The sequence below is a fragment of the Lutjanus erythropterus genome, chromosome 13 (assembly GCF_056507025.1).
Source record: "Lutjanus erythropterus isolate fLutEry1 chromosome 13, fLutEry1.hap2, whole genome shotgun sequence".
In the NCBI taxonomy this organism is placed as follows: domain Eukaryota; kingdom Metazoa; phylum Chordata; class Actinopteri; order Lutjaniformes; family Lutjanidae; genus Lutjanus; species Lutjanus erythropterus.
This window is the reverse complement of record NC_139329.1, coordinates 12630475-12912391: the sequence shown is the minus strand read 5'-3', so window position 1 is coordinate 12912391 and position 281917 is coordinate 12630475. Positions and strand designations below refer to the sequence as shown.

Below are 281917 nucleotides of genomic sequence, written 5' to 3'. Positions count from 1 at the left end.
TTCCCTCGTCAAAACCTGAGGGCAAAAAGCACTTAGAGGAGCTAGATAAATATAAAGACATTTCCCTCTTGTATTAGGTACGGTTAATTAGATTTGATCTGTGATCCCCTTAAGGCTCCTACCACCTACTGTAGTATTTAAGCTGTGCTGCAGAAACCATAACTGTTTATTAATAGAGGTATTAATTATGAAGCAACGTGTGCAACCTGGTTCAGAATTTACCTTCGCCAATAAAAATCACAGCCAACCAGTATCTTCTTTGTCGTCCGGTGGCTCCTGTTAGAGGTCGCCACAGCGGATTAGCTGCTCACCGGCAGACCAGGCCCCGCCAAACTCAATATGGAAACATTTTTGATTTGGCGTAGGCTTTTCACGCCAGATGCACTTCCAAACGCAAACCTCCCCATTTATCCAGGCTCGGCACTGGCAACTGGGAAATGCACAGACTCGTGCAAGGACATGTGGCCAGGGGGAGATGGGAATCAAACCAGTCTACAATTCTATATCAGTCAAGCGATATATCGGCCTGATATTGGTCTATCAAAGCTACATCAGTCCATATCAGTATTAGTACATATGTTGTCTCATATGGACTGATATGAATTTTTTTTTTAACATAACATAAAGCAGATTGTTTTTATTTGTTAGCTTTTTATGCAGCATTTTATGTATAATTGAACGTTTTTTCTTAATCTAAGTTTAATATATACATATATTTTGGTCTATTTGTGTTTTTCCCTTTATAATTATTTATAATAATTAAAAAGTTAACTGTTTCAGTTCATTGTTAAACTGTAAAATATCCTGCCTCCATTACATATTTTTGCCATAAGTATTAGCTGCTTTTGAGGGATCACTGAAAAAAACGTGTTTATGCATATATTCTCCATTCTGTATGTTACATTCTATGTTGGGATGCACAATATGGATATTTTTCACTTGATACCGATGATTGATAATTACCTGCTTCTCATGGCAGATAGAAATAAAATGATTCCACATTTTTGTATTTCAAAAAAGGTCATATAACCTGTAGTTTATGCACTGAGAGTAAGAAAGGCTCAGAAGTAGTGAGAAAAGATAGATGATTTAATCCTCCACAACTCTGACAGAAGCAAATCTAACTCTCAGTATGACAACAAAAACATCATCTATTTATGCTAGCAAAATACATTAAAAAATGTAACAAATATACTTTGGCTTTTATAAATCTAAGAATTTAAATAAATTAAACAAATTAAATACTTTAACATAATGTGTCAAATCAGATATTAGTATAGCTGATATAATATGCAGATACCGATATTAAAAGATATAGGTGTATAGGGCATTATTGGCCAATAATCTATCTGCACCGGTATCTATCGTGCATCCCTAATTCTATTCATATTATCAATATTAGCCAATATATTGGTATGAGAATTTTTCACTTACTAATATCAATATCAGCATCGGCCCCGAAAATCCAGTATCAGTCTGGCCCTAATAATAATGCAGTGGAAGTAGCATGAAGTTTTGAAAATGTCAGAAAAACAGCAACAAAACCAAACCTTCTCATTATCGAGCGCCTCTTTAGCCTTTTTACTTAGAATGCCACATCTCATAAAAGCTGACTTTTGTTCATTGAAAGGCTCAGCAAGTATAATAAAAATGAGAACAACAGCAGTCACTTTGAAGGAAAGAGCCAAAAATAATTTAATGATTAATGCATGGCCTGTTGTTTTGTTGGAAACAAAAACGCCCAACTTCAGGGCCACGTCTTGTCTGAGGAGTGCTTTTATTTTATCTACACTGTGATTAGTGGAGCCCGGGGTTGCCTCAGTGATTAGCACACTAAGAAATGATCATTGATTTGAACAGTATCTCGTTTTAGCCCCCCGAACAATCACGACTTCCTATTAGCACAGTAAAAGATATCTCACATCATCAAAAGACACAGGAGACAGTCATTGAAAAATAAAAGAAAATGAAAATTAGCACAGCTCAGTGTCCCTCGCTTGCTCCGTCTAACTGAGAGGTGAGGTTTTTTGAAAGAAGCAGTGATGATGTTCTCTTTGAAACACAGTTTAGAGAGGGGGAACATTACCTCGGATGCAAAATGAAACTCCTCGATCCTTTTCTCAGTTAATTATCCCAGCAAGCCCCAGCAATTAGATAGGTTTCCATTACTCGACCAGTTCAAGGCTATGAACTAATAGTGTAAATTCAATAATGTGCTATTTATGAGGCTGAGAGGATTAAGAGGGACCCATCTGGGAGAATATGAAGAATACTGGAGGCTTTCCTGAGCCGAGCAGACTAATAATTCTTCAGTTGTGGTGGTCCTGCAGCATCTCATGTATGATTTACATCAGACACCTCCACCTTCATTATCCACCGTTAGACCGCTGCATCCAATTGTCTGATCTTCATTATCTGGTCCTATTCAGCCTCCATTTTTCTTTGCAAATCAGTGAGAACTGTCAGTGATGACTCAGTGTCAGAGAGATTAAAATAGACCAGTTATATTCCTTGTCTGCCTCAAAAACACACTCAACCCTGCCTCATTTTCCCATTTCTTCTTATCCTGTGAACTCCATGGTTCATATTTTTCAGGGTGCACTGTTAAGTGGCCACTTAATAAGAATAAGCGCAGCTCTACATCACCTTTATTCTCATATATCATATATTAGTGCCTTCTATTAAGAGGTTCCTTATCCAGGCAAAGAAGGTGCCCTGCGGTTCATCATTATTGTTGGCTTTATCCAGTCAGTTTAGGAGTTGTTTTCCAGCAGGACCAATCATATCATGAATAATGAAGAGGGTGGTTATCCAGCTCAAAGGAATATAAATTGCACATGGCCTGCTCCAGTATGTTCTGTTTGTTCTTTCAAAATAAAAGCTGCAGAATAGTGGCCAAAATAAATGTGTGCAATTTAAGTAACTTATACATAATGGTGACTTTTTTTGCTTCATATATATTCTTTCAACAGCTTACGTAAGATATATTCTGGTCATTTAGCATAATGTAAGTGAACTAATACAGTTGGGGACATTGTTGTTCCTGTAACATTAAACATGTGTATACTAGCATGTGGTGGTCATGTTTTCAGGGTTTCACTGGTGTAACACGGATGTTGTTCGTCCTGCAGGCTTAAGTCCTTACCTTCTTCTGCTTTTCATTCTCCCACTTATCATTCATCTCTCCAGGCTGCCAAACATCTTCACTGAAGCAGTGATGTCCACAAATGTCCTCCATTACTGTTCATTCTGGCGCCACTCTGTCAGCTTGGCCGCAGTGAAGGGTCTCTGGCACCCCCAGCTGGCTTTTCACAGGACTGCACAGTTGTAAATACATGCAGTTTATCTCAGGGCAAAATTAAAGGCCACCAGTATTGGCCAGTAATGCATTACCAGTAACTAATTACTGTAACATTTGTTACTTTAAACAGTAATAAGCTGTGTAAGGCATTACAATTTCCAAAACAGTAATTACATTACAGTTACAAATCCGAGTATCTGAGTTTCTGAGTTACTTTGTTTGACTGAGGTAGGATATTTTACGATGATGTGTACATCCGGCAGGTGTAATATAATGTAACTACTTTTGATACCAAGTAATAAGTAATAAGTAATAAGTAATAAGTAATAAGTAATATCACTTTTTACAGTAAAAGTAACTTATTACACTTCCAGAGTAACACTGTAGTGGACTAAAACTAAAATTACTGGGAAAAATAGACAGTCAAACCTAAGATGTACTGGACAAATCATAAAATACTGATAGTTTAACTGCAATATAAAAACTGAAGGAGAGAAAGAAAACTCCTGAGGAAAGAAAAATGCAATAAAATTGCACAGTTTTCAAAACTCTAAAGTGGCGAAATGAAACCTCAAAAGGCTGGTGAAATTAGCTGAGGCCCATTTCAGATTTTGTAAATGTTAGGGATGGGTATCATTAGGATTTTATTGATACCAATATCAGTACTGATAGTGCTGATTGATAGTGACACTAATAAGGTCAGTGATACTGCTTGTCATAATTTGGTGCAAAAAAGATATCACATGAAAATATTCAACAGTTATTTTATTACAAGTCAATTTGTTTCCGGAGTTATTATATTTAGCTGCACTGTCAGTAGAGCCTGATCAAAATATTGGTCAGCTGATATTGGCATATCACAGGTGTATCAGCACTGGCATATACTGTATGTTGTCTGATATGTGCCTATATGAAAACTTTTTTTTTTACAGAACACAATACATATTTTGTTTGTTAGCTTTATCGGCAACATTTTATGCATTTTTGATATATTTTTTTTAAAATTCTGTTTTAATATATTTTGCTCTACTTTTTTATTCATAGTTATTTAGAATTTTTAAAAATATCTGAGAAAGTTCACAGTTTCAGTGCCTGATATCATTTAGGACAAAGTTTAATGTTAGACTGTAAAATATCCTGCCTCACTACAAAACTTTGTGGTCATTGACAAAAAAAAAGTATATTTAATGTATTTAATGTCTGTATAAAGAATATCAGCTGACACCAATATCAGATTGTTTTTTTATTCCTAATGTCAATATTGACACTGGACCCAAAAGTCCAGCAAACTTAGTAAAGTAGGACCACACTTGAGAATATTTAGCCTTGTCATCTACTACCATTACAACTAAAAGTAGGAGCATTGTTTATCCAGGAACTTATCAATATATCTGTACTGATCAGTCAGGAACCAGTACTGGTTTAGTACCTGTTCATGATATACATTCCTAGTCAATATACTGTTGAATTAATAAATGTTGGTCCAGTACTGCGACTACAGCAAAGTATGCTGTGTGTCAGCAACAGATTAACTGATTATTTGCTTCCCTTGCACCATATATGCAGAATTTCCTATTTATTAATAAAGACCTCCCATTTACTGACAAAGGCAATCAAACTGTTTAACAGTAAAAAGCCTGTTTAATTGCAGAATATATTGACAGTACAGTACAGCAATAAAAACACTGTCATATTGCTCCTATTTTACATGTCTTACACACTTGCTGTTCAGCTTATGAAATGAAACAGTAATACGGTACTTATACAGTAATGATGAGAAACACAACATACACACGGGCTCACAGAGCACTTCGCCCATTCCCACTGACAGGTGGCTGTGTTAATTAAGGAATGCACAATATTAGAATAATCATAAGAGCAAGAACAAAGACACAGAGCATTCGATCCCTACAGCGGTGACATCTTCCTCACCGAGTCTAAAGGGACAAACAGGGCTGAAACGACTGGTCACACGAGGAGCAGAGACGCACAGCCACGAAGCCCACAGACGAAAACAAAAAGAAGAATAAAAACCAAAAAATATGGATTACTTTGTACGTACGCAATACATACATGACATGAAATGACTTGACATGGTCCATGGTCATTACTCTTAACTGGCCTTCATTCATCACGTTACAGCCTTTGTAACTTGTACCTCACTTCATGTATCACATGAGTGCTGCTGCATTTCACTACAAAGCGTCAGTTTGTAAGTAAGGGCACCACAGCTGCTTCGTCACAGCCTTCCTCTCCCTCAGCTACCGCAGGATCCTGGGAGCCGACCTGTCGTCAGTCACTGTCTTGCGGAGCCTCACCCCCCGGCGTATCGACACCAGCATATCCCTGTCCTCCTGGGTCGTAGAGGATGGCTCCTGAGGTGCACACAGAGCTGGATCCCCTGGCAGTGAGCTTTGGAAGGGGAAGTGACCCTCACCGAGGGCATGGGCGCTGGCTGCCAGCTCCCCTATCTTCTCTACCAGGCTGTGGCGGTTGGCAGCGAGCAGAGGGTCCTCCTCAGCGCCGTGGGTGGCCATGCTGGGGGCCTGCTGGGCGTAAACAGTCCTGTCCACCCCTCCTCCTCCTCCTCCTCCTCCACAGCCCCAAGCTGTGTCGGGGAGGCTCATCCGCTTTGGAGAAGCCCTCATGTAGTCACTACTAGACAGGTCGTCGCCATACAGAAACTCCTCGCTGCCAGCACGATGCTGCTGGGATGGGCTGGCGTACCCCGGAGAATCTGGCACTGTAGGGGTCTTAACTGGCACGATGGGGGGCCGGATGGGAATGGGCCCAGATGTGGACGGCGTGCGTCTCACTCCAGTTTTGGAGGATGGTGTCCGGCGAATGGTGGCCGTCCCCGATGAGATGGCTCCAGAGCCGCTTCCCCCTGCGCCGTTTGGAGTTCCCTGCAGGGTCTTACCTGCTGGCAGACCCGCTGTGCTGGCAGGTCTCTTGGTTTGGATCATGCGGCGGTAACTCTGAGCGATGTTACTATGTCGCGGGATGGTGGAGGACTTGTCAAAGTCTGCCTGTCCTTCACTGTCAGCATCCCCATTGAGAGAGTAGCACTCATAATCAGAACCTAGAAATAACAGACACAAGACACTTAAGTTAAATCATATATTAACGTCATAATTCAGGTTTAATACCTGTCAAAATTATATTTGCCTCAGTGTTTTGGTGAATTAATATACTCAGCAAAAATACAAATGCAATACTTTTGCTCCCTTTTTCAGGGCTTGAAGAGATGTTCCTTGGACTGACCACAATACAGGACCACTCTACACTGTGCAGCTTCATCTTGAAAAAATACATTTACTCGGCTCTGAATTATGTTTTTTTCGCATAGGGTTACAGATATCATATTTTTTACCCAGGAGGGCATGACCTGCACTGCTCTACCACTGATTGGCTTACCCTGATAATCCTACCCCAAACCTAACCAAACACTCCTCATACCTAAACCTAACCAACCAACTAATAAAGTCAAAGAGTACTAGCCAATCAGAGGCAGAGTGGGCGGGTCATGACTTTGCTTCCTAGGGGGAAAAAAATGGCATCTCACAGAAAAGGTTTTTGATTTTTTACTTCAACTCAACACAGAAATGGAATTAAAAACAAAAGTGTTTATATTTTAGTTGAGGGTAGAAAAATATTAAAAAATATAAACTGACAATATAATATGGAAAAATATGATAAAAATATGTACAATATGTTATTTGAATGAAAGAGCTGCACAGTTTTGTTCAGGAATGGGCAAAGCATTCCCCAGGGAATGTGCAGAAATTCACAGTATGCAGTACAGGAATATTTGAAATGTGCGAGATAGTTGGAGGGTTAAGGGTTGACTGTTACCTTGTGAGGGGATGGTGTCCTCAGAGCAGGAGGGGGTGTTGGTCTGGGTGCTGTAGCCGCTGGAGTACTGCAGAGAGTCCCTGCTGCTCTTCTGCTGCTCCATACTCAAGCCTCTGGTCAGAACCATGGCTAGAGTACTGGCTGCTGGAGAGAGCGGTTCGCCATGCTGAGACAGACACACACACACACACACACACACACACACACACACACACACACACACACACACACACACACACACACACGCACAGATACACACAGATACAGGCAGTTGGGAAATGCATAAAGATTAGCACACATTTACATTTGCAATTCACCACACTGAAGAAATTCTCAGGGCATACAAATTTATATACTTACATTTACATTTTCACTCTTACCTTGGCTGCAATGGTTCCTGGGCCAACTCTCATTCGGTGTGGATCATCCGGTTGCATCCCAGAATACCCCAGTGGACTGGGCGGAGCTTCCAGTTCTCTCATCTTATCCATAGATTCCCTCCTACGCTGCAGAGTGCTGGCCAACGACGGCTCGCAGGAACTCGACTTGGCCCAGTCCTGCAGCGGCAGAAGGAAAAATGAGACTTCCAACTGTGCATCTCCAGCGCTTGCCATCCAACAGTCGTGCAAGTCAGTTAGACACAGAAGCTGCTGGTTAGGCTCATGAGCTGGTTAGGTGCTGATGTAGATATGGGCAAATTAATTTAGGCTTTGTAAGTGTTGTTAAATGAGAGAGCCACCTCAGTTTAGCACATCTTTGTGAGGAAAGATTGGAAAACTGAGCTTGAATGGTGACTGTGAGGTCAATCTTTATGCTCATTAATGTGCATGAAGGCAATAAAGAACACAAGAAGCAAAGAAGCAACAAAGTTTTAAAAGAGAAAACCAGACAACACTTTATAACATTAATAAATGGTAAATTAGACAAGAGTTAAGAATTATTTCACTGTTAACAAAATCAAGTATTTCTTAGTGAATACCAAATGATGTGTAAACCTGTAACACTTTGTTAAATGCTAATAATTAGTTCCCTAACTAAGTGAACTTACTTAAGTAATTTACTTATTTTAATCCAAAGCTTTTCCTAAACCTACCCAACCAGTTTTTGTGCCTGTATTTTGAAAGTCTACTTATGTTGCATATTTATTATTGCTAATTCGACCATGGAGTCCTGCATGTGCATAAATGATGCTAGAGGGGTACCTACAGCATCGTAGTTGGAAGTGTATAGGGCCACTGACCAAGCTGCCATATTTAAGAAGTTGGGAGTGAGAACATGTTGTTTATAAATGTTAACTGTCTGGTTATTGTAAAGATGAAACTGATGTTTATAAAAACCTTTATTAACATTTCAGGGTTGGACCAATGGAAGATATCATCACCCACCACAATGCATGACGACCACTGAGCCCTCCATCATCATAACACTGTGAGTGAAAAGTGCCCTAGGATTGATGAATATGTATTTTAAGTGTCAGAGACCACAAACATGAAGGATGTGTTAATTATGATGGCACCTTGCATCTGGTTTCCTATAAAAGAAACACTATAAAGTACCAGACAATTTGCAATTAATATGCAACATACACAGATATAAAAAGTATAAAAGAAAGTAAATAAAAATGGTATCAACAATATGTCCATCTCGATGTTTCACTGTGGACTTCATCATATGCCACCTTTGAAGACATTGCCCACCCCTAAAACATTATTTGGATGGCTGAAAAAAAGTTGTAACTGATGTTTAAAATACTTTGTAAATGGTTAATAAATACTGTATAGTACATCTATAAATATTTGTTGGATGGCCACTGTAGAGTCACAACTGATGTTTGTTAACTTACCATTGCTTGCTAAATTGTTTATGAAAGATATGTACACATTATTTTAATGTTTGTTAATAGTAAAATAACTATTAACTAAAGTTGAATTAAGTATCTATTTACCACTTATTAATGATGGTTATTATAAAGTGTTACAGAGAAAACCAAAAAGTAAAATTGCAAAAGAAAACAAACCTTCCAGCTAGGAACCTTTGATGTGGGTGAGGGGGTGTTGGATCCAGGGGAGTGGTTAAATGTGGGGGACGCAGGAAGTATGACAGAGAGAGGCCTGATGGTGCCAGTGTGAGAAAAAGCAGGGCGAAAGGTACCGAAGGATGAGCATGAGCCAAACTGCGGAACGGACAGACAAGTCTGAGTCAGGGTGCTCAACATCCATGAATAGTCCACGTCAAAGCGCACTGCGGTTGTCAAGTGGAGCCCACAGGCCTCTTTAAAACTATGGATAACAATGAGTAAAATGCACAGCACATTGTGTACGTGTACGTGTGTGTGTGTGTGTGTCCAATAAGGCGGTGAGATGCATGCAGTACTAACCGCTGTAGGAGAGTTGCACTCGCTGACAGACTGGCAGGTTTCTGAAGCCTCAGAGGAGGCTGAGCTTGTTGATTTCTGGTAAAGGTGAGATGAAGTCAAAAACAGCGGAGTGAAGAGGAAATGGGGAGACAGAGGTAGGTGTGAGAAATGCATAGGAAAAAGGTGAGACTTGACGTTGAAGTGTTGATGAGCTTTAGGAGGAGGGAGGAATTTTTTCGTCTCTGGGGGGGATCTATAGACCATAGCCTAGATCGAAAAATAAAGTAGCCTGTAAGATCATTTATTCAGAGAGAACGTTGCATCAGTTGGTGTGCTGCTGAGTGTGTTCTGTACACTGCAATGTGTTCAGACCGTGAGAGCCTGAATAACTTTATCAGTCCGGTGGGATAAAAATTCAACATTCGCAACTGGTAAAGCTCTATTGCAGCAAAAAGGAAGATCTCTGTCTGAGTTTGGTTATCAAGCTATCAAGCTCTTATTGGAACTTTGGGTCTGTGTCTGAAATTCAAATTCAAAGACTGAGGTGCCAGACGGAGAAAGCATTTCTGTTAAAAACGGAGATTTATTGTACTGTTGATCTACTGTGACAACAAAGTGGTGTTTCTGTGTCCTCTGGCATTACTGCCGGAGAAATCTCTGGAGCTGAAACGTCTGCTACAATAAACTCCCTGATATCCTCCTGATCAAAGTATTTACTTAAGTGTTATGGCTGAGACTGCTACCTGGCTGGTGATGTCAGAGGGCATGGGCGACGGAGGCTTCGAGTGGGTATTGGCATCCTGGGACACGAAGCCTGAGTCATGGGAAGAGACGCTGCTGAGCCGATGGGCTCCTGCAGAGGGCATCTGGAGGAGACTGTTGACAGGACATCACATCAGTATAGCATTCAACATGTATGGAAGATTAACAATGTCTCAATGAAAAGTGAAATACAACATTGTAATTTGTATTTTCTTATTTTGTATGTATTTACTAATTAACTTAACACATTTTTAGTGCTAGTTATTTAGCATTTTGTTTTTAAAAACTGACTGAAGACAGAAAACAGGCGGTGTATTGTGTATTGTGTGTTGTTCAGCAGAGAGCAGTATACACCTGCCAATAATAAATAATGAATAACTAGAAGACTGCGCTCAGTAGAGTTCAGATCTCCACCATGCAAAAGATGGTGAAGCACCTACTGCAATGCCACCAGAACTGACAGATACAACCAGCAAAGTTATTTCATATAGTTTAGGACAGTGTAGTGTGGGTTTTGTTAAAGATGTCTGCAAAGTTTTTTAACAGAGGTGGGACCAAGTCACTATTTTGCAAGTCACGTGTGAGCCTCGAGTCTTTTCTCGAGTCCCACATCAAGCCTCAAATCCTAAACTTTAGGTTTCGAGTCTCAAACAAGTCATAATGCGCTTTTCAAATGTAATGATAGTTTAACAACAGACCTTCAACTTGCCATTCTTTGTGAAACTTAAAATGTTGTTTAGTCTTTGTCTGTAGGCCTTTTTAATGACCTATAAGTTTTGCATACTGCAATTCAAGTCGAAAGGCTTAAGTCCAAGGGAAGTCACAAGTCAAAGACTTTTTAAAATTTTATTGAGCCAAATGTTATCAAATTTGTGACTTGAGACCAGATCTGCTTTTTAAATTTTTTGTATGCTTTAGTCTCAATAGTGTAATGGTATCGTAACTGAGTGTTCTGAGTTCACCTAAATGAATAAACTTAAATGGGATGATAAGCTGAAAATTGTCAATTTCAACACTGTTACTGATGCAAAACATTACAGAAAACCAGGCCTCAACAAGTTGAGAGAAACTTCACTTTAAGTTTTCTGAACTTTTCTTTTTATACAGTGTAGGCATAAATGATTCATCTCCCTTTCTAAAATCTTCCTTGCACCTCTTCATGAAAACTAATGCAAGTGTTTTACATTTATTATGAGTAGGTGCATGCTGCTCTTTGCTGGACAACAATAAAATGCAATATGCCTCTTTGTTTTCTGTTTGATTTGGTTTTAATATGGCTTGAGAAATGAGAAAAACAATTCAATCATTATTTAAGACAAAAGGCTAATTAACTGAATTAATTTAATAATGACAGTAAATTCATACATAAAATATAAATGACAAATAGTACTTTATTTTCCATGTGTTCAATTTGTATTCTTTCAGGCATTTTAAATCTTTCATACAAACACAGTATGCATGTAAAACAGGATTGTGATCAAGATTCTAGCATTTTTTCCTCACTTATTTTGTTCAGAAACTTGTTTTGGGAGATTTATGTGTAGGCCATGGTGAAAACAGAAAAAAACTAAATGAAAAATTGATCACAAAAGCTGAGAACATGAAGGCAGCGTTATGTGAAAATTGTAAATGATGGCATTCTTCTCATTTTGGTGCATCAAAGAGCATTAAAAAGTTATCCTTTCTTTGATTTTTCTTTCCCTCTGAACATAAACAGCTGTCTTTGTGCTTTTTGTCTCTTGCTCCCGTCATTCTCACTCAGCATTGCTTCTCTTTGTCACCCACGCATTTGACAACGTGCAACTTGTACTTCTCACTTTCCATCTGCACTGCCCTCTTTCCCCCCCTGGAATATATCTTAAGTTATCAGTTCTCCTTAATCCTCGTCCTCTAGGATGACGCTTAAGGAGGAATGCCAAATTAAATATGACATATTAAATAACTTCAAATGATTTATAACTAGACACTATCTGTAAGTCATCTTTCTTTCTGCATTGTGTCTTTTCAGAAGTACCCAGAAAACTTGTGTTTCCTCTGTCCTGTCTTTTTCCCCCAGATATAACTGTTGTAATGGGAAAATCAGAAAATGCTTAGTGCTTTTTTTTTATCCACAACTGAATCATGAGATGCTTCTCTGCAAAAAGAGAAAATTCTTTGACCTTCAGCTTGTCAAAAACCTTTTACACATTCAGTGGATGAAATGAAAATTGTAAAGCGGTCAAGCTGAAACCAAGGTTGTTTCTTTATGTGCCAGAAAAAGCTGAGATTTGGGAGATGTAAGTTTTTCGTGCACTGGTCTTATTTTACCTTAAAACCTTCACAGTAACTGGGATTTACAATTTATAACACTGTTAAACATTGTCAGTCAATCAGTCAGTGGCTGCACCATGAATTACAGAATTGTTCAAAATATATAGGAGGTCCTATTCAGACCTGTCACACTCAAAAAAAGTGATAACTTGTCCTACCCAGGTTTGATGATCCGTTAACATTAAAGAAAAGCTTGTTACTTGACCTAGAATGCACCTCTGGCTTACATGTATGAGCAAATTGTTTAACTATCACCATCAGACTTCAGAGTATGTGGATTTTGATTCTCATGCAGGCTCACGGCTGTCAGGCTGTGATGTTTCACAGCTTTGGTCCTAATCTGGCTGTAAGAAGCTTGAGAACTGCAAATCTGCCAGGAGCAGGAGCTGAGAAGCTGGCAAGACGCGACATGTACTGCGTGTTGACTGTCATGTTGCCTGTCACTGATAGTCTGGCTGTGTGGTGAGGCAGGGTCATCTGTTTGTGTTTGCTTGAAAACATTTAATTCCTTCGCTCCTCCAGATCAAGAATGTGCATGTTTGTTCAGATCCAGCATGAATAAAATTCACCGTGAACGACGCACCTGACCCAGCACGTGAAAACGTATCAGATCTCAAGGTGCATTCAGGGATGTACCTGCACATGCTGCTTTTCCTGGAGCCATTGCTACTGGGGGAGGAGGGAGGCGTCTGGTAGGACCAGCTATAGTCGGAGCCTTTCAGGTCCCGGATCACCTGCAGCAACACATAACCATAAGATGATGATGCAGTCACAAAAATAGAAATGGACAACATTACTTCTACATGAGAGGGAGAAAAAATACATGATGGTTTAGACTGATTATGATAAATTACCGCAGATTATGACTTATTTAAAAAAAAAAACTTGTCCAACTTGAAAACCTGACCTGAAGGACATATGAAGGGATAAATTAGTTTTGAAATTAGCACATTTAGTCACACACATGAGACTGTAATAGGTCATCTCGCACATTCTTATCTCTTAAATTTGCATAAAACATCAAACACCATGGTTAATGGCACTGATATATCTCCACACCATTTTTCTAATTTATAGGATAACACGTTGGCAATATTATTTTTGCTGCTGCCAACAAATGTCATGAAATGCCTATCTGTTGCTCTCAGCCTGTAATCCCATTCATTGCTGCTCAAGAGAAAAATGTGTCACAAATGTGTAGTTTCATTTTTAGAAAACGCGACTCAATTTCTGCTCTGGTCTAGGGAGTATTATGACAGCTGGACTGGAGTATGTGAAAAAATACACTTGTTAAACCCATTTTTTTTATACAGTTGTGGGAAAAGTTGCATTTGGTTTTGGACATACAGAAAATACTTGTTAGTGGGATTAATTAATTGTTGTTATTGCTTTTGTTAAAAATGTGCAATATGTAAGAAATAGCCACCTGTAAAACACAAACAGGGGGCAGCATATCACTAGAGCAAGTACTGACTGCTGCTGACTGTAGCTGCTGTTAGCTAGTTAGCTCAGTTAGCTGTGCAGGTAGTGGTCCTATTAGCTGGCTCGAGTCTTTCTGGACAGGGAGCGGTGCTGCCATGGGAACCAGAACCAGAGGTGGGCAAGTGGGCAATGAAAGTGGGCTCAGCAGCCACTCAGTGAACACCAGGACCAGGACTGAACACAGCCTCCGAGGTCAGTTTGACAATGGAATACATCATCCCAGGTTATTTACAACAGCTCCGGGGATTTCATTTCTGTTGATTTTTTTTAATTATTGAATTTCTAAACTAACATTCATACATATTGCACCGTTAATAATATGGTAGATTATCATCAGACATCATTTAACAGCACTGGACTGTAATTGAACAGTCAGATTTGTCATTTTGAGTTGTAATCCACACCAACTCCATCAGCATTAGTAGATTTAGCAGCATTACATCTCTGTTACCTGCTCACTGGCTGGTGGCAGCTTGTGTGGGTCTTCAGTCAGCACAGTGAGGTCATCAACAATGGCCTGTAAATGTGTTATCTCTCCCAGCATGGCAATCTCTACATTCTGGAGGGAAAAACAGGATTAAATTAAAAAGCTACCACCTCAACAAGAGCAAAAGCAAGCAAAAAACATCTTTTCTCATCTAAGCCATTTAAACGTGTTTTCCACAACTCTTAGGTGTTACGAAAGTGAAATGCTCCTCACCACCACAGGCTGCAGCATGTTAATGAATGTACAGTAACGCCCCCTCTCTTCTAGCAGGGCTCGGCGCACTGCCTGCTTCTCAGTCTCCTCCATCAGCAGGTACAGGTCACTGACATCCTGCATGGCACTGTCCAGCTGGGGGCGCAGGTTCCCCCGGCCTGTGCGAGGCAAAGCAAGGGGGTGACACAGAGACACAGAAGCGGAGACAGAGGGTGGAGGGAAGGAGGGAAGATGTGAGCGAGGAGGAGGAGATGAGGAGGAGGAACAAACAGAGATTGGGAATTTGAGGGGTGGGTGATAATTATGGAAGTGACATGAGGGAAGAAAAGCATACACAGTGCAGTGAGGGAGGAGGGAAAGAGTAAAAAATGAGAGATGATTGGAGCACATAATGATAAACTGCTGTTGTATTGGAGGTCAACGCACTGACAAACACTCAAATGGTTCATGTACACGGCAATGAGAGGACACTGAAGACACATCATCAGTCATGAGTTGATGCAAAGCAACTGGTGTTGACTTGAAGGTCCTGAAATGGATGTGATGATTAGACACACAAAAGTAAACAGAATGTCCTAGAGTCATTCAAGACCACATACCACAATGACACTAGACAATGCAATAGATGGAGGATTGTGAAATAATGAAAGATGGATGTGATGAAGATGAAGATGAAAACAAAGATGCCAAATTACTCTGCCAGTTAAAAGTTTTAACATACCGCAGAATATTTTTTGCATTTTTGGCTCAGTCTCAAACAATGCACTCACTTTAACTACCACACAACTTCAAAATATGAGTGAGGAATATAGTTTTGAGTGAAATCAGATTTGTCTTCTGCTATATGGCTCCTGAAAAGCTCCAGTTGTCTTTAGCAGGCAGCACACTGCACATTTCTTGGACCACTGACTTTACATTTAAGGGTCCAGTGTGTAGGATTTAGACGCACCTAGCAGTGAGCTTTCAGACTGCAAACACCTCATCTCACTCTCCTCTTCAAGCATGGAGGAGAACCTATGGTGGCCGCGAAAAATGCGAGAGGCCCTGGGCTACTGTAAAACATGGCGGGGCAACATGGTGGCTTCAATGGAAGAGGACCAACGGTCTCTGTAGACAAAAAGGTTCAGTCTAAGAGAGGCCTATTCACTTACTTTTTAAAAGGGCCAGGACTAATAAAATAAACAATGTAAACACCCATAAACTTAAGACTGTTAGCAAATTATTTAAACAAAATCATGCAGATCAGCCACCAGCTGAATAGGCCTAGGGTAGCAAGAACACAATTCTTATTTTCAGGTGATTATATACTCACTCAAAAACATACTTTTGACCATTATATTCCATTTATGCCATATTCTGCCAATAAATCCCAGTAAATATTGGACCTTAAACACATTCTGGCTTAATTGGCTAATCTTTCAGCGTACCTGCATTTAATAAGGCACTGATTAAAGTCCCATTTAGTTTCTGACAGGTTGTTAATTAATGGGTCCTTAAAACAGAAGTTTGGGTCTTTAGTGGTAGAACACCGTCATCATGAAGGAGCCAAATGTCAGCTCATGACAGAGAAGCTTTATTACTCAGATGAATGACAGATGGTCTGGTTGATAAGTGGCCAAACGGTTGGCAGTTTCTTACTCTATTAATAAGTCGTTCAGAAAATGGAAGGGCTACACTTGAAACAGGTCTCGCAAACTAACTATTCGTGAAAGACAAGGAGCAAAGATGTAACGCTGTTTCTCAATGGGCATTCGTCATAGAAAACATTTTGTCTTGTCACGGTAGGAGGCATTGTACCTGCTGACTCACTGTCACGGCTTAAAAGGAGAGCAGAGCCTTCGTTAATGTTATTAGCAACACCTGTGCTTTTCCTGCTAAGACCTGCTCTTTTTTCACTTATAACATGTATCACGTACAGGATATTTATAGTGAGTGCACTGCTAGAGGTTGAGTTAAGGAATAGTTTGATGTTTTGGGAAATATACTTATTCAATTCCAGAGAGTTAAATGAAAAAAAGACACAACTCTCATATCTGACTGTCATATATGGAGCTACTACCAGCAGCTGGTTAGCTTAGCTTAGCATAAAGACTGAAAAAAGGGGGGGGGACGGCAAGCTAGCTAGCTCTGTAACACAACAATATAGCATTCTTACATTGACGTTTCTGTATGGATTAAACTAATAACATACTTTCTAGTGAACCTCTAGAGTAATCATGATGTCCACAACTGTTTTTTCTTGTGAATCAGCAACAAAAGTAGCAGTAGCAAAAGCACAGTTATGGGTGGGAACATGAGACAGACACACTTAAAAAGAAATTATTTGGCTGATTTTTTTTTTTTACTTGAGTAATTGGTGAAATTTCCAACTCATGTGCCAAGACAGACTTTGTGTTGTTGTCTTAGGGCATTAACTTTTCATATGTAAACTATGAAACAAAATGTGGGTGAAAATTTCTATTTATTTTCTTTATTTATTCTTTCTTTATTCAAATTTTTCATTGTTCTTCATGGGACCAATGAATCACAGGCATTGGGACAGTCCTCCTAAATTATTAAAAAATATATACTCATTTCATTAATTCATTTTTAACATGTTTTTCCTCTTAATGGGAAAGAGCCTTGCTTGGCTTCTGCAGAGGGACCAGCTTACCAGTTGGGCTTTGCTGGTCAGTCTAGCCAGACAGCTGGCCAATCAGCTTGACCTGCAGACACCAGCTTAGCCTGACTGGTTGACCAACCATACCAAGCTGACCGCTATACTGATAAACTAGTAGCCTGATGAGCTTCTTCATCCTGAGAAACCAACTTAAAAAAAACAGCCACCTTAAACTGTGCGGCTTTTTCAGCATAGGGGACCAGGCTAGTGGTTACCCCCTTTGTGCTAAGCTAAGCTAACCAGCTGACCACCTATTGAGCGTACAGTCAAGTGGTATTGATCTTCTAACTTAACTCTCGGCAAGAAAATGAACAAGTGTATTTCCCAAAACATTAAACTAAATTCATTCCTATAGTTAAAAATGCTAACAAAGTTTTTTTTTTTCTTTTTTGACCGGCAGTTTGATCTAAAGATGATTATGATGCCTTTGAAAACTCATGAAGTTCTCATGGCAAAATACAGCAGACGTACCTAGAAGCTCTACAGCCAGGAGAGAAAGAGACAGAAAGAAATATAGGAGAGGGTGTGGGAACAGGAACAGGCAGGGGGAGGAGAGACAGGAGAACAGGCAGTGTTAGCTCTATCACATCAGACACATTGCAAAGTTTACGACTTGCCGGTACCACTGGTGTTCAGTGAGTCCTGTATGGAAATAGGAGTTTAATGACGACCAGCAGTAGGGGCTAATGCAAGCACAGCCAGGAAAGAAGATCATTTCTTTGATTTATAAGGCAGAAGCAGACAAATCATCCAAAGCTGGAAAGGAGCCTGTGAAACTGTGCCAGGCATTTGATTTGATTAAGGTGTTATTGCGTATTCTCCACTCTAGATGGCGCCAGTTCAGTCTGGAGCACTGGTGAAGAACAGAGACCAGAAGCCAAGCAGACCTCAGTGATGTCAGCCCTAAAATCTCGTTTAGGTTATGTGAGGTGTTCTGGATTATTACTCAACAATTTTTCTCACCTTTTCTTGCTTTTTTCTGGAGTTTTATGGTGTCTAGTGACTTCCTTTTGATTTCCTGACGAGACCGCTTGTATTCTGTGAAAAAAAAAAGACATATGAATTCCTGTCCAGTATATAGTGCTAACAATTGAGCATTTATAGTTTGTTTTTCCTGGTTGTTGACCTTTGGCATGGTCTTTGTCCAGCTGATTAGCCGTCTTCTTCCATTCCTCTATCCTGTCCTGGAGTGGCATAACCAGACCTTCCATAAGAGCACTACAGGGACAAGGAGACAAGAGAGAGCCAGAGAATGAGGGGCATGACAAATAGATTTATTTTTTCAGTGAACAGTGGAAGAATGAGAGGAAGGTCAACAGAGATGGGATGGGACCTGCGAACACAATAATCCCCTCAAGGCGCGAGAAGAGAGAAAATCACACTGGAGAGTGGGGGATAAAAAAAAAACATAGGTGACACTTACTTGGTGAAGTGGCGTAATTTTGCCTCAATGCTGCGGTGTCTCATACACATCCTTGTCAGAGCTGACCCAACATCCCTGGTGGCACCTTGGATCAGACAAATAAAACAAATTGTCACCTACGATACAAGAGGCTGGCATTACAAATCACAGATGGGCCTCTTGGCCGAGCAAAAGATGGTTTTTATAAGGAGACAACAGGAAAGCATTCTGAAAAGTCTTGATCCAACTTTCTTGTGTCAGGGACCGCACAATAGATACACAATAGATACACATTAGACCAATAACCCCCAATTTCAGACAGTTTTGTCACTTCTTACAACTTATTTTTGTCATTTTTAGGGGGGAACTGGGGTCTTTAAGGGGAGATAGCAGGTCATCAGTGTATGCCACATAGAAGATAGATGGTGGGTATATACCATCGGAAAGCTGGAACCTAAATATCAATTTAAGGTGCGGTCCAGCACTCTGTGTCAAATTTTTCTATTGTTAAGTCATACTTTTTTCAGGCATGTATTCACATTTTGTGAGTTTAGAGTGCATAAGGGATTACACCATTACGATGGAAACATATGATGACCATTCTCATGCTCACTCATGTCTCAAAAGTTGTTGCAGCAGTTTTTGGGTTGTTACATCCATTACACAGATTTGGGGCACAACAAAAATAACTTTTTCACCACTCAAGAAGTGATGAAAATGGTTAAAAAACAAACAAACTTCAAAATGCCACATTAAGACACTGAGACCTGGAGGGACACCATCGAAAAAAAATCTTGGCATGATTTGGTACTTCTGACATTTTATAGATATTATTTTTAGGTTTGTAATAAAATATTCATATTCAATCAGTGATCAAATTAGGATCCCTATTGGTCTCTGGACCTCAGTTTGAATTCTCTGCTGTCAGATGAGATTATCAGGGTGTGTTTTTCCCTGCTGGAGAAGCAGGAGTTTCCAGCTGCAGCCACTAGGCGGACAAGTGCTGATTGTAAAAGCAGAGTCTATAAATGTCACATTTGTTTGGGGAAAGCAAATGTGACACAGGACCTGAAAACTCTACACTCCCTCCCTCCTGACAAAACATTTTACACTTGAAATTTGTGTGCACGATTCTCACCACAGTGTAAACAACAGCTTGTGTGACTTGCATACTGTACTTTCCTCTCTGCTGCTGAAGTGTAATTAAATGGGGGTTTCAACCCCTAAAGCCCCGACTGGCACACTGTCTTACTGCTGGTTCACAGGCTGGTGTAATATGTGTCAGCACTGATCCTGTTGTAATCTGGGCCACATAGGGCTAATCTGAGGGTCTCTCGCCACACAAACACACACACAAAGGGAAAGAGAGAGGACATCTCTCAGCAGCAGACAGGCCTCACAGTGTGGAGACGTGCACAACAGACTCTTTTCACAGCTACACTGATATGAAATAGAAGGATAAACACTGTGAAATCTGTAATACATTTACTGTAATAAATCATAAAATTACCATATGTCATTGGAAATTAAGAAAACACAGCAAGTTAAAATAATTACCACTCTGACGACAACAGTAAAGCTGTGGCGTTGTTGTTTGCCTGTTTCATGTTAATTAGAGTTCAAACTGATGCTGAATGTTTGCCGAATGAGTCAGTGGTTGTTCATGAAAGAAATAGAAATCTTTCAGAAGGAATAGATGTTTATAATGGTTAAAATGAGCAATATGTTAATGGAGTCTGGCAGGAAGAAGGCAGGCAGTCACTGTGAGTATCTTCAGAGCAGTGAACTTTTGCTTCCAGGATTACGAGCTGAGCTTTACACTGACAGACAATTGACAGTTATGAACAGCTGATCGACTTACAGCGTAGGACTCATCGTCGCTTGTTATTGTCAAATTACAATATCATTCTCCAACAATGTTGATGCAGCCTGCCTGAGCTTTACTTGAGTCTGGGGGGGACGGGGCAGAGGGAAACAACTTGCTTCAACTGCAGGTCATGTATGAAACAGGATTTCAACCTATTTAATATACTGTCTATTGCTGCAACTCGCTATTTGGACTGCTGTACTCATTTTTAGATGCTCAAACTGAGTTGTTCCACCTCCTCCCCAGACTCAATGGTCAGGCAGGTTGCCTGCAGGCTGCAGGGACACTGAACCTACGTGAGCACAAGATGGGTGCAACATTATACTTTGACACTGATAAGAGTCAAGCATGCTCAATTTCACCCTTATAAAGATCTACTTCTAAAAAATATTAATGATCTTACAACCCTTAAACAGACACTTCAGCATTAATTTTAAATCTGAAAAATGTAAAATAAACAAACAGACTGTGATAGAAATTTCAGCGGAGAACATATTGGCTGTAGCATTGTTGTCAGACAAATGAATATTTGAACTTAGCATATTCCCTTAATCTCTGATGACATATTGAGATCATTTACAGCAGCAGAACCTCTTCAGTGAGTCAACATGCAGACTGACTCTGAACTGAATGGTATCACTGGTGACACCTGTGTACAATTTTATGTCAGAATGGATGCTGTGAAAAAGGTCTATTGTATTTGTGTTCATGAATGATTTTGCGAGTGCATGTGCACAGGTTTGTGTGAGTGTGTGTGTGTGTATATAGACAGGTGGTGTGATTTACCAACCCCCCACCCTTTCCGAAGTTCTCACCCCCTCTATCCTGGAGGAAAAAGGAGGGAACCCTGAAAGGGGATATCCCTCTATTCTTCCCTGCCTGCTCTGCCTTTCCTGTTCTCTCTGTTTCCTAAACACCATTCATGCACTGAAACTGGCTCTAACCTGCACTGCAAAAACAGGCAGAGAGAAAAAGTGATGACACAGAATGAAACAAAGAGAAACACACGACTGATTCAGAAGACCTGAAATCAGACTCTGAGTGAGGAATGCTCCGGATGGTTGTCCGGTGAGATCTGTGCTATTTTCCAACTATCACATAAAGAAACTAGGTTACTGTCTCCAGTCGACGGTACAAAGACCATTTCACACCACTGCTCGGCTGTCAACATCCACCAGTTCAAAGACGCAGAGCAACAGATCTGGACTCCATCTCACAGAGACATTATTGTCGGGCAGATGTAGAATAACTCAACTGTGTTTGTGCATCGGAGATGGCTGTGTTGCTTTTCTAGGTGACTGACAGCGAGAGGAGTGGGTTAGAGGTGAGAGGTCATCCAGCTGTATCGCACACAAGCGTCAGACACCAGCAGGAAGTGATCAAGTTAACATGTGGAACCTATACGCTGCGCCCTTGATATAAATAGCAAGGTAGGTTGTCCATCTTTAGAGGACTGGTGTTGAGTATCTGTCATGTAACAGCCTTCATAAAGCCAAGTGCAAAGACAGACGTACACAGAGGACACGTGTGCGCAGGTTAAAGGCATTACAGGAGGCGTCCACAGCTGCAAATCAGCTCTCGCAGGATGGAAGGAGACTGAAGCAGAGACGGACTGGTGGGGGGGAGTAATGTGGGCTCTTTTATCTCTTTAACAGACCTTCCCAATGTCACCGTCGGCCAGCGAGAGTCCCCCAACCCCCCACTCTCCTGTCCCATCCACACCTGCCAATTTCTTTTCCTCTCCCCTCCTCTTCCCTCCCGTCCGTCCGTCTCCTGCTCTCCTCCTTCCCCTCCCAGAGGGTTAGATCAGCAGACAGCTACATCCTGGGGAGGTCCAGAGGCTTTCCTGCCCGTGTCCAAGAGCCCCACTGGCCTCTGGCCTTGACCGGATGGACAGAGACAGAGTGATTCACTCCCATAGCACCCTGCACACGTACACAGGCATGTGACAAACAAGCAGGGAGGACGGTTTAGATTGACTAGAAAGACAAGTACTTCTGCTAAAGTTAGCACAAACCCCAATTCCAAAAAAGTTGGGACAATGTGTAAAAAAAAAAATGCAATGACTTGCAAATCCTTTTTCACTTGTATTTAATTGAATAAAACACAAAGATAAGATATTTTATGTTCACGTGAAACAATGTTCACGATTTCCAAAAACAATCTGAAATGTGGTCAGACCACAGCACACTTTTCCACTCCTCAGATGAGCTACGGTCCCAGAGCAGTTGTGAGCATTTCTTACTTTCGTTTTGCATGGTGGAGCCTTAACTTGCATTTGTAGATGCAGCAACAAACTGTGTTTACTGACAACAGTTTTCCAAAGTGTTTTTGAGACCATGAAGTAATAACCTTTATATAAACATGTGGGTTTTTAATGAAGTGCTGCCTAAGCGATCAAAGGTCATCGGCATTCAGTTTTGGTTTTCAGCCTTACCCCTTACATGCTACATGAGTTTCCTTTGGACTCTCTGAACCTCACCCCATCCATGCTTGTGACTGACTGAACCTTTTGCCCCTTCCATACCCAGTCATGATACCATCACCTGTTATCACTTAACCCGTTTACCTGTGGAATATTCCAAACAGGTGTTTCTGATCATTCCTCAACTTTCCCAGACTTTAGTTGCTCCTGTCCCAATTTTTTTGAAATGTGCTTCAGCCATTAAATTCAGAGTGAGTATATATTTACAAAAAACAAGACAGTTTGAACATTAAATATCTGGTCCTTGTACTGTTTTAAAATAAATGCAAATTGAAACTGATTTGTAAATCACTGCATCCTGTTTTTAGTTTTGTTTTATGAAGCATCCAAACTTTTTGGGAACTGGGATCTGCAGAAACTTAAAACTTAAACTACTGTATGTGTTTTGAGCTCATTGAAGGAACGTTGTGATTAATACAACCTACTAAACTGTCTTTCTGTTTAGATTTATCAAAACTTGACTTTGTGGGAGCCTGAAACCTGGCTAAAGTGCACGGGAGCTGGGAAAGTGATTATTTAGCTGATCTGGACCCTTTGAGGCTTTTGGGGGAGCAGTGCTGGCCTCATAGCAGACACCCACACGTGCATGAATGAAGCAAAACACAGAGGAGGATGGAAGGGAGCTATTATGCAACCCAGCAATATATCTTGAAACATGAAGCAAACAACTGGGAAATGTGTAGCTCATTATAACAGCACTGCCGTGCATGTCACAGAACCTGATGGCGCCTGGTTCAGTATATGCCGAACAATAAATATAAATGGCCAGCAGATATGCTGTGCGTGTTGAGGAGTACATGGGTTTGTTGGTGGGAAGGTCGAGCTCCTACTGCTGAGTTTTCTTGAGAACTTTAAGCTCCAGTATCCAGGCCCAGCCCAGTGTGGTCTAAGTGTTTAGTGAGTGGTCCCATCCAGACCTCTGCTTCTGATTAACTCCCCTGATTCCTCGGGGAAGGAGGAGTGGTTTAATAGGCCTGCTTTATAGGGGGCTCTCCTGCCAGGAGCCTGGGAGCCAGGAGCTAAACTGCCACGGGCCTCCTCATTCCCTCCCTGATGTCTTCAACATGGGAGCTTAGCTTAACTATCTCTCTTTCAGCATCTAAACCCTGCTGTTTGGCTCAGGTTTCATTTGAACTAGAAAAGAACGAGCTGGAGCGCGAGTCTGCTGTCATTTGACCTCGGCTTCAAAACCAGCTTTCAAGCTGAATCCACTTCTCCCAAGTCTCTCTTTGCTTCCTGTGTCAATAAAGCGTGGGCTGTCGAGCGAAAAAGGTACAGAACATCCTCGCAGTTACACTTCCAGGAATATGAAGTCTAAGCTCTCGCTCAGCCGGAGCTTAGCTAAGGAAATTCCATCATCCGTGAAGCAACAGTTATTCCTCACGTTGGCACCTTGGCAGCGGAGCTGGCACTGACAGTTAAGCCTCCCTCGCCCCTTTTAAGTGCTACAGAATGTGAACTGGCAGCGACACAGCGAAGGCTACTGATGGATGAAAAGCGGCCGCGGGATGAGAAGGGAGGAGAGGGGAGGATGAAAGAGGGTACACACTGCCGAGCTGCCGGCTGTGTTCGGCCAGTCAGGGGGCAGAGGAAGTGTGAAGTGCATGGCTGCTGCAGGTGCAACAGGCACTGCCAGGGCGAAATGTCACACATGAAGTCCAGTAAATATGTGATTAATGACAGAGGTGAGAAGCAATGAATAGGGCTGAGTATCGTTTGGAATTAGACTCTGCTTTAACATTTTGTTTCCTAATAAAACTCAGTTATTTGAGTGTCTTCCTGCACTTTTCCCAACAAAGTTGCCAGCAGAAACACTCAGCTAAAAGAGTGCTAAAGCTACTCCAATACCACCACACCCAATACCAATTTTATGAAAAGTAGTCTCTTTAACACCAGAAACCAGAAGAAAGTGGGGAACACCTGATGAAAATAAAGCATGTTCTTTAAAGTCATTGTAAGAGCTGAAATGGCATTATTAAGCACTTGGGTAGTCTGTACTTGGTCTGAAAAAAGTGGTGTATCTGCTAAGCTAATGTTAGCTAGATAACCTTAATGCTGGTGGTGTCATTCTTGGTTTATGTGGGAGTACTGTGACAGCACAGAGCTTTCAGTCCTTGTAAAGCATTAACAGCTGCTAAACCGAGGTGATTGTTACAAGACTCACAATTTGTGCTACTCAGCTGCTAGTCAAGCAACTTGGCAACAGCTGAGTAGGTCAGCTGAGAAAATGCTAATCCCACCATTTAATAAGACAAATGCTTTTGAAGATGAGAACACATGCATGCATTCAACTGACATTGGCGCAGACAGGTCGATATAGGCTACAGTAGGTGTTAACAGCACACAGTTTGGAATTTCTTAATGATCCCTTTGGAACTGATTCTTATTTGGAGTCAATGTCCAAACCTAGTGAATACTGTATGTAAGTAAAGGTTGCAGGTTTCTCTACTGTAACTGAGTATTTATTTAACTTTTTACTTTTACTCTCCAATTTTGCACAAATGTCTGTACTTTCAAAACAGGCTCATTAGTTAGTTTTAATGCATTTGAGGGGAATTATTGATTTTCATTATTTTGCATCATTGTGCACCGCCTTCCAACATCACAACCGATTTCAACCTAAATGTATGCTACAATAACACAGAGAAAAGGTGATTCCTTTGTGTATCCATCAGTGCATATCACACAATAAGACAAAGTAGACACAAGAAGGAGGCTGTGAAGAAAAGGTAAAGTTCAGTTAGCTTTGCACAGAAGAAGAGCCGGTGGAAATGTCCTTCATAGGGCAACATTTTACTTTTATACTTGCCTATACTAGCCTGTATCTTTTCACTTTTACTTGAGTAAAGAATTTGAATCAGTACTGAGTAAAAAATCTGTGCACTTTTGCCACCTGTGAGTACGTAGGAAGAATCGGTTCATGTAAGGTTTTCCAGTCATCACAAATCTTTATGTAGTTTGTGTGTTTATCTTCTCCAGGGAAGCGAAAAACATCATGCAAACCTTTTTACCAGAGAAGAAAAGAAACAAAAAAAGAGAATGAGAAGGAATTTGCTTTTGATTTTGTCAGCCTCTCTGGTCTTGTTTAGTTATCAGTTGAGCAAATACTCAGCTGAGGTTTCTGAATTCAAGAAACTGATGAAACATCACACATTCACATCATCAAACATGGGCTTCAAAGCGCAGCTGGAGCTGTGGTGGTGTAGCTCACTGGGAGCAGTCGGTATTAAAAAATAAAGCAGCATCCCTGGTGTCTGCTGGTTAGAGAGCAATATCTTCTGATGGAGTGGATGAAGCAGCCACATGCGGACATTGATTGTGGAACAGGAGTGCAGCCCTGTACACCTGCTGCAAGAGTTAGAGAAGATGACAGATGCAGACAGTCTCTCGAGGAACTCCCCAGATTCTCTCTAATCTAAAATGTGGGTTATTCAATCTTAAGAGCCTGACTTTGCATTTCATAGGATTCTTTGTTCGTGATTCTAACAAAAAAGTTTCACTCAGTTTCAATATAAATATTTTATCAGCTGACAAAATATTTAAAATGATTGGGACGGGATGAAAAGTATATTTTACTCCGTAAACAAAGGCTGATGTGTGTGACAGCGTTTGAAGGAGGGGTTTCTGAGAGTGAAACAACTTTGTTTGGAAAAACTAGGTCATCATTGTTGTTGTTCTCTTTGTCTTCAATACGACTTAAAACCATGTGTTTGCGATGAATATATTTAGCATTTCTTTTTGCAAGTTGCATACGGCAAGTTCTGACGCCCAAAGCAAAATTTACTTTAACGCTTGTGTTCTGTTGATACTGGCTTCGCTCGTCATTTGGGGTCCCACAGACCTCACTGCTGTATGTGTAAGAATAATAACTGCAAAATTACCCATATTTTAATGTCAGATATTTCCTCTTTTTTTCTTAAACCATATATTTGGTGAAACCAAATATGTGGAAAAATATAACAGTAACCCTTCTTGTGACACAAACTGGGCTTGAACTTGGATGAAAGTAACAGAATAAAGAAATGACCCTAAAGCAAAACCAAATAAAGATCATATATATATTCCATTTAGTTGCCAAAAAGTCATTCAAACTCAAAGAAGTGTACAGTCTGTTATCTTACATGGTGGAATTACTTATGTGTGGGGTCCACAACACCACAGAGAGCTGTAACTCCCTGTTAAAAATATAATCTGTAACATTTCCACATTAAAATGTCTAAAAACAGGAAACGTGTTATATATTTTGTTGAGCTGTGAACTTGCAAAGGTACAAATGTTTCCAACAACTTTCAAGCCCTTTTTATTAGGGGGCAGCAGAATTTACATTTTGTGCATTTAAAGTACTTCTGAACAAACAGAAATGCAAATACACGCTTGGGGGTAAAGCTGCATAAAAACTTCTGTCAATACCAGCCACAGATTTAGAGCATATACAACGAACACAGTACATATGCAGTGTAAAAATGGATGTATTTAATCATTTAAAACTATGTTCATTGTTCAACAGAACCTCAGACAGAACATTAGAGAGTTTCTGACATAACACTCCATCCCAGAGCCAGCAAAGACAACATTTTGTTTGGTCAGTCGTTTATGCAGTGTTAGAAAACAGTCAAAATTGCCGATCATCACAGTTTCCTTTCAAATTACTTCAACAGCCCAAAACCCAAAGATGTTACATTTACAATGTACCTCAAACTGGGGTCTCGAGATGGATGTATTGATCAAATTCTTCATGATAAAACGTTTTTTAACTCAGTACTCCAGCACCGTCCAGACTAGTGCGCCTGTGGAGAGGCATTTTAGCTCTGAAAGTCTCATCGGAGGAATCGACTATCCAGCACACATTTTGAAAACCTCCTGAGTCCTACTGAGTTTTCAGGTATCTGTATGTCGCTTGAGTATTTATTTTTTCTGACAACTTTTTTCTTCGACTCCCTACATTTTGAGATAAATATCTGTACTTTCTATTCCTTATATTTTCAAAACAGGCTTGTTACTTTAGTTTTAATGCATCTGAGAGGAATTATTGATTTTTTTTTTTTTTTGATGAAAACAACATAAAACACATAAGGAAAAACGATGCAAGGATGAAAACAGCGTAACAGATGTAAGACAAAAAAGACTTACAAAGACTAAAAACAATGCAAAAATGTAGCAAGACGAAAGAGACAGACTTTTGCCAACTCCGGCTATAAGACCAGCAGGACAATATAACCAACATGTGCACAAAAGTAGTTACTTTAAAAGGAAAGTTCCCTAACACTGACCATGAGTATGTTTATGAGTGAACCTGTGTGCTATTGAGCTGTGTGTCTGCAGGGGACATCAAAACAGCATTCAAAACCTTTGTGTCACTTCCTTCCATGTGGAATGTGACTTCTTCCCCGCGAAAATACTAATGAAAGGCAGAGGAAACGGCCTCACGACCAATTGTTTTAGTCGCACAGTCAAACACACACTCAGCCCATTGTTGTCTGGCCAGCATGCACAGCAAGTTTCACCTCGCAACCAGAGACACCCACAGACAGACAGACCTCAGTGTGTGTGCGGTGTAAACATGTTCTGGAGCGCATTAGGACGAGAGTGAAGGAGGAGGAGGAGGAGGAGGAGAACAAGGAGGAAGTGATATTTTCTGTTGGAGGAGCGTCCTGTTCAGGGACATAAATGCTGCTAAAAATAAACGCCGCCCCTCGTCCAGATGTGCTTTTCATTGGAGTTGAAAAAGGGAGACTTGAGAGGGAAAACAAGAATTGCAAAGGAGTGAGAGAAGTACTGTATCATGTAATAAAATGGAAAGAACAGAAAATCCACAATCCACACTGGATGATTCTAATACAAATGACCTAAAATGTTTCCAGATATAAACAGACAGAGAAAGACAATGAAGCAGCAGTCAAACCCTTTGCACTCTTTATCTAAGCTGGCGATGTTCAGTCCTCTGTTTTGTTCTGCCAAAGTTCCCGCAGCTCTCCTCATTTGCAAACAATCCTCTAAACAATGCTGACACCACCACTGCTGCTGCTGCTGCACATATAGCATTTCAGAAGCTCCACCTCCCACCTGTAGCCTCTGAGTCTGAAGTCACCCTGAGGGAATGTCTATAATCATCACTCCCCAGTCTCCTCGCTGCTGAGCCTGGTGTACGCTTGTGTGGAGAGACCAGTTAGATGTCAAACATAAACTCACATACTTTGTATTCACATAGGCCTAATAATGCTACAACTTTTCTGTGCTGGTGGTGCGATTTAAATGTTCTTTTCTGCTACAAAACACTTACATTTCACTCAAGCCTTATACCTGTAAAATTAATAGACACTACCAAAAGTAAAGTACCAATCTGCCACAGGCTTCCATCTTAATTTTAAACCACGACGTCTATTTTCAAACTGAATCCTTTTTTTTCCTTTATTCGTGCCGATTAATTCTGACCAAAATACCTTCAGTTGTCTCTATGTCAAAATGAGATGAGTCTACAGTCATGCTGCTTTGTGAGGCTGTACTTAAGGACAGTGATACTTCAACCTAAATGCTAACATAAGCATGCTAATATGCTCATAATGACAATGGTAATATCTTTATGATTAATAGTTATAATGTTCATATTCATGTTTACCATCTTATTTTAGTATATTAGCATGCTAATTAGCACTAAAGACAACGTATAGCTGAGCTGATGGGAATACAATTAGTTTTGCAGGCTGCCAGAAGAATCTCCACAGTGATGTCTCAGCACTGGAAAAAGGATTGGCATCATCATTTTGATACTTTTTTTAAACCAATCACAGTTGTCATGACTGGTGCAAAGCCCAGGAGGCAGTGACAGTGTCCAATGGATGTATTACAGAGATCTGGTACAGTGTTGGAGACCTAGTGCAGCAAAGACTTCCTAAAGCCAGGTGGCTAAGTTTTGGTTTAGCCCTCTGCTAATTTAAAGTGAGACAAAATGATGAAATGATGGTCTGGAATGCATAACATGAGTTGTAATTACTTCATGGGGGCTTGCAGTGTGCCTGCAAAACAGTGTTGGGGGAGAGGAACTTTTTTAGGTGGTGACGGCTAAATGCCCACACAAGAAAATGTAACAACTGCTAGTTTATTTACGTCCATACCATTAGCAACCGGGTACTAACTTGCCATTTTCAGCATTTAGGTTGCTACCTTGGAGTGACAGGGACTGTTGAAAATGCAAATAGCTGATGTTGCCTGAAATGGATGACCAATGGCAGGCTTATACCAGCAGCCTACATCAGGTAAGTCAGACTACAGGTAGTCTTTAACATTCTGACCTGATGAAAAGTCAGCAGATCAACAATGAGGGGTACACAAATATCTGTACCAACCTTTCATTTCCTCTTCTAATGACCTTCTTTACATTCCTCTATCACGCTCTCTCCTGTGTATTTTCCCTCCCCTCTCCAGCTCCCTTCCACAGAGTTCGTGTTCAGGATATAGCTGAACACAGTGTTCCCCTCAAGTCTCATGTTTGTCTTCTTAGCTTGGTATTCAGCCTCAGAATGAAAGTTACGCACAGCCAAAAGGTTTGTTTTCTCTCACATTATTATTCCCTCCCTCCATCGTCTGTTCCTAACATCATTGTTCCAGCCACTTCTGCCCTTGGTTTCTGCATGTAATCGTTATAAAAGCTGGAAAACATTCATTTGCGGAGTGACCACTTTGAGTTTTGAGGTTGAAGCTCATAAACTCTTTCGGGAGAGAGACATGGAGAACTGTGCAGGGAGCTGTTCTGACAGAAGAGGTAGGCAGCTGAAAAAGAAATGAGAGGCCCTCGTCAAAACTTCTGTGGCTTTATGGCTGAGGGTCATGACATACCTGAAGAGCCTTGCATACAATCAGCACAATGGCACAGGGGACCATAATGCATCAGCCAGTGCATTCATTAAAGGGATAGTGTGGTTGTATGAGGTGGTGGTCAGCATACCCTCAGCATAACCTTAGGAAAACCAGAGAAGGGCACCAGTATGATAGCTAAGCTATGTACTGATGTGGATGAGGTCAGCCAAAAAAGTATTTTAGACTCTTAAACTGATCTTGATTTTTTTTTTTTTAAGGTGGACCTTTTTTAAAGAATGAACTATTGTTAGAATACTTTAACCACTTTAATTTGAAGTCTTTTCTGTGTGGAAATCACTATGAGATATGCCAAATATCGCTCCCTCCAAACAAACTCCATAGGTGAAATGATCAATTTTGCCTCCTAGGATACAGGAGTTGTTGGTCTACTGCTACTTCAATCTGCTAGTTCTTGTGTTATCATGTGACTTTGGTGTTTTTAAGGGATAGTTCACAGTCACAGAAGTCACACAATAACAAACTAACAGATCACGGAAATGGTAGACCAACAACTCCCATGTTGTGTGAGGTAAAATTACTGATTTTAATGGAGTTTGGTTGGTTTGAACAGAGCTGTATTTGGCTTATATAACGGTGGTTTCTGGTCAGAAAAGAAAAACATTTAAACTGTTCCAAATATAGCATACACTTATAGTGATCTTTTTCAAGTGACTAAAATACATTTTGTAGCTGACCCAGTCCACAGCAGTTTATTGCTTAGGTTCCATGCTGGTGCTCCTATCTGGTTCTTAAAACCGCAGATGTGCCGACCACCATGTAGCTAATACATTTACTATACCTCAGACAACCCCGCATCAAATAATCCTAACTATCCCTTTTAAATGACTGCATGTACATGCATGTCCAATCTAAAACACTCAAAATCTATAACCTTATTTTATGCAGTCAAACCCTCATAAGATGCAGATCCAACCTTCCAGTCATTGTCCACACTAAGTACAATTCAGGCTCATGAGGCCTGAACATGAAATGTCGAGCTTGATTGATGTCAGTGCTGGTCACATGGCTGCACTCTCATTATTTGACATGTCCGTAAAAATAGCCACGCTGCTGGGATAGTGCGGAGGACAGTAATCCCCTGATCTTGCTCTGCACTAGGCCACGGCCACATCTCGACCATGCCAGGCTGTCCAGATGGCGGGTAAGGATATCCGTCCCATCTGCCAACCCAGAGAAGCACAGGGGCCAAGCAGATTACTGCTTCACTGAGACACTGATCTACTAGCATAGCTTCATTCCTCCACTATGGGCTCCATGAAGTAAGAGAAAGACAGACCGACAGAGCCTGCCATGACCCACTGAAATACAATGTCTGTGTGTGTATAATGGTGTCTGTGCTCTACAGGCTCTGGCCCACAGATGTAAAGAGAGGGATGTTTCATCAGTGCGTCGCAGTCTGGCCGGTGATCCCAGAGTGTGAATTTTTAAAGCCGAGGGTGGCTGATCAGGAAGGGAAGGGAAGGCACGCTGTGTCTGTGTGTTACAGAGTGGGGCTAAGAGGATTAGCTAAACGCCTCTGCCTAGCCTGGATACCCAGAGCTGTGGAAATCCCACTGCAATCACAACCCCCACCCTGGCCATAACCCACCCCCAACCGGACTCACCTCACTCTCCGAAAAATATGGAGCTTGTATCTCATACCCTGATGGACCATTAGCTCTGGACTACTGCCTCTTTGACCTCCATCTAATTCAACCATGTCCAAAAATGGAAGAAATGAAGTCAACCTTCCACTGAAACACATGTCATCCAGCCTAGCAACAACACAACACCAAACACAGGGCCCACTATTCTCCAGATAAGTCCACTCCTCTTTAAATAACATCACACAACAATTTAATATGACTGACAAAAATGGTCTAGACAACACACCAAAAGCCATTAGACTGACCGATCTGACAATAAAACACTCCAGAGAGCTGCAAGAGTTCAAACTCCGAGGAAAGATGGGTGTTGAAACATGAAACATTTATCTTTAAAAGGCTAAAATTCTCCACATACATTCATCCAATATAGACTTTGTGGTTGGGGGACCTTTATTGAACCCAGATGTGAGCTGCCAGTTCGGTAAGACAGACGTGCCTTCGGACGTAGATCCATCGCTGCAGCTTAGAGAAACAGCACTGTCAGACGCTGTGCCAAAACGCCTGGCAGACGACTCCTCCAGCTGCTCCACAAAACACAGACGCTGACGCCATGACCGTGACCATAAACTCTAAAGACGGACAACATGGGCAAAACATGAATGCAGACCGAGGCAGTTTGACACAGAGGAGGCTGTATGAGGTGGAAATGGAACTATAATACAGCTGTTACGGGTATATATGAAAAGCTGCCCTCCTAGTAAAAAGACAACAAAAAAAAGGCAGGACAGGAAATCATAAAATCCTCTTTCGTTCACCGTCCTCTCTCCAGACCAATCAAGAAGCTCTGGATGAGGGGAAAAATGTTGCTTTCCTTGGCAGGGAAACATGCTCAGTCTGGAGAGTGGTGTGTGTGAGAGTTTAAGGGGTGGTGGGGTGAGTGTGTCAAAGGTAGATTAAAGGAAGCAGAAGACGAGTGTGATGAAACCTCCAGCTGTGCCAGCAGCTGCAGCTCGTCCTCCGACACGAGAGGGGAATCGGGGTGACAGCAATGATGGCCAACAGTTCATAGCTTAGGGCCCGTCTCCTGCGGTGCAATCAGCCCTATAAGGCGGTGCAGTCGCCGAGACAAACATGATCGCTGCAGGCAGACAGAGCCACACGCACATGGAGGAGGACAGAAATGGAGACTTACGAAATTCTATTTATGTGCCACCATTTCCTGAACAGTTCTTAAGTTAGTCCGTGCAAAAGCGGAAAGGGGTAGAACATCTGGATGCTGATATATTTTAAGATTATAACTTTAAACACTGCAGCTGCCAGAAGGGAAATTTTGCCTTAGCTGCTGTCCATGAAGCCTGCAGCCTGGGGTTTAAAGGTTATCCCAGTCAAGTCCAGCTCCAGTAAATATCGACATTCCTCCTGCTGCCAAATTAATTGCTGGGGTTCAGAGCCCGCAAAGACTAACACAGCTCCCACAAGAGAAGCGGGACTGAAGTGCTGTTCTGGTTAATAGCGCATTAAAATTGCACAACATCTACTAGATTCCTTAAAATAACTGTTGAATCCAAATTTTAAGGATTAAATTTATGTCAAATTAACATTTTTCAACCTGGTCTCTATTTTCACGTTTTTGTGTCTAAGGGACAAATGGGGACAACAATATTTGAAATTGGTCCAGAATTGAGCCAGACTACTGTAGCCATCAGCCATGAAATAGGCTGCAATGTAATCCCTATGGGCAATTGCACACCATCAATGTACATAAACTGAAAGTGCTTGTTTTTGCCACTGACAGGCTCAGATTGTTATTATTAGGGTCTGACAACAATTTCAGGAGTGATGAGTCAACAGTCGTACATGTTCCATATAGGTTTATCAGGACTTTTTAAAAAGTTTGAATCACTGAAACCACAAGAGGTCCTTGAGCATACAGTCATTAATGTGCACAAAAAACTTGAGGATGATTGGTCCAGTAGTATGCAACATTAGCAGCGGACAATCTTCGGCCCCATTAGTCAGTCACACGAACCATGACATGATCTCTGTCAAGCATAAGCATGACAAGACTGAGTCTACAGCCACACTAGCAGCTGTGAGGCTCTGAAGCTAGCAGCGCAAGCAAAGCCAAAGTACTGAACAAACTAAAAATTTTGACCTGAAGATGGCACTATGTGAAAAGTTGGGGTATCACCAAAGTTATGAGAATTTATACACAGATATCTGTACCATGTTTGATGGCAATCCATCAGATAGCAGTAGAGATATCAGTCTGGACTAAAAACATGACAATTTCTGATTTACAATCATATACAACAGATAATGTTGAGATGTTAAAACCATCAAATGTTCATCAGCACTAATCCAAACCATGTTTCATTAGTCTCAGCACAGAGTTCCCTGCATCCCTCACGCAGTCCGTGGCTTGAGATGGATGACATTAATCCTAAAGTTAATGTCCCTGGGAGAGGAGCAGAAGAGTGAGTGGGCGTACGAGTGACACACTTACGGGGATTTTATGCATCTATAGCTGTAAAACTTAATACGCACTCCTCTTTCTGGTCCATCTATCATTCTGCTGTTTTCACTTCTTTTACTGTAGACACACTTTTACTTTGAAGTCCTGCCCTGCCCTGCTCTATATACCCATTTTTTATTGAATCTGGCTGCCAGCTGCCAGCAGCTAGCAGGTTGACCCCAGTCTACCTCTCTTCATCCTGCAGAACTCACATCAGGAATCATTTAAGTTAACTTGATGTATTGTCATGGCAATAAACTCTACTGTTACTGGACAGGCTGCAGGAGTAAAACTGGTGAGAATGTGTGAACAAATGCCATTTTCTCCAGCAGTAAGTGGTCAAGTGAGGGGCTGCACTAGTACAAACTGTTTAGAGGCATGTTGGCATGTGACCTGCGAGGTCAGGTGGCCGGCTACCAGCTGTCACTCTTTGAATATGTGTGTGTGTGTGTGTGTGTGTGTGTGTGTGTGTGTGTGTGTGTGTGTGTGTGTGTGTGTATCGAGAGCCTTTGCACGCTGGTCAGGGTTATGCAGGGTTTTTTGACCTACATACTGCTCTCAACGATCAGCTCCAAAGAAATCTGTGTTAATCAGCTGCCTCTCTGGCCAGTTTGTCTGCTGCCACTAGCAGGGTGACAAAACAGATCAGCAGACCTCATTAAGACCCAAGAAACAATAAGCCCAGATTTTCACTTCTCTGAGCCGCCTCCCCCTTTGGCTATCTTGAGGCTGAATTGTGACTTGGGGTGGGGTGGGGTGGGGCATGGGGGCACAGTGTGGGGTGAAATTTGGTAGTAGTTTTACAAGACGTGTGACGTGCACAATCCCATGTTTGAAGGTATAGTTTGGATTATGTGAAGAGGGTTGTATGAGGTACTAATCTATAGTCAGTGTGTCAGCTGGGAGAAGCAGAGAGGGGCACCAGTACAGAAGGTAAGCAATGAACTTCTGTGGATGTGGTTAGCAAAAAATAGTCCACCTAAAAAAAGGAAAGCCTGTTTCTGATGGGAATATATTGTTATGTAAGCCAAATGTCACTCTCCATAGGCAAAATCAGTTCTCACACACATTGCATGTGAGTTGCTGGTCAACTGATGCCTCAGTCTGTTAGTTTGTTTGTGATCTTGTGTGACTTCTGTGTTTAAAGGGACAGTTTGAATTCAGAGATGTCACACGATAACACAAGCAATCTAACAGATAGAGGAGGCAGTAGACCAGAAACTCCTGCAGTACACAGTAAAAAAAAATCTAAATATGGTGTACAGTTAAAATAACATTTGGCATGACAGTGACTGTTCATTGCTTAGCTTCTGTGCTTGTGTCCCTCTCTCCTTCTCCAAACTGGGGCCATGCACACTCAATAAGTACCTCATAAATAATCCACACTAGTCCTTTAAAATCCAAAAGAAAAAGGTGTTTTTGGAAGAATCACAATTACTTGTCTTTCAATGGACGCTGTGATCCCAAGCGTCCTATGATCAATAAACTGCACAAGACAAAACATAATGTTATTGTAGCTTAACCGTAATGTCAAACAACACTAACATCACTTTAAAGTAACTGAACTTTTACAGCAACAAATAATCGTTGTGCAACAATCCATGGAGACAACAAATCGATTTCTTTAGAAAAGGTGGTAAATGTTATTTTTTTGCTTTTTCCCCACCAGTTCCTTCAAAGTCTGAACTCTGTAATGTGACAGGTTGAATTAAGTAAAAAAAAAAATCAACAACTCCTCCTTACCTCTGGAGTTGGTAGCCATGTCCGCCACCTTCTGAAAGGCATCTAAAAAGGCCACTGCAGCCAGCATTGTGGTCCTGTAAATATATCGGTACATGTTCACTGCATTATGACAGTCTGTAAAAGTTGCACAACACTTTTTTTCCCCCAGTCATGGTTTAGCTACCGTTCCCTGGAAGTACTTCTTACCTGAGTTGAGAGTGCAGTTTTGTGGCCTTGGCACTGAAGTCTTCCCACACAGGGTAAGAGCTCTGACAAGAGATGGGAAAAGAAAAGAGACAAATAAATACCTCACCAAGGACATTTAAGTGCATAAGCTTACTGAAGGAGACATAACGTTCTCTGCAACAGGACAGAACCTGATACAATTTCATTACATTTCAGTCGGCTTTATGTGCTGTATTTCTTCCTTAAATGCACAATGTATAAGTTCTATGGCCACAACTAATGAATATTTACAATGTCAATTAATCTGTTGATTATTTTCTTGATGAATCAATTAGTTGTTTAGTCCATAAAATGTCTGAAAATGGTGAAAAATGTCGGTCACTGCTTCCCAAAGCCAATGTCTTGTTTTGTCCACAACCCAAAGATATGCAGTTTACTATCGTAAAGGAGTAAAGATACCAGAAAACAGTCACGTTTAAGAAGCTGAAATCAGAAAATTTGGACATTTTTTCCCTTTAAAAAATTATTCAAACCGGTTGATTATCAAAATAGTTGGCAATTCACTTAATAATCAGTTAATCGGATTAATTAATCATTGCAGCTCTAGTGAATTCTGCAACTAGGGGCATCTCTCACATCAAAACAGTAACGAAAGGCCTTGTTTGATGATGTTGTAAAGCAGCGTGGGACTTTGGGAGTTGCTGTCTTTATTGTTTTGCAACCACCATAGCTGATGAAAGTCTACGTGACATGACTTGGGCAGAAATCATGTTCAAGGACGAGTAAATGTATTAAAGTTTTATTCATGTCATGTTTTGTCCTGTTTGCCAAGTTCCTTATTCTCTCTTTGACGTATCCAACGTCTCTGATGTTTCCACTAAAGTTATAGCAATTAGCAGCTAGTAGGAAACGTACTGTTACTTTGAATTAATTATGGATTTCTCTGAATTTGATCATTGTTAAAAACATTTGGGCTACACAACTCAATAAAATGTATGTATATACATGCATCTTTAAACATTTTAATGTGGAAATGTTACGTATTATAGCTTTAATCTACACTGATAAGATACTGAGTTGACATAAAGATGCAATTTCTCAGAGACAGCTTGGTTTTCCCCCAGGGTTAGAAACAGGTGGGTGGATGTGCTCCATGCACCGACTTGTCTTTAAAAAGGTCTGTGTGATTTCTCAGTGCACCCTTGTGCGATTATCTTCCTCAGTCAGCCCTCTTCTTTCATTCTGTTGTGCCAGTTGTGCCTGCATGATCTGCATGAGCTCTCATATGACGAGTGTTTATGTGCACGAGGCAGGTAGTTTTGGGCTCTTTGAAAAATCTAGATTAGATTTAGCCTGGGATCATCACATGCTGCCTTGAGCTATAAGAGTAGAAGTCAAACATAAAACACATTCAAGGCGAGATCCCATTAGAGCAAGAGCTTGAGCCCGGGAGAAAAGGGAGGAAGGGCATCACCCGTGTGCCTCTTTGATGGAGAGGCGCCAGAAGAGGCCACACATCCTTACTATATATACTCACTCTGCTCTCCATCATTTCTGCTATAACCTCCATCCTGCCAATGACAGCATTTCACTTGGAGCTTTTCAGCCTCCGAAACTGATCATCATCCCTAACAGAACCGTTTGCCATGAATCTCCCCGCCTCGCTCGCTGTCTGCACTTGACTCCAACAGGTGTCTAATTAGCTTGTGTGGCCTGTGATTCCCAGGGGGCAGGAGGGAGGGATGCGCTGCCAAGACAGCTGAGGGAGGAGGGTGAAGAAGAAGCAGGGGAAGAAGGGCTACATGCAGAGCAGAGAGGGGGAGGGAGGGGGGAGAACGCACATTTCTCTCTTCATCCACACCCAGCAGCTCCCAGGGAGGTGAGCGGGGGACACAAACAGAGGGAAGGAAGAAGACACAGAGGCTCTTCCTCCCACGCCTCCTCATTCACAGGAGGGTGAGGTCTGAACTACCATACTTGGAGCCAGTAGGCAGCACCGCTCAAGGACATATTTAAAAAGGTGGTTGCTTTCCCACGCGCAGCCATGGAGGCTTTAAATCACATCCATTGCTGACCTAATTCTTGATTGCTGATCTAATCCAGCTGAATCATTTCTAGAACCAGACCGATAGATTGGTCGGCCGATATTATCGACCTTATCACAGCTATATTGTTCTATATTGGTTTCAGCATATGTGTTGTCTGATATGTACCGATCAGAACTTTAAAAATTAAGTACATGGCTTTCAAAATAAAATACAATGAATTTTGAAATGGACACATTCACTGGGAAATGTGAGAAAACTCTTTGTTCTGCTGATAATACTGTGCATCCATAATATTTGATCCATCTTCTTAATTCATGTTTATTTATAAATATTTTCGTTTGTGTTTTTTTTATTTATAATGGATGGGTTGTAGACGGTCCCCAGCAAAAGGAGGAACAGAATATTAACTTTTATCACATTTGTTGGATGTTGGAACAGAAATTGAGATGGTTGTTTTGATTGATTGGAATTTATAGTGATACTGGTTTGATCATTGATTGACTGTGAAGTAGAGCTGGAATGATTTGTTGATTAATTGATTAGTTGTCACCTATTATTTTAATCACCAACTATTTTGATAATCGATTGCTTGTTGTTTGTTTTGTTTTCAGAAAAAAATGTACAAATTTTTTCCTTTCAGCTTCTCAAATGCTAATATTTCCAGCTTCTTTAGTCTGCTATGAGAGTAAACTGATTTTCTTGGGTTGTGGACAAAACAAGACATTTGTGTATGACATCATAGATTCAATGGGCCAAAAAAAACTAATCAATTAATCATGAAAATGAGTGACAGTTAAATCAATATCAGACTTTATTATCTTCAAACCTAAATAAAGACAAAATCTTCTCAAACTGAGGGTCTATGGTCTAATGTGCATCTATTATGGGATGCCTGATATGAAAAGGTTTGAGAACCACTCATATAACAACAGGTGCTTGCTTGTATCAGCATTTTGTCCACGCAGCCAAGAAGAGGCTTTTTAAGTTTACTCAGTGCACTGTACGGGTATCATGGAAGTAATTGTGCACCATACTGTAACATTGTTCACAATCAGCGAGATCAGCACAGGAAAGCCGTGCTGCTGCTGCGGCGTTGCTCCCAGCGGGGGTAAAGCTGGTCTGACAGGCTTGCGTGGCCCAGCCAGGCGGCAGGAATGAGGTCAGATCTCAGACAGTGGACATGGACACTGTGCTGACTAAGGGCTTCAGTCTCATTCATCTGCGCTGCTTATCAATACACAGACTGCCTCTTTCTGAGAGCCCCCTGTCTCTCTCTGGCCCTGGCACACAAAAGGGAAATATATGAAACCAAACTAGTGCTGCCAATAGCTGGAAGCTGATTTCATTGGAGCCTGACAAACAGAATGAGGGCCCATAAATAGTCCGTCCAGAGGCCCCGTGAGCCGGTGATCAATAAGAAATCTGTTAGGGGGAAAGTGGCGCCTGATGCTCGCCTTGTTCACCGTTTTATTAACACTCTCTAGTGTGAGCGTCCTCCACAATGAGAAGAGTGGGAGCTGCCACCGCCAGGCCTGATGAATACGTTCACACTTTCCATCTGTTGTCCTCAACAACAACAGACCACCCTGGCCTGCTTCAACTTCCTTGACTTGACCCCTCCCCCAACACACACACACACACACACACACAGAGACACTTGCATGTGTTTTAATAGATAAAAAGAGACATCTAATTTCTGCTTCAAAAATAATTTTAAACTGTGCTTAGTATGTTAATCTCTTATTTCAGCTACTCAAAAGTGAATATTTCCTTGTTTCTTTACTCCTCTGTGACATTAAACTGAATATTTATGGGTGGTAGACGAATTAAGATGTTTGAGGATGTTGCCTTAGGCTAACCTTTCACAATTTTCTCTCATTTTATGGACTAAACAACCAATAGAATAATTGAGAAAATGAGCAACAGATTAATTGACATTGAAAATAATAGTTAGTTCTTTTACTGCCCCCATAAACAACACTGAGAGGTGGAGAAGTCATGTTTTATACTAATAAGATGCAACGAGAGTCAATTCAGTTTCTAAAGTGAGGCCTGGATCAAATGTGTATTGAATGACATATAGCAGAGGTAAAGATTTGCTGCCACAAGGCCAAACATCAGGAAGCACAATCAATAACCTTTCATGCCAACTGTTTTCTTTCAGAGCGTGAAGGAGTGAAGAAATCACAACATTGACATATTTAAAGAGCTAGAATCAAAGAATTTTGACTCTTTTCCTAAAAAACAATTAGCAAAACAGTTGGCAATTAATTTAATAGCTGACAACTACTCGATTAATCATCACACTGCTGCTGTTCTTCTAACATTTGATGTAGAAAAACATGGAGGCTAGGACGCAGCAGGACATTTGGGGTCAAAAGGCACCTCAGAACATGGTACTGTGATAACTGCATAAAATTAAAGTTATCTTCCAGTCTTTTACCCTTCATTTTCCTGGCTATTGCTATTCAGACATTAATTATTGCAGGTCTACAAAGATTTGATCTGGAAAAACCTTGGAGGCTGGGATGGAGGAACAGTTGTTTGAGGTCAAATGGCACCCTGGAACATTTGCACTGTGATAACTACACAAAATTAAAATGATCTTCCAATCTTGATAGCTCTTTTCCATTCTTTTGCTTGGCTTTTACTATTTGGAGATGCTTAGTGGATTGAACTACTTCTGATCATGATGGTTGATTTGTTTTTGACCCCTGAAACACTTCAAGGCACCACCAAGTAGTTCTTTCCACAAAATAAACATTTTCCTCCACTATCACACCCATGCAAGCACTTAAATGACACACAGATTGACACACTGGCTGAAGTGGGTTATTGTTAAATGTACCCGGTGGCTGACAGACCTGCTGCACATTATGCAAATAGCACAAAGAGAAACATGTTTCATGTCTCAGTTTGTCCTGCAGCGGTGTTTCCAATGGGGGAGGACCCGGTGGTGAAACAGACAAAGGCAGTAAAAATATGCGTCTGATCAGCCACCGTGCAACCACAAAAGGTCAGATATGATCCTTGCCTACTTTCATTTACATGTGTGTTACCTTCATGTCGTTCACGATGGCCTGGAATAATCCACCCAGCGCTCCACACTCCTTCTCCACCGACTCCATGGTGTCAGAAGACAAACAAAAAAAGCTCGCAGAAAGAGAAAAATCAGATGAAATATCCGATTGCTGAAGCGTTTTCACACATCAGACATGGAGATGTGTGTTTTTATTCATCCGCCCTTCCCTGTCCTTCTCTTAAAGCCAAGCAGAGAGGGGATGCACACAGCCAGCAGCCTGCGGAGCTGAGCGGAGCGCACAGACAAAAAGAAATGTGCTGCCTGCTCGATGGCACCGGGGGGCTGCTGCTCTGCTCGCCTCGCTCCGCCGCCGGGACGCACGGGAGGGATGGAGCCGAGCAGGGACGCGCTTTGGCCGGGTGAGCTGAGCTACAGCCGGGAAACGTGGAGGGCACATGAGCCGTGGCTCCTCATGTTCGCCGCGTTAGCACAAATAACGGAGAGAACACAATTGTGGGGAGGAGGAGGAGGAGGAGGAGGAGGGGGCACCACGGGAGACGGGATCGGTCGCAGGTCTGGTACGCGGGGACGCGCTCCGTTGTTAGCGGCGGAGCAGATGGAGGCTCCCGTAATACGATCCATGGGAATGGAAAGGGGGCTGGTCAAGTTTTTTTTTTCTTCGCGTATAGTGGCTGAGGAGGAGGGGTTAAGGAGGAACACCCCCTCCTTCCACCCCCCATGCAAACAAAAGTGAAGCCTGCCTCTCCATTGAACAATTGACTGAGATGTAAAGGAGGATTTCCTCCGGTTCTGATGTGTATTCACGCACGCGTCTGTTAATGATCATTTGGTCTTAGTAGTTTTCAGGAAACAGTTGCATGTGGACCATCAGCACGTCACTTTGCATCACTTTATCTCTTCAATCAACATGACAAAAGACAGACAATATTAATTCAATTGAAAACAATCTTTTGTGACTTAAAGGAATAGGTCAACATTTTGGGATATTCTTATTCCGTCTCTTGCCCAGAATTAGATGAGAAGCTTGATACCAGCCTCATGTACAGTAAATATGATCCCAGATAGAAAATACACATTCCCAGAATGTTCTGGTGTTGAGGATGTTGCCATCTAATGTTCACAGAATGTTCCTGTGAAAATACTGAGTTTTCAGGACTTCCTGGGAATGTCAAGGAAAATCATTAAAGGATGTTCCCTCTAGGTCTCTGAACTACATTCCCATAATGTTTGCAGAACTTGTAGTGACATAACAGGAACCTTTAGCAGCCCAGCCCATGGTGTTCTGTTTGTCCTATTTAGGGCTTTCTATTATGTTCCCAGAACCTTTACATAACAGAAACCTGTGTAGAACATTTAGAGGACCTAAAATTACTTGAAATACCATCAATCCAGATCCATATGGAAATGTTCTGGTTAAGTTCTCAATGAAACTCACATGACCATGGGGATGTTCATGTCCCAGATGTTGTGTTTGTAATGTGGCCATTGGAACGTAAAATAATCAAACAGGAACGTCTCCCTAAAGCCATAAAGGGAACTTTAAACTAAAGCACTTTCATAACCAAAACAGGGCATTTTAGGAACATCCTCATTGTTCTGTAAAGGTTTGGGACATTTGCCACCTTTAGAGAACTTTTAGGGAATGTTACACAAGTACCCAGAATTCTCTTCTTCCATGGGAAACTACAGCCATTTATTTAATATGGTTAGCAAATTTAGCCCAAAGACTGGAAACAGATGGAAAGAAATATGAAATTTATTTATTTATTTTATTTTTATTTTTTGTAGGGGGATATGTGCAAAACTATATTATGTTTTCTGTGGCTGTAGGAAGTCTAGAAGAGAAAGAAAGAACTGGAGATCGGTAACAATGAATAAAAGAGGGTTACAAATGTATGCTATGTAGGCTGTAAGTTCTGCTGCTAAGGGTCTCTCTTACATTAAAGAAATAACAAAAGTTAGTTTGATGACATTGTGAAGTAGTGTGGGATCATGGGAGTTTCTGAAAAGGTAATATGTTAAAATTTTACTTTCGTTAGGTTTAGTCACATTTGCAAACTTCTTTCTTCACTCTCCGGCGTATCCATTGTATCCCATGTTTTCCCAGAAGTTATAGCAACTAGCTAGCAGCAAAAAAAAAAAAAAGGATATTTTAAGTACACAACTCAACAAAATATATAACATATGTTTAGCATTTTTAGACATTTTAATGCAGAAATGTTATAGCTGTAGCTTGTTATTGTAGAATAAGGCAGTAGATTAATTTTAGGTGTTGAGTTTTTAGAAGTTTGCTATAGTCTGTTACATTCAGCCTGACAGGGAGAGTTAGAGGCCTCCAGAGTGTAATGTACTTTGCCCACATCATCACTGGTCTGTTATGGAGTAGCTATAGGGGACTGGGGTCACCCCACATTATTCTTGATAAACACCCTGTCAGTTTATAACCCTGCACATCTACCACACACACCTTCCTCTGTCACACTGGCTTTTTTTTCTCAGTGCATCCACTCCACCAGGCAGGCAGAGCTCTGTGCGAAATACGGCTCAGTGAAACTGCAGCCCACGTGAGCAGACACACCAGATTATTTTTATCAATCGTGCCTCTTTTACCACATCATTTCCTCTGCTTTCACTCCCCTCAAGCCATGTCAGTAAAGTTTGCTTACAAAGCAATTACATGATCAGTGTTGTGCCATGTAATAATATCCTCCATACTTCTTATACAGAGGAAAAACATGACTTCTGCTGTGGGTATTTATAGAGCTAGCAGATACCAGCATCCTGTCATGACAGCAGGATTCATAAACAAGAGCAGACTTGTAAACACGAGTTCTGTAGGAACAAAAAGCAACTGAGTACAACGCAAAGTAAACAAAATCATACTTTTTATTAAGTTGCGGTGACTCGATTAAGAACTATGTCTGGTTTGGTAGCTTCCCTTCCTGCCCACGTGGACAGACATGAGGTAGAGAGGCCGGGACCGGAGCCCAGTCCCTGTGCTCTCACCACAGCTCTCACTGGCATCTCTGAGAAAACAGCTATAAAACAGAAAATATCCCCAACACAGATGCTGACATTCCTCACCACCACCATTAACCCCCCCTGGAAAAAGGGGTCTATTTTGTTCTCTGCCATACCACTGATGCATGTGTGTCTGCAGCAAGAGTTTCCTTAATTCAGCCAGGATGGGTTTTAGGCAGGAAAAAATGCGACGGTTTCTGTTTCGCCCAGTAAGGCTGTGCAACTGAAAGTAATCATCAGCCCTAAACACATCAAGCTGGGGAGACTCAGAAGATTTTTGAAGGCTTATATAACCAACTTTAAGGGCTTTGACTTCTGGGTACATTTTCATCCACCATTGTGCGATAATGCCTGTTTATTTTTCAACCTTCAACGAAGGCTCATTCATACAAGAGAGGGGAGGAAAACAATTTATCATCTCATTAGCAGAGAAAAACAATAGAAGTTATCTGACATTTACTCAGCTTGTAGATAAGTAATGCAAGCTGGATAACATTAGGTGTTATATTGTCACATTCAGTTATATAAGGTTACAAGGTGGGAACTTTAAAGCTAAGAAGCCTGTTTATTTTTCTAATCTTTCCATATTTTCTGCCTCGGTTCACTTCCTGATCTTTCTGGATGGCATTTCAGGTTCCTGCTTACCCTTTAAAGTTCGGCTCAACCATTTGGGAGAGCATGTTTGAGTCACTATGGGTGGTTTGCACCAACATGGATTCATTTTTAATAAAGCAATGTAACACGAGAGGGAGTGCTGTTGTACTGAACATCAGCACTGGTCCTTCGGTCATGAGCCTGCAGGATAATCATAACAGCACAACCTCAAGTGTGATATAGCTTTTATATAACACTTAAACTAGCACCATTTATTAGTTAACAGTAATAACTGACAACAAATCATTTATTTGACTCCACCAACAAATAGTTCTGCAATTAGACTGATAGTGGACTCTTGCCACACATCATTTTCCTGCACACTAACATTAGCTTGCTAACTACTTTGGTAAGTCAACACATTACCGCAGTCAAGCTCTCCTTTAGTTGTCCTGATGGATCCATAAAACAGCCTACGGCTTGTATTCAGTTTGCTCTTTTTAATGGACTGAATGTTGATGTTTATATGTTTATATATTTGAGATGTGGACCAAAGAAACGGACCAAGACTGCTTGAAACGGTAGGAGTCAGTCTGCTTTCAAACAGATTCTGGTGCAGTTTGTTTGTGGTCTCAAAGCAAATGTACCATCCATAGGATTTTATGATAGCAGATACCAGACTTAAGCATGATTGTGCTGCTGATTGTGAGATCTGTTCAGGAAACGATTGTATAACAGGTCTGTAAAAGCCATGTATATATTTATGTAAATCATTTCATAACAATGTTAACACATATGCATGTAAGTGCCTGTAATTTACCTGATTAACAACCAAAAGCTCTTAAAACTGTTGTGCTTTTATCCAACTCCATGTACTTTGTCAGATTAAAAAGTGTGTGACAGCGATCCTGCCGTGGAATCGTGGACAGGACGCCTCCTGTCTCCTTCTGTCTCTCCGGTCCTTTTCTCTTAGTGGACGTTATTGTATGCTAAAGAGAGAGATACATGTAATGAAGGTTCAGTGCTGTTGTACTCTTAGTGGATGCAAATGAGGTTGTTTTACCATGTTTACAGGATGAGCCCATTTTAATGCCTCCTTCATGTTGTGTTCACTTACTCATTTTACAGCTAGTTTTACTAAACTGTGATTAGAACTAATCTTAGGCCAAGTTAACCTTTTTTGGTTCAAGCCAGTGTATATCTTATTTATTAACTTAATTCAACCACACTGAGCAATTTCTACCACCCGGTTTTGGTATGTTATGTAAAAAAATACCCACTAGAGTTTGCCTCCAATCAAGAATAACAAAATAAGCACTCCAGATATGCGGACTTTTAATTTTTAAAAGTAAACACTGACATGTAGATCAAGAGGTCTAACTGAGCGCAACTGTGTAACTTGATACAACAACAAAGTGTGACAACATAAAACAGTAAAAAAGTAAAAAAAAAAAAAAAAAATTCTGATCATTCATTGTTGTTAATATGATACATTTGATGTTATTTCATTATATATAAAATTACACAATTCAATAATAATATTTTTTTACCATCTAAAAAATACTTGACCAGATGGTTTAATTGTCATTTAGGAATAAAGCTAGTGAAGCTAAAATAATACATTTACAATTTAATGTAATGCCTCAAAGGATTTGTGCTGTTCCACCACCACACAGATCAGCAAGTCTGATTTGTTTTGTTTTTTTCAATAAGTTAGCTTTTTTATTTGACTTTGTCTACATTTTTTGGTATTTGCAAATGCATTTTGATACTTTGAAGTGACAGCTTGACTATTTGATAAAGGTTATTCATAAAATGGTGGATTAAAAAAAAAATGTTATTAGTGCCTCAAGGAAATAAAAAGGATTAAAATGCAAAGAAAAATATTTTGGTTGTTCTTTTCATGGTGAGGACAAACTTGACCCAGCCAAAGGAGCAGCTCTGCTGGACACAAAAAGGGCATCACAGGCTCTGTGATATACTGTGACCTCTCACCTCAGAGCCAGGTCCTACCCATGATTCAACTGGAGGCCTTGTCTCTCCTGGTTTATCGCCCACAGTGAAGGATAACATTCAGGAAGCTCTGACCCCCCAGTGAGGTCACCGCTGAGGTCACCGCTGAGGTCACTGCTGAGGTCTTGCGTCCACTTGACCATAAAATCTATCAGGATTTATCATCTGAGGGTGAGTCTGGTCAGGCTGTTATGTAAGCCATTTTTTGTAACGCTTTCATCCTTATGGCGAGCTCACCTGTGGGGGATCATAAGGACACATGTAAACATAGCTTCTGTTACTTTTTTTTTTTACGACAAGATAAGATCATCTTTATTGATCCCATGCAGGGAAGAAGAAAGCATGGAAGTGTAGCAGAGGAGTGGATTTCACAATGTGTTTGAGAAATTCCTGTGGGCTGTTTTGATACTTTTTGTTCCACCATGAAAGGTTGTCACCATTGGAATCCATTTTAATAGAATGAATTCAAGCTGCTGTTGTCTGTCTGTGAGGAAAACATTCAACAGCCACCTTTCAAAGCGTCAGGGGGTGACAGTTTGATACTCGAAACATAGATTTTAGGTGGAGCAACGCTTTTAAAACATTCACAGCCTTATAAAGAGTGCCTTTGGCACCATTTTTTCTGTCTCGTCACTGCTTTCTTAATGGAAAATACTTCTGCTGAGACTGCTGAAAGCCAGATTTGTAATTGTGTACCAAAGTCAAATATGTCCTATGAAGGCAAAAGGAACAAAAAGAAGAGTGCAAAAAATCTTTACCAGCTCCTGCAAGTAATGAAAAAATAGGACAGAGATGGGTCTCATGTTTTAGTTTTCTTACTGAGAATTTCATAAATCATTCATCATCCTGACTTACAACACAAGTGTTTTACAGCCTTGTATTTGATATTAGGGTTGTTTAGCTTGATTTGGTAGCTTTGAAGGGAAAAAAACAACAGTGGTTGTATAAATTGCAATTTTCGTCTTGGCATCTGCTACCCTACATATTGAAGGACAATATCAGTAGATTTTTTTTTTGTATGTTTTAGCTAGTTTGCTTCAAATCGTGTCCATTCAAGGGAATAATTTCCACTCGAGATCATGGAGATATGCTCCTCACACTATTCAGAAGTTAATCAAATCTGCTCAACTGATTTGCCCTCAATTATTGTAGAAACATGTAGAAACATCTGATTTTTTTTATCAGCACACACAGCATAGGGAACTGGAGGATCGTAAGGAGCTATTCACTGAACTTGCTCAAGAAAATGCATTGGATGAGAATTGCACACCCCACTTTTTAAGTATCAGGTCTCTTAGGGAAACTACATGCAATTTTAAATCGGTTTAGTGCATTAAAGGTACAGGTATCAGATTTACAGGCATTTGTAAGCATGTTTTCGTTAGTGCATAATCACCTGAAAATAAGAATTGTTGTGTTGTTTATCTTAGAAGGAGCTGTTTAAATGAGTTTCTTCCATGGAGGCCGCCCTGCTGCACCACCATGTTTCCACAGTAGCTCAGAATGGACAAACCAAACACTGGTTCTAGATACAGCCTTTCACATTTTTTTCAGAGTTCTGGGGCCACTGTAGGTTCTCCTACACACTTGCAAGGGAAGGGTGAGGCGACGTGCTCACTGCTAGATGCTACTAAATCCTACACACTGGTCCAATCAAATCCAGGAGATGAACAATAAGCAGGTGAAACAAAAACATAAATTTCATAGTTTCTTGCATGAAAAAGGTTACAGTTGCAGGACCAAAAGTCTAGATGCAGAAGCTTCCCTGCAGCACCTGAATGCAGCAACACAGAAAACAACAGTTTATTCTTTTAATCACTGGCTGATGTTTTTTACTAAAAAGATGAAAACTGTTTCATAATGTGCTGGAACTCTTAACAAGTGAGCTGTGTTTGACCCCTTGCAACTTTCAGCTTAAAAACAAGCAGCGGTGATTTGTCTTGGTTCAGCAGCTGGCTCCCATCGCTCCTTTGGGTAAGAGGCGTTTGAGCGCTCTTCAGCAGTGTAGTGCCTCTCTGAACGTGACACACCACAACCCCTATACATCAACGCATTGCAGATGGACAGCAAGTCGTCCTGGGAGAGGGATCACAATCTGTGGCATGTGCTCTTTGCTCTGCATACTCCACACAAGTCTTCAAACAAGGAGTGGACGACTAATGAACGAGCTAATGTAAACTAGATAGACTCCCCCTCGGGCCCTCTGCATCTCTTTCTGTCTCTCCTTTCATCTCTCCTTCCTTTCCTTTCATCCACCCATCTTTTCTTGCCGGTTTGTTCCAATCCTCTCCTCTTCATCAGTCTTATTATTACTTCCTAACCCTCCCAGTTTACATCCCCGTCTTACCCACCAAAACTTCTGGTGCCCCCTCAGAGCTCAGAAAGTTGGAGAATCCCCCTGAGCATTGACACTGGGCTCACCAGCTCCATGTGAGCCTGTGGAATTTCCTCTATAGTTTGCCCGGCAGGTCTCGCTCTCCTCTTGACGGATCCCACAGACACGTGTGCTTCTGTGTACATCACACAAAGATCAGGGCACAGATAGAGGCTCAAGCACATGTGCAGAAAAAGAGCAGAAGGGTGAGTGAGTTAGAAATGAAGACAGAAAACCCTCGGCTACACTATGCACGGGCCACGTGACTCACTTTATTGGGGCTGCTTGACCTCCACACACATGCACCCACCCGCCGAGCACAAACACCAGGCCAGACGCACAAATAAAATAACACTGATGCTGGAAAGTTGTAAACAAAAGCATTCATTCACTTAAGCAAGCAAATATTAAACACTTCAACATGCCAAGCCTGATTAAGCAGAATTTCCTCTCTTTTAAATGTGGAAAATATTCTTTGAACTGTTAAACAATTCCTTAAACAGCTGTCAGAGTGTGTGCAAGCTCAAAAAAATGTGACCAAATCCATATTTGGTGCACAATTAAACAGCCGTGTCTCACTTGTTCTAAAAATGTTTCTGCTCTCATCCAGAATATGTCTTTTTAACAACGTCCATGACACATGCAGCCATGTATGAGGAAACACAGGCCAGCAGCAGCAGCAGGAGCAACAACACAGATCCAAGCTGACATCTGGAACCAAGCAAACAGTCACATAGTGAACATCATGTACATAAATACCTTGCCATGTAAAAATAGAAATCTGTGTAAAGCTTGAAAACAGATGTAAATGAGGACATTTAGCGAGTTGACAGATTTTCACTTGGCCTCCTGGTAAAATCCCAATCAATCCATCACCACAGAGCCCTTGAATCTGTTTGTTTGATCTCCAGCAAGGACATGACAAGCCAATTATTTGGAGACTAAATACTGTCACTGACGACGCCCTGTTGTTGTATTTCATTTCAATTCAAAATGATTTTGCTATTACAGTGACAGTGCTGGCTCTTCTTTCTCCTCTATTTGCTAGTTCCTGCTGTCAGACAAATGAGACAAACTGAATAGTTTCCAAGCTCATTGCTGTTAAAAAGTGCAATCTTTCATACATGGGAACCAAAATGAAAAGCCATGTTTCTTTTGCAGGAATTTTCCCCAGGGAACAGGGACCTCTGGAGTCTCAGCTCAGCCTAGGCCCTTTTCCACCAAAGTAGCTCTGTTTCTTCAACCAGATCCATTCGAGATGGTTGGAACGTTGGTGACAGCTAGCAAACCAGCCTGCGTTTCCACCAGTTTGAGAGGAACCAATTTAAGGAGTAGCACTTTCCAAAAGTTGGGGTTTGGGCCTGCAGCGCTGAACATTTCTGACTGTTCAAGTACTCCCAACATTTTACTTCAGCCACCATTTTCAAAAATCTGCAGCAACAAACCACTTAGTTTATTTGTTCATTGTGCTTCATCAACATGGAGTTAAATTAGAAAGCATATGACCAGCAACGAAATACAGGACTAATTGGCTGTTTATGCTGAAAACAAAATCCAGTGGTAACTGACTCTTCTAATGTCTTGGCCCTTTTAGCTCTGTGCTCCAATAACAGTTGAGCAATCTCTGTCAGTTGTCTGCTTTCCTGTTTCCTGTACTTAGATATGCTATGCGGGGAGCTTATCTATGTTAAAAAGAAACCCAGATTGTGAAGATGGTTAAAAGGTCTTACTGGGGGACCTGTTAAATTACCTTGGGAGGCAGCTGGATTCACAAGATCACACAAGAATCCATCTTGCCAGGTTTCAAGTTATTCGCTTGTGTCCAGCGTCTAACAGCATCCTAGGAGAGACTACTGGCATCTACAGTATGTACGATCTGGTATGGTTTTCGGTGTGACGACAGCTAGAGGCATCCATGGAAGCCTGATTTGTTGAAGTTAGCCCATGCTAGACGTGATAAACACGTGGTTCTTCCAATCACCTGCCAAGTGTTTTTTGAAAGTGCCTGCCTTTTTCCAAACAGCCAAGGACGACTTCTCAGATGGTTCTGTGTAGCAAACCATCTGGTGTGTCAGATTACCTGTGAAAGTAACATAGTCACAAATTAAGTTATTATTATTAAGCTCATTTAAGCAAAAAATTTCACTAATAGCTATTGAACACATCATTGATTGTAGATTAGCTAGCTAGTTAGTTTTTTTTTTGTTGCTAACATTAGGTGACATTATTTAGCATCTCTGAGTACAGGAATCAGGAGGGTAGAAATTTGACTGAGGTTCTGCTTGATACCATGCTTGCTCAGGAGCAAGGACTATAAAGGGGAGGGACTTAGGAAGGGCCAATTGAAAACGGTGAACTGCAGTCACAAGGTATATGTTAAAATGTCCTTCAAGTTAGGAGCTGAACATCATTCACTCTAGAAAATGGTGTTGGGAAAAGCTTAGTTGTGAGAAGCTTAAGAAATGCTCAAACAAGATTATTAGTAAATTAAGAACCACAATAACAGAAGAGGCCTCAACTGGTGGACCAGCTAGTGGATTGACAGCTGCGCCTTTCGTCATACGTGGACTAATTTTCCTCAATCTTTGCAGTTAAATTGCGGTAGAAATGGTAACAAGAGCGGACCTTTTAGTTTCCTGAAAAGTATTTCCTATGACTAAACCTTCTGGGTACTTTGGGTTGAAAGACAGCTTGTACGCAGGCTGCAGCAAAGACAGTGTTGTTGCTCTTCTCACCATGGTGATATTCGCAGTGATGTGCCTCCCCCAGACACAGAAAATAAACACAGTTATAACTGACATTCCACTTTAAGAAAGAAGAGCGACCTCGGTCAGATCATTGTTTGGGCATTGCTGCCATTCCACGCGTACTCCCTCCTGAGCCTGTCTAAAGTGTGTGGATGTGCGCGTGAGTGTGTGCATGCCAGGCGTCTCTGTCTATATGGGTGCACACATGTGAACTCTATGTGTGTGTCTTAGAAACTATGCTGCTAGAATCCAACGTGCTCTGAAAATAAACCGCAGGGTCAACAAACAAGATAGAAAGAGGGAGTCCATCCATGTGTTGCTGTGTAGGAGGAGGAGGGGTTGTGGGGTAAAAGAAATGTGCTTTCCCCTCTGTTTTCCTGTCTGCTGCGGGAACAGAACTCGCTGACTTTTCAGTGAACTATCCACTGTGTGTATCATGAGGACACAACATGCACCCAGGGTTTCTTTTAAGGGGCGCTCCGGTCCAGGAAGGAAGCTCGTCCTCGCGGGAGTCGCCCTCGGGAGTCAAGGATCCTGAGGTCACTCAAGACCCTGTTAAATTCAACACCCTCCAATGGAGAATGTATGTAGAGGAATGAACAGAATCTAAACGCAAACAGGAATTCTGCAAGAATGCTTAAACATATGTTACTAGAAGTCATTAATCATAATGGATGCAAAAATTAGGTTGTCAGCGTTAACTGCAGCACAATAAATCACTGCAACAACACCTCTGACTGCTCATCTCTGACAGGTTCAATCTTCCACTAGAGAGTAATAAGACAGTGCTCAGGGACTGTGCTTCTTTATGCTAAATGCTAACTTTATCATGCATGCTCACAACGACAGTGCTAACATGCTGATGTTTTATAAGTACATTGATCATGGTCACTATCTTAGTTTAGTATGTTAGCATGTAACGTTTGCTAATTAGCGACAAACACATAGTACAGATGTCATTAGTTTTGCAGGTGTTTGGTCATGAACTAGTCTTGGAATCTACCAAGCTCATGCTTTCATTTGCTCTGGCAGATAATTCATGTTTCCACACTAGTTTAGTGATGACAGGTTGGTCACAAACCAAAGTTTTGGGTAAATTAATTTTTTTTTACCTGATGATGGCACCAGAGGAAAAGTCTGAGGGTCAAGTTAGGACACACTGGGCAAAAACCATGAATGTCTTAAACAAATGTACCAGTCCAGACGACTGGATTTTGAAATATTTCACTGTAAATTAAAAACTTGCCGGTGGTGTTAGATGAGAAGTCAGAGGATCAACAAAGACATTAGAATTTGTCATCTGGGCCCTCTGAATGTCTGTAGCAAATTACATGGAAATCCATCCAATATTTGTCAAGATATTGCAGTCTACAGACCAAAGTAGAGGAACAACCAACATTAAAATCTCATGAGCTGCAAATGCAGTATGGCCGTGACCTGTTTCTATACTGCCACCTAGTGTTGATTTACATGAACAACACAAAACTGAAATGTGCTCGTTTGCTTTACTGGCTGCACAACAGATTTGGATAATAATACAAAATATGCAATCTTGTCATTTAAAGGGAAACTCTGCTATAAATGTCACTTTATCATTAGTCATGGTATGTTTTATCACAGTTTAGGCTCAGAAACTACAACTTCCAACAGAAATCCTGCGTCACCAACTGGGGGCATTTAAGGTCAGGATCTAACAAAATATGCTGCTGGTTGCATCAGTGCTGCAGGAAATCTGCTGTATTTTTTGTACATCCAATCTAGATATGTGATGGTTTCACACCTGTGTTCTTATAAAACCACAAACTACCTGCATGAAATTTTATACAGAATATTTTTGATTAACACCTGCACCCCTTTTTCATTGTTTTGTCAAATTCTTTACATTTCATCTTGTTTTCTTTGTATAGTCTATGTCTATCTTAAAAATGTAGCACTACAACTTTCACTCACTCAATCTGTATATGATGAGCCATAATCCACAGTTTAACACTTTAACAAGTACGGTTGGGAGAAAACTAAAAAACATACATGCATACAACATATGCATCATTTTCAAAGAGAATCTTTAATCATAAAAATGCACGAGTGGTTTTTACAAAACATTAATACAAACAATGTATTTGTGCTACTTTCTGTTTAAAAACACACAACATAACAGGATGTAAGACACTGATTTGTTTTTGGTATGAATTTATGTTAAATGTTTGTGCACAACCTGCAGCTGGGATGGATTTTGTATGATCTGCAGCTCGGTTGTATTTTTGTTTTGTTGTTATCTGAAGGCCACTGGGAGAAATAACGAGGTCAGAGCAGACATGTAGACTATACACACACACACACACACACACACACACACACACACACACACACACACACACACACACACACACACACACACACACACATACACACACACACTCAAGGACACTCCAGTAATTCCATACAAATGTATAGAACATGGTGTCAGAGCGGGGAAACTACTTCACAAAACAATATATTACATAAAAAAGACCACTGATGTAATTCTCAATATTTAAATAAGGTTTCTTTTTGCTTGATGATGGATTGTCCTGGATATATTGCCTTTAAATTATGCTTATACCACTGATAGTGAATAGTTTGGATTATTTGAAAAGGGGTGTATGAGGTACTTATGGACAATCAGTGTGTATTAAGTACAGTAGATGGAAGTCAGCACGCCCCAACTTTGGAGAAGCAGAGAAGAGTACCAGCATGGAAGATAAGCAATGTACTGCTGTGGAGAGGGTCAGGTTGATTTGGACAGAGTGATATTTAGCTTATATAACTGCAGTTTCCTGTCAGAAAAGGCTGTCTGACAGCAAAGTAAAGCAGTGATAATACTCTAAATAAAGCATACATGTTTTTTAGGTGGTTATAATACGTTATGCTACTGACCCTGTGCACAGCAGTCCATTGCTTAGCTTTCTACATTGGTACTACTGCTGCTTCTCCAAACTGGGGCATGCCGCCTGCCATCTACTGTAGGTGATATACTGACTGTGGAGAAGTAGCTCATAAATCCACACTTCAAATAATACGAACTATCCCTTTAACCAATGAATTTTGCAAGGATCTGTCAAGAATTTCAGCATTAGTTTGACTGCAACATTTATTTCGCCATTTCTTGGTTTATACTTCATACCAGCTCGTAGGTATTGATGCATTTGGTAAAGAACTTCTACAACATGTCTGTACCACTCGGACAAATAACTCAAATAATTCAACGCAAAATTCCTTTATGACTGAGTCACTCATCAAACAATATTATTACCTGATGTACAGCCACTGAGCTAGCATCCTCAGCACTGTAGAGCGTGCTGGAAAAGGTCTGAAGCTCGAGTCAGGAAGCAATTAAGCTTCTGGAGCAACATGATGTTGAAAGACAAAGACAAACCCACGACTGGAAGGTCCAAAACACAAGCTTGCACTTGTAAGAGAATCATAAATTGGATCCAGGGGCATTCATTAAGCTTTGTGTCAAAGAGTTTTCCCAGTTGAGATCAAAATAAAAAGTTAGTTTGTTCTGGCCCACAGGCTCCGCAGTCAACTCTTTGTGTCTTACAGTGAGGTTTCCTTGGATTCTGGCACAACTGGTTGGAACGTCAAGATCTCTGTAAAGGTGTGACCTAAAAAAAGAAGCACAGCAGGACACTGATCAATAAAACAGCTCATATTGTCTTCCTCCTTTCCTGTTAGGCCTCCATCCTCAACTGATCTTTTCTTGCAGCATAATCAGTCTATCAGCCCCTCCCTCCGTCCTTACGTTTCCACTGGCTCAGCGGCAGGTCTGTGTTGTCTAGTGTTTGGTCATACGGCTGCGCTTCTGTCTCTTCCTCTGGTTCTCTGAACTCGGCGAAGTAAGGCAGCGTGAGAGCCTCCGCAGCAGTTACCCTGCTCTCTGGATCTAGCAATAACATGCGCTCCAGCACAGACACAGCTGTGGACAGAGCAGAAACAAGAAAATCAAATCACAGTCTGACTGTTCAACCGAAAACAGATGAAATTAAAAGGCTGAGCACATCCTACCTTGTGGATTAGCTGTGGAAAACACCTTGTGAAGGTCTTTCTTTTCCACTTTTGGAAGACTTTTGATGTAGCTTTTGGCCTGAGAAGAAATTAATATTTAATGTGACACAAATCAATGTTTCCATGCACATGAACTTAAAGATATACATGTGGATTTTGCCCAATTATTCCTCCACTTCCTTAATCTCTTTGGGGGCAGAATTGGCTGCCCCAACTAAATCAGGAAGTGTATATTTAAATTCTTGTATGCATTACATGTTTGGAACTCACATCCTCAGATTCTAGTTTTGATATAAATTCCTGAGCTGGTGTTCCTGTGGTCTTCATGATCTCAGTAAGCTGATCCAGGTCTGAGTACCAGGGGTCAAGGGTCAAATGTGATACGTCACATACAGAGGATAATTCTCTCAAATAAATCAGGAGCAAAAATGGTGAAATTCTACATTGATTATGCAAAAACACAGTTTTCATTTGCTCATGCAGGTACATCCGGCCATCTTTCCATTAAGACAGGATTTCAGCCTTGGATCTGGTCGGGCCAGTCGCAACCATTTATCTAATATTGGGCTTGTTTTATTTGATGATTGAGCGTCACCCATAGATATATTTTACATAAATGCATAGAAAAAAAAATAAACTTGAATGTAACACCACTTATTCACCACTGATTGGCTGTAGGTCTCAATCACTGCATCAGTCAGCGGGTCTGTCCAGTGCAATGCCTCAGGCTGATGAAACTGAGATCAAACTGTAATAAAACTCAAATATCAAACTCAAATATAGATCAAGATTCTATCATTACATTGCCTATCTCTTGCCTAAAATGTTTTAGGAAACTTTCTTGTGTACTGTAGATCTGTGATATGAATAAGGTTGTAAACAGGTGGCTGCTATTCTATGGCCTGCTTGAAAATGGACCAAGCACTGCCTTTGTCACATGTTTCGTTGCTCCGATTGGTTGTTGGTCTATCCCACTCTAAAGTGTGGGCCGTGGTCCAGGGGTGGTCTGTGAAGGTCCTGCAGGTGGCCTTTGAGAGGTCATGAAAATTAATAAATATGTGTTATTCTCCACTTATCTGACCGAGTATAATAGGTGTTACACTGTATTTGGTGATCTGTCACAACAGTGGAACATATCTTATATCTTGTCAGTGGCACAATTAGTCTTGTGTGTTGATCAGAGTTGTGATAAAGGGGTTGGGTGGGCCTCAGAGGATTTTCAAATTTCAAATTCGGTTGCGGCATTCTTCAATTTGGAGATGGATGGTCTATGGTTAGTCTGATGATGCCTTGCAAAACACTACGTTTCTCTCTTCTAGCTCCATGAATGTCTGTAAGATGTCTGTGGAAGCAGGCCAGTGAAGTAAAAGGATACGGTCGCTGCCTTTAAAAAGAGGTTTTCCTTGCAACATCTCTGCCATGATGCAGCCTACAGACCAAATGTCCACTGAGGAAGAAGCAGAAAACAAAACACATCAGTATTTCTGTTACCATCTTAAAGAATTTACACTTGTAAGGAATTTTAGATCAATGAACCGCAGCAAAAGATGTATTCAATAACACCTGAAATACAGGGTAAAGTAAGGTGTAAAAAGTTCACCACCTAGTGGATAACACTGATTATTACCATCTGTTTTTAACACCACATCCTAACACTTGGACAAAAAACACGGCTCGACTTGGTTTTTAAAAAATGTGGTAACACTCTCTATCAAGGTCACATTCATAAGACATTAAAATACATTCATAAAGCTTTATAAAAACTTTTATAACTTTTTATAATGATGCACTACAACCTATGAGATGGGTTATAAATATTAAAGGTGGTGACATCAGTGTTTGAAAGAAGAATCTGAGACCTGGATTACACAGCACATTATAACTACCATAACTAAAGACACACAGAGAACTGCTCTCATGTATCATAAGAGATTATTAATTCTAAGTTTCTGAAATGGAATAATATCTTATAAACATCAATAATATGCTACATCATGACTTTGTGAGCATTAATTAGAGTGACAGCACTGTATAAGGTTAATAGAAATTGTATAGTACCACTGGCCACAGTATTTGGTGTGATGCTGTCATGGTCTATTTCAATTAAAATGTGAAGTTGTGTGTTTTGGAAAATCCAGACATGACATGGCTTTGATCAGTTTTTGACTTTACTTGCTGCTGGCAGATACTGTTCATAAGTCCTCATAACTGTGTTATAATATCATATAATTTCCAATAACCTTATACAGTGTTGCCACTTAAAGCTCACAAAGTCGTGCTATGCTGTAATATCGATTTTTTATAAAACATTAATACAATTTAGAAACTTATACTTTATAATCTCTTACGATGCGTCAGAGCAGTTCTCTATGAGTTGTCATAACTGTCTCTTTGACATGGAGGTATAAAGCATTTTGAGTCCTGAAATTATACATGAACTTAAGTACTATGTCTATCACTGATAATACTTATAACATTGTTAGAAATTGCCATGTGTGATTCTAAACATTTATGACAAATTTTATAAAGCCTTATTTATGTGTTATAATGTTTTATGAGTGTGATTATTATGCGTCATGGACATGACCTTCATAGAAAATGTCACCCAAAATTTTTTTTTGGCCCATTTCATAGTTATGAGGTGTATTTTTCCAGTAAATTTGCGTGTGGAGTTTTTAGCTGCTGTTTAGACTCACAATTCACAATCATACAGACATGTCTTTCATAGAAGAGGAAAAAACACTAGAAGCTCCACTGACTGCAGTCTCAGCGGGCCAGAACGTTCAGCAAAAACATGACATGCAAGAGATCTTCAGAGAAAGCACCAAAGCAACAAGACTCTACCTGTCCACTGGAGGAGTTTGTAAAGGTCATTCTGAGAAATCTAGTAAATGACTCGCTGAAGCAGAAGCCCTGAGTTGCGGGCAGTTGAGTACACTTAAACAAATAATTCATGCTACATCGTAAGATATCATGAGGATTTAGTGCTAATGGGCCGTGCTGAACATGACACAGCAATGAAAGATGACAGTGTGAAAGCTCCTTTAATTAGTTTGTCATTACCAGTCTGAGTGTAGTGCATCCAGCTGAGGATGACCTCTGGGGCTCTGTACCAGCGAGTCACCACGTACCCCGTCATCTCACTGTCTGCCTGCCGTGCCAAACCAAAGTCCAAAATCTGACAGAACAAGAAATGAAACACAGTGACGTTAGACACAACAAAATGTAAACCACACTCATATTTACGATTAAAAATGTAAAACTGGCTTCAGGACTTGGACTAAAATATTCTAAACTATGTTTGTGGGTCTAGATAAACACCTCAAACCAAACCGAATACTGGCAGTTTGGAGTGAGAGCAGCTACGACAGATTGCCAAACAGTCAATACAATATGAGATATTAAGCGACAAATTGTAGCATGAAGACTAAATCAGAAACAGAAAAAACACTTAAAACTGGTGAGAGATGTGCTCTTAAAATGAGAAAACTTTATTAAGTTGAAAGATAAATGTTTATTTTATATGGCAACCTTTTCTAGACTATTTTAATAAGACAAACCCATGAATGGTAATTCAAAACATTTTAAACGTTTATTTACTGTAGTATCTGTGACTTCTCTTTTTTGATTGTTTGTTTTTGTTTTCTTTTTCCATGTACTTAATTTTATTGTTTTTTTTTCATTGCACAAATAAATATATATGTATTAAGGATATATAAGATATGTAACTGTATTAAAAAAAACAAACAAACAAACACAAAAACAATAAACAGAAGTTTAAAAAAATTTACAATAGGCAATGAAATTTCAGGCAATGCATTTATATTTTTAAAATTGAATTAAATATCTAGGAATGAAGACACATGATGTGTTGTGTTTATTTGTGTTATCAGAGTGTGTACTTCTGTACCTTGAGCTCACAGTCTTGGTTGATGGCAAGATTTCCTGGTTTGAGGTCCTGCAAGAATCAATATGAAAAGACTATGACTGTAAATACAGTGGAAAACTAAGATTCAGTCATGACAGTGCAATAAAAAATATTAGAACAGGAAACAGCAACTCCCTTTACAGCTAGATAACAATGTGTGGGCACAATCTTTATCTCACACAAACACACATATATATATGTATAAGACAACTTACCCTGTGAATTATACCAGCAGAATGGATATACTGTAACAAAAGAATACAACAGGAATTTAATCAACAGAACAAATAAGGAAAGTAATAACTTTTCCACAATGCATGATCAGAGTAGGGTTCTCCACCTTAAGGCCTTTGAGCATCTGATAAACCAAATACTGAATCTTTTCTTCTGATAGCCTCTGCAGCTTCATCAGCTTCCCCAGATCTGTCCCCATGAAGGGCATCACCAGATAACTAGAGGAAGAAGGAAACATTATGAGCAGGAGAGTTTACAACTGGATGCAACTTTGAAATAATTTTGCCAAAAGCTGCGTGCATAGGTAACATATAGGTTAATTAAGTGCACTTACAAGTCATGGAATATGTCCAGGGAGAGGTCAGCAGTAAACACATCTAACAGGCCGATCACCTGCAGACAGAAAAATACAATACATGACACAGGTGGAGGTAATCTTTCAATTTGAACAGCAGTTTTACATTTTATAACTTTTTGCTTGCTGCTGTGACTGAGTTTGAGCTCCAAGAGCATGTACCATAATTATTTTTAGAAAAACTGCTGTGAATCAGACATTTAGGCTGCAACACTCTCAAAATAAAGCCTGCAAAATCCTGAGGGGACTTTTACTTCTCCAACCTGATGTGTACTGAGTCCATATTTTTAACCATGTGTATGTAACCATGATGTCAAAGCAGAAAAAACCCCCACTGATTTTCAGGTGGTACAGGGGTAAGCTTAGGTTTTCTGAACTATAAAACATTTGGTTTAGGACCAATTGCAATGGCACCACCTATGGAGGAGGACCTTACCAGAGACAATATAAGCAATATAAGAGGATACACCACAACAATAGTCTTTTGAAAAATGAATACAGGAAATAGTATGCCTTTAAAATATATTTTTAGTGACAATTGCTAAAAAAGACTAAAGAGTGTTCCAGATTAGATTAGAGCAACAATGGTTAGTTGTTTAATCAATTAGTTGATTAAAGGAATATGAATTGTCAACTATCTTAATAAATGATTAATCATTTCAGTCATTTTCAAGCACAAACATCAAACATTTGCTGGTTCCATCTTATTTTATTTGTTTATAAACTAGATGATTAATTGATTAATCGCGCAAATAATCAGCAGATTAATCAGTAATGAAAATAATCATTAGCTGCAGCCCAAACTTTTGCTGTTGAGAGTGTCTCAAATGTGGACCAAGTGAGAACCATCCTATTTTACGTCACCCCACTTCACCATGTACTGATCATGCTGCGTCTCACATTTTCATGTTTCATGTGTTTGAGAAGCCTCAGCTCCCTGTAGGCCCGCTTGGCAAAGAGCTCAGACTGGAAGGGTCTGTAGAGCTTCTTGATGGCCACTTTGGTTCCTGTTCTGGAATCCACCGCTGAGCTGAGGACAAGAATATAACATAATGGGTCAGACAAAATACACAGCCAACATCTTCCTAAGAACAGGAGGAAGGAGGAAACAATAATCTAGTCCGAGAAGGGAAATGATAGGACATCCCTTCTCTGATCTGACACTATGTAAATCTAGGACTGAGTTATATATCAATATTACATTGATAATATGAGACTGGGCAAGGCAACTTTATTTGTATAACACATTTCAACAACAAGACAAGTGAAAGTGCTTTACATAAAACATAAAAGGGATCAAGACAATATAAAAAGACATTTCAACAGTTTAAAGACTTAAATATAAAATAAAATCAGATCAGACAGGAAATGGAACGCATCAGATGTGATTTAATAAATGGCAGAGGCAAACAGAAAATACTTCAGCCTTTATTTAAAAAAACTGAGGGTTGCAGTGGACCTGCAGATTTCTGGGAGCTTGTTCCAGATATCTGGTGCATAAAAACTAAATGCTGCCTTTCCATGTTCTGTTTTGACTATGAGGATAAAAAGTAGACCTTTCCCAAACAATCTGAGAGGAACTTAGCAGCAGATTAGAACTGTACTGTATTTTGGCCCCAAATCCTTCTTTATAAACCAACAGCAGCATTTCATTTGGGAAACAGAAAGCCAGTGTGAAGACTTCAGAACTGAAGTGATGTGATCCATTTTTCTGGTGTTAGTTTGGACACAAGCAGCAGCGTTCTGAAACAACTGCAGCTATCTGATCAGTTTTTTAGACAGACCTGTAAAGACACTGTTAGTGCTGAGACATAAGTCATTTGATAAATTATTCTGGTGTCAGCGGGTTGACAGAAAATTACTTTAGTTTTATCTTTGTTTAATTGAAAAAAAAAATCGCACATTCAATTGTCGATCCAATTGCTGATTTGTTCAATACAACTACTGAGTGCTTGTATGGGATGTTTATGTAAATTTGTGTGTCATCTGCAGACTTATGGTAACATATTTTGTTATTTTCCATAATCTGAGCAGGAGGAGCATGTAGATCAGAAGAGGCCCCAGAATGGAGCCTTGAGGAACCCCACAGGTCGTGTTTGTCTGCTCAGATGTGTAATTAACAAGGATTCAAACCAGTTTAGTATTGTGCCATAAAATCCCACCCAGTTGCTGTTATCATTATATTGTGATAGGGCACATTGTCATTTCCTGGTTTAGAGGGCTGCATTACAGTAAAGTGGTGTCATTTTCTAAACTTAAAGACTATTTTAACTGATCTATTGTTTGCCTCTACCCACTTAGTCATGATATCCACATTACTGATGATTATTTGTGAAAAATCTCATTGTGTTGATATTTTGTGAGAGCACAAACAGTCATCCATGCTATATTGATGCAAAACTGATAAATATAGGAATGTTGACTATAAGCCCAAACCTGTGTTTACACACACACATACACACGCACGCACACACACACGATCGGTCTGTAGCAGGCGTCCCCATCTCCAGCTTGTATTTTACACGCTCATATTGTTCATGTCTTATTAAGCTGCACTGAGTGAGTCGCAGCAGTTCAGCAGCCGCCCACACTGTTAATCATTGATAACAAAGGGGCCGCATGAGGCGAGACGCACAAATGTTCCTCAAAAGCTGCTTTTCATTGTTGTGTGTCAGTAAACTTGTGTGAGCGCGCAGATCTCACTCTGAAGCAGCCGTGCGCTCCTCATAATTCAATAATCTACGAGATCGGTAAAGATATCAGGATGGTTGCGGTGTGCAAGTGTCTCCATCATATAAGGAAGTGAAGCAGCATGTGTTCACACGGCGGAGCGCACAGACTTTTTCTTTTGTTCGGCTGTGGCACAGCGCTGCGCGGCTGCCTGTTTGGCACCATCTGTTTCTTTGTTATCAAGCTCCACATTAACCAGCAGCGCGATCAGGGCTACAGCTTCACCCAGGATTTACTTACCAGACCGTCCCGTACGCGCCGGTCCCCACCTGCTTCAGATCCCGGTACCGCTCCGGTACTTCCCATGACGTTTTGTTGACGTCTTGGCGGTAATATCCCGGTCTGACTCGTTTAGACATCCTAAAATCAAATAAAAAAAAAAGTCCAGGAGAGGTTCGTCTTTGATTGATTTGTCTCTTCCGTCGCTACACACCCATTGTCCCAGTCAGATCCCACCTATGCTCTCACCCTCGATCAGTGCGCAGCTCTGCGTGTCAGCCGCTCAGGGCGCACCCTGAGGTCACCGAAAGCCACTCCCGAGCGCTGCTGGAGGCCTGCAATTAAAGGTGAAAAGGAGACTGGAATGTGAGTAACACGAGACCGGGCTGACAACATGACTGTGAAGTGCGTCGGTGAGTGCGCACTATTTGGATAGCAACCTGAAAGTCGGCGATATCTGGCAACCCCCTGTAGGCTGTGCTCCTCCGTGCTGGGCTGCTTGGCGCAGGACTGCTGTAAGTAAATGTTTGAGACTTGCTGGGACACGAACGTAACTGACGCCCCGAGGTGTTGACAAGTTCTACGTGGTTCAAGAAATATTCGACTGGTTCATGCGCACAGGAAAAATAACAAGGAAACCGTGGTATTATAAATAAAGCTGTCTATACGTGAAAGTGATAGAAATATTAAAACTCTATGTGCCTTTATCACTATGGAGCAATCTAATGGCAACAGCAATTAAAATGTTATGTAACACAGGTGGAGAAATGATGACAGCTGTGGTAGGAATGCATCTGGCACCAAATGAGAAGCACACTATGTTTATTGAAAGCTCAATTTATTAAAAGCTACAACTTAAGAAGAACTCAACCATATATTTCATATTCATAAAGGAAAATAAAACTCTGAAAAGTAATCTCATTTCATGTACATTTATGTGATATTTCTGTGTGGAAGCCCAACTTTCCAAGTTTAATTTAAACAGGGTTCCTACACCTTTTCCAAAGACAAATTCACTTTTCAAACATTTCAAGGTGCAGTTTTAAGTCCCTCACATCTGTGGCAAATGGCATATTTCTATATGCTGTATATTCTCAAAATGATCTGCAAGTCACATTAAATCAGATGTTATTGTGTTAGAAACAACCAAAGTTATGATTTCTGATTGAATTCTACAGAAGAGTGATGAATTAAAGAAAACCATGTGTCACTTGTTTGTGAGTAGACTTTGCATCCAATATAATGTGACTGAGCCAACATTAATCACTAAAACCATTAATTAAAAAATGCCTTCAATTTCATTAGGATCATTTTCAATAAAAAAAAAAAATGTTTATTTTGTTTTCAAGCAAACATTCATTGAAATGTTATCCTCCTGTCCACTGCTCAGTGATCAGGAGTCACACATCAACAAAGACTGACAGCTCAAACCCACAAGTGCACAGTGGCAAGTGAGGATCGAGTGGAGTCATCTTCATTGTATCCAAAAAGTAAAATTTTCTCTCCAGTGTATTCCATTTCTTTATCTGAAAAGCAAACTTTTCAGTCAGAGAGCAATTTATTACTAAAGAAATGCAATTACAGTTTCAAGCACTTTATCCAAAATCCAACCCCTTTTTAAACCTTGAAAACATTCCTTTAAAATGTGGTCGCAGCACCTGTGAGAACCCTGTTTAAACAAATCTAAATTCATTCAGCAAACCAGCAGATTTACCCTGGTTCAAATAGAGCAAGTTGTGATCAGTGCAGAAGCTCAACATTTCATTCAAATTCATGAATGGCGGTGAAGGTTTTTCCCCTTTTTACAGACTCATGCCTGGCAGCATCACATTTGTGGCACAGTCTACAACACACTTCCCCAAAGATGTTTGCATGGTCCTGACTAAAGCAGTCAAATATAACATGCAGTTCCCATTTTCCCTTTGCTTCACTCTACACTGCAGTTTCATTTCAGTGCTTGCTGAACACACGAGATAAAACAAAAAAAGGTGAATTATGTTAGTGGCTCTGTGCCTAAAAAGTGGTGCTGTGACAGTGGCAAAAGGTTTTTATTATAGGAGGATAATATTGTGCGTGTTTATCTACTGCGGCTCATTGGATCAAGTTTCACTTTCACCCACACACATGCCCTAGATCAATATCATCTCTTCCTCACACACACACACACTCACACATCATAGTATTTGGTATATGGTGAGGTAACACCCCACAGTTCATCAGAATCAGACAGATCACCATAGGACTTGTTGTCTGAGTCGTCATTAATAGCTGGTCAAACACCAAGCAGACAGGAAACCAGCTGAGGGGCTTTTTGTACAGAAAAGTCCGTTTTTTTTATTATTTAATTTGTTTGGCTGTATTTTTATGCATTTTTTTTTTTCATTGTAGGCCAGATATCTTTCATACTTTCTTTTCTTTTTTAAATACATCCTGCATTCAGGGGCATCCATCTTTAAAAAAGTGCTGCAATGAATTTACAGGTGGCCTGTTCATCCCCACATCTATCAGTTATATTTTTACATTTTTATTTTTAGTCATTTATTCATTCAATTATTAAAAAAATACCAGTTAAGTTTACTGTTTCAGTGCCCTGATGTCATTTTGTACTTTATATGCAGTATATAAATTAAGAATATCAGCCAATATATTTATGTCAAAATTTTTTCAGTGTCTTTTTGCACCTGAGTGAGAATAGGCACACAGCAACTATTAGGCTATTTACACCTGACCCCCTTGGTTTAGCTATAAAAAATGATCAATTCACTGCAAACAAAAGGTTGTGGTAGATGAATGGGTCAAGACAGTTAGGTTTTAGTGTGAACTGATTATTTATAGTTTTTTAAAAAATATTATTTTCAGTTTTCAGTTGCAGCTCTGTTAACTTTAGCCGGCAAAACTACTTGGTTAAATTTAGGAAAAGATAATGGTTTGTGTCAGCCATGCAAATAGCCATATTGGTTATTCCAGCCCAGGTGCAAATAGCATCTGCCGATTTTTTTATTACTCCCTAATATCAGTCTTGGACCCAAAATCAGGCACCGCTCAGGATGGAATAGAAACACCATATTTGTAGTTCTGTGTTCATATAAACCAAACTCAACTTTCTCCCTGTCTGCTTTGGTTCACCAGGTCGGCTTATGGGGTGTTGTCCCTCATGCTAACTTCCCTGACGCAGCCTGCCAAAATAATAGAGAGTTGTGTACAGTGATTGGAAAAGACGGGGCGGACATAAAAGGTAAGATGAATAAACTCTCTTATCATTTTAAGCAGGAACAGTCAAGGAAGTTATTACGAAGATCATGTGACACAGATTTCATTGGCCCAAGCTGGCGGCTTGCTGTCATAGGGAACAGGATTTCTGGCTGTAGATGTAGATGTAGATGTAGATGCTGCTTCTTGCTGTTGCTCCTCTCCTTCATCCCTCTCCCCCCATTGGGCAGCCTCACTTCCGCCGCCCACCCAGACAGGGAGCTCCAGCCCTGGCTGTGAAGAGAAAGGCTTCTCCAGAACTTTGAGGACCCGCTGGACCTGCAGCACAGACAGGAAGTGAGAGCAGGTAAAAAAAACCTGAAAGTGAAACACTGAAACTGAAGTGAGCAAAATGGAAACTGCACTCTAATCTTTGTTTTGCTGTTTTCGTTTCATTTTTTTGTGATCCATTATTTATTGCTTATATTATAGGTGGGAGAAGCAAAAATACAGTCACAGATGTGATACAATGCCACACAAGATAAAGTTTATTTTGCTGTTTTGAAATTACTCCTGACACAAAAATCGTGTCCTGTTTTGTAAGATTAGAATTATTTTTCCAAACTGAAAATTGAAAATACCGTTTTTTTTTGGATTTTTTGCGCAAATATACACTCATTCTGAATTTAATGCCTTTGCAACAGTTTCCAAAAAAGTTGTGACAAGGGTGCATTTACCACTGAGTTACATCAGCTTTTCTTGAAACAAGACACGCAGTAAACGGTTGGGAACTGAAGACCAGGGTCTCTGTTGTTGTATTTAAAGCTGCATAATGCAGCAAACATTTTCAATTGGCGACATGTCTGGACTGCAGGCGAGTAATATTCTTTATACAGTCATGCTGGTTTTTAATGCTGTGTCGCCTGAGAGGTCAAAGGTCACAGGTGTTCAATGTTAGTTTTCAGCCTGCAGAGATTTCTCTGGATTCTCTTAATCTTTTAATGATATTATGGATCACAGATGGTGAAAAGCGATTGTGCATTAAAAAATGCTGGTCCATTTGCTACACATTGGTTTTAAAAAGTGCTTCCAAGCTCATTCAGAAATATCCTTTATACAATCAGGATTTTCAGTGCCTGAGAATGACTGACGCTTCCAGGAAGCCCCTTTCATACAAAATCATGATACTATCACCTGTTATGTTCAAAATAGGTGTTTTTTGAGCATTTCACAACTTTCACAATCTTTTATTGCTACTGTTGTCATGCTGAAACATGCTGCAGGCATCAAATTCAAAATGAGTGTATATTTACAAAAATATAATTTTTTTTTTGTTTGAGCATTAAATATCTTGTGCTTGTCTTGTATTCAATTGAATGTAGGGAGAAAAGGATTTGCAAAACATTACATTCTGTTTGTATTTACGTTAGCATCCCAATATTTTTGGAATCTATAAATGACAGCAGGTTATTTAAATTCCATCACAATGATATACTTTTTTAATATTTATAAATGATCAAAGGGCTGGATGGAGGTTCTTAAAGGGCCGAAATCGGCCCACAAGCCACCAATTGAAGAGGCCTGGTCTAAGCTAACGCAAGGTTGTGGTGAACCGACCTTCAATTGTGTAAAATGTAAGGTTTTCAAACAAAATGACAAGAGCATCATAGTAGATCATACCTCAGAGAAGTCTCCACTCTCAGCCGCCTCAATTGCATTCTGGGCAATGTAGTTCCTGAGGATCACACGAGGGTTGGTGTCGTCCATCACCCTCACCCTCTCCTCCTGAACGGCCTGCACGTCGCTCTGGCCTTCCAGCTCCAGAGCCAGACGCTTCCTGCAGCAGTGATAACACAAATTACTCAGTCAGCGATATACAGTAACAGAGCTGTTTCAGACTCAACACCCCATTTCCTCCTCTTTCTCTTTGTCCGCCCCTTTTATCATTCACGCTTCCACCCATCACCAACCAAGAGAATCTCTTATCTTGCCTGTGGAGTTCCTCCACCCTCCTCTGTTGTCTTTCCCTCTATCTGCCTATTTATTTTTTCCCCGACATATCTCACCTATAGCGTGTGATCCAGCGGCTCCAGTCCTCCGCTTGTTTGGTTTTCAGCTCCTCCTGGCTGGTCTCCATCAGGTCTTTCAGTTTGCTGAGTCTGTCTAACTGTCTCGCGATTGTCGCCCTGTCTGAGATCATCTGGAAGAGCGCTGAGTTGCTCTGAGCCATGGAGAGCAGCATCGCCAGCTCACTGTCAACAGCAGACAGAAATCATAACAGTTAAAACCTTTATTGGTATGTTGGAGGAAGCAGCAGACCAGTGCTGCCAGAGCAGCCAGCCACTATTGTTGGATACTTTATGGGGCATATAAGGTAATGGTGGTGACCAAAACAAATACATGATTATCTTTATGTGGCGTTCTGTTCTACTGGCCACGTTTACAGTCACATATAAAGATTAGATTAGGCAGGACATCAGATAATGTGTTACTTAAATGTGTTACTCCTATCACATCTGGTTTAGTCAGTGTGGCTTCCAAAAAAGACCAACACAACACAACCGGTAATGACACTTTATATTTCCTTCAGCATTGTTTCAGTTGCAGTTTGATGTTACATATGACTGCTGCAGATACAAGATGATATAAGCCGTTCATTTGACAATGCTACTGTCCATTTGGAGCAGTCAGGCTACAGACCGTTCCTCCCAAAAAGTATAACAGCTCAAGTAGGGTTGAGGATCAGCGGCATTTCAGACCTTTAAGTTGCACCTATTATTGACTATCAGTCTGAGTGGGGTCACTCGTTGTAACAAACCCACAGAGTTTTGTATCCTGACTCTGCAGTTTTTAGCTTCTCTCAACTCCTTCTTTTGGTTTTACAACCCACCACTGTAATTGTTTTGGTTCAGTTTAACTGCTCCCTCCAAAACCATTTCCTTTTTCCAGCAGCATCAGACAGCTGACGGCAAAAACAAGCTCAGGTAAACCCACTGTACAGGTGGAGCACAACTCCACATGAAAGCTTATGTTGTTTCGTGTCAGCTGAATGAACACTCTCCCCATAATAACTTTAAACTATGACAAAAACATTTGAGTAATTTTGCTTTATTTTGCTTTAAACTGATGCACTACACCTGTTTCCAGATACAATTGTTAGTCTCTCCATTTAAGGCTGCATGACTTGGTGAAAAGAGATCATATTGCAATTATTATAACAAATATTAAGATTGTGATGTGATTTTTTTGGTTTCTTACATGTGGAAAACAATATTTGTAGTCCAGGGCATCTTTGTAGAACCACAGTACTGCATTCTAACTGCAGCTTCACCAATATAGATACTGCGCTTGGCCATACTACGATTGTAATAATATTTTGATTTTTTGTGCAGAACACCCAAGACCAATAATATAAAGCCACACTCATGGGACCAAGAGTCTGCAATATGCATCAAACCAAACAAAGCAAAAGCTTTGGACAGCCTGAAAATAATTTTGCTATTCTTTATCATTTGTTATACATATTTTGTCCTGAGGGTGGTGCTAAAAGACAGGTCATCAGCACATCACATGCCCTTACAAGGGTGGGTAATTAGTTTTCATGGAGGTCCACATGATCAGGCTGCTGTGGATCAGACACAAATTGTATAAGATCCTCATAATAGCCAAACCTCTAATAATAAAAAATGGTCAGAAATGTTCTATACAGGGCACATCTGTTGGTCACACTTCCTGAATTGTGATGAATTGTGGGCCACGCTGGCAATGTCAAAACCCTGATGTTTTACAGTTTACTGTGCATGCTGCATACAGGTTGCAACAACAGTAGCAGCAAAAGTAGAAGAATAACATAAACAACATGGATGTACAGCACTGAGTGAATAAAGTTACAATATAATATAAAAGATATAGTTCATTATCATCACTAATGAACACAGGACTGACCCCTTTCAAAATAAAGGTCTGATAACCGTTTAATTGTAAGCAAAATATGCTTTACTGTCTTTGCTAGATTTTTAATTTTTGGTATTCCATGATTGCCTTGGGGGCCTCATATCTGGCTCCCGGAGCCCGTTTTGCTCAGGTCTGCCTTAGGAGCTTGAATGTGCATAATTATATGATGGCAATCCTATTTAATGTTTTTTTTTGTTCAGAAAAGGCGCATGATGTCACCAAAATCAGTAGGATTCATTTTCTGGCAACAATGAATATCCATAGCAAATGTTTCAAATTTAGCCCCCTGGTTTCAAGACACAATACAAAGTGTCTTTTTCAGCACAAAGACCTTTAAGAAACTTGGATTTGGTCAAACATGTCCACATAATTAGGTTTCTCTAGCTCCATTTATGTTTTTTATTCCTCACCCTACATCCTAAAAACTACAGTGGGTATCATTTGCATTTAATTTCTGTAATGGTATGAAACAGACCATACATAGTGTGTCTGTACATTTTGCAGCTCACCGTGGATCCATAGTGGGTTTGTTGGCGGCCTTGAGCTCCTCTAAGGAGGCACACTGCTCCAGCAGGAGGTCTGTGGCTTTCTTGACAATATCCTCTTCTGTCTCACTTTCTGCGTCAGTGGGACAAGAAATCTGACTCAAGCTGCGGAAGGTGTTGGTGAAGTCAGCACCTGCAGGAGAGGGGCAGATAATTTACAATAATCTGTGTGATGGGTCATGTTGCCCCAATGATTAGCACTGTCTGAATAAATTTGCCTTTTCAAACTCTCTTCCTCAAACTCAATGCTCTCTCATCAGACTAGGCAATATACAAAGCCCTCCCACTCCCATCCCACCTGTGTTGTGCATGGTCTGCAGCAGCTCAGTGATCAGCATCTCATCCTCAGGCTCATTCTTCTTCAGTAAGCCCAGCTTCTTCCTCATGTTCTCCAGGTAGAAGCCGTTATACAAATCCAGGTACTCATCCATGACGGCTGCAGCCCGGTCTGGTGGCAGCTCTGGAGCAAGAGCCTCTGCTAGCTTCACCAGGTTCCACCTGCAGACAGCCGGCTGGGCCTGGTAGGAGTACCGGCCGGAGTTGTCAGAGGCATTGCAAATGAAATCTGGATCAAACCTGAGTGGGAGAAGGAAAGTTATTTTCTATAGTATGATGAGTGATGGAGACATCATACCCACAGCATGTTTATTATGATTACTGTTTCTGCTGCAATAAAACAAAAAGGCCTTTTTGACTTATATTACTGACCTATATATTAAAGGGGTAGTTCAGATTTTTTTGAAGTGGGGTTGTACTTATTGACAATATATTAGCAACAGTAGATGCCGGTCAGCACAATTCCAGTTTGGAGATGCAGAGAGGAGCACCAGCACTGAAGCTAAAACATTAAGTGCTATGAACAGGGTCAGCAGTTTAAGTGGCTGCTATATTTATAATATTTTCAGTGCTTTACTTTGCCATCAGACAGACTTTTCTGACTTGAAACTGCCATTATACAAGTCAAATTTGGCTCTCTTAAAACCAACTAAACTCCATAGGAAAAAACCTGTAATTTTACCTTGTGGAGCAGGGGGGTTGCTGGTCTACCGCTGCCTCAATCTGTTAGTTAGTTTATTCTCGTGTGACTTCGCTTAATCTTAACTTTCTTTTTGAAACATCAAAGTCACACAATAAGACAATCAAACTAAAAGATTGAGGCAGTGGAAGATCAACAAAGCCCATGTTCTGCAATGTAAAATTACAGATTTTAACAATGGAGTTTGGTTGGGGAAGAAAAATATTCAGAAAAGGCTGTCTAATGGCAAAGTAAGGCAGTGAACATATTCTAAAAAAAAGTTACATTTAATTATTATTATTATTGTTTAGCTTCCATGCTGGTACATCTGCTTCTCCTAACTGGGCACATGTGGACTGCTAGGTATCTCATACTACCCTACATCAAATAATGGGAGCTGTCCCTTTAAATAACCATACAGGACCAACAGAATTGGATCTCTCACACCATTTGTGTCTGACCTGTCCATGAAGCCATATGGACCATAGTCGAGCGTGAGTCCCAGGATGCTCATGTTGTCTGTGTTCAGGACTCCGTGGCAGAAACCGACACACTGCCACTGAGCTACGAGTCGAGCCGTACGGAGCATCACCTACAGACGGAGACAGAGGACAGAAATCAACATTAGAGTGTCGTACTGTATTTACAAAAACATCCGAATCTGAAAACAATCCCTGGCAGTTTGGATGATACGTTTTCTGACTAATTAGATGAGGAAGATGTCAAAGGTCTGTAAACAGAGTTGGATGCCTTGTTAGTCTCATATTGAGCACAGGCCACAGTGACTCAGCACATTGCAGCCACTGAACCATCTACAGCAGCTTAACAGGATAAGAGGATCCAAATGTTCTTGGCATCAAACTGTAACACCAGACCTCGAAACGGTTACTTGCTCAAGTGCGGTTTCACTAGCTGAGATCTGAATGTGGACGAGTTGGAGGAGAGTGGTACTCATGTGCTCTGACCTCTCTGAAGAAAGCCACGTTCCTCTCCACCCTGTCTTGGTAGTTCTGCTGGATCTCGGGATAAAACATCTCAATGACGTAATCCATCATCTGACCTCGGATCTCATCGCGTCCGTAGCTGGGACCTCGGCGGCCTGTGAACTCATCGGCCTCCTTGAAGATCTCAAAGGATCCAAACCTGCTCAGAGAGGGCACAGCTGAGATGAAGAACTCCTGCATGTACATCTCAAGAAGCAATCACAGCAGACTTAAGCTCACCTAAGGAAGGTGGGAGCAATACGGAGGACCACGGAGCATCTCTCATGGCGAGGGTTCCCGCTGTAGTACACATCTCGTACGACCTTGCTGTCAGAGGTGACGATGGAGCCGGCTCTGGTGGTGGGAACACCCAGGAAGAACATCACCTCGCTGCACAGGAACTCTCTGATGCTGGAGCGCAGGACCTTACGGCCGTCAGCTTGTCTATGAAGGACAGAGTAAAGATTTTCCTTATCATGCAAAGAACAGTGTTGGAATGTAACTAAATACAACAGGAATAGGCACTAATATTCTTAAGGACTAGGCCACCAAATCCCTAAATTTGGTGGCCAAAGTACTTCTTTGGAGGCCCAGATGTAAACTTATGTAAAAACAATAAAGAAAAGGCAATTCAATGCAACTCAATACAGCCTTTCTTAGCTGTGACACTTGTGTTGTCCGCTTTTCCCAGGAATTGTCATGTGGTGTTTCCTGAAGGCATTGTTTCCATTGAAAAATGAGTTAAACATCTTAACTAGTCGAGGAAGCTGGCAGTACACACAGCAGCACATTACGTTCTCAGATGAGTCTCATTCCAACCACTTAAACGTCTGCTTCCATTCATTTTTAAATTTGTTGCTGTTTTGGTTTTTCATAGTCACCTTTTGTGTTTTTTATTTCTGTTTTTCAGTTTTTCTGACTCTACTGCATTTATTTAACAGCTTTAGTGCCTGGTTACTCTACAGAATAGGTTAATACTATATTGTAAAATAACTTCTGATATAAACCCAGCAGTATATTAAGTGTTTTGAATTAGACCCACCTCTATTAGATGTAATAAAATTATGACTACATTAATGCTTCATTAATTATTATTCAGTAACAAGCCACATGCCATTCTACAGAATAAATAAAGTTACTTTGAGTACTAAGAGTTTAAATACAGGACTTTTACTTGTAACAGAATACTTTTACTGGCATTATTGCTAGTTTTACTTGAGTAAAAGATCAGAATACTTCTTCCAGCACATCTCAGCTGCATTGAAGCCTAACAATCCCTCTAAAACTCATCTGCTATTCTTTAACCACATCTCTTATGGTTTTTAGATGATCTGTACAGCTTTAGAAAGGAAATAAATGTATTTTTCCAGGGTTTCACTTTTCACCTCTTGCCTGTTATAAAAGAATTAAGAATGTTTGATATTGAGTATAAACGGGTAAGGACCAGTGGTGAAAAGCAAGTCCTCATGCAAAATGATCTTGCCAGCACAAGTTGATACAAAAACACCCCCTCGTACCTGGAGTAAGGAGTCAGTCCAGCTCCTTTCACCTGAATCTCCCAGCGGCCGCTCGGGTTCTCCCGCAGCAGTTCGGGATCTTGGCCGGGTGGCACCTTGACCTCCCCGAGGTAGCAGGCCGCCCCGTCGCCCAGCTGCCCGGCGAACTGGCCGAACTGGTGGCCGCAGTAGCAGTGAGCAGCGGGCTCGGACCCAGGCATAACTTTGGACCCGCTGAGATACTCCGGTCCGAGCGGGTCGTTCATGACCTCGTCTCCGCTGAGCCCCAGCAGCGCCAGGGCTGCATGTGACACCGCCACGAACCGGGGCTTGGTCAGCGGGGTCGGCTTCACCCGAGAGAAACAAGCTCCTTTCACCTGCCGAACCCCCGGCTCCTCTGACGGGTCCAGGGGAAGTTTCTTCAGGGCGGCGTTGTCGAAGTCGAGCCGCTCGAGCGGAGAACGACTCACCGTCAGACCCATGTCGTCCATCGCGACCGAGCCGAGGAGTCTGATCACGGACACACCGGGGAGGAAAATGCGTGACGGTCCCAGCCGAGGTCCTAAATAAGCCATTCAACCAGGGCCATCTGGCTGTTTATCTCCACTGGCGCAGTTATAATGTGATCACTGCTAGTCATGCTTTCATAATCCTGCAGGACACAGCGGATGTTTCCGAGACAGACGGTGTTACATTATTATTGGTCCGACTAGAAACAAACCATACAGACCAAGACCAGACGGAATTAAATTAAATAAATGTCAAACTAAGATCTGTGGAATGCCCCTTCAGTCAATATATATTTATTTATTAATTAAATAAATAAGGCTATTAAATAATCCTGAAATAAAGAAAGGAGACGAGAAATGTGTTCATAATTGTAAACCTATCGAAATGAGTAAGTAGAATTTAATACATAATTTTGATTTTTATTGACTATAAATGACAACTTTTGTTTATTTTGCAGACTTTTATTTCATAATTCCACATTTATTTAATTCAGGAGACTCCCATATCACAATTCAATTGAAATAAATAAATGTCAAATGGTTAAATTTGGCATTTATTTATTTAATTTGAGTTATTTTAAGTCCCATTAAATAAATAAAAAAATTATTCAACTATTATTGACTCACTTATTTACATGTATTTATTCATATCTATATTTTTACAATTCTATTTACATGTATTTATATATTTAATGTCTCATTTAATCATTTTGGGATTTATTTAATAGCCTCTGATGATTGATAATGATATATTGACTATTGACCAGTCTGTTTGTTTAAATCATTTTAAATATACAGATACATGCATCACTTTAATACAATAAAATGACTAGACTCTGCTCCATTGGAAACTTGATTATCATTCAGTAATGTAATGCAGCAGGGTTAAAGAAGAAACTTTGAGGCAAACAGAGTTCATCTTTACTTAAAATGGTTTAATAACTCATTACAGAAGTTAGGATTTTATGTTTGGTTTGGTAACAATCACAAAACCACACAAGGGTGTGGGGTAAAAACAAATCTTACAACAAACACAGGCATTCATACAGTTTCTCTTGGCAATTCTCAACCATACAGCAGATGAAACCTTTGGAAATGATTTGGGAGGGAAACAGACACAATGTTTGTATTATACTGCTGAGGGACTGAGAGACATGATTACATCTTTTTTCCACTTTCTCAAAATCTTTATCTCATACAAAATCATGAGAAGTACTTTATCAATTGGAAGACACTTAATCTGAGTTAGTTTAATGTATGAATAACTTGCAAGTGGTTTAATTACGTTTCTAAGATGAAATGGCACTGCTTCATTTACTCTAGTCCCATATTAGTTCACAGGACCATTTGACAAATTAACACATTATCTCTTATAAATACATCAAATTTGAGTACTTTACATAAAACCAATTCAATTTAGAAAAGGAAATACCTGGAAAATTATGTTGATTTATAGCCTTGAACCATTATATCAATAACTTCTTAGATTAATTTAGGACAAATAACCCACATCACACAGTTCCACAGATGTCATGAAGCCAATGTGCAATAAGAAGCTCTGTACTATGGATACAGGTCAGTGCCTCAGCAGAGGAGGAAAACTGAGGATCAAAGGCAGCAGTGATAGCAGTGTAAGGCTTTACCTCCCAACTCTGACCAATCGAAACTGTTAGGTTCCTCCATAGTAGTCTAAAACAAATAACACATTTCCCTTGATGGGAATACCACTGAGAAATCATTACAACCCAGTTCAATCCTTAGTTTAAGAGACACAAAACAATTTCATTTTTATCATCTCAATCCCAATTTTACAATCAGACTAGCAAGTGATGATGCATATATCATAAAAGTACAAACAGCTGGTGCGCTGAATGACAGATGTTCTCATGTGAAGACTTTCACATGGAGATGCATATTTTTCTGTCAAGTATGAACCCTTACTCAGAGATGGAGCCAGTTCAAGCCAATAAGTGAGGGTGCCTCATAGTGGAGGTACAATCAAATATACAAATGACAAGATTAATGCTTTGCTCATTCTGAGGCACATTTAAGCCTGTTCCACGTCAGGTCTCTAATGAATGTGTGAGTGACCATAATAATGAAGGGGCAATGGTAGCGTTTCAATTGAAGCCAAGACAACACAAACTAGATGGTCTATATTTAGGGCAACAGTATTTATAAAATACGCCTATCACATAATTATAGAAAGACAATACTAGAAACTTGCATTGACCTTTTGGTTACAGTCTGTGTAAGATGCATAACACACATTTTTCCAGTCCACTTAGTTCACCATTAGCCCTTACTGCTGTGATATGAGGCACTTGTCTGTTACTGTGGGCAGGATGGTGCACATGGGAAATACATAGATTTTGTCTTTTGAAGAAGATGCATTTAAAATATCAGCTTTTTCAAAAACTAAGAACATGATGGTCAACTTTTCAGTTCAGACATTTGTTGACTTTTTTTTTTTTTTTTTACCTTGATCACGAGGGTCACTCTGTGCACCACTTATAAAAACTGAAGGTTGGGGCCCCTGGCAGCTCACCTGGCAGAGCGTGCGTACCGTGTACTAAGGCTAAGTCCTTACTGCAGCAGCCCAGGTTTAAGTCCAGTCTGGGACCTTTGCAGCATGTCATCCCCTCTTTCTCCCCCCTTTCTGTCTTTTCAGCTGAAAAAAGACAAACTGAAGGTTTTTATATAGCCAATCACACAAACAAACAAAAAAGCTGGGGACACAATGTAAAACATAAATATAACATAATGTGAAAATTTGCTAATCCTTTTCGCTCCTACTCAAATTGAAAACAGTACATAGACAATACATTTAATGTTTTATCTTGGGCTGTTTCCCATGAACACTTTTTAAACTGCAATGTTAAAATGTGGAAATATTTGGGTACCTGACATTCCTCTCAATCACACCAGTAAAGGAGAGAACATCATGCTTCAATTCAGACCTGAGCATTCAGCTGAACGGAGAATCCCGGTGAACCAAAACTTCGAATATTCACTGTTAACTACTGCTTAAGTGTCAAAGCCCAAAATACGGAATTCGGGACACAACCAGTTTTACTTCATCAACTTCACTGATTTTGTAAATATTCACTCATTCTGAATTTGATGCCAGCAACATGATTCAAAACAACAATTGGGACAGGATCAACAAATCACTGGGAAAGTTGTAATTGGTAACAGGCGACAGTATCATGATTGGGTATGAAAGGGGCATCCTCGAAAGGTTGAGTTGTTCACAAGCAAAGATGGGCAAGGAACACTTTGTAAAACTGTTGTTGGTAAACAGAGCTCATTTGCAAATGATTGCATTCTCTTTTATTCATGTTTTACACAGCGTTCCAGTGCTTTTGCAATCGGCGTTGTATAGTTCATGGATCATAATTTTGTCATTTGTTTATTATAGTTATGACTGACTTGATGTTTTGCTTTAAGTCCCTTCCCATAATGTGAATGTACAGAACAAGACTTTATCAGTCTCTTATAAAGTGCTGGACTTGAAATGGGCCATTTACCAAAAATGCTGGTTGGCACCAGAAAAGGAGGAAGGAACAAGGAGACAGCGCTGCAAAAGTGTGCCTCTCGGAAAATGGCTCAGTCATGTCAGGGCAGGTGACTGGAGATGATTCCGATGATACTTAAAATCTCTGTACGTCATTTAAAGGAATGGTGGGGGGACATGTAAATCTATTGGAAAGGAATTATTGGCATTTGTAAACTTTACAAAATGCAGGATTTGCACAAAATATGAAAGAAAACGAAGGGTACTGTCATGGTTTCTTTGGCAGTACGGCCCTGCTGCGTCTACAGGGACATCAATACGAGGTAGGAGGCTCTTAAAACCCCCTTGTTAGTTCATAGTATGGGCTGGTGAAACCCTTCCTCCAGCCTCGCCTCCTGTTTTAAGGCCATTGGTGATAGATGCATTGTTTAAATAGATCAACGGTCATGTCACTGATGGCTTAGAGAAGATCAGTGGGGTCAAGCAGGGGTCGGCCGCAGAGTCTCCAGCAAAGATTGGACCGCAGGTAAAGACAGCATGGCTCTGCCTAAACTTCCTCCAGCACGGTAGCAGGCGTATCCGAGCATTCCCATCATGACACCCTTTATGACCGTGCACAAGACCCAGCCAAAACGTGAGGGAGGTGCAACACTGAGGAAGAGACAGACGACACATGAAGCAGCTGTGAGTTACAGTATGTTTCTATTACTCTGTAATGACTCCGATCAAAGCAAGACAAACTTACCTCATGATTTCACTGATGTTGAGCTGCTTCTCCCAGTTTCTTTCAATGCCAGGAACATGGCCCATCCCTACAACTCCCACAACCACCGCAGGCACTTCTACAAAAAAACAGTATAAAATATTCTGTTAGATAAAGAATTTACACTTCAATAACCACATATTCTATATATTTCTATAACTATAAATATAAGGGTTGGGTGATTGGACAAATATAACGGCTATGGGCAATTAGCTGAGTCCATCACTGGTTGTTGTTTTTTTCCTTTGGATGTTTTCTGTCATTTTATTTTACTAATTTAATAGTCTGTATGAGTGATGACTCCATGACATGGTTTTGTTGACTTTTATTTTTAAGTGTGTTTTCTGGAGTCAACGAGATAATTAAAGCTTGTGTAAGATTAGTGAAAGAGAAACTTGAATTCAAAGGTGTTCAGATGTAATTTTCTGTTTAGTGAGTAAAACATGTGAAAATGTTTCTTTTCTAGACATAAATTCATTTTATTATTGGAAGCAGCAAATGTATTAAATGGATTAAATCACCCAGTACACTGAGGATAGATTTCAGTATGAACTGCAAACAAGCACTGAATGTCTTCTTCTTTTAGATAATACATAAATTATTCATAACAAAATGCAGTGAAGGACTATGATTTAAAGGGCATGAATTCATGTTGCTTCACTATGATAAAGTTTGCATTTAAGCTGATAAAACCAGGGACAGAAATGCCCCATTATTTCTATGACATACAGTTGTGAAATGTCCCTTTTATATACAGCATGACTAAGCATTTCCATTAACAGTGTCTATGGCATTCAAATCATGCTGTCATTAATGGTATTCAGTAACAAATTTGATGATAAATATAGACAGAGGCCTGACATGTCTAAAGTGTTTTAAATACAGGATGTGAAATTCTGAAGATAAATTTAAAAAGTAAAATAAAAATCCAAACCATTTTTACATTCAATTCTCAATGTAAACGTAAAAAAAAAATGAAAATACAGTATATGCATACATCAACCCATATATACACAAATATGTGTGTGTATATATGTATATTCACACACACACACATATGTACATACATACATATCATGTACATACATGTCAAGCAAGAAAGAATAGGAATAGGCTGTTGAAATTTTACATATAAAGGTGATGTGATTACCAACACTGTAATACATACTCTGGGCATTAGGGGGGGCCTCCACACAGCGCGTGGCCTGACGGAGCGTGTGCGTGAGGTAGATGTCTCTTTCAGCCACGATGGTCTGATGCAAAGCAGGAAACTCGCCGATCATCTCTGACATGGTCTGCTCCAGCAGGTCCTTCTGTTTGCACTTCTCTACGTCCTCTTTACTAAAACACACACACACATACACACACAGTGCACAGGTCAACACAGTTGCTCGTGGTCATGAGAAAGAGACTTTTTTGTTTTTCTGTTCACATAGTATTTTGGTTATTATTATGCTGTCTATGATAAAGAAAGAGGAAGAAACCGTTTAAATGAGTTGGGGCAGATAAAGTCTGCATGTTAGAGTTTGAATTTATGTTTTTGAAAAATTTTAAGGGCATTGTCTATTCAAAGTCAGTTACATAGGATGTACACAATAATTTACTTTAAATATTTATTGTTTTGGGACTTAAAATTAGTAATTATTACTGCCCTTCAGTGCAATACAAACAGATTTGGGCAAAATATCATCAATCATTTGTGTTTTCAGTCTAGAAATACAAAATTCAGAGGCTGCAGTCCCTGAATCACACACAGCTGTCATGAGTAGTGAGCTTGGAAAGACTTTTACAGGTTGTGGGAATGACCTGGAAAATCAGCTTTCAAAACATACTTTGAAGTTTAACAGCGATTTTGAGGCTCTATCTTAGTTGTAAGATGGACACACAGCCACTTCATACAGAAACCTTCCAGTCAGATCTCATAGACACGGGCAGTTAAAATAACTGGCAGAGTTGTATGTACTCTGGAAAATATGTGTGGGCGCACATTCTCATTCTGAACAGTACACACACACAGATAGCCATCATTTTCACACATACAGTATACTGTAGCTGTGTTTTCTCCCCAGTCAGAAACTGCTGTAAGCTATATGTGTGCTACTAATACCACAATTTCCCCAAATTTCGCAATTCTGTCATTTCTAGCGTTTATACTTAAGCTCCCTTTTAAAAACCTTTTGTTCACCGCTTCTACAAAATAAATACATCTGACAAGATTATCATGACATAGAATGATCTGAATCCATTTAATTGTAATCCATGTGATGGGCACAGTAACTTGTTCTGCCAAAAACACTTCTGGCTGAATGAGATTCTTTGAACAACCTCCCTTTTTAAAAACAGTTTTCCCCCAAAATTTAGCAATATCCACATTTTTAGATATGTTAAGTGCAATATCAGGACATACAGTTCAGGTGTCACTTTGAGACATCTAAATTTCAGAATCAAGTGCAGATGTTTTGTCTCCTAAACAGCAGTGTCTAATGGTAGATATTGAGAGAGACAGTCTTGCCACACTGTGCGGTATGACAAAAAGTGACTTAGGTGAGCTAATACCTGATAGGGTCTGACAGAAAGCAAAGCCCCCATGCCAGGCGGGCTTTCTGCCACAGACTGAGAGCAGCAATGGCCCTCTTAAATGTAACAGGGATCGGCCTGTCGCCAAGGTGAAATTTACAGAACGGCACCCTTCCAGCCTGTTAGGACAGAAAAAACTTCAAGAATTAAAAAAAAAAAACAGAAGAAGAAGAAGTAACAGAAAAATATGAAACTACCAACTCTGTGAAATTTTTGGTGTGTGTTTTACCTCCTTGAAGGCCTCCCTAAACTCTCCTCCAGGAGCCATGCCAAGCTGCTCTGTGATGTGAGCTGAAACTTTGAGCAGGAGAATCTGCATCAGGCCCGACATCAGCCCATTCTGACAAACACAGAGGGCAGAAAAAAGCATTTATAAAAACACAATTTGAGTTTTTAAATACAGCCATCAAAAAGCTTAGTAAAGAATCAGTCCTACACAAATGCTGTTCAAATGATTTGCTGATAGTAGGCTAATCAAACACTTAAAATTATAGAATAGTGTTCATTTTGGGTCATTTCATAAATAACACATAGATAACAATTGTTTATCTACCAGTAGGCTAGTTCTGTTTTTTGCTATTTTAATTTTTCTGCTTGAGAATGAGTGTGCAAAATGGAAGTGTGATGGAAAAAATAAAATAAAGGCATGAATAAAGGTATAAAGTAATACACATTCTTTAGTTTTATGCAATTACAAGAACATAGCTTTGGAAAACCAAGATGAGAAAACATACAAGTGCAGAACAGACTAAAAGCTCTTTACTGAAATTTAATCCTGTTTATCCATCAAACATAGGAGATATTTATTTCTCCATTAACAATGAGTGCATGCTGTAACCCCTTTCACTGTTTCTCCCCATCATAGGACCAGAGCTGTTTCAAATCCCAAAACACATTTACTGCATTACTGAGAATACACAGTACTCTCACTGTCCTTGTTTAACTGTTACCCTTTCTCCTTTCCTCTATTCCCCCCTTCCTTTTTCTTGCTGTTTTCACACTAATACTGTTGTTAATTCCTATCTTTACAAAAGCCTGACCTGTTTGATGGCCTGCTGAACCTTATCCAGGTTGATGTCTTTGGCCTCCCTCAGCAGTGTATTCTCGTCCATCTTCAACATAGACACCCTGTACTGGCACAGCTCCACCACCACCACGTCAGGCTGCACAGCGCGGATTGTCTGTGTGAGGAAGAGAGAGAGAGAGAGCAGTGAGTATGTAAGATAAGAGACAGATGGAGAATGAGAGAGCATTAGAGGGTAACAAAGAGGTAACAGGCAAATGAGCAGTGAGGGAGGAAGTTGGGACAAAAACAAACCAATGTGGGAAAAAACAAGACAAGATTACACTTGGCAAAAGAAGAATGGCAACCTAATTACAGTAGAACTAATCATCACTTCAGGGTGCTACTCTACAGCATTTCTCCACATTCACTGAATTACTCCATTATTTTACTGGCAATTCACAGCATATCACATTTTTAAAAGGGTGTAAGTGACATAGTGTACTGTACAAATCATACTGTACAAATCATGTTGTAAATTCTCATTGGCTCACCGTGGCCACATCCTTTTTGCTGCTGTCACTGAAGTGGGCAGTGCCCACCAGATATAGGAGGCTGCCATCAGGGGCAGTAAGACGAGTCACTGTCTCTGGGAGATCAGGGGACGACTGACGGCGCTGGGCTCGTAACTGCCAAAGCAACTCCATTGCTTCACCATCAGCTGGGAAGGAAGACCAGAGACAGAGGAAAACTATAATGTCTGTTGTCTGAAGAAGAACAGTAGCTCGAAACGTCAATCGTGGATGTGCCAATAAATTGTACTTTGGGGAGCTACAGTGTGCGCATCGGTTTCAATATTTATTATATTATATTACTTTATCTACTATGATATATTAAAGGATGGATTATTTTAATTTTCCAGCAGTTTTCTATAGTTTTATATTTCTTTTAGATGCAATAGCTATAGTTATAAGCACAAGCAGCATCTCTACTCATGATGGAGGCAAGAAACGGTACAGCTGTTTAGTAAAATACAGACAAGTCTTTGGATTACATGCACACCAGAAAAAAGCATTGTAGAGACATTTTTTAGCTTGTATGTTTAAAAAATTTGCAAAAAAAAAAGCAAGCAGCTATTAGTGAGGACAGTAACAAACCATTAGCACATGCAATTGTACTAGGAAAAAAACATTCTTAAAGGGTAACTTAAATATTTTTCTGTCTTAATCCTATTTTCCCATTTTTTGTGTCTAAGTAACTCATAGGGACAATAATTTTGTTACAGTATTGAGAGAAATCCCTGCAGCCAGCAAAGGTGAACCTGTACTACTGAATGTAATCTCTTGCTTGTTTTGCCACCAACATGCTCATATTATTATTCTAAGTGTGTGACAGCATTATGAAAAGGATCAGAACAGAGAGAAAAGAGTAAGACACATTTTCTTTAGGCAAAACAGCAGTTTTATCTCTCGCTAAACCCAGACTCCATTTACATAAACAGTTATTTTAAAAACAAATTTCAACTCAACATAAATGAGAACAAAACCTCACCAAAAAAACATCTGACTGTAACTGCTGTTTCTCCCCACTGTTTCTCTGATGTCCCAAACTAGAGTTTGTACTTGTTGGAAAAGTTGAAAGACTAACAAAGTAGGTTTTGCTGAGTTTATTTAGTTTCTGTCAAGTCTGATTGAACATAGTGTTAAAATTACTGAATTTGCAAGTGGAGTCTGGTTAGTTTGGCGACAGCAATAAAACAACTATTTATGTTAAAGCAAAATGTATATTACACTTGACAAAAAAAGTTAATCTCTGTATTGATCCTTTCTATGATGCTATCAGACACTTCAAATAACAATCTGAGCTTGTCAGGGGCAAAACAAGCACTTTTAGTGAATGCACTTTGATGGTGCAAAATTGTCTAGAAGGACCTGTTTGGCCAGCTGATGGATGCAGTCAACTCTCATAACAGTGGACCAGTTTTCCGCATTACTCACTAAGACAGAAAAAGAGGTACAGGTTGAACCATACTTAAGTTACCCTTTGAGGTATGGTGTGTAATTATGTGGCAATACTTTGTTACTGCTCTAGGGAGTAGCCCTACATCATAAGAGGCAAATCCCTGTCTTGTACAAAGAGCATAAAGTTTGTAAGATTTTCATTATCATACTCTGCCATGCAGATTTACTATTTTAAATGAGAAATTACAATGAAAAGGCTGTGTGAAATACAGCTTACTGTATTTATAAAGAAAAAAACTCTTACAGAGGCCTGGAGGTAGACAAGGCAGTTCCTCTTCTGAAGGATCCTCTGAGGGGCCAACTGGCTCATCCTGAACCAAACATCAAAACAGCAAACAATAGCTTAAGACAGAAGGCATGTCTACAGATCACCACAAGATTAAGTGATTATTCCAGTCTAGTCCGTTTGAGAAATATGAGCACACAATTGGGTAACCACTCAGGGCAAATCAAAATTGCAATGGTTTTAAAACAACTTCAAGAAGTTAGCAAAAGAATAACATCTCTTTTAAGTAGACTACATCATTCAAAAACACTCAAGTGTCCCTTCTTACCAGTGTGAGCAGAACATCTGTCAAAAAGTCAGTTAAAAAAACATCTCGTTTATCACACAGAAACATGAGCATTTAGTTAACAGGTACAAACCTCTGAGTTGTTGTCTTGATCCATGTCTGAAGCACAGAGAGCTCTGTGACGGAGGGCAAAATGAGACAGATCTGTGAGACGTTCACTGACAGCTAGCGACAGCACAGCGGTACTGACTGCTGACGTTGCTTTAGTTAAGTGCTGATTGCACGGTTAAAGAAGAAGTGACTTGTTGGAGGCAGTTAACTAGCTGTACAAACTAGCTAACGTTACTTCCACGTACGGAAGTGCTTAACATTGAGCGCTTACTAAGTGAGGGCTCATCGGTTTGGCTACGATAGCTACCGGATGATGTTAACAGCTAACTCAAGCTAATGTAGGCTAGCAAGTCCGGTGAGAATTTTGCCAAATGAAACACGTAGAAACGGGTTAATTTTACAACAAATGCTGCCATTATCAAGTACAACATATCTGCTAGTATAGACAATAGTTGTCTAAAAACAAATATGGACAACTTACCAAGCAAGCCAGCCCGTATGTCAGTGTGCTCTTCTCCAGTACAGCAGTACCGTGCTCGGCTGGAACTGACAGCCGCAATGCATTCTGGTACATGTAGTCATTGATCGTTGGGGACTAAGGCTATTACAGTTATCAAAAACTAAATTAAAAACTAAAACTAGGTGTGAGGAAACATTTCAGTTGACTGAAATAAAAATTAGACTTTAGATTAAAAAAACTGAAACCTATTGAAATTTCAGGATATTGTTTAAGGGAGACTGGATGCCACTTAGTGGACACAGGCTTAGTAGGATGCTCGATCTGCTTGTGAAACAGGTGCAGGATTATTACTCCTCAGGAGAAGATTTCAACAAAAAATAGATTTTTAGGTATATAAATTATTTTTTAGGTGTACAATATTTTTCGTCTAAAGTTTAGCTGACCCTTAATTTGAACTTATATCATTTTATTGGTTAAAGAGAAACCTGAACAAACTATGCTGATATAGATGTTGCTAGATAGCATACAGGATTTATCGTGGCTGCAAGATCTGTGGGCAATTCAAACAGTATTTTAATTGTCCCCAAGCCACATGGCCCAATGTAAACGTCTGGGTTGTCTGTGTTGACATACTTCTCTGTTAGAACATGAACATATTTCACCAAGTTAGAGGTCTTAAATTAATTTGAACTCAATTCAAATAATAAAAATATCGTTGCCTAATCCTCTACAAAAATATAGAATGAATACTTTTACTTTAAATGCATGTGATGCTTGACATCTAAAACATTTTTAATAATACACAAAAAATCTTAAGTAGCATTTTTAAATATACTACAGCAGTAATGTGATTACTTTGAAATGTGTTTTATTTGAAATAGGTTAATATGACTTCTTATTTCAATGTTACAATTGTCCCCTAACCATTGTTACCAAGGAGGTAATGCAATTGTAACACTGACTTCTTGCATTAAATGTAATAATAAAGTCTTACATATAAATTGTAAGGCACATATATATGTTTCTTATATAAAAAGCTGACTACTGCATTTTAAGTGGGCTGTGAATTATGAAGGAAAATGTAAAAGTCCCTAGTCTCCCTTACTTACAAAACTAACTAAAGTAAAATAAAAATATACAGGAAATGTCTTTATGAATTTGGTCAAATTTGTCAACACAACAAGCATGAGGAGACTTTGGTGCATATGTTAACTGAGACTGTGATGTCTGTGAGTCAACTGCCTTCACAAGTTTTGTGTTTGTATTGTAACAGAAATAACTTGACCCATGACAAATACCCCCCATATTATAATAAACTTCCTACTGAAACTAAGAAAAACTAAACTAAAATTTTTATACCATAAAAACAAAACTGAAACCCACTCTGGAAACTGAAAGTAAAGTTTTTGGAAATAAAAAAGAAATAAAAAACATTGAAAATACACATCTATAATAACTTTGTTTGGGATGTGCACATTTGTTTTTATAATGAAAATGTTTTTAATTTGTTGTCATTATAACATTTCACACAGTACAACCAAAGTCGTCTTTTCTCCACCTTTTCACTACACTGTGAGAGAGTTACCTCCGCGAGACTGTCTCAATGTGAAAATCTACACAGACAATCAGTTAGAAGCAGAGCTGTGTTACAACATATAACATGCTCTCACACACACTCGTGCTACAAGTCTTAAAGTGCTTTTGGATGCATTTAGTGTGCTTGTGTAGTCTAACATGGGGATTTTGAGCCAACCTGTGCCACAACAAAAGTTAACTGGAAGTCTTGAAGTGTGTGTTTACTGAATGCCCCAGAAGAAAAGATGAGTATGCATAGGTCTACCCAAACTGTAGGTAATCCCCTGGAAACAGCACTAATGTCTTCTACAGTAGATGTCATATTGTGCAGACAGTTCCTTTATTGAAGTTCCTGTAATCATGTATGCAGCTGCAAGAGATGTATATGGAGAGATTGTGGTATAGGCACCCATTCCCCTTTTCCATTCACCCATCCCCTGTGAAAAGTGCTAACATACCCCTTATATGCTTGTTTTTACTACAAATAACAGACCAACTATTCTAACTACTCATTCCTTCGTGGCTGATGTTAGCACAATGTGAGACAGGGCAGAACTACTGAAAGAAATTTAGATTGTGTCGGAGACAGCAGATGACAAACCAAAGCTTAGTCATCGCCGTGTAATAAACCCTCCAGAGAGGAACGATTTAACATCTACTCATCACTGCATTCACTTCACGTCACAGCACTCCCACAAGAAGCCGGCAGAACACGAAAGTCACATACGTTACCAGTGAATCCAACTCCATTCATCATACTGGAGCTGTTAATAAAGTCTTCAGGGAGAAAACACCCACATCACTTACTTGTTTTTTACTAGATCTCATAGATATCTGGTACCTTTTTCACAATCAGAGCAATATTGTAGTTACACGTCACCTCACAGAGTCTGTTCTTTTGCCGCCCCTTTATATATTATTGCAAAAAAACTCCCACACACTTGATTGCAATTTATTTGCAATGTTTTGGCACTTGAGCCATCTTAAATAGGGAGTGATTGTTAGTTTGCAACCAATCACATTCCTCATGGGCTGAGTGACGCGTCAAATCGTAGCTGGATACAAATTGGCACATGGCAGCCAGTCAGCTATTTACACCCAACCCCCTTATTTTGCTATAAGGAGCAACAAATAAACTGTAAGAGGCTGTGGTGCATAAATGGATTAAGTGCAAAACTTTTTTTTGTCGGACAAGTTTGAGTCCCATCCTGGTAGAAATTTGACAGTAATTTGAATTTCCAATTTTACCATTATTTTTCACTCACAGATTGGTTATATTCAGCCAACAAAAGTACTTGGTTAAAACTATGGTTTGTCTCTGCCATGTGAGTGTAAATAGCCTCATTGGCTATTCCAACCTGGGAGCAAATAGCATCTCCCTGAAAAAAAAAAACATTATCAACAATTTGTCATTAAGTGCACTATAATCTTCAAAACAGAGCCAGAAAAATTTTGCAGTCTGCATAATAACAATTCCATATTTATATTAAAAAGTCAATATCAATAATCAGTCAATCAATTGATTAACATTGACTTTTTTGTAGATGCTATGTTAGGTTCATCCACAAATGTTGAAACCTGTTGAATATGTGCATTTTTTTTACTGTTAGCCTATCAATTCTTGGTGCCTGCAGGATTTATTTATAGGTATCTACTTAATTTAATGTTTGCCGTCTTGATAGGGTAGAGGGACAATTGATTATTGATATTTTACCATATGTTTAAAATGATGCATTCTTTGTCTTGTTGTATTTACTATACAGGGTTCTATTTATTTGTAGTTGATGCTCTCCTTCACTTAGTATGTACAGGTTGATTTCCCTACAGATTGATTAACACATGCAACCTGAACTATTTGGGAATGTATTTTTTCTAATCTGAGAATGCAGTTTAACCTTTAAGTACAACCCCAATTCCCAAAAAATTGGGACGTTGTATAAAACGTTTATATAAAAACCCATTTTGACTTATTCAGTATTCAATTGCATATAGTACAAAGACAAACCTTACTAACTATTGTTTTTTTTTTTTTTTTGGTAAATATGTGCTCATTCTGAACTTGATGCCTTTAAAGAAGTTGGGATAGTGGCGATCAAACTGGGGGAAATGTGAAATACTCAAAAAACACCTGTTTGGAACGTTTCATAGGTAAACAGGTTAGTTGGTAACAGGTGACAGTATCATAATTGGGTAATAAAGGGGCATCCTCAAAGGGCTCAGTTGTTCACAGGCATGGATGAGGTGAGGTTCACCACTTTGTGGAAAACTGCATGAGGATGAGGCCCCATCAATACTGAAAGGCACATACAGGTTTTGGAGCAACATATGGTGCCATCCAGACAACATCTTTTTTAGGGACATCCCTGCTTATTTCAGCAAGACAATATCAAACCACATTCTGCATGTATTACAAGAGTGTGGCTTCACAGTTAAAGAATTCAGGTACTAAGAATACATTTCTGATTGTTATTATACAGAGTGCTTTATTTTTCTAGCTCTGTTTCAGATATTGTAGTGTGTTTAATAGCTAATTGTTAATAATGTCCTTTATTGCATGTGTGGAATGTGATTGGTTGCAGACTAATAACCACCCACTGTGTAAGACAGCTTTATCATTGTCACAAACTGTTTGCCTGATGAAGGTTTACTACCAAAACATTGCAAATAAATGTTATATTGCAAGTTTGTGCAGGAGTTCTTTTGTGACTTTTTGGTCCATTCGTCCCTCTCATTTGCACCTGTCTCATCAAATAGATGTGCAAAGTGTTCTTTTGTCCTTTATATAGGCCTAATGTGCCAATTTACCTAATTAATGACGTGCAAATATAATCAAGATCTGATACACATTCCTAATTAGTGGTGAAGCAGCAATGATAAAGCCATGAAACGTGTGTCATATTTTAAACACCCCACGAACACTGAGTCATACACAGTGTCTATACATGTATAGCGTCCTGTGAAATATGGTGCCGTAAGCGCATACATTATTGCCACAAATATATTGTGATCTTTTGCATATTAATTGTGCAGATCTCAACAACTGTATTGCGTGAGCTACCTTTCTACTTGGCTATTGGGATAAAGGGACTAAGCGTTATCATGTGTGTTTAAAATACATTTTGTTTGAAGCCATAAAACAGTCCTCCTGGCAAAGATGCATCTCTAAGGTGTGTGTCATTTTTTTTGTTTTTTTTTTTAGAAAGCTCACTCGTCTCTCATTGCTGTTCGTCCTTTCATTAGGCCTCTTTCAATATAGCTGTTTGACCCTGCACTGTAGCACCCTGTTGAATTATATCACTGCTGGTTTCATTGGAGGGTGTTTAGCCATACACAGTCATCCTGAGACATGAATGTGACATCATTTCCAACATAATACTCTGGTCAACATGATCAAATAAACAGACTTTTGTCTTATCCTCTCTGATCATTTTCCTACCTACAAGTCATTTTGTTTTTCTGACTTCTATAGCCATTTTCTTAGATTTTGGCCCAATCCACCCATCACAGGAGTGTGTGAGTTTATTTAAAGAGTAGAGGTGGCTGTTGATAGGAGGTGATTGACATGGTGGTCATGTGAGTGTAGTGTCAGGGAGAGAAATCCTCTTCTTCTCCTTCTTCAACATTCCCCAGCGGCGATGAGCTCCCCAGGTCTCTCTGCCAGCCTGTCTCTACGGTTTTCTTCATCCTCGTCCTCCTCAAAGAGAGTGTGACGTATGCTCAACAGCTGGTGCGTTGGGGCTCTGGTCAGGGGTGGCGGCTGACACTCTGGGTTCTCCGTCTGGGCGAGGGGCTCCCTCCGAGGAGGAGAGGACTTGGGACTGAGGGCGTCCTCGCTGGATGGAGGGTTGGGGCTCACGCCATTAACATAGGTAGTGGTGGGCAGGGTCACTGTAGAAAAGGCAGTGTTGGTCGATTCTGGAGAGCATACCTTAGTTTCTGATGAGACAAGAAGGAAAAGTTAGTACAGGCACTGTGTCCCTTTCGGAAAACAACATACTCTTTTAAAGGTCAGCGATAATTGCACAGGGAGACTCTGTCATGGTGTAGCCTAACAAGCTGGAGCTGACATTCAGCTGTAACTGGAAGCTAACACACTGTTTTATTGGGTTTTATTCCCAAAACAGAGTGAAATTATTCATTTCAGTTGGAGTGTGCTCAGTTTTTGCCTGCTACTGATTGGCCACCATGGAAGACAGCATTAACAATACTTATAAAACAAGCGTAATTTACCAGATATTACAACATGGACAGATGTGGTTTCAGGCATATGCAAGGTACAGCATGGTTGGATGGGGTGTTGCATTTACTTGTTAGCTAAAACTGGAAGATTTCTTGAATATTTTGACCCAGATGAACCAGAAAGAGCAAGAGCAAAGGAGACATCAGGCTTACCTGTAATTGCACCAGACACATGAACAATAGTGTGCGTTCCTTCAAGGTAGACTGTATCCATGTTGTGCTCTGAGGGTAGAGGTTCTGTGGTTGTGGCCTCCACCTTGGGCTTACGAATGGTCAGCATGTATGGGTGGACGTCCAGAGAGAAGTTGCGAGTGTGCTTTTTCTCTATCCCACTTAGATCTGTGGTTGGAAACAAAAAGTCTGAATTAAACGAAGGTGGATCATTACAACAAACAAAGACAGGCCATCAATCCAAAATATGCTTAAACCTGCCTTAACTGGTTGTCAATGCCAGGACCCATGAAACAAGCTGTAAATACAGCATTTATAAATTATCACTGTAAAATGTTGATATAGTGAACATGTTAGCAGTCACTTATTTAGCAGACACACAGCAACATTAGCATTCATTTGGAGATGTGTGTCTGTTCACTCTTGTGTTATCTCTGTTTTGGTCTCCAACAACTCTTGAGAAAAATATTTGGCTCTTCGCCAGCTAAATGTTCCACTATGTTCACTAGCTTGTTTTGTAGTGGTCAAATAGTGTTAAGTGGTTTTATCAGAGCATTTTCCCTGAAAACAGTTGTGAAAGTGAGTCACAAAAATTAGCAGAAAGATGCTAAGATATTTGGGTTCATCACTAAAAGCAATCTCTTTATAGTTATTTGATTCTGAACTAAGATCAAATTTGTTTGTAATGTTGTGACTGAAGAATCTCGAGTTCAGTTAACTCAGTTGGTTTTACAAAACTCAATAGACTAATTATTCAACCTCAATTTAGTTATCTTGCATTTTTCAGTTGGCTCAGAATTATTTACTGTGTGCATTAAAAGTTTTGAGTGCAGGCCGATTACAATAAACTTTTAGTGAAGAAATTGGTGTTTACAGTGGATATAGTCATTTGATCCAGTGTTCATATAAGAATATATAATATTTATTAGCACAGTCTTAAATGAAAATGCCACAGACTTACTATTCATTGTACCACAGACCTTTTGTTGAGGGATGTTGTGTGCCCTTGCTATCCAGAAGTGGTGCGATGAAGCTGTCCGCCACAGTCTTTCGTCTAACCGGTTTGGGTTTTTCAGGCTTGGTGTTATTTTCCAGACGTGTCAGCGTGAGGGGTTCCTTTACAAAGGACAGAATACACAAAACAGGTGATGAAATCAAAGCTTATACTACAGTTAAGGTAGGCACGGGCAATGACTACAACAGCGCTGAAGCATTTCATATTTTGGAAGTACTAAATGAGGACCACTTCCTGTGCCTTTTAACAGTAAGAGCCTCTTATAAAGAGCTGATATGACTCAGTTGGAGACATTTTGAACAGACATACAGCCCATGTTGATATGAACTGCTGTGCTTCAGTGAATGAGATCTTGTACTAAGTATTATTCTGTATCCAGAGCTGTGGTTCTCAACTTGGGAATTGGGACCCCCAAGGGGTTGCAAGATAACCTCCAGGTTGTAGAGTCAGTCTAGCAATCATGTTGGGAAATAAGGGCCATATTTTAGATTGGGAAAGAGTTTTTTATATTACATCAACTGTACCAGTGATGTAATTTACCTTCAAATAAATTTTGGGTAGGGTTTTTTGAAAGTTTTGACAGACAAACAAAAAATCTTTTTCATTTTCATGCTTTTGTGCCATATTATGGTGCTTAAACAAGAAGCCATATCCAGTTGTGCTAGCTGTCACATAAAATGACTACTACAGTATTCCAGCTCAAGACTCAGGCCAACAGGAGAAGATTGTGTCTCAAGATGGGTCACCTGAAAGTCCACCTTCAATTGAGAAACTTGAGGCACCATCGTTTTCAGTAGTGACCGAGCTCCCCGGGTCCCTGTTGACTTTCTGCAGTATGGATTTTTTGTGGGGGCTACAAACACCAACCAGATCATTTTGGGGGATTGCAACTTGAAAAGGTTGAGAACCACTGCTCTAGAGGACAGCAGGTTTCTTTCAGCTGTCATTGTTGCTGAATGAATGTTGATGAATTGCAATAGTTCTCAGGCAGCTGCCTTACCTTGAATGGCTGAGGAAGAGGATTTGAACTTGGGATCCATTTAATCTTCTTGCGGGGTCGTTTGATGACCAGTGGCTCCCCACCCATCTCTCCCACTCCAAGATCCATATTGGGATCAATTGTTTGTATCCCAGAGTCCCTCACAGTGGGTGTAGCATCATGGTTGGACTGCGCAAGCGCAGCCAGTAGCTGCCTGACCACATTGTCATACATGAGGTCACTCTCATTGGTGATGAAGTCCAACCTGTTGAGTGACTTGATGTGATCCCTGTTCTCATTGCAGAACATGGCCAGGATGTTGATATCGCAGAACTGAGACTTCTGCCAGCGCCGCCGTGTTTTAATACCAACTTTATGCAGTTTGTCAAATACAAAGTTGGACTTCCGCACCACAAACAAGTGCAGCAGATTAACCAGGATGATGAGGTTCATGGTGCAGAGCAGGGCAATATCCACTGCTGCCATGATGCGCTGCAGCTGCACAGCAGGCAGCTTACAGTTGACCTTGAGCTTCAGCTCTGCATAGCTGCTGATGTCCGGGGGCTCACCCAGCGCACACGTGAACTCATTTTGCCTCTGGCGGGCATAGTAAGCGCTCAGGTAAGAAATGGGGATTGAGCTGAGGCAGATAATAGCCAGGTGGCGTGCCAGGTAAAGCTTAGCTAGAAAGTTACTTTGGCCTCGTCTCTCCAAATATTTCTCAAACAGGTTCTGCTCAGGGCTTTTCTCCTTTTCTGCGTTCTCTATGATCTCCCTCCTCTCCCGCTCTGTTATGCCAGGTCCTTTGGACTGGATCTGCTTCTCGATCTTTGGGGCTCGGCCCTCAGCGGCTCGATGATAGCAGTTATCAATCTCTTGAAGCAGGAAATTGAGCTCTGAAGTGAGCCGTGTGGAGGCGAGGAACTCCCAGCCCAAAGCAGGGATGTACATGATTCCAGCAAATGCCAGCAGGGCGTAGGGCAAGAACTTGTGTTCAAATAGCGAAGGCCAAAGGTGAGACTCGACACCAGGTACAGCATCCCGCAGCTCTGTCCAGCAGTAGCCTCTTGCATACAGTGCCTGGTCTCTGGTGAAGTTGTGTGGTGTGTAACAGTATATGGACTCCTCTGTGGAAAGCACAAAAAGACAGAAGCAGCCAAACATTACTTTGACAAGTTGGATGAATATATATTATATTGTTATTATCATCTATTTTCTTCCGCTCATCCGGGGCCGGGTTACGGGGACAGCAGTCTAAGCAGGGATGCCCAGACTTCCCTCTCCCTGGACATTTCCTCCAGGTCTTCCGGGAGGATCCCAAGGCGTTCCCAGGCCAGCCGAGTGACGTAGTCCCTCCAGCGTGTCCTGGGTCTTCCCTGGGGCCTCCTCCCATATTATTATTATATATTATTATATTATTTCTAATTATATAAAAGTATATTCACTGACAGAAGAATGCTACACATCCTGGGTACTACTTTCACAATTTCATTCATCACTCCTATCAGCTATAACCTTTTACTCTCAGATTTTATTGGCACGATGTGACAATGTGAAAACTCTGTATGACACAACTAACCAGGTGCAGGGTCAGACAAACAGGCAGGTTTAGAAGAGATCCCCAGTTTAACAATTTTATCTAAACCATTCATTTGAAAGTGGGAAAAGTAAACATACCTGTTGTAATCATCCATTGTACTGTAAAAATACACACACGCTCAACTGCATAGAGTGTTGTGAGTCAGAATTTAACCATTCAGCAGCTCTGCATAGTGCAACAGAGGTTGAAAACGAACAGTCTAGGTAATAACGTTAATGCTCACCTTCATTTCACTTCTTCTAACAGTGCTTAAAAAATATGGTAAAACTGGTGATTTGTTGTCCTCTCATATTTATTGCAGTAAATGCAACTTTAGGAAATATCTTGCATCAATCTGTCCACTGCTTCATTCTTTCTTGTACTGTATATCTGAGAATCTTTTAGAATCATTCATCTGTTCAGCACACAGCACTGTGTGTCTCTGATAATACTCACAGGCTTTTTGAAATGTCTCTCTGGCTCAGATAGAGGAAGTGAGAACACTCCTCCCTGTCAAAGTTGTTCTCTATCAGTTCTGTGTCCATTAAATAGAAACATAAGTGGTTCTAGGATGCAGTCCACATTTAATCTTTGGAACTAAGTGCAGTGACATCTGGTATTACAAATGATTTCTAAATAAAGGTCCACTATGTAAGATTTACAGAGACTGAGTGGCAGAATATGGCAGAAATGGGATGTATTATTCATAAGTATGTATTCATTAAATTAAAGTATAATTACATGAAAATAAGAATTGCTGTGTTTTGTAACCTGACATACAGTATAAGCGCCATTTATATCTACAGACAGGGTGGATCCTCATCCACGGAGTCCGCCATGTTGCACTGCCATTTTCTACAGTCGCCCAGAATGAATCACTGACACATGAAATGAAACACTGGTTCTAGACACGGGTGTTCATGGGGTGTTCGAGTTTTACGGCCATTGTAGGTTCTCCTACACACTTGGAAAGGGCGAGTGAGAAGATGTGTTTGCAATCTGCATCTCTTACCATCCTTTGAAGGACCAGCATGTAGAATTTAGGTCATCTAGCCGTGAGCTTGCAGAATACAAACACCTCGACTCACCCTCCTCTTCCCAGCATGTAGGAAAACCTTGAGCAAGTGAAACATGGTGGTGCAACATGGCATCCTCCATGGAAGAGGACCTGTGCCCTCTGTAGATAGAAAAAAAGTGGTCATTCCAAAGTAATAAAAAACAGTGATTCTTATTTCTGGGGGGTTGTACACCTTATGTAAATCATGAATATTTTTGTACATTCTGTTTATACTATATCAAGCCAATAGAACCCAATAAAAGTTACATACAGGACCTTTAAATAAACTTCCAAATCATGTTTATTAAAAACTATTTGAAAACATCTTTTAAAGTCAGCATGTATTCTTTCATGTAATTGTTAATCAAGACAATATGTGCAATGACTTTACTTTGTTACAGTCACAGAGGGCAGGATGTAATGAGTCATGGAAAAATTGGTTAGCAATGCTCAAAATATCATTATGAAACACCTCAGTGGGGGAATACTGAAGAACTTGTCTAAACACCCACATATTTCTGCTGCTAAAGTTAAACACTCAGTCCCAGATGGTTAATGCCGCTATGCAGAGATTCTGACTCAGCAATGAACTAACATCTCTCTCATCCATCGCTTCCACTCTTTTCCTTCTAACCAACACCTTTCTCTTCCTTCCCCCTGTAATCCATCGCCTCAGGAATCTTTTTAGCCATTCTAATCCTTTGTCTGCCCTTCTGTGTACTCCTCCTATGCACTTGGCAATGTTTTTCTTTGCTACCTCGCCTAATCTCACAGAACACTTAAAAGCACTGCATGCCTAACTCAAATATACTGGGTATAACTCATTTGGATCAACTCCCTAGACTTTTATCACATTGCTGTGGGGTGTATATGTGACTTTTTTGTTGCTTTCAGAGAAACAAAGTGAATCTTTTAGAGCATTGCTTGGTTCTGTCACAAACTGGACCTGGTCAAAGAGTCAGAGTGTTGAGATTTGGCAGTTTATTTTGCCAAGGAACCCCTCTAGTGGCAGAAGTCTCACCTGCAAAGTTTCTTGTAAAGACGAGGGTGACCAGCAGGATGGGGATGATGACTGTCCCTATAGTAACAACACGATCAAAGGGCAGCTCCAGTTTGAGCTGCACCATGAGACTGGCCAGTGCCCCACCCTTTTCATCCTGAGAGGAGCCCGGCAGGATCAGCTCCTTCAGCTTCTCGCCGGCGAGTAGAGCTGTGGCCATGTCTAAGTTTTGATCGAGGATGTTCTGCATCCGGAATACAAAGGGTGCACACACTACAACCTCCTTCTGGGCTGGAGGGGGGACCAGACACTCCCCACTGTAGTTAGATACTCCTCAACACACACACATGCAGTGTGTGGCCAACTTCAGCCCCTGTCACCATACATGGGAAAGAAGCGGGTCATACTGTGTGGTCTTCAGAGCTTTGAGTTTCCTACAGTTTGCCACGGCTCTTCTCTTTTATAGGAACAGACATAATGTTCAGAGGTACACCGCTCACTCTGGCTCTTGTGTGTGGATCCGTATGTTATGGCCCATCTCTAAATGCCTGGCCTCAGTCCACACACTCCATGTGGCAGGTTGAAGAATGAGCTGAGTTTAGGAGGCGTTCTTGCGATCCCTGGGGAGGGTGACAGCTGGCTGAGGAGTTATCACGTGAGCTTCGGTCAGGAGAAGATCTGACCAATCATTTCCTGAAAGACAGATGACCAATTAAAGTGGTACAGTAAGTGCATTTTTATAAAAGTACAGGAAGGTATAAGATGTCATTTCTTGGAACACATGTATGATAACTAATGCACATGGAAGAACTTAGGCTTCAGGCTTCTCTGTAAGAGAACTCCTTTCTGAAAGAAATATTTCTGTCAGAAAGCCCAGAAAGCTATCTATCAGAAATGGCTTCCTGGCAGAAAGGCTTAAAGAAGTCAAGTGACATAGTATAAGGAACGACAAAGTCCACGTCAGGAGCAGGTTATAGTGGATGAATGGGTTAAGCATAGGGCTTAACCCTTAACTCCTGGGTTAGCTTTCAATCCAGGAGACTCCGATGTGATGTTTACTGTTGACTTATTATTTTTTGAATTAGTTTGTCACAGTTTGCACAAAAATAGTTTGGTTATGTTTAGGGAACAAATGTACTTACTTAGGTTTAAGTACCAAAACTACTTGGTTAGGTTTAGACACCAAAATGTCTTAGGTTGAGGCACCAAAAGTACTTGGACAGGTTTAGACAACAAATTAATTTGGTTGGGTTTAAGCACAGGAACTACTTCGTTAGGTTAAGACACCAAAATTACTTAGTTAGGTTTAGGCACCAAAAACACTTGAGTAGGCTTAGACAACACATGCTCTAGCATAGGCTTAAATACCAAAAATGCTTTGTTTGCTTTAGGCACCAAAACTACTTGCTTAGGTTTAGGAAAAGATCATGGTTTAGGTTTAAATTGACCCCATGTTATGAAGCCCTTCCTGGCAGAAAGGTTAGTGCAACCATCTTTCGAACGAGCTGTAGTGTGAATTTGTATGGTCTCACACCTTCCTCAGGAAAACTCTCTGTTCCCATCCATCGTCCTCTATAATGCAGTCATGTGTCTGAGGACGACTAATGCCCACTCTGTGACCAGTGGAGTGTGTGAATGTGGTTACCTCTAAGGGGTGTGTTTGCCTTTGATCGAGCAAGGACACTAAAGGGCACGTGTATTCTCCGGGGAGTGTGCTAAAATAAAGTTGATTAAAAGCAAAATTTATTAAGTGATTTTGACAACCGCTCTCTTTGTCTTCAGAAATTAACAACCTTATCTTTATGAACACTGACTCTGCTCCCCTTTCTGGACTCCTGGTGGTCATTATCTCTGTGGAACAGCATGTTCACAATGGGATGTCAGGTGAACCAAGACACTTGTCAGCGGGATGCCTTGTCAAGTGCGTGTGTGTGTGTGTGTGTGTGTGTGTGTGTGTGTGTATGTGCATGTGAGTGTTTGAGTATGTCAGTGAGAGTGCACGTATACATCTGTATGTACAGTAATTGTGTAGCGCTGAATCGGCACCTGCTGCATGTTCATTTCATTTGAAGGTTATGTGAACGTCCTTCGAGAGGAGTGTGAATACATCACCCCTTCCCATCAATAATCCTCACCCTCTCCCTCAACCTCTCTCCCCCTGCCTCCTCTCACTTCCCTCTCATTATGCAAACACACAGCTCATCTATGAAACCCTTAAAAGCAGAGTCTTCTGGTCCAAGGCCGGGAAAGTATACTTAATATCTTAGGGAGTGGAACCTTGAGACTGCGGTGGACAATTAGCGTACTCTGGTCAGCTTTCTCTCCCTCACCCACATGGTGAGGAAGATCAGAAGGAGAGGATTTCTTTGAAATATTATCAGAGAACATTATTCAAGGTTGCATATGTTATCGTCGGATAACACAGTATCATATGGTACAGATTTTGCCCGGTGACAATCAGGGCAACTTTATCCACATCTTCAAACACTGTCTCAAGTAAGAGGGGAAATAAACTTTGCATAATTCAAATTTAAAGGGGCAGCGTCACATTTTTAGAGCCTGCACTGCTGTCTGTGAGCCACTGGCACTGCTCCAGACCAACAGATAATGCCCTTCAGTTGGGCGATGCTACCAGTGTTTAGAGAGGGAAATCCCACATTCTTTGGCTACTACAGTATCCCGCTTGGCTGTGACCAGTGCAGCCGGCTACAAAGAGACAGAGCTAAGCTCCAAAAGTGCTGAAGGAGAGGATCCCCAGTCATTCATTCATTATGAATTAGATGATGGCTGAAGAGGGGAGAACTTTTATAGATCTGACACTTGTTTTCAGACATCTGACCAGATAACTACAGCAGACTAATCATACATTTTAGAAGCATGTAAAAGAATACAATTTTATACTGAGAGCGAAATTTTAAAAAAAGCACTGTTTTCTCACTTTTGACTCATCATTAAGTCCCTATGGGAACACTGCAGGAACATTTCATCAGGGTGAGGAGATCATCATGTCCTAGTTAGCTTACATTGAGCTAGGACGCCTCTCCTAACAGGTCTGTGAGTCCGGGACACAAACCCCACTTCCACCAGAGACATTGCATTGCAGTGAGCTGCAGCTGCCCGCGGATGACGAGCCGTTTCAGCACCTGAAGCAGCGGATAGCTCCCGAACGGCGAGCCTGAGAGACGAGCTGCTAAACATCAACTGTAGCGATGTGAGTGTGTGTGCTGCTCTCTGTCTCTCTCTCTGTGTGTGTGTGTGTCTATGTGAGTGAGGAGAGTCTCTATGATGCTCAATACCTGCATCAGCTGCCTACCTGTCCACACTGGAAAACACCACAGTCCCGAGCCATGTGCATGCACCGGGGGGAACAAAATAACAACAACAACAAAAAAAATCCACTCACCATGTCTCGCTGCATCTCCCGGCACGGTAAGAGTTAATCTGCAGTGCGGGCGAGCAGCTACAGCATGTATCCGAGCACACCGGTTTGTTCCGCCTTTTCCCCCCCAGCTCCCCTCCCAATCCAGCCCCTCTCCTTTCCCCTCCCTGCCCTGCCTCCTCCTCAGAAACAAGGGATGGTGAGATAACGCATTAAGATTCTCCAGTTCATCACATCACCTCGATTTCAGCCCCGCCGTTCAACGAATGGACGCAGAGATGCGTCTGAGAACAGGTGTTGTGTAAGCAGAGATGCTCAAAATGAATTTATGTTGCAGAAATCGATATCTCACTAATTCTTTATAGAGATCTGCCACTGGAACATAAAAGATTTCCATATGAATGTTGTGAAATTAAAATACAATAAATATTCTTTGTTTGAGAGCACTAAGGAATTGTCTATTTATGACTAAGACTTGGCTAATGACCGCAAACCGGTTACCACGATTCAAACCCTCTGTTCGATCAGTCTACAACCTAACTCCAAGGCACCGACAGGCTTTTGCTTTCATATTGATAGGTTTATTCTGCCTGCCCGTCATCTGTAATTGTGGGACTGGCCAGAGACACGTGCGAACAGCGAATGGGAAGCATGTCTGTCGTTCAGATTCGCTGGGTGTGGTGTGACGAGCATCTTCTCATATATTCAAGACAGCATCAGTGAGAGGATGATGCAGCGGAGGGTAACCCTCAAAGTTTGGAAGAAAGTAGAGCCCTCTGCAGCTGATAATGGAGGAGCTCTCATTTGAGTGCATGTGTTGCTTGTAGTGGCTGATTGTAGACACGGTTGCTGTTTATTTGAATTTAATTTAGCCTCTCTACATTTTATTGTTTCATTGTTGCTGTATATCCTTTTTGGCAGTCTGGCTTGATATTTATTTATTATTTCCGTTTTTTGTCATTTTTACTGTTTTTATTGCTCTATATCATTCTTGCCAGACATGTCTGCTAGGTATCTGTTTTATTTTACTTTTTCTAGTTGCACTTTTGACTTTATTTGAGGGTAGTTATGGACACATTACAACAGAACTGAACTGTAAATTAAAATATAAATTTCTCAGTGTGACCATCACCATCATTAGATCTTTTAAAGGGTAATTTTGGACACACTACAACAGAACTTAATTGCAAGATAAAATGAAATGTGTTCCTAATAACCCTCTAATCTAATCCATAATATTAATGTTTTTATCATCATATGTTGTATAACCTTTTAGCCCACATCAGTGTGTAAAAGAGCAAAGTGCTCGGTCAGTTTTCCCTGTTTAAACAATGGTTGATGATGATGGAAGCAGCAGAAATGAACTGCTTTATTACAGTGTATTTGTTAGTGGTACTCTTGATTGCCTTTTAATTTCCTCACTACATCACTGCTGAAGAGGGACAGTTTTACAGCAGCTCTGTAAGTTTGTTTGTAGCAGCCAGCAGCCTCAGTTTGACTCTCTGTTGTGATTCTTGTGGTGATGCTGGACCGATCAGCCACAAGTCAGTGTTGTTCCTCAAGCCGGTTTCTGCCGGTTAGGGAAGCCGCACCTCACTACGTCTGCTTCCAAATATAGTCTCTCTCTCTCTCTCTCTCTCTCTCTCTCTCTCTCAGCATCGTTGCAGAGATCTTGGTGGTGGTGATGTTCATGTGTTCACATCTTTAAGATGTGATGCAGCTTCCTCCCATGATGCTATGACCTCAATGGAAAAATTTTACAAATGAAATTAACACCTCTACAAAGGGTCAACAAAAACAGTACAAGCGGTGAGCAATTTGTTCATTTTTAATAAGGTGTATGGATCCAGTTTGTTTCATTTATCTGTGACTAGCGAGATGGCACTAATGAATGTCTCTGTATCCCCACATAGCTCTCTAGTTTTAGAGAATGTCATAGATCCAGGATGAAACTGACAGGAGGACAGGACTTAGAAATCCGTCTGCTACTTCAGCACTATGGACAGTGCCATGGTTTCATCGATTCACAGCACATTTAAGCTACATATATTTCAGACCCATGGTCAGGGACCTAGATTCTAACTTGCACCTGTCCATGGTGCTGAAGTAACAAACGGATTTGCAGTTTTCTTCACTATATAGCTACATGGGATACAGAGCCAAGAGAGACAGAGTTCATTAGCTCGTTTGCTAGTCACAGAACAAACCAAATGGGCCTATTCCCCTTATTAGATATTAACAAACTGTATAGATGTCATAAATGCAGACTTAGCAGAACAGGTGTAGTTGGATTGTATTAGATTGTTGTACCTAATACAGTGACCACTCAATGCAAATCCACATTGGTGAAAACACTGTTTGTGCAGACATTTAAGTCTTGGCCTATATGTATAATATTTCTAGTGAATGCCATGTTTGTTCAGTGTGTCATCCAGGCTTTTTACATAATCTTATATGTAGGAGGGAAATGACTCCTTGTTAATATGAATATATCAGAATGGAGCAGAGTGATGGGAGTAAATTAAAGGATGAGGGAAATGAAGTCAATTAGCATAGCAGCAAATCTATTAGAGTACAACAATGATGAGAAAACCATTCTTGTCAAAACAAGAAAGCTGGGATGTAATGTTTTTTCAGTAAACGTGTACGAACATAAATTACATATATTCTATACATCACAGTCTGACAATAGGATAATAGCAAAGTTATTTCAGGATGCAGGTAATTAGTGTCATATATACAGTATTTGTTGAATGATCATTTAAGTGAACAATATTAAACAACATGAAGGCACAATTACAGTTGATGAAAAACATTTTATTTTTCGAAATAAGACAGACTTTCAGCTAAAACTCTTAACATCTGTTAATAATATACCTGCAATATCCGGGTGGATAAAGTTCTCTTGTAATAATAAACAACCACTACCACACGAGTGTACACAAAAAGACACAAAGAGGCCTACTGTTGAACAAACTATAACTTACAGTCAAGAGAGTGCTAAGAGAGTGTTCACCATTTGGAAAATAACTGCAGCGAATAAAGCCTTGTTTAAATGTAGCTGATCATGCCTTAGAACAAATTGAGCCAGTGACAAGTGAGAGATAAGCTGAGAAAAGTGGCAAAAATGCATATATTTCTTTTTATAAAATTCACTTTCAGGGGATATCATTCTTGTTTTTTTTTTAAAGATGAAGTAGCACGTGTCTTAGGTGCACATATTGACATCATTTTCATCCTACAGTGCAACCTTGACAATGACACCGACAAAACTGCATAGTCAATCAATAAATTCACTTGTACTGAACAAAGTTTAATATCTCGAGACATCATAAAACTTTGTCTTTACGCCACATACATGGGGTCAGCGTAAAAATACTTGTGCTTATTAAACTACAGAATATGGATCAATTCCCATAATGCCACTCCCCACTACAGTAAGCAGGCAATAATTATACAGAAAAGAGACATCAAAGAAAAGTGCTCAAAGCATTATCTATGTAAATATCTTCATATCTTTCAAACCTTTTTCTCTCTCTGATTTCTTTCTGTTTTTCATTCTGTATTTCCTTCTCTCTTGTCCTCCATGTCTTTCTGTTCATCTCTGAATACACCCTTACAATTTTTTCTTCTTTCCACTGTGTTCTGTCTCAGGATTGTACTCATGTGCTTACAGCTTACAGAGTTTGTTTTGCACCTCTCTTCATCAACTTCTCTGTGTACTGTAAGGCTGCTCATTGGGCCATTTGGACCACGACTGCCTTCCAGGCTCTGTCTTTGTCAAAATCCTGCAGCGTTCCATTGGACGCTTGCTGCTGAGGGAGCAAAACAGGAAGAGAGAGATGTTGAAGAGAGAAGAAATGCGGAAGGGGAAAGTTGACAAAAATATTGAGATATATGATGTGTGAAGGATGAGGAAGACAATGTAATTTTGCATGTTTGAATAGCTCATTGATTTTTATGTCATTGCCTTAAATGTCATTTATATGAGCTACAGCTGATGAGTCTAAATTCTCATATATTTCTTGCTCAAAGTGGAAAGACAGAGGGAAACAGACAGATTTGTCCGTTTGTATCTGTGACTCCTGCTTTTACCTGTCTTACCTCACAGCAATGGCTCGAGGTGTGCATGCTGTCATCGCACTCTGGAGCCCCCATGCGGAGCTGACTCTTGTAGGAGGCACAGTGCACCACAGTGGCTGAAGTCAGAACTGCCTGCACCAGCAGCAGCACCATCAGAATCAGCAGCAGGATGTCGTAGGATTGCTGGACCGCAAACACGCATGCAAACACGCAATGAGATGATTCTGAATGAGATCTCAATGAGTCATTTTCACAGTTTATTTAAAGTCTGTTCTTGTATTTCTCATGCAAAAGGAGCTCAAGGCTGCAAAGGTAATGCTTATGAAAACCTGCACATTGCATACTATGGGTGAATTTTCACTTCATTGAATTCACCTTGGCCGTAGGCACATCATGCAAGAAAATTTCAATAAAGCTGATCACGCTGCAAGAGAGGAAGCCGGAGGCTGAAAAGAGCAGGGGGGACGTCACACTGCTGATGGCAATCAGCACCTCCACCTGAGAGAAACCAAGAAGAGGAAACAAAGAGGAACTGAGACAAAAAGTTTGTAGACCCAGAGGAAAAGGGAAATAGATTCAGTTTGTAACTGAGAAATTTAGTCATTAATATTAAAAATTATCCTTAGTAGACATCTTTATCTTATTTAACCTCTACAGTTTAGTATATTACATTAGTTTGTCAGAAACCATGTACAAAAGCATCAGTCTCATACAAGAAAAGAGATGTTTTGTACCAGATTAAGCGACTAGATCCAAACACATTACTATATATATAACAACACTGCCCTCTCCCCATAAGCCTTGGGTTTTGAACTGCTTTTTTGTGTCCACAGTGTTCCGACGTCCTCCCAAGGTTTAGGAGCCACAACCTCTAAAGGATAGTCTCCTTTGGTTTTTAGCCTGGAGTGAGGAATAACTAATAAAGCCTGATCAGCTGACCATAGAGATCTACTGCTGACTGCACTATAGATTTCTAATGAATGCAGGTGCCTGACCAAGCAAATCTCTCTAAGTTATCACAAGAACATTGAATGAGATTCTGAATTTGATGGAAAGCCAGTTAAGACAAACCAGTATTGGTGCCACACAACCTTTTGGAGAAGCTGATCAAAAGCATTTTGGATCACTTGTAAATGATCGAACAACGTTGATGAGGCAGGTGAAGAGGCCATTACAATAACAGTGCCATCTCAACTTTCACAATGTGTCTCTGTTAGAATGAAAACAGGAATGAACTAAACACTCAACATGTTGGACAAGAGTCATTGACCAGTCCATGGTGACACCAAAATTTTGCAGGGACAATGTAACTGAAGGGGAAAGAGAACCTAGACTATCCACTGCCTTCTACTGGAGCAGAAATAAAAAATTCTCTTTTGTCAAAACTGTACAGTAGGAAGTTTCATGTAGAGTCTAGGGAGTGATTTAAACAGTATAGAAATGTATAAATGAATAGCATCAGCATAGCAGTGTCAGGAGATTCCTTTAAAGAGAAGAGAAGCATATGTTTAAGGCAAACAGAATCAGGCACAGGACAGATCCTTTGTATGTACTGTAAGTATATTGAATTAATAATGCTTCTCTTAAATTCTTGAGTATAAAATTAAATGCAGAGCTTTTACTCTGAGGTACTAATGGTTTTACTATAGTTAATAACCCTACTAACTCTAACCTCTGGAAAAAGTAATGCACATAGTTTTTCTACCACTGCCACCGACATTCCCAGTAAGTGAAAGGGTGAAAAGTAAAGCAAGACTATGTGTTGCCTGAGGCCCACAAATCACTGAATCCACCCCTGACTGAGATGCAGCAGTATCAAAAAAGAGCATTCTCCTTCATCCCCACATATCAAGATATCAGAAGGGCTGTTTCCCATACTTCATCCTGCTGAGGCAGTGTGGGAAAATGTAATGTTTTTCACAGTCACAAAATGAATCAGTATTTGAAGTCTAACACTGACTGACAGCTCCAGCTTCTAGTTTAATTGATCACATCCACAATTTAAAAGACGTCAAACCATTTTAGCGTACTAAACATTTGCATGACTGGGAATGCAACAACTAGAGTATTGTCTTGTACTCACCAGACATTTGTTGGGGTATTCTGACACAACATGACTGGCAATAGCACTGGGAAAACACTGCAGAGAATTAAAGATCAGACACAAAGCTATGTGGTAATGCCATTGATGGACAGCGTCTTAAATATCATTCTGAGCTGCAATCACACTCATAATGAAAAGTAAGATTTTGTAAGAAAAACTTACAGCCACGAGAATCCAGAAAAATGTGACAGACAAGTATGGGCCAGGTAGCAAAGCATCCATGTTGAGAGCAATAATTCCTCCAAATACAGCAGAGATCCCCACAATTACTTCAATCACCTATTGGAGACAGTCTTCAATGACTGATATGCATTGATCAGAGAGAAATATCATAGGGACAACACTGAAGACTACTCACAGAATATGCCTTAAGGAGTCGAGTGGGGAACACTGCAGGCTTTATAACAACAGGTCTGTCATATGTCACCGGCTAAAAGATGGACGGAAAGATTGAGAGGAGTTGGGAATGGAAGAGTGAAAGCTATAGAGAGAGCAAGAAGGGGGAGACATCAGTTAGGAGAATAAAAGCAATCAATCACACACACACACCTTCCTGTGGCAGCAGCAGTCCTCTGCAGAGCGGGCCGACAAGATGACAGTACTGGCCATCAACACCTCCAGCACAATCATGAGGATGAGGTTAAAGTTGATCTAAGAACAGACAGAGCAGGAAGGAGAGCAGAGACGCAGTAACAGAATGAAGACAAATGCTGTATTTTGAAGATTAACTTGAAATGATTATGTGAAACCAAAGGATTGATACTTTTCATTATATTATTCACATCATTATATTTCAGTGGATTTACATTGACAGCAGAAGGATTCAGGACCAGTTTACATCCAAACCAAACCAGGCAGGTGGTCGTCACTGCAAATGTTGACACGTAGACCACCTGGAAATCTGATACCTTTAAAATGACAAGAAAACTTAAGACCTTTGTAAGTATCAAGCTGCCTTGAGAACTTTCAATTAAAAATCCATAATTGTCTCTTTTGCTCTTGGTGTGTTAACTGTTTACTTACTGCAACATGTCTGTTCTTGGCAATGGCAAAACTGGCTATCGCTGCAGGGAGGCCCTGTGAAGAACAGCAACAAATGAGCTGCCACATTTATTGATTTAGGTCTGAAAATTAAGTGTTACTGACATTTTGACATCACATATAATCTAATCTGCGCTGAATGGGGGAACAGGAGGCTAACCATGCACATATTCTTTAATTTTGCCCAGGGCTAAAAAAAGTTTTGGTGGGCAGTTCAGAAGAAAAAAGAGATAAATATTTGTAAACAATATTACACACAGCTACAATAAAATAAATCACACAAAATTGGATGGATGTTAAATCACCATCTGTTAATGCATGGAAACTAACAGCAGAAGAGATTCAAGAGATGGAAAGAATCACGTATGTTGAGAAACAAAGAAGAGGAATTCATAAGAAACTGGAAGAGATGGGTCGGGGAAATAGATGGAGTGTAAAAGAAAAATAAAGAGAGCCTAGCAGGATTGTTGTTTTCTCTTTCCTGTCTTTTCTTTACACATTTCATTCTCTGTCTTTCTTTCATTTCTTTTGTCTTACCTGTAGTAAAACTGCACAAATGTGGCAGGATGAATTAAATAAGTGAATTTGGTAACTTGTGAATATCTGAAATAGTACTGAAAAGTAACACATAATGTGATCTAATTGAAACATCTTGTCCAATCTAAACAATGTGTACGAACTCATTAAAGTGGTGGTGTATGTGAATGTGACCGGGATCATGATGGTCACTTACAGAGCCTGCAGCACAGCGTAGGTAGTCCATGGCAACAGGAAACACATTTCCCAGGTACAGAGAAAAACCAGATGTGATGAGCAGACTGCCCTGAGGATACGCACACACACATCCACACACACGCAAGCATGCATGCATATACAAATACACTCATAAATGTGATTGACAGGAAGGACTGCACAGGAATGCTAATATTCTCTCACGCACAAGCACATGTGCATACATTTAATGATGAAATATACCCCAGTGTTAAAAAATGAGTAGTGCTGGTATAGCAAGTTGGAGCCACAGATCATATATTAGATAGGTTGAACTTACGACTAATAAACAGACACTTACTCATTCTGTGAACTCCTCATTAATTTTAGCTATATGGTACATGAATTAAGGTTGAATGGCAAAATAAAAAGAGTTTCCAGAATGGAACTTTCAGAGGAGAACATGTTTTTATATCATGGTCATTTAATGATTTAATACAGAAAATCTATTACATATTTCTCCTTTAACCGTAAATCATAAATCTACTGTATCCAGTTAGCTAGATTTAACACAATACACGTCTGCAGACAAACTGCTGACATTTGAAACAGTGACAGGGATCAACCCCATCACATCCATCTACATTCACTTTTGCAAAGTTTTGGTTTTGTTTATCTGTCTCCTCAGAAAAAAATGCTCATACTCAAGATCCATCCCCTCCTTTTTATATTATTGCACTTTATTATTTAGGCCAGTGCAATTGATTAGAGCTTGCCCGGTCTGTTTTACGTTTCTTCTCACCTAAATGTGGAAGCACAGAACAAGATTTCTTGTTGCCATTTCACTCAAAATTCAAGATTGGGATGATCTCTCATCAAATTAAAAGATCACCTCAACCTTTAAAATCTGTGTGTCATGGACTCAATAGATCCACCCTGTAATGTGCCTCCTCTGTACCTCTCCCAGACCACCTTTCCTCTCACCCCTATGAGGACACTGTAGAGCCAGGCCCTGTAGCTGAAGCAGGGGTGCTTTAGAGGCTCCGGCTGGGCCAGCTGCAGGTCACTGGCCCTCACGTCCACTGTGTAGCTGTCCCGCTCAGGCCTAGACCGCTCCCCCCTATCTGGCCGTCTCTCCGCTCCCCTGTCTCCTCGTCGTCCCAGCGTCCCACCGCTGCCCCTCTCCAGGGTGGGCATGTGGCTGTAGGTGAATTCATCCCTGGCTGAGAGCTCGTCACACTGCATCCCTGAAACAGCTGGTGGTGATCTTCAGTGATTGGATGGGGGATTACAGCCTCTGGGGAAAGAAAGCTGCATGAGTTCAGGGCTTTTGAGCTGCTTTGTTTCTTCGCAGCTGTTCCCATCAACAGGACGCAATAAGTTTATTTTCAAAGTTTTCTGTTTGCAGTCTGGGAGACTGCGTTTGTTCTGGTGACCTGTTGAGTTTACTGGGAGCCTTTTTCTGTTGACACCTAATGGCAGCTAACAGTTACATTTAGCCACTTTAGCAGCAAGTAGAGCTAAAACCATCTGTCCTCCTTAATATATGATACAATTCCTCACAAATCAGTGAATAAAGTTATAAAGCTGTATTCATGTATGCATGCATCATGTATGTATGCTCCGCTGTGTAATAAGGGAGAAAGCAATTAATTGGATAAAGATTTAGAAAAGCCCCTGAGTGCAGGATGATTCACATCGGTTTGCAGAAAAATCACTAATATCATTTAAAAATACCTGACAGTATCTACCAAACAACTTTTTTTTGATCATTTCTGGGATGTATACTGGCATATAGGTGACATATAGGTCAATACGTATGTGATAAAAACACTTCATGGGTAAGTCGACTCCGACTTCATAGGAAATTTAAGGGACTGACATCGCTGATACCTTCTTTCTGGCTCTGTGCTGCTTGTCACAATATAGTATTTTATTTTATTGTCCACAACTATGTACCGACCCCCAGAATTCATCTTGCGACGCCCTTGGGGGTCTCAACTCCCAGGTTGACAACCACTGCATTACACGAAAAGAAAAGCCTTTAGTTTGATAATCATGCAGTACCCCCAAAAGAACACCGTCCTTTTTATCTGCCTGAGCCAAGAAGACGCCACTTGTTCCATCTTCTTCTTTTTATTCTCGCTCCACACTCACCTGTTGCCGAGTCTCTTGCAGAATCCAAATATCGTCCAACAAAGATATCCTCCAACAACTGAGATCAAATCACCACATGGAGGACAGCTTGTTTTTGTCTGCAGCTCCTTCTGCTCCCCATCTCTCCCAAACAGTCCTCACACTTACACTCTCTTTCACCCCAACTCTCCTCCTCCTTTTTCTCTCCCCCTCTCTCCCTTTACACGACTGTGTTTCTCAGAAACAGTTCTGAAAAGTTTTTTCGAGCCCTTCAAAGCGTGGAGCTAAAACACATGGCTGTTGTGCTGCCAGCCTACTTTGTGCCAAGGGGAGAGCGCCTGTGCATGACAACAAGGGGAGGATGAAGGGGCTCGCGCTGGGGGCAGAGTTAGTAGGGCAAACACCCCTTTTTACACTCCCATTTGCTCATGCACACACATGCACATCAACCCACTCACAGAAGTGAACAAAGGACGCTCAGAAATGAGCACATGGCAGCGCTCAGAGTTTTGTGTGCAGAAGTTCCAGTTGATTGCAAGAAAAATGAAGCAGCCACAGAGAGAAATTCACATAAGCCCCATCATGTACAGTGTCAAACAGTTGGTTTTTGCCTACATAATTGAATGTGTCCCCCTGTGGAGCTCCCACTCAAGACTTCCCTCCACTTGCAGTTCACAGCCCAGTAAATTAAGATGCCCAGCAGTGCTTTAGAAAAGAGGCAACAGAGACATTTGCACGGCTTAATCACATGGCACCCTGTCTGACACAGCTAATCTGATGATGGATAATTTCTGATTCTCCAGACTGCTCATTCAGGAGTCAATCCTTTTGGATGACGACATCTCATGAGTGTGTGTGAGTGTGTGCTCACTGTGTCAGTGTATAAGCATGTATGTGCGCCTCGGGATTCCATTCAGTCCTTAACACAGCGGAGCATTCTCGGCTCAACATTGTTCCTGGGCGGCGGTAACCATGGCGACTCCTTAACAACTGCTGTCACCCCCGTCCCTCTCCTTTCTAATGTCCCCGCCCAACACACACACATACAAAGAGAGAGAGGGAGAGAGAGAGAGAGAAGTATTTTGCAACAGTTCTGTGAGACATTTAAGGAGATCCGAGGAACGCTGATAAGATGAGACACAATTCAATATCTGGGAATATACAGAATTACAAAAAGCCTCTTTGGATTGGATTGTTTACTTCAAGTAATTTGATTGTGAGAGTTTACCATTTCATAAATGTCTAAAAAGTCATGCAGCCAAACACAACTCTGAGTTTGCTGACATTTATATCAAATAAAGAAAAATGAATGTCACTTTCATGTTTGGTACTTGGGTTTCACTGTAGCAGGTCGGCACAAAACCTGGGAGATGTTTTCACAATTGGTAACACACATTTCACTATGGTATATTTTTTCTTATCACAGTCAACACAACAGAATTTCAGTGTGAATTTAACTGTGCATCACTTTTCATTGCTTTGACACAAGATGCATTCAGTGACCACATCTTTCCATTTTTCCACCACTAGGCAACAGATGGTGAAACACCTACTGCAATGCCACCATAACTGCCAGATACAACCAGGGGAGATTTGTAAAGTTGTAACGACATTAACATGACACTCACATTCTGAAGAATCTAGTGGATAATTTCCAGTAAAGAAAATATTGTCCTCACTTAGAGAATATTTTTACAGAGGAGTACAGCAGACTGATAGACTTGAATATCATGATGTCACATTGAAGTTGAAGTTGACCTTTGACCTTTTCTATATAAAACATCATCAGCTCATCCTTTTATCCTATTAGATATCTGAGTATGAATTCTTGAGTCATGGCAAAAATGTGAGTGAGGTCACACTGATCTTGACCTTTGACCTTTGCCCATCAAAAGCAGTTCATCCTTGAGTCCAAGTGGACACAGGAACCAAGTTTGAAGAAATACCTTAAAAGCATTCCTGAGACAGGCGTATTGCCCTCACCAGAATGGAGAGGACATCAAGTCACAATGACCTTGACCTTTGACCTTTAACTACACAAATTTAATCAGTTCAATGCAGGAACAAAGACTGAAGAAAATTTGATCAGTTAATCTTTGAGTCCAAGTGAACATTTGTGTCAAGTTTGTGAATGTGATATCTCAAGAATACCTTGAGGGAATTTCTTCAGAGATGGGATGACCTAAAAACATTAATGCCTCCAGCCATAAAAACTTAAAGAAATAGAAGTCCTAAAAAATACTTTTCAAGGTCTTTCAGGAATTCTGGTCCTTCAGCATACAGTCATGAATGTGCACAAAAAAGGCTGATTCGTCCAGTAGTATTTGAGATCAGCTGCGGACAAGTTGTAGGTCCGATCACTCACTCACTCACTCACTCACTCACTCACTCACTCACTCACTCACTCACTCACCAATGTTCATGACCACCAGCCACATGATCAGATGTCCCTCTTGGATGCAGTGATGTCTGGATGTATCTGCAGAAGATTGTCAGGGATAAAAAGCGCAAAAAGATTCCTTCCCAGGTGGATTGTAAGAGAGGACATCAGGAGTGATGTGAATGGAAACTTGTCCTTGGTTAAATGCACAACTAGCACAGATGTTTTTCTATCAGCTGTATTTAAAGTTAGCATATGTAGTTTTGTATTGCATTACTGGAATTTGTTTCATTTTGTGCACCTGGAATTACCCAGCAAAAATGGCACAGTAAGCCCTATTGAAGCACACTGCAGCATTTCTAATTGATTTTATATGACAGATACTAACTAAATAAAATTAAAAAATAGATAAAATATGCTTCAAAGACAACAGTGATACTTCATAATTGTAGCACTACCTTTTTTCTTTTAGTCACCATGTAATGAGTGATGAAGTGTTACTGTTGGGTGACAAATGTGTCAGTGTTCTGTTGCAAGAATTAATCCTGAGATTTTCTTTCATTAGTGCATTTCGGATGTGATATGAGCTGCCGTGTTGAGCTGCATGCCACGAATCGTATTTTCTGAGCAACTTTCAAATGTGACCAGTGAAACTATAAAAAGAAATCTCATTTCACTATGACTGTCTTATTAAATTGGTATAAATCTGCATGAGAAGTGGGAGAGTAATTCTCTTCAGCAGCATCTCACTGACAGCAGCAGTACAGAGTAACCACACACAAGGTTTTCACTGCTTTGCTTTTACCCTCTTTTGCAGGAGTGGGCCAGTGGAGAACAAGGCCAGGTCTGTGCTCTCTGCACAGCCTTGATTCTCTCGTTCTAGTTCTCTTTTTGCAGTAGGTGGATACTTTATGTCTGATTGCTTTTTTCCTCCTGATTTCCCTTACACCTGTCTCTCTATTTTCTCTGACCATGACGCCCCCTCTGCACCTCCACCTCTTTGAACATTCATCCACATCTCGAAATTGGTTCAATACATATGAAATATCAAGCGTATCCCTCCACTGAAATAACATTTCACCATGAGTGTGGAGCTCCAAAACTGATTAAATGTACGCTAGTGATTTTTTTCTGACAAGCCAAAAAACACCAGAGTACATCAATAAACATAAATAAATATGAACAATAAAATAATACTGTTTTTTATTTTATTTTCCTTTTTTTGGTAGGAGCAGCTTCACTCAGTTACCTGCTTTCCTGATGTGAGATTTCTAGCTAGCTCACGTGAAAGAACACTGGTAGTAGTTTAACTTGCCTGCCTTTTCAGCTATGAAACCCAACTGCAGCTAACTTTCTGCATAAAACTACACAGCCTACTGTGAATTGCTGTAAACATCACTGTATAAACAGCAGCCTAGCTGAAGCATTTCAACGATGGACATGTAACTAGGTTTATTGTCCACCATTGTATTTCAGTGTCCAAATTGAGTGTGTAAATTGATTCTTTGATTGTTTAGCTTTGTTGTCTCAGTTGTATATCTGTATAAAATCAGCCTATATTATATTTACACTTACACATCTTAGCAAGAAGAAGGCTTAAGCTCAGATGTGCAACTGTCATAATTATTAGGTTGGATTTAGAATACCAAGTTAAGACTGATTTCGGCAGGTCCTGATGTCTTTGTCCACTTTGACTCTGATGAAGACACAGTAGTGTTAAAACATGAGTTTGTTTGCACAGTTTGGCTGTAAAATAATCAGTGTTTTCCAGTCCCATTTGTTTTCTGGTAGTTTTATTACATTCTGTCAGTTTTGGGGTATCATACAAGGAAATGGTTCAAGGGTATTTCTTCTCCTTTTTGTCATTGATTTCAGGCTATTTATGCAAGACTGCATTGGCTTTTGTGCAGTTGGGTGCCAAATTAAACCACCTTCCAGCTGTGATCTAACCTTTTGGCTGTGGAGAACAAAATAATAACGTGACAGGCTTCAAACTTTGACATCAAACAGAATAATATATGTCCCTTTGTGAGTGTGTTTTTGAGCCAGAGAGCGCACCAGAAGAATCTAAGGGCAGATTCACAGTATTGTTTATATTAATCTTTATAGAGGAAAGAAATATCAAGTCACACATATATAAGTCATGTGGTTTCAGCTGACAGCATAATGTTGCCAGCCCTGGAGCCTCGATCTCACACACGAAATGACGACACCATTTGACTGTTACATGTTTAGTGACCCATGCTGACCACGAAAATACTCTCGCCCAACTTTCAGTCGAATAAGTGTGAAAGCAGTTCCTCAATGTAATCTTCCAACAGAAAAAACAAAAAAAGAACAAAAAATAAAAACACAGTCATCCCTCTGACATGCAACACATAAACATAGATATTTAAAAGATGAGCTTTTTGTTTTTACAGCGATATCCAACAGTTAGACACATGAGAAAACATCTGTGGATATATACATTAACTTACATTATCAATAGCTCTGTTTTATCAACAATATTTACACAGTAGTGGAGGAAGGAAAAGTCCTCTTTCCCCCCCAGTTCCCACCCAAAGTCACATCATGAAAGTCCCTCTTTTGCATCACATTACAGGTATTGTCAGTTGTTTGTCTTGTTTGGCTTTAAAGAATAATCAGCACAGATAATTCTAAGTGACAAGTATACAAATTAATTACTCTGTACAGGTCCACGTGTTTAAGCAAATAATCACAACATGAGGCGGCACTTCCTCCTCACAGCCAGGGAGGGACACACTGATGGCTTATCACATTATGCTGAGGTTTGTTATCGTCTCAACACACTGGGCCATGTGTTCAGATGCTCTCACCGTTCCCTCGTTGTCCCACCTGATCCCTTCAGTGCAACATGTAACACACAGAGTGTACTACTTAGCGAGGATTTCTTGCTGAATGAGGGACGTTGTTACAGTAATGTATGTTATTGGCAAATTGTGGCATAATACAGCTATCTTATGACAGTCATTGTATGTTATTCATAGTTGACAGATATCAACAAGGCAGACGGACAGACTTGTACCATCTGTGCTAAGATAACAAGAAGCATATTAGCATGATGAGTTTCACAGAGACGAAGATCGAACCTGGACAAGTCCTGTTTTTCGCTTTCTCTTGAAATGATCTGTCAGTCGGATGCATCTCAATTCAGTATCGTGTCTCTGTTGCTGTGCTCAGGAAGGTCAGGAGATCAGACGATGGATCCCTTGGAGGAGGACAGGTGGATGGACTGGATGCGGATGGCTAGGGTTTTCTCCAGGTCCTGCAGGATGTCGCAGCCGGGGCTGTCTGGAGGTGCATCGTACAACAGCTGTTTGAACGGCTCCAGCTCAATCAGCATCACCATGTTCTTTAGGAAGTAGCCCTCTATGTAGGACGCCAAGTCTGGAGCATCAAGAAACTGTGAAAAAAGGGAGGGGAAATGTGTTTTTTTTTTAATCACTGAAAACTGTGAATTTTACCACTAGAAGTGCCAGAATTCCATAACAACTAAAACTGTTATTAGCAGTAATTGAATTGATTGATTGAATTCAAACTCATCTCATATGATAAATAATAATAATCTCTCATGATAAATACTCGATTAAACATCTGTTAGATATCTTTAAAAAATGAAATAACATCAAATTATAAATTTTGTTTAATTAATATATTCATCAGCATGCATGACCTCGCATATATTAAACTGCAATGATTGTGTATATTCACATCAGCAGGGTAATAACCATCAGTGATCCCATTAAAAATTTAGATTAGTCTAGAATTACTCAGAATGATTTATAACAAATTTCCTCCTAGAACCACCACAGAAAATAATCATAGCCAATGGGAAATGAATGGAATTGGGCTGATCTAAAATATATAAGCATACAATATAAATGCTGTAATGTAATATATATTATAATGTATAATATAATATAATATAACAATTGTATATATTCATACAATATAGATACAAGTATATATATATTTGTGTGTTTTTATATATTTTTTTTCAAAATGTTAAGAGGATTGATACACAAGTAAGAATACAGTGAGTTATAGGCACTGAGACAAAAGTGCTACAACTGTCCCCTTTCTTCCATGCTTCCCTCAAATTCTTCAATTATTCTACTGATTAGGACAACTTATTCAAATAGTATGGAATTTAATGGCAACCAAGCAACCAAGATGCACCTCCCACCATGCAAAGAAGTATCAGTGTAACTGCAGCAACTGCAGTGTGGTCAATATAACCAAAATAGGTCAAATAATCACATTTTCTTTGCCTTTTATATAATTTACATAGAAGACATTTTAAGCAAAAATACAGTCAGTTTTAAGAGGAGTTAGGCACCAGCAGCAATGTATTCTTAATTCAACAAAGTTGTGCACATATCAATTTGAAAATGATCAAAATGACCATCAGTCATTTTAGTGATAACAAATTACAGACAGGTCAGCTTGTTTGTGTACGGTCCCGTTGTTAAAGTGTGGGTGTATTCACTCTGTAAGACACAGGTCTATTTTTGCACCTTGGTGTGGTTGTAGATCTCCACGCACGTCTCAGTATTTATGTTCTTGGAGCAGATAATCTCACAGTGCCTCTGCAGCGCCTCCAGTTGGAAGAACTTGGCTGCAGACAGAAGCTGTAAAATAAAAAAAAAATCAAGTCAAATTTAAAGTTTAGAATCAGTTCTCACTCCCAACAGCCCTGACATAATTCTTCTTCTTCTAAGTATCACCATGGTATTTGAACAGTGCAATATCCATAAGTCATCTTGAGACTCTAAAGTGGTTCATAGTTTAAAGGTTTGTATTCAGTGCAAGTTTCATAGTACATAATACAGCTGGCAGTGAAAGATGTGATAATGTGCTGACCTCCATAACATCAATGTTCCTGATGTGCAGAGCGTCTGTCCCTCCACAGTACAGATACTGCATCACCAGCTGAGAGGAAGAAACACGTAATGCAGTGCACAGCTCCCATACAAGGGTAAATACAGTGTGAATTAAAGAAGGAAGGAGTATGACTGTTTGACTCGAGCGTAATTCAAGTGTCTCACCTGAAAAATATGGTATTTGACATTGCTGATTTCAATGCATGTGTTCTCACCACAAGGTCTGTTTGCTAGGAGGGTTTTAAACCTTGAGAGAAAGAAAAAAGAGGGGGAGAAGGAGAGAGAAATCAAATGAGAGAAATCACTGGAAAGATGAGACGTTAATGTTTTTAACACTGTGAATAACATGGAGGGAAAATACAGTAAGCCTTGAATGGCTGTCCAGTAATAGGTTAGTTTTACACTAAAATGAGTTTCCATGTGTTATTTGATGTTTTCTCTGTGGACATGATATCAGCAACACATTCGAGTGATGTTGTGTCATTTCTCTTCAGTCACTTTACGACATTAATGCAACATGACGTGAGAGTGAAATGGATGGTAGAAAGGTACAGTACTGACATCACATCTCATCAACATATCAGTGCAGCTTTTTAAGTGTTTGCTCAAGGCTGCATGAATTAAAGTATCTTTTCATATTAAAATTTATTTGAAAAGCGATGTTTAAAGGTGCCATATGTAAGACCCTAAGGTTCAAAAATGAGTACTGCTGTCCAAATAGCAAGTTGGAGCCTTGCTCTTTAAGTAAGTATACCTGTTGGAAGCTGTGAAGAGCAGGACTTTGTGGGCATAAAAGGGTTTCCCCTCCACCAAAAAGGTCACATCTGACATCTCTTTGTTATTCAGGAAGTGAGGATCTGAAAGACACATGACCAGAAAAGCGTGATGTTTTTCTGATTATCATTAAAAAAAAAAAATGGAGTGTAGAATCTCACTAACCATTCTAGATACATTTCTGCTACATTTTTATCACTCTTGTAACATTGTAACACCATTTGTATCATACTTGACACTGAGACCTGTACAGTATTAATATGATCAATTATCAATGACCACTTATGATCAGTGCACTGTGGGCAGCAGCCAGCCTGTGGAATGAGCAATATTTGTGATCAATGACTTTCTGTAAATTCTTGACATATTAAATATGATACAAAACAAACATATATCATATATGTGAGTGAAACACTTCAGTTTAAAAAAAAATGTAATTTTTCTGGCAATTATTTGATTTGTTAGGCTTTACAGGATAATTTCTATTCCAATCTCTGAACACTAGGTGGTGGTATGTGCACTTTCCATTTTTCTGCATTATTAACTAATAACATCCAACTAAAGCACTGTGTCCTGAGAGCTGTGTTTTTTACACGGTTAAACAGATTTTATTTAATTTTTTTACACACACACACACACACACACACACACACACACACACACACACACACACACACACACACACACGTATGTGTGTACATATATATATATATATATATATATTTATATGTATATGTATATGTATATATATATATATATATATATATATATATATATATATATAACACACACACAGGCCCTCACCCAGGCGTGACGTTTGCTTCCTCTTGATCTCTGCCAGTTTGGGGATGGGGTATGGGCCGTAACACTGGGTGAAGATTGCAGACAGCTGCTGGCTGATCACCTCGTTCTGCCAGAGAAAACACAGACAGAGAAGCAAAACATCAGAGAGTGAGGAAAGCTGCTTGGGCGGGCAGCGCTCAGCCAACATCCAGGAGTTCCTGTTATGCAAGAACAAAAGCACTTACAGTAATGATCCTCTCCTACACAAACATCCCCAACACAATTATCAGCACAGTGAGAGGTTAAACTTCTGCAGCCTTCCATCACACTCAGAATTCACTTTATTCAAGCAGTTTTGTTCTAATAAGCCTCATATTCATGGCTACCTCACACTTTTGACAGGGGATCAGATGAATATCAGGCTCATCTCTTGCACCCCGTATTCCTCAGAGATAAGTGCATCGGGGAACACCGTGACAAGCTGGGCTACTGTAGGAGTGTGAAAGAGAAAGAGAAAGAAAGAAGAGTGAGATCTTCTTACTCTCACACCTAACTTTCCACTTGTTTCGTGTGGTGGTAAATCTGAGGGAGAAGAAGGAGGGGCAGTGCCATTCAGCTGCAGCAGCGGTGCGCAGCATTACAAGCCCCGCGTGTGCAGTCAGGCTGCTTGGTCTTACTGAAGCATGGCGCCAACAAACAGCTATTAACAGCCACCTATTCCACCTATTCCACCTGGAACACATATACATTTTTATTCCCCCCAGTCACAAGCCACATTCAATGTGAATGAGAGAGATTTACTATTTGCTGTACTATGTTATTTGTAGTATCTGTAACATGCTATTTGCTATAGTATTTTTCCGTATGTGTTTTCACTCTATGTTTAGGGTTTCAATGAGTAAACACTTGCTCTGGCAACATATACAGTGTTACATCATGCCAGTAAAGTAATCTGAAATTGAGCAAGAGTGGCAAAAATATAAATTGAATTGAACTGAATTGAATTGAATTGAATTGAATTGAATTGAACTGAACTGAATTGAATTGAATTGAATTGAATTGAATTGAATTGAATTGAATTGAATTGAATTGAACTGAATTGAATTGAACTGGACTGAACTGAATCAAACTGAGCTGAACTGAACTGATTTTTAACTAAACTGCTAAGTGAAGGTTTCAGTGGGCCGCGGCAGCAGACTATCTGGCAGAGGGAAGATGAACGGGCGATACCTTGATGTCTCTGGTCCTCATGGTGAAGTAAACAGTGCCAGTGGTCCCTGATACCCTCATAGAGATGAGGGTCATCGACACCACCATATATCAGCCCAGACAGAGACAAGGACTGACAATGCAGTAATCCACTGAAGGCTATGTGTGTGTCTGTGAGAGAAGAAATATTGTCGGTCGGGGAATGCACATGCATGTGAGTCTCCGCAGGTCTGCTTTGTGTGTTATTTATTTGAGTGTGTGAGTGTGTGTGTGCACTGCAGTGTTTTCTTCTCATATCAGCATTGACAGCAAATCTCATATAGCTGGCAGGGCAGTGCTAAGCCAAGACAAAGTAGACAAAACAAACAGAGGTGCCAGACGGGACAGTGATGTGCTGCTTTAAATCTAATGTGGCCTACCAAGGGGATCATGAGCTTCAGTAATGAGACGAGGCCTTGATCTAATGAGCAGCAACGGAGAGGAGCGAGGGGTGCTTGTCATAAATCATTATCATTTCAAGTAATTGATATTGAGTAGGCCTCCGGGGCTCTGTCAGTCTCTGTGAAGCTGATGACCTGACTGTTTAATGACAATCACACAGAAAAGAGATGAGCTCAATAAAACAGAGAGTTATGAAAGTGCAGAAGAACATCTTAAAGATAGAGATCAAAATGCAGCTTTTAATCATGTTCTAGTGATTGCACAACAGAGTGGCGCCTCAACCAGCTGAAATCCAAAGTGATTTAATTAAAAGTGCAGGACGCGATTCTGGAGAAAGATAGTTGACTGTTAAATATCATTCCCAGGGCGCCAAATACTGACATTCTGGTTATGAGACTCAACAATCATCTATCTTACTGACCTGTGATTGGCCAGAGTCTCCTGTGCCATGCAACATTTTCTGAAGCCTAAAAACAGAGCCAAGAGGATGAGCATAAGTCTACTTTTATATCAGACCACATGAATTACATTATGCCTAAAGGTTATTATGGAACTTTTGACACTAAAAATAAACAACAACACTTTATTGGAAAGGGTGAGCATAAGACTGTTCCAGGTGGACCAGGACTGGACACAGCCTCAGAGACTGACGGTGGCCAGTTTGACTTTTCAGGGTTTGACTCCTGGCTCTCCAGGGTTGAGTCAGATAATTAAGTTGCTAGCTCCGTGGCTAATCAAGCTACACCATTCAAAGTTTGACCACACTTTCTCATTCACTGCAGTCAAAGATTTCATAAGGAAATCTTTGATTGCAAGAGCAGAGGACAGTGTGTGGGAGTCTTTCTTGCCTTTTATTGTCGACCCATGGTCTGCTACGCACCTGTCAATCTACAGATGTGCAAATGTCTGTGCTCTTTGATATTTTAGATCCAAAGTCGCCACCGTCTGCTTTAATGAGAGCTTTTCCCTCTGTCCAGATGGTGGTCCAAATGGCACCATTTTAGTAGAGGTCAAGGGAATATGTTCATGGCAATATTACAAAAGCATTTGACAGTGTAATAAAACTTAATGTTGTCTTTATGACATTTTTCCAAAATTTACCAGGAGAATACTCATGACACACCCATAATCCTCTTATGACAGCTACTGTCAAAACCAACCATATATGGCATAAAGCTAAACAGTTTCTTCATGTAAAGTTGACAGGTTATGTTGTTTTGGTTAATGTCAAGTTGTAATAACAAAGACATCTCAAACAATCTCAACTTTGCATTACAAATGGCATAACTGACCAAATGACACTTAGTGACAACAGTCATGAAGGCATTGTTATGACAGTGTTATGACAGTTTTATGCACACCCCATCAAATAAAGTGTTTGCAAATGAACTATGTGTGTGACACAGACAGTGCAGTACCTTGCTGGCTCTGAGGATCTGAAACATGAGAGGCAGGCCGTGCGTGATCAGCTCCTCGGTGTACTCCTCTTCCTCGATGCAGCTGAACTCTTTCAGAAGACCCTGGATCAGAGGTCGGCGGTGCTGATGGAAACACGTGCGCAAAGACTCCAGCCAAGTGTGCAAAGTCCATGGGACGCCTGAGAAATAGTTACGAATGTAAACACACATGAAAATTATCCAGTTCACACACAAACATGCACAAAGAAAGGGTGCGCACAGGATGTGATTCTGTACAAAATGCATGCAGATGATTTAAAAGGAAACTAACCAAGGCTCCGTATATCTATGGTGATGTCTACATGTCCGTGTTCTGAGCTGTGGTACATGGCTTCTTTCAGGGCTTTAAGTTTGGCCTTCCCAGTTCGGATCAGGTCGATCTGAGACGGACTTCTGCCTTCCAGCTCTGAGCCCTCTGCCAGAATCTCCTCCAGGGATAAGACATCTCCTTTCCCTTTCTCTGTATGGGACAGCAGCTTACGAAACACATTCCTATTAGGAGAAAAAACAAAGAAGAAATTTGATTGGTCTTTGCAGATTATATTAGTGAGTCACATTTTATTGCAAAAGTCTCCCGTTCAATATCACCAGAATTAGCAAACAGGTGCATTTGACTTACTGTATAATGTGATGATGTCAGTTTGAAATGCTTAGTGCATGTCAACACACGTGAAACACATTTTGAATGTTTGGTTCTCCACGTGGACCTCCTTGGCTATGTTAGGATAGTCTGGTGCTTTTGTCACCATGTAATATCTGTGTCATTTTGTGATTCACTGGAAGACCTTTTTCATTTTATAACTAATCATTCCTTATTAGCTTACATCTCATAAAATATGGCTGCCTAACAAAATCAAAGTGGTCTATTGTTGCTAAAGACAGTGTAGCACAGGGTAAGACAGCCCCAGATGTGGTGAGCTATTACTATTACAATAAAAACTCTTCAAAATGTTCATTTATTTATTCTAGTAAAATGCATCAAAGATCTTCATGAATATAGTCTGAGAGCATAATATAAATTTCCTATTATTGGCCAGTAATTTAATCATCAATCAAATTAGGGGGACAAATTAGGTGATACTCTATTTTCACAGTTCAGCGGCATTTCAGAATAAGTTCATCATAATTTGTGAGAAGTTTCCTCCTTTTTTTTTTTTTTTTTTTTTTTCTAATTATAGGGGAAACAGATAATATTTAAATAGCAAACTTACAATTTATCACAACTAATTGCCAGCAGAACATAGACAGAAGAGCATAGTAGGTCAGCTAAACAGGGAAAAATGTCATATCAGTATAGAGGCAAGTGGAAATGAAGGCTCTGTAAAATAAATTCTTGCCAAAAACTATTCTGCATACATGTTTATGCTGAACTTTTATGGTCTTAGCACACATGGGCGGAAATTTCCACAATACTTGCAGAAAACTGAATTTGAACAGGGGTTGAGGAAGTTCATGAATTTCAAAACAAGTAAACGTTGAAACATAATATTAGCGCTGACCATACTGTATTTGATCAATTCTTCATTTTCATACGTTTGAGATGGTTGTGCTGTTTTTTCTATCTTTACATTGTGCCATCTCAAGCAAAAATAAAAACAAAATCGTGAAGAGGAGCAACAACAAAAACACAAGCAGACAATGGGTGTTTAGTGAAGCAGCATTAATGACACAAACTAATTGAACAGAAGAGGAGTCAAATTCATGGACATGCTCTGTGTTTGTACATAAATAAGATTATATGCTGAATACACAGGATGAGCAGAGTGTGTTTGTGTATCTTCTATTTATCCTCTCAGGAGTGTGTGTACTGTTTGAACATGAATGTGTGTGTGTTTGTTACCTACTGTACCTGTGTCCGTGAGCTGCTGCCAGACTGTAGGAGTTCATGTCTCCCTGTGGTGCTGTAGAGATGCCATTACGGTACATGGTTCCCACCATGGGGTCGGCCCCCCGCTCAAGCAGCAAACTCACTAGCTCGAAGTTGCCTGTGTGTGAAAAACAGTTGGCAGAGACACCAAAAATGAAAGTAAGACAAACATTCGATCATTATTCTGCATGCATGCCTCACGCTGACAGTCAGGTGTTGTTATCAGCTGCTTATAGGAGGCCAGCTGGTGCTGTCAGCGTGCTACAGTACAGTTGGACAGGAGGCAGAGGATGGGAGTCACAGCGTGTCTCCGTACCTGCAGCAGCAGCCAGTTGCAGCGGGGTCTCTGTGTAGTTCTCCATCCCGTCCTGCAAGGACCCCTCCACGTTGGCTTTGGCATCCAGCAGCAGCTGCGGTGGTGGTCGGGTGTTGACAAAGAGAGGCATGATGGGAGAGAGGGAGGTAAACAGAGAAAGCAGGGTGAGGAGAAAAGGAAGAATCAGTCAAAATCATTATAAATCAGTCTGTTAGAATTCAGCTTCCTTTATCTGCTGACTTGTTCACATGCACAGAGAATATTTAAGTTTTACATGACTAGTTCACAGTGTTTCCTGCACTGTGTATTTTAGCCTTCCCAGATCCTTGAAAGTGTTGTTCTTCAGTGACTAATTTAGTTTTCATCGTTCAACATTTTGGGAAATACACTTATAAAGATTTATGCCATTCTCACACCTGAAGCACAGCTAACAGCCAGTTAGCTTAGCAAGAAATAGTCAAATCCCTGTAAAACCAAAACTTGTCCTTTTTATATTCACTTTTTATGAATTAAACAAGCAAGATGTTAATTAGTGAGTTTCCAGTTTTTATGCTACATGTAAGCTAAGCTATCCCTTTCAGTAACTTCAGTAATTTTTTTTTAATCACTTCTCAAAAAAGTCATTATTGAAGTGTCCCGGGTTCAAATCAAGCTCAGATCATCCCCTCTTACTCTACTCTCTTTCCTGTCTCTCTGCAGCTGTCCCTGTCCAATGAAGGCAAAAAGCCTAAAAATAATAGCATAATCAAGGATTAATTAACCTGAATAAGTATTGTTCACACTTTGGCTCCAGTGCCCCTATAAAATGCATAGTTACTGGTTAATGCATTATAGTGCATTATAAAGGATTAATTAACCTCAATAAATTGAGACGTTAGATTAAGTATCACCAAAATGCACAGTTAACTATTAATAAGTGCATAGTTAACTGCTAATTAATGCCTAATTAAATGTCATATTATCTAAAAATGATCAAAAAAGTAAAGTTTATTACAGGCACCTTAATATAAAGTGTTACGATTATCTTTATTATTATGATTATGGTGATGATGGTGATTATTATTATTAGTAGTAGGAGCTTCAAATTTAATGTACAGTCATGAGAGTGGTATCAATATTTCCATCTAACTCTCAGCAAGAAAGAAACATGTCTATATCTCAAAATATCAAAATATTCTTTTAATGTTGGTGATATTTTCAAATGTAAATGAAGCAGTAATAACTATGAGAATATACACATGTTTACTATACTGTTTCACTGATTCATTATTATTGTTTTACCTGTAAACTGTAGGTTTTTCTATATTTAAAGTCTTCTGTTAAGTTTATTTACATTTATCATTGCAATTTATCTGGGGAACAATATTTTTTGTAACAGAGAGAATGATCTAAACACATTTCTGAATCTCATAACTTTGTGTCATCTAATGAGATGAAAAAACTGACTTGCATTTAAAATTAATATCTTGGAAAAAGTGTGTGAAATGATTTATATTTAATGACAATACATTTTGACTCCGGGGATATCTTTTTAACTACATTTGTTCTTTTATCTGATGTCCTCAGAGTTCAGGTTGTGGTGTCGCATGGCTTAAACATTTTCCATTAGAATTTAATGATTCAAAATCCAATGAACGGATCATTTAGAGGACAAACTAAATTAGTTAAATGAGTTCGATAACAATTAGGCTGCTGTGTTTCCACTTTCCACTCGCTAAATGCAGTCTGATCCATTTGCTCAAAAATGCAAATTGACAGGAGGCCATGTTGTTCAGACATGAAGATCAACTGGGTAAATGCCCTCTTCAAAGATAAAAAGATCAAACTGCACATCACACAAACAAGATCTTGATCATTCTGAAAAATGAGAACAAAAAAGAGAGACAGGAGAAAACTCGCAGTGGAGAACCATTATCATTGTCACCACCAAGAAGCTTTGATGACTGAAATGACAATGACGACCAACCATGAGCTGAAGCACAACGACAGGTCATGATGAGAGAGTCACAGGTGAGGAAGGACGTCACTACCTGCACCACAGGCACATGTCCGTGTAACACAGCGAAAGTGAGGGGCGTCGCCTGCCGCGTTTCGGGAAAGACTGAGGGGTGCTTGTGCACTGAGTTTGGCACCTGGGGAAGGGACACAGGTGGGTGGGTTGGGTAGGTAGAAGGGAGAAAGGTGAGGGGAGAGAGATATGAAGCCATTAAAACTACTACATGGCCTATGGAGCACAAGACAAGCAGCTGCAGGGAGGAGAAGGGGGACAGGAAGCTCTACAGGACAAACTAGAGTAATTAACTAGGAACCCTGGGGCTGCAGAGGACATCCTGTCACTGTGCTCGCCTTCTAATGAACACGATGGATTGATCTGTCTAGTTAGACCTAGCGTTTTCACTCTGATCTTTCCGTCCTCCTCCGCTGTGGGTTTCTCTGACGGGGCTCTGACCTGACCTCTCTTAGACTCATCTCTGCGGTCAGGCTGCAATGACAAAGTGTGAGTCAAATGAAAGCGTGACATACATGAGACACAGCAACATGAACAAAGCACAAAGGCACATCTGCTGATTCAGGAGGAACAAGGCAAAATTCATTTAATTTGGAAATGAGTGAAGCTGCAACATGTATTTCATGTTGCAGTTAAGGTTTGCAGTTTATGGTTGACTGTAGCTGTATTGCCACTGGAAATAAAAGTTGAATTTTCCTCTATAACAACTACATCTCTTATTGTTTTAATCAGATGCACACCAGATTTTTGTTCAGGCAAAAGTATCTAATAACTTCAGAAGAGTACTGGTGCCAGGCATAAGAAAAAATGAATCAGGAGATTATCATTATTATTTACTACTTTTATTTTATTTAGCTTTTTGGTAATAAAGTCATGATATTGACAATAAAATCAAAACATTTCAACTTTATTCTCGACATGGTGTGTCAACTTTATTCTTAACATTATGACTTTATTCCTAATTTAAGACTCTATTCTCAACAATTCGACTTCATTATTAACATTTGGACTTTAATCTTAACATTTCTACCTCATTCTCAAGATATCAACTCCATTCTTGACATTTTGACTTCATTATTAATATTTTGACTTTATTCTACCCATTTCAAGTTTCTTCTCAACATGGTATTTCAACTTTATTATCAACATTTGACTTTATTCTCATAATGCAAAATCAATAAACATCCTCCACCTCTGATTATTTTTATCTTTTTACCTGGCATATATTAAAAGTTTGACTTTGTTCCACACATTTCAATTATTCTCAAAATGCAAAATAACAATGAAACAAACAAAACAATCCTTAATGTGCCCCCTATTTCGTTGGAAATAACTGCCATGAGCAAAGGGTGAAATAATTTGGTTTTATTGCACTTTATCTATTACAGCATGAAGTCAATCCAAAGAATATAAATTGGCATTACCAATGTAGTGAGCTAATGTTTAACCTGTTAGGTCCCTTATAAATATGTTACTGTCTTCCATAAATAGTTGACAGGTTCCTCTGTTTTTCCTCAGTGTGAACCCCCTTTCTTCAAGCCTAACACCCTAAAAGTACATTGCTGTATATCAGTAATGGTGAGCAGCCTGCCTCTGTCTGCGATCTGGGAACATACATATTTCATATGTTCTTTAATAAGCCCTCAATCTGAGTTTTGAGAGACACCCCTTTGGTAACAGCTTTGTTTCCTTGTCCTGTACCCCGCAGTCTTAGTCTTGTTTTCTTACACTGTTCTGTCATTTAAATAATAGTGGCAACCGTTAAGTAATTTATTAATACCTGAGGCTGTCCAGCTGGTGAAAGAAACCTGTTTTCCCACATCAGAGACAAACAACATTTATCTCTAACTGATCAAAATTCAACCAGGATCACAACCAGGTGAAGAAAATGAATCTGAAAGCGGGTCTTTATATTTTGGTCAACAGTGCTTTGTGCTCTGGCCAGGGGTCATGCATGCAGTGGACTGCAGATCAACTCTGACACGATGGCTCATGGGACATGTTGTTTCTGGTGACTAACAAAGACCGTGAGGACCATGAGATCATGAGGCCTTAATTGAACCACCTCCTCTGAAGTCTGCTCAGAGTTAAAGAATACCATCTCGATTCTCTGAAGACTCCGTGGGGAATTCAGTTTGCTTTAAGTCAAGCCATCTGACAGAGAATAAAATGACTCAGTAACAAACCTCTGCGTCATGTCTTATGCTCTAAATACTGAAATGCAAGTGAGTTTCACTGCACATACAATTTCAAGCTGCTTTCATGCTGCTATATATCATCTGAGTGGCTGGGCAGTCATAGCCTCATGATCCTCAGCTCTGATACATTTAGACACATGATGGGAGAGAACAAAGAAGAGGAGATGGAAGGACAACATGATTGGTTTTCTCCAATTCAATGCCACACACAGTAGTTTTCAGTATTAAAAAACATTAAATCACTTTAGGACTATCAGAGAAACACTGTACATATTAAAGAATTCAAGTTGTAAAGTCCAGTTCTCCTTGACATATACAATGCTGATGTCTCCCATTAAAATTCACTCACAGCATTCATATTTTAAAAACTTAAATATATTTCTTTTTATCTGATGAGGGCAATGTGCACTCCATTCTGCTCTGTGTGATTTTAATCCTTCCTTCATTTGACTTTGATCTGCCCAATGTCGAGACCAGAATAGCAGTAAGCAGCACTGACCTCGCTGTTAATATCCGCTCCCGCGTCCAGCAGCATCTGAACCATGGCCTCGTCTCCACGGACACAAGCATACATCAGCGGGGTCATCCCCTACACCAAGCACAGGTACAGAGAACAAGAGCAAACATATCATTTCACTAGTTTAAGATACACTCCCCCTTGTACTTCAGTTTCTATACATGAACTAAGTTTTACATTTTGTCATAGGACTTATTATACACCTATTCATCCCCAGAAAATATTCCCCGACAGTTCAACTCTCTGCTATAAATGCAAAACGCTCAAAGGTATGTTTTCCCATTTGTTTTGGTCATGTGATCACATCCAGGCATTTTGGAAAGAGGTTCATTCTTCTTCATTCTTTTATTTCTGGCTAAAAGAAGTGTCTTGCTGCGATGATTTGATCTGAAGGTCCCCATGGTCGACATGTGGTTATCACAGATATCGGCCCTTCTCCTGCTGAAGAGACTGACTGATAACCTCAGTCATAAGTCAGAAAAGTTTTGGAGACTTTGGAAATTCCTGCATTCTTTCCCACAGAAATTCTGACTCACATGTCCCCGGAAGGCCATGGTTGACTGCTTCATCTGTGCAAAATCTGTTGTGTGGGATTTTTCTGTTTTGTACAAACATTTTAAACTAAGGTATAGTTTATTGTCTCACAGAGAAATGTGCTTTGGATCAAAGCTGCAGCATCACACAACATACTACAAACATGTAAACATAGATCATACACACTTGCAAATATCTGCTTAAATTTACGTGTTGAGTTTGTGACAGTTTCCTTCAAATAAAATAATAACATATATGAAGTAATAACAAAGGCAAATATTTTAAATAATAAAAGCAAATAAAATCAAGCCAGTTTAAAATAATAAAACCAGGTAAAATCAGCCACTTTCAAACAATACAAGTGCAAACAAGCTGGATATTAAATAGGCAGGTTGCAGTATCCTAGTCTGTAAATGCTGGAGGATGGGATAAATGAATTGTTTCGTCTACAGTCTGAAGGCAGCACCTAAAATTCGGGGACCAGGATGTTCTGTTGGATCATTTTGAAACTTCTGTGCACAGATTTCTCATTAAAACAAGATGAATTTGGTGCTGTTCTGTTTTTCCTATGATCCTTATTGCTTTTTTAAAATTATACTTAGTATATTTCTTTGTTTTTTGCATGTATTCTTTATGTTGAAGGGTGTGTTTGTAGGATATATTAAAATAATAATCATAAAAAAGATTTCAAGTATCTTATTTCATTGAGGAGGGTCTGCGTCAGACGTTTGATATTAGTTATTTGAACACAGGTTTAACTTTTGCAATAAAGTCGTACAAAGCCAGGCAGAACATTTGCACTGCTCTTAACTTGTATCCTTGACAGTTCCACTCCAGGCACCTTGAGTCTGATGAGAGTAATATTCTGTTATTGATCGTTTTAAAGGATACGTTATGAATCTGTATCTCCTCTGGGCCATCAGTCATGTCAGCAGACCTTGTTTGACAGAAACATACAGCACTAGGCTTGTGTTTGAAAGGTTCTGCTAAGCTCAGCCGCAGACTAAATGTTGATTTTTTTTCTCCTATGGAAAATCACGAGTTACACTTGCAGTATCCCCCTGATGATTTACTGTACGGGATGTGGGAGTCATGATGTAATGCAGAGCACCTCGACAGGAAAGCTGCAGGAAAAATATAAGTCAGATAAAGCTTTAATATTCATGGCTGTCTCTCTCCTCACAAGTCTGCATGGTGCTCAAAGGTGAAGGAGCCACAGTTTACCAAGCAAACAAGATTTTCTGTTCCACAGGCTGCATGTGCGTGTGTGTATCAGGGTAAATGTGCCTGCATATGCATTATTTAACGTGTTGACTAAGTCTCTAACCTGTTCACTCATGCTGTTGATACCATCAGGCCCCAGCAGGTTGACAGCCTGCTTCACAAGGTCCGTGCGTCCGCAGCTGAGCATACGGAAGCCCAGGTCCTGCAGGAACTTTGCTTCAGTTGAGGCAGCATCCAGTTTCCTCGAGGCACAGAAGCAGTCATCCGTTCTGAAGGGCAAAGCACACAAAGTGATTCACAGCACAAGCAAGATGGTTTTGACTGTATATTTTCCCCTGAACACCTGACAAGTTTTATTTTTTTTTTTATCACTACAGGGAGGAGGAGTGCGTGGGAAATACGCCTATCTTTTCATGCTTGGTGACTGAGCTTGTGTGCGAGTTCACACGCGTGCCTGCTGGTGTGTTTTTATGTGCAGAGGAAGAGGAAAGAGGTTGGGTGCACACACGCTGTGCAGCCTGAAGGCAAGCACTCTGCTTACAGCCATACCGGAGCTGACGGGGTTCGCAGTCCACTCCAGGCAGCAGCAGTCTGGCAGCCTGCCGGACATCATCGCTGTCCACAGAGAAGCTGCGTCTGTGCTCAGCATGGACCACAGCTACGCGCACCCACTCCATCAGAGGCGGCAGCACCATGAACGGCCTGTAGGAGGAGATAGAGGCACATGTTGTGGCCACTACGGACTCACAGTGAACTTCAGTCACACTCAGTACTTAGTGTGCCCAGGCACTTGCAAGGAAAATCCACCTAATACAGAATTTGCATATGTTATTTTGGAGATCTGGCCCAGTATAGCGGATGTTTGAGAACAGGATGAACTCCGTCTAGAAGATGAAATCAAAGAGCCAAAACTAGCATGTCGCAGAGAGACACTTTGATGTGAGAAAATCAAAACTCAGCAAGATCATAGCATAGATTGTAGACCATAGATCACAGCAGTAAAAAACAAATTCAACAAATTCTCTTTTATACAGTCTGAGTCAAGTATGAAAACTTGTATCCACTAACTCTTCACTACTATTCTGCTCTAATGTACACTCTTAGAAGATGCTAAAGATGCTAACTAGAGACATAATGGATTATTCAGCTTGTCCCCATAGGAGAACCTATCATATAGTGGTTCCACCAAGAACCCTCTCTGGGTGGTCTACCCAGAAACCTTTTCACCTTCCAAGGGTTGTATCTAGAATCCAACCAGGGGGTTCTACTGAGAAGCTTTTTATATTCCATGGGTTTTATCTAGAAAACACATGGGTTCTACTGAGAACGCTTTTATATTAATATATACAATATAAAAGGGTTCTACTGAGAACCCTTTTATATTATGCTACAAACAGTGTTTTTAGTAGAACGCACACAGTTCTTCATGGAACCCTTTTCATCCAAAGAACCACTGATAAAGCCTTTCTTCAAAAAGAAACAAATATATCTGGGTAGAACCCTGGCCCTTCAGGAGGAACCCTTTCAGAACCCTCATTTCTAGGAGTGTAGAGACCTAAAGCTTGACAGAGTGATGTTTATTACTGTGATGATGCTGTTGAGGCTCAGCTGGTGACACTGAAGAAGCTCATATCTACAAACCACACACACTGTATTGCAACATATGGTAATGCATTGCAATAGTTTCTCTATGCCTTAAAATGCATTGTGATGCTAAAACAGTCATAGGGCATTACATGCATCATCATAACATTTTACAGCGAGAGCACTGAAATTGCTCTGCTTCTAATCTATTTTGCATGACATCATAAGGTCTTGTGAAGATAATGGTGCCCCATGTAAACATAATGGATGGAGACTGCACGCAGTATTTATGACAGCGCACTATCCGCTGAAAGTAAACAAAGGGTTTGTTGGTATTTTTCAAACCTAGTGTACTGTAGTGCTTACACAGAGGCAGGATACCATAATACAGTTGACCCTGACACCAGAGCTAGGAGTGAACAGCTTGAGAGAGAAATGTAGAAATGTGGCAGCACAGAGAAAACAGACCAACAGTCTCATTGAGCGAAAAATCTCTATGTGAGAACTCTGGCTTTGCATGACCCACGGTCCCGACGTTCTTGGATGTAAATATGCAAGAATACAAAAGCCACGATGAGTATGAATTCATTAAATAAGTTGTTTTCCTGCCTTCCCGTTTGCCCCTTTCCTCCACCCATCCTGCATCAGTGTTTACTGCAGCCACATGGAATTCATGTGCATTAAATTACATATGCATGATGTCACATTTTGACCTTCGTTACTGTGCTGACAGCATGTTGTGGATATAAATACACACTTTATCTACTTAAACAAGACAATGAGCTGCTATAAATACACACAAAACAGATGCCTTGATATGGCTTCAGGTGTACACAATACAAAGGCTGTTATTGACTATTTTTGACTATAATGCATTACACATGTAAATATAAATATAGATATATTAAAAAAAACAAGACATGGGCTTTAAAGGGACAGTTCAATCCCAAATCGAAAATACAGATTTTTCTTCTGGACTGTAGTGTCTCTTGTCTCCGAGCTGCAGAATTTTGGAACATAGTGGCCATACTGTACAATGACTGCCTTCTCTAAAATACAATGGAACTAAATGGCACTCAGCTTGATGATCAGCAGGGAAAGATCTCAAATCATGACCCAGTTATTCAAGATAATCCACAGACCTTGTTGTGAGCAGCTTCATGTAGGAACTACTTTATTTCTACCAAACGACACCCACAAACAGTAAGACAGAGGGAGGAAGAAGGAAGCGTGCATCTACTCATGGACGAGAGGCTTATGCTCATGACAGCAAAAGATCACACTTCATGACCTTCACAATTTTGCTAGGAGACCTCACTTTTTCATTGCCCTCTTCTGGGCCTCTGAGGGTCACAATTTCCTATATTTCTCTCTATTTATGAGAAACTTTGACACCTTTTTTTTCTTCTTGATATCACAATGTCTAGACCTCATCTACTGTTTTCAAGTGGACAGCAATGCAGGTGCACACACCACAGAAAAGAGCTGCTTGTGTGCTGCTGTATCCAGTTCTCTTTAACACATTCATACTTGCATCTCGTCCTCCTCAGTGAGTCAGAGACAGAGTAAAACAGAGAAATACTGAGAGAAATACTCAGGAAAATTTGCCTTCTGTCAAATTTTAAAGGAAAGGGGCACATCTTTTCTATGGTAAGAGCAAACTAACTGACATACTAAATATTCATTTTCTGTGCATTGTAATCAATTTGAAACTGGACCAGGTAAGGCTAAATGCTATGGTCCCATTGTATTTGCCAGCTAGTAAATGTCCGTTATAGGTCATCTGCAGGCATCAATTTGCAAAAAATGTGATGTGTACCTCTCCCCCTTTCTTGTCATATCTTCAGCTGTCCTACAAATTAAAAAAAGGCATATAAAAATGAAATTATATAAAAAGAAACCACCAGAATGCAGGAAACTAAAATTGCTTAAAATAAAAAAAGTGTATGAAACTCAAAACTTTCTGGAGGAGGACTCCTAGACCCTGCTTTGGTTTCAAAGTCCACTCTACATTTATGGTCTGAAGGTTGGCAAGTATACGGAAGATGTAAATATCAATGGTGTCCACCTCAGCTGATTTGCAACGTTAGCACCACTCAGCTAGTTGCTGACGGTCTGTGTGATGAAACGGTTGGCAGGTGTAGCTGAGAAATATAAAAATAGTTCCTACATAAAACTGCTCTGTGTATTATTTGTATAATTTAACTAAATCATGATTTGTTGAAAAAGACACTGCTCTAGAGTTTTGTATTTTTTATTGGTGCTTTGAGCACGTTATATGTATTTGAGAGAAGGCAGATATGTCAACAGCCAATATCGCCAAAACTCTGCAACTCACACCATCTAGATGGAAAAATAGCACTACAGGTAAGAGGAAAAATATTCATTCTTGATTTTGGGTGTATAAGTGTATAACAGCTCAGTTATTTATTTTTCATTATTTTTATTGTATATCTTGTTCATCTCGTTAATCATATAAAACCACAATTAGATAATAGCATTAACAATCTGTTTGATTTCACTGGGAAAAAATCATCTTTGAAACAGTTTGTTTAAATGCTACTGAAGAAATAAGCTGGTCATGTGTTTTGTATGCGCTGTCACTGTGTCTATTCTGTGTGATCTTGATGAAACTTGGTTCAGTCCTCCGGGATTTACTGTTCAATACATCACTTTACAAAGGATGTCTTACTGCCTGGACTGTCCTTGACACATGCCCGGCCCACATCTGTCACTCACTGTTAATTAGTCACTCATCAATGCTGTTCTGAGTTGACGTGAGGATCTTTTAATAATAGTTTGATCTTCTCAGAAGTGCAAACCCCTTTGTTTCACTCACTTCAAAGGAGCCTGACCTGCAGCCACGTGACGTTATTGGTTTTACAGACTTCATTAAGACAGCGCACAACACCTAATCAAAAGGCAAGGAACGTATAATGGCAATACATTCCTCCAAGGCCGAAGCCCAGCAGAGACACCAGTTCACAAGAAGTTCAAGGTCTTTCTGTTTCCATGCAGAGCTCTTTCAAGAACTGCAATGATTTGGGCTCTGGCAATGTGCTTAAGTATGTGTAAAACTAACATATATGAATGTGATTTTTATTCCGAATGGTGATTAGAGGTAAAGCAGGCGTAAGCTGGACTCCTGGGACATACATGAACCGATAACTTGCTCCACTGCAAGCGATAAAGCCTGGAGCCCCTGAGGAGGACTGGTCAGGCTCAACTGTCAGCTCTGCTTCCCACCTCTGCCGCGAGCTGACAGGGAATTCCACCAAACCATAGGAAATACTGAACAGGTCGAGGTGTAAATGCTACAGTGGAATATGTTGGGTGAAAAAATAAAAAGAAATAGCTCATAAATTCAGCAGAAAAAGGGTTTCATGAGTAGAAACTGGGCAGATTGTATTCAAGACTGTTCTGTGCTGTCCTGACTTGTGGGAAAACTAAAAAGTGTCCAAAAACTACAGGATGAAGGATCAAGGGAATTAACACCATGGAAACATTGCCTAATCCTTATGTCATTCACGCATAAGTCACCAACACAGTCCTACAGCTGCCGGCTGATAATGCCCCACTATGTCAGTGGTGGTAATTCTACATACTGACTGAGCATGAGTCCATGCACGCCTGCTTCCTGCCCCTGCTCAGGTCACCCAGAGGGCTCACTCAAGTAGCCAGTAAGTTGACAATTCACTTATACAAAACTGTGCTTTCCTTCCAGAGGAAAACATCTGGTGTGCCATTTCAGGGGTGAGCACAGAGAGCCAGAAATATAATAAAAGTCTGCTGAGGTGTACAGTTACTGCACAATGATCTCTGCAGTTCTCTACATAAAGAACATTACCACCGGGTAGTGTCTGTAAAGTTATAAGCTGAGGTGGAAAGGAGGGCAAAAGCAGGGGTGTAAATAGTGGATAACGAAAGGGAGTTTCCACATTTTATTATGGTGGTATGGTATTCTTTTATTATTATCCCAGTGAACATTAAATGTGCAATATTTTTAATGTCCCACAGTATAAAATGGGGTGAAGGGGTATGATGAACTAATCAATACCAGACTATTCTATTGCTGTGTCTTGCTCTGGTTTTAAAAACCTTACTGTACTTACTATAACAACACAAAACATTTCTCATGGTTCAAATATGAGCAAGTGTGAATAAGTGTGAATAAATATCTTCATATTTCAACTAACAACTTTCTTTCTCCACAAAATGCAAATAAAAAAAGTAACAACTGTAATGTAAATTGTGATAGTGTGTTGTGATTAGCTCTTCATTAGGTGATCCTGTTACATCTCCTCTCTAGCTAGTATGCTTCTTGTAAACTGTGCCACAAACCTTTCCCATTCTAAACAAGCCTTCTCACAAAATAGTCATTATGTGCACATTAGTTGTATAGCTGCTTTATAGCTTCAGTGGTTATTTTTATTTTTTAAAAAAAAAAGAAAATATCACTCCATCCTGACAGTATGAGACATATGAAAAAAATGGATTCTTTTGGCTCCTCCTCATATTAATTTGCAAATTCCAATGCATGTGAATGAAAACAACCAATCAGAGCCAGGAGCTGTCTCTAGGTAGCTGCAGGTAGCTCAGATGGAGTTTTCAACCTAAAACACTGGTATTTGACAACCTGGGCATGAAATTCAACAATCAACTATCTTTCTACAGATTTGCTTACCAAAGTCACTTTGTGTACAAATGTCTACACATTCTGTTTGTGAAAATTAGACAACTGCTGCAACCTATTTATTGCTTTCAGCCCTACTTTCACAGCGTCCCGAGAGTGTGAAGGCTCTTGTCTTTCTTTCTTTTTTTGCGAACAAGAACTTACCAACAATGTATTAGACTCAACACATTTCCACTTCCTTATCCTGTCTATGACTCTCATCTCCAAGCTGTTCCTAATGAAGTAGTAAATATTTTAAAAAGGACCACAAATATCCAGTTTCACTGTCAAAAAGGCTCAGCATAAGTTCCTCAAACAGCTGGACACTGTAGACTTTAGAAAAAGTAAAAGTATGAAAAGTAGTACATTTATTGGGGACTATTTTCAGTTGTGGATTAATACATATTTGGTCCTGGTTTGTCATAAAGAAGGAACCTGTCATTCAGGTTTTTGGACAGATGCACTGTTCGTTTTGGTCTTTTCATTTGACTGGTTGACAATAAACTGCAGTACAACTTCTGTTAATTTCCAGTTTGTCTTTCATTGCTCTGTATATGTGGATGTATATGTACATGTTTGCTTCTTACCTCTCTGTTTGTAGTGTGACCTTTGATGGCTCTACGTTGGGGTTCTCCCACTCCATCTGAGGGCAGTGCATGAAGTAACACAGCGTGTAGATCGCCTCAGGCTCCCAATGAATTATGCTGCTTTTCTGGTGGATCGGCGTCCCATTGTTGTGGTTCTTCATATACAGTGGCTGTAGGTAGTGCATGGCCCTGGACACCAGGTCACCTACACACACACACACACACACATGACAGGGGGGAAACATAAAAGGATCATGAGTAGAGAAAAAGGAATTTATATGCAGGCACAAGGGTGAAAAGACAGGAATATTTTGAGCACACGGCCTTTAAAAAGACGTCTGGGAATCATCCTCATTCCTTCCAGCCCCCTTAGAGCTCACTCTGTCAGGGGAAATCGAGAGTTTGCACCACACCACAGTCTGGAAAAAGACAGGGTTCATCCCGGTCCTTTCTGTGCGGCTCACAGAGGGAGAGCAGAGGATGCTCAGGACTGCACTGTGTGAAGGATGAATATTTATGGATAAACATTAGCTACTCCAAGCTATTTCCCCTGCATAATTTGTCAGTACTTTAAGGTCATCCAGTTGGGTTTAAAAAAATCAAAGCAGGAGAGGACTCTGCTAATAAAAATTTGAATATTCTCTAGGCGGGTTTGGAAGAAAGTAAACAGTTCTTGGAAAAGCATGTTCAGCCCCATTTTTTATACTTAAGGGACAAGACAGATAGCCTTTTAGTGCAGCAAAATTTGTTCCTAAAAAAAAAAATCTAGAGATGAGTTTGAAATTTCTTTCACAGCCAACCTGATGGTCCAGACTACCATCCACTTGAAGACACTGTGACTGTGGCACCTCAGTTATTGAGTGGTAGAGTGTGCTTACTGGAAAAACAGCCCTGTATTATTACAGCACGGACTCAAATCCCATTTCAGTGAATGCTGTCAGATTTCTGTCGCTTCTCCTTCCTGTCTAGACCCACTGCACTATGAGAAAATGTAATGAAATTCTGAAGCGGGGTCAGTGTGAGAAAACACACTCAGTGTCATATTGTTCCGGTCAATTTGATACTATTCAAGGCAAAAAAGTAATAGAGCACGATGCCACTTGGTTCCCTGGTCTAAATGAGCTATACTGTATGTGTGTCTATACAATACAGAGCAGGGAACAAACAGTCATTCCCCTGGACAAAAGGGTTTGTTTAGCATCAAAATTGAGCTATTTGGTGCTTGCCAAAATTCCATTTAGCCTGAACAATGTGAGAGGCGAGTGTGAAAAGGGATGCCTGAATGAGGGGGGAGCATTCATGCAATAAAACAGTCAATCTCTCAGCTGTCCTTTGGGAACAGTGGGGACTGCGCTGGTAGGGAAATGTGCTGGACAACGTCTCTGACGCAATAAGGAGGACATATTATGACAGGAGAGCCATGCAAACTTAAAGGGATGGTTTTGATTATTTGATTTTGAGTTGTATGAGGTACTTATTAATGGTCTGTGTATTACCTAGATGCTAGTCGTCCTGCCCCCAGTTAAGAGAAGTAGAGAGGGGTGCCAGCATGGAGGCAATTCACCATATTCATATTGCAGCCATTTTTCTCTGACATCACGCTCAGGGCGGGAAAGTAAAATGTTGCTATCTAAAGTATGCTGTTGTACTGCTCTGTTTTAGGTTGTAAGTCATATGAATGTACAAAATCTGACAATTTTTTATCATATCCCCAACTCCTGATTAATCAGCAACTGAAAAGACAATGAGTAGTGAAAACCTAGAGGGAGATCAGGCCAGGTTAATAGCCCATTAGCTACCATTAGACAACAGCTGATGCTGGCGTTAACTGTTCAGCTAACATTGCGCTACTGTTTGCATAGGCATAATCAATAATTTTGCAGGTTTTTTTTTTTATTTTGCTTGACTATTGCTGCCTCAATCTGTTATTTTGTTTCTGTTATTCTGTGACTATCTATTTAAAACACCCAGATCACACAATAACACAGACTAACTATTTACAGGCAGAAGCAGACCAGCAACCCGTGTTCTGCAAGGTAAAATTACATGTTTTGCTGATGGAGCTCTGTTGATTTGGAGAGAGAAGTATTAGCTTATATAACAGCGGGTTCCTGCCAGAAAAGGCTGTCTGACAGTAAAGTAAAGCAGTGAAAATATTCAAAATATAGCATACACTTAAAGTGAAACTGATGTTTTGGGGTGAACCTTTTTATAAAATCTGTTTTGCTGCTGAACATGTCCACAGCAGTAGCTTCTGTGCAGGTGATCCTTGACCAATAATTACTGCAGGTGATATGCTGTGCTTCATACAACCCCACTTCAAATAATCTGGGCTATCCCTTTAAAATCAAGACCCTGCAGTTTCCGTCTGTCGCTATCTGTTACTCCTACCGCGTCTTTCTCTTAATTGTACCAACGGGGATACAGATAAGCTTGTAACAGTGCCCAGTTAAGCTTGGTAAGGGGAGCTGAGGTGGTCAGCAACAGCCAGGTCTCATGTCTTATTTATGCTGGCCTGTGACATTTCCTATGGCAGCAGAGGAAGCTGGCAGGGCTGAGGAGGAAGATTATTTCTAACACTGAAAGAGTGCATCAGTAGTGAAGCAGCAGCAGCTTAACACATGGAGTGAGATTATTGCTGCTCCTTCAGCAGGTGTACAGAGAAATTACAGCTGCAGAAGGATTAACTCCTTGTTTTTCATTGGCAGTATAACAGCACTAGGGTCCAACCAATATTAGATTTTTGATGTTGATGCCGATAACGATATTAGTGAGTAAAAAATTCTGATGTCGATACACATCAGGACACTGAAACAGTAAACCTTCACTCATATTATAAGTAATTATAAATATTTATGAATGAACACAGATAAAGCATATATCTGTATATATTAATATATTATTATAATAACAGAATTAAGAAAAAAGAACATGCCTTCATACATGAAATGCTGTCTCCTGAGATAAAAAATTATTAACAATCTGCATTATCTTCTGTTGTTAGATATAGACTGATATAACTGTGATAAGTCAACATTGGGCTGATCATATTGGTCAACCAATGTATTGGTCTGCTCTAATCATAAATAACTATAAATAAAGTAACACAAATAACAAAAAAAACAAATATATTCAAGTTGACTAAAGAAAAGCAACCAAATGTACCTTAATCAGTGCCTATAAGACTAAGAAACAGTCATTCAAAAAAAGAAATGTGCCTTAAAAAAAGGTCTTCATATCATGTTGGGGAACATACATGCTCATACCGATATAGATCAATATAGTATAGTATATATAATGATATTCCACTATGGGGCAAATACAGATACCGATATATCTGTCTGGCTCTAACCAGCACAGAGCTGAAGAGTCTCTGTTTTTAGCAAAAAAGGGGAAGGAGGGAAAAGGGTACATAAGTTTAATAAGCTACAACATCAATAGCCTTTTTATTATAGGATTCAAGCCTTTAATCAATACCTCATCCTGGGTAATTAATTCTTTATGCTAACAAGAAGAGGACACGCACAGCAGATCCTGCTCTTCAGGTATCTCAGTGATTACCTTTTAGCACTGGAGCAATGCTCCCTCTGTGTTTTGACAGCTTAAAAGAAATCCCCTTAGATAACCAAAATCAGACAAATATGCCAGTTTCCAGAGTAAAATGGCACTGCTTTGATTTACAAGGGATTTTATGAGAGCTGGCACCTTTGAGGTCAGTTACGGGCAACGCAGCTCCCACATAACAACCAAACTGCTCATTACTTCAGAGAGTGTGAAGGCTGTTTAATGTTTAATGGTGAGAACGAAAGTATACTCTGTAAAAATTAACTCTCATTTCTGATGGAGCAGTTATATTCAAGTCTTTATGGGTAAATAAATATGCAGTAACTTTTGGGTATTGATGAATGCATCCAGGCTACACTATGCAGTTGCTGCCGTCATCAGACTTTCTGTGGTTCAATTATTTGCTGCTATGCAGGCATGATTACATTTAATGGTCGCCTGTGGCCATCCTGACTCAACAAGATGCTCAGCTATTCTTCCTGCTATTACTTTTGTCCATTTGAAAACAGCCACCAACTGCCACAGCATATCAGATAACACATAGGGCACAGACACCACCTTTATGGAGCGGTTCCACCTAAATCTAGTTAGGTTAATGTGAAAAGACTCACTAAGAATGAAAGAAAAATTAAAAAAAAAGAAAAAGAAAAGAAAGACAACAGCTTAACAAAAAACCCTGCTGAACTGCTCTCTTTGAATATAAATATTCCTTTATGTTGTACCAGGAGTGGAACTTGCACCAAGATCTTTCCTCATCATTACCCATCTCTACTTTAGTGGCAGAGTGACTTCACATTATAAGAAGTGAGGAGTCAATGTATGGACAGAAGGCTCTGTCCGTATCCGTATCTAACATTAAGCATAAATAAAAGCATTTGTAAAAGAGAAAAACTTGAATTCACAAGGTGCGCTAACCCTTGAAGCACTAGAATCATGAAACTATTCCATTTCATAAAAGTTTCTGCTTCTTTCATCAGATACATATCTTCACAGCAGATTAAAAAAAAAAAAGAAACACCTGCACACTCTTACTGCTGCCACAACAAGAAAATGATCTGCGAAAGGTATTACTGAGAGTACTGATGGCCATTAGAAGCATCTTCTGTTAGTTCTCAGCTGAAACATTTACAGGAAAACAGTCGTGACTTCATCACACAAGACCGGAGAATAAAGCGAAAGATGAAAAGCAGCAGATGACACAAAGAGTGAAAGATTTCTGTAACAATTTGTGAAACTCTAAAAGGCTTTTTTCCTCCTTTCCCTTCCTTGCGTCTTGAATTATGATGTTCTGGAGTGTTTTTTTTAATCAGCATTAATAGCTAATATTGTATGACAAAGAACCCACCAGGGAATGTTAGGCAAAATATGAATTATTAATAACAGCATTATTATTTTAGTGCCAAATATAGTTGCAGGTAATAAGATTTGCGAACAAGCTAAAAGGCCATAATGAATGTGACAAAGAAGTCTAAAATCCAGCTACAAGTCTCCATTAGTGGAATTAAAACCTTGTTTTAATAATATAAAATGTGATGCTTGAAATTACAGCACAAAATAATCAAAATCTGTGTGATTTGGTTAAAGAGGTAGTTCCCAGATACAGTATTTTGGGGGAATACAACTTTTTTTTCCCAGAATAAGAAACTTAAAAATGCTTTGACATCAATATTAGGCTATCTTGGCTCAACTGTTGGGTCTGTGGGCTCAAATAACGCAAACATGTTCCCATAAACATTGAGGAATTGAGTGAAATAGATTAAAGGAGTAGTTTGTAGGTTTGTTAAACCACTAGTTGTGAGAAGAGTCTTAGCTGAACAAGTTTTCATTTATTTGTTAGTTGGAGCTCCATCTTGCCATCAGGCCTGATGGACACTGACCTTTTCTCTTGTAACACTTGTCACGGGTGCACTGCTCCTAACTGTACTGTAGCTGCTATTAGGTGGCTCAGTCAGTGGTCCTATTGGGACACAGCCTCAGAGACAGATGGAGACCAGTTTGATGGCTGAGAATACAGTAGTGAGGTGATTTAATGTTACACTGGCTCGGACCAGGAAGACACAGCAGCTTCAGATGGGAACAGGAAGCATGAAGCAATTGAGAAATGAGTATATAACAAGTTAAATTGAAAGGTATCATCATCAGTTGTGTTGATAAGTACGCTTTTTTTTTTTGTTTTTGTTAAGTTAGAAGTTTTGTATTCTCATATATTGAAAAATGGGGTTATACTGTGTTGACAAAAAATAACATAACATTCAGTCTACTGCTGGTTCTTCTGATACTTTCAGAGTCATTACCGCTTCAAGCAAAAGCTTTTGTGACCATTGGACCCAGGCTACCTTTTTCCAGTCTTTATGCTAAGCTAAGCTAATTGTATACAGCCATGAGAGTGATATACATTTTTTTTAACCATGTAATTCTCAGCAAAACACCAAATAAGCCGAAAATGTCTATTCCTTTAAAGTAATAGAGTGAGATTTCAATGGTTTCAATGGTTTGAGGCCAGCAGACGTATCAGCCTGCAAGGAGATGTTACTGCCGTTTGACTATGTTTCACTTACTGGTTTTCCATCTGTATAAATTTACATATATTTATGTATTTATATATGTATTTTGTACGCTCCACCCATCAGCAACACTGTGTCTGACATATTTGAAGCAAGACTGAGTGATGATGACACACCAAGAGCTCTAATAATTGCAGTATTTGCAGGTCTGTCATTTCAAATATGCTAATTTGGCATTTTGGCGGAAAGGAAAATGAGAAAATACAAAGAGGTAAATCAGTGGCGAACCTCTAAAATTGAGTCTAAATGCCAGTGCAAAACACTGTCCCTGCATAGAATGAAAATTTCACTGAGCTGCAGCAGCAAATATTATTTTAATCCACAATATTCATTTAAAAAGAATCAAACTCTCATCTGTCTTTCTCTCTAACCTTCTCATCTTGTATTCTTTTTCTGTTTCCCATCTTGCTCTCTGTCAAATATACTATGTGACAACCTCATAGTGCAATCATTGCCCGCTATTCGCTTTTCTCAATTATTTATTTTTTTTCATGCTTGGGCTGTGTATCTTGTGTTTGCAAATCCTATAGTTATTTACAGAATTCCTCTCCACAGCTGATAACATTACCACTGGACTAAGCTCTGCTATTATCCATCAGCTGCTCTGTTGTCTCAGAGCGTGTTTGCACTGTCAACACAACAGAATGAGTCCTTGCTTGACCTCATCAATACAACATGGACAGCGGACTGGTGATTTGCCCCACCCCTCCCACCTCCATCCTGAGAAAACATACAGTGAGGAGAATTGGCTGACTGTTTGCTTTGATGATAAATGTTTACACTAGATATACAGAAAATGTTTTTGCAGCCTTGTCTTGACATTCCAGTGCCATGACAACAGAAAAAGACCCCATCCCCAGGATTCTGCTTGAGGATTTTTTTTTTTATATTGTCATGCACATTAGGAAATAATCTGCGCTTATGAGACTGAATTTGTTACTCTTCTGTCAGAGGACACTGCAGCTCTGAAATGAGCTGCAGAGTTGCACGCAACCGAGAAACACAACCGTTCATCACTTCCAATGAGCATCTTGATTCTGTGATTATATCTGATTACATCAAATGGGGAAACATGAAGTTGGGTTTTCAGTAGTTTGGTGTGCAACACAGCTTGCCAGTGCAGATTAGTTTAAGCTTTATGAAAGTTTGTCAGAAAGTTTCCCTCTAAACAATGAACTTTATCCAATTTTGGGTTATTACAACTTTTTTTGTGTTTGAGGGTAAAAAATAATCAGTATGTAATTTCTTGAATTATGCAGAAAACTTATTATTATTATTATTATTACTATATAAAACCACCCCCTAAAGCCTACGTAAATGACTTCTGTACTGTATAAACGTATTCAGAAAGCATTGTGATGCCCATTATTCTTTGAATAATGAGTAAATTGGGAGAGGAAAGACATTCAATTAACTTTTGGAGGGCTTGTCAAACTTATAAGCTAAAATCATTTTTTAATGAATGGCTGTAGTTCATTAGAGTTGCTCTCTTTGACAGTACGACTCCCACTGATTCACATTTATTTAAATTGGCACAAACATGCACACACACACACACACACACACACATCAGGATTATAGTACAGTGATTTACTGATAGTGCAGGACAATATTTGTGCCTTATTAAACATCACATTATCATAACAGCCAATAATGTCATACAACACAAATATGAAGGAGACTTCTTGTTGATCAGAGCTAAACACCTTCAGGCTTAACAAGACTGAGACTGGGTTGTCCAGACAAAAACTGATTTAATCTAAGATTAGTTCTCATCAGAGTTTTAGCTTTAAAATGAGTAAATCTAGATTCAAAATTAAGCAGAGCTCTGTTGCACAATACAGAACTAATCTCAGTAAATCCAAGTTTATTCACGCAAATTGAAATTAAATATAGAAATGCTTGCTTACCCAAATAAAAGTAAATTAATTTGAGTGCTGTTGGGAACTACTTAATATAAAAGAGTTGGGGGGAAATGTTAACTTTTGGCTGCTCTGTGTTCCTTAACAAAAGTAAAGGACAGATAACAGCGCCAGATTAAAAGTTAGTGGATCACCAAACTTATTCCACTTCATCCTGAGGGGGGCATGAATGTGTGTACCAAACTTAATGGCAATCTATCCAGTAGTTGACATTTCATTTAAAACCACACACATCATGTTAGCCCCTGCGCAGAAGTCAGGGGATCACTGAAGTCATTAGGATTCATCCTCTAGTAGTCTTGCATAGCCAGACCTCTTTCCACAGCACTCCACACATGCACATTCTGCTATAGAGAAAAAAAATGCCCCTCCATGTTTGAATTTCTTCAATCCAATCTCAGACGTCTTGGGCAGGACTAAGCTCAGAATGTAGTGATGGTGCTGCTGCAAAGTAGAGTAGAAGGGGAACTTGTTTTGGTGGAATATTTGCACGTTGGGAAGCGAGCTCTATCATTAAATGACTACCTCACTGTAAAAGTAAAGCTAACAGCTGTTAGCTTGTTTGCATTTGTACCATTACTGTCCCTTGCGCTAATTTGCAATTTTAGTGTGTAGGTTGCAAATAGCTTGAAGCAAGCGACCAATGGCAGAACTTATATCCGCAGTGTGCATCCGGTGAGTCAGACTAATCCTCTGGGAACCAGAAACATCTGTACAAAATGTTTCCAAATCCATCTAGTAGATCTTCAGAAATTTTACTGGATAAGTGAAAACTTTGACCTTTTTGGTAGCCCTGAGGGAAAGGTTAGAGCACAGACCAGGCACAGAGTATGTGACAATGCTGACTTGTTGTTGGTATTAGAGGAAAATTTAGGGGAATACCAAAGACACTGGGATTCATTTTCTGAATAATGAATGTCTGCACAAAATTTCAAGGCAATCTGTTCAGTAGTTTAAGAGGAATATTTATAGTCTGGACCAAAGTCGTGGACTGACAGGCTGACAGATGGGGTTGGGCGATGTCTAACAAATTGGCATATGACAATATCCAGAGTGAAACATCACGATGGATGATGACATCGTTATTGTTGTGGGGGGTGGGGTTGACTGTCTCATGGCAGAAAAGCCGACTTGCTCACCAGCTATAGCCACAGCAGCCTCCAACCGTTGCTCTGACAGCAATCGCAAACTGTCTCACTCTGACAGAGACAGACATCACAATTTATTTATTTTATTATTAGTAACGTTTTATTGCCCTGATTCAGTGGCTTTCCCTCTCCTCATTCAGTCACTACCTTGCAAGACCACAACTGTGCTCTCTCTCTGAGAGAGAGAGAATAAGCTGCCTGTAGAAAAGAAACACTGAGTGTCTTTGGTTTGCCTAACTGGTCATTTTCAATGAGACAATTATACAGGGGACATGCAGACATAACATTAGTACAATGACCAGCTTTTCCTTTATATTTTCTCTCCAATATGCAGAACTTTGCCAACAGCTCCTGCTTCACTGCAACTCAGAGGGGAAACACTGCCTCAAATACATCAGGCTTTTAAATCATGATGTTGCGATGGTGGAGGGCTCAGTGGTCTGTGGCTGTCAGTCATCGTCCATCGACCCAACCCTACTGATGACGTAGTGGCATTGTCATCCGTGGAGCCATGCCACTAATACGCTGCTAAAACACCAAAAATAAATTCAGATGGTTTAAACACAAGCGCTTTGAAGGATTTTCAGTCCAAGAGCAAAATTCTGGGGGAAACACCAAGTCTTGGTATTACACAGCGCATTCTTTTGGCATGAAAATGGTCAAATTTGAAACTCCTGAATATCAGCCAAAAATAACAGGTGTTTCAGCTAAAAGCAGCAAGTAGCTTGCAACCATATCCCAAAAATCCACACAGACTTTTTAATGTATTTCTCAAGAGTAGAATCCCAAAGCATCATGTCTCACAATCACATGGTTGCAAAATATGGGGACACTAAAACACTATGCCCAAATGTAACTTCTGAACATCACGTTTTAGACCTCTATTTGTACACGTCATTGTCATGCTGAAACACGAAAGGGTCTTTTCCTAAAAACTGTTCCCACAAATAGTTTTTTTTTTTCATCAGCAATTTGGCAGCACTAAGTTAAACCATGTCGCACTGATTTGCATTTACATTACCACTAATAATGTGCCAAGCTGCCGAGTCACATCCAAGATCGACCATCTATGGAATAGGGCCAAAGCTCGCCCGGCCTGCCCTCATTACTTTCGTAGCTTCTAACTGAATCTATGTGATTTGACGTTTAGTTTCTGTCCTGCATTGCTGTTTCTACTTTCAGATATTTGCTTTATATTTGCTTTCAGCTGTATAGGAGTCATTAAGTTACTGTTGATGAAGACCCAACATTTCCTGATTTTGCTGCTTCATAATAAAAGCTTTTACACAACAAAATAACAGGAGACTTTTAAAACCGAGTCAAGTCAAGCCAGCACAGGTTAATTACCTTGCTCAAGGGCACACTGGCAAGTGAGGGAGGTACCAATGATGGTCCTTCACTTGTCCACCCAGATATTTCCCGCCACACCCACACAAAAATGCACACACATACAACTCACTGAGTTCGGAGATGCTGCCCACTCTTGTAGCCAGTAAACACTGTTCAACAGAGCGCAGCTCAGACTGACTATAAGCGTTTCCCTCTCCGCTCTTCCCCGCTCGCTGCTGCTGCTGCTGCTGGTCTCTGTGAAGAGTCAGACCCTCAGGTAGACTGAGCACACCTGAAAGAGAAACAGAGAGAGATAACATCAATGCCACGGTAGAGCACAAGACTACAGTGGTAAAAAAAGACCATCTGAATAGTCACAGGTCAAAAGAGGAATACAAAACATGGTATCTCCTCTTAAATGGCAGTAAAATCTCATTATTTTCCTTTAAATGTCATATTAATGTGTAATCATTTGCAGAGTGAGTATCTGAATGAGAAAATAATGGAGGCCATACAAGGTAGCAATTATGCTTCCTAGTTGCACCTGTCAGAGACGTCTCCCAAAGGTAATAATGTGTAATATTTCAGATGTGTTTTCATTATTCGCACCTTTGTGTGTTAGTTAGTCTTCCCCACTCTGAGGGTGACGAGGCAGACTGCTCTCCATTTCGCTATGCTGACAGTTTCTTTTTCCTCTGCAGCTTCGTGCTGCACCCTTTTTACTGTTTGCAGGGTGTCAACTTATGAAATGGCTGAAAGCAGTAACTCTCTACTTAGCCCTTTAATCACTGTAGAAAAAAAAGTAGCTTTGGCTTTAATGGCTCCTTTCTCATAATATGCTGCTAATTTAATGCACATGCTGCCTGCGGTGGAGGAGACATTCTTCATTCATCTTGTAAGAGCAGACAGTTGCTTTTAGGGCGATGCATTTAACTTTTCCCCATTGAGACAGCAGTTAAAACATGCAAGGGACCATACAAAAATTACCGGGGGCAGTTTGGTTTAGAGGGTTTGATTAAACTATTTTGAAGAGTTAGTTCAAATGTAATATAATATTGTATATGTCATATAGTGACAGTGATAGCATTTTGGTTCAAAAAGAAAAATTGGTGAGAATAGGCTGTAAATAATGATACATTCTTCTGTTTATGTTTGCCACAGTTTCGACAATAGTTGATTAACTTCTGTTGTGTGATGTACTGGCTATGTTAAATTATTATTTGATTAATATTTTAAAGAGAGAACTCTTAATATGCTGTTAGAATCATGATGGACAGTAAACAAAAATATCAACATCAGTGCAGTAGAACCAGAAATACTGTCTTGTTTTATTCCATGCATTCTTATTCCTTGTCAAAACCTGCCACTTATATTGCCCACAATGCAGCTCAACCATCAACATTGTTGAACATCGTATATTAAATAGTGGATTGAGGTTGCCAGCCTGAAAAGTTAAGCCAATGTGGAAGTGTCTTTAACATGCATTCTTTCTAATGGCCAGCTGGGGGCGACTCCACTGATTGCAAAAAGATAGTATCTACTCTGAAGACAAAATGACCCTTCTTCTTACTTGATTTATGAGCTCAGTGAACAGTTTCATAATGAGTCATTAGTTTCAAGTCTTCCTCTATGTAGCATGATGTTAATTTGTATGGACCCATGTAATTTTGGCTTCATTTAGAGTAAAATAAGTGATCAGTGGGACTCCAGTGTCATTGACAAGTCAGTCTCAGAGAGTCCATCCTGAGCCACACACAAAACTAAGATACTTACTACACTGTCTATTTCTTGCTTAAAATGTTTTCAGAAACATAACTTAGTGCACTGTTTAGTTGTAATATGAGAGGCAGGTTGACATTATTTCCTACTGAACCGAGGAGCCGAAAAAAAAAAGCACTTCCCAAGTTGCAGTACATGTACAACCAATTCCACACTCTTGCTAGTACTGTGTATGCTCTGGTTGCAAAAACCAAGATGGCAACCCCCATAATGCCAAACTCAACTCATGGCTTCAAACATCCATGCTTGGTTCTTTAGGGGATTTAAGCTAGTAGCAAATGTAGCCTCCAAACTGTTAGGCTCAAGTAAGGAGAGGGCAACAGAGGTCATTTCTGATCCACCCCCCCCAGGTTTTTTTTTTAAATTTCCAAACTTGTTGTCTTCAGTGCCAGACACTGACTCAAGTGACATCACTTGAGGCAGTTTTTCAGATTTCGTGTAGCTCCCTCTGAAGCCACAAAAGGTTGTGAGCATCTTTTTTCACATTATGCAGTAGTGCTCCCCTAGACTGTTATGGAGGATTAAACTGGTGTACTTTAGACTGACCCTTACTTTTTTGCTCCAATGACAACTTAGCAACCTCCGTAAACTTTCCAATTTCCTGTTTCGTATACTTAAATATCCTTTGTGCTAGGCATATCTATGTTGCAAAGCATACAGTCACATCTCAAGTTAATGTTAGCACTTCTACACACTAATCTACATAAATTGTTAGCTGGCTAGCTTGCTAGTGTTTTTCTAATCTATTAGCTAACTTAAGGTGTGACTATATGTCACTTTCATAGGAAAGGGGAAAGTTACCAAGCTTGCTTTTACTGGAAACTATCATTAGAGCTCATAGCAAAAGGGGGCAGGATGGGTCAATTGTACCAATTCAATAGCATTATATTACTTTGAGATATTGTAGGCAGGGTGTTGCATTTTTCTCTTAGTCAAGGGAAAAAATGTGGTTACTTATTACCAACACTGTAATATTTCATGTCAGTACATAGCAACTGTACCACAGTTCTTCAAAAGTGCTGATTTTAAAAGGTCTACCTGATTATACTTTACTTTTGAGTTTGTTATTCACCATGCATTGTACAAGTACTAAAAACTGGCAAAAACATCTGGATTTCTTGATGATGAGTAGCGGTTATTTAGCTTATAACCCAACAGAGCAGCTGTATACAGACCAGCAGCTGTGGCACCATTTGATCTCATCTCCACCTTTGCTCAGGTTGGGCCAAAGACTACTACTGACAACATGCACGACTCTGGAACAAAGAGTCAGGGACATCACCATCTGCTGCACCAGTGTCAGGTGTCTGAACCAGCTGCAGTTTTTTTCAGCCAAAGCTCCAGACAAGCCAACAGGATCAATTATGAAGAAAGGAAACTTTTCTTTCTGTTTCTGCAGTAACTTGTCTGCAGGGATTACTCTGAAACACCTCCTTTATTGCTTTTCTTGCCCACAATGTGCATTCTGTGGCAAGCAGTTGTGCAAACTCCAGGAAATTCATCTTAAACCACTTAAAGCAGCAGGAGGGCTGGCCTGGCACCTTCCTCGCTCCAGCTTTCTTCTATAACAATTATAAGTAAATAGCCCACTTGGAGCGTGACTACAGGATTCATGGCCCGCCTCTTTTGATGTGTGTGGAATAAAGACCCCAGGTGTGATTCGGCTGAATATTGCACTGCAGGCGCTATAATTTTTCATAACATGCTAACGGGCTAAAAAAAAGTCTCTTTCACTTTAACCCTGGCCCCATAATGACGTGACTTGGCTTGATTTTCTGTTGTTAGATCTAATGTCTTCTCTGGAGAAAGGAACAAATAAAAAAAAAGAAGAATAAAAACACCATACTGTTACACTTGAGCTTTAACTGTCCAGCTCCTTAACCTTGGTTCAGGGGAATAACAGGACCAGCTGACAGTGAAGTGCAGGATGCTCTCAGGATGGACTGAGGCAAGGTGACTCACTGGCTCTCTGCGTCCTAATGCAAGGCACTGTCTACCCTCAGGGAGGAACTGATGGAGCTCTTACATGCCACCGACTGTAGCTGCTCCCGCTCTCTGTGCTTGCACGATGAGAACTCTTGTCACTGTCCTCCTGACTGTCACTGCACCAGAAATCTCCCTGGAAATGTAATGTTCTCAGGGCTCAAACTACTTTATAACGGCACAGTCTGTTTTACATCATTTACTGGCCATAATAATATCGATATAACAGTTGGTTATTGTTTTAGGACGTGGAGATGATGTTGGGCACCTGCAACTCTGTAAGTGGACCAGTCCTGTTTGCCATATGGCTGCTATTCAGTGTCGCTGAGCAGAGGACAGGAGAAAAGAGGAGAGGAGAGGGGGCTGAATGATGCTCCAGGCATGACACTGCCACTGGAGGAGAAGTAATGAGGATAGGAGTTCCCATTAAGATGTCACTCAATGCACCTTAGTCATCTGTGATATATTCAGAAGTGGCCCAGTGTATGGTCAAGCACATATCCCACATTCACTGCCAGAAAAAAAGGTCACATAATAAAACTCCAGCCAAAATATTACCACAAAGTCAGCATCCTCCTGACAGTCTGCCATCTTTTTTTGATGCACTTAGACTATTCAAAGAATAATTTTGGGAAACATGTTTGTGCCACTTGTGTCATTACAGTTGTTAGTTAGTTTTGCTTACCATAAAGACCAGAAACAGGAGGCAGGGTTGCCAGGTCTGCATTTTTCCTGCAGAATTAGGCTAATTTTGAAGTGCTGCTGCAGGATGAACTTTTTATTTATTTATTTATACCAAAATCTGACCTTCTGACTCCAGATCATCATGTACACACATGAGCCTGACACATGTCACACTCACACTTTTTTTTTTTATTGACAATTGGGTTTTGTCACACAAACCTGGCAACCCTGACAAGGGGAAACGAATAGCCTTTCCCTGCCTAAAGGTAACAAAATTTGTCGACCAGCATCTCTAATCTCAGAGCCTGATATCAGTCTGAATTGACAACTTGTTACACTCAGTTTGAAGGGTTGGGTTATGAGTTTCAGTGTGAATCAGTGAACTCAATGGAATGGTCTGATTCAAAGGTCTGGATTCAGGCATCCGAGTTCATGAAGCAACACATTATTCCTATGTCTTGTTTTTTAGTCACAAAAACTGAAGTGTAGTATGGGTGCATTGAGACAAATTTTCATCGACTGTCATTTGCGCAAATTTGACCACTGGACCATTTGTGCGGTCTGCATTTATTCACTCCAAGCTGTGAGCTAGCTAGCAACTGACGCACCAACTGTGCAAGTGTGTCAGTAGCGAGGAGTGTGCCTGTAGGTTTGTGTTCAGCTCAGCATCTGACTGACCTCCTGTTATTTCCCTCAATTTCACTCAAGTTAAAAAGTTTTCAGCTTGGTTAGATGCATCATTGTGTCGATTCACACTGCCCATCTAATGTTGTCTTTCACTTTTTCACACTTTGTATGCAATTGTGCCACATCTAAAATTCACTTTGTATTCTATATGAACACTCAGAACAACAAACTGAGGCTTATGGTATGTGCCAAACTATTTCTCTGTTGGGTACAGTGACTTCCTTGAGTCTTGGCACCTTGTCATTCTAATTTTACACCATAGTTTTTGCTGCTTATCTGTTTCCCCAACTGCAAATCTTTGCGCTAATCAAAGCTAAGCGGCTGATATCGGCAGATTCATATTTACAGTATAGACATGAGAGTGGTATCGATCTTTTCTTCTAACTTTCATGTGTCACAAATGAGTGTTTTAACTAAAATGTTAAACTACTGATTTAATAACTGGCAGTGAGTGGAACATGATTTACTTTGTCTAACGATGTGCACCTTCCATGCATACGTTTGTAATCACTGCAATCATGTGCAAAAATGCATTTTTAAATTGCTTTTTTTGGGACAACAGTACGTTTTTTTCTCAGCGGGTAGACTACTGCAGTTTGAATCCACTCAACTTGTCTCAGGGTTGACTAGAGCAGTGGGGCAGGAACACTGACCTCGATGTGGCTCCTACCCTGCATTTAAATCTATTTTGGAGGGACACACAGGGAAGTGCACTTCCCCAAGCACACTGCAGCTCTGCAGGAGCTCTGGCTTTGGGTTTCACAGACAGATAAGATAAGACAGCAGAATGGAGCTTTGATCTCGCGAATTATGAATGTACTGTACAAACAGGTACACTAAAGCTGTGCTTGGATGAAAATGAGATGTAATGACTGACTTGACTGTAGTGTGTGATACAGGGTGACAATCAGGGAGAGTGACAGAGTGAAAGGAATGCAAGACAAATACTGACAGCATGAAGCAAACACAGTTAAAGATATACCAAAAAAACATAAGAAAAAGACTGTTTTAGTGCACCACCTTGGTTCTAAAGGGTTAATCATGTTGTTACTGTACATGGATCACAGTAGTGCTGCCCCACTCTAGGCTCCAGCTCTGTTCTGCCAGGCCAGATGGCTACCATATGTATACCAAGCGAGTGATCATAGAGGGAGACTGGATGAGAGCTGGATGGAAAGCGGGAAACAGAGTAGTGACGTGTGTTAAGATGTGTTAGAATGCTTTTCCATCTCTAAGTGGCTGCTTTATAATCATCATCGTGTGTAGAGTTGTAGAAATAGAGGCGTGAATATTAAACTGTTTTTTTTTTTTTTTTTGAAGGGGTGTTGTTATTGCCCGGATAGACTGTAAACCTCAGGAGGCGCAGTCTCGGTTTGGGCTCTCAGGTGACCACAGTATGGTCTGAAAGTAGCCGCAGGTCTTTAATGGGTTAGTCCTGGGCCACAGGGGTATAAAGGAAGGCTGTGCAACCACAAGTCCTGTGAGAAAATTCATACACATGCAAATGTCTGTTTAAATTAGGAAACTAGCAAAGGGAAAAGGAACTGGAACCACACATGCACGCACACACATGCAAATGCAAATATCCGGTCAGTAGCTGCAAACAAATTAACAACAAATCATGTTGCATACAACATCGAAGTGTGTGCACACAAAAGCAGACACACAGAGATAATCATAAGTAATTAAAAAGTCTTAATCCCAAGGACTTCATGTCTTGTTGGAGTGGGGTGTGCTCTGCAGAGAGAACAATGTGTTCAGCTAAATACAAACTGAATATTTCCTTTTGCTGGGCAACCACATTCAGGATACAGTCTGTTGGAGATTGTCCCTAATACAGAGGACTGAAAAAGCTCCCGAGTTTGCATCATCTGTCGCTCTGCAAGAAACACACAAGCCTCCTGATGTGTTCTTACACAAGTATGAGTAAACCGCCAAGGGAAATACATTCTGTCAGTATGTTTAGGTCTATTTTTGTGCTCAGACCATCAGTAAGAATATCCCACTGTAAGCACACCGGACCTCTTCTTCTCCTGTTTCAAATAACGAGCTTTAACCAGTGGAAAAATGAATGTGATACTGTATTGATCCTTTTTTGACACCCCTGATCCAAGTAGAGGTCAGAGGTCAGGCTCAAAAACACAACACTGCCTCTTGGAGCTGATGGGGAATCACTGTCTCACATCTTGTTCAAGGACACTTCACTACGGTTCTGCTTGCAGGAGGCTTAATCAATCCAATTAATCATTTAGTCACCCTGCTGCCCTCAACTGTGTTGCTGTTTCAGTTATTATGTGTGAATGGTGAGGACAGTCTTGTATTAGATTAGATTTTCTTGATTGAAGTCACACCTCATTATTGACACTCTTTGGATCAGATGTTCATTAGACACCAGGAAATTAAGAAGCAAACATAAACATGCTCAGTCTGATTTAGTCGATCGTGTCTTTAATATGGAGCCTAGCCTCTGTTGGAGAGCTGTTCTCTTCCAGTTAAGTGCACATTTGTAAAGGTGGATGCTACCTGCCCATCATCAAACAGACACAGTCAGTGACTTGCTGGGAAACATAGCAGAACTGTTAGCAGAGAGTTGGATAGTTCCCTGAGGAGTTGGTGGAGATCAAAACAGAGCAAAAAGAGAGTGAATATTGGACTTACATTCATCAAATAAATGTTAATGTTGCTCTGTATTTGTTGGATGTGTAGATAGATAACACTTACTAATGTTGTGTTTACAGCTGCTTCAGCTGCCCTGAGGCAGCCAATAAAAATCAATTAATATAATCTTGAAGGTCAAATGTATAATTTCTTGGAGTGTAAGATAAAACATCAAGTGTCCATCCAAATTCAGCTAGAAAAAATGCAAATGAATGCATGTTTCCATCCACCACTGTTTTGTGAATGTTAATAGTGAGGCACTTTGAGATTAACAGTTGTGGTTTTAATTCTTCAGTTTAATAGCACTGCAATTGCAAAATAAGAGATGGCATAATCAAAAGAGAGAGAGCCAGTCAAACCTCAAACAGTGGGAAACTATTGAAATAGTCATTTCATGTTTTAATTTAGTTTCCTCATCGCTCCACACAGACCTGATGTTTTTGTCTGCAACAGTTTTTCTTCTCTACATTAGAACTGAATCTTCCGCCATACTTTATTTGTCAAGTCAGTTTCCATTGGACTTTGTTGCCAAGTGTAAAAGCATTTTTGCAATATTTCAACTTTTTCAAAAATCCAGCTTTTCCATTGAGTTTTTTTAATGTGAAAATTAAAAAAAAAAAAAATCTATGTTTCAAATATCTGTTGAATTTTGCAAGCTACCTCTAAAGCTACTACAAGGAGTTTGTAAGTGGTTGTGAGGTGGAAGCAGTTTCAGTTTAATACTAACACCTCTACATGATCCACATAAGCCAACGAAACTGCGATGTCTTTATAGTTGTCCCGTGTTTACATTTTCCCAGGCAGAGTCGCGCTGAATAGTACGGTAACCAGTTAAAATGAAGCATAAGGAGATTTTTGTTTAGATAATTGTATTTTTGATGTCATATTTTGTGATTACAGTGGTGGAAACACTACTGTCCACATGGGCCTCCAAAAACAACAAAATATGAAAGATCCTCGGAGTTGTTTAAACTGTGCATGAAGGGACAAAAATTTTAGGTTTAGCTATTCATAGTGTCAGTTTTTGAATTAAAATGTCTGTAAGTCACTCAGTATCTGTTTTAGCAGGTTTCAGTTCTTGTGTTTGATTACTGGCGGTGGGTCTGCTGTTTTATGTCCATTTTAATCAAAGTTGGTCCTTTAATTCTTGTGACTATTCTACTTTATAAGAACATTATAAAATCAAATGTGGCACTTTTGAGTTAGCATCAATTAACTAACGCTAAGAAAGACAATAAAGAGGTAAAAAGATGAGAGGTCAGCTGAGTAGAGACCGTGGCAGTGCAGGCAGCTTGGAAATAGTGACACAGAGGAGCTAAAAAGAAGGAGACAAACGTGAATAAGTAAGAAACACACACACACACACACACACACACACACACACAAGTTCACACTATACATGAGTCACCAACACACAATAGACACTCAAACACACACACTGATGGAGGACTTGTGACGGGTGACCGACGCACAACAAGGACAGAACTAGAATTACGCAATGTTCTCCAATCAGAGGGAAACCAGCCTTCCTGCGGGCTGTGTTATTCCATCCCGAGGTAGTGGCTCTTTCACTATTATTTCTCTCTTTTCATCTCATTTCTTCTGTCAAGGGTAATAAGTCTGTGTGTAATATACATGAGTCGAACGCTTCCCGCAGGATGCTTTCCAGACAATACTGGCAATCAGCAGCAGCAGGGAAAAATCTGAAGTCACTGAGCCGTAATCTCTGTGCTCACCCTGCACTACCTCTCTGTGAGCTTTTGGGAGAGTCTTAAAAAGCAGCGCTACGGTATTTTCTTCCTCACAATTATCTCATATAATCTGATATGGTGGAGGGAAAGGGAAAAGTGTGTGTCTGTGTGTGTGTGGTCTGTCGCATTACAGTAAAATCAAGGTTGGAGTTGCTGTGAATTATGTTGGAAAAATATGAAAAGCCACTAAACTTCTGACAAACAGATACTGCAATTCCTGCTAAATGCAACAATGTCCTGAAGTAATTGCTCATTTAGCACTGAGGGCACTGAAGTAATTAAAGGATATGACTAATGTCATAAAATGAGATTTGCTGCAAGGGGATATTTTCCTCTGGGCCATTTTAAAGGGGTGACATCATAGCGAGCGAGCTGCTTGTAAACACTGGGAGCTTTTAAGTGAAGATGCTCTTGGACATGAAAACTCAGCAACATAAATATGAAGCAAAGTGCAAAGTAGATAAGACGGTAAATCCTTGAGGCAGGAAAGGTACAGTCATAGTTACAGCCTGTGTGCAAAGTGAGCGTCTGAGTGTCTGTTGATGTGTGTATGTGTGTGTGTGTGTGTGTGTGTGTGAGAGAGATGAAGGTATTCCCAGGAAATGTGTGGCGTGTGTCTCGATTGGTGGTCAAAATAGAAACAAACCACAACTCTCATGCACTATTAATGGTGTTTATACCAACATTTTTACAGTAGCTTCTGTTTAATGAATATTTCTGCACTGCACATTTCTGTAACTCTGAATCTCTGCTGTGTAGACTCTGCGTTGGCTTTTCTCCTGATAAAACCTACTGCAGCAGCTACTTTTCCGACTGATATTGTTATTTGGGAAAATGTCAAAGAGGAAACATGCAGTGAACCAGACATTTGGAACAGGGGGAGAGGTGATGATTCAAAGTATCCTGGGCAAAACACAATGTACTGGATGTGAGGAGCAATGACAAATGATGACAGCAGGATTTGTAAGCCTCTTCAGCAAGGCTGGGAAGTAACTAAGTAGAAGTACTGTGTTACTCTATTTAAGTAGATTTTTCATCTATTTGTACTTTACTTGAGAATTTATCTGACAGCTTTTTACTTTTACTCCCTAAACTTAAACACAAATATCTGCACTTCCTACTTCTTACATTATTAAAACAGGTTCATTACATTACTTTTAAAGCATTTGGGGTGAATTATTGATCATTTTTATTTTGCATCATTGAGCGCTGCCTTCCCAACATCAAGAGCACACACATGATTCCTTGTGTATCCATTAGTGCATATAGACACAATGAGATAAAAACAACGTAAAGGACGTAACAAGACAAAAACAACACAACAAGACGAAAAACACCATAGAAGACACAACAGGATGAAAACTATGTAATAAGATGAAAAAGACATAAAAGATGTAAACAGACAACCAGACACAATGAAAAGGACATAGCAATATGTAAATGACATGACAAGAAAATGACATAAAAGACGTAACAGGATGAAAATGATCTTGCTTGAGGTAAAGATCTTGGTTGAGGTAAAAAAAAAAAATACTTTGTTACGTGTGTCACATGACAGAACTTGTCAGGCAGCATCCATAACGAAACTTACATCAATCAAAACTTTAAATAACTATGGCAACATTTTGTTTCACACAAGACTGGTACAGATTCAGATCCATGTTATACAGTCAGTCGGGTTCAGGTGGGGTCCTTTTCTAATTCTGTGCCCCCAGGTCTGTTTATGTGTAATATCTGAGTGGATCCAAGAAGACCTTCCTGTAATCAGACAGTACTGATCAAGGAGCGCACAGGTGATAGCAAATTAGCAATGCTAATGTTAGCAGCTGCGTCACTGAATACACAGTTCATATTATTGCTGAAAAGGGCAGACAATCAAAATTATCTTGCATGCTAGATGCAACAAAACTACAAAGCTGATTCTAAACAAGTCACATTTGTCATCTGTCACTGTGGCAGAAAATGGCCATGCTGTTTCACACAGCAAGAGAGGAGAGGAACATTAGAAAACCTGGATGTGTTTTACCAACTTTCATGGCGAGGAAGATGTATTAGATGCTGCCAGGCACAGGGAGAAGGCTGCTAATGTTACATTAAGTAAAAGACAAAGTTTTCTTGTGACAACAGGTAAACTACCTTTCTGATAGCAATCAACTGTGAAATCTGTGCCAGTCAGGTCTGTGTCTTGGGTCAGAGTCCAACAGTTTGTGTGTCCAGGTCCCAGCTTTTAAATAATAAATGGCCCAGTTTGGTTCTGGGTCATAAATTTCTGGGTCTTTTTGGATTTAGGCAGGGAATTTTGGACCTGCACTCTTTACTCCTGTTTAAGTCAGTTGCTACAAACTACAGTGCCCACTGTTTTATGAAATTACTGAGCCTGTTTAAAAAGCTGACACTATTTATTTGTGGGCCATTTTTTTTAAGATGTACATCTTCAGCTGCCACAAATGGACTTGAGAGCAACAGCAGGGAAGTTGGAAAGCACTGAGAGATGAACTAGCCTAACACATTGTTGGCTTTGGTCTTTCTTGGGGTTTCCTTTTTAATAAGAATAATGTAGAATAACACAAGCCTTATCCTTTAAAATGTGGTCATGCTTTAGGTCCATCTATGTTTCATTCCAGTGGCTTTCCTGTGGTGCAGAGTAACCACTCACACACACCACAACCTACATTAAAAATAGCACTTTTCTGCTTTCCAAATAGGCCATTTTCTCATTTACATTTAACTGTTTTGTAGGCTGCTTTTTATTTCTTTCTGCAACCCTTTCTATTATGTCTAAAACGTTACACACTCACATTCACACATGCGTAATACCCATTCAGTATCGACACCTGACTGCCAGCCACAAAATTTATCTCCATTTTCCTCCTGCTCCTCCCAGGAGTCCCATGTCTGCACACTGGCAGAAATAATCTGATAACTGCTGCCATCCCAGCAAACAGGCCAGACCCCCGGTGTCTTGTGCGTCACTACAGAGTCACCTGAAGCGCATACCCGGCTCTCATCCCTCATTTGCTTTCTAAATGCTGGTTTGTTGTATTCACAGTGGGCAGACAAGTCAGTTATCAGTCACCTGCATGATAAAAACCTGCACGGTGTGGAGCTATGAATCTCTCTCTACTGCACTCCCATTCATAAGAGGATAAAAACGCTACTGTGAATTTAACTGAAGGTGTATTTTTGAATGGCTGAATTTATCTAATTGGTGCATGTTTATGGTTATGAAGCCTTTCTTTAAAACCTTCCAATACAGTAACAGTAGATAAGGCAAAACAGCCCAGAAGTGAGTGTTTGACAACTAAAAAACAACACCCTTTCCCCTAATATTGTTATTATTAACATCACAGAATTGCTTGAGTGGTTTGCACAACTTCCTTTTCCGAATGTTGATTCATTACTCTTCCCTGAGTTGTCTCAGGTTTGGAGACCAGCAACTTATGAGGCATGGAGCTCCAAATTGCTCCATAATTGTTTAACTCACCTAGTGTAATCTATCATATCTGACTTTGCAAAGTGGCTGCGTGTAGCACAGACACAGCCTGGAAGTGGGCCATGCCTGGCAGAGAGTGATGAGGCCTGGAGCTGTGTGCCGCTCCCTGTTGCTTCCCCCCCTACCCCAACACCTCCTCCGGGGGATGACCCTCACTGTCGAGGGCCTCCGTTAGCAAATATCCCTGTCAGTTTGATAATGTGAAAGCCCTCGTATCAGACCTGTGATCATTCAATTTTGAACAATGCTCCAAATCTCAGGGGAGGAGCCCTGCTGGCCTCAGCTGTAATGCTTATTATGAAAAAGTGGAAAGTCTGACAAAAAAAACCCAATTCCCTCTTTGTTAAGTCTCAAGAATGAATGATTGCTTTCATACTTAAGGGGTGAACATCGGCCAAGCTTTAACTGAGCAATTTGCAAAATCACTCTCTACACTGTAAAAATAATTTGTCTTAACTTAAAAAAGTTTGCGTACGAGCTGCCCTAAAATTTTAAGTTGACTGAATTTGAAAAGACAGATTAAGGTAATTTTGTAATGATTCAAAACAAATAAACCTTTTTGATCAAATTAACTTGATATTTATTCAGTTACACTTGACAAAACATGTTCAATAAGCTTAAAATATTAAATTGAACCAATAACTGTTCACTCACACTGACGACATCACAAAAATATTTGATTTCCTTTTACATTTTCTCATTCTGAAGAGTCAGTTCTTCATTTCACACAAAGAACTTAGAGCTACAGCTGCTCCTGTTAGAGATACTTTGTTCCAGCATTGGCACAAAAACAATATGTGAAACTGTTCCCAGTGAATTTATTAAATTTTAAGTGTAAGGCGGTAGGGACTGAGTTTAATACTATCCTTCATCATGGTTTGCAGTGTTTTAATTATTGTGAAAACATACAAAATAACTTGTCTTAAAGTGTATTAGAGACGCACATCAAGTATCCAACATATATCTTTTTTTCAAGCTAAGAAGAAGAAGTGTCTCTGGAGAGTTATATTTCACAAACAGTGCATGCTGATGCTGCATGCTAATATGCTAATCATGTTTCTTTAGAAACTTAACTTTGATTGAACTCTATACAGTTCATTCAACTCATCACAAAAGTTAGAACTCATATTTATAAGTTATGAAGAGTTCTGAAAATAGATACTAGAATGTGTACAACAGTCACGCGAGGTCACCTTTCAAACAAAAATGTCCTCTCAAACTCAAGAGTCAAACAATGCTGCTAACTCGTGCATCATAAACAGAGATTAGTCAAATAACGTGCATGCAAAACACAAGGTTTCAAACAAGGATAAGCTCCCGGAGCAGGATTGTTATTGCAGGTTAAAAATGTCACAGCCCATGCCAACAGCACATCCTTTAACGGACCACATGAACAGAGCCAAAGCAAATATTGAAGGTATCGAATTTTGGGTGTTTGCCCTGCACCAACGGACTCCTGTCAGCTGCAGGGAGCAGGTAGGCTGGGTCTCCCTCCTGCTCCTTCGAGCGCTCCCCTCACATGTTTTCCCAGCCTCTCTCCCCCCGGCACACTGCCTCTGCTGTGAGAAGCACGGAGGGTGGAGGAGGCTGGCTGGCAGGGAGCAGCCACTTCAAATCCAAATACACAGGCATGGATCTGGAATGTGCATGCAATGCTCACACACAAACGCATCCCTACACACACCCAGTTGTACACATCTGTGCTATGTGCACACACACACACACACACACACACACACAGTATTCCTCTTTTCCTCTGTTCCTGCTTCACTCTGCAGAGTTGTGAGATCCATACACACTGCACGCCAGGAATATAAATGCAAAAAGGGAGTCATTGTTGAAACGGTCAGTGTTCACTCTGTGCTCACTTCCTGAGGTGGGGTTCACGTAAAAGTTTAAAACAGCAAAATGAGGACACTTAAGTCTTTCAAAGACACAAATAGTGCACTACTAAAACTGGATAGATCAAAGGATTCCAACTTCACATTCATGAGCTGTGTTTGCACACAAAGTACCCAGAACTTTTAGTCCCAGTAACAACTTTTCAAGGAAGTAAAAGATTCCTTCAGCCTGTCGTTGTCTGCAATTCCACTGCAGTCAAAAGACCCACAAAGATTGAGCAAACTAGTCTGCTTCTATATGGAAAAGCTACGGGTGTCTTTTGGATATTTTTGCACATGAATACACAACAATGATGATTCCACATAAACGTTGGACTTGTGTCATTATTTGTGCAACACTGCACAATTGTACAACAAAACCAGGCCTGGGCTTTGTCATCTGCCATACAGTTTGTCCCGTTCTTCCACGTTGACGTGTGAAACTGCAATTAGCAAAAAACAAACTGGTTCCGCTGCAGATTTTTAGAAATTGTGGCTGAAATAAAATGCTGCATGTATTCAACCAATTAGAAATGTTTAGTGCTACAAGCCTCACTCCCAAAGTTCCTGTATGTTTGGAAAGCACTATCTCTTGCACAGGGACATTTGAGGGGGGAAAAATATTGTCACTGGAACTTAATTTTGACCATGGTACCTGCAATGGAAACCTCCAAAGGTTCCTAGCTCAGGGATGAAGTTGCTGCAGTGGAAACACAGCTTTAGTTTGTTCTAACAAGAAAAAATCTCTTGAGAAATTCTTCTGAACCACTCACTGCCAAGCATGATAAATCAAGAAACTAGCACTTCTCTTCAACATGTTTATACTCTTCCTCCCTCAGTGATTAGTCATCCTCGCCATCAAAATGCATCTTTGCTGCTACACCCCTCTGATCAGCATAGCCAAATTCCCCCACATGTCCCATCACAGTTTGTATCTCATGTTCCTCTCTAGTTCTTGAACTGGATGTACAGTTCATCATCATCTGGTCACTCATGCTCAACTCATTAGTGGTAATTAATGGTGGCCAAGTCCCAGGCCACCCCAGGCACTATGGAGTCCAAACCTAACCCGGACAGGCCCCACCCCGCCAAGTGGAGGCAGGCACAAGTTGTTTTTCTGCTTGGTTGGCTGTGGCACTTCATCTGTGCAGCTTAATGCACTTGGCTGCATCGCCAGAGCTGGAGATTGGCCAAGCCCAGAAAGCTTTAGATAAAAAAAAAAGTAAGACCTTTTTAAAAGTCAAATCATTTGAGTTTCTCCATGGAGAATGATAGTCTGACTTTGATGTGAAGCGGCCTTTGAGATGACCGCACATGTAATTACTTTGAAAATCACAACTGTTCACGTGAGATTCTGTGAAGTGTGTCCACACGTGTTAACACCTCAACAGAATCAACATAAAACATTTTTATTAAACAGTATCATTTATCCTTCTCGAGGTATTTTTGGGAAGCTATCAATGAAGGCTATGCATGAGGTGCATCAGCCCATTATTCCAAATGGCCGTAGCGTTAACTTGTTTTCCAAATGTTCTACTTGCCTCATTTCTCCACTTGAGGCCAACTTTTCTTGTCCCAAAGTCAGTGAGGCATTAATACAAGTCAAGTACAAAGAGTTTCAGTAAAGATTAGCACAGCGATGCCAATGACCGGCATTACTAAATGCATGATTGGCTGACTGCTATTGCACAAAAACTCTTTTTGGGCAAGGCATTATTAATTGCAGTGAGTTGGAAAATGACATGAGAATTCATGGACTTATAAGCCTTATGCCAGGCTTATGAGTCCTATGTCTTGTTCGGTAAAATGAGAGCAGCAACACCCGGAGGCCTGTCACAGTTTAATATCATGCTGTCAACAGTCTTGTAGTTAAAAAGTCGAAGTCTCCATGCTGGTATTAATAGCCTTGTGATTTTTGCTCAAACTGCCGACCATTCTTCATTCTTGTTGTTCCTTCACTCGCAAGTAGTGACTTCCATAATTGATTTACTGTGTTTGCGTCATTTAGTGCCCTCAAGCCATTAATAGCAGTTTCTTCTGTTTTCACAATAGACAGTCTCATATGCATTATATAACGCTGATTTGCCTGCCAGGGTATTACAGTCAAGTCTTGATGGAGGGTTTTAGTATGAATAGAGGGGCCTACGCCTCCAACTGAAATCTCCCCTCTAGAGTTTTACAAAACACTCAGCTGCCTGTTCCAATCAGAGAAGAGATCAGAGTTAAAAGTCAGCTCGGCCATTAGAGTTGCCGTCTTCACTATTTTTTTTTAATTTCCTCCAACAATGTCCCCATTTGGACTGAGCCCATGACTGACCCATGAGTGACCTGAGGGTGTATGTTTGGTATTACTGCATGTTTGCGCACAATAACAGTAACGCATGCTGTGACGGTGAAGGGCCTCGGAGCATGCGAGCTGCTTCCATAAGCATGGTGGTTTTTTCTGCCTTACTAGAGATCAGCCTGCGTGTCTGCACACAAGGTCGCTAATTGTCCTTTGACTCCTTTCATGTAAGATGAAGTGTGGTAGTAGTCCATATGAATCACTCCATGCCATGTCACATTAGCTACCTTTATGTTACTTATGCAGGGTTGTGCGGTGCTCTCATTCCCCCAGCCATGTCAAAGTGAAGGATAAATGACAGTGACACAGCCTTTAAATATGTCAGAGGCCATCAACCACATGTTTCCACCATATAGATGGGCGGCGTCAAATCATATCAGCTGTTTAAAAAAGACAGAGGACCTTCTGAGTGTTAGTCACTGCAACTTTCACAAAGCAACCAAAAAGGAATGAAATAGCTTTGACATTACTCGACAGACAGAGTGACCTGAAGGCCACAGTAAAGCTGACATAAATGTATCCAGAGGCTGAGTTTTTGGTAACACTTTATTTGAAAGGGTGCTCACAAGACTGTCATTGCACTGCCATAACCATGTCACACAAACATGAAAGGAGTCTTGGTTTGTTCTTGCTTATGACTGTTGTCATAAAGTATCATTTGAGCAGTTGTGTAATTTTGATGCATAGTTAACATTGTTTGAGATGTCTTTGTCATGACAACTTGACTATATCAAACTACTTGCTGGTTTGGCTCATGGCAACCAAGAAATGAGTCAGCTAATTAGGCAGCTAGCCCCACAGCTAACCAAGCTAACTAACTTACTCTGGCCATAGTGAACAGCAGACAGTGGTTACAGTGTTATTACACTAATGACATCTTTATGGCAACTCTAAAATGTACCACTTTACTTGAGGCCAAGGAACATGTTCATGACAAATTTATAACGGTCTCTTGACAGCCAGTGACATAACTAACCACATAAGACAGTATAATGTAATGTTAAAACATAAAGCATAAAACCTTTTTTTATGTTTGATATTGTCAAGTAAGATCAAGCTGTCATCACAAAGACATCTCAAACAATGTCAGCTTTGAATTAAAAATGATAATTGACCAAATGACACTAAATAACAGTGGTCATAAACATTCATAAAGACTATTCATGTGCATGACAGTGTTATGACAGTGTAATGACAGTCTTATACACACCCTTTCAAATTAAGTGTGACAGGGTCTTTTTTTTAATAAATAAAAAAGTCTCTACTTCATTTCCAAGTCTTGAAGGTGAATAACCAGACTAAACTAACAGCGTAACAAATTCAGGCCAACAGTTAAGACACTGGAGTTAAAATTACATTTGTGATAGTCATGTATTTATCTGTTATAGGTGCTCTAAGATTCTTGCTTGAGGCAGAACCCACACAAACCTGAAAACAGTCTTTGTTTTAACAACTGTATCCACCATGACCATTAAGTGACTTCAACCCACTCACACAAATTCAGGTTTTTAAGTGCTGTGGGTCTAAAACTCGACTCTGCTGCATTTCTTCAACAGTTTATTCGTCTCTCTTTCTCTCTCTCTCTCTCTCTCTCTCTCTCTCTCTCCCTTTTTTTTTTTCCTTATCTGAGGTTCATCCTGAACCTCAGCAGGGACCCGTCCGGTCCTAACTGATTGATGTGGAAACAAAACACAGAAAACAGAAAGAAAAATGTGTCCTCAACGGCAGTGTCTCTAAATGCTGTGATAGAGCTGCCTTTAAAACAAACACAGTAAGTGCCACACTGACATCTTGACTATCAAATATCACACTGCAATTTCTCAGAGACCCTACCCTAAGAGCATTATGGGAGCTGCTGTGTGGCAGCCATGTTGATCTGCATGTCATGGTAGCAGTGCAAACTTGTCAAAAAGTGAGGAAAGTACCTTGTTGACAGCATAAACATTAAGGAAATACATTTATTTGTGTCCTTGTCAACAATTAAATGAAATAGATATGGAACTGCAGACAGCAGCCAGTTTACGTAGTTTAGCACGAAGACTGGAAAAAGCTAGCCTACTGTACTCTGTCCAAATTTAACAAGCAATAACTTTCTAAGGTCTTGCCCAGGCAAGTTTAAACTTATCTCAGAATCCACTGGCAACCCAACAGCTAGTGTTTCAGGGCTATCATGTGATGATATGATGATATTGTGATTTCTTTCATGTGAAATGTGCACATGCCTATATTGAGAATCTATCACTTCTTACAATATATTAGTTGCAAAATCTAATTGTCAGGTACATACACAAACGGAGACAGAATGAAGGCAAGGAATCCTGAAATATTGATGCAAGCATGATGAAGTAGCCTCTCTTTCTCACTCTGGCTGTTCTTTCAGTTACACATATTTCGTCTGTCCCAGTGTGTCCCACTTGGCAACATAACCAGGAGCAACAACTGAGAAGAAATAGGTAAGAATTAATTTCTTGCTCACAAGAAGAAAGATATTACTTGTTTCTTGGAGGCGAAAAGAGGCGGTAGGTGGCTGTAGGGAAATGGGAATCTGTTTGTGGAGAGCGGTGCCAGTCGTGAAGAAGATTAGATGCAATGTTGTGGTCAGACAGCACAGAAGGTTGTGCATTGTGAGAAGTTCACAGTGTGATGGGAGGATGCAGCACATGAGGCATATGAAAGAAAAATGCTTAGGTTGGCAGCAGAGGTGACGCAGCAGGGCTTGAAAGCTTGAGCAGAAGCTGAATGGCAACAGTTTGTTGCAAAGTCAACCTTAACAGTACTACTAGTCAATGACTTAGAAACTCCTGAGTGGGGGTCAAAGTAGATGATGTGTGAGAGGCAGCAGCAGGAACCTTTCAGCAGTTGTTGCTGGAGGGAAAAAGCCACTAGAGGAAATTCCCTTTAGAGATAAGAAATGCTGAAGGAGCAGTTTTGTTTACACACTGTTTGTGGATGAAACATGTAGTATAATATTTTTTCTATTATCCCAGGTCAGAGAGTTAGCATTGGATTGTTTGTTGCTTGCAAAATGGAGCACAATGAGTACAGACTACAATGACTTCGCAGGTGATTGGATAAGCCTTTTAACGAATAGTTCAACATTTTAGGAAATACGCTCAGAACAAAGACTGGAAACGGGGGAAACAGCCGGCTTAGCTCTGTCCAAATGTAGCAAATGTAGCAAATGTAGCAAACCTTTTTTACAGCAGCCATTTTGACATGAAATAGTAGGTGGAACTCAAGTACTACCAATAAAACCAATTAAGGTCAAGTTCTATTCAGGTCAAACAGCCAGGAGAAATAATCAAGGTGCTGCTATCGTGCATGTTGGCTCACTGGAATGGTTCTACCCCACTGAATGGAACGGGACTTTATATGTATATGTATTTGTATTTGCATAAAAAATTAAATGAAACAACATGGATGCTACAAAGGGTAGGGTAGAGTTGTTGCTGTACTTGTTGTAATGTTTGGGTGATGGGTTGGCTAAGATTAGCATCCCAATAAAGATTCATATTGCTGTCCAAGAATGCTGAAACAGTTCAACAAAAATTGCATATGTACATTCCCTAAAACCACTAAAATACTAAAAAAAATAATAATAATAACAGGTAAAATAATGAGCAAAAGATTTACATGCAACAAGTGTATTAACAAAAACGGCAACTAGACGCTAACTTTTGTCCACCATGTCTCTGCTTCTGATATCCAAAGATAACAACTTGGCAAAGTGTGTACCACAACTTTCTGAATTTTGACTTTACTTGAGGGATATGTTCATGTGAATTGTCCCATTCAGGAACTTTGGAGTATTCTGACACAACATGAATGCAGGGTATATCTATATGCTGACGTGAAAGCCATCATTTTATTTTGGAAGTACAGCAAATCAGTGTATTTTTGGAACTACTACCCTGACTAGAGGTTAACCCAGAATGTATAAGAATGACCGCTCTGTTCCTGGGTTTCACACTCGCCATTGTTTATTCTGCCAACCTACAGTATATACGGTTACTAAATAACAAAATCTTATCAGACGGGGATCCCTGGGACTGCCTCTAATCAGATATGTGTCCATGGCCAGATGTGTATCAGTTTGAAGGTCCTTGACACCAAAAAAGCTGAGAAGCACTACTTTAAAACATAAGTTCAGGTTATTTTTCAGGTCTATTGTAATACAATCATCTGATGCACGTTCCGTTTGTACATTGAGAAGTTTTTGGCTGCTGTAGTCATTTTTCCTCTCTGTACAGGCTATGAAAAGATCCTGATGCATCATTTAAATAAATGAAATGAAGGTCAAAATCCACAGTCCCTGCTCTGTGCAAAAACCTTCCTCTGAAGTTCAACTGAAACTAATATGAGGCCTCAGCAGGTCCCAGGTGCTTGCAGGTGCAGGGCCTAATCAAATCTCAGTGGATGTTTTCCACTCTAATATCTCACACTGGAAACAGATGTGTTTTTGTTGTACTATCAGTGTTGCAGTGAAATATGAGCCAGTCAAGAGATTAGCTGGTAATGCGTAAAGTAGGAATAATGGTACATTTTTAGAATAATTTTCTGCTATTTCCACTTTGATTCAACAAAGCATTTTCAGGGATGCTTTTGTCTCCCTTGGAGATTTCTTTCTCCTCCACTGACACACTGAAATGTTTACATCTGACAGCAGGTAAATGATGCTTCCTGTCTGTTTGGTCTAAGAGTTATGATTAGAGCCTGATGTCCTCCTGTGGATTATTCCTTTATTCCTTGACATCTGAATCCTCCATTTATGAACTCTAGCTATGATTTATGGAACAAGTTAAAGGATTTTTCTTCTCCATATCCAAGATTTCTATATCCTGGGCTTTTACTGAATGCAACATTATCACCTAACCATTAGTATCATATAGTGCCTGCCTGGATTTCTTTTCATGCAGTGATTAATACATCAGCTCATTCAAAATGGAAGCTCCTGTTCGCTGAAATAAAGACCTATTGTTTGTGAGAATTAAGTCATTCATCGATCCTTTCTTTCTGTCCTCTTCCCTCCACCCACTCTCGATACAAAACTGATTATGCTGTCATACAGCAATGAGAAACAGAGAGACACCATTACAAAGAAAACAAATGAAAACCTATTGATTTACAGCATACAGTGACAAGAGGGAGCACCAGAATTAAGGCTGAGTGATCGGACAAATGCATTACTGGTGCCTTGCCATCTTATATTTTTTTGTCTTAATATTATGTAGAAGATGCTTTATGCTAAAACAACTAAAGTTAATGTATTCTCACTTTACTTAGAAAATAAAAATAGCAGAAATTGCAGATAGAGTGCATTAAGTGTTTCTCAAGTTACTTGACAGCCTTTTCCTGCGAGAAAAGCTTGGACAGGGACAAAAATGATGAAGTTTGTTTAAATTATAAATAATATGAGGCATATTTAAATAATTTCATACTTGCTCATCAATGTTTAATTCTAAAGCTAAAACTTAAAATGTGAAAATGCATTTCTGTGCATATTAAAAGGCTGCATTTTCAGTACAGATTAAGTTACCACACCACGCACCCTCGCTGTGTTTGTCTTCTTGTCCTATCATAAGACAAGGGCGCAAAGGGTGGCAGTCTCTATTTTGATAGCAGATTGTAACTATGAACCAAGAAAAGTCAAAAACTGTTTGGTTTCAGCCACACTTCATAGAGTTTATGGTTTCTTTATGTTGTTTACAAGTTTCATCATTAGACGGTAGGTCAGCTCAATTTATGTGAATTATTTACATTACAGTTCCCTCTGCTCCTGGCCATCTTCCAAGTGTACAGACTGACCAAACTCCATTCTATATGCAGCTGTTTTAAGCTGTAAGACTATTTTCTTCACAGTAAAAACCTAAAGCCTAAACCTATCGACTGGCCCGGCACTACAGCGCTTATTTTCACCAGATGAAAGTAAAGTATTCATACCACTTCCAGAATAGATGGGGGGACATAAACAAAACTCACAAAAAATGTTGTGTTTATATCCAAATTACCTGAATTACTTTGAAAGTGGAGTCAACTTCTATGAGATATATATTCTCAATTACATCATTTATTTTGAAATAAATTACTGCAGGGTGACAACTTCATGTTTTTTAGAAGTCGGGGTGAACACCTCCCCTCCATCCTCCTGGGATCTTAAGCATAAGACAAACACAATCAGTTACGTACAATATAGATGTAATGATGAATAACGGCTGGTTTACAAAACAATATTAACCAATTATTACTATTAACAAATCAAATAGGAAGATAAAGAAACTGCAGCATGATCATAATGTAGTCTCTCTTTCATACCACTGGTTTGTATCTCATATTATTCATGGAAGCCATTTAGGATTCATGCTAAATGGTGTCCCACAAACAGTCTATTAATGCTTTCCATTAAACTAATCAAAGAGAAAAAACACAAGCAAAACTAAAGTTCCTAAAGCTCTGAGCCACTTTATTTTTAATTACGTTTCGATTTTGCTTAAATGGGGATGAAAACTATCTGCATGCACACACCTACACACACAGGAAAACACTGAATTTTTGCAAGGCGAACAAATTACGGCAAAACACTGCTTAAGAATTACACTGTTAATCATCCAGCTGTGTGAATGAAATGGCAAAACAGCATCAAAGGCCCAACTAATATCTGCCTGACTGCTGTCCAGCTCAAATGATCAATAAAGTTCATTTGGATGAAATGAGACGACGCTGTTGCTTTTCATTTAATTTCTAAATTAACGAGAAAACAACGTGCCAGATTTGTTTGAGCTTTAAAGCGCTAGTTTAATGAACAATATATTGTGAATATTGTGAATAAAGGAGAAGTCAGTGGACTAATTATGGTTGAATGCATCAAGAATGCAGAGGAGCTTCAGAGGGCATTAGCTTGTGAATGGAAAGGAAGTCAGCGGACAGCTTGTGACACACCGGTGCCACTCGGCCCCTGCAGGGAATTTATATTTGCCAGAGAATTTTTATTTGCCAATGAATGACTGGCAAGCCATTCATATCCTCCCGGAGGAAATGGTGCTGGCGATACATTTATTTACTCTAGGTCAAAACAGAAGAAAATCACTGATATAGCTCTGTTAGATGAGGGGATTTTCTGTGCTTTATCTGTCATATGCAAGAAAAACACCCAGGGCCCATGAGCAGAAAATAACACTCAGGCTATGTTTTGTGTTTGACACTGCAGCAGGATTCAGCCTGTCATCAGACATGGCAACCTCCTGAATGACAGGTAATCTGACTCTGCAGAAGACGCCTCTGCACCAGACGGCAGCCACACTCCACGAGGGGTTTCGTGCGTGTGTGAGTATGAACACATGCACAAACAAAAAAGAGATCTGTGTGTGTTTTACTCTCCTGTAGCCACGGTGCAGCTACAGTTGTAAATAATTCACTCTGATTGGATGAACGTGACTTTGCGGTCCTGAGGAACATTACTTATGATATTATATTGTCCTGCACACTGCCTGCTTTTACACTTAAACTTTCACATCCACTTTTTGTACAGGCTTACTCACATGCATATACCATCATATCCTTTGTGGTTGGGCGAGCATGGCATAAAGTCTTGGCAAGGTCAGGGGTTTACCTCACATACATAAAATGTAAGGGACTGTTAGAAAATTACTTGAGGGGGTCGGAAAAGGGAAAGGGTATATGTATTTAAAATGAAGGGAAAATGGTTGGTAATTTTTTGGAAGTGCAGAGGGGGTCCTTTAACTTTTTCTTATTGCAGATTGATGCAAAGATAGCATATGCTATTGTTTTGAAGTAGGAGAGACCCCATAGCAGCAGAAATGACATATTGTCCTTTTAACACTGTGTTCTTTGAAACAACTGCCTGAAAGAAACACAACTTTTATAACAGTTGATTATAAGGGACAGTAAGTCATCCGATCTCAAACATACCAGGCGACATTATTGTGTGATCTAATTCATATATGTTTTCAGTCCAAGGGTTGGGGGAAATACTGTGGTCTGCATCAGACGTCCATCAGAAGCTGCAGACCTTCCGCTTTAGCTCGTCTCACAAATTCCGTTTTTGTAATAAATTGGCTAGAATATTCCCATGTTGTTATGTTTGCTATGAGCATATTGTTTTGAAATATTGGAGGGGTGAGGGGAGGGGATGGTGTTTTTCAACAAAAATATAAATAACCCTGGGTAGGGTCTGTCCTTCCAGTCCAAAAAATTTCATACAGTTCCTAGATTAATTCCAATTAAAATGTAAGATGTATGGTCTACAGTAGAATAGACAATGTGCTGAATGTTAATGTGCTACACTTACAAATTCAGGTCAGAGTAATTAGACTAATTTAGAAAAAGGTTGTATTTTCCACTTTTGGCAAAAGGTATTTGAAATGAGGGCTCTGTGCTCACTCTAGACAGTGACTCATATTTACCTTCAGAGAAACCGAGAGGGACCTAGATGACGAGAGGACAGATGTACAGTGTGAAAAAAAAAGACAGGGAGGAGTGATGAGTTGGGTGTAGGAAGAGTGGGGAGTGAAAATCAAAAGAGAAAATCAATGAAAGCAGGGAGACAGTGATGGACAGTCAATAGACTTGAGAGGATTTGGAGAAGACAGGGCCAGCGACTGACAGTCGCTCCCCCGTCATCAAATATTATGGAGACACAACCTGCCAAGATGTGACTATCAGTCAGCTGCAAAAAGGCTTCTGCCGTCTCTTGCGGTGACCTTGTGACATGCGAGCCCAGATGCAAAAGAGACAAAAATACAATCTGAAGGTTGCAGCGCAGTAGCTGTGCCCTTTGGTGGAAAATGTGATAGTGTGTGTGCCTCTGGGCTGCACGAGCAGGACAGAACAGCCTGCAGGAGCATGTGAAACACAATCGTTCTCCGTCAGCTCCAGGTCAGCAACTTTTACAGCACAAAAATAGGCCTTTGTTGTCGACCCCTATAATCAGTGTTTAAAAGCGCCACCATATTACAGTTCATCTAGCTTTTGTCTCCCATTTAGCCTCACTTATGTTTAGCAAACAGCGGCTAGACGCCAGCTAAATTAAGGACACAGGAATAAAGCGAGCTGTTAAAAATGCCTGGATGCTATTGCGACTTGCTGTTGTCCTACAGAAACAAACAACCATGGATGAGCACACATCCTGAGGGTGTTGATACCAGAAAAGCCGCGATGACATCAATAGCTGGAGGCTGTCCTAGCCACTGGCCTGCAGCCATCCAGTTAAGGACTCCAAGATGAAGAGCTCCACCCACCCTCATGCTGCCTCGAGGAACAGTATGGCCTCAACCAGAGGGCTGACAGACCGCTGGCTCACCCATCCAGAACATTGCACTGATTGACCAGAAACGTCCATAGACATAACAGTCGTACATGAAACTGTCAGAGTAGAGGGAGTGAGGGCAGCAGAGTAAATTGTTGGATTGACTTAACACGAGTGGGAAGCAATAAAGCTCCCTACCACACAAACTAATGACTACAGCATGCGGACTGCAGGCAGGGTGCAGTCCCCTCACTGTCCCGCCCTCTCCTTTTTCTTCCTCCTCCTCTTTTTCTGCAAAGACCTTGAAGAAAACCTCATCTGTCATTCAAAAGCAGAGGACAAAGTTGTCATTTAATTTAAGCAGGCTTGTGAAGTAACAAATTATATGTAACAGGATTAGGATACCAAAAAAATGGTTTATTCCAGATTTACAGAATCAAGTGTAATCAGATTACAGATACGTTTATTAAAAATGGGGATCATTAGCAGGGATTATGAATTTATAATACATTTTAAAATCAAGAAAGATATACCACCATGCACAGTGAACACACACTACAACACTCAGACCACCACTCTGGTCTGAGTGGAACCAGCTAATCTTACAGTCAATTCATTATCATGACCTCCCTGGGTGGAAACTTCAACATCATGATTCAGGGGTTACGATTCAATACATTGCAACATACTGTGCCTCGACTGTCATCTTGTTTCAGGAACACTGCCATAGTACAAAGAAGTTTTTTCGAGAATCAATACAATTTCACAATAAAATAGAAAATTGCAAACTGAAGTGTACTGATATTTTCTTACACTCTTAATCACAGTACAATTCTGTCTTCAGCTGTAAAAATGTTGTCATCGTCCAAGAGTTCAACATCTAATTTAAAGAAACATTTACAGCTAAGACCAGCTGTTAATGTTAGCTCTACAGACCAACTGCTAAAGTTAGCTACACAGAAATCCAGTATACAAGCACACTTAAATGTCCTTAATTACCGCTATTAATGTAAATGTGCATTCACAAATAAAGGATGGGATAACTGGGCAAACAATTAAATGACAACATACATAAAACATTATATTAGGGCTAAACAATTTCACCATATTTGGTATTGAGGTAATCCACAAGTAACATCATCAAGTTACATTACTTTAATATTGTGACATTTGGATTACATCCCTGAGTACATGTTTTTAACAGGTAATTCTATCGCATAAACACATATCATAAAGACATTTTTAATAACGCTCTTAACCCTGTATTTAAGTGAACACAAAGTAATTGAGTTTGCACTGTTGTGAAATTGATCCAACCTTTGCATAGGCCACAGTGTAATTATCCCTGTTATGCCAAAGGCAACAGAGTTATGCTAATACAGAATTAGCTGTTACTGTGGCTAATGAATAGAGATGACCTTTCCCTGGCCGTCCACTTTTAACCTGTGAAATTAATTGAGTGGTTTGTCTAAACTCCCCGGGCAGGGAGAATGATATCTGATACCGGCCATTACACCTGCGAGGCTGGCTTTGCTCTGAGCAGACTGGTAAAGACAAAAAGCAACAACATGGTCAGAGCGGGAGGAATGCAGCGGACGGCCAGAAGGGAGAGCCAACTAGTTCAAAGGGTTACACTCTGACTCTCTTTGTAGGTGTGTACGGTTTCTGACCCGCAGGTGTCTGAGGCCGTAAAAAGCAGCTCTGACCATGAATCAAACATAAAAGGGAAAATGTCCTGCAGGCCTCGGCTGTGGAAGAGGGGGAGGATGATGCTGCAAGTGTTTGAAACGGGTGGGAGCTTTCACCTTTCTCTGTTGAAAATCCTACTTCATCATCATTACATAATCAGGCATGACTTCCATAATTAGTGAAGAAGTTACCTCTTGCTGCTTCTTTACATGTTATGTACTCTACCACACCACACTGGATTTTTAATACAGGCTTCTTTATATACACGTCACTGCTGATTGGGTAAGACCTCTGACACACCCACCGAACAAGAGGAAACCTACCTCAGCATAGCCTGTTGCACACCGCTGCACATTGTTTTGAGGAAACATGTAATTCAATCCTGAAAACATAACAAAAAGTGCATACAATTTTCAGATTGAATGTGCCTCAGGTATCTTTGTGTCTGTCATATCTCTGAGTCATAACTAGTCGGGCGGAACGGATGTTAGATATAAGACAAATTATTGAATCTCTTTAACCTTTGGACAGACCCACACAAGCTGTTTCCAGTGTTTCCATTGTTTATGCTAACCTACGATAATTCCCTCCCAGCTGTAGCTTCACATTTCACATACAGACACACGATTATTATTGATTCCTACTACCATTCCCGTAGTTAAGTTGATTTTTCAAAAGTTAATAACATTCTGTATATGAATACCAAAATAATATTTGTGTGTTTTCTGTGACATTCAAGAAATCCCCCTCCTTATCTCAGCCTTTCTCTGTTCTCATTTTTATATCTGTTATGACACTCGCAACAAGTAAACAGAGTTGCCTCCACAGGGAGTCAACCCAAAAACAAGAACAACTGTGTAATTTAAGACAATGCAATAAAGCAGCCCTGCAATAAACAACACTACCTTTGTGAGACATATTTTTAGTGACTGATGGTGTCGAGGGGTGTTGAGTCAGCTCCACGCCAGTCCATAGATTGATTAGTTGTCGTATTGAATTGTAGGTATAATGTACACTCTTTGTGTTATTGTATTGTTGTATATTGTATCTGTGCAGCCCTGGTGTTGAGTCAGTTGGAGAGGCACGTGTCCGGCCTGCATGCTGTCATCATTGTGCAGATCTCCACGCAGCTGAACACTCACGGGACGATCCTTCATTGATCTCACACATGCCGATCTAAAAGTGCTGTGTAGCCATTGAATGGTTGCATGTTTAGCTCTGTTGATCATGGATTGATTTCTTTTTTTATGCATTCAGAAGTGTTTTGGCCGGCCTCCAGCTGTGTCAGTGGTTTATGGAGATGACAGTTGACAATTGCAGGAGAGGCACAGAGGGCCATTAGCCATCTGGATGGTGTGCAGCGGCCTCTGAACTCATAGATCTTCCTGTACTGTAGAGGCATGTGTCTCCCATAAGTCCTGTCTTTCTCTTTTTTTCTTCTCCCGCCCCTCCTGCAACAATGGATCCCCAACCAAACAAACTGTGTTTTTTCACTGATTCTACTTTCATCCTAAACTGCTCCCTGATGTTTCAGCCAAATTACGCCCTCATGGGACACAAACAAGGAGGAGAGTCAGCGTGAGTGACAGTTTGAAGAAACAGCTAACAGCACATATTTTACTTAACATGTGGAAAAAGTGATGCAGTTTTTTTTTGTATTCTTACTTCAGTGCTGTTTTGTGCAAGCTGAGCTCAGTTAAAAGCTGGATCAGAGTGAGGATGTGGGCAGAGGCGACACAGCAGAGAGTGTAATGAGTGCACACGGGGCGAGGGATCAGAGACACAGTATGACATATTAATCTCCTTCCCCCCGGGGAACCTGACACCACCAGAGCACAACAGGTAAGAGAGGAAATTCAGTTTGCAGTTGTCAGCACAGGTGCCCAATCTCTGATTACAGATCTCTCTCAGCCTCTGTCTACCACTATTTTCATACAGTATACAAGCTATGTACACAGTACAATCACACACATGATCAGCAAAGGTATGTACAAAGTTGAATCGTTATTGTAGCAGCACCCATCTGTTTTTGGTCTGTAGGCTTGTTGTTGAAATAGTTCAGACATGGGGTAACTTATCTTCACATAAAGACTGGAGACAGCTAGCCTAAATCTGTCCAAAGTTCAAAACTATGCCTATCAGTACCTTCAAAACTGACTTATCTCATTCATTTATTTTCTTGGAGCACAACAGCTGAATGCACTTTCCTGGAGTATAATATATCACACTATTAGCAAGATGGGTTGGCCTACAATTGCCTCTGTGGAGAGACAGAATGTTTTTAAAACCACAAAACGTCCTTTTCAAATTTCTGTTCATGGACAAATAAAATGTGCAAGACACATTGGATAAATAAGACAAAGCTTTAGAAGTGTTGATAGGTGTATTTTTTCCACACATTAGAGAGAGACACATAGGCTCACAACTTCCAGACTGTAGTTCCATTTTTAAAGGTTTGATGTTTTTAGAAATGCACTCATTTGCTTACTTATTCAGAGGTGGATATGACTTTTATGTCTGTATGCTAAATATTAAATTACAGACAGCACCTGATTAGCTTAGCTTAGCATAAAGACTAAATGCGAAGAGAAACCTTGCCTGGATCTGTCCAAAGAAAAAAAAAACTATCTACCAGCACATCTAAAGCTGGAGTGACCAGATGTCCCCATCTTCTGGGGACAGTCCCTGTTTTTGGAGATCCATCCTGGGCTGGAGCTGTCCAGAAAGTAAAATCATATTTGGCCAGAAAGACCGGCAGCATTGATGTCCCAATGACGTAGTGCTTGTTTTGGTCAACAGAGAGGGCTGCTCATTAAGACAATTGCTGTGAGAAAACTCGACCAGTTACTAAGAAAACAGCAAGTGAATTTACAACATCATCATAATCTTCTACAAAGTTATTCAGTTAGTACCATATTTAATCAGTCGGCCTGCACCATAGGTTATAGTACAACAGCTGCCGTGGTCAAAATACCTGAAACCACTTTTATATTTCATAGATAATAACACTGGATATTTTAAAAAAATGCTGAACTGGAAATGCGCTTGGTTTTCATCTGAGAAATTTGGTTACCTTATCTCACTAATTAACATGTTGTATCTCATTTGTTTAATCCCTGTTTCCAGTCTTTATGCTAAGCTATGCTAATCAGCTGCTGCCTGTAGCTAACTCTCAGAAAATAAAGCGGATAAGGCATTTCCCAAACTATTCCTTTAATGCACAGACATGAGGCTAAATTCAATGTGCTGCACTCACTTTCAGAAAAACAACATACAACTATTTCCTGAAATGTTGAACCAATTTTCTTTAAAAAACAATGTCTTTCCCATATTTCTTTTATCAATTTGCTAATTGTTTACATATCTCAATAACCCATTAAAATTAGAGAAATAAAAGACCACAGAATGCTGATTCGCCTTTTATTCATCTCTGAAGCTAGATTTACCTTCCATCAGCAAATTGAATGTTGTCATTGCTCAGTATGCTCGGAGACTTCTCGCTTGTGGATCAGGGAATGTTGTTCTCATAATGGACCTTTCTTCATGTGGCTCGCTGCCATCTTTCCTTCATTACACCATGAGCCTAAAAAACCCCCAAACCAATGTGACCACAACCCAAGCATGTGGGTCCCCTCTGTTCAGCACACTGTCTCAGTACGCTGTGTAGTGTGATGTCATGGGGCATTTTTCATTACCAAAGCTCCCTGTGAACATGTGAAATCCACACAGGTTCAGACAGAGACGAGCAATTACCGATCATAAATGAACACTGTCCCCTGCAGCCAACGCTGATACTGTGAAGGAGCAGCGGAGTGTCCGTGTTGCTGCGTTTGCAAGGACAGAAATGACTAATTAAGAGGAGTTCATTTCACAAACACCAATCAGATAATCTGATGTGACACACTCGTGTAAAAGTGAGGGTGCTTTAAAGCTCCTCTCCTCTTGATCTACATCCATAGTGATATCACAGCGGTGGTTTGGGTCCCCAGAGATGAGCTGTTAAAAACCCATCATTATGGGCTGCTGAGCCATCCACTACAAAATCAAAAGCACATTCAATGAGTTTGTAAATCTTCGTACAACTCTCACAGTACAACTATCATTTCCAGTGAACACAGAAAAAACACTACAGCGCGGAGCTGGGGTTTAAAAGTGGCCTCCATGTTTTCAAGATATTAAATGCTGATTTATTTTGCCTTACACAATGACTGTGGATGATTCTCACCACTGAACTCCAGCTGTCTTGCTATACAAGTGTATTTTAAGTATTAGAGCACACTCGAACAAGACACCTCATAATTTCTGTCAGAGCAGCTCCAGTTCAACACATGTTCGTGTTCGCTGGAGGAAAAGCTCCACAAAGCCGAGATGAGATCGAGCCACATTATGTAGTTTCCATGTGTACAGAAAAAAGGATTTTCAAAGTAAAGCATATCTTAATGGCTCCTTAATGATGCTAAAATTCCACTGAGGCCCTGCCAGTGCCACAGAGAGCTTCATAGATCCAACACATATATCTTGATTCATTTCTCCATCAGAAGAGATTTGTGCTTATGATCTATGAATATTATATGATTTAAAAGACAAACTACTCTGAGATCCCTCCAAGTTTGGCAAGTTGTATCCCTCTAAACTGCAAAAATAGTAGAGAAAAAGTGATGAATAAGACACAAAATATATATCTTCTAATACACTAGATGAAAAGGAGAATGACTAGGTCTGGGTACCAAACTCACTATTTTTAACAGCAAGCCTATTGACCGAATTCCATCCATATTATAGAGTACCAATTCACACAACACGGTGTCAAATTTCATCACTAGCACATCTGGGTGAAAGAGTAACTTACAGTATATAGAGAAAAAAGAGTTATTGATGAGCTTGTTCAAGTCACAGCGAATCAAGAATATGGCGAGCTGACAGCAGTCGCCATGCAGTGTGGTTACACTTCACAACTTGACGCAAACAAGACTCACTGTAGTATTTTGTAACGTAAAATGCAAAGCTGGCCAGGTCAACAAGTCTAGCCAAACACAAAATAGCATTATATCTAAAAGCTGAGCTGAGTAAAGCTAATGTTAGCATGCCTGCAGCCAGTGGCTAAAAAGTTGAACCTGACCGTCAATGGACAACAAAACTTTAAGTGAGGCAGATGATTAATTAGTTTGTTGGATAAGTTGTTGTTGGACATAATTCGGGCTGTTTTCACTCTCTTGGCTGATGTTGGCTCAGAAGTTTCACTAGCGTTAGCCAACACTCAGCTACTAGCTGTGACTGAAATACCTTGCTAACATGCTATTTAGCACATTCAAACAACAGTGTTAAATGTGTTAAAAAGAGCTGTCTCATTCTCTGCGATGTAACAGTAATGTAAACATAGGCAGGCTTCAAATAAATGCAGAGGCTGAGATATGCAAAGGGTGTTTACCTCATGAAAAAGTTATAACTATTTGACTTAATGCAGAAGATATTTTTAATGACGCTGCACTTAAGTTTCTTCAGGAATCATTTCAAACTGTCAGCTTCTCTATATGAAGACTTATCATGAAGCTAATCACATCCCATCTACATGAGCTGCTTTTCAAATATCAACATTTCTGGTAAGTAAAAAAAGAAAATCCTGAAAATGTGACTTTGTCAGCTGGAGGTGACTGAATGATTTATCTGTCCCGGGTCCCTGAGCAGATCAAAATCATCTTCGCTATGTTCTCATTTTTCTCCCGCTGACAATCAGGCCTTGAGAGGCATGCCTCATGTGATAAGTCGGACATGATTTATTTGCTTGAGTCTGCATCACAAAGACGAGACATTTCAAATCTCAGCACACAAATTTCACAGCTCATGGTTCCCTAACTTCGATTATACATAAAATGACCCTCTCTGTCAAGCATCAATCTCCACACATTCACTCTTAACCTTCACAACGTCTGCCCTAAATAAGAATCTGGGTACAAGCAATTCTGTTATCCCCAAACCAGAAATCCAATATGCCTTTTGATGGAAATAGATTGGATGGGGCAGGTCAGCCCTCATCCTGCCAGAAAGAATATGCAAATGACTTATATCTTTTTGAATCTTGAGTAGTAATCCTTGTCCATGGAGAAAATCAAATCCCGCTGCATCTTCAAACACCCTATTTCCATCACTACTCAAAGTGCACTCTTAAAAATGAGGGTTCCAAAAGGGTTCTTCCTAAAGGGCTGAGGTTCTACTGTTTGGAGGAAAGGATTCTTTAAGGATTTTTGAGATCCTTGAAGAACTCTTTCTTCAAGGGTTCTTTGGACCATTGTATTAGAGTGTTTTCAGCAGAATCCCCTGAGTGGGTTCTAGGTTAAACTCTTGGAATATAAAAGGGTGCTCAGTAGAACCCCTTGGGTGGCTCCTAGAAAAAAAACATTGGCATTTAAAATGGCTCTCAGTAGGACCCACCAAGTGGGTTCTAGATAAAACCCATGCCATTTAAAAGGGTTCTCAGTATAACCCTCTGAGTGTGTTCTAGAGAAAAAAAAATCTTGGAATATAAAAAGGCTCACTGTAGAACTCTCAGGGGGGATCTACCAGGAACAAAAAAGGATTCTCCTATGGGGACTAGCCAAAGAACCCTTCATGGTTCTCGTTAGCACTTTTATGTCTCAGAGTGTACATACGATGACATTAGAGCAGCAGTGAGAATGTGTTTCTCCTATCAGCCATATCAGTCACTGTGAGGCAGGATTAAAGCAGCCTCAGTGCAGCAAACAACATGACAGATAGAAAGACATCTCACCTCCCAGCAGAGGATACATGACATGTATTTAAAGTATTTAAATATCTTGTGTCTACAGAAGTAAATATACACTGTCACTCTCTTTCTGTTTCCTCTAACTGTTTCACTTTGCAGAGGTGACAGGAGGAATGCAGTCAGCCTTTTATCAGTCCGAATCTGACCTCATCATTTTATCCATTAAAGCTGAAATCAGCCTGAAAATCAATGCTATAGCTTCATATTGTCTGCTCCGCACTTTGGATGACGGGGAGGTGAAGAGCAACGAAGAGGAAGAGTAGACTACACTGCTTCTGATGCTCTGGATGAAATGTCGAATCGTTGTCTGCATGGATTTAGCCACTTCCTGAGGCTCCCTGTTACTCAACACCCCCCTCAGTTCCCCTCAGCTGCAGCGGCTGAAACAGACACTGTGGTGTCTACGTGATAATCTTTTTGCCCCCACAGGGGGTAACACTTGGGTCAACATCACACGCTCGCCCCGAGGAGCCCTCTCTGCCTCTGTAATTTTTATCAAACAGCCAGAAGTGGTAGGAGAGGGCAAAGGGCAGGGTCTCAACACCCCTCCAACACGTTTTTTTTTTTTTTTTTTACAGAGGGATCTGCCCTAAAACATCACCCGGCAGACAGTTGCAGTCGGAAGCCATCATCAGTCAGGATGGAAAAAGGCACGACAACACTGGTGCTTCAAGAAAAGTGGGAAAAGGTTTGGGATGGCTGTTAAGTTGAACTCATTTTTGTGCAGTGATGATGTGAGGCCCTCAGGCTGTGCTCGCAGCGAGGTGCAGCCCAGAGAACAGTGCAGATGGAGAGTGGAGGCTGATCAGCAGCGTCTGCAACAGGTAGTGTATGTTGGAGAATGACAGAAAAAGAGGTATTGTGTAGTCTCTATCAAACTCTGTCCGACTATTGACATTTTGCCATGCTATAGACCAAGGCATAGGGGCATATCATGGTGGGAATGCGGTTCTCATCCATCACAGGTCACCTTCAGGAACGTCACCTGCAGCTATCTCTGAAAGATCACCAACAAATAAAGTCTAATTTGAAACTGATTGAGCACAAACAGAACCTTATTGTAGTATTTTTACTTGTCTATTTCTCTGAAGGAGGATAATTGGATTCCTTTGTGTTGAACTGAAATACATAATTCACACATTTCAGGCTTGTTGTTTTGTTTGTAAAGTTCCTGGCTCTTTCCTGGTACTTGGAGCTTGTTTGTGATGTAAGCTTATGCTACACTTTCCTTTGCAATGTTGAAGATACTGGCAGAATTTGGCAGAAATGTAACAAATATTCAGAAGTATTTTTCATTAGTATGTAATCACCTGAAAATAAGAATAGTGTGATTTCTACTTAAGAATGAAATGATGATACAGAGACTGCAGATCGTATTTAATAGAGGCCATCATAGGCATGACCACACTGCTCTCAGTGCACATTAGCATTACAATTCACAAATCAAAGTCTGTAGGCAAAATCCGTAATTTACCTTTCAGCACACAGGAGCTGCTAGGATTTAGCGATATGTTAATTTTTCAACCAGCCACTGCTGGCCCATCAAGTGGCAATTGCCAATATATTTGTGAGGGCCTCCCTCCTCCTCCCGTCCTCTCAAATCTCAGTTGGAGATGTGTTCATGTGGCGAATTCACTGGTTTGGTTGAATTAAATCCTTAATTCACCACGTGAAAAGAGTGCAGAGTCAGGCTCTGCAGGCTGCCATTCATCACCCAGCTCAACGCACTCATGTTGCTAGATGAGAGTGTTTAGCGGAGCTGCGGCTGTCACTCTGCAGACCATTAAATTAGCAAAATAATATGACAAAGATCACCTCAAAAATCAGCCAAAAAAAACCAAAAAAAAAACAGCCATGAATGGATTCAGCCCATCATAGATAGGTGATATATTCATCCAATCGCCCAGCGCTAGTTGCTTGTATATTGCTGCCTCCATCTGTTAGTCTGTTATTGTGTGTCTTCAGTTAATGCCACCCATCCTTTTAAAACAAGAAGTCACACAATAACACAAGCAAACTAACACATCGAGGCAGCAGCACACCAGCAACTCCCATATCTATGATGGAAAATGACTGCTTTTGCCTGTGGAGTTTAGTCGTTCTGGAGAGAGTGATATTTGACGCATATAACAGTGATAAGATAATACACTGACTATCAACACATACCTCATACAACCCCACTTCAAAATAATAACAATGAAATACTGAGTACTATTAGTATTGTATAGGAAATATTCAAGTAAAGTACAAGAACCTCAAAAGTGTACTTGCGAACAGTTCTTGAGTAAATACCCTAATGCTCTTGTATCATTAAAATATGATTACAAAGCTAAAAGCAAATTTTTGTATCATGCTTATCACAGCCAGAAGTTTAAAAAAAAACAGGTCTCTTGGCAGATTGGTATTTCCACCTGTGCACCAGCCCCCCACACACCTCACCCATCAGAGGTTCAGCATACTGCTGCATATCCTGCCTCGCCCTCTGAGCTGCTGTCATCCATCTCTTCAAGTGCTGGACTGTAAAGTCACTGTGGCAGAGCTGCTTTTAGGTGCCGCTTAGCCGGCTAGGTTCAAGCCACTGACAGGCAAGCAAATAGACCAAATTGGATGGATGCAGCTTCCCCTGCCAGCAGAGGCGACCCTAATAGTTCACTTCAGATCTCAGCTCAGCCCTCTCTGATCTGTCACACACACACACACACACACACACACACACACACACACACACACACACACACACACACACACAGAGAGAGAGAGAGAGAGAGAGAAACAAAATGTGCAGCCTCTTGTTTTCTTGCTTTCAGTCCCAATGTTTTTCACCTTGTTTTCATATCCTGCTTTCCATCTGCTTCTCTTCTCTCCCTCTCTTTCAATAACTCGGTGATTGCGCACAACACACTGCACATGCTCCAACACAACATACGGTGTATGTCTCTGTGGGAGTGCAGCACAGGTTGAATTTATCATTTCATTCACTGTGTAAGTTGCGCAGGCGTGCAAAAGGTTACCATAGCAGAAACTGATTTAGCAATCAGTCATCATCACCTGGAGACAATCAATAATTTATTGTATATCTATGATGACGGATGAGCCAGAAATTGACATTTTGATGCTCTCTAGTGGTCTTGTGCCTCTCAGAAATAGCTGGTAAGGAAGGTTAATGATTGAAATGGGACAGTGGGACAAGAGGATATAATAACCTGTGGTGTAACTGGTGAATGAGTCTCCCTAAACCCCCAGTCTGATCTTTTTAATCAGATTCACATATTAACCACAGTATTTGGCCTCTTAGATCATAGATTTCCTCCTCCAGCAGGGGGTGAGATAATGTGGTTAAACTGGTTTATTATAGAGTCAGGATTTTTGCCAGGAGGAAACAGGAGCCCTACCTGGACGGCATTTATTCCCTTTCTTGGGAAAAACTAAACACCAGTTCCTCAAAAATGATTTAATTCTACATGTTTGCCAGGTATAAAAGTATACTAAAGTTCACTTAATTTAAGTATACTTAGTAGACATCCATGTGCACATAAGGAAGGGGCAGGAGGAAACAACTCACTTTAATATAATGTCTATGGCTGCAGCTCCAGCTATGTGGACTGCATTCATTTTTGGATTTATAGTTGTTACATATTGCTTTTTTAAATTAAGTATACTTTACTGTACTTTTTTCACTTGGGCTAAGTATAATTTAGTGTAGTTTTTTTTTTTTTTAGTTAAGTCTCCTTTTGTGTACTTCTTTTTTGACCTGGGTTAAGTTGACATCTGTGAACTTCTTTTTTGCATGGGTGAATAAACAATATTCATGAAATGCATGGAGTCATGAGAATTTCCTGCTTCAATTATTTTTCAGCAGGTTTGGAGATTATCTGAGAGTGAACAGCCCTTCATCCCAGCATGCACTAGCTCATCCTCCTGGTGCTCTTCCTGTCCTTTACCAAACAGACGTCCAGCTGTGAGTGAGACTGTGTGCATCAGAGCCGGGTGGTCGAGCTGATGTAACATCGTGCCAGGTATAAAACTGACACACACCTGTTTCACCAGCAGTGTGTCATCCTCTCAGCCCCTCTCCATCCTGTGAGTCAGAGTGAGCCCTGAACTTCTGTCTGTCCAAAGAGAGACAGCGGCTGAAGTGAAAGAATAGTCAGAGCATAATGACGAGGCTGACTCATTTATAGTGGCCTTTAATCACCATTCTACTATGGCAGTGGTGTAGGTGTTTTCCTGGAAATTAGCTTTGGTTATTAAAAATAAACAAAGCTTTTAACTTTGAATGGTTCTCATTGAAATGCACATTGTGTGTCCACCAAGGTCTGAGAACATAATGAATGTTTATCTTAAATGCACAGTATGTAACTTCTGCCGCCGCTAGGGGTCTGTCTAAAAATGGAAACCAGCCAGTTTAAGATAGCAAATCCACTGGCACCACCAAAACAGTGGCTTTGCGCCAGGTGTGAGATAGGGACTTCTGTGTGTTCAGCTATTAAAGCTTCTCACTGAACCTCTGCAGTTTGAGGTTTAGTTTCTCAACTGTGTTGCTGTTTGTACCTTCTTGTATCTGCTTTATTTTACTTATTCATGTTCACTTTAACTTTAAAGTCTTGACTTTAAAGTCAACAGTTCTTAACTTTGCTGCATCATAATAGAAGCTTTTAAATAACTTCTATTGTGCAGAATTTTAGTGTTTATTTACCTTTTTAGAGACTAAAGACGAGTGCATATCAGTTAATAGACACACTTTCGTGCTTGGCTGATGTGCAAAGTCAAACTTAGCCAAGCCAGCACATTTGTATTGAAAAAAGACTAATGTTGGAGTTACAGGTTGGCACAGTCCTCCTCCCTTAATACAAAGGCCACCTGTCTTCCCACACCTCCAGCCCCTGAATCAAGCTAACACGTGCCAGACAAGTCTCTTCACTGAATTCAGAGACCACACTGATATTAACCTTTCATCAAACCAAGTTTTCAAAAGGGTATTTAACTTCAACCACTTTTTTTTAATGCAGCTTCATAAAATCCTATTTTCAGAAATATTTTGGAAAGATCTATGTCATTACAGAAGTGTGTTATTAGTTAACAATCTCCTCTGAAGACCTAGATCTAGTATTCAGCATATGTACAAAATAACGACAATTTCCCCAAGTGAAGGTTAGAGGAATGATGAAAACAATATGCAGTATTCTGATTACATTACTGCAAGGAAATATTTACCCTTCAGGTTTAAGGTACTAGAAACTATGACTGCCATAAGAAAATATACAGTAGAATGTCTGAGTTTTCTTGAAAAGTTAAAGGCATAAGTTACAGTTGCACCCTTGCATCTGTCTTTTAACTGTGTGGTTGTTATTCTGCCAGTGATCCACTTTAAGAATAAAATGGGAGTAAAGCAGGAACCAGCATATGTTAGTAATAACAAATGTCAGGGACAAAATAGACATATACCTTCTCCTTCTCTGTGGTAATTTGTACCATATGCTGCTAGTTCAGCTGGGGGTTGAGCAAACTCACTCAATTTGAGTAAATGATTGAGAAGATGTCTAACGTTCAGCTGTTTAAGTGCAGAGTTTGAGAAAATCCTGTCTGGCACTGGACGTTTGGACGTACTATAAAAATGCTGATTGATACTCAGGCAAAGTTGTTGTCTGGCACATTTCACATTGACTTTCTCTCACATCACCCACACGCTCTGCAGTACAAACTACAGTTACAGATTGTAGTTCGATCCGGAGGAGATCTGTCATGGTTCAGACACATGTGTCTGTCTACAGTGTGAGCTCGGCCGAGGCTCCCCGGCGGGGCCTTCCATGTCTGGATTGACAGAACTATTAGAGTGCTGCCAGACATGTAGGACGGGACAAGGTTACCTCAACTCAGCACTTACTCTCCATCAGGGCAGTGGCAGAATGTGGACTCATTATATCTGGACTGAATAAGAAAGCTGGACGGAAACAGACGGAGAGAAAATGAAGGAGCAAGACAGAGAGACAGAGCAGGAGAAATGAGACGGAAGGGCAAAGACACCGAGAGAGTATACGAAGAGACAAAGAGAAGATTTATTCACATCTTGATTAGTCGTATTAAAGTCATCTGGTTACATTTTTCAGGTCACACACTCTGATTGAGGCAACTGCACAGTGGAAAATAGAAAGAGGGATGGCGTAGTCACTTTACTCAAACATGCATACAATATATATGCAATGACACACACATAGTCCGAAGGTCAGTGCTCTGAGCTCTCATGGGAGGTAATGGGATACCGCTCCATTGGAAGAGCCTCAGTAGTACATCAGCACATTCAGCGCCTCCTAGAGAGCTACTAAGCCCCAGTATGTGCTTTTATTCATGTTGTCTCACAAGCAAGACTGCATGCTTCAAAGACAATTAAAACGATAAATCCAACAGCAGATCTTTCTAAATAGAAAATGAATTTATTGTATCAAAGATAATCTTTATAGACTGAATAATTCAAAACTAAATTAAAAAAAAAACCTCAAACTGGCAGGAATCCATCGTCAAGGCTGTAGCTATCATTAAGGGCACTGAGGTAAACTTCAATGTAGTGGGCACTTAATACCCTGATTTCAGTAGTGAAAGAAGTAGTCAGATCTTTTATTTAAATAAAAGTAGTAATTACACAGTGTAAAAATACTTTGTTACATGTGAAAGCCCTGCATTCAGAATCTCACTTAAGTTAAAGTACATAAGTATTGGCATTAAAATGTACTTAAGGCAGCAAAAGTGATGCATTAAATGCACAATATGTAAAGTCTGCCATGTAAAGTCGTGTGACGTGACGTGACGTGACGTGACGTGACGTGACGTGACGTGACGTGACGTGACGTGACGTGACGTGACGTGACGTGACGTGGCGTGGCGTGACGTGATTTTAATGCACATGGAGGATTTGGACTTTCAATGCTGACACTGATCTCAGTGTTTCTAAAGCTCTATCCATCGTGTACACTAATTTCTTTACTGTCAGACACCTCAACAGACCAGAATGAACTGCAGCTACAAGACAAGTTCTGAGTCTTTCTCAACTAGAAAAACTTCCTCTCTTGGTGTTACTGACACTTTCACCTTCACTACTGATCACTCTGCCTGCAAGTGAATAAAACGAGTTCAGGCACATCCTGAGGATTGCTGAAAGGCATTCAGGGAAATGTGGGAAAACAGTTAATGATCTACTGTACAAGAGGCATATAGAAGCTGATTTCCACCAATGTGATAAAAAAAAAAAAATCCTATAATAATGAAAAACCTTCCAAATAAGGACTTATTTCTCAAAATGATTTATTAATATTTCAAAATAATGAGTTAATATTTCAAAATAATAATGACTTATTTCTCCAAATAATGAGTTAGTACAGTGGTTCCCCTGAGGGTTGCAGAGCCACTGCATGGGGGAGTTGTGGATGACCAGGGGAGAAATATAGAGTGAAACAAAGTTAAATGAATATGATTTATGTCAGAAAAGTAAACAAACAATAGTTTTCTGATACTTTCATGCTGACTTTTATTTGACTAAAACTCCACTTGAATCTTGTTTATCCATCAGTTGCTTCACCAATTTTTTTTGATGACTGATAATAATTGTGTGATGGAGGAGCGTGAATTTTTTTTCAGCTTCTAAAAGGGAAAATGCTAGAAATGGTTCGGGAACCACTGAGTTAGTATTTAAAAATAATGAGAAATTCTCAAAATAATGACGTACATGTCTCAAAATAAGGAATTGGTGTCTCAAAATTACTTTGTATCCACGTCATTATTTTGAGAAAGCTTCTCATTGCAATGACTTACAGGGTGGTTTGTTTCCATCATGTTGGTAGAAATGATTTCCATAAAAGTCAGACTGAAGTCAGTATATTTAGGTTGATGTTATAATGCATTGTAATGTTTTCTTTAAACTCATCTCAGATTTTACGTCCACGCTTAATTTTGATTCCAAACCACTGAGCAACTCGTAAAGGATTCAGAGACGAAACAACAGACAGCAGCAGTGATCAGCACAAACCAGCGTATATATATCCATCCAAGGGTAATTTTGTTCTCCAGTGAAAGTACATGTTTACTCCATGTGAACGCTGCCATGTCAGAAGCAAATTGTGTTTATTTCTGCCACATGAATGATATCTGCTCTGTGTTTATACAGCTGATGTCATGTGCAGAGGGCTTTATGGAAGACTGAAATAATAGAAGTTCAGCTCCCCACGATCACCTCAGAAATCCCAGACATGTTTGCACCCCCACGGCTTACTGTACTATAGCCATGGATTAGTGAAAGCTGCAGGAGTTGAACTGTGGCAGCTCAGAGGGCATATAGGAGCACATTTTCTTCACCTTGACTAATCTTCTGTCAAAGGTTGAAATGGTGAAAATACTGCATTAGATGTAAAAATCCTGCATTCAGAACTGTCCCTAGGTATTATCAGCAAAATGTTCTTAATGGGAGTAAAAGCACTCATTGTGCAGTAAAACAGTCTGTGTTAGTGTTTTACTGTTATAGCCCTGTTTTCAGCTTTAGGACGATGCATTCCAGCAAATCCAAGAGAGTCTTTAAATTGTTTATTTAGCTTAAGAAGTAGGAGAATTGTCTCAGCACATAAAGGAACACTTAATCCTCCAGTTTATCACAGACGTTCACATAAAATAAAATCACCGCAAAGATACATGTTTTTCCCAAGATAGACTGAGTATGAAAAACTGTAATCCCAAAAGTAGCTAGTACCTAATGTGGACAAAACATAGTGGAGTAAAAAAGCACAATATTTGCCTCTGAGATAACTTTATGAACAGTTTATTCATGTTGAGAATATTACGTGGGCAGTCAGTCCACATGAGCGCTGTCTCTCTTGTGCATGCATGATTGTGAGTCCGCGCCACAAGTTTCCCATTAAAAACACTGGAAGAAGATGCGTCTCACTGCAAAACTTGTGCTATGTCTGATTAAAACCATACGCTTTAGTGATGTTTCAGTCTTCAAGCACTTATAAAAACAGATGATAGAAACTACAAATATTCTTTTCCTAATTTGGAGAAGAACACCTACGTCCCCTGTAAAACCACAACTGGTCATTTTTATATTCTAGACTACACAAACGAGATACAACATGTTAATAAGTGAGCTTTAAATGAGCTGCTATACAGATTTTGTTACCTTTGGACGGAGCCAGGCAAGCTGTTTCCCTGTTTCCAAGTTTCCATTCTTTTTGCCAAGCTAAACTAACCGTCTCTTGGCTGTAGCTTCATATTTTACGTACAAACATGAGAGCGGTATTGATCTTCCCAAAATGTCAAACTACTCTTTTAACTGAAACCACTTTAAATTAATTAAAGTAAAGAATGGGAGCTCTCCAATGGGCGGATGAGAGCTCCTCTTCACACTGATTCCCAGACTGACTGACTGTGTGATTGACAGACTGACTGACTGACTGACTGACTGACTGACTGACTGACTGGCTCTGTGCGGTGCTGGAATGCTGTTTGATTTGGTGAAATGATGTTCTGATCTGACAGTATCATCAGCTGAGGATTACCACACACACCCAGAGGAGGCTAACTGTCACCGCACATTGTTTCCTCACAAGTAATGAAGTTATCAGCGATGTTGCTGCCAGCAGGTCTTCTGCCTGTTGTCTTTGTGTTTCTGTGATTAAACAACAACAGGTGAGATGATGCAGGCATAACTGGATTAGCATAGTGCAGCTACCGACCGGTGCTGGCCACAGTCTGAGACAGCACTGTCTATTTGCTGAAAACCTGCTTTGTTCCTAACAGACGGCAGATGAATTTGGTTCACAGTTCATCAACTGTGATGGCAGAGGTGTCCTGACGTGTCCTGACATGCAGCTTTCTCTATCAGACATATCACTTTTCTAATGGTGACAAGACAATTTCTTTGACTTTTGCTCAGCTCACATCAAAGCAAGAAGAAGTAAAAGAGCTTGTTTACCAGTATCTTCTTCATAATTTCCAGCCAGACTGGCTGCTATTTAAACTGGATCATTTCTCTCCATACAACAATAGGAATTCAGAGCTGCAAAAAACAGTGCAGTAGATACTGATGCTTCACCAGACTAATCCACTTGCTGGTACTTGTTTGCCCAGAGTCTTCTTCCTGCTATAATAAGAAGTCGGCATTGCTTGTCTGGGTCTCATCTGTCACCCACAGCTTCTCTTATGGATTTTCCTGTTTTGATCCTTGCCATCTGTGCCTCTTTCTCTCCCTCTGCTTTCCCTCCAAAGTCGACATCATGAACAATTCCTTCTTAGCTTTACTGGATTCGGCTCCGAACCGCACAGTAATTGTTAAACTATTCTGGTCTAGCATTGGTATATTCTAATTGTCTACCTAATTAAGAATTAATGCAGAACACTGAGAAAGACGAACGTTGAATTTGCTACCTGTGCACTGGGAAAACCAAGAAAATCCCAGAAGATTTAGTCCAGGGGGAAAACAAATCCCCTCCAAAGAAATACTGAGGATAAAGCTCCCTCAATGATGTCATCCAGAGATAAAAAATACTGACAGTTAAATAGAAAGCTAAACACATTATGCAAAGTGATTTTAAAGCAATAAGTGATAAGTGCACACTTTCTGGGTTGATATTGTCAGGGCTATTATGGAGTAAATCTAATTTCAGTGTAAAAGGCCAAGCATGAAAATTGGAAAAATCCACAAAATTAGCTCCAGCAGCTCCAGCAGTGTTTTCTCAAATTACATCACAGAATGGTGCTGGGGCTCCTCAACCTAAAGAGATATTCATCAATATTAGTTCAATCTTTTTTCTGTAGAAGTTAGAAACTGGATTTTTGCACTGAATGACTACTGAAAGGACTGGATGTTAATTAATGACTGTGTGTGTGTGTGTGTGTGTGTGTGTGTGTGTGTGTGTGTGTGTGTGTGTGTGTGTGTGTGTGCGTGTGTGTTATTATTAGGTTTAGGGCCTGAAGGTCTTCGACCTCTGAGTCCTCTACCATCATTACATTGCCATCTATAAATCACTTCTGTATTTGAGGTAGTGTGTCCTCTCAGGGTTGCCGTAACGCACGAGCTGTTGGCAAAGCTCAGTTTCTGGTGACTGGGAGAGAAAATAAAAAGAAGCTGCTGCTGCTGCTGGTCATTGCACATTATGTCTCCATATTCCATTTATTATTTTAACCTGTCCAGTTAGGCGAACCCAAGATGCTATTTTACAAAGGTGGCAGTGGCAGGGTGTGAACTACAGGGGGGCCTGGTTACTCTTCATAGAGCTCAAAAGTGACCACCCGGTTTTTCAGCGACTCCAGTTCTGGAAGTGAATTTCTCATTCATTCACTCCACTGACATTTTAGAAAATCTTTATATAAGAGTGCACAAATAATTATTTTAAGAGTGAAGGAACTCCTCATCCCATAAAACACTGCAAATGATATTGCTTCTTCTTAAATGTAACTTTTGTCATAATTATAGTATTTATACTGTTGAAAACAGTGCTGTAATATGTTGAAGTTTGTGTTTTGTGTGTTTCTGAATTTTAATTACTGTGGCATAATGACATGATTAGTATGATTAATGTTAGCTAAATAACAATAACAATTATTATAACTATTTGTGGATGCGGTACACACTTCCATGGTAACAGCGAGATCCACCAATCGGAGACATCACTGTTGCACTTTAGGATTGTGGGTAGTGTAGTACTTCAATTCTCTAGTCAGAATATGAATGTGATTTTCACTCCTGGAACCTCACTGTTGAGCTCTATAAGACCTGAGCTCTCATGAAAACATGATTATTTTTAATTCTTTTTTTTCTTTTTTGGGGGTTCATCTCTAAAATATTTACAATATGCTATTTTTACCACACAATTTTTTTTCTGAGTCTTCATAATCATGATTCATAAATAAAACTGGTTAATATTGAGGGTAATTTATCACAACTGATTTTAATAAAGATACCACCATGCATGCTATTCTTGCACCATGGAAAAGTGGTGGCGCAATATCATAAACTTCGCTCACAACTAAAAGATCAGAAAAAAATCCCACTTAGTCTATGTGTCAGCTCCTCACTCAGCCTATACATTTTCTGCAGGCTGGTGTAACTTGTCTAATCCTCCTGTTGTTATCTCACTATTGTTTTGCTAAGCAATTGCAGTATAGCGGGCCAGCTAATTCTGTTTCATGCACCAGAGGCTGAACAAAACTATGTTACAGACCAGTTCGGTAGAATTCATATAGTAACTGAATAGCACTACATGTATCAACACACACAGCAATGAATGGCAATGGCAACTGGATTTTTTACACAATCCTATGAGGTGAGTGAGAGAAAAGGTTGGTTACAGAAAAAAAAAAAAGACGCCCCATCTATCATAGGTGCTGCCAGCTGGGTGCAGGATTAACTGTATTCTATCACCTGTCTCCTCTTAATCAACTGAAGTAAACTTGGCTGGAGCTCTCTCTTGCCGTACCAGACTCCACGTCACATCAGCATTCCTCACTGCACTCCCAAACTCTCAATTAATACCAGATCTGCTCCTTGGTCATTTGGGACTCTGTGTGTGTGTGTGTGTGTGTGTGTGTGTGTGTGTGTGTGTGTGTCTGTGCATATGAATCTGTCTGTGTATGTAGCTGCCTTATATACCCGGGGGTATGCTGCTGTGTAAGGGGTTTCCCTAGCGCAGATATGTTATATCTCACTCCCAGACATAATGGGGACTGGTCTCCACTGGTACAGAGTGGTACCGCTGCAGAGCAGACCGCAGTCATTCCTGTCTGCTTGCCTTCCTCACAGCATGTGTGCACCAGGCACCGACCCCGCACTGCAACGCTCGCTATTGGATGAGGAACAAAAGACCTGTGAATGGAGTTGGACCTGCATTCCATCATTCCCATGAAGCGCTACTATATTAGCACGAAACTACCCAGAAGACAAACAGTAAAGTGTCACGGTTTGAAAAGCATCATACTTCCAATATGTACCCCATTTGTTCTGGTTTTCACACATGATGTCTGTGTCTGGGAAATTTATACAAGGGAGTTCTCACTTTTGAACGTTAAATGCTACGTGTAGGGTCAACCAGATCATATTCTGCCACTGGACCACAAGGCTTTAAAAGGAAAATCGCACCTCAGTTACACACTTCACACCTTAAAGAGTGTTTTTGACAACACTCAGAGCTGTGTGTTCTTTGTGCTGGAAAGACATGCATGCAAGACTGTGCATTAGCAACAGTGAAAGCGAGGAATGTTTTCCAGGCAAGAAGAAGAAGTAAGAGTGAAGAGGGAACAATACCACAGAGCAGCATGCCCAGTTGTTCAAATTATCTCAGATTACCCCTCAACAGGGTTATATTTCACATGCTACTGGCAACAGCTCCACAAAGATGCAAACTATGGCTGCATTGAATTTCTACTGAGACTGCCATTGGTGGACAAGTATCTTGACTGCTCGAAGATGATTGTTGACATTTAACAATCATCATAGAGCAGTCAGTCATGATTGCTGAATGTCAACGCAAAATGATAAGTCTAGTGAAAGTGAACCAAAACAGTAAAACCGTGTGCCAGAAAACCAAACTACAAGCTCCATAGAGCTGAGGGGAACTGCAGTCGTATGAGAACCACCTTCACATTACACACAGTAATAAGCATGTCATATTTGTCCACCAGTTTAAAGGGGTAGTTTATTATATAGATTATTCTAAGTGGGTATTTTACCTCACAGGATACAAGAGATCCTGGTCTACTGCTGCCTCAGTCTGTTAATTTGTTTGCACTTTTTACATAAAGAAAGTAGACTCTTGATGCCTTTTGCATGCCGTTTGCTAAATAATGCTCTGTTAACCAAGTCAAGTGTTGGTGCACTGGAAATATTTTAACATCAAGTCATGCATGTTTGTCCACCTGTCCACATGAATAAGAAAAAAACACCACCATCATAAAACAAATTGCAATGTGCAATATCTATGCTTGTTTTAAATGACTTCAGGGTGAAATTTTCCTTTAAATCATTCAACAAAACCAGCTCTGCCCCGACTTGAAAGTCATCTCACACCTAAAGTGTGATTAGAAACTCATCCTTAGGGTGGTACATATCCCCAAGCACTGGATATCATGTTCCACCAGACATTTTGTGTGACATGCACACGTCGTTAAGGAAATCAAAGAGTCGTTGTGTTCCTGTGTCTAGTGGGAGCCATAAGAAATATCCCACTATATAGAGTAGTTTCCTGTTCTGACAGGATACCACAGCCGAAGAAGGGAAATCCAACACCCACCTGCAAATAACACTGAGTCAGACATGGTGAGAGGAGCCCCTGACATCTTGATGTATGTGTATGTGTGCGGGAGAGTGTGTTTTGGGCTTGTGTGTGTGGGAGGCCTGCCATATGCTGGATGCGCCAATGCAGAACTGTGAGGTGCAGTAGGTGAGAACAGACGTTAGAGTCATTATGGATCCTGTGTTAAGACTAGACATATCAATACATGAAACCAAGAACAGGTTTTTTTCTGCTTGTTTGTTAAATTTGGTGAGCTACAAAGACATACTTAAATGCATACCAATATATGACAAAGTATATAAAGTACAGTTAGACAGTCTTTCTATTATTGAGCACATTTGAGAGCTTAAAGGAACAGTTTGACTTTTTTTAATACATGCATTTACATTCTTGCAGAGTTAAATGAGAAGATTGATACCATGATCTCATATTGTATGGCAAATTTATGCTTCAGCCAGCAGCCCATTAGCTTAGCTTGGCTTAGCATTAGCAGACTATTTTTTGGCCAGAGGTGACTCCTCCAATCATGTTGTCACTGGGTGGTTGTCAGGCAACCAGCTTGAGACTTGAGGAACTTTTTTCTCCTGGTAGTGATAATAGTTCCTCTAGTGCATTTGTTCACCCACCACAAGTGAACCAACTCATGAATGACTCTTTTGGTTGTGTATTTTTAATGCCAGACTCTCTGAGTTGGCAGTGAACCTAGCTGTAATGCACAACTGAACAACTTACTTTTTTTTTTTTAAAGATATGTTTTTGGGCTTTTTTGCCTTTATTGGATAGGACAGCTGAAGAGCAGACAGGAAACAGGATGAAGAGAGGGAGGATGACACGCAGCAAAGGGCCACAGGCAGGAGTCAAACCCACAGCCACTGCAGAGGACTAACAGCCTCAGTACATGGGGCAGACGCTCTACCAACTGAGCTATAGGGCCGCCCCGAGTACTTCCTCTTTAAGTTCAAAAGGAATGACTCGTTTGTGAATCAAAAACTAGCTTCTGGCTGCTAAATAACAAAATCTATGGAGAAAGTATGAACTGCTCTATTCTGCCTCTGATTGGGCAGTAGTTGTTGCCTTTGTTGGTTTAGATATGAAGACTGATAATTTGGTAGGGTTAGGGTAAAAATATCAAGTTAAGCCAATCTGAGGAAGAGTAAGTCATGCCTTTGCCATAGTAGGATTCGTAAATTCCCCAGCTGGCCAAGAAATTATCTGGCACATAACTGACAACCCCAACAACACAAAGTGTTGTTCTATGCTGTAGTTTTTATACACATATGTCTGGACAGATGCATGCTAGCTGATTCCAGGCTTTATGCTAAGCTAGGCTAACTGGCTGCTAAATGTAGCTTTATAATGACCAAACAGATATAAGAGTGGGATCAATTTTCTCATCTAACTCAAGCTAACAAGAAAATTTCCCAAAATGTCAAACTGTTGCTTTAACCTTCTGTGAAGGAGAAAAAGGCTCCCAAATTATTTAGCTCTTTACTAAGGCACATGATAGAAGCTAAAAAGTTCAAAAAGGAACACATCCAACAAAGTCACTACTTTATTGAATTTGTGACAGCACAAAAAAGGAAATCCGCTCTGGTAGAAGAGATGCAATAAAGATATTCATAAAGGCCTGCTGACAAAGCTGGGTTACCGGCGTTAGCATAATATGGAAAAATCACCTCAATTACTCCCACTTGGCAGAGAGAGACGGAGAGAATGGATGGAGTGATATGGGGGTTCAATTTGGCAGACAGTGGCTGAGTTAAGGTCAACCCACCCTCAGATTGACTGGCTGTTTGGCTTTACTGTGAAGACAACAAATGATGCTGCTGTGTCTCGGCCTTATCTGTCACTGAAGATAGAGGATAACTTCTATCTGTCTCTATCTTGAGGTTTAGAGGTTCTGCAGAAATGTGGTATAAAATGAAATATTCCACAATATGGAACTTCCTATATAATCTAAGGCTCCAAAAGACAAACATCTGTACTGTCTGCAAACTTATCAGTATAAACAACTGATTTTTTTGGCATCTTGGGGGCAGCAGAAACAACCTGAACACAACACTGACATTTTATCACTTTACATTGATATGGTGAACTGAAGAGGGGTCAGTGTTAGTGGGGAAAAAGACACAGCATACATACACATGTCTAGATAAAAGCCTAATAATAAGTAGATTTATGCTTATTTGGTGTGCATCTTAAAATGTTCTACAATACTGCCTTTTTGTTACTTACTGGCAGCAAAAACAACCTTTGAACACAAAACTGGCATATTATTACCCTTTAAGTAGATACTGCCAAGGTGTTAGCATAAAGTTACCAGTTCACACATCCAGCAGGCACACAGCATTAGTTTTGGTGATGAGTTTCTGGACACCTAGAATGGAAGAACCATATCCACTCTCCTTTTAGCTCTATTTTGGTCTCCACCAACCAGGTAATGGGATAGTTCAGACTTGAAGTAGGGTTGTATGAGATACTTATCCATAGCCAGTGTTTTATCTGCAGTAGATGCCGATCAGCCCCAAATCCCCAGTTTGGGAAGCAGCAGGTGTACTGGTGTGGGAAGCTAAGCAATGTAATGCTGTGGACAGGGACAGCATCAAAACATATTTTAGCCACTTAAAAAGGCCCATCTAAAAAAATAAATATTGGTTCAAGTGTACACTATATTTATAGTATTTTCACAGCTTAATCTTTCTGTCAAACAGTCCTTTCTGATTGGAAACTGCTGTTATATAAGCCAAATATCGCTCTTTGCCAGTCATTTTGGCTTGCAGAACAAGGGAGTCGCTGGTTTATTATTTTCAATTTGTTTGTTTGTGTTATATTATGTCCACTAGCTATTCACTAACAAGCCGGTGAATATAGTTAGTCATTAAGCATTTGGTACTGTGTTGATAGTGTGCAGTCAGAGAGCAATAGAATGAATGACAGCAACAAAATTCAAAAGAATGAGTAAAATGACACTATAGAATGCACTGTTTTATAAAATGGAGATTTTAGCCTCTTTAAGATGAATTTCTATGCTGGTGATACCAGCTTAATGAACTACACAACACTGAACAACAATATGGATTTCATGCACTATTTTCTAGCCTTGGGCATTACTTCAGTATTCCACATGCTCCAGACATTTTTCTTGCATCTCATCCTATTCACCGGTCCAATGCACCACTGAACACTCACCACACCTCTTCTTACAGCTGGAGCCTCACTGCATGCCAAGTGGCCTGAGTGTGCAGAGTGACTGAATATTGACATTTAATACTGTACAGTATGTGCTCGTACTGTAAACTATGTTATGTTGTATTCCTTTTGAACTGTATTGATTTTTTTTGCTCTGTGCGTCAAGATACAGAGTATTAAAGTAAAACTATATGTTTCTGATTGTACAGCTGAAGCCTAACAGATGTGTACTGTTGTATGCAAATAGACGTTGAAAGTGCAAACAAACAAAAGGCTTCGCTGTACCTTTAAAATAAAGTGGTACAGTGAAACAAAGTGCTCTTCTCATGATGCTAGGCTTCTGCTGGTGATTCATCAATATGGTCACAGAGTCTCTGTAAGTTTGTCTCTCTGTGTGTCTGTCTGTCTCTCTTCCTCTCCCTCACTCCATAACTCAGTTTTATTCACATCACTCTGCATAATGCATGATAGCACATGGGTCCCCCAAGGCCTTTCATTACGTAAACCTGTTGCAAGAGGAGCCACAGCAGCACTTTTACAACATCCATCAAAACAGGAGCAAGCATGTGTTAGAGTGGTTTGTGATGTATTGCTGGTTAAGCGGCAGTGAAGTCCGAATGCAATCATACTTACTTTCAAAAAGCACACACCAAAAGGTATTTCTTAGCGCTTGGAAACTACCCTGGAAGGTACTGTGCGTGTCAGAATCAGCAAGTGTACACAGGAATGAAAGACTTCCTTCCTCTTTGGGTGAAAAGAATAAAAATCACCTCTGCAGGGCATCATTGTAGGAAACCAACAGGGAGAGCCCCTTTCACTGAGAGCTCTCAAAGTGAGGCATTCAGCCTGGGGACATCAAGCCCTGCTGCTTCATCATGTTGTGCATTAACAAAACAGCCACATGCAGTATAAGGATATAACATCTGCAATGTAACACTGCACAGGAGACAGAGGACTCAAGGTGGCCTAAAGAGGACCGCTCTCTCCCATCCTGATCTACTCAGTCAGTCACCACCTGTATGCAGCCTCTGCAGCTTCTTTGCACTCTAAGAATAGGAAGCTGCAAAAATTCTCTTTTACTGATGTCTCCCAGATAAAGTTAAAGGTTCCTCACAGATTGAGATATAACCTTTTCATATCAGAGACTGGCATGCATGTCAGTCTGAGGGACGCCTTTACTCATAATTGTGTCATTTATGGCACAGGTGAGCCTTGTTTGGATCACTATTACCTACCTTGTAACATTAATATGGTCACTTGGAGTAAATGCAAAGAAGATGCATTTACCTTGTTTAACTGATCAGGGAGGTTCAGGAAGACAGTAGCCGACTCATGTTAACAAATGACTTGCCGTGGCACACAGACTGCTGAAAAATTGAGTGAAGCTATCCCAGCAATGTTGAAAGAAGGAGGAAGTGGGAGGATATTAAAAGACAATACCCACCCCAGCCACAGCCTGTTAACCCTGCAGCTGTCCGGCAAGAGATACAGAAATATCCACTGCTGTAACACAAGATTTCAGAACAGCTTCTTTCGGGCAGCTGTTACACTGCTCAATTCATCCTCTGCACTCCACCATTAATAAAAGCTTTTTATGACTTATTATTTATTAGGAGTGTCACAACTTTTCCAAATCTTTGATTAAATATGGCTTTTGAGTCACTATCCAATTTGATTCTTAAACTTCAAATCTTTTTTTTAGTACTTATGGTATTGCCATTGTTAAGCTATCAAGTCTTGATTTGTTAAGATCAAAAGATCATTGGTTTTATACCCTGGCAGTTATTTATTTTTTGCAAAGGGGCCTGCCATACATATACATATATAGATGTCCCAAGTCAGCAAGGGTGACCAGAAAAACAGATACTGGAAGAATCACCCATTCTACATTTTGATTAGATTCTTGAAATTGAAGCTTATTTCAATTTTCAATATAATATTGAAATTGTGACACCCCTATTATTAATTCAGTTGTTGAAAAAAGGTGAGAACAGGGGATGTGGTTTGGGATGTGCCAGTTTGTCTTGGCCCAAAATTGAGTAAATCCGTCCCTGATACTGATGTAAATATCTACAGTGAGACGAAAGGGGGACAAATTACGCATAAGGATTTAAAACTTGTGGTGAGGATATGAAGTGAAGGACTCTGTTGCACAGACTTACAGTCTTCATAACTCACCGCTTGCATTCTTCCCACAGATCAGGTGTTGCCAGGACAGCAGAGAGCCCCATATCTCCGCATCGCTGTTGACGGCCTGCTCCAGGGTCTCCACGGTGAACTTGGGGATGCCGTTATCGCGCTCCAGCAGCGCACTGCGCAGCACCCGCGCGTACACCTCGCGGAAGAGGCTCTCCATGCACGCGGCCAGGTAGATGGCGGCGTGCTCGTGGATCCTCACCGCCACCCTGCTGTCGACCATCCACCTGAAGAACTTCCCCACGTTGAAGATGAGTCCGCAGCGCGCTGACTTGCCGCGGCTGAACTTGTCCTCCTCGGTGCTCATGTTGTACAGGGACAAGGCACTGAGGGCCGCGCTGATGCAGTTTATCGACACGCTCCATGACAAGACGATCTTTATGGCACTTTGGATCTCGTATTTGGTGCATTTGGCGTAGCGCAGGCTCAGGCGCTGCGCCTCCTTGGCCACCCTGACCAGGGCCCGGCTGACCAGCACCGAGAGCCGGAGCAGGACGTCCTGCGGGGGGGTCGGCAGGCTCATCTCCTCGTCCCTGCTCAGTGCGCTCGCCACTTCCCCGAGGCTCCACGGCACATCCTCAAGCTCGGGTAGTTTAGCGCACTGCCCGGTGCTCTCCAGGATCTCGGCGTCTTCGACCAGGACCGTGTTAACAGTGTCCAGACTGTTGTGTCGACTGTGCATCGAGTCGGTTAGATGCCAGTGAGTCCCCCCATGCGCCTCCGAGCAGCACAGCGACGCACTGGAAGATCTGAAGGAGTCGGCGGCTCCACCATAACCCGAGTCTAGCGTCAAATCCTCCAGGGTCCTCGCTACTGTCTTGCTACTCCTTGCCATAACTGCACTTCATACTGTAAGAGAGGTGCATGGGGAAGTGGAGCAAAATATTCAAGACGAGGAGGAGTTTGGAGCTGTGCTGACAGATAGTATTCAGTATTGTTTTTTAAGAAAAAGTCCATCCAAGGCTGCCGTAGAAAGTTAAAAGAGTAGTATCTCACTACAGTGCATCAACAGTCTCACAGTGCTGGAGCAGCGCAGTGCCTGACAGATGGAGGCGGGGCGGTGGAGAACCGAGAAGAGCTGTCAGCCAATGGACTCTCGGGATGAAGCAGCAAAGAGTTTTAATTGGATCTCTTTAGAGGATCGAAAAAATGTCATTGATGTAGCTCAAGATAAGCCTTATCAATAAAAACGCAATGTAAACACTGAGCACAACGCTTGTTTAATTCTCCACAGCCAACTTGTGCGAAAAGTTCATTTCCAAAACTTTGGAATACAGTAAAGGCAGAGACCCTGTCAAATGCTTTATAGAGAGAAATTGTAGTGAATAATAAATCACATAGTAGCTGCTTTTATATAACCATGTTTAGAGGACAAGTCCTCCAGAGGATCAGCCTGTTCAGATATTTTCTGAGGGCCCATGTCTGATCGTAACATGACTCAAGAGCATTAATAATAGATTGCATGCATAATGTATCCTTCTCTGTTCCTCTGGAGGAGAACTCAATGAAAAGATCTGAATTACTTTCAAGGTCATTAGCTGGGATCACTCACAGGGTCTATAACCTAGCCATTTTGTTTTTTCTCACCCCCCCTAAACCCACAGGCTCTGTGGAATCTGCATGAACCCTACTCCATTATAAATGGATGGCTACATGTGCAAGTAAGTTTAAAGGATGAAAGAGATATTCTTTATTTTCAAACAACAGCAGAGAGGTATTAGTTTTGAGTTAAATGTACTGAAAATAACTGCAGCCATACTGTAATACTGACAAAACCAATTTAATGTGTGAATAACTGTCAAATGTCCCGTTCCAGTGCATAAATTCTCAACGGAGTGAAAAATCTTAAGTAGTTGTAAAAAATAATAATGACCCCATGAATTGGAGATGCTCACAGATCTGCTGGACTGTGGCTGCTTTACATCCGAGATGCGGTGAGAATGTAGCCTCTGCATCTCTCACCAGGCTGGATGTTTCTCTGGAGCAACAGTGAACCCTGGTGTTGTGCAGTCAAACTTCAGTTTATTTGTCAGGGGAAAAGGCTTAAATTGGGTTGTGACACCAAATTTTAATGAATGTCAAAAAGCACAGCAATTTATTCTCCATTAATTGAATTTTTTATTATTGTTTTTGATCATTTTTTTAGTTTGGAATAGATGAGACATGATAAACATGAACAACCACAACATCCAGGGGCGTGAAGATAGAGCAGGTCCTTCAACAATGTGTTGGACAAGCAATAGACCACTGCACACGGTTCAGACTGCTACCTCAGAAATACACCTGTGTTCAAATAAGTCACATGAAAAATAAATTGGTGCTATTGAAAGGCAAAGACTTCATCATGGATTTCATTTTTGGGTAGTCAGCATAGTCAGTAGCTATCAAAAACACAACTAGAAGAGTGGACTCAATAGAGAAAAGATACCTGGTGATGATGAAGCATCTACTGCAATGCCACTGCAACTGCCAGATGCAATAAGCAGAGGTTTGCAAAGTTATGCCAAGATTAACACGAGCCCCACATGCATTGTCCTGAGCTGAAACAAGATTTCAGACTGAAGCAGTTGTTTGTCATGGCCAGTTAAAGCTGTGGTAGAAAATGTTTTGGCATCACTGAGCCACAATTCAGTAATAACCTTTTAGCATATTGTAAATCAAGTGGTCTGATTTCTGCACCTCCTCTTGGCTCGTTTTCAGCCTTTAGGGAATGTGATCTTAACCATGCTAAGCTGATTTGCATTTCCAATCCCACTTTTATCATGCCGAGCTGTGCCAAGTGAGTGTGTTTCGCCTCCAAGAGGGCTGCAGTCACATTTCAACGAGCCTCTTTTTCTCCCCCTCAAACAAATGAGTGCTGTGATACTGAGCTCATGTATGTGCAGGAGAGCAGAGAGAAAGACATTTTTAAAAGTCTCTTTATGTTCAGCTCTCAGTTCTTCTGTAGCTTCTGGGTGAATCTCTATTGCCTCAGCATGCTCACATTAAGCTTGTGCTGTTTGTTTGGTAGGAGATGCTCAGGATGGAGAAAACAAAACCCAATTCACATCACAGAGATGAGACTCAACCATCAACTGTTTTTAGTCTTTCTACTGCAGCTTTCAGATGAAAAAGTTCAAATAAATTGTTCTATTCTATTCTATTTATATTTAAGGCAGCCAATATGTTACTGCATCACAATTCTGGAAGTGCACCTTAGAGGTCAATTTATCATGTTTTGTTATCTAGAAGAACACGTTAGAAGATTTAACACATTTTGTCCTAGAAGGACACTTTAGAGGGCACTTTATTTCATTTTGTCTGTTGAAAGGACCCTTTAAATGGCTCTTTGTCATGGTGTGTCCTCTACTTTAGCACATATCCATATGTCTTTGACCTCTTTCTGAGCGTCTCTCTCCAGAGGTCCAGTCCCGACACAGAAGGCATCAATGTCAGCAACAGCAAAGAGATTCATCTGAGAGGAAAATCTACATTTAGACGTGAAGTTGCTCCACTGGATCTGTAACCTTTAATCAAATAATCAATAAGCTGTCAACTATTAGATTAGTTGCCAACTATTTTGTCAATTGAATTTCTGGGAATTTAATTTTTTTAAGAAAAAAAAGGACAAATTCTTTGATTTCAGCCTCTTCAGTGAAGATTTTCTGGTTGTTTCTTAGTCCTCTGGAACAGTCAACTGAATATCTTTGTGTTGTGGACAAAAAAAGGATGTCCTTCTTCAGCTTTGGGAAACACCGATAGACATTTTTTACCATTTTCTGACATTTTATAGAAACAACTAACTGATTAATCAAAAAAAAAAAAGAAAAAGAAAAAATAATCAATAAAATAATCAACAGATTGATTGACAATGAAAATTAGCATGAATTGTAGCCCTAGTCTCTACCATGTACCCCACCACCGAACAAACCTGTGCTGTGTTTCCTTGAAAGAAAAGTCTTATTTCAGAAATTTATGGCTGGCAAAATTTTCACACAACTTTACGTATACTAAATTACTGTGAATGGACAAAGTTTGATCACACATTATAATTTAGTAGGCTGATATTAGTTTATCGGCATTATTAATTTAATGATTGATTAATCAATTAATTGTTGCACTCTAGTTAAAATAATATAAAGTGATGTGGAAATGGCAGTAAAAATGGTTAGAATTCATGTATGCATAAATTAAGGCTTACCCAGATTTATTAATAAGGTCCCCAGGAAAAAAATGTTTGAGAAACACAGCTCTAAGTAAACAAAAATGTACCTTTTGAGTGGACTCCCAGATGATATGAGCCATACAGAAAGATCTTGCCTCAATTTTGGCTGTTATCACTTCAGGTACGTTCTCAGTCACATATTTGGAGTTGTGTTAATGTGTTACCATTTGCTCACAGATTTCTTTCTGCCACTCTTTGCAGAGTGTCTCCAGTCTTTTGACGACTTTTTCTCTACAAATAAAACATGAAGAGCATTTTCTAATATTGTCATCTCTCTGAAGTAGAGCTGCAACAATTAGTTGATTAGCTGATAAGTTGGGGCTCAGACTCGCCGAGGGGAAAAAAAAAAACATACAAAGGGCATCAGCTGCATACAGTGAGGCACCACATAAACTCAAGATACACTTACGGTGAAAGGTTTCCAAATTCTGATTAAAATTAAAATTGCAGAGACTTAATACATCACATGCATACAATACATGTGAATATTGTACATATCCATTACATACATACATAAAAGACATACTGTTCTGACTCTGAGGGTCATACAAGAAGGGTATCGCTCTGATTTGAGTGGGAAAGGTGCAAACAATTTACTCTCATTCATTACTGCAAGGTCTAGAGGAAGGTCTACACAGGACAGGGGAGGATACAGTGGGATGAGGTAGGCCAGAAAAAAACACCAGACAATAGAGGTCAGAGGGGAGAGATATTTATAGAATGTGCAGCATCAGTATACATAAGAAATCTTGGGAGACTGGGCAGATGGGCATGGCTGACTACCTTGTAACTATGTTTGGGACATTGTCACATACATTATGAAGCTACTATGTCTCATCTTATCATTTTAATGCAAAAATTACATCAAGAGTGACGCCCTCTTTCTATAGTCTCAGAAAGAGGTAGTCAGAAAGAGTGACTGATTTTCATCCTGTCAGTTTATCTCAGTAACCTCACTGCCTGCTCTATGACCACTCTATCTTTTGAGGAAAAGAAAAAGGCTATGATGTTGGGCACCAAAGAAATTTGGAGAATCAATTATTGTAAAATTAAAGTAGCTTCATTTAGTTATAAAACTCACCTTGAAGGTCATTTAGTCCTAAAGGATAATTTAATATCACAGTTTCATGTCTATGTTGGATGCAAATTAGCCCTTCTAGCCGAGGGACGGCTTTAATAAAACTTAATTTAGAAGGAGCCGCATGGCAGAAGGAGCACAACTTGACATGAAGTAATTAGAAAAGGTGATTTTTTTTTTTTTTTTTAGCAAAAAACATTTTCTAGTCAAAACCCTTCAGCAGTCAGATGAGCTGTTTTTAGACCAAACTATCAGCAATGTTGTAATGTTGATTTGATCGTCTGTTGGTCCGTCCATCACTTTGGTCCAGACTGAAATATCTTGACAACTATTGGATGGATTACCGTGAAATTTGGTGGAGACATTCAACATCTCCCCCTTCACAAATTGTAACTCTGGCAATCCCTTTACTATCTACTCAAACACCATCATCAGGACAAACTTTCTATTTGTCCAGTGTTTTCCATTGGACCAAATACCTGCAAAACCAATTAAATTCCCATAAGCCTCAGTTCTACTTTGTGTTTAGAGCTAATTAGGCTATATTTGCCTGTTAACATTCTAAGATGGTGAATGAACATTATTGGCTACATAAACATCAGCTTGTTGACATTGTTATGTTACATTATGTAATTCTGACGTGCGTGCGTGTGTGTGTGTGTGTACATAATATATGAACTTTATTTTACAAAGCATAGTGTTACTTGTATCATCAATCAGTCCGGGACATTGACTGAACATATACTGGACTACTCTTTCTGACAAAGCTAAAGGCAAAGCTCTGCTTCAACCAAAGGGAATAACAAAAACTTGAAAATGTGATGAAGGGGATTGTCAAGGCCTATCAAAACCAATTCCTGGTTAAGACTGACATCTAGTGGCCACTTGCAAAACTGCATACTATTGTACGTTTTCTACTGTGTATTACTGAATTTCACAGTGATGCTGGTGTTAACTTATGAACAGCAATGCAGCATAAGTAACTCATCACAATCTGTTTCAATTATTTGTTAATGGTGACTTTAGGTGCAACCAAGTCCTTGACATGATCAGTCAGAATAATTAAAAATTACTATAATTCTCCAATTATTAGGAGCGTGAGAATTACATATTAAATTGGCTTTTGTGAAAAGTGAGGAAGTCAAAGGGCCCGATGTTGGCCAGTAATTTGCATTTCCACCAAAAACAATCAGCACAAACCCAGTAGCTGATCCACTGCAATGTTGGGGTCCAACACCCTCTTACCTTCTACAGTAAGAAAGCCAGAAAGATAGAGGAAGCCAGGGTATGTTATAAGAAACAGCATGCTGTGGGTTTATAGGTATGTGCACTGTAATTTACTCTGGAAGTGAGGGATGTGTTGAGCCAGGAGCATGAGGCCACTAAGGCAGTTTCTAGAGCAGCAGAAGAAACTCATCTCCAGACTTTGCCAGCTGCCAGGAGTTATTCACTACAGAACAGACTTTACTGCCTTGCATTAAGCTTGGCTGTTTACGCAGTTTCTGAAACACTGTGTTTCAAGCTGTTTTCCCCTTAATCTACAGATGACTAAAACAAAACTGAAATTGTCAGGTGTAGTGTTTGGAATGAGTTAAAATCCTATACCGATTGCTATACTGTGAACAGCTCCGCAGGCCTGTCTTTGGCGATAATATTTTTTGACACCCTGCTCAAGGGTGCTGGTGCTGTACATTCTCTTCCTCTTAAAGAGGCATTTCTGTGTGATAATAAATGGCAGAAACAGATTATGCATTTTCTCCAAGAGCCTTTGTATTACCCATTTTACAAAATAGTGGTATTCTGATTAATTTATTAGTATAATTAAAGTCAAACATTCATTGTGGAGTAGAGAGTAATTTGGGTAAAAGATGCTTTGAAACCATTAAATAAATTATTGCCTGATTTGCCATGTGGTATTTAAAGGTAAAGTCCAACCTTCAGTCACAGACACCTGTCCAGCTTAGCTTTAACTTTAATGATTCACATAATCATACAAATCTCTTTCTGTGCTGAGCATCAGAAAGACATATTTTTTAGAAGAAGATCATGAGATGAATCATGAAACAGCAACACCTGGGACACATTGGCAGCACTTTCTGATTTTCCTGGTTTATGCAAGATGACACTGTTGCAGCTGTAAGCACATTATTCAAATACGGTAGAGTGGGAATGATTCTAACAGGGGATGGTTGCAATAGGTCTTATTCCTCAAATCAGAAACATGCTAGAGTGATGATGTTCATTCTGCACATGCTCAGTTCGACCATTTCCCCCTCAGGACGACAGAAGACACATTCAGCACCTGCAGCTGCATTTAATGGAGGCATGTTTTTCACAAGCTATGTTTTTGTCACTGTCCAGACCTTTTGTATGAATTAATCAAAACTTAATAATTAGCCATAACCATATTCATCCAAATACAAATGTACATGTTCAATATAAGTTCGTTGCATTGGAAACTGCTCCATTCTTCCTGTTGCACACAGAAATGTAGAGAGATTAAATAGCACATTCAACATAATGCACACTGACTTAAGGTAGATCTACATTATGCTCTATGCATACACAAAAAATAACTGTGATTTGATAAATATTACTAAGTAAATAAATAATACTTTAATATTATGGTAAAACATTGCACATTTTCAGAATACCAGGCTTATTGAGATAAAAAGCAAAGTTAATCGGCGAAATTTAATGTTTCACTTATTACAATAATCAGATATCATGGACAATCAGTTTTCCATGGACAAACTAAATAAATGTCACTGGAAACATAATCAGTTTAAAGATACTTATGACTTTGTTGTCTGCGGTTGTTGACATTGTCCAAAATAATTGCAGTACAATACTGTATAATTCATATTTTAGAGCAGCTTTCCCCTTTAACTGTAAATTTCATAAACTGCTATGATCCAATATGTTGACAAACAGCAATAACCGTGTCTGGTTACACATTAGTGGTTGTACTATCCCAAGTTTCTCTCTATGTAATTTCGCGTGGCTCGCATTGGTTTCAGACTGGGCGGGGTTGTCCGAGTTCGATCAAACGCACAGTTTCAGGGCCGGCGGCGCGGCTTGAGTAATAAATCGAGCACACCTGATTCAGCCAGGCCTCGCCGCTCGGCATGTGCTCATCCGGGTACTACTCAGTGTACACATAACTCAATCCAAAGCCTCCCATTAGCTGCTTTTTATCATGTACTTTTAGAGGCCGCTTTTTATTTTCCGCTCCCCAAAAGTGAACCCTGAGACAGAATATGGAGAAAATACGACAAAATATACACGTTTGCATAATTTAAATCAACCGTGGACAATAATATAAGCGGGTTTGATAAAGCACATTATGGAAACGTGACGGAGGGCCGGTTGTGTAAGTGTCTGTCCTGACCAATCAGAGCGCTCCACTGCCTCCTGCGTATTCATGTGGGTGGAGATGTTGATGCAGAAAGGACGTCTGCTGTCTTCTGTGTTGGACGAGTTTACCAGGCGAGACAAGTCATATACTACGTTTAACGTGATTCAGAGGTCGAGTTTGCATTAACTTGGTGTAAACGGACGTTACATTAGGAAACAACTTGGACTATCTGCGCTTTTATACTTCTTTACGACATAGTAGCTTGTGGGGGCTTGTCCCACGCCGCGTGCGAAAGCTATCGGAAATATTACAATTTAATTATCGCTGGTGGATAAACACGACTTTCTTCGGAACTAATTTTCTTAAAATGTGTTCACTGCCTGGCTGCTATTGAAATAGAAACGAGAGCTGAGCGTTTTCTTCCTCCGTCTACCGTGGTCACCTGCTGTACACACATGCAGCCACCGCTGGCCAGGAGACTCAACTCTGTGGATAAATTCATGGAGCAAGGTTAAGGACAGAAAAGACCCTGAACGCAACCCAGCAAGAAGTTACATCTCCTCTGGTTGCGAGTGGACACGTTACTATATTTGGCACAAAAACAAGACAGGAGGGCAGCTTTGTTGTTCTCGGGGAAGACCCCTCCTCTCTTTTCAGCAGGGATAACTAAATAAAGAAGGCAGGTGACATGGTGGTCAACACCATCCACTGGTTCAGGAAGGGGCTGCGGCTGCACGACAACCCGTCTCTGAGGGACTCCATCCGTGGAGCGGACACGCTGCGCTGCATCTACATCCTGGACCCCTGGTTCGCAGGGTCCTCTAATGTGGGCATCAACAGGTGGAGGTAAGACAAGGGATGAGGCAGGTGGGTGGAGGGGTTAACATCCTCATCCTCAAATCTAATGAACCCTAATTAAACTCTTACTGGTTAATGATCTCCCACTTCCACTGACTGAACCACCTAAATGTGCCTTTTGTTTGCATTTTTGGTTAAGCACCTTCTGTGTTTTGAATACTAGTGACTTAAAAAAAAGTTAAAGAATACAACTGATTTAGATGATATTTGTTAATGTTGCTGGAAGTGACCTACATCTAAATGGAAATAACAGTGTACACTCTAATTAGGCACCTGTAACAAACAACATACTCAATGGTTGCTCAAAATACTTTAACAATGTAGAGAAGTATATCTTTAACCAAGTTGGTCTGCTGTGTCAAGAAACTATGCGCACTATTTAGTTCATCCATAATGCATGAATTGCACTGGTATACTAGCCATTGCTTTATCATCATATATTATGTGGTATTTTAGGGTAATGCAAGGCCACCATATAGGATATAATTCATTACAGAATTTGGACAGTACTATACAGTTACAGGGAAAATAGTAAATGTCTTTGGATATTGTCTGTATTTGCAAAATGTATGTAAGGGTTGCCGCTATGGAAAGCTGCCATGGTCATGGAAAAAGTATTGATACTTTAGAACTTTTGACAACCTTAATCCATAGACAACCAGAATTCATTCATTAATCCTCGTGATTTTGATTAAACAGATAAATCTTGCTGGTCTTAATAATAATAATGATAATAATAATAATAATAATAATAATAATGATGATAAATATTTTGGGTTCAGGTATCTAATGTGCCTTTAGACTTTGTTTAGGGTTACTGCCACAGTGTTAAAGGTCCAGTGTGTAAGAGTTAGAGGGGTCTAATGACTGAATATTCATAATTATCTTGTCATTGGTGTATACCTGAAAATAAGAATCATTGTGTTTTCGTTATCTTAGAATTAGCTCTATATATCTACAGAGGATGCAAGTCCTCTTTCATGGGGGCTGCCATTTTGCACTGCCATGCTTCTACAGTTTGGCTCCACGACCACTGTAGTTTTTCCTACACATTTGGAAGGAAGAGAGTAAGGGGAGGTGGTTGCAATCTGCAAGCTCACCTCCAGATGCTACTGAATCCTACGCACTGATCCTTTAGTTGAAATAAAAAAAATCCAATTAGAAAAAAAGAAAACAAAACAAAACCATATTCTGTACTTGTGTACAAAACTAATTAAAATAAAAATATAAAGGGAATTCTTCTCATTGTGATCAAATCTGCTAACACAACAAGCATGAGGTGGCATTGGTGCATATGTTTATTGAAACTAAAATTTTTACTACTGACTGCATTAACAAAATATATTTGGAAACTCTAAAATCTTGCTCCTGACAAATACCTATGTGTAAAAAAATAGGCTAAAAAAATACTGAAACTAATAAAAAAGAAACTAAAACTAAAAACTTTAAAACAATAGAAACTAAACTGAAACATGCAAAACCGCTCTTGGAATTAACTGAAACCAAGCAAAGCACTGACTGCCCAGTATGTCATAATACTATGTCAGGGGTTTTTGTAAGTTTTCAAGATTTGAAACTTGTTTGCTTTCCACCTGAAACCACAGCTGTTCCCATAAAGACCTATAGCAGCCATATAACAGGCTTGTTGTTCCTACTCAGCTGTGGTCTTGTATCACAAGAAAAACTGGCAATATTTCACACCCTAAATCAATATACAGTCTGTTGTCTGTTGTAGTTTAATCATTAGTGATAAAGACCCAGGCCAGTTCCAGATATTTATAGGATACGCCCCTTTTTATTTGTTATCCTTACGTTTGTTTTGTTTTGGCTTTTACGATAAGTCATTTTTTTCAGCATGTGAGAGGTAACTGAAATATACAAAAATACAGAATGTTAAAAACGTTGATCTTGATAGTCTTTCCAGAAACTGTATTTTGTACACTGTATTTGTTTGCTTTTGGTTGTTGAGTGCAAGGTTGGGGTGGACTATAGCATCTCAGTATCACAGTCCTGTTGTGTTTACTGAGAATTCACAGAGCTTGATAAGCATGGCATCTTCATTTGTCTCTCTTTGACTGTTTGGATTTAACTGTTGGTGTGATTGCATCAGTGAGCCACTCAAACCACTTTTAGGAAAAACAGCATACAAGGAGCTGTTCCTTTTACTCAAATTTATTAATATGAATAAATGTTATATACTGTAAAGAGTAAGTAATATTAACGGTCAACATCATATCATTAGCCACACATTGTGCCACAGTACAGTACACAGTACTATAGCTTCTTTAATTTTAGCCTGCAGTCATTAATGTTTTTAATTTGGGGAAGAAATTATTTGCTAAAATGTAAAGTAATTACTTTGAACTTCCTGAGAAGATTCTGTGTAAAGGCTCCAGGCAGTAAGTGCAGTGCCCAACCACCATGACGATACAAGTAATATTTCCTGCTTACTAACACTACTGCTCAGGCCTGGATGGAGAGCTGAGAAACTGGGTCAGTGGGTTGTTATGGTCATTACATCATCATCATCATCATCATCATGGTCCTTCACAGCTTTGACCTACATTAAACACACACCCTCACCAGACCTCCCACTTCACCCTTTAGTCAGCTACACCACCTCATTTACTGCGTGCACGCTATTTCTAGCCCATCACTTACATCCACATAGTTCAGCCTTTTCCACATCGCTGTGGGAGCTTTGACGGCTTTTTGAAATTTACTGTTAGTCAGTGTAACCGCTGGGTTTCTGTTTACAGAAAGGACCGCAGAGGAGATACTGTACCTGCACACCAATTTAACTGAGCTAGAAAGCTATAGAAAAGTCCACAGGCTGAGATAAATGCAAAAATTATGTATTGAATTAAGACATTGGTGTCCACACAAATGGTGCATTCATTGCAAAAAATAAAGGGTGAATGTGACCATTTCTGCATTTATCTCAGCCCGTGGACTGTCATGTGGCTTTCCAGCCTAAACTGGTATGCTGCTATCTCCTTTGCCCTTCTTTCAAATTTGCCTCCAGTACTGATGCACCCAAGATTGACTTTTCTGGTTCCCCAGGTAGGCACAGTCTCGCAGCACCCTGATGACTTTTCTGTATGCAGAAGCACCACTCGTGTATTTAAGTTGACTTATTTTATGGCAGTGCCCTCCCTCGTCTCATTTCTCTCCATGTAAATTCCCACACAAGCTGAAGCATTGGGCTTCCTGCTGCTGCACTGTTTTGATGTAGTGGGCAGAGTGTTAGTGGAAAAAATGTTTTAAGTGTTGAAGAAAGCCCAAGACGAGAGTAATAGTTTGACAGTTTATTAAAACATCAGATGAGGAGTCCAAAGTGATTTCTGCCGAAACACACAGATTTTATTGATCAGTATTCATGTTTACAACTAAGGATATTAATAATTAATCATTAACTGATTAATCACAGTTAAGACTTAAACTGATTACATTTTTTAAAACCAATAATATAGGTCTTGTTTAACATGTGTCTGGGTCTTACAGATTTATAATAATTTGGTTCAGTCTTGTTAGTCTAGAAATGGCAGGAAAATTACGCACCATTTGAAATTGTTTTTAACTGTTAGTTCAGGGGTGTCAAACTCAATCACAGAAGGGCCCAAAACAGTCCAACAGGATTAACATTTATTGAACAGTCTAAAACTGACTATGTTTTATTCAGAAATATTTATTTTAATAGCCAGACTGCAACAACTTTTTCCTCAATAAAACTAATAATATTTAAAATATTTTTTTTCTTCAACAATAACATAAAGCAAAATGAGCTCAGAATATTTAAGCTCACATTTTAAGCTCACATATCCAATCAGCAACGGTATTTCTACTGAGGCTTACATTTGAAAATGCTTGCTTTTTGTCTGGACACAAGACGTTGCACACTTTAATCATGCAGCGCTTCAAAAACTCTCCCTCCGTAAATGGCCGGGCTGATTTAGGCTGATTTGGCTGATCTCTTCTGCCACTATAAAACTATCTTTCACGGCAGCTTCACTTTGTGACTTTGCTTTTGTGAACTTGCTCTGCTGTGACACCAGACTCTTCTTACTCTTCTGCCTTCTGGAGCTTCTGCTGTGTGTCCAGGTTTTTGTACTTGTCCTGATAGTATGTCTCACAGTGCCGTCTTATGTTATATTCTTTAATTATGGTCACATTAGCTCCACAAACAAGGCACACAGGTTTACCTCCAATGTCAACAAACAGGTACTCTGCCTCCCTCTTGCTTTGAAAGTCCTTGTTTTCACAGTCCACTTTTCATTTGGCCATTTATTTTTGGGTTAGCTTAAGTGTCACTGTAAAAGCGCTGACTGATGCATTCATCTGCTGACCACTGATCAGTGTGTCATTAAAGCAGCGGGAGGAGGTTGGTGCATAGGTCTTGACTTGCACGGAAGCTGTTGCAGTGTATTGTGGGATTTGTAGTATGAGAGGTGGGAGTGCTATTTACTGTCATAACAGACACATGAAATTATCTCGCAGGCCGTTTATAATTGTATCATGGGCTGGATAGCCTCGTGTGTAGTTGTCTGTCAGATAATGTCCTTAGTAACATTTTGCAAGTGCAGTGTGTTCACCAGGAGAGGGCTCCCTTTTCATACTGAAACCTTTAAATCTTTGATGACATGCACTCTTTTCATTGATGAGTGACTTTGTTCTGTAGTCTCAGTCTGTGTATACTGTCTGTTATATCACATGATAGTCAAATGATGGTCACAATTTGAATTTTGACCACATCAGATCTTTAGGCTTTCTTCTCATGTTGGTGCTAGTCAGTGACTGGTTATGTTCACAGTTGTAAAATACTTTGTCTCTGCAGTGCAACGTAATACTTAATAATAGAGTTTAAATTAATTATAAGCTCGGTTTTTAATTCTAAGTTTGATATTTAATTACTGCAGCATACAGTTTCAGTTTTAAAGTTTACATCTTTAAATACAACCAGGATGGTCTTATGACTTAGCTCACTTTAAGGGACATAGACTTGAATTCCCAGAGTGTCCCTTCACCCCACCCCACCCCCATTGGACAAGCCATCCCCAGTTAATTGGTCTTTAATTGCAGCAGCAAATTTGGCATAGATCTATAATCAATTAAATGATCCTTCTGTCTGTTTGGTTCCAGGTTTTTGTTGCAATGTTTAGAGGATTTGGACGCCAGCCTGCGCAAACTCAACTCCCGCTTGTTTGTCATCAGAGGCCAGCCCACAGATGTCTTCCCACGCCTTTTTAAGGTATGAGTAGAGAGCAGAATAGAGAAAAAGATGGTTGTATACCTTTTGCAATTTTTAAATATGTTTTATCGCTGCAACAGTGTTAGTTACATACTTAAAAATTTTCATTAAAATCAAAAATATCAGTATCAGTTATAAAAATCATTTCTAACCCCAGTTACACAGTTAACTATCAACCTGATGCAACCCAATTTTGTTAACCAAGAAATAAAATTAGCCATAAACATTGTGGTCTCTGTCAGTCAATCCTTTACATCTATTCTTCTACAGAATAAAACAATAATTATGCGTGTCTTCTTGTTTCTCAGGAATGGCAGATCACACGTTTATCTTATGAATACGACTCTGAGCCATTTGGTAAGGAACGTGATGCCGCCATCCAAAAGCTAGCCTGCGAGGCTGGGGTAGAGGTCATGGTGCGGATTTCACACACCCTCTATAATCTGGTCAAGTGAGTGACTTTACAGTCTCATCTGAAACAAATGTCTTACAGTAATGAGGTTGCTTGAAACAGTGTAGTTTGTCACTGTCTGCTTTGTGTTTGTGTGTGAATATTTGTGTTGACTCCCTTTATATTTTCCTTTCTTCCTAAAAGGATCATAGAACTCAACGATGGTCACCCTCCTCTCACGTACAAACGCTTCCAGGCACTCATCAACCATATGGATCCTGTGGAGCTCCCTGCAGAGATGATCACACTTGAGGTTATCAAAAATTGTGCAACACCCATCAGTGATGACCATGATGACAAATTTGGGGTGCCCTCCCTAGAAGAACTCGGTATGTTTTGTTTTGCTTATCTGTAACTGTCTGTTGTGTGCAGGAATACACTGGTGGCTGTGTATAGGCAAATGCTGCCCAGCATGTATTTCAGTGTCATGCTCACAGATGTTATTTTTTTTATCAGGCTTTGATACAGACGGTCTGACCACAGCAGTATGGCCAGGTGGAGAAACAGAAGCTCTCATGAGGCTAGAGCGGCATCTGGAGAGGAAGGTAAAAAGACTGTAACTACACAGTATACGCATAAAATAAGAAACGTAACTTAAGTTATCATTAACTTTGGCTGTAGCATGATGATGATCAGAAGAACACATCTTGCACACAGTCAGTTGAAAGCCTGATTTTTCTTCTCTGTCCAGTTGCTTTGTTGGAAAATAAGGCCATAATGTTTTTGTTTTCCTTTTTAGTGGTTTCCTTTTTGTACTGAGGCACTGCCATAATGTAAGAAAATACAAATACTAAAAATAATAACAACAATAATAATAAACTTTATATCTGTAGCATCTTTCAAAAGTAAAAAGGTACTTCACAAAATAAAATACCATACAACAAAGGTGCAAAGATGTGTTATGTACCTTTTTTATTTGATGTGTACAACCATTGGAATTGGCACAATTTATTGGATAAAGGCATCATAGAGGTATTGACTTTATTTAGGGTATTTTGTACTTCTTTTTAAACAATAAATATTTAATAACATGCAGTACTTCTATTGAAACTTGTGTTCTCTGCTCCCATCAGATTTACAGTGTTTGGATGCAATTTTATCTTTCTATCTTTATTTCATCATAACTAGAAAGAATGATATCAGTTTGGATGCCTAAAACCAATGAATATCAACACATTAATGATTTATAGAACTGAATTTGAGATTTAGACTACGTCACCGGCAACAGTGTTTTTGCTTCACCTCTTTTGAGACGTGAGACTCAAAACATTTCATATCTTATTTGATGTGCATCATTTATCATTCCGGTACAGATTTCCTCTCAGTAATCACAGTGGTATTATTTTATTCAAAGCTGACTGACTATCTCTTTTACAGGCATGGGTTGCAAACTTTGAGCGTCCACGTATGAACGCCACCTCCTTGCTGGCCAGTCCCACGGGTCTCAGCCCCTACCTGCGCTTTGGATGTCTCTCCTGTCGCCTCTTCTACTTCAAACTCACTGACCTGTACAGGAAGGTACAAATGACCACATACAAGACAGATTCATTTTCAAACCAGTCTTTCCTGCGGAGGGTAAACTTCATTTTGAATCCTGTTAACTTTTTGTGTGCTCTGTCTTATCAGGTCAAGAAGAACAACCACCCACCGCTTTCCTTGTATGGCCAGCTGTTGTGGAGGGAGTTCTTCTATACGACTGCCACCAACAACCCCTGCTTTGACAAGATGGAGGGAAACCCCGTGTGTGTCCAGATTCCTTGGGACAAAAACCCAGAGGCGCTGGCCAAGTGGGCAGAGGGACAGACAGGCTTTCCCTGGATAGACGCCATTATGACCCAGCTGAGGCAGGAGGGGTGGATCCATCATTTGGCGAGGCATGCTGTGGCCTGCTTCCTCACCAGGGGAGACCTGTGGATCAGCTGGGAGGAAGGAATGAAGGTAAGAATAATTTTTAAGTACACAAGGTTCACACTTTCCATCAATCACTTCAATAAGAAAGGCTGTTAAAAGAAAAGCAAAGGTAAAGGAAGATGTCTAGCTGCTGTGCTGATGCTTAATACAACCCTGATTCCAAAAAAGTTGGGACGCTGTGTAAAACAGAAAAAAATCAGAATGCAGTGGTTTGCATTTTTTTCAATATACAGTATATTTAATTGAATGCAGTACAAGGACAAGACATGTATTGTTCAAACCGATAAACCTTCATTGGGAACATGTTGCAGGCATCAAATCGTCTTTATATTGTATTCAATTTAATTATAGATCAAAAGGGTTTAGCAAATCATATTTTTATTTACATTTTAGACAATTTCCCAACTTTTTGGGAATTACCACCATGCATTGTCTCAACTGTCCACTGTCTGTGTCTTGGACAGGCGTTTGAAGAGCTGCTTATCGATGCTGACTGGAGTGTAAATGCTGGCAGCTGGATGTGGCTTTCTTGCAGCTCGTTTTTCCAGCAGTTTTTCCACTGCTACTGCCCCGTGGGATTTGGACGACGCACTGACCCCAACGGGGACTACATACGGTCAGTCAGTACTTTGATCTGTGTCACATGCAGTTTTTTTTTTCATTTGCTTTGGCTCAAGTCTCGAACAAGAAACAGACGTTTTTCAAAACATTAGGTTCAAATCTCTGAACAGCTAGAAGTTATTTATTTCCAGATCAACTGTATCAATCAGTGAACTACAGTTTGCCCACCTCTGTATTTACCACTACACCCCTGTACATAACATATTGCTACAAAAATAAATTTACTGTATACATACAAATGTGTATATCGTCTTTCTGTACACTACAGTATTGTACATTATTGACCTTCACAAGTAAACTTTTACCTAGTGTTTTAATCTTAATGAAAAGCTCAGTGAGATACATGACAGCATTCAGCTAGATAAAACTGACATTCTTTCATAGTATAGTAAGCAATCAGTGTCAACAAAAAGAGATTTGTATAGAAGAAACATTTGCAGGGTTAACTGTCATGGTGAAAAATCAGCAGAACATCTTGAGTAGTTTGGCTCACACGATGATAAAACAACTTCATTTTGGTGGCCTTGGCCAGTTTACTGACACAAAAACTAGGTTTTGAAACATGAATGAAATGTTTTGGGTGAGTTACTACCTTTTGCAAAAATGCAATAAGGTTGTGACGTTTCATGAACCAGTTGTGACGATTCCACTTACAGTTTTGAGAAAGTTAAGACTGAAATATTAGCCAAAATGATTGAGTAGGACTGTAAATCTCAAAAGCACTGGCCTTTCATAAGCAGATGATGTTGTGAGTGTTTGTACCCCTGACAGTAAATTTAAAACTGGAAATAAAATCTCATAGTTATCGTGTGCACTTTTGTAGCATCACATAGGACAAATGGTTTGTCATGGTTGCATAAGGAATATCAATGTTTCAAAATTATTTCAAGATTCATATAATTTTTGTATTGGTGGTAGTTCTGTGTATGCACATCACACCATAGAGCTTCTCCTTAATGTGATGTGATACAATCATGTGTAGTAACTGATAAACAGTGATGAAGATTGAGTAACCTAAGGATGAACTTTCACACTCAGTATTAACAGCTGTTTAGCTCATCTAATATGACACATCTGTAACATCTCAGACAAGACTGTCACATATTTCCATAGGTTGCTGCATTGGCCTGATTTATCGCACATCATGTGTCACCTGTTTCGTATCTACCACATCTGACTTCATTTATTTTTTTCTCTGCTCCCAGGCGATATTTGCCCATATTGAGGGGCTTTCCTGCCAAATACATCTATGATCCTTGGAATGCCCCAGATGAAGTGCAGAAAGCAGCCAAGTGCATCATAGGAGTCCACTACCCTAAGCCCATGGTGAACCACGCTGAGGCCAGCCGTATCAACATAGAGCGGATGAAGCAAATTTACCAGCAGCTTTCGTGCTACAGAGGACTGGGTAGGGACATGACCCAGATACTGATGTCCTCAAAACAACATGCCATCATTTTAATGTTTTTAAAATATCTGCAATGCTATCTGTTTTCATACAGATAAAAAGTTTTCAAAGATTCTATTCATGTTAAGTAGTTCTGACTGCTTTCAGTCAGTCCAAGATTCCCCATGAAACTACACCCATACATCATGGTAACGGACATTAGATCTATAAGCTAACATGCCGTTTGCTTTGCCTGACAAAACAACATCTCACAATATTGCATGAGAATACATCACAGCTAGATTAATGCCACTGTTGTGGCATCATTAGCTATAGCTACTCAAGTACATGTAGAAACAATCTCATAGACAGAGGATTGAAGAGCCTTGAAGGGTTCAGTGGGTTAATTTGAGAATTCAGATAATCCATGCACGTCCATGTCAACTTGTCTCGGTCAGACACCAGTCTGAACAGCTAGATGTTGGCATGGTGCTTCAGTATTTATAGCTATCAGGTGCTGCAGTTTTAAAGCCTTTGTGTATCATTAGTGTCAGATGTTTTTGTGGTCTGAGAGCAGAAGTGCAATGATTTGGGTCCAATTACCAACCAATCAGCTTTTGATGCTTTTAGTTCCAGATTTATAAAGGCATTCAATGTTTGAGTTGAACTGCCAGGATTTTTATAAATGCACAGCACTGTGGTTCTTTTACTGTATATGTCTATTGATCTATTTGCTTTATCAAAAGACATCATTTATTGACTTTTGTGGTGTCTACCAGATGTTCAAAAATGAGTCACAGGCTGCTCCCGGGGTAAATAACCATTATAACATCATGTTAAAAAAGAACTCATTGTTCTGTTAACATTTTCATCAATAAATGTTGTCTTGTGAGTAAGTCACAAGGTGTTGGTCCCCTTGCAGGGCTGCTGGCAACCGTACCGGGAAATCCAAACAATGGTGCAAGTGGCGGTAATGTCGGAAGAGTCAACCCAGGGACCAGTCAAGGTCCAGGAGGGTCTTCAGAAAACCCTTCTACGCAGGAGGGAACAGCTCAAACAGGTACGTAGGTTGCATGGTTAAGTTCTTTGTGATGTTAAAGGACCACTGTGTAAGATTTAGTGTATCTAGTTGGGTGGTTGTAGATTGCAACCAACCGAATACTGATCATCTCATCCTCCACGAAGGGCAGGGCTGGGTACGGTTTAAAAAAACTACAATACCAGTGCCCGTAAAGTGATCCTGATACCAAAAGAGGACTCTGTTTGATACCTTTTTTACACAGTGCCGCTGTCCACCCTCTAGTTTTCTTTGTGCTTTGACACACTTCTTTGACACAATCTGTCAGTAAATTCTCTATAACAGTAATATAGACACAATACAAACATCTTACTTGCTGAAAGTCACCACACTCATGCCTAAAACAAATAACCATGAGGCTTGGGTCATTTGGTAGTAATTAATGCTTTGTACCAAAACAAGCCAGAAATATTGAAAAACAATAAAATGCCCTAACTTGCCCTAAAATGCCCTAACCTACAAAGCTACACTGCAAAAGGAAGCACTGTACAAAGTATAACCACCTCACTGTTGAATTTGTGGTTTGTGTTTAGAATATATATCTGATTCACAAAACAAAATGCGAGCTGATGCAAAGTGAATTTGCAATAATCTCGAGACATATGTTTGTTTGTCATGTTTGAATGCAGAAAGAGGCCAGTCGGCACAGAAGCGGCGCCGCGAAGAAGCTCCATTTGAAAACTGCTCTAAATCCTGGAGGCAGAGCAAATAGTGTGCAAAAGGCAGACTACAAAGGGTCCCTCAGTCTGTCCTATCGTCCAGATAGCATCTTCTCCCGCAGTACCCTCAGCTAACAGAATAACTGTATCTGACAACCATAGAGGAGACAGAATGGGGCTGGATCCAGCTGCTACTATAGGCTGTTTGACTAAAGGGCTCCACATAGTACATGACATTTGTAATCACTTTGGATTGTCAAATGTTGGAATGGACGGTCAGCTGTTGACACGTCTTGATCTCCTGATAAGACACATTTCACATCTCAGGAACAGAGGAAGGACATTAGAGAAAAAGAGAGGGAACCCTGAAATGTTAGTATATAAAAGTTAAAAACGATTATAAAGTCCTCACATCAGGGTGTTGTGAGGCCATTTGTTGTCTTCCACTATATTGTGTTACTGTATAGGTGACAAAACCACTAATCATAATTATCTTTGCCCTTGTCCCCTCTCAGCACCCGACATCAGTCCAGTCAGGACATCACCTGAGTGGAATTGTATAATCAGGAGCCAAAACAGGCTTATTGTAGCATGAGTTCTCATAGACAGAGAACTAATATTTTGTTAATACAATTTCTCTGCACCTTAAAGGCGGAGTATGCAGGATTGTCCCAAAGATCAATGCACAGACTCCAGGAGTGTATAGTGGTGTCTGCATCCACAGAGACCCCCTCCCGTTCATACCTTTGTAGTTTCTCGTTATTTTGTTGTGCTAAGTACGCAACCAAATTCCAAAATATCAGTGTTTTACATCCTACGAACAATCACCTATCTTTCTGGTGTGTTTATGGACCGCAACATACAAATCCTACTTATCCTACTTTTATTGTGAAAGTGTCAAAATCTGAACTCAGATGGGAATTACTTATGAGTAATGGCAACTGACAACAATCAGGAAACTACAGCCGACACCCACACCCACTTTTAGCATGCTGACATAAGATGGATAAAACACTGAAATACAATAAAATACCTTGTCTCTTCTCTTCTTCTCTTCTCACAAACAAGCCCCTAAATATTCCACATCAATAATATTAAGTCACTCTCATGAATGTAAATAATGTGAGATTTAGGACACAAAGGTCTGATGTACAGTAGCAAAAGAATATTAGAAGCAAGACTGTCAGGTTTGGCAATAATGCAGGCCTTACAAAAAAAAATAATATTTGTAAATATTTATTGTTTTTGATTTCCAACTTTTGTATATTTGGTCCTGGGGTGTCACAACTCCTTTTGTAAAGAATGTCTTACCAAAACTCGAAGGTTCTACTGTGAATGCATGTGCTTTTGTCTCCCATGTGATCGTAAATCTTATTATTTTTGTATAAAGAATGACCAAATTCTAACTGTATTTGAAATGGCAATAAAAGACAGAATCATTGTTGTATACTTGTGATGTTTCTTGTTTATCTAAGTTATGGATATGGAGTATTCAAAAGTCTTTAAAGCTGTAATGAAAGTTTTAGATATATTTTCAACTAGGCATGTGGTGTTTAAAGTTAAAATATTTTTATCAAATGTCATGATTCCCATATCCTTTGTTCAATTTGCCCAAAAGTTCCCAAACTTTTCCATGTCAAGGATCCTCATAATATCCCAGACCATGGACCCCCAGTGTGAGGGGATTTTGTCTTAAGATCCCCTCTGAGTATTGATTTATTTATTTATCTTCATTTTTAAGTTTGAAGACAGTCCTCATAATCGAACTAGGATCAACACAATTACAATCAAAACAAAACAGCCAATCCTATTTCTTCTCTTGTTATTCCTGTTTGAAAACCTTCACAGTAACATGTTCCCTGGGTGCTGTGTGGTTGACAAATTGGACCACAAATCTATCCTATGTATTTTATTTAATTTGCATTAGTCCAACTTTGTTTTCCCCCCTAAGGAAATCTTTTTTTCTATTACTAAATTTGGATGAATTTATATTTTGTCGGTTTGTAAAACAAAACATTTTCTATTAATTTGTCTCAGAAAGGCCTAATAAAAGTCACTGAATTCAAAGCAATAAAACAGTAAAAACATGATAAAAGTGCAGGTGGGGATACTACTCTCTGTTGGAACTGTCTGTAAACTTTGAACCACCACTTTTCCATACGTTTAAGTCTTCAAAACGTTTTCCTAGTATAGTAGGAAAATGATCATTATTAAATATCCTTATTTTTAAATACGGCCCCTATCTGTCTTCTGCTGGTTAGTTGCCAAATCTGCTATACGGAGACACCAGACTTGTCCTGCAGGCTTTCATTGTTTTCTGTCCCTGCTTGACGGAAGTGTCCTCAGATAGCTTTGGATGAACTGACTTATCTTTTACGCGCTGTTTTTTTATTAAGTATAGTCGGTACATCACGGTAATAACAGGCGGCCTCTCATGCTCCAGTCACGTTGGTGTTTGATCAGAAGTGTTGTGAAGCCGTGGGGAGGAGGAAAAGCTTTCTGAGGAGATTTCAGCGTGAAATCCTTTTCAGATGCTCCACCGTGTCCAATAGCAGCCGCGGGGCGGTGGGCGGTGACGGCTGAGCGCAAACCTCAGTAAATTGTCCACACACACGCGAAGTCAGCCAGTCACCCGCCTGTTGCAGGTCCGTTGCTTCCTGTCTGGTTGTTTGTTTAACCGCCTGTGGAAGATGGAAACCAGTCAGGAGGACAAAGTGCAGAGGAAACCTATTCGTCTCATCGCAGCAGCCTGCAAAGACATGGGGATCGGCAAAGATGGAAAACTGCCCTTCAATATACCGTAAGAGTCAAACCACTGGTGATGAGGGCTTTTAGAGTCAGATTTACTCAAGACTGTAGCCTGTCTGGTACATGTACATATGATACATGTATATCTATGTATACTGAAGATCTACATGTGTGTAATAGGACTGCTCGATGCAGAGCCATTTTTTTCAGTCTTCAGTGGCATCTTTTAACTTATATCCCATCCTCTGCAAACCTCTGTGTTAACTTCTGAGTAAAGTCAGAGCCTATGAAAGCAGCTGCTAATAATTATTTCTACATTCCAGTATGAATTATTTCCTCAGAATCATTTGGTTCATAAATGTACACCACAAGAGCCCAAAGAGGTGGATAATAAATGCTTGTTGTTACCTCAAAAGCCAGACAAAAATTACATATACAATAATAATATCAGGACTGTGTATTGTCAGCAATACTTATCATGATACAGGGGTTAGGATTCAATATATTATGATACTGTAAGCAAACTAATATGTGACAGTCTTTTTAATTTAATTCTAAGCGACTGTCCAGTAATAGTATAAAGAACACACCACCACTGTCTGAAATCTGACTTTAAAAAAGTTAACTTTTTTTATACAATCATAACAGAAAAGACAGATAATACTGCCATCAATTGGGGTTGAAAGACAAAATGAACCACTGCCACATATATTTGCATGTATCATAATGCAGTGTTTTTGATAATTGACACTGAATCATAAAACATAATAATAACAGCTGTGGCCAGAGAAGGAGCTGTGACCAGGGACTGTTTGCTATTTCTAACTCACAAATGACAAAAAAGTGACCAGAATTCAAGTGTGAGTGAATATAAGTGAATGGTGACCTGTTTTAAAATGTAAAAAAACAATGGAATAAAAACATAAAATGCCTACATACTGCTCCTCTGGTGTAATCCAAGCCTTCAGTCTTTTTAGCCTGAATCTTCATTGTAAATCCTTAGCTTGGAGCCACAGTCACATGCAGTATGGAGGCACTATATGTTTTTTTTTCCAGTTGTTTTTGACATTTGAAAATCAGTCACCACTCCAGCAGTGTTTTGCAGACTAACAAAATAAACCCAACCTTCAAGTGGAATGAAGGTGCGTATATAACGACTGAATTTTCATTTTTGGGTGAACTATCCCTTTAACACAAATAATTTGAGGACTTTCTGAACTTTTTAAGCATGGAAGCTGCATCATGTCTGTTGTATTTGGACAGGGGAGGGATTGACTTATGGGACGCAATAAGGTCCCTCCAGGCCTCACTGTGTCCAGGCCTCCTCTCTTTGTAATATAACAAGATCATCGCTGGACACACAATACTTAATTAAATTTTTTTATGTGTTTGGACAAAGCTGGTGTTATGTAAGATCTTGCACTTCACTTGTTCACCCTATCCCCTCTGATCTGTCTTGTCCGTGTAATAGTCATGTTCTGTAACGTCTTATTGTCATTTTTGTGTGTCTGTTTATTGTGGAAAATCTACAATAAAATTTAAAATGTGATAATAAGTTGAAACAGTGGGAGCAGCAGCATTAGTAGTGCTAGTAGTAGACAGTAGTAAGAGCAGCAGTTATACATGAGGTTTCTTGTGGGGAGCTCATACAGTAAAATGAAAAGAACATACTGTGTTTTTTAATGTTGTTATGTAACTATATGTCTTATTCACAGTGGAATTCTTTTCTCCGTGTTGAAACTATAAGCTGCAGTACTTTGATTAATGAGCTCAGTAACGGCTGACTTCATTTACTGTTGAAAATGTGACTCTTACAGAGCTGAATTCCAGTACTTTATGAACACCATCACAAGGGTGTCGAGACCAGGTAATATTACATCACATTAAAGCTGTTTCATAAACGCCTAGATGTCATTTAAAACTTTAAAATACTGAGAGATGTGACAGGTGCAATAGTTGAGTTCTGTCAAACATTTGATTGTCTGTTTCAGGAAAGATGAACATGCTGGTTTGGGGCAGACGGTGCTGGCAGAACCACCCAGAGCCAACGTTCCCATTTGCCAATACCCTACACGTGGTGCTGAGTACGACACTGAGGTGAGTCCTCTCTGTTGTCTCAAACATCTGCATCAGCAAGGGGAAAAAGATATTTGGGGTTATCCATAAACCCATTAGCAGTCGTGCTTTTCTTTTTAATGGATAATCTTTCCTCTCACAGCACGGTTCCAGACCATGCTCATTTCTTGTGTCAAGACTTTGAGAGTGCCGTCCGCCTGGCAGCACAGCCCCCCCTCGCTGGCCTGATTGAGACCATCTGGATTATTGGTGGGACTCAGGTTTATGAGGTAAACTAGTAACATTCATGCTGCTTTGTGTTAAATTTCAAACTCAGGCTACAGGACTCATCACTGCACATTGTTCACTCTGGTCACATGCCATGCACAGGTTGCAACACTGGTATATATTAATGGACAAAACCAGTCCATGCAGATTACCCAGTTATATATACTCTAAGTTTGTATTTGTAAATAATACCCACAATCTTAAATCCAACAATAGGCCAGCCTTAAAGGTGCTACTTTTATGGACTGAGAAAAAGGAGTTTATCTTATAGAGAGGTAAGTCATGCCCCTTCCTGTGGACCACCATGACACCTAACTATGGATTTAAAAGCTAATTTTTCAAAACAAGTCACAGTTTTTCGTACAATTTTTGAAGTGTCAGACTGTGCTATTAATTATTAATATGCTATTAAACAGACTACACACTCAGGAGTCGGGTGACGTCATGACTTTCTCTGTCCAAAAGCTAAGCTAAGCATTAGCTGCTGAACAGCTAATGTTAACAGCAACAATGGTTAACAAGCCACACATTTTCTGGAAGTGTTTCTTCTGTGATGTGTGGACATTAGCCTGTTATATTGTACTATTAATCATGTCCTTTCTTATATTTTTTCTTGTATATAATCAACATGCACTCGATGTGTAGCTTTGCTGCCTTCTTGGCCAGGTCACCACTGAAAATGAGATTTTATCTCAACTTGTTTTTATCAGGTTAAGTTAAAAAAAAAATCTAAGGTAGCAATAACATAAAGATTATTATTTTCAGGTGATTTTTCACTAATGAAAATATTTATGGATATTATATTCCATTCCTGTGATATTCTACCAAGAGAGCCCCATAAATCTTACATATACATACAATAACAAAATGCTGAAAAGTTTGCATCAGTAGGTCTGAGTCACAGTAGACATTTTGACCTGTCACAGTAGGAGAACTACAGGCATGAATAACAAAATTCATGAGGGCTGAATTCCATTTGGCTGCTTCAGTTTCAGAGTCCTGGTTATTGTGTATGCTGGCTCACTGTCATGGCTTACTGGGACTCTTAAATAAGGACGTGAAAATCAGGTTTAAAGGCCGCATGGCTGATACAGTCACAAACAGATTGATAAGACACAGAACTGAATGTCATGCAGGGTTACATAAAATCACATTGCAAACATTACTCTCCATTCTGGCATTTGTCAACTACAGGATCTACTGTGGGTTTTGCCCTGCAGCCTGACATTGTTTTTTTTTTGATAACTTACGACTAACAAAGAAAAAACACAACTATAAAATGTTTTTGCCACTGGCTGACAGAATATCCTGCATTTAATCATTTTCCCCTGCTCTTGCCATTGCAAACAGTCACATTATATCATGCAAATGTGTTGTTTTCCAACCTAATATTCATTAGCAATGCAGTTTTTGTCCCTTCAAAGCATCAACATTATTGAATATTGGCATATAATTAATTGTGAAATATATTTCCACATCCTCACTGTAGAGTCTTTCAATAAAAAGAATAAAGCCACTGAGGGTGGACAGGGAGAACTTGTTCGGACGCGTGTTCTTGGCAACAACAATAAACCAACGTCCAATACGCCGGTCTCTTTGGGTGCGGTGACCCATTTATTTTCACATGTGCTCACCTTCACACAGGTAAATCATTAAATCAATTATTCTTTCTCTGACAGGTTTCCATCACAGGCAAGTATCCATTGAACAGTTTCAGTTCCAATACATTGTCCAACAAAACTTCCATGCTGCCACACACACGGTCAAAAAAACTGTTTGCTTGCCCCTGTTCACCCACCTGCTGCTCATCAGCTTCACCTTACCTATATACCTGTGTTTCTGACCTCGTGCTCCACCCCGTGTTCAAACAACAAAACTGTATTTCTGCATTTTACATATAATTATCTTTACAAGAAATAAAACAAACAAAAATATTACTGTGGCTCCAACACTCACACTGTACTTTCTCTCTGTTTTTGTTTTTAGCTAAACTAAACTTTATGAACTGTTAAAAGCCCACCACCACCTCCCCTTTAACTCAGGGATTTATAAAAATAAATAAATAAAAAGATTTATAAAGATATAAAAGGAACTACAGCTCAATGTCATTGTGCAATCCTGTGTTGTATTATGATAAATGAGTATACTTTGTACCTAATAACAAACTTGTCTTGTGCAGTTTAAATTCCTTGTATGTTAATATTGTATTACACATGGAAAAGCCAGGTTGTTAATACTGTTAATGTGACCAGAATCTCTGTGTCTTCTTGTTTATGATCAGGATGCGCTCAAGCACCCGTGGTGTGACCTGATCTACCTGACAGATGTCATGGCAGAATTTGACTGTGATGTTTTCTTCCCTGAGTTCGACAGAGAACTATTTAAACTACAAGAAAGGTATGTGGTTATCTTATTCTCAGAACCTGGAGCTCATCTGAACCTGATAATGTTAAATGGTGTATCCTTGAACTCTCACAAAAGAGTGTGATGAACAAAAAACACTCTTTAGCAAGTTTCCATTATCTTAAAAGCAAGTCTACATGTGAAACAAGGTCACAAACACCAAAATCCAGTCAGAACCAGTTACCAAACTCACTTTTGCCCTTTTGAGTTATTCAGCAGATGATGTACTGTTACAGTGATCCAGCAATGTACTTTGTGCTTTGCCACCGGCCCATGAGAAAGTGATTTTTGTCTTTGTTACAAAGTAAACAACAGCAGTGTCTGTGTACAGACTGTGTAGCCATTTGGCTTAAATGGCTCAGCTCAAAAGGATTTGCTGACATCACCATCACTGGTTGCTGTGATATTTTTTCAAAGAGCAAAGTTGCAATGGATCCCTTTTGGAACATTGGCCAGCTGCCCCATAGGTTACATAGATACGATATATGTGAGGCTCATCTATGTTGAAAAGAAAAACAAATTTAGAAAATGGTTAAAAGATGTTCCTTGGGGACCTGTAAAGGTGATGCACAGTATAGTCTCATCTAAAGTTAACTTTTAGCAAAACACTAGCTATCTAGCTAGTGTAATTTAAATCAGGTGTTAGCTAGCTAGTTATGTCTGATAGCCATTGCTGGCAAAGTGCTGGCTAACTAGAATGATGTAATCTATACATCAATCATTAGCTAGCTAGTTAGCTAGTATTTTGCCAACATTAGTTGACTTAAAATGTAACTATTGTTCACTTTTACAGTAATATCTTTTAACCATCTCAACATTTGGTCATGTCTAGAAGGGAACCCCTAATTTGCAAACTCTCTCAAGATTTGTACACCAGTTTCTTAATTGTGCATGTTGTGCAAAATAGTTATGTTTTATAAGGTGACCTGACTGTGGTTAAAATCTGAGAAGGTTTAGGGTCAGAAAACACTGTCCCTACAACACTGTTTTCAGATTTGGGTTTGGGTTAGGTAAACATGGTTTGGGTCAAAATGTTCTCTCTCACAAGCTCTTTTGCGGGTCAAAATTTGGTTTTGTTTTTCAAGATACATGGACAAGCTTGACACACAGACTAGCTAAATACAGGGAACAGGAAAGGAGAAATTTCCTGCTGAATTTGAATAGTAAAGCAGTAAACATTTAGCATTCACTAAAGCTAGATTCTTACCCTGGTTTTGGTATTATCTCAGCTTTCTATCATTACAGACAATAAATCATTGATTGTTATTGTAAGAGTGTTTCCTGTGGTTTTGAAGATTTCCATGCTCTATTGCTAGTGTTGTGTTCTATTCCTTAAAATATTCATCCATTTAATCATATATTTAGCTGTTTTCTGTCCTTTTGTGAACTCCCAAAAAACTTTTTTTTTCCCCCAAACAAGTTTTCCTGATGTACCGAGTGGAATTCAAGAGGACAACGGCATCAAGTACAAATGTCAAGTATTCAAGAGAGAGATTGGTGACGCGGTGTAGACAACTAAAAGAGAAAATCAAGACATCATCAGAAAATACTCAAAATCACTCCGGTATATTTTTCTGTTTGCTCATCATTGTATTTTTCTAAATTCAAGGAAAGACAAAGTCATTTCACATTCTGTAATACTGTAATTAACTATTCCAGCTTGTGTAAATATGACCTTATGCACCTTGTAATCCATGGACAACTTGACACAGTGAGACTTCTGCATATTTACTCTCCACATCACTGCTGTTTGGTTATTTTTTGCTTGTTTGATTATGATCAGTTCCTGTGTGAAAACAATTCCCTGCCTTCTTCTGCTGTCACCTTGTCACTTGTCAGCATTTCCATCTTGTCCTTCTCCTCAGTAATATTGCAGCTGCTCAGAAAATATGCTTGTCAGTGAGTCAGCCAGTCGGCCTGCGTCAGTGACAGATCTGCTGTTATACCCTCTGGGGAGCGCAGCAGATCTGCTCCTTTCTGAGCCAACATGACAGATGCCAGTTTACAAAGTGAAGAATGAAATATCCCGCTGGTTTTCTTTGATAGTAAAATGGCCATCTTTTTATTTAGATAGACATGAAGAAATATTACATCTTGAAATTTTTCTTGTGGTTAGAAATGGAACGGTGCATATTTATTGATGAAGGTTTTCCATCTTTTTATTAATTTAGAATTAAGAAAAAAACAATAAATCAATGGTATATTTTTAACGGAGAAACAACTGACATTTTGTGACTTTATTTTTCATTTTGAATAAAATGAGCCTTATTCATCTGGTTGTATGTGATCCTTTTTGTCAGTAGATGGAGCCAAATCAATGAAACAAAGATCAGAAAGCATACCTACCACCAACATGTCCCAGATTTTAGCACCAGATTCTATCCAAAGCCATTTTTGGAACTTAATTGTGTTAATTGTGTCAGAGAACTCCATGTTGGATACGGAGGGTTTGATGGCCTTTTAAGGCTTAAAATAATAATGTGACTTTAGCACAGAATAAATCAAAACAGGAAACATGCATACACAAAGAAAAACGCAGACGTACAAGGAAGTTCAGAAAATAAATTAAAGCTCCTTGTCAAAACACTTACGTCAATGTCTTGTGTTTAAATGTGTTCTATAAATAAACTGACTTGACTAAAGATCAGGACAACAAAACTAATAAAGTTAGCGTATGATAACTTAGAGCAGTGATTTCCAACCATTTTCCTCAGAGGACCCCTTTTCTATCATTGAGTATAAACTGATGACCCCTGTCTAAGTGACATATTTTATGAATATTTCATTTTATATTCAATGCATAACAATAACAGTACAGAACAACTAATAAACTATGCAAACTGATTGATTAATTTATGACAATTGATTGTCCACCCCTGATACTGTGTGATACCTTAAATTAAGACTCATGGCAAACATGAACTCAATAAATAGCTCCATCTATTATTGGAACTATTGGGTGGTTTTGACATTGGTATTTTTAAAAAGCACTAATTAAAACAGAAACAGGCAACGACGATAGGAGGTCATGAGGAGCGAAGTGATCGACAAAGACATGGAAAATTGGAATAATAAAATAAAGCACCTGTGAGATATGACATGAAGTAGGTTAAGTGGGCTTTCCCACCTGCACCATACATAACATATTACTACATATTATTACATGGTGTTTGGTGACCTTGTGTGGTTCCCAGCAAGGCTCCACCTAACATTAACCTGAGCAGAGGTAAGTGGAGGGCTGCTGCATGTCTAAAGGAAGTTTTTTTTAAAAACCCATTCAAAGTCAAAAACTCACAATACACCCAAACATAAAAGAAGTGTTATCAAGTAAAAAGTCCAGTACAGAACAGATATTTCACAGCAGATATTTTGAATAGTCAGAGCAGAAACAACATAGGTGTAGGTGAAGTAGCTAAATTGAATTCTGCCATCATTAGTTTTATTAGTTACACCTGTGCTTTTTCTTCTGTGACATGTTAACATTTGATCTGTGAAATGGACCCATTAATTCCAGATACAGCAGATTTCAAAAGAAGCCGTGTTCTGAGTCTCAAGGACGAGCTGCTTTAAACAGCATATGACATTATAAAATCAGACATGAATGCTTCAAAAGATGGAGTGATGTGGTCGGTGAGACGATCCCAATACACTGCACCTCAGAACACGCCAAATTACCAGCAGAGACAGATGAGACCAAGTTGTGAATCTCAGATGCAACGTTCAAGATGGAAGCTTATTTACCTTTTGTGCATTGAACGTCCATCAATGTGACATTTACTTTCCTCCAGCAGCATGTACTGTTTATTTATGTTGTCTCATTGGGGTTGCAGGCAGGAGTCTCTTTTGAGAGATAAGTAATAACAGAATTTTTCTGGTGTAGGTGGTGAGAGCAAAGTTGAGCTGAACCCAAGTCTCACTTTTTATGTCCATTCAGTGTTGATGGTAAATTAAGTCAGTTGGAGCAATAATTTCCTCTGAGTGTGCTACAGACAAAGCTGAGTTCTCCTGCTACAAAATCACATGTCACAGTGACGCTGTTGTTAAGGAAGAACTACAGGCTTTTTCAACTTGGATATCTACTCTCAGCACCAGGAATAAGTAGCATGTCTCCTAGTAGTAGCAGTAGTTTGTCGCCAGACACTTGTTTTGGCTGTCAAAGTAGACATGACGTAAACATGGCACAGTGAGTACAACTCAGCAGTCAATATAGCTTGCACTTTAATTAACTTTAATTGACTACATTTACCATCAATACTAGACATCCACATAAAATGTGAGCAATAACCACAGACAGTAGAATAAGTGGACAGAGCCACCGTGATGTCACCGGTTTATGGACAACTGTTTTGAAGCTTGTAGTCTGGCATTATGGGAGCTGCCATCTTGGTTTTTTGCAACCTAAGTATGCACAGTACTGACGAGAGTGGAAAGCTGGTGGGGGGCTGCAACTTGGGGTGGTGCTACGTATTGGCTCGTCCATTCAGCAGGTCGTAATGGCAGCCTACCTGCTTGCAATCTTTCTCATATTACAATTTAACAGTACACCATTGTTACTGAAAGCAGTTTAAGCAAGAAAAATCCACATTTGAGCAGCGCTGCTTAGTTTTACAGTTTGATCTGAGTTTTGGGAAGCCTTTTCTCGTATTACAACTAAACAGTACGCTAACTTCTGTTTCTGGAAACACTTTAAGCGAGAAACAAGCAATGCAGTATTAGAATCTTGATTCATATTTGATCAGCACTGTGTATTTCGACAGCGTGATCTGTGTTTTGGGAGTCTGGACCGGCTCACTGACAATGACTTGTCAGTCACATGGCAGACCCGCCCAAGAGCATCCCCGGCTTTATCAGCTATATGACAATAATTTACAAAATGAACATCATGCTGTATCAAAGAAGACTTGTGACTAGCAACTGAGACCATAAACTCATTAGGAAACTGTTTATTGAGGTGACACATTAAATGAGAAGAAGGGTCATTTTCTCATAAGACTCCATACAATTAGACATCATTTTGCAACCACTGTAGTCACCCCCCTCTGGCCATTAACAAGAATGTAGAACTAAGGCACTTCTGCATTGGCTTTGCTACACTATGGCAATAACTAAGGTTAAGGGTGTTTTTGGTTGGAAATTAGTATGCAAGAAACCAAAGGTGAATTTTAAACATATGTTGTAATTTATGTTTTCTTCTGTAGGGAACACAAGATAGTATTTTTTCTTTTGAGTTGTGAATGGTTTTTTTTCTCCAAAATTAGCTGTTTTTGATAAATTTATACATAAAAATTCCAGTTTAAATCAAACTCACTTCAAAACAAGTAATATTTACTGCAGCAGTGGTCGACCATGGCCTGGCTTCAGCAAGGAATCATAGCTTTTAATTACAGATGTCATCTGTTTCTGGTGAGATAAGACCCATAAAAGCAAGATGTTAAGCGTAGCTAATATCAACCACTGTCACGTCTGAAATGAACGAGGACAATTTATATCCCCTCTTATTAACCTCTCTGGCTGGTTGGTGTAATTCAAGAGCACAGTGCGAGACGACACAGCAGTCAACAGAGGACAAGGGGACAGTGGGTAAGAAATAGAGGTGACATGCATTAATACACCTGAGGCCTTGTCTAATCTGCCTCGCTGTGATACACCCTGATTAACTCCTCGCATTTAATACTGAAGGATACAACCTTGTAACACGTGAAATTAAAGAAAATGTCACTGATGTCTGCGTAAAATTAGTAACCTTCAGTACATCAGCTGCTGTACTTGAGGTACTGTTGTAGCCCCTCAGGGATCCCATGTTGTGAATGGTTTGGAAATGAACACTAGTCAAGCATCCATCTGCAGAGCTAAAATTCATTACCAGATGCACTCACTTTCACATCATCTGCCCAGTGGCTATCACCATGACTACGAAGCCATGCTGAGTGATGCAGACGGCCGCAGATGGGAAGTGGAAGTTGTTAACGTATATGACCCCCCCCCCCCCCCCCCCTCCTCCTCCCTCCGGACACACAAGTCCTCTCTCTTTTTGTTGTGACCCCCATCGTGCACATTACGAGAGCAAAGGACCCTTGAGGCATAAAGTCATGTCTTCATTATCTGGGAAGCTCACTCCCATTAAAAAGCAAAAAAGAGAGCGTGTTTTAAGGGCTCTTGCTGGCTTTTAAACATTAAGACATATTCAAAATGAGACAAGGGGACATTTTAAGATGACCTCTCTTGGTTTAGACAATGCTCAGTGAGATTGTATATTGATTTTGTGGCTTATACTAAAATAAATGTGGGTACTAACCCAAATGCAGTCTCTTTTACGTCCATATGATGCAAATAGAGACATGAAAACCTTGTTAATAAAGCCAGACATAATGGAAAATCTATTTTGCATAAATGAACCAGAGCTTTCTTTTTGAAAAAAGATTGCGGAGTGCGGTCAAATAAGCCACTTCCAATCCAAATGAAAGGAACTTCACTTTTCTTCCTTTTTATGGCGACGTGTGGGTGCATTTGAATTCATTTGAAATGATAATAAAGTGACATTTCAACGGCGAAATAGCTTATAATAAAGTGTCTCCATCTGTAAAGTAACAATAAAAATCTGAGACACAGTTAGATTTCCTCCCTGAGGGGAACAGTTGTGCTGCCAAGAACATTGTGTGAAAATGAGACACTTGCACAGGCTGTAAATAAAATGGTTTGAAGAGCCTTGTTTGTCCTTGGTTACAGTCGGTAATGCATTTGATAGACGAGTCAGTACGTCTGTCATTACATGATTATGTCACAAGTTGTGTTATGTGATGAGGTAACTTGTAAATAAGCTGTAATAGATTCTTTATTTGGCAAGGGACTAGCCTACATCAAAGTGTGACACATAAAGAGGCCATTGCATTTCTCACTTCCTGATATCACTCTAGACAGTTGTTAGATCACCACGCTCATCTGTTACAATGAAAATTTACATCTGTAATAAAAGTGTGCTGCTTTTCATGCATAACACCGTCAGACTCTCTGATAAATAGGGTGTATGCCTTTGGTCTGAACTACGAGTGAAAAAATCAACTTGACACATTTTTGCATTGGTATTAAGATTCAGACGACCTAATTAGAGGAAAACCAGGGCTTGACAAAATATTAACAAACTTCTTGAGTCACATGATTCACACCAAGTTTGTTAATTGGATTAGTTTTCATTCTACAGGATTTTGGCAGCATAAGGGGTAATTCTCTTCACTATAACTTTGCCTGAGCCTGAGTATGAAGCACACGTAGAAAAAACAATATTATATCTGTCACAGCCTGTATTTACACCCATTAAAGGGATGATTCAGATTACTCGATGTGATGTTGTACAAGGTATTTAGCCATAGTCAGTGTATTACTTACAGTAGACGGCGGACAACACTCCTTCAGTTTGGAGAAGCAGAGAAAGTCACAAGCACTGAAGCTAAGCAACGTACTGGTCAGCAACAAAAGATATTTTAGCCACTTAAAAAGGTCCAACTAACAAAATTATCATCAATTTAAGTGTGAACTATATTTAGAATATTTTCACTGCTTTACTTTGTTGTCAGACAGCCTTTTCTGACAGGAAACTGACGTTATAAGGGCCAAATATTGCTCAGTTAGTGAAATCAGTAATTTTACCTTGCAGAACCCAGGAAATACTGGTCTACTACTGCCTGGTTCTATGTCTGTGTCACTGTCACATTGGTTCATATGAATTTACCTTAAAAACACATTAGTCCCACAGTAACAAAAGCAAATGACCAATCAAGGCAGCAGTAGATCAGCAACCCCTGGGCTCTCTGAGGTAAAATGACTGATTTTGCCACTGGAGTCTGATTGAACAAGAGAGCAATATTTGGCTCATATAACATTGATTTCCCTTCAGGAAAGACTGTCTGACAGCAAAGTTAAATCTGTGAAAATATCCTAAATATAGTGTACACTTAAACTGATCTAAATTTTTATTAGATGGCCTTTTTTAAGTGGCTAAAACAAGTTTTGTTGCTGACCGTGTCCACAGCAGTAGATTACTTTCTTGCTTACTGGTGCACCTCTCAGCTTCTCAAAACTGGGGTCATGCTGACCACCATCTACTGAAGATAATATGCTGTTTAATTTAACTACATGAATAAACATATATAACTGGTTATAAGTTAAAGGCTTAAAATGAATGCACCTTTAGATTTAAGACACTTTAATCTGACACTGACATCATAAATAATCACAAGAACAGTACAGATCCAGTTACAGCTTTAATTTACAGCTTTAATAACCTCTGTCAGTTATCTCCTCTTAAAGGGGCAACAGGGTTAAAAATGGGTCTTTCTCTGCGTAGCTGTAGTTTTCCATAGCTCATCTCAAAGTCCTTCTTAGTGCCAGTTAGGACATCCAGACTACCCATCCTTACGTCATAACCGTGCATCCTCAGTCGCTGGATGCGATAAGTTACTATCTGCGTGGTTAGCTCCAAAACGGTTGGCGTTTCAATTATTTGAGGCATGCTGATGCCCGCACTGAGCAGGCCCTTAATGCGCTCAGCAAGAATAGCCTCGGGGTAGTAAAGCACAGCCGGACAGTTGAGGATGATGTCCCGCAGCTCAGCCTCGGAGCAGCCCATGGCGTCCTGTGAGTACACCAGCGTGCGATGCATGCTGTCCGGGTTCAGCTCAGTGACGAAGCCCCTGAGTTTGGAAAGGAGGTGGAGGAGCTCTGCGGTGCTGAAGCCCTTGTCTCTCAAGAACAGCAGGTTCTGCCTCAGCACCTCTGGAGGCTTGAGGAGAACAAACGGGTTCTGGCTCAGCAGCTTCTGAAGCCAGATCTTCATGTTGGCCTCCTCACCCCCGAGCTCCTGGTAGGCCTGCTGGAGGGTGTGCACCATCACCTTGTTCTGCTCCACTGGCCGACTGAAGCTCTGAGGAGCGCTGGCCATGAGCTTAGTGATGATCCGTTTGTTGAGGTTTAAGCTCTGGAAGTAAACAATGTTGTCCTGCTGGTTGTCATGGTGACTGGAGGAGGTAAAGAAAGAGGCAGGGAATTTCTCGATGATACCAACCAGTTCCTTCTGATTTGGACACACAGACATCCACAGGTCCCTCTGAGCCTGAACCTGCTCTGGGTGACAGAGGACTGCCTCAGGGTGACTAGTTAGGATCCGGGCGATGATGGAGCCCGAGGCTCCCATGTCCTTCAGCAGGTCAGCCACCTCCTTAGTGTAGGCCGGGCTCTGATGGAGGACCCAGCCCTTGAATTTCCGGACCTTCTGGATGTCCACAGAGAGATCATAGAGATGTTCCACTGTCTGCTGGTTCTCTGCTGAGCCCAGCGTTGCACATGGCCTCAGGTTTAAAGGTAGAGCTGTGACACGTTGGCACCGGAGGCACAGAGACTTTGCGATCAACCGCAACATTGATGCGAAGTCCTGAGGCTGGTCACCTAAGGCGAGAGAGAAGAAGAAACTGCAGTGGGTGACAACCAAGCAGGCAGGAAACATAACTACTTACTAAAAATACATGCTTCACCCTGTAAAGCTGGCAGAGGAAGCTAGAAAATGACAGCTTGTGCTGGTCGCACAGTAACACCACCAATTCTGACACTAAACAAACACTTGTAGTAGCCGTGGTGATGTTCTGTAAAGGCAGAGGTCGAGCATGGCTGGACATGTGCTTCTATCAAGAGAGGAAATTGTTTGTTCCGCAAGTCCGATAAGTATCATGCAGTAAAACAGTATCATCCTGAGATGAGGCAAAGCCAGGAGATATTTCTGGAGCTCCCTGTTGACCTGTCACTGAGCCACACAGATGAGAAAAGTAAATATAAACAAATGAACTTTTAGAACAGTATTGTATGGATAGAGATGGGCAACATGGCTTATAAATCATATATTATAATATATAATATTTTACAGAATATTTTTAGGCTATGCCACAATATATGATATAATCTGGATATATTTGCTCTGAAGTAACCTACTGTAAAATCTCAAATAGTAATGAGTTCATAGAATATAATGCACAGTTCTGGATTCTACTACCCAACAGTATATAAAGTAAGGCTGGGTGATATGGATAAAATCAAATGTCACTATATTTTTGACTAAATACCTCTATGTTGATGTTTTCACAAAAGATGAGATTGTTTATAAATAATCAGTAATGTGGATTTAATGACAATATAATTACAAGTGGGTAAAGCCAAATATAATAATAAGAACAGCTAGAACAGTTATACTTTACTGTAATGCAGTCTTTATAAGCAGGAAAAGACAATATGTGCCATATCATGATATAATGACATCCATAATGTAGGACGATATTTAATTGCACATCATAATTTCAATATTTTGCATAGCCCTATCACAGGACACTGACAGAAATATGTCTTCATTATGCATTTTCCACCAGATAACCTTTGGACTTTTACCTGTATTTTAAACTGTTTACGTTTAGTGATTACATTTCTTAAAAGCACCTTGTAGTATAATCTCCCTCCTTTTGATACAGCGAGTACCCAGCTGTTGTTGTTTTTGTTTATTGATGTTACACATCATGACACAGTGTCCTGAACAGAAGATAATGGCATAAATCATCACATGCTTCCAGAAGTTACGCCTCTAAATATTTTTACGATTTCAAAATAAAAGTCTTCTTGATTTAATTAACCTCTATTCAACATCGTCAAATAACAAACAGGTAGTATCATTAAAAACACACCTAGCAGAAAATCCGAGCAGCATGAATCAAAAACATACTACAGAAATTAAGAAAAACCAAATAAAAACCAATAGAAATAATGATTATACAAATATATAAAGAACAGAAAAATTTATTGAATTAACTTCAAAAAGGATTTAATCAATATATAACGCAAGTAATTCACCGAGGCACTCCTTTTCAAATTTTTAAGGATTGGAAGAAATTATTTAAGTCGCTTTAAAATGCTTGAATTAACTCCAGTATTTTATTTGATCAAACATGCTAAGTAGTTAGCTTGCTCTCTGCTATGAGACCAGGACGTTACGGCTACACCACTGGTATCGCGGGACAAAATGTGATTTAAGCCCGTGATTTAACATGACTTCTGTCTGTCATTACTAACAGACGTTTGTATATATATGTGGAGAGTTTAGCCAGTACATCGATATGTTTGTTAGAAGATGAGTTACCTTTAGCAGCGGTCAGGGGAAGTGACGTTTTATTATGAAACTGACTTTTTCTTCTACTGTTGTCTTTTGCACCACAGCGACACGCAGGAGCGGTGGCGGGTACTGCAAAGCAGCGCAACAAAATGTGACCCTGAAATACCTTTGATTTTTTTTTTTTTTTAGAAAAGAAAAATCATCTTTCATGCAGACTGTAGAGGAGTCTGTGTAGAAATGTTAATGTTATTTGATTTTACGCTCCCATTGCCCCCGTTTCTCCCCTCTTTTCAAAGCTCTGCTCTTTTATTGCGGCCCATATGTCCAGTAATTAAATAATTTTGGCAAAAATCTGTATCTCAAACAGCAGTTGGTGCGCCTCCAAACCCTGCAGCATACGGGGCCCTGATGAGTGTAATCAGTGCAGGGCTGAATTGGACTGAACACACGGAGAGTTTTCTCGCAGTTGGTGCTTAATCATGATGCTTGATCACCAGCTCTGCAAGCTGTTCCCTCAGCAGCACGGAAGCTGCTGCTGCTGCTGCTGAGTGGGTAGCTGGGTTCATTATAGTTTATGTACTAGTAAACAGATGATATGCCTCAAAGGAAAACAGGTTGGTGCTTCTCTCTTTTTTAATGTCCAATATGTTGACAGGAGTACGCTGGTCATCAAAGTGCCCTGATGTTGTTTTCACTGTTCTTATTAAGAGTTTTTATGTGTCTCAGACGGACTGTGTCCAAGCGGCAACACAGAAAAGAGAGACAGAGATTTGTTTTTGCATCTGTTTCATGGGAATGAACTTTCTCTATACTGGAAGCTGGGGTATTATATGGCATGTGGGCCTGCAGAGTAAACAGTGTCATTCACTCGTCACCTATTGGCAGTCAACCTGACAACTGCTTCCCTGGCATTTTTCAAGGGTTTGAGTAAAGTCACGCAATAGGATCCATGTCTTGCAAGAATGCTCATCCGGTTTCTGCAGGAACTAGGGACTAAAAACAATACCAAGGATTAAAACAAAAGTCCAAAGGACCAAATACAAGAAAAGGCAATGAGAATTTGTCACTGGAAGGATGAAATGGGCAGATAGACAGAACCATGAACATAAAGAGAGACTGCCAATATGACTCCTCCAATCCAAGCTTCATGACATGTTTGTGATCCAATGTGATCCTCTCCATACATATATACATATATAGTTTCTCTAATACATGCATAGCTGGTGTACACTGTCTAACTTGCCTTAATGTGATTAAAATGGCCACCATGACTATTAAAGGGATAATTTGGATTATTTGAAGTGGGGTGGTATGAGGTACTTGTCGATAGTCAGTGTATTACCTATAGTAAAAGCCTGTTGGCACACTCATAGTTTGGAAAAGCTCTCTGGGTCATGCTGACGGACATCGCCTGTAGGTGACACACTGGCTAGCAATTAGTACTTCATACAACCCTACATCAAATCATCAGAACTATACCTTTAACTCTTCACTCCGTGGGGATTTTGCATAAATTAAAGAAGCAGCTGTAACCAGGTTACAGCGCAGTCACCAGAATGTGGAGAGCAACAGCATCAACAAGAGACAAAACACAGAGCTTCAGACCAGATGTTGGCACAAAGACGTAAACAAAGGTAAAGAACTGGAAGATGAAGGAAGAACCTTTTCCAAACTGCCTCTGGGCAACACAAGCAAAGTACGGCACAGGCTGTCAGAGATCTTGGGTGCTGCTTTGCGGAGCTGAGCAGTAAAATGTGCCTCATCAAAAAAGTCTAAGAAAGAAAACTTTCCACATTGTATATCTGTTGGCGGCAACTGAGTGACTATTGTCTCATCTCTTCCTCATCTGGGACCTCTGGGTGCTTTCCCATAGTCCACTGACCTTTGTAAAGCTAGCCAGGCGTCCTCTCAGTAACCAACAACGTAATTTCCCTTCATAATGCCAAAGTCACCACTTGAAACCCCCCCCCCCCCCCTTACACACAGGTGACTAGAGTACAGGACTTTCCCAGGCACTGCCACCGAAATATTAGAGTAGACTCCAGGCAAAAATCTGAGAGGAGATAGGGAGCCTGTTTCATCAAGATCACAAGAGCAGTGGAATTCTTGATAAAGCAGACTTAAATGATGTCCTTGTTGTGGAATGTGGGAGCAGTCATTTAACCTTGCATGCAACATCAGTGAGAACAACATTGATTTTTAGATTAGCACAGCTAGCTCGCACTATTTATTAGCTGGAAAGAGCTTTTCCATTCATAAAGTGAAGGAGTTCAGCTATAAGACAACAACATATCTGTCTACTGTTCACGTTCCTATCTGTATGAATTGTGCACTTAAGATTTGTCTCTTGTGAGTTTATGTAGTTTGTCCTCTTTCCCAGTTTCCATGGTGGAGAGGAGGTCGGGTGACTCAGGTCTGTTTGGTGACACCTAAAAGTTGTTCAGCATCCCATGAGATTCATATTTATCATCTGGACATCGCATGCACACACGTGCGTAGGATTTAGTGGCATAGTGGTGAGCTTTCACATTACAAGCACTGCGTCTCACTCTCCTCTTCCGATTGTGTAGGAGAACCCATGGTGGCCCAGAAATGCCAAAGGCAAAATGTCGTATCTAGAGCCACTTTTTAGTTTGTTCCGTCTGGGCTACTGTAGAAACCTGGTGGTGTGACGTGGCGGCCTCCATGGAAGAGGACTGCCACCTTCTGTAACTAGGGCTTATTCTAAAGTAACAAAAACACAGCGAGTCTTATGTATACTGTTTACACTGATCATTACTTTATTTACTATTATTTTATGATGTTTCATTGTATCTACGGGTTTGTTCTTATCCTAATACTGTTTTCATAGCAAGTAAGGAAGATGTTGCAAATACAATCCCTCTATAATTTTGTCATCCTGGTTCTTTATAATGTAATGTTACTATGTTGATATATTCTGTACACAGGACATCTACTGCATGTGTGTCTTTACTGGGGGAGGGATCCCCCTGTGTTGGTCTTCCTGAGTTTTCTTCTATTTGTTCTCTTTTGTTTGATGGCTAAACATGTTGTATGGACTGTGATTGGTGATGCTGGGGTATATAAATTAAATTTATTATTAGGCAGAGTTATTAGGCATAAGATCAGCCAAGAAAATGTCTTGTTTTACTATTAACAGATCGTATGATTAAAACCCAGATTACACATTACAATGACAGTATAAAAACTGAATATAACAATATGAAAAATATGAAACACATTTATTTTGATGCAAAGTGCAATCATGAAGTCATTAGCAGAAGCACTGATGAGCATAAATGTTTCTATTCCTAAACATTGTTTGACTTGAGGCTGATTTTACAGGTTTTATGCATCATATTACTCAAACTGTTGCCAAATATGAAAGCAGCAGTCAGACAGAACTCCTTCCAGCTGATAAAGAGCACAAGACTGGGAGATTTTTTTTTTTATGTTTCCTCACAATGAAAAGCAAATAACACAATGGTATCTGCCCAGCAGCAGAGATCTGATACAGATTACCTGATACTTCAAGATGTAGTTCAGATTAGAGCGCTCACTGTTGCATGCATTAGCAAACATGTGATTGTGCTTGCTTGCACGGAATTCCCGCAAAAACACACATAAACACTCCCTCCAACTGCTGCTGAGCGACCTTGCATGGTGACTGACCACACCCACAGCTGAGTCAAAACCTGTCCAACTGCACATTAACACGTTTAATGTACAACCAGGAGCGTTATTTTTATGTTCTGTCTCCTGGCTTTTGTTTCGCCTTATTGGTTGTCTCAGATTTGTCACTATTACTTTAATGACTTTAATAGCGCTCCACCCACTCCTGTCACTCATAAAGTCACTTGACATGCATCCAAGGGTGTGTGAGTGTGTGTGTGTGTGCGTGTGTGTTCCTACGCCTTTCACTCTTAGGCAGTGTGTGTTTGTCTACGTCTGAGGAAGAATGTGAAAGAGGAGGAAACTGGTATTAAGTGGAGGCGGAACTAGAGTGACAAACTGAAGTGGATGCATCACACCAGGCACACTTCTCAGACTGTGACAAACACATGGCCCAGGACAGACGCACAACATGACCTCCATCAGGTTTCTGGAGTTTCTGCTTCTCTTTCTTCTCCACGAGGTCCACAGTGAGGAGGTGGAGCCCGTGTTCAAAGCAAAGGACAGCATTATCGAGATGGGATATTGTTTCGGAGTGGATTATATTGTTGTTTATAGAGTTGGTCCTGAGGGAGACCAACTGCTTGGCAACTCCTCAACTGATGCCACACCTGTTACACCTCCTGAAGATCTCCAGGGTCGCATCCGCATCAACAAAAATGAACACCTGCTCGGGCTGCAGATCAGTCACCTCACACACATGGACTCGGGGATTTATAGGCGGGAATGTTGGCAGAACCGGACGCTCACCACCCGGCACGAACAGCAGCTCTTTGTGTGCGACAAGGAGGTTGAATCTGAAGAGATCATTGTGAAGAAAGAAGATGGAGCGACTGAGCTTTTGTGCAACAGCACTTCCATTGGCCTGGAGGGAAACTCTGTGCACTGGTACCATGAATTGTACCCAGACTATAAGCTCACACTCTTCCTTGACAGCAGTATGTTGCCTCTGGTGGAGGAGCTGCAGGGCGTTGTGGAGGTCAGAGACGGAGGAGCATTGCTCTTGCTCAACAACAGCATGTTAAAGAATAACCACCAGTTTTATTGTCTTGTGATCAAAGGTAAGAGTTGTCTCAGCTTCCAAAACATGTACCTGCCAGATAACAGTGTGAAAATGGACACTTTTGCCTCTCAAGGGGACAGAGTGGTACTAAACTGTCCCTCTGATGGTAACAATCAGCAGTGGGAGACACCACTAGGAAAAATCAATGACAGCAGTGTGAGGAACAATCAGATGTACATATCATCAGGTGATAAATCAGAAGATTTCTCACTGGTGATTCCTAAAGTCTCTGATGACCATATTGGGGTCTATTCATGCATCTCACCTTCTAATGAGGTTCAGTATTCGCTGGCTCTTTGCACCAGTACGTCATCCAAAGTTAAAAAAATTTTTGAAGGCAGGCACGTCTTGCTACATTGTGATGTTGGCGAAGATAACTCTGAGAGGGTGCAGTGGTACCGCCTAGAGCCATCAGGTGGACACGAACTTATCCATGACTCAAATGACAAGACTGTTGCCATCCCAGAGGATCTGCGGGGCAGACTGACTCTATCAGAAAATGGTTCCACGCTAACGATCTCCCACTTGGAGCCAAAAGATGAGGGGCTGTACTGGTGTGTTGTTTTAGGAGGCCCTGAGTTCCTGGAGGAGGATGATGTCTACGAAGATGATTATACTGATTACGATTCTCAGGACGACTTTGGTGTTGATGACTGGCATGACACACACAGGTGCATCTTAAAACAGGAAACATTTTTGAGCTTAACCAGCATAATAAAAAATGTGGATATCAAGCCTGTGACTGTTGAACCAGTGAACCAAGACAATGAGCCAAGCCCTAAAACTGACTCGTCAGGAGACCCTAATGTGACTGCGTATGCTGTGGGAGCAGCACTGGTGGGTCTGCTGGTGGTCGGAGTGATTGTTGCAGTGATCGCAGTAAAGAGGAGGGGAAAGGCCCCACCAAAGCAGAGAGGAACAGCAGCCACTCGCTCTGGTCTTAACACCAGCACGGACATAAAAATGGATGTGGAAGAAGGTTGTACTGAGATGTTAAATCCTAATGATCCTAATGATTGATATGATGCTTAACAGCTTTTGTAAAGTAGCTCCAAGGCATTTTATATGCAGCTGACATTAACTGTGCTATGAAACCTGCCTGTAAATCATCTCTGTGTCCAACTGTTTTCAGCTGATAGAGAGATTATTTCACTGGTGATTTTGAAACAGTCATATTTATCCTTTGAGTTTCACATTAATGCTGGCTTTCTCCTTTCTTCTTAGGTGCTAATGACAAATGACAGATTTTATATAGTAGAATATTATAAATTGCAACCTCTTCTGAAAAAAAATATCTATATTTTGACTTGTGTCTGAAAATATCAGCTGTTTCTAGAAAGAAAGTAATGTCAACACTGTCACAAAGTCTCTCCTTGGATTTTTATTGCTTGCATTTCAAGGCACAAACCAAATAGTCAGTGTCATAAGATGGTACTGTGTTTTGAACTTATCTGATGGCCTGACATGGTGGTATGGCTGTAATGTGACATTTAATGATGACTAAAAACCGGTCAGGCTGCTCTCCTGTCAACAGATTGCTTGGTGCCAAAAAGCCACAGCGTAACCGCCAAAATATACCTGAAATTCTCGTGTCAAAAGAATCCAAACAAGATTTCATTGTGACACTGATTTATTAGTGGCTGCTCATTAAATTAATCAATGTTCTGTGGTACAACTTGTATGACTGACCACTTTCTTACGCATGCTGAGTTTATGGCTTCAAAATGTTAAAAACTTGAGGTCAGAGCAATTCTTGTGATGCTAAAGTTGTAGTGTTTGATATATATTTTTTTTTTCACCATTTCAGCGCCATTCAATAAGCTATAAACACTATATAAACACTGACATGCAATCACCTTATTAAACACACAATATGTAAATGTGTTTGGGTCTCTCACAAACAGGCAATAACTAACTAATAACTAACAATATTAGTTCAGTCACATTCAGTGTTTTAGATTTATTCATTCAATGACATTCACAGATTTCCTTCCTCACTCTCTGATGTATCCCATCTTTTTTTGAAGTTATTGCAAGTAGCTAGAAATGACTAGCAGGAATAAATTACAGATTTCTCATCCTTTGAACACTGTTGGAAACATTTGGGATGATGTCAGTACAAAACTCAACATGTGTATAGCGTTTGAAACATTTAAACCAGAAATGTTGCAAATTAGCTTTAAGTTGATATGACTAATGTGCTAGCATTCACATGCAGCAGTTGTCATGTCTCTGTCCACCTGAGAAATGCGTGTCCAATAATCAACCTTTGCCCTTCAGCAAAACCTGAGGGAAATGTAGTGTGCAGTTAGTTTTTAGAGCTTTTTCTTTGAAAAAGGTTGCTGCTTGAAACAAGATGTATGAAAGACAACAGTGAACCAAAACATTAAAGTTGTGAGCCGTGAAACCAAACAATTAAAAGAAGCTAACACTTTGTAGAGCTGGATGAACTGCAGAGCCTAGTAATGATTTACTTTGGGTTAATCTGTAGGTGTGACAGCTTGCACAATACAGTCATTTGATCTATTGCCATTATGGAAATATTGATCAGTGCAGCTCTGAAGAAGAAGTGCTAACCTTTTGCCACAGAGGAATGATTGATTATGACCAGGGTTACCAGGTCTGTGTGACATAACCGGCTAAACGGCAGATCAAAACCAGCCCAACATCCAATAAAACTGGTGCTGGTGGGTGGAGAGCATAGGCATGTGTGTCTGTTGTCTGTGGGCGTGTGTGACATGTCCCATGTCCATGTGGATTTGGTTATAAAAAAGTTATTTCATTTGCGATATGGATTTTATTTATAGATATTAGTCATGTCATTTTCATGCAGAATAGGTCTACCCAACCAGTGGACAAAAAAAAAACACATCAAAAGTAGCCCAATGCAGCAGGAAAACCATAAACCTGACAACCGACTGTGACTGTCATGATGACTATCATGCAATCTTTTTTTGTATATGATTAACAGCAAATCAAGCATGTTGTACATTTTTTCTTCTTTTAAATAATCTTACTTACCATGGTGAAATCACTATTAAAAAATATATATCAGTGCATTCCTCAAAAAAATAAGATGAAGATGGCGATTTTGCTGCATTATATAATGTAACAAAGAGAATCAAAGGATCAGACTCAAGCTGTCGTCACTACTTTGATTTTCCCAAATGGCTGGGATGTGAAAAACAAGCAGAACAAACAAACAGCTCACTTGATGAATGCACATGTTTAAGTAGCTTGCATTTCTGTGCGCTAGTTCTCCTATCTTTGATCAAAATATACCTTAGGCCATCTCATCGAATAAACTGCGGTATTGAATCAATATGTGCTGTAGCTCCAGAGCACTGAGCAAGTTTACCAGCACTGCTGCAGAGTGAACATCACTATTGATCCAATATTGCAGTTTATGTTTACGAAACACAAAATGAGATACAGCACATAAAGTGATCGTATGTATTATTGACTAGCTGTCTGTGTTCATATTGATTCAATTATGCATTTTATTCTACATAATATCACAAAATCTGAGCAGCTGCTACAGTGTGTCATGGTGTCAGGATGCTCAGGATGGAAACTGAGGTACTTCAAGTCTAGTTTGTAAGAAACTCACATGAATTTGAATAAAAACCTTAAAACTGTGATCTGGAAAATGGCTCATCATTATGCAATCTACTCATCTCATTCTTCCATTATACGTTTAATCACTGACATGTTTAGAGTTAATATGCAGGTTGTTTACCTGCTAAAGGTAAGCGACATGTCCACTCATAGCATAACTGCCTAAGTCATTTTTTGGCCAAATTGAGATATCCGCCTAACTCTACTCTCCTGACACTGCTGCTTCACCCTGCCTTATCGCCTATGTCCTAAGCCTATCAGAATGCTTGTTACACTCCAAAATCACTATTTGCTTAAGTCATCTCTTTGACTTAGGCTTTTCTGAGCTACTAAAAACAGGGCTCAGCTGTCTGCAAGTGAAGCATTAGCTCTTCTCTTTGATTCACCAGGTAAGCTGGTTCACCTTTCCTCAACTTTCTATACAGTAAATGTACTGTCAGTTGATCATAGGAATTATGAACTGTGTGTTTAAACTTGTAATCACATTTCTGTGACAAAGTATGATGTAGTGCTGTTGCTATTGTAAAGAGCTGACCTTCGTTTAACAGGGTTTATTGTGTTAAAACACTCAGCAGCACCTTCTTTACTTGCCTAAACATAACCTAAGTTGTTTTACTTTCTTAAACATGACCAAAGTTGTTTTACTTGTCTAAGGTGTAGCATTGTATTTATTGTTGTATTGATGTCAGTGCACTTTATTTTCATTTAAAATTCTTATGCTGCTGTAACAAATTGAATTTCTCCTATGGGGGATTAATAAAGTGTTACCTTACCCCTCTTTTCTTCTGCTTCAGGGTCAGGAAATGAACTTGATGATACCGATTTAGAGGAGTTAGAGAAGGACTATAGACCTGAGAAAGAAGACTGGTCAGACCTACATCTGGCCATAAAGCCAAAATGTTTCCAAAAACATCAAAATATGACTTAGGCAATGATGCTATTAGGCTAACGACTTATAATGTGTGAGACACTGTTTGCTCCTCATCTAAAACTGGGGAAAACCTTTTCTATTGTATGCGTGTGCGCATCATGTAAGTTTAGACGCTTGTCCATAAAATTATGATAAAAGTGTGGAAATTTGATTTTAATAAGTAGTAAGTGAATGTTCATAGCTGCTGCTGTCTCAGAAAGATGCAGGTGCAAACATTTTAATGCACTGAGGGAATAACTTAACATTATGGAAATTGTGATAGGTCACTGTCTTACCAAGAGCTAGATAAGAGAATCAATAACTTTCTCATGTCTGTAGCGCTGACATAAATAAAGATGGATGGCATGGCTGCACTTCCTCCCACTATACAAAAATGAAACTGTAATATCTCGGATACAAGCACTGCCATCTTGGACCCGTGACCCGTGAATCTGCCACCAAAGGCTAATTTACCTGATTTACCCAGGAAAGTACAAATAATGAGATGATAAACATATATTTCTTCTGTCTGAATTTGCTTGTTATTATTCTGGAAAAATATATTTTTCAAAATGTAATGTAGAAAACTTTTTACTTTTATCCAAGTACATTTTTACACAAGGGCTTAATTTTAATAGTGTAATATACTATAATATTACAATATTTGAAAAAGGATTTAAAATGATATTTTTTTCATTTTCTTATAGTATAGTATGAATTTGGTGAAATATTTTTCAGAATTAATTATATCCTAATATTGAATCAACTTGATGCTTTGAAAGCACAACAGTTGCATTGCCCATGAAAATAAATCATTTGCCTTATTTAACATATAAACCACACCTACGTCTGGTCTTCTATCCAAACACAGATACAAAGACAGATAATTTTGTTGGTTGAACACAGACAGATAAAGAAATCTCTGTGCACACCTACTTTGGACAGACCCAGGCTCGCTATTTTGTCTTGTTTTTCCAACAAGGCTGGCTGTTTCCCCTGTCTTCAATCCTTATGCTAAGCTAAGCTAATCATTTCCAAAAATGACAAACTATTCTGTTTAAATTGTACAAAAGACTAAAACAGAACACTGCCTCTGCCTCCACTGTCTTTAACTGTACACCTGCTGTAACACTATAGTGCTACATTACTTTTGACATGCTGAGGGTAAATCATAGTCTGCAAAGTCAAAATTCAAACCGGTGAGGCGGCAACAAGCTGCAATATTGATGAGGCTTATTGTGCTGAACATTTTTCCACAATGAGCCAAAAACATTTTCAGAGATGTTTGGTGATGCAAAAGCCATTAAGCGGCCCTGGTGGTTTCTTGAAGCTTTCCATCTTGCAAAACAATCTGGAGATGTTGTGTTTCAGCAATATTTTCAGCTGCCAGATTCTATTACTCCCACACACTTAACCTTTGTGAGCCCTGATAAATATTTATGCTTCACAGCGGTGCCAATACATTCAAAGAAAAAATATGGTTTCTGTTGGGAAATATTTGCTCGACTGATAATATAAAACACTAAATCTTATTCCATCTTTGTTCTTAATCTGATGCTGGGCCAACATGTGATACTGCAGCTTCAGCGAAAAGGTAGAGCAGGAAATCCTAAACCAATTGTTTACCTTTTTCTGTTCTTTTGGTATTATTTCTATAAAGGACATTAAAATAAAACAACGTTGATGTCCTTCAGAAACCTTTACTTGGTTTTCACAGTCTTCCCTGGGATGAATCACTTGTATCAAAAATGTATACAAAGTGTTAAAAATATGTGAGCTACAGAAAATCAGCCACTTTTATTATAAGTGTCATGTTTGGAAAGTTGAGCTCTGTCCACAAGGTAATGCTTTGTCCTCAGAAATAACTTAATTTCAATGCCCATGACCATGGAAGTAACAAAAAATTAAATAAAATAAAACGTTAAAAATTGAGTGAAATTAAAGACAGATTGATTAAAACAGTTGTGATATGATGAAAACGGAGCCAACGCAAAACACAAAATTGACATTTATCATTTAAGGAAAGTGGGTGAAGTTTTTGATTGATAGTTTGACCAGAAGAATCACAAAAAAATAATTGCTGTAAACAATAAATGTCATCAGTCAATTTTTAAATTCATATTCGTTTACATCACTTCCATTTTTTCAGTTATTTTTTGTTAATCCCACCGTTGAAGCCACTTTCCTGAAGGGATAAATGACAGTTTTGTGTTGTGAATGATGAGTGTAAGTCAGGGAAAATGATTAAACTCTATTTTCCACTGTTTTTAATCAAATTCACTTTAACTCTATATGGTCTACTGCATAATGAAATCACTTTATGACTCCATTTTTCATTTCACACAATGTATCATCTTATCAAATGATCAAATAGAGGTTTGTCACTAGAAATAAAAATAACAACACACGTTATTCAGCAAACATCATTGCATATTTATTCATGACTAAAATACCCCCTGAAATGAGAAATTATTCAACTGAATCGTTTTCTATAATTTATTTATAGTTTATGTAGAATAAGAATAAGCTTAGAATTTTGTTATAAATTGTTACTGACTATTTTACCAAAAAAAAAAAAAAGAAACCTGCTAAATGCTGCTATTTTTCATTTAAAGCTATGACAAGGGACTTTCATATTTTGTCATTTTAGAGGCCCCTGTGGAACAAAAGTGGCAGTGCTTCCAACAAAATAATAACGTCTGTTATAACCAGTTAAAAACTCGCAGTAGCTTTAACCCGATTTCCTCTTTGTATACAAGCGCATGTCCGAGATGGTAATCTGAGCCACTTGCCAGAGCACCCCACCCCACAGGTCCCAGTGCAACTGCACCGCCTGCACTGTCTATATTTACAAGCCAGATTTCACATATATTTTTTTTACCCCACTATTTTTCAGCTCACATGCATTCATCTCATTTTTATCAGTACATTTTCCACCCCTCATACATGAATGCTCCCAGGACAAGGTGAGCTCTGCCTCTTGGCAGAGGAAAAAACAGGCAGATTTAATTTCACATGTGTTGCTGCCAACTTGGTACAAAATCAGGGTCTTTCACAGGTATTTGTTCCTACTTGTGAAGCACAGAGGAATCAGATCAGTGTAGAAGCACGTGATAGAGACGGTCTTATATGTTTGCCAGTTTGCTTCACATAAGCCCCTTCACAGGCTTGATTGATGGAGACACAGATGTGGAAGAGGAGCAGCTGTTCGCTGCTCTCAGGTGTAATTAAGAAAGGGCTCGGTCACACAGAAAGGCCCCGGGAGGCCCGGCGGAGCGCAGAGGAATCAGCACGCCTCAGAGAACAGCAAGATCCAGCAGCAGGCTTCCTTCGCTTGTTACAGTGAGAGACTTTAAATGGATCAGCTTAATTGTCGAGGCATCTCTCAGACCATCTGTGTGTGTGGGAGGGCATGTTTGAGCTGCATGTCTGTCTCTGTCTCTGCTGCATGTGTGTTTGAGTTTAAATTGTGAGCTATCTATCGCAGTGACAGAGCAGAACTAAATTTAGCAAAATAATCAATGAAATCAGCCAGGAAATTGTGTTTAGACAAGTTGTTACTCAGAGTCTCTTGTGTTCACTTGGGCTCGTACAACTTCTGCATAACACACCGAGATGTGTGACCAGACTCCCAATATGAAGATTATCTAAAGTTTCCTCACACACACATGCACACACACACACAAACAAACACACACACACACACACATACACACTGTGCACTGTTAGAAATAAGGGTTCCTCTTGGGCTGGGGCTCTACTCAGAACTTTGTTTCTGAAGAACCCTTTTTGAAAGAATGGGTTTATCAAGGATTCTTTGTAAGACTAAAGGTTACATTAAGAACCTTTTTCGTCAGAAGAACCCTTTTTTTTTTTGGAAGAAAGAAGTCAAGTATTCAAGTATTGTTTAAATCCTTGAAGATAAAACACTTCTTTGTAGAAACCCCTGGGGTGGGTTCTTGTCAGCAGCCTTACAAGGTAGAAAGGCTTCTGGATATAAGGATTCCACCCAGAGAGGATTCTGGGTGGAACCATTACGCCATTGAGGGGTTCTCTGTAGAACCTCTCATAGGGGGTTCTAGGTGAAACCTTTCAAAGATGGCTCTAGGTATAACCCTTAATGGTGGGTTCTTGGTAGAATTCTCTGAAAGGGTTCCAAGTGAAACCTTCATAAGGGACTCTATCAGAAACCAAAAAGGGTTCTTCTCTGGGGACAAGCTGAAGAACTCTTTATGGTTCTAGTTAGCACCTGTATTTCTGAGAGTGCAGCCTGATTTCTCTCACCGATTCAACAATCAGAATCACAGCCGGCGGATGTTAACATGATCCCTCCCAGGGCTCTTCTTTCTGTCCGATCAGGAGGCCGTGTTCTGTAGAATCAGCACGTCTGCTCGGTGCTCCCTGGTGACTGCCAGGCTGAGCCTGCTGTGGCCCGATCTGCTGTAATTTGCCAGGCCCATTACTCCCACAAATGTGATGGCTGCGAGTCCTGTGAGTGTGAAACAGTTGGTGGGATAAAGAGATAGAATGAGAGAGCAGCGTACCTCACCCTCGCCGTCCAGCCACAGCGCCTGAGAGCATGTGATGCGTCGTGCTAATGGCACCAATTATGCACCAGAGAGCACCGCTGATGGGCTTTTTTCACAGCAAAAGTGCAGAGGAAAAAACAGTTGCAGAGGGAGGCCTTTGGGTCCAAAAACAAACCACAAAAAAGAAAAAGAAAACGGTTTTAGAGACAGGAGGGAGATGAGCCACTTGGGGCTTTTCTTCCCTAATAGCGGTCTGCTTGCTACCCAGACATGTGGAGGTGTCTGGTTGGATCGCAGCCATGCAGGAATTTATGTCTGTTATTTTCAGAGGGGCAATCCAAGCGAGACCAGGACCAATCAAACGCTCTCAATAAAACTGACTTCCCTCTGGAAGTCTCAAAGGCTTTCAGTGGATTTGATTTGAAGTCTATAACCCAGAAACTAGTGGGCGTGAGGCTGAGATGTTGTGATACTCGCTCTCTGTCAGATTGTAAAACTTCAACTCCCCTGTGTGATCAAACTGTTGGAGAGCAGGAGTTGCGTCACAAGCAATCACTCTGTTTTTTAGCCCCATGGCGTGATTGTGCTCATTGTGATGTTTACAGGCAAAAAAAGTAGTTTATCTACCTTTTTATGTGTTGCTGTGAAGCATCATAAGGAAGCATTTGCACAAAGAATCTTGTAAGTAAAGACAGCAACCGGCTCGACTAGAAAATTCTTAGTCATGTAATTGGCTCTTCAGGCATGTCAGACGCAAAAGAGTTGTCTGTGAAAGTGTTGATGGGTGCCAGGAGGAAACTTTAAAGTCAGGAAAAAGTTTTAATTTCACTGAATGACATCGCATGCAGATAATTACAAGTCTTTTTCTTTCTGTTTTTTAATACAGCAGGGCTCAGCGACACAACAGCAGAGCCGACTTGTTCGCTCATGTGCAGATGAAATTTAAAAAAAAAAAAAGGGAGATCTCAGCAGACAGGGGAGTGAAAATGAGACCATCTATATTCAAGAGATCTCTCGTTCAAAAACAATCACACAGACAGTGCATCGTGAATGCAAGCCAGCACAGCCACACCTTTGATGCACAGATGGTGTGTGTAAACTTTCTCGTTCCCCCTCCTGCTCCTCCTCCTCCACCTCCCCTCCTCCTCCCAGCTGTAATCTCCCCCTCTCTGTCTGTCTCCCTCATCCCTCATGTCCCACATTCTTCCTTCCTCTCATCATCTCGTGTGTCACTCAACGGATTTCTCTCACTCTGCCAGCAGCAGAGCACCTCGGCTTGCAACCCTAAATTTAATAAATGAAGCCTTTGCGAAATTGGCAAGTAGGTTGGGAACACCACGGCTGGGTAAATGTTAGCTGAAAGCTTTGGTTTATAAAGACGGTCCGCTCCCTCTGTAATTTGGAGTTTTCATAGACAACAGCCAGCAGTGGGACTGTCTACAGACAAACCTTCGCCAGAATGATCTTCGTCTCCCCAAATGGCTCGCTGAACAGTGAACTGAGGCGAGGTCAGGAGTTGTGTGGGCTTCAGGATAACAAGCAATCAAACTGACTCAGACACTAAGTCTGATTGGGGTCAGCATCGGTGAATTCAATCATGACCTCCCATTAACAGTCAAGAAATATAATGGGAAAAAAAGCTTCAGTATTTATTGAAAAAAAATGGAAAAAGACTCGTTACAAGCATGGATCTTCTCAGTTTTTGAAAAAGGAGAGCAGAAATTACATAAAAAATAACCCCACTCAGTATGATTTCATTATTGAGTGAAATATTTTTGACATTTTGGGAAGTCTTTGGGGAGCGTTAGATGGGAACATTGATGCAACGCTCATGTTTGTTGGATAAATATGAAACTACAAGCAGAAGGCAGGTAACTAACTTCAGCGTAAAGATGAACAACACATATTACAGGCTCCCCATGCTCCTGCAAAGCTTGTCACATTTATACAACACCAAGTTAGCTTACTCCCCATTTCCAGTGTTTGTGCTTAGCATTAAGGCTCTGAAATGCACTCAAAGTATACAAGTAAAATGTAGCCTGCTGAAGGACATTTCTACTGGCTATTTCCTTACAAAGCTAACTGGACCTCACCTTTATTCTACAGTCGGGTCTCCCTCTCTTGTCTGTTTCGTCTTTTACAACTTGTTATGTGTTTTACTTCTTGCTTCTGTCTTTTTTGTCTTGTCTTTTTTTTGTCTTATTACGTCTTGTTACATGTCTTGTGTCTTGTTAACTCTTTTACATCATTTTTCATGTTGTTACGTTTTTCATGTTGTTACATCTTTTGTCTTGTTACATCTTTTATGTTGTCTTGTTACGTCGTTTGTCACCTTGTTACATCTTATACATTTTATTACCTCTTTTATGTCTTGTTACCTCATCTTTTTTGTATTGTTATATCTTTTACATCTTTTTTTCTTTTATGTCTTGTTATGTCTGTTTGTCTTGTTATATCTTTTACATTTTAAAAAACTAAAGTAATGTAGAGGAGTAGAAAGTACAGATATTTGTGCTTAAAAGTAGGGAGCTGTCAGACAAATAAATACTTAAGTCAAGTACTGATACCTGAAAATTCTACTTATGTATAGTAATGGTATTTGGTATTTATACCCACTTTTGTCAGTTGATTGCAGTCTGCAATCTCAACACTAGATGCCACTAAACCCTTCACACTGGTCCTTATATTAACATGTCCTAGCTCATTTGTTTAATCTATACAAAAAGAAAGTGTGAGCAGAGATGCCATGAAGCCAAGAAATATTTGGTGCAAAACCTTGACGTAACACAGCAAATTGTCACTTTCACACTCTGACTTTTCTAAGAATTAAACAAGGACACACAGTGTTCAGACAGATTTCAAACTAAGTTTTAGAGATGGTACAATTACATACAAAATCAATGGAAATCAAATCAATTTGCCTGGGGTTTTATGAATCTATTTCATAAACGTACAGAGATGAGATGAAAAAGGAGAAAGACTGGAGGGAAATAACAGAAAGAACCAGAGTTGCTGGTGAGTTCTGAGCTCAGTCAGAGGGTAGTTGGTCTGTTCAGTGAGGAAAGTGTACAGGCTTTCTGCTGTGATTAAACACAGACTTCAAAAATGTTCACACAAATGACGAAAGGTGAAATTTCACTCTGCTCTGTTTGAGCACCCCTTGAGAGGTGGTGGTATATTTTGTTAACTTTAGACGGAGCCAGACTAGCTGCGTGCCCTTTTCCAGTCTACGTGCCAAGTTAAGCTAACCATGGTATTGATTGTCTCATCTAACTCTCAGCAAGAAAGCGAATTGAAGTGTATTTTCCAAAATGTCAGACTCTTCCTTTAAATGAAATAAGTGTCTCTGTGTGGTGTTATTACTGTCCAAGCTACAATAACTTTGGAGAGGTTCTTGTATGTTGCCAGTGTAATACTAGTGATAAATAGAGAAAGTGTGCTGGTGTGCCCTGTGCTGGTTGTTTGCTGAATTAAATTTAGCTGTCTCTGCTGGCATACTTGTGGGTGAAATGAGATTTCTTTTCACCTGCTTATTGCACTTATAGCGAGGGAGGGCTGAATAAAGGCACTGCTTTTTTTTCTTTCACTCCCTCAAATGAGACCAAGTGTATAGAAACACTAGCTTTCCTCCGGAGGCAAAATTCCACCCTTAGATAACTTTTGTGAGACCTGCTTTCCCTTGTGACAGGCTGACTGACAGATAATCTGACAGACGGATTGTGTCTTTAAAAGGAAGTGGAAGGTGCAGAAGTTGCCAAGCAGGCCCAGATATAGAAAATCAGTCAGTGAGCTAAGGAGACAAGGTTATCCCAAACAGTTGAGAGATTTCAGCTGAGCATTTCCATCCACTTTATGATGAAAGACTGCTGTCATGTTAAACATCAGATATGGGGAGGATCATAGAGATATGGGGAAGAAAGAGCACAGATTGGTGAGGCATTTGTTAAGAGACAGATAGTTCTGCAAAAGAAAAATGAAAGGCACTCCAAATCTCTAATGCACATCTGATTTTGTGCTCTTTGTATGTGTGCATGGTGCATGAGGAGCAAGTGTGGGTATAGCTAAACAGGGAGGCCCGTGGAGGATTCAGTTTTTTGCTCAAAGAAAATTCAACTTTTTCCTATTGCCTGTTTCAAATCGCACCAAGAAGGTGTGGGGGCGTTTGGCTGCTCAGAGCCGGGAGAATCGATGCTGTAGGCAGGCAGAGCGAGGGATCAGCACAGAGAGGTGCGGAGGACAGGACACTCTTGTATCACTCACCAGGCGTTCTTGGCAGCTTGTCGTCCTTTGTGTGCACTCATACAGTAAGAACTCTGGCTCGTAATGTGCCTCAGCCCTGTATCACCAGAAAAAAGCTTTTCTGTAACTGCGTAGGTAGGACTTCCTGCCCCTCCGATTCTCATTTCTGAGATTGTTTCTTTCTGACTTTGCTTTGGTGTACTCACTTGTGCTGCCTGAAAGGATTAAAGAGATAATTTGGATTATCTAATGTGGGGTTGAATGAGGTACTTATCGATAGTGTACTGCCTACAGTAGATGCCGATCAACATTCCCCCAGTTTGGAGAAACAGAGAGGGCCACCAACAGAGAAGCTAAACGGTATGCTGCTGTGGTCAGGGTCAACTGACCCTACCAACAGCAAGAGGTATTTTGGCCACTTAAAAAAGGTCCACTTACAAAGCCCAAACTCACTCAAGTAGGGATTCTGCGTTAAATGAGAATAAAAATATAATTCTTTTTTTTTCAAATGCTTTTCAAGCTAAATTCAATTGATTACAGTACAAGGACAAGAGATTTAGCATTCAAAGTAATTTGTATTATTTTTTATTGTAAAGACTCATTCTTAATTTGATGCCTGAAACATGTTCCAAAGACATTGAGACAGAGCCATGCTTACTACTGTGTTACACCACCTTTTCTATTAACAACTCTTAATTGTGCATCTGGGAACTGAAGACACCAATAGTTGAAAGTTTTGAAAGCAAAATTCTTTCCCATTCTTGCTTTATATACAATTTCAACTGCTCAACAGTCTGGGGTCTCTGACATATTTTGTGGTTCATAATGCACCACACATTTTAAAAGGGAGACAGGTCTGGATGCAGGCAGGCCAGTCTAGTACCTGTCTAGCACTCTTTTACTAGGAAGCTACAGTGGTGTAACACATGCAGAATGTGTCTTGGCAATGTCTGGCTGAAATAAGCAGGGGCTGATAAAGACGATGTCTGGATGGCAGCGTATGTTGCTCCAAAACCTTATAGTGATTTTCAGCATTAATGCTGGAGAGAGAGTGCCATTTGGATTATATAACAGTGGTTTCCCATCAGAAAAGGCTGTCTGGCAGCAAAGTTGTGAAAACATTCTGAATACAGTGTTCAATTTAACCAATATTTTTTTCAGTGGATTTATACTCTGACTATGGAGGCTAGATCAGAAGAAGTGGGAACAAATAACTCCCCACTGATAGATGGTTTAAGACTTCTGATGCTTCTCCAATAACAGCAGAAATTATGCAAGTGAGAACTGAAGAGCAGCAACAGACATTATTAACATCATTTCACCAGTCTCTCACAGTAAAGACACACTTTAGTGACTCTGCCACAGCGGGAGATAAATCTGAAAGCCCGCAAACAGAATCGACCCCCATCCCCAGGAGTAATGGAGCTGTCACAGGCTAAATCTGACCCCACTGTAACCCCCTGGGGGCAATGATATGACACCCATCCTTTCACATAGGGGTGTCAGCAGCAGAGTGTGAGTGTGTGTGTGTGTGGGGGGGGGGGGTTTGCACACATCTTATGATAGCAGTCATCCTCACTGGAATGAGGAAAAATAGAGGTCATTGTGCCACTGTAATCTCATGGGAGAGGTGTGTGTGTGTGTGTGTGTGTGTGTGTATCAGTTGAGGGTAAAGCAGCAAGCCTCCCTGCAGAGAGGATGACAGTGACAAAGAAGAAGTAGAGACACTGATGGTCATGGTGGGATGCTGCGGTGATTGTTGATGCCTGGCTGGAGCTGATGAAAACTGCCATCATGACATATTATGAGACATTTCTGGAACATGCGAACAAATTAAAGTATGATGACAAACAAAATTAGCATGAAATTTGAGTTGGATGGACACATAGTGATGTCTCACTCTGTGGGCTCTGTTTGCCGCCTGTTAAGCTCACAAGACGTAATGAAACGTACTCCCACGGCATCAAAGCGTAAAGCACAGCCAGGCAATCTCTCATCCAATCTAGAGACTGAGCTCCAGTAGCTTGTGTGGTCTCTGGAGTGGGGTTGTGGGGGGGCGGGGGTCCATCCATGGCGCATCTCCTGCTCTGAATCCACTCCGGCTCTGGACACCAGCGGCAGCGCTCGATCCGTCCTCCGTCTCTCGCTCTCTCTCTCTCACCCACACTCACACACACTTTTACAAATGCAGCGCAGAGGACTGGACCTGGTGGAGAGATCCTACCTGATCGAGTGCGTTGATGGTAAGGCAACATTTCTTTCCTTCTCTTGTTTTCTGTTGTGCATTTTACGCGCAGCGAGCTGCAGCCCAACTGATTTCTAACAAACAAGATGCTCTGGTCTGGCAGAGTATGAAGATAGCGACGACATGAGGAGTAAAATCAGTAAATAAAAATAATAATTGCTCCACACAGCGACTTAAAAGTGCGTCTGCGGTGCTCAGTGATGAGTTTATAGTGATCTCGTCTTACTTTTGTTGTAGTTTAGTGGTGATATCTGTTCATTTTATTCTTCAAATATTTGTGAAAAGGCATACAGTTGTTTTTAAGTGATAACCTGATGATAAAGGCACTAGATTGACTTTAAATGGATATCAATCACTGTATATTTATTTTCAGTGTTTTCTGATGATAAATGATGCTCTTCATCACTGTTACACAGCCACTAAGACTTATAGTTTGCTACAGTAGGGGAGACAAGGGATGGTTGCAACTCTTTTTTTTTTTTTTTGCATTTCTCTCAGTTACTGAGAGACTATTTGCTATTCTGCTATGTAAAAATACTGATTTCACCGATGGAGTTGGTTGGTTTGGTTTAGCAAGGTAAATTGGTGATAATATTCTAAATCTATCCTGCACTTAAAGTGATACTGATTTTTTAGGGGGACCTTTAAAGTGACGACTTTTTCTGTTATGCAGAGACTAAACCAACCAAATCTTTGTCTATTAAACTTACATCTGTCTGTTAATTAACTATATCAATTAAAGATGATTACGTACGACTAATCGTTCACAATATTTATTTGAAAGAAATGTTATACAGCTGACCCCAACCATCAGAACAGTTGCAACATGATCAGTGGACAGGTGCAACATATTAAAAATGCATAAAATTTCAAATAATCATCTTTTTCTTTTTGCCTCAATAAGTATTAATATTCTTGAAATATACATCGATTTACAATAATATTATAATTTTCTTCATCTGTTGCAGCCAAATTGTTATCCAACGAACAAGATGCTCTAATCAGACATCAGGCAGATGAGGAGTAAAATAAGTAAATATGGAAATAATTTCTCCACACAACAACTTTAAAATGCATCAGCAGTGCTCAATGACGAGTTAGTGACCTGGTCTTACTTTTGTTTTACTATAACATCATACATGGGCTTAGTTTAGCAGTGATATCTGTTTAATTTATTCATACAACATCAATTATAGGACACTATTTTATAGGACACTATTTTGGTCTCAATAAGTATAGTATTCTGATAACATGCATTTTGTAATAATATTACAATACTTTTACTTCAGCAATATATATCAAATTAGACATATTGGGTTTTATTTGATTATGCAGCAGCAGATGTTGAATCTGTCTCCCTGGTAGGGAGAGTATCATCATTCCAGTATGTTTCTGATTGAGAATAACTTGTTACAACCATCCCCAGTCTACTGTGTTATGTTATGTAGATTATACTCAGAAGTTGCCCTAATCCACATATTTTATCATCTAACCTAGTGGTTTTCAAACTGGAGTCCAGGGATCAACCGGAGTCCTTGAATGGGTTGTAGGGGCTCCTCAGCAGGAGGAATAGAATATTTTAACTTTTATCAAAATTTTTGAATGATGATTCATTGTTATTTATAGTGACCCTTGTTAGATCATTGATTGACTATGAAGACCTTTTATCTACAAACCTAAAAAAATACTCAGTGGGGATTTCCTCAGACAAAATCCTCTCAAATTGAGAGTCCATGCTCCAATGTGCATCTACTATGAGGGTCCGTGACATGAAAAAGTTTGTGATCTCCCGATCTATCCATTAATTTCAGCATCATTAAACTTTACATTTTTCTCTCAGATCACTTCTGTACTTCCTCTAAAGCCACAAATCACACCTCCGTGATCAAATCATGTGAGTAGTTAGACATCAGCATAAAATTGATGCCACATTGAGTGTTTTCCTCAGCTTATGTTGAAAGTGCTGGCTTGAAACTCCATTCTAGTTTTTGTTTGATGTTCATAGACCAAATACAGCTGTAAAAATGGAGATATGATCATAGAAATTTTATTTGTTTTGCATGTTTTGGGGTCTAATATGTGTGAAAAAATACCTGTCAGGTCATATAGGTATTGCTGAAAAAATAAATAGAAAAGATTGGCATGGTAATACAAACATAAAGGAAAAATCAAAAGTATTCAGTAATACACACAGAGTTCTAAGGGTTTTAAAAAAAAACGGCACTGTCCACTCAGTGCAATACAATTTAATTATAATACAATGTTGCCAAAGCATATTAATACTAATAAACATACATAAGGAAAATAAATAACAAACAACAAACAACAACAGGAAAGGGCATGGAAAATAAGAGGGGGCACACTGTCCACTCTTTCTGTCTAGTTGTGAATGACCCACACTCTGCCTGCAGTCAGCATCCCGTCAGGGAAATACATTCACCGTGGACAGGAACATATGAAGGTTTGACCTTTTATTTTCATCCTTCTCCCTTCATATGCTCCGCATGTTTGTGTGCTGAGGAATCATGTAGGACAAGATTCATCTCTTCTCTCGTATCACAGGAGCTCCTGTGTAGCCTGGGGTCAGATGCAGCTCCTCTGCCGCTGCAGCGCTCCGCTCTGCTCACCGCCTGTGGCACTCTGAGTCTATATGTGTGTGTGTGTGTGTGTGTGTGTGTGTGTGTGTGTGTGTGTGTGTGTGTGTGTGTGTGTGTGTGTGGTGTTGGTTTATAGAGAAAAGGGAAAAAAAGATGCAGATAGATGAAGAACAGAGTGATAAAGACTAACTAGAGACTTGAAACTCCTCCTGGTGCTGCTACTGTTGCTCAACTCTCTGTGTTTTCCAGGATTGATCACCAGGCTCTGCCAATAAACAGCCCCACTCAGAGGATCTGTGAACACACCGAGGTGCCTTAATAGAAAAATCTTTGGCACTGTCACATCCTTCAATCACTTGCATCCCAAACCCCTCAGTCCCCACCTCATCACTAACTTCTAACCTCATTTGTTGCCTTTATTTTCCACAGAGGCAATTGCCTGCACCATGCACAAATGTCATTATCTCCAACTCTTTTTGCTGCTAGCTGTGTTATCTCGGCAGCAGCAACGCCTGTGCTCACTGAATTTACAACTCAAACCTGCCAGAGGAGCGTGCACAGCACAGTGTAATCTTTGGCTGATCCTGTCCCCAAGGCTTTTATCCCCTGTAAGCACTGTTATTGTATGAGGGATACAAAAGCTGAGACCATCTGAAGCTTGTGGTCCCCTTCCAGCTGTTGACAGAGTGTCTATTATTCCTGGTGTGAGTCCCGGTGCAGGAGGAGTTATAAGCCAGGGAGAAAGGAGGACTTGCAAATCAAATTGCTTTAATCCATTGAAGCATCTGTCTTCATTCTCCAGAGGGCAGCAGGGTGTGCAGCGGAGAGGCTCTGAGCCCTGATCACGACTAGAAAGGAAAACAAAACCTGTTGTTGAGGAATCATATGAGGTGCCTCGGTCAGCCAGCTGTGCAGTACATGTAGGGGATGGATGGCAGGACTGTCAAATTGGCAGATTTTTTTTTTCTCTTTTTCCAAAGTGTCAGAGATAATAAGAAGCTTGGGTTGCATGTTTTTTTCACAGTAGAAGATGATACAGGCTGTGCTTTGTATTAAATTAGACAAAATTAGTGTTTTTCCTTTTATCAGACTTTATTAGAGGGTAAGTAGGTACACGTTACAACAAAACTGTGCCAAAATTATAGAGGTAGAGGAATATTTTGTCTATTGGTGACTGCAGAAACTTACTACTAGCCATCAGTCTTGACTACTCTGCCCTAATTACCCTCTAATATGGGTCTAATTAGAGTGCAACTACTGTCTATTAAACAGTGGTGGACAAAGTACTCAACCCCAGTACTTGAGTCAAAGTATAGTTACTCCTGGCCAAATATTACTCAACTACAAGTGAAAGTGGCTCAGTCAAAATTTTACTCGAGTTTAAGTTTCGAGAGTACTTGTTTTTCAAAATACTTAAGTATTCAAAAGTACAAAGTACATTATCTAATATCAATAGATTGTTGTATTTTTCTCACAGTGCCTTTACAGAACCTTGTAACTCTCTGAAACCATCTAATGATGCACTGACCTGCTTGTAGAACCACTCTGCTACACAAAGTCTATAGAAACACCTATAAAAACTTCAGCATAGAAATACAATCAAAGACATTGTCTACATTAATTCTATGGTATTTTTCACCCCGATAAAAACAATCCAACATTAAAAGCCTACCTGGAATTATTTCTCTTTTTGTAATTATAATCACATCTTGAGATTTAATTTAGTCTTTCTCCTGCCGTCGCCATTACCAAGTTTAGTTTGAATGAAAGAGGGAGAGTTTGCTTGTTCTTGTTACAGAGCACCTGGATGATGTATTTCTGCTTTTACATCAGTCCCAGTTGAGAGTGAGTACTGTGATTGGTTTCCTTCTGTGAGGAACACAGCATGTGACCAATTGCATTTTAGAAAAGAAAAAACAGCAACAGCTGACTTCAAAGCTTTGCTTCCCCTAAAAGTAACAACAACCTTCCTAGAAATGTAGTGGTGTCAAAATTACAATACTTGTCTTTGAAATGTAGTGGAGTGAAAGTCAGAAGTTTCCAAGAAAACAAATATTCAAGTAAAGTACAGGTACTCAAAAAATGTACTTAAGTACAGTACTCAAGTAAATGTACTTTGTTACTGTCCACCACTGCTATTAAAGAAAATATTATTTCTACTTCTTGTCTAATTTGACACAAATTGCAGCTTGTTACATCCTATTACTGTCCTGTAAAATAAAGTGAGACCGAAGCTTGGTCAAAAGTTTCTCATTATCTGCAGTCATTCATGGTTATTCGTCTCTGCTTTTTCATCCATCTCTCCTGTCCTTCAACAAACAGGAAAAGCTGCTTGAAAGTTGTTCTGAAACAAACAGCACAGTGTTCCCATTCCTGTCTTTCCTTCTGCAACTGCCAGTCTAAGAAAGAAAGTTTCTCCCCCTGATGAGTTCATTCTGCGATCGCTGTTTTTAGCCACATTCACACAGAATGGCTCATGATGTCAGCTCGATTTCTTTCCCCCTCACCCACAGAGTAAATGTCTTTGGTTTTGCGCTGTTTGTGATTAATGGAACATCAAAAGCCGATCTCAGCTCAGTGTGATGCATTCCTGAGGACATGAGTCTGCCAGGGACACATAAACATCATTAATGAACAAGAGGCAGACTGGAGAGAGACAGAGTGACAGAAAGAGGGTGAGGAAGCAAACAGGAAGGCGATATTTATTTTTGTCAGTAATATGATGTATATTTACCTGTGGTTTGATGATGATTGCCTTCGTGCAGCCACTTTGAGTGATGGAGACACACTTTGCGCCCAGGGATCTCGTGTGATTACCTACCATCAGTAGGGACAAATGGATGGCAGCACCTTTTTTTTTCTAAATCCATTTGGAAAATCGCATCTCCCTTTGCTCTTTCATGCCCAGTGGCAAAGAACTCGGAAGTGTATAAAGGAAACTTCTCCACTCATCTATGTGAAGACAGCTATATTTATCTGGGTAGGCTATGTAGCTCTCTGCTGGGCTTAGAGGCTTAATTACCCAGAAGAGAGGAAAAGCAAAAATGAAATGCAATTATGCAACTGTGTGTGCACGGTATCCTGAATAGTGAAGCTATTGCAGATAGGAACATTACAGCTACCATTTTCCAAGCGAAGGTCTAACCTTTGAGTCGTGTTTTCTGCAGAACAAATTTGAATCCTTTAGGAGACAAATCCCGAACCTTTAAACTGTTTATTCAAAGCGTTTAAGCTACTTATGTTAGAAATGCTAAAAGGTGCTGTCTTTTTGCTCTGCTCGGAGAGAGTGTGCAACCTTTTCTCAAATGTGCATTTTTAAGAAACACTGCATATGTGCTTTTAAGGAACGGTTTTAGTAAATACTTGTGTTTACTTACTTGCCAACATGAAGCTACAACTTGTAGCCAGTTAGCTTAGTTTAGCACAAAGACTGCAAATAAGGGGAAGCAGCTAGGCTGGCTCTGTCTGAAGCTAACAGAATTCAACTACAAGTGCCTCTAAAAGTCACCAATTAACTGTTTAGACCCTGTCTTTGCACATGACCACCGTAGAACCACAAACTGTCATTTTTACACGTTTTTGCAAGGGTGCAGATCTCATTCCAACTTAGAGGGGGGCAATGTTGAAATTCAACCGCTGTCTCTATTCTAACAGTTGTTTATTCAACATTTTAGTCTCCTGCAAGCCAAGAGAGGTATAAAGCAAGTTGGTTTTAGCTCCATTTCCCTTATGCTGTTTACAAGAATCATTGTAGGTCAGCTCAATTTATGTCAGTTATCAGTGTGAAAATATCCTCTGCTGGTGGCCTGTTGCTCAGTTGATAGAGCATCTGCCCCATGTACTGAGGTTGTGAGTCCTCTGCAGTGGCTGTGGATTTTAACCCCCAACTCCCTTTCCCCCTTTCCTGTCCTCACTTAAACTAACCTGCATAATAAAGACGGGTGAACAGACTGTTAAATCAAACTCCATTTGAAAATCAGTGGTTATATGGTAGGGCCATATGTTTTCACAGTCAAAACTTTACACTTCGGTCTACAGGCACGTTCAGCATTACATGCTATTTACTCAGTAACATCATTAACTTACTTGTAACGAAGTACTTTCCACGGATGTACATGTATTGAATGGCTGTGCTTTTACAGCGCCTGTTTTCGCTCCATGAAATGTATGTGTGAATTATTTCAAGTTGAGTCGGCTTCCATTAATATGCTCAATATTTTTGATTTAATAATTTATAACTGACAATCTAATGTTTTTCAGAAGTTGGAGGGACTTGTCCTCTTTGTGATCTGCACCACAAAGTGTTTTTGTATGGCAAAAAAGAGATATAAAATGCCATTTACTGAGCTAGTGAGGATAGTGAGGTACTTTTTTGTTTCCTTTGGACAGAGTCAGGCTAGATGTTTCCCCCTGTTTCTGGTCCTAATGCTAAGCTAAGCTAACTGGCCCAGATGACTATTTTTACATCACTAGAAAATGTGGTTACACAAATTGTAGGACAAAGATTCAGATGCCATTCTGAACTGGCAGGGGAAATCTGGATGGGAAAAGTTAATGGGACACATTTTACCCTCCACTGTTCAAGTGCCCTTGAGCAAGAAACCTAACTGCTCCAACAAGAGCTGCTTGTTGGCCATCAGTCGAGGGCTGCAGGCAGAAAAGGAGTGGGAGCTGCACACGTATGAGGCTGGGAAAAAAAAGCATCAAAATGAAATCTCATTGTGTGTGTCTCTGTGCCTCCCTGGCGGCGTCAGCGTGAAGGATGTAGAGCCAGAGGGGCGGCCAGGATGGAGTGCTCCTGGAAGACGGTGCTGCTGCTGGTGTGTGCGTCTCTGGGGGTCCAGTACACGGCCATCCGCACCCTGAGGGACTCTCTGTCTGGACCCTGTCAAGGAGCCTACCGCTGCCAGACCAGACACCACAGAGGTACGCCTCGACAGCCAGTCAAGATCGTCCCACATAATGCACTTGCTACAGGATGGCATTAAGTGTCTATAACTGTTGGTGTGCACAGATATATGCTCATATTTATTGCCAAAATAACATAAATAACATAAAATGTATGTAACAGAATTCAATTGTAGAGCACCAGCCAAGGACAAACACAGACACACTTTATTTATAATATCAGAAATATTTAGTTTCATTCAGTTTGGAGATAAGCTTCATACAAAGACATCCAGTAAATAAAGAGACAGCATTAAAACTGTGACTGAAGCAACAGACAAAAGGAAAGCAGATCATCAAATAAGGGAATTCCCAAGAAGTGGGGAGGATAGAGAAATAAAATATGTGTGATTCACTTTACAATTATCCTCCAATTTATCTCCATTAATCCCCTCTCATGGCACAGCTGTAGCTCACCGGTGCCGAGCTCCTGTATACAAAAGTAACATCCCCATTGCAATCATCTCCTCATCAGCAGTAATTACACGTTAGCTATTTGTGCTATATTTAGAGATCCGCCATTTCATAAACCCCCTCGGTAACCACCAGCAGACAAGCAACTTACTCATGCATGTATACCCTCTAAATTATTTAAGCTTTATTGGCTTGATTCAGTAGTTTACTTTCTCCTGGCTCGAAGTTATGACGAAAACTGATTCATTTTCACTCTTATGAGCTGAAATAACTCCTGTGAAATAAGTGAAATAACTCATCCTTTACCAAACAAAACAGGTAACACAGGTTGTATAATGTGTTTTTTAAAGCTGTTGTTTAGCTTATTTTTAGAAACTGTGATGTAATTGATGTCAGTATCACATAATATGAGTTAAAGGGATAGTTTGGATTATTTACTGTGTGGTTGTATGAGGTACTTATTGATAGTTAGTGTGCTAAATGCCAGTTTGCACGTCTCTAGTTTGGATAAGCAGAGAGGAGCACCAGCATGGAGGCTAAGCATGAGGTCCTGGTGGACATGGTCAACAACAAAAGGTATTTTAGTCACTTGGAAAATGTCCACCTAAAAGAAATCAATATCATTTGAAATGTATGCTATATTTAGAATAATTTCACACCTTTACCTTGTCAAAATAATGCACACACACACACACACACACCTATACATACACAGAGAGAAGTTTATAGCTTATCTTCCACACTGGTGCCCCTCGCTGCCTCTCCAAACTGAGGGTAATACACTGGCTACCATGTATATCATACAACCACACATGAAATAATCCAAGCTATCTCTTTGAACATGCAAAGCATATGAATTTGTTGTGTCTTTCTTCAAGACTCCAGGTGGAGAGCGTTGTGCGATGATGGTTGGACACCCCTCGAGTCGCCTCGGAAACACATTCTGCTGTTTGCAACCACTCGCAGCGGCTCTTCATTCACCGGGCAGCTCCTCAACCAGCACCCGGGGATCTTCTACGTGTTTGAACCTCTCTACCACGTCCAGCAGGCCTTCACCAACTCCAGCAGCAGGCTGCGTCGCACCCTGGACCGCCGGGCCCTGCTGGGAGCCTACAGAGACCTCCTCCTCAATCTGTACACCTGCGACCTTCACTTCATGGAGAATTACATCCGCCCGGAGCCCCAGGACCACGTCACAAGCTCCTTCTTCCGCCGAAGCTCCAGCCACGCCCTCTGTTCCCCTCCAGTGTGCTTGGAGGGAGTTGATGGAGCGGCCTCCGACCCCCCTGATGAAACCTGGTGTCCTAAGAAGTGCGGGGCCCTTAACCTCACTCTAGCCACTATGTCATGTCTGTCAAGGGGACATGTAGCCATAAAGACTGTGCGGGTCCCTGAGGTGGGGGACCTGCGCACCCTTACAGAAGATCCACGTTTGGACCTAAAGATCATCCACCTGGTGAGAGACCCTAGAGCCATTCTCGCCTCGCGAATGATGGCTTTTTCAGATCAGTTCCGCGCATGGAAAATATGGAACGCAACAGGACGGCAGCCTCGGTACGTGGACCTGTCACAGATCACCAGCACCTGTAAGGACATGGCGGCCTCTGCAGAGACAGGCCTGCAACGACCAGCATGGCTGCGGGGACGGTACCTGCTGGTGCGGTACGAGGACCTGGCGTTCAACCCAAAGGACAAGGCCAGTGAGATCTACAGGTTTGCCGGGCTGGAGATGGAGGACAGGGTGCGGATGTGGATTGCAAAGAACACCAACAGTAACGCGTCGTCTCCGTCAGAGTGGAACTACAGATACTCCACCACCAGAGATTCCAGAGCGACAGCAGAGAGCTGGAGGCTTCGTCTTGGCTTTGACATAGTGAGGAATGTGCAGAATCTGTGCAATGACACTCTGGCTCTGCTGGGATACAAGCAGGTTCACTCTGCAGCTGAACTCAGAAACCTGTCTCATAGTTTAGTGGAACACAGGACCTTTCAACCAATCACATAGGAGATTTGATATAAGTTGGGTTTTTTTTTACCTTATTTATTTATTTATTTAATTATTTAGGTCTTACTTTATAATAAGTATCATTCATAATGGTAAATGGATATTTAATTAAAAAAATAGTTGCTAGTAATTTTATTGTTAACAAATATTCAAATAATGTTTATATATACACAATTGTAAAGTATTATAAACATCAGTTACTGCTCATAAACTACTTGAGTAGGTATAAAAAGATGATGATCTTAGTTCACACGCATCATTTAAAGTATGCTAGTTAAGTACACCAGGTGCTATAATCATCAGTTGAAATTGAATAATATAACCATCAGCAAAGTGTGGATCATCTCTGTATGTAATGATTGTAGTGATGATGTAAGGTTTACAACTTATTTGGGAACAAATACAAATACATAATATTGTATATAAAATGTATTTTTTGTCCAACAACAAAATGCTATTCTGTTAATTGGATCAGAAAGTAATTGTGATTGAGGCAATATGTAATTTCTAAACTAATCATTTCATATTTCACAAACTAATAATAAAATAACACAAATTATATAATTACTAATTATTAGTAAACATTATCATTTCAGTTTGTTAATGCTGAAATAACTATTAACTAAAGTTTAACTCAATTTACCATTTATAAATGATGATTATTGTAAAGTGTAATCTGGATTTATTTATTTATTTATTTATTTATTTATTTATTTATGCTGAATTTCTGTCATGAATCTGAAAAATGTCTGAATGTATCTGAATGTAGTTTATGTTAATTTTTAATTATGTCTAAAGTAATTTAATATCACTTGTATTTACACTTTTTAAGGTTTTGTTTAAGATATTAAAAGTGCCAAATTTTAAGTGTGTGTGATGCTGCAAGAGGTATTTATCCAAAATATAGTTTATACTAGGGCTGTGACGGTATGGATTTTTTCTTACTACTTACTGCAGCTGCCCAAATAATTAGGTTTCATTGGACTTTACTAAGGGATACTGTCATAAGTATAGTGTAGCTCCTTTCAGAAATGTAAGGGCAGTGTGTAATGCGTGTGACAGCGCTGCTCACTGAGCTGAAATTCAGCAGTAAGTTGTCAGTCTCAGTAAATGTACAGTGCAGGTTACAATGTGCCACTTAATGACTGCTGCAGCTTCTCAAGACCAAGAAAAGCCTCATCTGTTATTTCCCAACTCATGGAAGAATGAAGAGGGTTTGCCCTGAAGTAAGCTGAGCAGGAAAGGCTAACAACAGCAGTACCTTCGTGCCTACAACGTTAGCTCTGGTGAGACTGTATCACTTTCAGATGCTTAGTAATCCAGCCTTGAACTGCAGAATCTTTTTTGAGATCTGGTAAAATAAATACATAATGATGAATCCAACACTGAATGTCCTCTGTGATTATTTAGCGTTTTTTCCATGTTGAAAACAGTTGCTAGCATTTTGTTAGCCCTCCATTGGCATTCCCATGATGCCTTGGGTTGAGTTTGTCAACCAGTCAGAGGCTGTGCTCCTGCCTTTTTGTGTGTGACAGCTGATCTCAAACACATTGCCAGTGGAATGACATGCGATTGACACTTCAAAATAAAATTTGCAGTGATGACAGTGATGAACTCACATGGCCGCAGTAATGCAGTTACCGTCACAGCCCTGGTCTATACTGCTGTATGTGTTAATTGAAGACTCTTCTTGACTTGTACGGCAAAACACTGAATCCTGTTGTGATTGAGTTCACTGTTTGTTCACTGGTTCACTGGTTCACTGGTTTCATGATTCCATTTTCTCATAATTTCAGTGTTAGCAGTAGTTTAAATCAGTGGGGAAAAAAGACACTTGAAAGAGCAAATGTGACCTCAAGACAGACAAAAAGTGTTGCTCCTGAAGGTGAGACACAAAGGAAGCGAGGGGGAGGAGAAAAACAGAAATTATAGGGCTTGTCTTCCAAGTGTCTCTAATGCATTTTGGAAAAGGATTAAAATGTCACCGGTGCAATCTTCTGCAGTGCACAGCAGCTCTTATTTCTATGTGAAAATGTTATGAATAAGAGAATATATTTGTTTTTTTCTTTACTATAAATACTTAAAAACTGTAAATACTGCTTAACTGTTGCAATGCAAGTGTGCTGATGTTGTGTACTGAGTGTGTGTTTGGACATTTTTGTCAGTGTAATACTGTTTATATTTTTTAGACTTTTTAAAATAAATTATTCATATGTAAGTAATACATATCTACCGCAGTGCTGAAATCTTCTTGCAACCATGTTTGTTTGATGTTTTTTTATGTCTTCAATCCTGAGGAAAGTGGATAAGTGCCTGGGTTTTAGTGCTGAAAACAGAGAATGGTGCAAATTCATTGTCTTTTATCTTGTAATCCCTCTGTATTCAGTTTGTCTTTCAGCCCAAATTTCAATCTTGCTGGTGTGTCTGTAGTAACAGATATGTATTTTTGACTCAAGAGAACACACGCTGCTCACACTGTGTTTCATTCTGAGTTAACTTTGAACCTAGAAAGAATAATAGCAGGATCATTCAGCGGTAGCAGCTGTCTGCAGTGGAGTATAGTCAGAGATTAGACAGCTGCAGGTTCTCTGCCAGCTCCACCATTTGAAATTGGTCTTTGTGTCAAAACAGAGAAAGGAAGCGTGCCATCTCCAGACACCAGCCCATTTATTTCCATGTTGTGCTGCTCTCTTGAGATAAATGCTGGAAGTACTTTCTGAGGAAGAACTCATTGCATGAATCATAGTCGAACCCCCTGATTGACTGTGATTTTCTTGCCTTTCAAATGCGAGCATTGCATCTTCCTATGGAGGCTGAAATTGTAGCCTGCTGGGAGCTATGAGCCTTAATGCTTATGCTGTGGAAGAAAGCCACTCCAGAGTGAAGGAAAGTATGCAATTTGAGTGGAACGGTCATGCTGCTCTGTGAGGACTATTAAATCTGAGGTGAAATTGTCCCTTTAATATTGTATTTTTAGACACCCAGTCCTCCCCATCCTTCCTGTAGCTGCCCTATAGCTGCTGACACCAGGGATATCTCAGCGCATACAGCTCAAAGAATTGATCTACAGATCCAGCTAAGGAGAAACAGGATTTAAGATGCATGGAGAAAAGAGCGGCCGTCTTTCTTTGAACTTAATCTGCAAGGCTACACAAACTGGCCATAAAGAAAAGCTTTATGACACCCGGGGAGATGCTCTTCATCGGTTTTTCCATCCCCACCCTGACACACAAAGCTGCAAGTGGCCTGAGTCAGCCGTCAGCTAATTACCCATTTATTTCCACTCAATACCGCCAACCCTTTTCTGTCTCCTTAACTGTGCTGACAAATGAAGTTCTTATCAGTGCTGGTTACAAATATGAACTGCATGCCGATATTGAGAAATGCAAACTAGCACACGGTTGAGCTCCACCAGTGGGTTCCTAACCTAATTTGTCAGACGTACCCCAAAGCAGGGCTGGGCGATAGGGCTAAAATTAAATATAAAGTTGTAGGGATGATTATTGGTGCTTTCACAAAATATTAACTCAGAACTCAGATTTTTGATAAGTGAGTAAAGGCAAATAATATAACAGCTGTTACAGCCTGGTAAGTCCCTAAAATTACATCACTTTACTGTAATCACTATGTATTTCAACAATTATGCATTAATTTTAGCTAAATATTTCAGCTATTTATCCATCACTAAAGCACCTAGAGCTGAGGCAGAGCAGCCCCTTAGGACGTCAGAGGGAAAAGAGTCTCACCAAAATCAGTGACATAGTTGGTGGTGTGTGAGTCATTGCAGTAAAGTTACATGCGAGAACAGGCGTTTGGAGTGCAGAGTGGGAATAAGGCATCATTCTCCCTATTAAAAGTGATTTGGAAGCTTGTGTTTTAAGGTAGAATAGTTACATAATGTTGCTTTTAGCAAACTATTAATCTATTACCTTTAGCAATCTATTTTAACAATTTATCCATTGCCTTTAGTTGTCTATTTTAACAATTCATCTATTACTTTAAGAAAACTATTTTTCCATTACCTTTAGCTGTCTATCTTAACAATTAATCTATTACTTTAAGCTCATTCATTTGATTTCTTCTCTGCTTGCTTACTGAACTAGTTTCCACACTTGTTCGCTGAGTCAATATGTGAATATATTTTTTATTCACATTGTCATTTCTATTCTATCAAAATTGGTTGAACTAATCCACAATCTTTCCACATACCCCTGCACAACTGTAGAAGTAGTGGTTGGTAATCAATGGTGTACACTGCCCTGTCTGCACATACAAAATAGAAGTGCAAAGGTCAGAGAAGATGCAAGAGGAGCTCACACACATTTATGGAGAAAAACATGCTCGAGCCAAGATCTTAAAAGGTGAAGCAACCATTTTTATTCTTTAAGTGGTTTGTGGTCGTGTGGAGAGGGGGCATGCTGACATCTGTCACACTGACAGCTCCTGGGAGGCAGGGCAACACTTTTACTTCCTTCTGTCTGTGGTTTTTAGAAGCAGTTTTCAGATGTTTCAGTCGTTGTTGTTTTTTAATGTGTTTTTCCTTTAAAGTGTAAGTGCAAGTACCTCTTGCATCAGTGATTTGCATGTGTGTGGATAACAGATAAAAGGAAGAAATTCTTTTTTCCCCCCAATATAATAAAGTAAAATAGCATGATAAACTAGAAATTCAGTGAAGACGGAGGCTTACTAGCAGGATGCACTAAAGATCACCCTCAAGCTGAGAGGTTTAAGGTTCAAAGAGTGAGTAGGCAAGAATCCGCTCTGATGTGCTCTCATCTCTAGAGTGAACAGCAGCAAGAAAAACGACAGTTTTCCTGCAGGGATCAATAAAGAATCACATTAATATACAGTAGCAACTAATATTATGTTTATTAGACTCACACACATCAGACACATGATCTGTCCTGATTATCATGGTGCTCCACCAGAAAATAGCTGAAAAAGTAACACTGTTTCCCATGAAACAAACTCCTTCTGCTATTAAGATTCAGAACAGATGAATATCAGTTCTTCATTTCTCAGTTTAACAGCTTCAGGTCACAGACACAGTATGAAGCAGCTTCCAACAATGTTTTCATAAGCACCTTCTTGACCTTACAGCACCAGTGTTGGGTCAGTGTCAACCGAATGAGCTTTATTGCGTAAATCTCCCCTCCTGCTCTGCCCTGACGCCTGTCTGTAATCACCAGCCTTAACCGTTCGCTGGTCATAATGAGATATGTGAGTGAAGGAGGTCGTGAGACGTCCTTGGTTGCTGCTCCTGCAGCTGCAGGTGTGTCATCCAGGTTCATTACCCCACAATCGATTCTTTATGGTCCTTATCTGGGCGAGCGGCCAAAAAGTGTGCAAATTATGAGCTCTCTCGCTGTCACACGTACAACCGCACGCTTGATGATCAAAGTCAGTGTCATACATAAACATACATGTACCTGTATGTTCATGCAGTAGGATGTAGATACGGCGATGATAAAGGTGACACCCAGCAGCAGAGAGGCAGAGAATAATGTCTGCCCTTCTCCGAGCGCCACAAATTGCCCTCCTTATAGAAAAGCATTGATTTAAAAAAAAGGTCAGAGCCTGTTGAGAGCACAACACACAGCGTATTGACAATCCAGTTAAAATGACTTGTGAAAAGTGCAGTTGATGACCAGAGAGACATCATCAGGAAAAAGGGTATTCGTTATCTGTATGTCTGACTTACAGCAGCACTTAGAGATATGTAGCTTTTCATGCACACAATATTTATCATTCCTCTCTGCCTCTTAAGTGCTGAGCGCTACTGTAGGCTGTAATTTCCACAAGCTAAGTACATGCAGTGTATCAAATCTGAATGTTTTATTTAAAAAATGATGAGAAAATACATTGTGCTCTCCTGACATTTAAGCTCAGCAGCTTTTTCTCTATTGACACGGCCATTAAATATCCCAGTGGCACTGGCACAAACAGGCTGCATTTTTCACTCTCCTTACTGGGAGCCAAATATGGCATTTATGGAGAGATTAAGGAGCATTTAAGACAGAATGAAACCACTTTGAGCCACACTATCTTTATTACTGGAGCCACACGGGCCCTGAGCAGACATCAGCCTCTGTCACACCCATCATTCAAATACTGTTATTTCCCCCCATGCGCTCAGTGCAGATACACACAAACACACACACACACACGACCTCCGTATGCACCCCTGCTCCTTACCGGTCATCTTTACCTCTCTCTCTCTCTCTCTCTCTCTCTCTCTCTCTCTCTCTCTCTCTCTCTCTCTCTCTCTCACTCTCTCTGTTGTCTTGAAGCATCTCAACATATTTGTATCTTTCTGACAAAAAGATTCAGCAACACTATATCTGAAGGGGTGTGCATAAGACTGTCATTAAACTGTCATCAGTGTGTCATGAACATGAAGGAGTCTTTATGAATGTTTAGGACTCAGTTATGTAATTTATTATGCAAAGCTGTCATTGTTTGATTTGTCTTTGTTGTGACAACTTGACATTAACCAAGACAAAAATGTCTTTGTCATGACAACTTGACATGATCAGACTTGAAGAAACTGTTAAGATTTGCAGTTTAACATTACATTATACATTGTTACAATAGCATTTGACAGTGTAATGAGTTAATGACATCTTTATGAGAAGTCCAAAGTCTACCACCTTACTTGAGATCAAGGAAAATATTCATGACACACTTATAATGGTCTCATGACAGCCAGTGTTAAAACCAACCACATGTGACAGGATAATGTAATGTAATGTTAAAACATAAAGCTAAACTGTTTCTTTAGGTTTGATAACTGCATGCTGTTATGAAGGACAGGAGGTCAATGTCAAGATGTCATAACAAAGCCATCTTAAACAATGTCAACTTTGCATTCAAAGTTACATAATTGCCAAGAGTCATAAACATTCATAAAAACATAGTCATAACAGGTGTCATGACATGGTTATGACAGTGTAATGACAGTCTTATGCGCTCCTCTTAGAATAAAATGTTAACCATAGATCCTTTAATATGCATCTGTAGTGAGAGCTCCAATTTTATGACTTCTCTCTGTGGCATTTGTTTCTAGTGCGAGCTCACTCAGATTATTTATTTTGTTCTCCAATGATCCTAATAGGGGGCTTTCATTGCAAACATCAAAAGGCCAGCTGGCAGAGCTGCATCATGGGTAAAGCTCCTCAAGGTAAATGCAAGCAAGCCCCAGTCAAACTTAGCATCGTCAGCAGTATCACACAAACTGCAGTCTAAGTAGACACCAGTGAGTCTCAACAACAAGTTTTTCACATATCAGCAAATAAGCTTCAATAACAGAAATATAGTTACAGCAGCATATGCATGTATTTTTAGGGCTGAAGTCTTATCTTAACTGTCAAATGGGTCTAAATCAGAGCTTTACATCTTAACAATAATTAAATGCTCAATTGAT

At 40.0% G+C, this 281917-nt stretch overlaps 12 protein-coding genes across 19 annotated transcripts; 4 read left to right on the top strand and 8 right to left on the bottom strand.

The window, feature by feature from the left end:
• Positions 1 to 4922: 4922 nt before the first annotated feature.
• Positions 4923 to 42652, bottom strand: mtss1la (MTSS I-BAR domain containing 2a). 3 transcript variants are annotated; one of them, XM_084733873.1, is made up of 15 exons: positions 42171 to 42652; positions 37085 to 37146; positions 36899 to 36972; positions 18849 to 18933; positions 18552 to 18643; positions 18389 to 18463; positions 14767 to 14924; positions 14518 to 14625; positions 13221 to 13318; positions 10256 to 10388; positions 9534 to 9608; positions 9174 to 9329; positions 7537 to 7713; positions 7157 to 7322; positions 4923 to 6383 (listed from the first exon to the last, which is right to left on the bottom strand). In XM_084733873.1, the coding sequence occupies exons 1-15, from the start codon at positions 42237 to 42239 to the stop codon at positions 5563 to 5565; spliced, it is 2349 nt and encodes a 782-aa protein (XP_084589999.1). In that variant the 5' UTR covers positions 42240 to 42652; the 3' UTR covers positions 4923 to 5562. The 3 variants fall into 3 exon arrangements, with proteins under 3 accessions (XP_084589999.1, XP_084590000.1, XP_084590001.1); XM_084733874.1 differs by lacking the exon at positions 9174 to 9329; XM_084733875.1 differs by lacking the exons at positions 9174 to 9329; positions 9534 to 9608.
• Positions 42653 to 56255: 13603 nt separating this feature from the next.
• Positions 56256 to 64933, bottom strand: mapk12a (mitogen-activated protein kinase 12a). Its single transcript, XM_084733881.1, has 14 exons — positions 64886 to 64933; positions 64666 to 64751; positions 64438 to 64557; positions 62368 to 62497; positions 61447 to 61505; positions 61219 to 61330; positions 61094 to 61123; positions 60861 to 60908; positions 60014 to 60128; positions 58326 to 58397; positions 57221 to 57300; positions 56951 to 57029; positions 56688 to 56861; positions 56256 to 56550 (listed from the first exon to the last, which is right to left on the bottom strand). Exons 3-14 carry the CDS (start codon positions 64554 to 64556, stop codon positions 56483 to 56485), a joined length of 1086 nt encoding a protein of 361 aa, XP_084590007.1. The 5' UTR covers position 64557; positions 64666 to 64751; positions 64886 to 64933; the 3' UTR covers positions 56256 to 56482.
• Positions 64934 to 67225: 2292 nt separating this feature from the next.
• Positions 67226 to 76370, bottom strand: selenoo1 (selenoprotein O1). The gene is made up of 9 exons (XM_084733880.1): positions 75620 to 76370; positions 74343 to 74546; positions 74085 to 74262; positions 73581 to 73711; positions 72403 to 72680; positions 72069 to 72237; positions 69672 to 69857; positions 69286 to 69442; positions 67226 to 67944 (listed from the first exon to the last, which is right to left on the bottom strand). The coding sequence occupies exons 1-9, from the start codon at positions 76171 to 76173 to the stop codon at positions 67705 to 67707; spliced, it is 2097 nt and encodes a 698-aa protein (XP_084590006.1). The 5' UTR covers positions 76174 to 76370; the 3' UTR covers positions 67226 to 67704.
• Positions 76371 to 79161: 2791 nt separating this feature from the next.
• trabd (TraB domain containing) lies at positions 79162 to 87169 on the bottom strand. Its single transcript, XM_084733879.1, has 10 exons — positions 87093 to 87169; positions 86634 to 86676; positions 86233 to 86299; positions 84522 to 84688; positions 84005 to 84145; positions 83194 to 83304; positions 82944 to 83083; positions 81556 to 81728; positions 80370 to 80466; positions 79162 to 80275 (listed from the first exon to the last, which is right to left on the bottom strand). The coding sequence occupies exons 2-10, from the start codon at positions 86655 to 86657 to the stop codon at positions 80104 to 80106; spliced, it is 1092 nt and encodes a 363-aa protein (XP_084590005.1). The 5' UTR covers positions 86658 to 86676; positions 87093 to 87169; the 3' UTR covers positions 79162 to 80103.
• A 4130-nt stretch (positions 87170 to 91299) lies between these two features.
• On the bottom strand, positions 91300 to 102164 carry panx2 (pannexin 2). 2 transcript variants are annotated; one of them, XM_084734330.1, is made up of 6 exons: positions 102090 to 102164; positions 98708 to 99379; positions 95072 to 96177; positions 94037 to 94172; positions 93039 to 93224; positions 91300 to 92582 (listed from the first exon to the last, which is right to left on the bottom strand). In XM_084734330.1, the coding sequence occupies exons 2-6, from the start codon at positions 98934 to 98936 to the stop codon at positions 92263 to 92265; spliced, it is 1977 nt and encodes a 658-aa protein (XP_084590456.1). In that variant the 5' UTR covers positions 98937 to 99379; positions 102090 to 102164; the 3' UTR covers positions 91300 to 92262. The 2 variants fall into 2 exon arrangements, with proteins under 2 accessions (XP_084590456.1, XP_084590457.1); XM_084734331.1 differs by lacking the exon at positions 102090 to 102164 and having other exon boundaries at positions 98708 to 98930.
• A 2945-nt stretch (positions 102165 to 105109) lies between these two features.
• Positions 105110 to 112429, bottom strand: mlc1 (modulator of VRAC current 1). Of its 3 annotated transcripts, none has more exons than XM_084735011.1 (12): positions 112162 to 112429; positions 110989 to 111301; positions 110027 to 110116; positions 109276 to 109329; positions 109059 to 109160; positions 108802 to 108903; positions 108611 to 108682; positions 108415 to 108531; positions 108232 to 108288; positions 106524 to 106646; positions 106161 to 106331; positions 105110 to 105880 (listed from the first exon to the last, which is right to left on the bottom strand). In XM_084735011.1, the coding sequence occupies exons 2-12, from the start codon at positions 111247 to 111249 to the stop codon at positions 105800 to 105802; spliced, it is 1230 nt and encodes a 409-aa protein (XP_084591137.1). In that variant the 5' UTR covers positions 111250 to 111301; positions 112162 to 112429; the 3' UTR covers positions 105110 to 105799. The 3 variants fall into 3 exon arrangements, with proteins under 3 accessions (XP_084591137.1, XP_084591139.1, XP_084591138.1); XM_084735013.1 differs by having other exon boundaries at positions 105110 to 105877; positions 106170 to 106331; positions 112162 to 112428; XM_084735012.1 differs by having other exon boundaries at positions 106170 to 106331; positions 112162 to 112424.
• Positions 112430 to 116735: 4306 nt separating this feature from the next.
• abtb3b (ankyrin repeat and BTB domain containing 3b) lies at positions 116736 to 205951 on the bottom strand. Of its 2 annotated transcripts, XM_084734598.1 has the most exons (17): positions 204751 to 205951; positions 150253 to 150414; positions 139596 to 139800; positions 133302 to 133454; positions 132856 to 133021; positions 130977 to 131066; positions 128302 to 128403; positions 126272 to 126365; positions 125938 to 126073; positions 124360 to 124580; positions 124050 to 124228; positions 121003 to 121108; positions 120179 to 120281; positions 119590 to 119671; positions 119405 to 119473; positions 119059 to 119172; positions 116736 to 117944 (listed from the first exon to the last, which is right to left on the bottom strand). In XM_084734598.1, the coding sequence occupies exons 1-17, from the start codon at positions 205601 to 205603 to the stop codon at positions 117735 to 117737; spliced, it is 3045 nt and encodes a 1014-aa protein (XP_084590724.1). In that variant the 5' UTR covers positions 205604 to 205951; the 3' UTR covers positions 116736 to 117734. The 2 variants fall into 2 exon arrangements, with proteins under 2 accessions (XP_084590724.1, XP_084590725.1); XM_084734599.1 differs by lacking the exon at positions 128302 to 128403.
• Positions 205952 to 213461: 7510 nt separating this feature from the next.
• Positions 213462 to 227066, top strand: cry1b (cryptochrome circadian regulator 1b). Of its 2 annotated transcripts, none has more exons than XR_014771774.1 (11): positions 213462 to 214254; positions 219406 to 219514; positions 219823 to 219965; positions 220110 to 220294; positions 220422 to 220510; positions 221343 to 221483; positions 221592 to 221903; positions 222341 to 222492; positions 223703 to 223905; positions 224782 to 224944; positions 225592 to 227066. XR_014771774.1 is itself a non-coding variant. In XM_084734624.1 (11 exons), the coding sequence occupies exons 1-11, from the start codon at positions 214097 to 214099 to the stop codon at positions 225672 to 225674; spliced, it is 1713 nt and encodes a 570-aa protein (XP_084590750.1). In that variant the 5' UTR covers positions 213464 to 214096; the 3' UTR covers positions 225675 to 227066. The 2 variants fall into 2 exon arrangements, 1 of the variants encoding a protein (XP_084590750.1); XM_084734624.1 differs by having other exon boundaries at positions 213464 to 214254; positions 224807 to 224944.
• Positions 227067 to 227927: 861 nt separating this feature from the next.
• LOC146316264 (dihydrofolate reductase) lies at positions 227928 to 234703 on the top strand. The gene is made up of 6 exons (XM_084734180.1): positions 227928 to 228421; positions 230187 to 230236; positions 230361 to 230466; positions 230588 to 230714; positions 232994 to 233109; positions 234536 to 234703. Exons 1-6 carry the CDS (start codon positions 228312 to 228314, stop codon positions 234624 to 234626), a joined length of 600 nt encoding a protein of 199 aa, XP_084590306.1. The 5' UTR covers positions 227928 to 228311; the 3' UTR covers positions 234627 to 234703.
• Positions 234704 to 241360: 6657 nt separating this feature from the next.
• mterf2 (mitochondrial transcription termination factor 2) lies at positions 241361 to 244372 on the bottom strand. The gene is made up of 2 exons (XM_084734364.1): positions 244283 to 244372; positions 241361 to 242553 (listed from the first exon to the last, which is right to left on the bottom strand). The coding sequence occupies exon 2, from the start codon at positions 242525 to 242527 to the stop codon at positions 241400 to 241402; it is 1128 nt and encodes a 375-aa protein (XP_084590490.1). The 5' UTR covers positions 242528 to 242553; positions 244283 to 244372; the 3' UTR covers positions 241361 to 241399.
• Positions 244373 to 248145: 3773 nt separating this feature from the next.
• Positions 248146 to 250780, top strand: LOC146316262 (uncharacterized). Its single transcript, XM_084734487.1, has one exon. The coding sequence runs from the start codon at positions 248340 to 248342 to the stop codon at positions 250008 to 250010; it is 1671 nt and encodes a 556-aa protein (XP_084590613.1). The 5' UTR covers positions 248146 to 248339; the 3' UTR covers positions 250011 to 250780.
• A 13230-nt stretch (positions 250781 to 264010) lies between these two features.
• On the top strand, positions 264011 to 274535 carry LOC146316261 (carbohydrate sulfotransferase 1). The gene is made up of 3 exons (XM_084734398.1): positions 264011 to 264529; positions 271883 to 272054; positions 273368 to 274535. The coding sequence occupies exons 1-3, from the start codon at positions 264527 to 264529 to the stop codon at positions 274492 to 274494; spliced, it is 1302 nt and encodes a 433-aa protein (XP_084590524.1). The 5' UTR covers positions 264011 to 264526; the 3' UTR covers positions 274495 to 274535.
• Positions 274536 to 281917: the final 7382 nt, after the last annotated feature.

What these genes read in the sequence shown, in the direction of transcription:
- trabd (XM_084733879.1), bottom strand. Translation starts at nt 86,657, where the DNA reads ATGGATCAAGACAACAACTCAGAG. An exon ending in TTCAGCAGGCCATCAAACAG is followed by an intron (nt 83,305 to 84,004) that starts GTCAGGCTTTTG and finishes TGTGTTTGTCAG; the next exon opens with AATGGGCTGATGTCGGGCCT. An exon ending in TTAGGGAGGCCTTCAAGGAG is followed by an intron (nt 83,084 to 83,193) that starts GTAAAACACACA and finishes CTGTCCTAACAG; the next exon opens with GCTGGAAGGGTGCCGTTCTG.
- mterf2 (XM_084734364.1), bottom strand. Translation starts at nt 242,527, where the DNA reads ATGTTGCGGTTGATCGCAAAGTCTCTGTGCCTCCGGTGCCAACGTGTC.
- mapk12a (XM_084733881.1), bottom strand. Translation starts at nt 64,556, where the DNA reads ATGTCTAAACGAGTCAGACCGGGATATTACCGCCAAGACGTCAACAAA. An exon ending in ACCAAGACTGTGAGCTCAAG is followed by an intron (nt 60,129 to 60,860) that starts GTACAGAAGTAC and finishes TTGTTCTGTCAG; the next exon opens with ATTTTGGACTTTGGTTTGGC. An exon ending in TTCCACAGCTAATCCACAAG is followed by an intron (nt 56,862 to 56,950) that starts GTAGGATGTGCT and finishes CTCTGTCCACAG; the next exon opens with CTGTGTCTGTGCTGGAGCGC.
- abtb3b (XM_084734598.1), bottom strand. Translation starts at nt 205,603, where the DNA reads ATGGCAAGGAGTAGCAAGACAGTAGCGAGGACCCTGGAGGATTTGACG. An exon ending in TCAACAGCATGAGTGAACAG is followed by an intron (nt 131,067 to 132,855) that starts GTTAGAGACTTA and finishes TGCTTGGTGTAG; the next exon opens with GGGATGACCCCGCTGATGTA. An exon ending in AGATCCTCAGAGCCAGCAAG is followed by an intron (nt 121,109 to 124,049) that starts GTACTGCACTGT and finishes TTTCTCTGGCAG; the next exon opens with AACGAGGTGATCAGCCAGCA.
- LOC146316262 (XM_084734487.1), top strand. Translation starts at nt 248,340, where the DNA reads ATGACCTCCATCAGGTTTCTGGAGTTTCTGCTTCTCTTTCTTCTCCAC.
- panx2 (XM_084734330.1), bottom strand. Translation starts at nt 98,936, where the DNA reads ATGCAGAACATCCTCGATCAAAACTTAGACATGGCCACAGCTCTACTC. An exon ending in CTTTACAAGAAACTTTGCAG is followed by an intron (nt 96,178 to 98,707) that starts GTGAGACTTCTG and finishes TGCTTTCCACAG; the next exon opens with AGGAGTCCATATACTGTTAC. An exon ending in CTCTTCCTCAGCCATTCAAG is followed by an intron (nt 94,173 to 95,071) that starts GTAAGGCAGCTG and finishes TCCTTTGTAAAG; the next exon opens with GAACCCCTCACGCTGACACG.
- mlc1 (XM_084735011.1), bottom strand. Translation starts at nt 111,249, where the DNA reads ATGCAGTGTGACGAGCTCTCAGCCAGGGATGAATTCACCTACAGCCAC. An exon ending in CCAAGAACAGACATGTTGCA is followed by an intron (nt 109,161 to 109,275) that starts GTAAGTAAACAG and finishes GTCATTTTAAAG; the next exon opens with GTATCAGATTTCCAGGTGGT. An exon ending in TTTTCTGGATTCTCGTGGCT is followed by an intron (nt 108,289 to 108,414) that starts GTAAGTTTTTCT and finishes AATTCTCTGCAG; the next exon opens with TGTTTTCCCAGTGCTATTGC.
- cry1b (XM_084734624.1), top strand. Translation starts at nt 214,097, where the DNA reads ATGGTGGTCAACACCATCCACTGGTTCAGGAAGGGGCTGCGGCTGCAC. An exon ending in TCTTCCCACGCCTTTTTAAG is followed by an intron (nt 219,515 to 219,822) that starts GTATGAGTAGAG and finishes CTTGTTTCTCAG; the next exon opens with GAATGGCAGATCACACGTTT. An exon ending in GCTGGGAGGAAGGAATGAAG is followed by an intron (nt 221,904 to 222,340) that starts GTAAGAATAATT and finishes TGTCTTGGACAG; the next exon opens with GCGTTTGAAGAGCTGCTTAT.
- LOC146316261 (XM_084734398.1), top strand. An exon ending in CCAGACCAGACACCACAGAG is followed by an intron (nt 272,055 to 273,367) that starts GTACGCCTCGAC and finishes TCTTTCTTCAAG; the next exon opens with ACTCCAGGTGGAGAGCGTTG.
- mtss1la (XM_084733873.1), bottom strand. Translation starts at nt 42,239, where the DNA reads ATGGAGTCGGTGGAGAAGGAGTGTGGAGCGCTGGGTGGATTATTCCAG. An exon ending in CCATCGTGAACGACATGAAG is followed by an intron (nt 37,147 to 42,170) that starts GTAACACACATG and finishes ATCTCTTGTCAG; the next exon opens with AGCTCTTACCCTGTGTGGGA. An exon ending in CCTCTGACATCACCAGCCAG is followed by an intron (nt 9,609 to 10,255) that starts GTAGCAGTCTCA and finishes CACCTTTACCAG; the next exon opens with AAATCAACAAGCTCAGCCTC.
- LOC146316264 (XM_084734180.1), top strand. Translation starts at nt 228,312, where the DNA reads ATGGAAACCAGTCAGGAGGACAAAGTGCAGAGGAAACCTATTCGTCTC. An exon ending in CACAAGGGTGTCGAGACCAG is followed by an intron (nt 230,237 to 230,360) that starts GTAATATTACAT and finishes TGTCTGTTTCAG; the next exon opens with GAAAGATGAACATGCTGGTT. An exon ending in GTGGGACTCAGGTTTATGAG is followed by an intron (nt 230,715 to 232,993) that starts GTAAACTAGTAA and finishes GTTTATGATCAG; the next exon opens with GATGCGCTCAAGCACCCGTG.